Source organism: Aptenodytes patagonicus, chromosome 7 (genome assembly GCF_965638725.1).
Source record: "Aptenodytes patagonicus chromosome 7, bAptPat1.pri.cur, whole genome shotgun sequence".
Taxonomy (NCBI): domain Eukaryota; kingdom Metazoa; phylum Chordata; class Aves; order Sphenisciformes; family Spheniscidae; genus Aptenodytes; species Aptenodytes patagonicus.
In genome coordinates, this window is record NC_134955.1 from 66,406,094 (window position 1) to 66,686,349 (window position 280,256).

The window sequence follows — 280,256 nt, forward strand, 5'->3', positions numbered from 1 at the left end:
GAGTGGTCAGTAATTCCTTTGCTACTTTGGCTAATCAGTCTTTGGGCTCAAACCCCAGAGATTCAGTTTTTAATCCCTGTTTAAGCCCTTTTTGGACAGATTTCCCCCATCACTGACACCAACCAAAGACTAGGTTTTGGATCCCTTGTTCTCTACCTGTTTTCACATGCCTACGTCCACTGTCTGTGCGTGCTCCTGATGGCTACGTTCAGTTGCCAGCGTACCTCCTCTCCTGCTGTTTGACTGCCATGACCTAAACCCCCATGAGCTGTCTGCAGCTTTGTGTCACCCCCTTGACTAGCCCATGCTGGGGGAGAAGCTTGTATTGGGCACTTCTGAAATTCTGTTCTGGATTATTTTGTATGGTTAAAGGCTTTCTCTGCAGCCAGGATTTTTTTTCTTTAATTGCAAGATGGAAGACTGTAACAGAACTATTTTTCCTCCTTTTTATGCCAGTGCAATTTTTCTTGTTTTACAGAGATTGAACAACGTTTCAACTCACAAGCCACCAAGTACCCCCTCTCAGCAGCACTACATTCAGAATTCTCTACTTGCATATTCCTCTGTAAAGGCTGCTGCTGCTTCTAATGAATAGCTGCAAAGACCAAATCATGTTCTATAAATCATTTCCACAGCTACTTGGAGTGGCTTTTTTTCTTTTGCTGATACTGAATGTCAAAGCCCACTTGTGAATTTATGAACAGATCCCTTGCCAATTCATCCTGGAAGACCTCACTGTGCCAGGAACACACATTTCCTCTGCTTCTCTGCCCTCCCAAATAGGGCATCTCCCTTCCCTTCACTTCAAGTTTTTGACTCTTCCCAGGCCAGCTTAGGTTAGTGGCTGGTGCCAAACTGTATACCAAGGACTGGTACAAAGGCTAGATAATTTAGCTTTTTTTTTTTTTTTCCCAATCTGGCAGTAAGTCTTGCAGCAGCATCAAAGCTGGGCTACTCGGGTTCATGCTTACAGTAAACCCACCTGTGTTCATCCTTCCCAGTCAGCCTTTTAGACCATAATGTTGAGCTAAGCTGAAAAACCTTTGAGGAGTCTTCCCTTCCCAGTGCAATTTTGCATTATTTGAGAAAATAAAACCTCCCTTAATCGCACTTCTCAGAGTTACTGATGGGTACAGAAAAGTGCTACAAATGTCTTGTTTTAGCCAAATTCTTTAGCTGGCCCAGCTCCCACATCAAGAAGGCTGACTTTCACTGTTCTCTGGTGATCCTTCTGTCACCTTAGTCAGGCAATTTTTCAGCCTCCAAAAAGCAATTGCAGGATCAGGAATTAATTTGCTGCATCATCATCTTCTGCATCATCAAGCACTATATAACTGGAGGAATATAAGAAAATACATCGGTCCTTTTTTAGACTACATTTTTAGGCTTTTTCAGGTTACATCAATCTATTTTTAGACTAAATAACTAACCTCTTTACTCACCTTCTGCTGGTTAGTCCTGACAGCAGGAGGATTGTTGAAAGAGATGTATGTAGTCTATGTCGGGAAGTGAGCGTACAGGGCAGCCTCTCGTCCTCCGTTCCAGCTGCCAGTGTTCTTTGTGCCCAAGTTGTGCATGGGGAAAGGGCATAATGGAAAAAGCGTATCTGGCCGTAGCAAAGGGAGGAGAGGACCAGCAACCACCACATTTCCTTCCACGTAAAGTTAGTCAAAAATGTAGCACATGGGTGAGTTTAAATGTGTGCTGCCATTCACTTGTCAAGAAGGTCCACAGTTCTTCATAAGAAATGGTAGTTCCCATAATGCAGCATGATCTGAGATGAGATGATTGAGTTTTGGTTCAAAGTTTGGGTTTGGTTTTTGGAAAGATAAAAAAACACACCCACTCTAAAGAGATCAGCGATGCAGCTTTGTTATATGGTGTAAAATGTCCGAGCAGACGAAGTGATGGCATGTTAAATGGTAATTTAACATAGAAAAAGCCATAGTGAGAAGCAGGGACTAGACATGAAAGCCAGGCAAATCCACATGAGCAGCTCTGCACACATGTTTAAGTGGGGGCCCTTAATCATTGGAGCAATCCCCGGAGGGCAGAGGTGGATTGGTTTGTATCTTGTCATCTCTTCACATGAAGGGATGGAGCTTGGGGCGGGGGTAGGGGACAGTTATGCGTTAGGCAAACACAACATAAGCTTTAGTCAAATGTAAGCTATTTAACTCAGAAAGGAGGTAAAAGTGGATTAAATTTAATATCCAAGACATTAGAGCAGATGTTAAAGTCCCTCTGGGCTTCAGCCTCTCTGTTCATATATAGTCAAGGATTTTCTGGGTTAGAGCCAGTTTTTCCAGTGGAGCACCTTGCTTGAAAATCTTTTGGGTCTTTTACTCCTTTGGGACACAACCCAAACACTGCTTATCTGAACTTGTCCACTTTGCTCTTTTCTTTTTGGGAGCCTGGCAGGGAACATATGACCCTGTAAAAGCATTGCGGGGTGTTGGGGCTCTCCCCGTTCCTGTCACAGATAGCCTATTACATACCACCAAAAAAAAAAAAAATCAGTGCAAAGGGAGACGAGCACTTTATAATTAAGACCACTTAAATAGCTTTCCTGGCTCCATTTTACAAAATCTGAGTCACCCTGGCTCAAATTGGGAGGAATCAGTGTTCAAACCTGCAGAGATATTATCTGCTTTTGAAATACTTCGGAAAACTCTCAGCCTTATTTGGAAAAGTGAAATCTGCCGTGATAGCCAAGGCCTTGATTTACTGGGAGGAGAGAAGGGTCCTAAACACCTTTGCCCTCCAGATTAACTCCTGCTCTGTCTGTGTGGCACCCTGTGGGGCTGCTGGCACCTCAGACATCTCATACTTGTTTCCAGACTACCCCACGCGTCCCAGGCAACCTCCCCAAGGGCTAAAGCCCTCTTTCCCCTATTAATGCAAGACCATGTAACACATGGTCCTACATCAATGATATACACATGGAGGCACAGCCCTTCTCCCACGCCTCCCCTCCAGGACCAGGGCCACAGTGCTGGGTTCAGGCTGTGGGAGGGAGAGAGGGAACGCAGGTATTTCCCTTACCAGCCATCGAGCATCACTACCCTATAGCCAGCATGAGCTGCCAGCAGGATTATGGTGCTGGGTTCATGGGGCAGAATGGACCCCGTGGCACTGTGCTGTGACAGCAGGAAAGCCACCCTGGGCAGCCGGGGCTGGGAGCTGGCTGTGCTCACAAGAGACGGCGGGGTGTGTGTAATGGTTCTGCATCCAGAAGACCGGCAACATATCCCTTACATTTACATAGTCACCAGTAACACAAGACCTGGCAGCTCCTCAAAGACGAGCAGAGGTTTGGAAGTCAAAGATATTTTTCATTCCCGAGCATTTCCATCATACCCACTGGGTGCCTTTGATTGTATTCTGCAAGCAGAATAAGGCAACCAGAAGTGTGTAAAAATGGTGGAAAAAACCTACCCTCCTCAATTTGACACAAATTTTTTACCATTTGCTAGAGGATGGCTACACCCCCCCTCAAAATGTGAGTTTCCTTCATTACAGAAATACTTTATTTTTTTTTCCTTTAAAAGCCAATGGAATGTGGACATGAAAAATTTCACATTTAGAAGCCAACTTTTCATCAGGGTTTATCCTTTTGATTTGGAAACTGGCTCATTTAAGCTGGAAAATTCTGTGAAATGTTGCAATAAAAGAGGCTTTATTTTTGCATTAGCTAAAATATGCACACACAGAAACCCAAGTGATACAAAAGCAAAGAAGTGCCCAGCCCGTAAGCTCCAAGTTGCTTAAAATTCCTTGTTTCAAGTACAAATGCCACATAGACCCTTGCCATCTCTAATAATAATGCAAGCTGCCACCCAACAACAGCATAATATTTCCACTAGGCAGTATATTTTTCCCTGTGAAACACAACTTAGCGAATGTGGCTTCAGCTGCCTAAATGTCATCTCGGGCTGTTGCAATCTGCTGTAAACTTTCAAGATACTAGTCATATGTCATAGACTCACAACAGTTTCTGGATTTGCTTTAGGACTAAAATGTTCCTGGGCAAAAACAATTCACTAAGGAAGAAATCCTATCCTGTTTTTTTTTCCTGATTCCCTAGAAGTAGCTTCTCACTGATTTTTTCCCCCCTTTCTTGCCTACTTCTGTGCATGCCATTTTACTTTACAAATCAGATCCGTCCCAGTTCCAGCGATCAGAAATGGGAGTATCTTGCTTTTCTGTATTGCAAAGTAGTCAGTAATTGCACATACTGTTTGAGGAAAAAAAAGGAGAATCCAAATCCAGGATAGGCTTCTGGCCAAAGCAGCTCAGATTTTCCATCTCATCTGCAACTGAGACATGAAAAGTGCAGGTTAGGACCGGGCAGCAGCCTCCAACAGCAGAAGCCCTATTTCTGGCAATCTTCTCTCCGAAGTTTGTGCGTGTGACTCAAGTTACGGGCTTTTAGACCAAATACAGTAAAACTAGGTACGAGGAAGATACATTCAGACGCTGAATCAAAGTTTGAGGGAAGGGTAGGTTTTTTACGTTCATATGAAGCCCACATATACGTGCTGGCAGATATTTATAGAGCGTGACTGTATGAACTCTGATCTACAGTCAAGAAGTGGGATAAGTTACATGAATTCAGTGCTGGTAGTTTAACATAATTTCCTTTCAACACCATGACCAAATTGCCTTGATTTTCACACCTGTAAAATGGGGATAATACTTATCCCTTTTACAGGGGATAGCGTTATAAACATTAGTTAAATTATTTGGAGAAGCACTGACTTCATACTGTAAAATAACTTTATCTGTACTCGCTGGTATTACACAGGAGGAGCTGAAATCTAAACCAGGAAAGTGAGGGAGAAAGGAAGCATAATTTCCTGTCGGTATGATGTACTCTGCAAGTGCGACTAAGAATATAAAACCGAGGGACCTTGCAAGAAAAGTTTTTTTCAGCCTGCTTTCCCCCCTTTCACCAGGTTGTTCTCATGCAAAGCCACGGTCCTCAGTAAAGGCATTCCTCATTTACCCAGCGTGCGAGGAGAACCCAGTCCTTTCACCTAAAATCAATTTTCCTGAGGTTCCAGAGCAGCTGTGGTGCTATGTGCCAGCGACTCTCTCCTGTCTCGCATGCCTGTGCTGTGCGCAGTTGTCCCCTCTGGTTGCAGAATAAATTAGAGGAGCCACCACGGTACAGCTGAGAAAGCAATGGAAAATCCAGCCAGCCAGGAAGCTTTTTCTTCTCGATTTCTGTGAAGTTCTCCACGTTTGGCAAGCTTTGTAAACTCAGTAGTGGGAACTGAAAAGGAAAAACCATCACATACAATTTTTCTGTGGCTTGCAAAAGTAAAATAAATCAAGAGATAAAACAGCAAGGCATCTGTGATACAAGATTTGGTTCGTGAATGTTCAAAGCATTTAATCTCTGTCCCTCTAGCTTCCAATTCTGGTTGCTGGGACTTTATTATTTTACCTATTTTGTAAGGAATAATCATTTATATCTCAAGAATTTTCTGGCTGTGTTCCATATTCCCCTTTGCATGACTTGGATAAATCTCCATAACGCTGTCCATCTGTCCCTCTTTTCTGCCTTCTGATTTATCATCTGAAAATTTTCCACGTGATGCCAGTGAAGTCCCCGTTGTCACCAGTGGGGCCAGCCATGCCGCCTCCTTATTTCCACCCCTTTGCTGCCTCGTCAGAGCTAGGCCAGGTGTCTGTGTCTGAGCCACAGTCACTCTGCTCAGGCAGACGGGCACCCCCATATCCCCCCATCCAAGGGGCAGGCACGAGGTGAGCTTACTGTTGCCGCCACAGTCCTGTCCATCCATCCACTGTGCCATAGTACATCCCCTTTTCCATCTCTTCACCCGGAGCGATGACAAGCAGCGTAGCTTAGGTTAGCACGGGAGACCTGGGGAGCCACCACAACCCCAGCGTGAAGCTGAGACTTTACCAACAGCCCCTGGCCCTGGCAGTCTGCACGGAGGAGACAAGCAAAGGGTGAAAGAGAGGTCGGCAAACAGCCCAGTGTGTACCTGCAAATTGGTGGAAGACCTGAAAATAGACCCTGCTGCCTCGCTTTATTCAGTCCCACATGGACTCCGCTGTCTCCAAATTCCAGCTATCCCAGGGGTCGTGCAGGGACCCCTGCCCCCAGTAGGTCTCTGTCATGCCCGTTGGTAGATCTTAGCTACGGCTGCTTAATTCTCATTAAATAGACAAGGTTTTTTTAATCTTCTTCCGAAACAAGGAGCTTAAGCCTTACAACAACATCTCCTAGGAACTTTCAGCTCTCCTTTGGGGAGATATTTCTTTCTATTGAAGGGAAAATTTCCCAATAACTCTCTTCTGCTGCCAGGCACCGAGACCAGAGGCAGCACCGTGCCGCTCCCTCATCATTTCCTAAGGGACTCACACATCCCAGGCTGTGTCCTCTACCTTTAGTTTCCCGTTCTCATTCCAGCCTGTCTGCTTGAATTCATTCAGAGGTGTAAGAAAAAAAACCTCTTGGGACAGTCTGTCCCGTGCTGCACCCACCACCGTAAAACCTCGGCTGCCGTACTACTGGTTCTTATCAGCTATCACACCTTAAAGTATAGAAGGTGTGTCTAATATTAGCCAGGAAACGTCACGGTGAAGACCTGGACTTTTTCAGCTAATCAGTATTAATAACTTCCTATGTTTGAAGACAGCCCATAGGAAATGCAGCCTGACTCATCTACCCTGTAATTAGATGAACTCCTCGAAAAAGTGCAGGTGGCTGCACCACAAAGGCACATTAGCCAAGGTGCAGAATATGCTTCTGACCAAAGGGCAGATAATAGCAGCAATAATTTCCTTCCACTGATATAATATAAAAAAGCAGTATTTCTGACAGATTTGGCATCTGGCTGAGGCTGGAAACTCAAGCAGTCATTTTTTTTTCTCTCTCTTATCTCACTCAAGGGAAATCTGTAATATGCACAAAGCCTTGATTTATATTTTTTACACTCTCAAATATTACTGGAAAACAATTATGCAGTGAAATTTCATGAAAAACAGAAGATATTCAGGCCTATTTGCTATATAGGTTATACCTAGACTTTGATTCTTACCAAAGATATTTGTTTCCTGTGTTCTTTTTTCCTGCCAAGTTCAGCCATATATCACTTTTATGTATCTGAAGGCCACGGCGTAATGCAATATGAAGCTATGAATGGGATAAAGTTACATATTCGCCATCGATTTTCCATTGTATCCATTATCTTTAATGCTGGAATGCAAGTTAGTGCGAGGGCCGGAAGCCTCCGCACCTCCGCGCTGACTGCTGCCTTATGAAAGCCATCCCCCAGGGGCAGATAAAATCAGCTGCAAGTTGCAGAGAGGAGACAGGAGTCCCCCAAAGTGTCCGGCTTAATGGGGGAAGTGGGTGGCTTGCCGGCCTGTAGGAAAGAGAGAAGGAGAAGGTAGGCTCAGGGAGGGGGACATGAGGGGCTGGGAGGGAACCGGAGAAGGGCTGGAAGTGAAGGCAGGGGAAGGAGAAGAGAGAGGGCGAGGAAGGGGGCATGACAGATCTGCCTCAAGGCTTCTTAGCAGTGGAGAAATGCTTTCTGCATGCGTAACAAAGGACAAAAAGAAAGCGATTTGTGGTCCGTGATGCTGCTGTGATGCTGTTGTTCCCTGCTGCAAAGTCCCCCAGGCACCACCAGCATCGCTTCGCTGCCCAGGAGAGCAGCAGGGCGGCAGCTGAGGGTGCTCAAAAGCCATTGCTCCCCAATCCTGGGTGTTGTGGAAAGCAGGCTGAGGGCTCACTGCCGTTGCTGCTCAGCCCCGTGGGTCAGGATGAGCAGGGAGGGTGTTTTCAGGCAGCACCGGAGCTTGCCACCATGGCAGCTCAAGCCAAAGGCTGAGCATCGGCACCCAGGAGCGAGGGAGATGAGCAGGATGGGAGGATGCAGCTGCATGGAGAAAGCAGGACGCTCGGGAGGCTTGCCGCCCAGATGGGCCCAATTGCGCGGGGACTAGATGTTAACACTAGCTCTCTAACAAGCTTCTCAAATCGCATTTTTTAAGGCCGTGTGTTAACAGAAAACAACTGTTCAAATTTAGCAAGTTCCAGCACCACTTTCACCCTTGTTACGTCTGGGCTGCAGGAGTAAGAAACACCACTGCCACTTAATTTTTCGTTCCTCTCGCAAAGGGTTAGAGCGGTTAGTCATGCGAGTGGTCACCTTGGACGATCCCACGCAAGCAATCCCAGCAGGATTTCTCCATGTGTGACTAACTGCTCCTCCCGGGAGGCCGGAGCTTCCCACTGGGAAGGCCAAGGGCTCCCCATTTTAGCAGCAGAGTTGTCTGTCATCTTAACTCCGCAGTCACCGCTGCTGCCCCTGTAATGTATTTTTAAGTTCAAAATTCTTCTGCAGGACAAGTGACCTGTTTGTCTTCGTCTGGCCTTTACTGCTCTGGCTACTCTTGTTGACATCTGTGACTAATTCATGATCTATGAAACCGAGCTGTGACCAATACAAGAAATCTTTATTAAAACCCTGCCAGGTTGATCGGCAGGCATTTCTCGGGAAAGCTGCTCAAGAAGAGCCAGCTCTGAGTAACTCCACAGGACATTTCCGGAACGAACATCTCATCCCAGCTTACCTTGAAGCACATCAGCTCGCAGCCGTGGACACGCCACCTTGCTTCACCTATAACCCTGGGACAGAGCTTAGGGACCTTCATGCAAATTTTCCTTCAGTTATTTGTCCTGGTAGAGAAGAGGCTCAAGCCGACACAGAGCAAAACCTTTCCAGCTAGCGCAAGAAAAACCTGGTACCTTGTTTTGCTATTTTAGCAGGGGGAGTGCGTGAGCCAGGCTCCTTCCCGCCTGTCCCCCTCGCTATATGTGTGCACGTGCATGTGCTGCGCAGCAGGACCCCTTTTCTCATTTAAACAGCCAATTAAAGCCTACTTTGGCACTTAGCACATGACATCAACTTGCAGTACTTAAGCTGCCTAGCACAGTGTGAATTTAATTTGATAAAGGGGCAACTAATAAAGATCTTGGAAGGCTGGTTAAAGTTCATTAAGCCTTTCCTTTCAAGGTACACTTCCCTCCAGTGTGAAAGCTTGCGTCTTTTTTTTTTCTTTTTTTTTTTTTTTAAAGCTGTGTTATATCCTGCCACCAGAAAAAGGTGCCTGTGTCACATCCCGACAGGGTATATTTGAAGTCTCACTGTCAAAGTCATGTCAGGCCTTGGTTCTTTGCCCAGAAATGTGCAGAAAGAAAAATAAAAGCCCCTTTCCCTGAGTGCGGGGCGAGGAGTGCAGCGGGTTGGTGCAGGCAGGCTCCTGAGAGGGGAATTGGGCTTCTGTCACACTGAGCTGCATTCATCCTCCTTTTGAGCCATCCATAATTCCAGATGGCTTTCATAAACAGATGAGGAGGCTCCTCTGAGTTCACTGGTTTAATGAAGCCCGTATGGCTGACTCATGTAATAAGTATTTAATCATGCTGATGAAAATAATTTTACAAACTTCCACCACACACAGTGCTGTTCCCTGTGCAGCTGTGGAGCTGATAACACAACACCACAGCCAAGGAACCTCTGTTTTCCAGAGAGTCTCCAGGTGCCTGCCTTGACTTTCATCAAGGGGTTATAAACGTGCGCACGCATTTGTGCATTGCCACCCTCTAACAAGGACCCGTTCATCTTTGAAAATACTCATCAAATCACCTACGGAAGTGCCACAAAAGGAATATTTTTTTAAGCTCCACATTCCCCGTGCAGCTGTTTCAGAGGTCACTCAAGGGTTAACACTTCAGTGTTTACATCTTCTCATTAGTTTCTCTTTGTGCTCTCAAATGCCCATGCCTTAAAAATTTGCAGAGCTTAAGCGGTCTCCATTTGTAAACAGAGAAATGCCACAATACCTTGCAAATACTGAGTCATCTTAGGTGGAAATTGTTCCTCTTGTCAGCAGAAGTCATCGTCAATGCCATGAAGGACACGGGCCTTCATCGTTTCCAGAGCATGGACCTAAATGAACGCATGTAAGTCCATCACGTGGCAACCGGTAGTCCACACAATTTCAGCACATTTTAAGCTAGCTCCAAAAAGTCAGTCCTCCTCCTCTCCTCCAGAGAAAACCCAGAGTTGATGGTCCCTTCAGAGCAGGCTGCATGCAGAGGGTGGGGGTGACCTCCCTGGGGCAAGGCTGGGGGCCTTAGACCTGTTCTCGTGTGCTGTTGTCACCCAAATAGTCCCATGTGGGCTGGAAGACTCAATGTCAAGATTTGAACTCATTCCTTGGGGGACAAGGTCCATAAATCACCACCTTGGAAGGTCAGGAAGGGCTGGAAAAGTCAATGAGGTCTGAGAACGAGAGAGGCCATCTTGCATGGGCGGTCGCACTGAGAAAGTTCAAGGTGCTCTGCCAGGTACTGAGTTTGTTCCCGTGAAAGGCTGAAAGAAGAAACATTAACTCTAGGGCTGCATTCATGTTGTCACGTTTGTCCTTACCTTTACAACTGGCTCAGCACCGTTCAGCAGGTCCAGTCACTTCTTCTGAGAGCTCTGGGAAAAGGAAGACGATGAATCCCATACTGTTCTGCACAGGCTCCTGGCCACAGAGAGAGAGAGGTACCCCTGGTTTTATCTACATGGAATTTTGTGGATCAGTCCAAATTTTCACAGGCAGATATTTTTTATCATCAGTTGAATTAGATTTAATTTTAAGTGTTGGGGACAAGGCCACTTGAAGACCTTTGATTTGTAAGATTATTTTTTCCAAATTCTAGAAATGCTGAAAGCTGAAGGTGTGTTTGCAGTATGTTTTCAGTTACAAGATTGCTTACATCCTGATGGGGAAAAGGCTTATTTTCTGACATGAAACCAAAGAAAATCTCCACTTTGTGTCAGCTTCCTTTTGTAAGCAATTTATTGTTCAAATCACTGCAATGTAGCACGGTGTTCATGGCTTTAGAAACTGGGTTTATTTTAATTCCCCTCGCTTGATTTTACAATAGACATTTTTTCACTTCTAAACATGCACATATGTTGAAAAGGTACCAGTACAGGCTGAACAGAAAGATGACTGTGATCCTGTCTCATCCACTTATAAACAGTCTGCCCAGTACCCCATGCTTTCTGATTGACTGAGATGCCCTTTGTGCATACTAGGTGCTGCTATAAATAGTTGTTCCTTGGTGGTTAGTGTTTAAGTCTTCAAGATTGGGAAGTCTTCTGGTTAACTTTGAATCATATTGCTGTAGGACCTAGATATACGCAGCTCCAAATAACTGGAGCATTACGGTCTTTAGAGGCTTGATAACGAAATCCAGAGTTCACTTTATTCAAGTGCTTCATCCTCCCGTTCATGAGCTTATGAATTTTGGAGCTGCAGGATCAGACTCTGCAAGTGCAGGAATTCTGCACCCCTTCTTGTATCTCACTTCAGAGCACCTAATTAAGTTGTCATCATGACTGTTCAGAAGAGCACCTTAAATAGAAAAACACTGGAACACTGGAGAGGTCTCAATTTCCTTGGTTACGACTTCAAACTCCGGAGCTAAAGGACACCAAAAAGAGAGTTTAATGCTTATAAATCTTGCAGTGTGAACTGATTCATGACTCAAAGTGCCCAAGTCCCTAAGAGTCAGAAGAACAACCCTTTAAAACACAGTTCGCTACTATTGCTGGAAACCTTAGCCCACTGGCTTCACACTCAGAAGGTTTAAGCTGCAAATGGCAGGAGAGGATTTATGTGTTCCTCCGAACAAAATATGTCAGGGTAGGAAAACTTGACCCGACAGTTCTGAGACATGCCTGCCGTAAATAACCAATTGATTGGCTGACTCGCAAAGCCATTAGCAGGCGTGAGGTGCCTGCTGAGATTCAGGCACCGCATAAAATGCTGGAGGTGCCAGCAAAATGGACATGGCAATTGGCTATGCAGTCATCTTCCAGCAGACCGCTCAGGAGGGCTCGTGAAAAATGGAGAGGCTTTCATCTCGCTCGTTTGACACCGTAGCTCTGGAAGGGGACTGTGCGTGGGATCCAGTCTGTCGTGGGCAAAGGGGGAAGAAAAGAGAGATAAAATGACCACCTTGTGCTTGAGCAATAAATCATCTGGAGGGGTAAAAGTATTTCAAATTAAGTTGGAGATCCTGCCTTGACAGTTGCAGATGATGAGTCTTTTCTGCTGTAAATCACCACAGCTGCCAAGTGGCACTGGTAGGTCTGAGCTAATGGGGCTTTCCACCCCCTGAAAAGTGGCAGCAACAGTTATAGGAGAAGGGAATTTGATGACTCAGGTCGCAGGCTGTCAGGTGAGAGGACCAGAGGTTATGTTTTACTATCTGAGAATGGGTCATTTTTACCTTTTCCCTCCATCCTTTTCCTTCCCAAAGAATGCAGGTGATGCACCCATCTTCACTCTCACTGCTGCAGCCACACTTTCTGGACTTGGGTTGATGTTTTTGCACCATCCCACCCTGATGGCAAGGGGAAAGATAAGAGCAGTGGAAGTCCCCTGGAGCTCTGCCTACCAAGCCTTTCATTCTGGAGAAGAGCAGGCAGTAGGAAGCAGAGCAGACATGATGCTGGTCTACTCCAGACACTCATTTATACCAATCTGAGACATACACACCGTGCAATTGAGTAGGAATCTGGGTGTAAATGGCTACATAAACAGCAGTGTAATGATGAACCAGAGCCAGCTCCTCAGGGAGGCTGCAGCTTCGGGCATCAGCCTTGAACGAGCAAAGACGGGGCCTTGTTCCAGTATCAAACGTGAGATGAGAACTGATGGCTGGGAGATAAAAGGCAGGTAGGGAGCACGTGGGTATGTGAAATTACATTCAATCTGATCCTGCTCAGAGTCTCAAGTTCTTTCCAAGCTGTTCCAGCTCAAGGAGATAGTGGGCCGGCTCCCAAGGACCAGCTCCCCTGGTGGGTACCTCTTCCTGTGTTAGCCAGATTGCCTCTTGTACTGGCTTTTAGAGGAGTGAGAAAGTCTTCAGTCCTGGCGCTGCCACCACTCAAACCCATTGGCTCTTTCAGAACCAGATGATTCCTCCACTATGTAGGACTTGGTTCCCCCAGACAGTTTTTCATTTTATGGATTAGATTCAACAGCTTTTTCTTTTTTTTTTTCTTTTTCTCCAGGGAGCGAAGGCCCGCAAGGGAAGAATTGGTTCCAAATAACTGCATTTACACAGTATGCAAATATGCACTGGCCAAGTATTGACATGCTGCTGCCCAGGTGGTTTCCTGGTGGCTCCTAAAACATCAGAAATGGTGAGCACCAGCAGAGGATTCATCCGCTTACAGGAATCTGGCCCTATTCCTATGAACTACAAGACTGTACAAGCGTGACTGTGCCTAAAGTCTCACTAGCTAATCTCAGGTTTTATTATAGTACCCTGCTATCCCAGCAACGTCTTTCAAAGAGGCAAAAATATCTCAGTCTCCCCACCCAGCTCTAGTCCCCCCATTTTAATGCCACGAAGATACATACTTGCATGCAGTGCTGTCAGAAGAAGCATCTGCTTGAACAAAGCTTCCAGCAGAGCAATCTGCAGGACAACGAGCATCACTGGCGTGAAGACCTCATCCATGCTCAAAGCGCTGTCCCCAGAACTCGTGGCATTGCTTTAGTCAATGCATTCAAAACACTGAGGGTTGGCATTGCTGGAGAGTGGTATTCATGGCTCCTCTTCACACCGGTTTGGCCTGTGGCTCTAAAACTGGAAGCTGAAGTAACAGGCACAAGAAAAAAAGAAATCAGCTAAATATTTCCCATCTCTGGAATATGGAAAGATGAGGGGTTCCCAGATCGGATGGGGTGTCTCTGCTATCAGGAAGAAAAGGGAAAAGAAGGTCAAGGGAGAGGGACTTTGTGTCTGGAAAACACAGACGAAACTGCTGCCAAATACTTTGAATTTATTCTCCCTTTTTTTTGTTCTTTTTTTGAACTGAAATCAGCCTGAGGCAAGGGATTGGAGGCAAGAAGCTGTTGGGATCTTGCTTCTGTTTTGCAGGCAGTAGTTCCTTTGAATTGATGGGCTTTTCATATAAATTAGAGAGATAAGAATGATCATATTTAATAAGAACAGGAGCTCAGCATCTCATCTCTGACAGTAGTCAGTAATAAATGCTTTGGAAACAAGTATCAGAAAGGGAAGAGCAGTTGCCCCACACCCAGCCAGCTTCCAGCTCACAGTAGTTTAGGATCGTCTGAAGACAGATGTTGTATCCGTACGGCTTCTGCAGTGAACACGCACTGCTTGTGCTGTTTTCCATGAGTTTGTTTAATCCCATCCTTTGAAAGCTTTAGCCACCACAACCTCACTACCGAGGCGTTCTCAGTGCCATGAAGCCTGTTAGGAAAGTAGTTCCTTTTGCTTCCTTTAAACTTGCTGTTGGGCAATTTCTTTAGGCACCATCTAGTCCTGGTTTTATGGGATAAAGTGACTAACGGCTCCATGTTCACTTCGTAACTACCTAGGGCTCAATCCATGTCCCCTCCTTGCTAGCTTCTTTCCAAGAAGTGTCTTACTCTCTTTGCACTGCCCATTTTTTGGAAACCTAACACTACATTTTGTACGAATATTTCGCTACAGGAAAGAAAAGTACTTGATTTTGGAAGTGTCATTTTAATACACACAGCGCAGATGTTTATAAATACCTACCTGCACACAGACACGGTGCTTGTCAAAACACATTCAAAGGATACCTAGGTTCTTTCGTGTATTACATACTCGAAGTGAAAATAACCAGCTATATTTAACCCAGATCCAAGCCCAGACTAAATTATTTTAAAGGTCAATTAAAGAACAGAAAATCTCACTAGCTAAGAGATAAAAAGCTCCCATTCATCTGCAATTGCAAGAGCTTTAACAGAACTAAAGCACAGAATGAGAAACTGTAATTAAGTACAATTTCATATAAAAATCATTGACAACTCCAAGTTTCTATACCTGCCAAGACCTGAATTCCGATGACTGCATTTGGCCTACAGCAGTTGATGGAAACTCCATCACTCACCGCGCTGATGTAGTTGTTTGGAAACCAACGGCTCTTGGCAGAGAAAACACATTTCAGCTTCTGTTGAATGACTGCACATATGATGAGCAGAAGACGAGATAGACCAATAGCCAGTGCTCAAATTTGGATTATGTTTTGGCTGGTGCTTAAAGTTCAGGTCTGAGGCCAAGTGAAGGCTAGAATTTAGCCTGCAATGTAATCCTGAAATCACATGGACTCTTCTCCTCAGGTATTGGACTCAGCGGCAGAAACCTGGAGGTATTTTCTCCCTTGGGATTGCGAGTCTGTCAGTTTGTCAGGCGCCGCTGTGCTTGCTGCATTCCTGTTCTTTGGCCCTATGTGAGTCAGTTCTGGAAAACTCTTATTTGACCACAACTGGAAAAGAAAGAGAGAAAAAAACCCGAGCCAAAACCCACAGATCAAATGTGTAAGACGGGTTTGAACCACAAAGTCCAGTTTTCTACCCTGACAGCCTGCATGATCTCAGCTCAGAGGTCCCAGTGCCGACCCCGCAACAGCCACAAACAGCTAAAGGAAGCGCTCGCGGAGCTGAGACCCCGCTGCAGTCACCCAACCCGAGCCAGGCAGGCGATAGCAGTCCAACTGGGAGAGCAATGAACGCAGCGAGCCAAGTCCCTGAAGAAACACCAGGATTTGTTCTCCCTGGCTGCTTGGAAAAGCTATTTCCAGAACTTAACACCTTCCTTCAACCTCAGAACACCTCCTTGGGTAAACATAATTACCTTCCAGGTTTGGGCCTTACACAGAAAAAGATCAGTCCACATAGGAGTGATATTTAGCACAGGTCACAGTTTAAAATGCCATGAAAAATATCTGGAAGGGCGTTCATGTTTCAGCTTTGCCATCAGCCCTAAGGTGAGGACACCTCAGTGCGTCTGCTCAAGGCGTGGATTTGTGATGTGCACCAGAACATTCGTGCAGCAAGCAGAAATGGCCCAGCTCCGTTTCTTGTGCAGTCTGCAATTTTTTAACGTGTCCGACACACTGGGAACCCATTCGAAAAGCAGTGATGGAAAACTTGGAAAGCAAATGGAAGTGAAGAAAAGCCCTTGGTGTAATTTTACAGCGTGTGAAAGACTTAAAGCAAGAAACACAACCAGATGCCGCAAGTAAACTACTTTCAATTAGTTCTGCTTTGTGTTATACCTACTGATGAAAAATAAAAACAAATTCATTCTGTCAACAGCTCTATCTATAGCATAATCCTTAAATGAACTCATCCGTCAAACTGGTCTCCTCTGGCAAAACATGTTATAATCCCAGTTTCTCAGCTGTGTGAATCAATCATCTGTTTCCCAAACCCATTGGTCAACATCTTAGGAACCCAATATATTTTTATTGCGCTAAACAAGCCAGTTGCAGGGCACCAACTTCACCACACCACCTATGTACAAAGCGTTCATCTATTAGCAAACTCCGCGATTTCAGGGGAGCTATTCCCCCGTCAAGGTTACATGGTAAATGCACCTGACCCGAAATAAAAGCAAACCTCAGCCTTCTTGCCCCAGCGGCGTACGTGGGATGTGCTGCTGCTCACGGCTGGACAAAGCAAGAGCAACAAAGAACAAACCAGACTTTTTTCTAGGTGGGCAGTTCAGAACGCGGTGTTTGAACTAGAAGATATAGAGGGGTATATATGCATTTTTAAGACAAAGCTAATGGTTCACATTGAAGTTGCAGCAGCAGAACCCCACCAAACAGCACAGACATCACTGACGGTACTCAGTCACATTTGCGGTATTTCTCAGCGGGGGATGTTCCCCATCCACGATGCAGGAGGACCTCGAAGAGAGGGGCGGTCCCTTCCCAGGGCTCTGAAGGCTGCTGCAGCCCAAGAGCACAACCTCCTTCAAGCAAAGGAATCCCGTGAGAGGAAGACCTGCCCTCATTCCCATGTCATCAGTGGGAATATGCAGGTACAGCCATACTCCATCCTGGATGTACAAAGGGATGGAGGTGTGGGGATTTCCAAGGGTTTTGGTGCCTAACCTCCCACGCCGAGCTAAGAGGCAGAATTGGCCAGCCTGAGATGATACGTGCTGTGCTCTGCATGAACCACATCAGGACGGAATGGTCAGAGAACAACTTTACTCATAGTCACCGAGGGCTGAAACGTGCCCCAACGTCATCCATGAAAGCCTGTTTCCCACCAAGACTCACTCGTGCTGTGAGCAGACTAGTGCAGCCGGTGCTTCTGGCTTCACGATATTGGTTGATAGAAAACCTACTGAAAGCGTAACGCACACCTGGGTGTTTCTTGCAGGTGTATTACCTTAGCCAGGCAAACTACAGCAGTGGTTTTACCTGAGGCCACCTCATGAAAGCTTATTACTTAGCTGTATTTTAACTATTAAAATGACAACTTCTATGAAATTTACTGGGAATCCCTCAAAATAATTGATGATGCAGATACCAGCGCAGACATCTAAGGGATTTTGAGCAAAGCAGACATATCAAGGATACCCTGGTCTTACTGTCCCAGCAATGGTACCAGCTACTTTTGGCATTACAGGTGCAGCAATATCCGACCAATAGTGTACTCGTTCAAAATAAACTTCCATCATCTCCCATGGATTTCAGTTACCTGGGATATTTGGGAAATTTTGCTTCGGGGTTTGAAATTTTTTGATCTAAGTCTTTACAAAAAGCCAAACCTTTCAGAAAGATCTGGGTAACGTTTCGTTGAACCCTGGGGTGCAAGCAGAACGGCAGAGGACTCTCCCCACCAACAAGGAGATCTTACAGAGAGGTCTGTTATTGATCAGCTTGGATCAACGTGAAAAGTGCCCAGAGAAGTACCTCTGAATACACTGCAGGAAGCTGAGCAAATTATGAGGCTTAAAAAAAAACAGAACATGAACTTTTTAGCCACATTTTTAACAATATCAGGGTTTATTGAAAGGCTGGGCAGATTGGAGAAAAGCAAGATACACCCACAGTGTGGCAACCTACCTCTTCCAGGATGAAGACCAACCATGGCCAAACTCAAGGGAACTGTGTGCCCACTTCAGCAGGTACTAAGTCTCTGCTGCAGGAGAACGCTGAAGTGGCCCGTCGGTGCATATAGAGATCAATAAATTTCACTGCAGAAGGCAGCAAAGGCAACAGGATTCATGGTTTGGTGTGGATTTTGACAGCTCAGGCATGCTTTGCCCAGGGCTTCCAGACCCGGCCGGTCTCGGCGCTGGGCCTGGCAGCCTGAGGAGGAGGAAGGGAGGAATTCATCTGAGCTGAAACCAAAGTCAGACTTCCCCGAGGAACAAAGCCATGGCTCCTGGGCACACATATGCTGGGGGAATCTCGGGGCAGACAGGTGCCTGGCCCACGTCCGTGCGCGGGGACAGACCAGGAATTTTGTCAGTTAAATGTCTCCAGCACCAATACCCTTGGGAGGAATGAAAAGTTGCCAGCAGGGCTGGCCGAAAAACAAAGCAAACAAGGCATGTATCACTGGAGAGTCAAATAATCCCCGTGCGGTGAACGAAGTCAAGTTCGAGGAATGAAACCTCACTGCTCGCAGGCAGTGGCTGCCGAGGTCATGTGTGCTGTGGAACCAGCCTCTGCAAGGTCATCTGGTGTTCGCCTTCCCTAAACCTAAAAATAACCACCCCAAATCCCCTGGCATCTCCATGGAGAAGCAGCCTCAGTATCTTTCCTCTGTCAGAGGAGCCACACACGCAACACATCAGTGCAAGCAGCAGAAGGGATGCACTTAGCTCTGCCCAGGAGCTCGCTCCCTTCTTTACTGAAGGACCTGCTGTGATTCCCTGCCCTGTACCATGGGCTGAGGCCATCCGCCCCTCTTGCCCTCACTGGCTCACCGTTCAAAAGCCCATCTGTATATGAAGCTGAAAGACCCGCTAAGGGCATCGCCACATCCAAGTATTCAAGCCCCTGAGGCAGCCCCACACCCTCCTCATGAACTGGCGTTGAACACCATGAGGTTTTTGACAACGATGCATGGAGCGTACCTTCGCTGTGCTTTCTGTGTCCCAGATCTGCTCTACAGTCACAAGAAGTAAAAGGATTTTTCTTTTCAAAGATGAAATTCTGTCTACTGGCATGACCTCTGAGCCTAAAGCCTCTGTACGAGTATCAGGTATTGCTAATTCATACCGAAGCGGTGAAAACTGGCGACGTGGCACAGTTCTGCTGCTTACCCCGGGACTCCGGAGTCAGATTTTGGCACAGACATGGGATCACTTAAAAAAAATAAAATCCGCATCAGTGCCATTAATGAAGTATCAAGCAGCTACTTGAACTCTGATGGAAATAAACACAATCTGTTCAAGGAAAGGGGAAAAATACCCTCAATGTTCATAGCATTTTCAGAAAGCAAAAAATAATTATTTAGATGAGGCAGACACAAGAACTAACATCAAGTCCAGCCCCTGTTGGTCACTTCCCAAAATCTCCAGGGGAGACAGCGGGTGTCCGGGGGCAGACGTGGGCCTGGCTGTGGGGCTGGGGCTGCTTTGGGCTTTTTCCACCGTGAGGATGCTGGGGGCAAGGGCAACGTTTTCCTACCGCACAACCACCTTTGTTTTGCTGAGGTTTTTTGGCATAATCAAAGAAGCGCGATCCGAGGCAAACCATGCAATCCTCAAAAACAGGTTGGATAAACAAGAGGGCGGCTGCTCAGCATATGACTGTGCTCCCGGCCGGGAGCAGAGCTTCACGGGTGCCCAGGGCACGGCAAGCCCAGGCTGAGCCAGGGGATGGCTTCGGGGTGGGCTGGGGTCGCCCACCGGGGCTTCGCTGGGCATGAGCTCTCCCCCCAGCCCAGCCCCAAGTGTTTCCCCCTGCTCTGCTCAAAACACATCGATGGACGGGCTGGGGGCTCGCCCCGGCAAGATGCATGGGGACCGCACCGCAGACTCCTTGCCGTTACCGTCAGGGCATTTGTGTTCCCCGATGGGGAACTGCATCCCACTGTCCTCAGGGAGCTGCCCTGAACACTTGTGCCCTTCACATCCCCGGGATGGCGATCGCCCCCCAGGCCTGGCGCTGAGACAAGCTATAATTACTCTTCCCAACCTTCCCTCATCACTCAAGACCCTGGCACCCCGGCGGTGGCCGCAGCAGCCCATGGAGCAACCCACAGCCCCGGGCCGACGTGGGGGCACCACCTGCTTCCCCCTCCCAGCGGGATGCCCGCGGATGCTCAAAGCCCCGGGGGGGACGGGACATCCCGGCAGGCTCTCCCAGAGCCACCAGTAGATTAGCGGCTCTATTTTTCAAGCTGATCCTCTCCCACCCCCTCCAACTTTCATTCAACTTACAAGAATTTAAGACAACTTGGCAGGACAGGCAGGGTCTATATATAAACCCCGGTGGCCATTTCGTCAAACCAACCCCGATGAGCAAATGGCCTCTGTACCTGGAATGCGGGTTTATGCAAGTGACAGGTCAGCAAAGCAGCTGCCCTCTTTCCCCGCAGCACAATGGGGATAGCAGAGATGCCATCAGCACTATTTTTTTCCTACCCTGCTGTGCACTAAAAGATTTATTCTAGGAACATTATGGAGCAGGGGAGTAAAAATAGATATGCAGGTTCAGCAAATGGCTCTCTCCACTCCTTGTGTTTCAACCTATTTTTGCAGAGAATAGAAGCGAAAAGAGTTGCGCTACCCTATTAAACTCTGTGTTTGCTCAGCAGCTCCTGATAACGACACTCGCCGCTTTCTGGGCTCATTTTAAAAATGCTTCCAGCAACCTGGGCATTTCTGCGGTTCTGTTTAAACCAGAAAAGATGGGTCTTTAAAAAGATCAGCCTGGGTGGGACGTGTCAAAACATTTGCTGCAATGGCCCCACTTGAAGCGAATTTTTGCTGATCACTATTGGCAGCAGCTAACGTTAACCACATGGTAAAGAAAGTTAGAAATAAGGTCTAATTTGCTCCAAGACCTCTTGCCCGGGGCAGAGCAGCCTGCAGAGCCGTCCTGGGCACCGACCCCAGTCCTTCGTGCTCTCGCCACCCCAACCCTGAGCCCCGCACATGTCCCAAGGCCGAGGCCAGGCAGGAGGCAGCTCCCACAGCCGCTCGCTGAAGTTTGGGCTCAGTGAAGCTCGGCTGAGAACCAGCTGGAGCTGCTGGGACACAGCAACAAACCCTGTGGCTGCTGTGCCCGTGCAATGCGCCCGTCGCAGGGGGCTGTGATGGCCAACTTTGCCTGGTCCCCAAAGTGACAATGGTTAAATAATCCCGGCGTTAACACTGGTGGAGTCGTTCTGGTGAAGCAGCCTGGGAGGTGCCACACTGGCGCTGGGAGTGTCTCCTACCCACTGAGCCACCCCCTGTGCCTTTTTTAGACCCTCGGGGACAGGCGAGCGTCTTTATGGCCAGCTCAGAAGAGGCGGCGTGACAGGCTTTGCCCTCGGGCTCTCCTCTGGTTTCCTTGAAGGCAGAGGATGAGGCTACAGGATGGGTCACCACAATAGGACCATCGCGGGGGGCGAGGGCAGACCAGACAACCATGGCAGGGAGGCGCAGGCAGCTGAGGCATGGAGGGCGACAGAAGCAGCGGGGCTGATGTCCCCATCCCAGCCCCACAGACCCCCTGCACAGAGGGGCCGCTGCCACGTGCTTTTAATCACACACTCTGCTCTGGGTTGGCAAAACACCACAGTTGCAAGAGGCAGCCCAGCAAATCCTTCCTCCCCCCTTGCTCCCTCCTCCCCTCCACTCTCGGCCACCTTCCTCCTGCCCCGGAGACACGGCAGGGATGGGGAATCCCTTTGCCTTGGCGATCTTTAGCCTTGGCCTCTCTGCAGCTGGAGCAACCTCCAGCAGTCCTGCGGCCGCTCCAGGACCAGCCTGGTTGTGCCAGAGCCCAGCCTGGGCAAAGGGAACCCCTCTTTAGGGGCTGGATCCTGAAGATTCAGGCTTTGCTGAAAGCCTCCGTCATTTAGGCTCCTAAACACTTCCCCAGCAGCAGGATGACACCAGAAAAGGGGACTGACCTTTGGGCACCCATGTCACCTGCTCGTGCTCTTTATCCTCACGCGAAGCCCCTGGGCTGGCACGGGACAACAAAGAGCTTTTGTCCATCGGACTCTGCTTTTTAGATCTTCCCAGTCAAGCGCATTCCCTCTGCAGCGCAGAAAGGGACTTCAATCCCCAGCTTCCCAAGAGCTCATTTAACAGCAAGCTGTAGGGACTGGAGGGACGACAAGGAATTTTAATAGAAGGCAAATTAAGCACTTTATAACTCACTTCCAAATTGATTTATATGGGCAAGGCTGCTCCGCTACCCGTTCACAGAGGAAAGATCCCTAAAGCAAACACCTTCAAAGGACCGATCCAACTCTCCTTGAAGTCAGGAGAGGCAAACCCTGCCAGTCAAAGCTGGGGCTAAAAAGTGCACAAAAACCCCAAACCCCTCCAAATCTCCATGTGAGATCGCTTCAGCCATCCCCTGAATCCCAGAAGCTGGAGCCTAACGGATAACGCTGAGCTATCAAAACACTAATGTACGTGGAGTTTCTTTACGCCTAGTGAAACGCTGTGCTTAGCATTACATTTTAAAAAGACTCAATTTCTCGGCATTAAGGTTCATTTCCAAGCAAGGAATTTCACTCGGTCTCTCCCGGGACCCCTAAAGCCCTGGTGTTTGTATTCCACCCCCACAGAGGAAGCGAGGGGTGGCGGGGAAGTGCTCAAGCCAAATACCTCCCCCTTCGCAGCGCGCTGGAGAATGTGCGGTGACACCTCCGCTCAAAGGGAAAGGCCTTGTTTAGACAAGACGTGGCAAACACGAGGCCCCTGCCCTGGTGGAACAGCTTCAGTGGCTGGAAGAAGGTCGAATATCGACTTTCAGAACACTGAAATTTGGCAGGGGGTGGGGGGTGTGTGGTGGAATCTGTCCATGGTTTCCATGTATCTCCAGCCTGAGGCTTTGCATCCCCTGGGGAAACATCATTCCTTGGCTTCCGACCCACCAAATTGAACTGTCAGACTAAGGAATGGCAAGACAGACGTCTTCGACTCACATTTGGCAGCCAGGCCAAGATAATGTCTCTCCACCATCATTCGAGTAATCTCCCCTTGGAAAAGGACCAGACGAATGTTCCCGTTGCTCAGATGGTTCCAGAAGAAATGACTTGTAAACAGCAGCGGAAACCATGCCAGCAAATACCAAAAGGAAAACCATACCATTTCAACAACAATTTTGGAGCTGGCTCCAGCAGCGATGCTCTGGTAAGTATTAAAAATGACCATATCCGCGCAGCTCCCTGTCCCGCCGCGGCTGCCGGGGAGCATCACGGGCCTCGCAGGGCACACCTCGTTCTGCAATGCCGTCCCCCGAGACACGGACCCTTCTCCTTAATCCCATCTGGTGATCACGTTGTGCAAGAGGCCTGGTTGCCCTTGACGGTATCATCGCTTGCCTAACAGCCGAGGCTGTTCTTGCTCATCCCCACCTCGAACCCGTTCTGACCCGTGGGAAGGGATGTGCTGCAGTAACAGCCGGCAACCCCAAAGTGCCACGGGAATGACTCCGTTGGTCTCAGCACCCACCAAATCTGAAGCAGCCCGCTTTTATGCAGCAGAGTTTATGGATCAATATCCATTGATACAATAAAAGGGCTTTTAGCTCTTCACTCCGCCTTTCCTTACTACTAGTGCCTGGCAAGTCGCAGTCTGCAAGCAGGACCTCGCTGTGCTGCATCGCTCCCGAGAAGCGCACATGTCCAGGAGGAGTAAAAGGACCAACATCCTGAAGATGCAGCAATGTTTGGGGCATAAATTCCACATATCTTTGTTGAGAAAAATATGCACGGTGACCCTGTACTCAAAACATGTAGACAACATCAAAAGGGCAGTGAAGGCTACAACCCCCCTCTGGAGCCCAGGCAGAGGAATGGCCTATGGAAATACTGAGTCTCAGACACCTTCTAGTGACCTCAACTCTCCCCGTTTGAGCGAAGTCACCTCCAGACAGACCTTCCATCTGCATCCCTTACCTGCCACATGTGATTTCACCTATAGCTCTCCGCACCCCTGAACTCCAAGCCCCGAAGAACTTGGTCAGCACCCGGTCAGTGAGCAATAGCAGAAATTCCCCTGCACCCCTACCCAAATCTCAGGGGTGAGTGAGCCTCCAGACGGGCTCCTATGACCGCGCAATGACTGGCAATTAAAACGGAGCAAGAGGAGGAGAAGGTGGGTGCTATTTCAGAAGTTCGCCCCAATGCCATTCAGACACGGGTTAACAGGTACCCCCTCGGCACAGCTTCTGCCCAGACTGTCTCTGCGTCCGCATCTGGTACCCACCAACACGAAGCTGATTCTGTCTCACTGCTCAGGCTCTTCAAAGCTTAGGCCTGAAGGATCAAATATCGACTTGTATATTTGGAGAAACAGAAGTGAATCATAGACAATAAAAAGCATGAATTCAGCCATTTCTCCCTTTAACAGGGACGGAAGCTCTTCATCAAAATCCCGAAGCAAAAATCTAAACACGCATCCCACGAGCTATGCCCAGTGCCAGGCCTGTAAGAAGCTATAAAATACACAGGCTACTTAAACCCTTCCTACAGGAGATTCACAGCCACGAGCTGCACAAACCCAGCTGGGGAAACGCTAGGCTACAGCCCCGCTTCCCGACCAACGTACAAAATGAAACAGCAGAGCGTGACTGGAGGAGGCAAGACTAGGGCCTGAGATTTTCATGGCCCTCGACTCCAGCCCTACGGGTTCTGCGCCGTCGTAACCGCATCCCAAAATCTTTTCTCCATCCCTGCGTGTAATCCCATTATCAAGCAGAGCTACCTGGGAGGGTGGAGAGATCGGGCTCCTGGGAACACCGTCCCACTCCGGTCGATGAAGCGGTGAGACCGGGCTCCTGAAAGGCAGCAGCCTGTAACAACCACCCCAAGCTTCCAGGGCTCATTAACTCTCCTCTGGCCAGATCCGTGATTTGCTACATGATGCGTGGAGCAATAATTTCCACCTTCGGTCTTCAGAAAAGTAGTTCTGCAACCCGGGCTGATTAGCCACCGCACCAGCCTCCCCGTTCGTCATATAAATCTAGTGCCTTCGATTACATCATGCCAGAAAACTGAAATGTAAGTCAGATGGCGAAGGCATTAATGGCAGCACTGTAAAGGCTCAACAATGCAAACCTTCCCAAACTGAACTGTCTTGACCTTCGCCGGGCTGACAATAAAAGTGTGACATCATGTGCAAACGAGCTTTAAATTTAAACCAGGTGCAGAGAGCTGCCTGGCGTCGCGCGGCTGCCGTATAAACCACTAACATGCGAGCAGCGATGCTGGAGGCAAGAGAAACGCCAAGCACGGACAGGACCCGCTCGGCAACAAAAACAGGTACGAGCAGCTGGTGCAGCGCAAGACCAAATTCTGCACCACACTTGAAAAAGCCGGGGTTTGTGCTCTTTGGTACCAGCTCTAGTTGGGGCAAACGTTGTTAAGTAAACACAAATTTGCTGATATTCATTTCCACATGTGCGAGCATTCACACAGCTCTGGAATTGAGCCAGCAGCACAACGATGAGGTTGTTTTTCCATTTTTTGCTTCTATTGAGAACTCCCTTAGACCTTGCAAAGTGCTTGGAGCTGCGCTCGCAGGTTGTCAGCCACAGCTATTAGAGAGCACCGCGATTTACAACCAAAAAGCACGTCCCTGCTCCAGAGCCCTTCCAGGGCAGCCACCGTCCCTCTTGCTACCACCCCATAACAAAACGCTCTGCCTTCCCTGGCTGACCCTCACCTTGCTGCACAAGAAGGCCCTTCCCAAGGGGGTTTCCACGAGCAGTTTTTCACCCCGCTTTGCACTGCCAGGCCAGCCGGGCACCACTGCCTGCGGCCGGGAGGCCGTGCTGGCCTACAGGGCCAGCCTCCGGGATCTCTTCTGCTGCCTCTTGTTTTATAGAGAGGAGCAGAACAGCGCAGAAGAGGCAGGTTTGCTGTCGGTGAAACCAATACCTCTGCGGATGTCTAATGCAATTCTTGCTGGACAAGTTATTTTCTGCATCCTTTACATTTTTGAGAGCATAGTTCAAAGAGTAAAATCAAGCACTGAGAGTAGACAGGTCTGGGAGGAGCAATTAGTAGCAGCTTCCCAGACCGTGTCTCACATTCACTTCAAGCTGGGTGCTGCAAGACATCGCCTGCGGAACAGAGCGGGGATCACACACGACTACGCAGATGAAGGAGAACACAGGTAAGTGCACAAATGTGCTACCACCACCAAACCAGGAATGATTTTTTAAGAACGACGCCCTTCTCTGGCGAGAGTAATGCTACAGCCTGAGCGGGGGCTAGCAGCAACACCGCTGCACGTCAGGAACTAACTGCAGAGACGACAACGCTTGATTATTTCACTAAGCAGGCACGTTACGCACAAAGCAAAGATGCCAATCGCATGAGTTACGCAAGCACTGTTCTTTATTTTCTGGGTTTTTTGGAACACGCCCTGGCTGTTCCACAGGGAATCTGAGGGAGGGAGAACTCAAAATAGGCGATCTGTTGTACAACATACAGGTTTGACATGAGCCAGGCAGTTTTTACATACAGATAATTATTTTCTTTTAAGAATTCCAATTCCACATGAAGCGTGGTTGGATGATCACTACTGAAACGCAAATACCAAAAACACCACCCCAAACTGTAGAAATTAGGCAGCACTTTCGTAACACTGAAAATTCTCTCCCACCGGCAGTCATTAGGAAGTAGCGGTAAACGTGTCCAAAGGTTTTTCAGTATGCAGAGCAACTACAGCTAAGGCTTTCAACATGAAAGGCAACTGTAGAACAACAATTTCAGGCAAAGCGTTAAATTAAATCTAATCGGGAAAGGAGTTCTACAACAACCAATGTTACTTTAGCTCCTGGACTGATCTGAATTTCAATCTTTAATTAGAGAGCGCACTAGGATGCCCACTATAGAAATAAGAATATTAATTTTCATCTCCTTAAGTAGGGACATTTGGAAACAACTTGATTAATCTCCAAGTATCTGCAGTGATGCGTTGGTAAGTATGTCCATCTCCTTCTGTTTTTTATAGAACTATCAGCGTAAGCCACGCGAAGACCCCAGGCTGCTGAATTGGCAGGACTCCGAATCCCGAACCTCCCTTCGGCTCGGCAAGGGCTCAGGAGCTGGCCCGCAAGAGAGGCACGCCTGCGCAGTAAGGGGGACATCACTGGTATTTCTATCCAGAACAGACACACTTCTGTCCTCACGTATCACATGTAATGCTGAACGCGCATCAGCTGATGCTCGTGAAAGCGTTTCATATTCTTCACAAATAATCCTCAAAATTAAATTTTAGGAATTTATTTTAAACGAGACTGGCCATACGGGGTCAGGCAAAATGCCCCCACAGGTCCATAACCCTGCACTACTTCCGTCCAAAGGAGATGCCTACGGAGCCTCAAACAGCGTGGACTGACGGCTCCCCTGCATCCTCGCAGCCTCCATGGACTAAAGCTCTTGGAGCACTGACTTCCAGATCCATACCACAACGATACGTTGTGCAGCATGAGAAATACAATCATAAAGTACAAGCCCGTATTCTCTCTAATGCAGATGATCCGCTTAGGAGCTGCTCAAGAATTTAACATTTGCCCTAGCAGCTCAATCAGACAGATCCCATTGCACCATCGTGTTTTCATCCTCGTTAGGAGGATTGCTAGGGTAGGACGTATGGCACTTTGAGTATATTACACATGAAACAAATGATTTAAGAACTCCAAATCAGCACAGTCTTCCCATGTTGCAAAGTTAAGATGTCTCCGTATTTCAAAAAGACAAATTCTTACAAGAACAGACATGGTGGGCGCACCAAAAAGGTCTGCCTATGTGTAGCGTTGACCTTCAGTGATGAGCAGTGGTGGGCACTCAGTGAAAATCAAGCCTGCAGGGCATGGATAAAGCGGTGCTTTCCCCGATCCACACCTTTCACCCAGGCTGCACTCCCCCTAATGATCACTCAGACTGTTCAGCTCATTGAACGTGCCTCAGAGCACATTCTGCTCAGGGCCACGTAACCGGTATTAATGCAAAACTGAATTGAAGGGGAAGGTGAAAGGAGAGACAGAGAGAGAGGACAGGACAGTTTCAGTGTCTCAATTTTCACTATACAGGGACACAAGACAATTTTAAACAAACTTACTGCCGTGAAAATCAATATATTAATCAATATATAATTATATTATCAATATAATAATATATCAATATATTAAGATGCAAACTGCTTAGAAACATGGGAATAAAACACGAGCATTTGCCACAATACACAGGCAGGTTTGGAGCGCCTTTGTTTTGCAGCACTCCTTCCTGCAATGCTGTTTACAAGAGACACTCCACACCCAGCTTACCACAGTCCATCTGAAATTTGAGCAGCCTTCAAATGGACAAGGAACGGAAATAGGAGAATGAGAGAAAACAAATCAAAGGCTACCAATTAATTTTCACCTCTTACATTGTTCTTGTTCAGCTGGGGAAAGGCAACCCTTCCAAGTGAGTTCAGAAATGCTGCGGGCCCCTTCATCCATTCCTGTCAAATCCTCAGAAAAGAAGGTTGGAAAATGCTAACTACAGGTAATAAAGCAGAACCACTGGAAATTCAGGGGAAAAAAATATCTGTACACAAGAATGAAGAAAAAAATATATTTAGCAACATGTGAGTGAGCAGAGAGTTCCAGATCGGAGGCCTGTTTTGCTAGTGCACAATTGTAGTGAAATCTTTACACAGACACAACAAACAGAACAGTCGGTGGGAGATGCGAAGGATAAAACCAGCGTCCTTACTCGGCTTTTTCACTGTGGAAAACACTCATACTTTTTTCTAAATTTGGAAATAGAAGTTCTTTCTCTTTCTGCCCCTCTCCCTCTCTCCATATTTTAAGTTACATATCATAGAAACTTAAAAGTAGCAGTATTTCTAACTCTTTTTCAGATGAAAGATAACACACATTCTGTAAGGCCCTGTGCTGCTATCCCTTCTGCACCGCAGCCAAAATGCAGTAATAGATCTCCAGCAGAGGCGTGAATTGCCTCCATTCAGCCTCACCGAGTATGAACTTCATACACTGGTATTCATCATTCCAAAGTCTACCTATCAGGACAGTTAGTTAACAGCCAGGCTAGTTAGGATAATACTCGGGGATTAAAAACAATAATGTAATGGTTTCCGTAGCATTACAGGAATCAACTGTAAAATTAACACTGTATTTCAGGTATTCTCTCAGTCACATTTTTGAAGATGACGCACACCAACCCAACTGCCTGCGTACGAACAGACTATTACAGTGCATGGCAAGACGCAGCTTCTTCAGGGGGAGGAGGAAAGAGCAGAAGCTTAGCAAAACTTTGCCAACTTTCTGCACCTTCACAGACACTCGAAGTCTTCAGTGTTAAGTCCTGCTGGTTAGAGTTTAAAATAAAGTGACTGCAGTGATTACGAGTGTTACTCAATAGTATGCTACAAGAGCGTACGATAAATGAGGAACAATTTCCGTAACATTTCTAATAAATATTCCTCCTAAATTCTAGTGTCTGAAAAAACCCTACAGTTCATTCACATGAATGTAAGGGCTCCCGTTTTCCTAGAAAGTTGTGGTTCAGTCAGATAGGAAATCACTTCCTGATGTACAGCTGTCATTGCTTTCTCAAGGTACGCTTTTGTAAGGTAAGTATTTAGCTTTTTACACTACTGCCAGAGATACCCCAAGTGGCTGAATCCCTGGAGTATAACAAAGCCTGTGAAACACAGCTATTAGAGGGTAGCCACAGGCAGGAAGGCAGCTACATCTGGTTATCAAGAGTTTAACAAGCTGGGAGAACTGCAAGAATAAAGGCAAGATAGGGAGCCTCAACCATTAATACTCACACAACGCTGAGAAGGTCTGATTGATCCCTTGATCAAAGGAGGCCAGAGACCTCTCAAGTCAGAGGCATCCCCTACGTGCACACACACACTTTAACCTGCTGAAGCAAAACTGCTGGGCAAAGTGTGAGGTTTTATGAGAAAAATGTGCTATCTAATGGCTGCTGCTGCTCACCAAGGCGGTCCCACTCCTACCACCCCCCTCACTTTTCTCGTCCCCTAAGTGAGCTCACTCAGTTCATTTTTTTGGCAGGTAACGTGTCACACCTCGCAGTCATGTTGGTTTTCTGCTAGTTAAACACGCTGACCAGGAGCCGCTGCCAGTGCCACAGAAGTAGCTGTGAACTTCTGGCCAAGAGCGGACATGCTGTTTCTGGTACTGACAAACTATGAGATGGCTCACCTTGTGTTGCGAAACCTCTGCTAGAAACTTTATTATAAAAATAACTGCAGTCTTTTCCAGGGATCCTTTTCTTTGGGATCCTACCAAAACTTCTGAGTTAGTTCCCAGGCCTCACCACACATGTCTGTTTCTATATTAAACTCCTAAGTAGAATAATATTCCCCAGGCAAAAAGGATTCCTGAAGCAGTACCAGGCTGCACCACCTGGGTGCCTTCAGGCCATCTATCAAAAATGAAAAGTCTTAGGGATCCTTGAGAGAGCCGAGTGATCTGTTGGCATGAGAAATCCTAGTTTGTCAGTTCAGGAATAGAGAAGGTGATTCCAGCTCTGCTATTTGCTCTTCCTCCCTCTTAGACAGGTGAGGATAAAGCACATTCAATCAGGGTTATGTTAAAGTTGGCACATCAATTAGCGTTTTCCAACTCCAATGTGACATAATTAAAAAGATTAATAGCACAGACCCGCTGCTAAGAAGTTAGAAATGCCAGGCTCGGGCATCTCCCCTGTCTCAACCGATAAAACGTAATTCAACATATTAACGGAACTGTCTCAGCACGACTTTCTAGGAACAGTCAACTAATTTGCTAACTGTGCACCTTATGGACAGAAAAATTTCTCTAAATGTCACTTACCAGCTGCTTTCATATTACTTCGCTATGGTATTACTTCGCTATGATTCAGTTGTATCTTATTCCACTTCTCAGATGTAAAAGTGCTAAGCTAAATTAAAAGAAATATTGCATCTGGAAATAGTGAAGAACTTTCCCACTCTCTAAATATTGCCGTTTGAGGCTGAGGTCTAATTTCTTATCTTTACACAAGCCATTTCTGTGGAGGCTTAGCTTCCTTAGGGCATAAAGTCTCTGAAGAGATTAGGCTATTTTAAAGACAACAGATCCCATCTGATAGAAACAAATTTTAAAAACCTTACCATGGTATCAGCCACTGCTTTCATTCTACTAACATGAGGAACTTTTGTGGTGGGCACTCAATACCATATTTAACAGAGCCCAGTTGGTGTTGAAAATTGCATTCACATTCCATTCAGGCAAAAAAAAAAAAAGGAATTATAAAAGGGTACATGGAAGTTTATAGAGATCCCAGGTGAAATTAGGGCTCCATAAACGTAAAATTTCCTTTGTCTTCAACAGAGGCAGAATTTCACCTTTCAAGCCCAAACCTTCTCTGACACACAACAGTACATAAAATATAGAAACACTCTATTTCAAATATGAAACACTTGTAAAAATGGGAATAAGAGAGAAAAAGAAAAAAGTCTTTCACTGGGAGGAATACTGAGGTACATTGAATAATATTCAAAAGCAGATATTAATTGAAAAATGTCTATTATTAACTGCAAAATGGAAATACTTCCTAATGCCACTAAAAGCTATTATGCTAGATGGGCAAAGCCGCCTAATTTAAAAATTACTTCAGTATGATTCAAGTACACTGAGGTATAAAAACTGTATTTAAAAAAACAATTAACAAATATTATCATGATGTGCCCATTAAACTGGGCTAAGGCAGTTGGTTTCTGGATCCATGTTAGGATAAATTAGGGTAAACATTTGGAATCAGGAAGTTCTTAATATGAACCGGATGAAATTTTGGAAATTGTTCAAGCATTAGAAGTCTTTCACTGTTTAGAGTAATGTGTGCATTATCCTAAATGCACACATCATGATATGCACGTCATGACTGATGTATCTATCCATCTCATTGTCTTTAAAAGAGAAGTTATTTCAAGGTTCTGCTTTTGTTCACCATGTGCACTAAACCATTTTCGCACTGCAAAATTCTCAAGAGATCTTTTTACCTGTCATAATTACATCATTAAAAAGTAATATTTTAGAATGGCAAAGACTAATTGTCCAGTAACTGAAGAGAGTGACTCAAGATAAAAGAAGGAACATCGGTAACGCAGTGAAAAAGAGCACTATTTCTTCCATAGACAGCTTCGGTCAGTGTCTTCTTTAGGACGTCCAGCGTTCATTTCAGTAGTTTTGACACGTCTCTGGTTCTTGCTGTCCTTCTGAAGCTCAGTTCAGACAATAGGCTGTTATTGATCAATCCAATTCAAAATTATTAGAACTAAGCTGAGAAGGCCAACACAAATGCCAAAAATAACCAATGCACATGCCTGTGAAGAAAGAAAAGCAAAAATTAATGTTTTACTGAAGGAAGCATTTTACATTTCTAAGGCTTGTAACTAACGATGAAAAAACCTGTAAGAACAGGTTTAAATAGTGTCATTTAAAATAATCTTTAATGTTTCAAATTACTCAGCCTTCCAACACAAGGTATCTGCTTAGGGGGAAACTGAACTAAGCCTGCTCTGGGATAGTTTCACTGGGGACTCTCAGAGCAGTCTGGTTTCCTTGCTCACACTAGCCATCTGCCCCCCCCCCCCCCCCCCCCCCCCCCCAAAAAAATATCATTTGCCCTTTACAAGTCTGAACGAATTAAGAAACTGAATTTGTATTTTACTCAAAATATACTTCAAGTTACAATGGATTCTTTACCTTTTTGAAAAGCCAGATGATAATAAATCCACAGTCCAAGAGACAGTAGATTGCTGATTTATAACAAGGCCCCAAATCTGTTGGAACTAGTCAAGACTTTAAATGGTCAGACAGCACCATTATTAGATTTTCTTTCAGAGTCCCTATTTTGTCAATACAAGAGCAGCCCTATGAATCATAAGAATGGCAGAAGGACTATGTACAGTCTGTCAGCATTTTAGCCACTGTCATGAAGTTGATCTGCTGAGCAGTGGTTAAAACGAAGACAAACAGTTACAGCACAAAAAGCAGGCTGCTGCACAAATTCCAACTAGAACTTAACCTACTACACCAAAAGAGAAACCATAAGGAGGAGGAAAAAAAAAAAGGGAAAAAAAAAAAAAAAAGAAGGTTTTGAGAAGGCTTACATAGAAAACAAGCATAAACACTGTTTCACTTAAATGCAGTTTTGGCTTTGTCCCAGCTGCCCAGACAACATCAGAGTAATGCGTAAAAACTGAGGAGAAATTGGATTAAAAGTCAACATCTGAAAACTATAGGGAAAAGCATGTATTCAGATGAACGGTCTGGCATATGGACATACTGCTAGTCAAAAAGCTCTTGTGAAGAAGGGGTTTCAGAAAGACTAGCGCTATCATGAAGGCTAAAAGAAAATGCTCACCTATTTTGTGAACTGCAATGAAAACAAGAACTTTGCCCCTTGGATTACATGCTCTACAGTGTATTAAGATGCATCTAAAATGAGCCTGTTTAAATATAATTAGCACACATGAAAAAAAAGCATACCCCAAGTTTCTGTGGTGATAAAAAGTCCTCTCTGCTAAGTTTAAGATAAAAGAGTCCAGGATATACAAAAAGCAAACATGTTGATGTGGTTGAACCTTTAAAAAGCAGAAAGTAAGATTTTACTTAGAGCAAGATTGAAGTATATTAGCTTATCATAATACTGAATTTTTTGAAGTAAAGTTAAAAAACCGAAACAAAACAACGACGACAACAACTTACCAACTACTCCAAATACATTTTTAATGTCTGGCACGTACATTGCAAACAAAACAACAATTGTATTCAGTGTTAAAGTGACAAGGATATGGCAAATCCACGACACAGGAAGATGAGAGAAAAATACCATCAATACAGCTTTCCTCGCCTACATAATATGAAGAGAAACATTGCATGGGTAAATACATACATATACATATATTTCAATCTTATCTCAATTTCATAAACTTAAGAATTACATCATTCCAGATGTGAAAGAACATTTTAAAAATCAAAAGGCAAAAAATTTAGTAATAGTTGACTGTTTTGTCTTTCTGTAGCATAGTTTACTTTAGTATTAAAGCAGTATTTATCACGTGGCCGTTAGTCTTAAGGAAGTACTCCTTTTCTGCAGGGACAAAAGAAGGTCTGGGGGATAATGCTTTATCTCTTTGAGCATGCTTGGTAGCAACTGTCAGCATGTTGCCAACTGATATGTAATCTATACACTACTTCTATATACACAGTTTTGCATGCACAAATTTTTTTGGCCATAACAATGAATTTTCAGTTGTACCATGGTATTGATAAACTAAAGTACATTTTTTTTGTGAAATAGGTCAATATGTGTTTTTAATTTACAATTAAATTGAGTTTTCAAGTGTAAGTGTGTTTGTGTGCGGGTGCGTGCATGTAGAAAGGAAAAACCAAGTCAGCAAAACTCAATTTAAGAAGCGGGGGGGGGATCAAACTAAATAAACTTTAGAAGTTCTGAATTCTCTAAATTAAAAACAATGCTGTGGGCTAGTTTTAATCTGAAATCTGTCTCAAGAGCACAAATTAGCTTAGTGGTTAGTTGTTATTTTGGAGCTCTCATGGAACATATGCAAATATGTGGTCTTTGATCAATCACTTGACAAGTGAATAAGATACACAAGACTAGATGTGACTCAAGTATTGCAGTCTGCAAAGCATTAGCATTACCATTGCTTATGCCAGCTTCAAAACATTCAGGAATACTTACTGGGAAATGGATTAGAGGGACTGTCAAAAGCACAGCAAACAGTATGGCTACTTTAACAGTCATGATGACAATATCATGTGGCAGGTACCTGCTGTAACCCTGTAGCAATTCAGAGTCCACTTTGTCTGAAAACCAGAAAAATTAATTGTTTTGTTAATCATTTGAGAACTAAGATAGTCAGCAATGCATTTTAAGCTTACATTCAAATTGATCAATTTGCTTGTGACTAATGCGGAGTGGAGGGGGGTTGCAGATACGCATCACTTTGGCATTACTGATATACTAGCTCTAAGATACACAACCTCCCGAAAAACTGAAAAAAACCTTGAAGGGGCAAGCCCCTGTACAGCCTCTGCTGAAGCCAAAGCTACCTAAAGAGAAGATACAAATATGGAGGAGAAAGCATCAAAAAGAAAGATGACCTTACATGAAGCCAAGTATACGGTACTGTAAAACTTGTTCTCTGTGTCTGAAACAGTCAACACCAGATTCTTTCTTTGATTCAACTAGAAGCCAGAAACAAATTAATTTTGCTAAATTGACTGAATTGCATTTCCTTTTTTACCCCAGAAACATTAGGTGATATTTCATGATTTGAAAAAAAAGCTACAATTCTAATTTAAAGGAAGAAAGAAACGTTCAAAACTATGCTAGCGTATGTGCTTCTAGTGGCTGTGTTAGCAATGTATTGCTGCATGACATGGAGAAGGACAACTAGCATCAGTTATACTTCTAAAAGATATTTCTTATTAAAAAAAAAAACCAAACACCAACAAAAAAACCCCTACTGACAATTGACACTGATTCTTCCCTATGCCAAGTGACTAGACAAGTGCAACACAAGGACACCCAAAGGCTGTCCGTTTGGATTCTCATAGCACCCAGAGAACAATAGAGGACTGCACTGGCAACGCACCCAACCAGGCCAAACACTTTCAAATGACAGCTCTGTTTTCTTCAGCAGTAAGAATCTCATGTGCTATCCACCACATGCATGTTTAGCTTTGCAAAACCAACTCCATTGTGGCATTACTATAGTATCATATACCATGGATACACCACCATGAGCGTTACTTTTGTACTATTCAAGGCAGAAGTAGGGCAAAAAGTGATGAATCAGTGATGAATCCTTCACCTTTGACCTTTTAAGGTGAAAAGTTTCACTAAGTTAACAGCAAAAATCAGAGGCCTGAAACTGGTCTGCTACCCTGACTCTTTTTTTTCAGCATACCCTGATTCTATGCTTTTTTGGACTTCAGAATGGACCGAAATCTCCACCAAAGTCCAGTCACTGTATGAAGTTTCAAATTCACAGGAAACAGAACAAACCATCTGAACCACAGAAAGATGAAGCATGTCTCATTTCAAAGCGGGAACTCTTTCTTTGTTTTCAATTTAAAATAAAATGTTTTACATTTTCTTGGACTGGTGTTTTAGGAACAGGGAACAGATTCTCTTTATTTAAAGAAATAAGTTAATTAAACAAGACAACCAAAAAGTGAAAAAAGGAGAAGCAGCTTGCAAGGGGGGGGAGAAATCTCATACAGACATCCACTGTTGGTTTCAGTGTTTTAGGCTCTTGAGTCTAAGAGTTCCTAGAGGAAATCACGCTTTCAGTAAACCAGAAATGTTCCCAGTGAAACAGACTGAAAGACTACTGTCAAGACAGGGTCTCGTCCCAAAGAAGTCGTGACAGTGAAGGTAACAGGAACTGGGATGGTTTCTAGGGTTACTACCATTTTTCTCCCCCCCCCCCCTTTTTTTTTTTTTTTAACTTCTTGTTGAGATCTCCTCTGGAGACAGATGGTTATCCCGCACTGCCTGCTGAATCTCTCAGACTCTCAGAGTGACACTCAAAGCTATATTTTCCTATAAACCACATGGAGACAGTTAGGAAACAGTAATAGTGGCCTATATGCTATTAGGGGTTTCATGACTCCCCATATAATTTTTCAAAGGATTCTGAGTGTCAAGGGAACATTTTCAGACAGTTATGCTCATATGCCCTTATACTTGGGGAAAAAAGTGCAAAATTCCCTAGAAATTTGGAATTATTAGCTGCTGAAAGCCAACATTCTTGGTCCTTTGTCAGACACTATCTCAACCCCACGATCAAGAAATATAAAACACTCTGAAAGGAGAGGAAATCCTAATCAGAACGCTTTTGTCTTACTGCCTTACTGTCCCTTACAAGGATTTTTATTCATTCCAATCAACACAGGTCAGCATGTGGTCATCTCATAAAAAGGGTGACATGTTGTCACCTCATAAAGAGGGTGAGTTTTCAGAAGACATTAGAAGAGTCCCCATAGGTGACTGTGATGCATTTATGTGATGGCATTTGTACGATACTACTCCAGAAGACAGCTGGATCACCAAGTAGAGGTGATTCAATTTGACAATGCGTGCTACATGAACAAAACACACCATAACACCAATTTAAAGCAGGATACATGGAGCCAAATGACATTTCTTAGTAAGGCATCACACTGTGACGTTACATGACAGGATACTAAAATTGCCGTATGAAACAGACACTCACCTACACCTGCCAGGGTTATGACGGACCTTGGAAAAAAAGCCACTATGTAGGTAAGGGTTCTGAAATCTGAGTATTTGGGAAATGCAAGAATACCAAAGTCATCTATGTTTAAACTCAACTAAAAAACTGTACCCAAAAGTATTCAAGAGTCCAAACGCAGAGTTATTAAACTGAAGTACACTGCTATGTGAGCTCTACAGCAAACAAACTGAAAGATGTCTGTAGAATTTGGTAGGGCAAGTTTCATACCCTGCTTTTCTGTTTGCTAAATAAAAAGGTACGTTTACTTCATCAAGCACTATGTCAACATCTCCTCTAAGAAACATGCGTTTCTTGGTTCAGTTCATGTATCAAACAGGTATCACCTCTGGCTCTGGAACTGCCTGCAACACAAATTCTTGCAGACAGGAAGCATGTGCTAGGAAGCCTAACTCAAAGCTTATCCTTTTAAATTTTTTAAATGCTTCCCTAGTCTTTTGTCGTTGTCCTCCACTGAAGTCAAGACACAAAACTAGATGGGCGCTTTCTCTGATTCAGACCTTCAAATTTTCTTACGTCCCTTGTCAATTTTTTTTCCGGAGTCCTCTAGTTTGTATTTGCATTACATATAAACAAAGGTATCATGAAGAAGTCACTTTGTGCGATCCTTTAAAATAAAGCTTTCCTAAATTGGATGATTCATGGGAAATTTTTTTTCCACTTCCAGCAGATTTGTAGTGAAATAGCTAGCGTTGGTTCCAATTGATTTGTAAAAATCCAAAAACAAAACAAAGAAGCCGTACATGCTTTGTACCCAAGCTGTACCGGACAGAGAAAACGTGCTGCAAACCTTCATGCCTACCTAACATTAGGGCTAGCTTGCTGTGGGTCAAATTCCCCTCATAAAAGGCAACAGCCTCAGTGCTACTTAGAGACTACAAATGTGCTGGGCTATCACAGGGTTAATAAGCGATAAATGTTGCTAGAAGATACAGCCTTAGAACAGACCTTTCAAACTTGTTGGACAAGCAGACTGTTATCAGATCTCAAAGTTTCTCACAGACTATGATAAATCCATTCCCAGCTTTTAAGTGAAAATATTATACAGTCCAACATATAGTGGCAATCAGTAGTCTAATTACATAGCATTAGAGAGCATCAACAGACCATCAGCTACAGTTTAGGGACCAGTATCTTGCCTGTACAGCATTTTAGGGCATAAACCCCGGGAAGTTTAGCTACATTACACGTTGAGAAGTCAATGTAATACTGTGCAGTGATAGGCATATTCTTAAGTCTTCACAGGAACAAGATTTCTGAGGATTCAAGTGTATCAATGCACAAACAAGCCTGAAGTACTCCAGACAGAATGCATTTATCATTTATTATTAACCTTCATGCTAAAGAATACTTGAAGAATATACTTACCATAAAATGTCAGGTACCCAAACAGAGCAGACATAAAGTAAACTACGAAACTCAGACCAATTCCTGTCACAGTTACATTCCGCATTCTACTTTTGGATGGACTAAAACACAAAAAACCCAGAAAATTAGTGTTGCTTAATCTGTATTGTGGACTATTAAACACAATGGAATCTACATTAAAATAAAAAAAAAAATAGCAGCTTGCCTTTCATAAGAAAGCATCCTCTTAATTTATGGCCACAGAGTATTTGCTGCGGTCTGTGCTGTCAGTAACATTGAGGGTTTTTAAAAGTATTTTTAATCTGTTAATTAAAGGCACTTTTCATGCAGACAACTAACATTGTCCCCATCTTCTAGGTAATTTAGACATACCAGAGTATTTTTTACATCAAAATTTTGATTTATACAGGATGATATATATTCAGAACCAGGAACAGAATCTGGGTCAAAAAAACCACTGAATCAGATGTGGCCAAATGCAGATTCAGTTACAGCAATAAAAATTAACTAGTAAGTACCTTAGCAAATGACCTTTTTTCTCCAGATTGTTCAGGCCAGGACAATGTACTGACATTGATGATGGAACCATATTTGCTACTTTTCTCTCCTGTAAGAGAGGAAAAGCCAGTACAGACTAAAACTGTACATTTCCCAAAAACATGAAAGCTACTTAGTTTGCATTGTTTGATGGCACCGACTTGAAAATAAAAATTATTCAAGATTCATTTAGGGAAAATATTACAGAAATACTATCATTATATTTTAATATTGCATGTGTTTTCATACATTACCTTCGGAGCTCACAATAGATGGGTAAGACTGAGGTATGGCAGAGAAAAGAGAAGGCCATAGTTGGTATTGCATAAGCACTCTAAAATAGAAGAAAAACATCTTGTAGGTTGTTTGTTATTACAGATGGTTGGAAAAATATCAGGATGAATTCAGAATTCAGTTCAAGCGTTGGAAGTCAGTGGAAAGCTTTCCACATTAATGCTCCGAGATAAATCTCCACAACACAGAATGGTGTCTCTGCATCATTCCACAAAAAAATGGACCTTTCCAACTAGTATCTCTTCAAGTGGTGGTCATAGCTTACTCCTTCATGATCAGGAGAGGTCATGCTGTCTATAAGCCAACAACTGAAAGATTCTTTTGTAGCTATATTGAAGCCAAGTACTTACGTAAAAAGAGTAGGATTTGCCCCAGAGTCAGTGTATCATTCATGAAATTTTCTAAGAAGTTTTCTAAATTCTAATATCCATAGCTACCTGTCAAACTACTGATTCCTTCACCCTGACTTCACTATTTTCTTATTACTCCTTCAGAAAAATTTGGATACGGCATCCAGAAAATATAACATGCTTTGGCATCTAAAGTTTTAAGATAGTTATATAATTAAAGTTGCAACCACACAATTAGTGGTGTATTATTCCAAAATCTTGTAATAGAAGAGATGAATCATCTAGTATAGCTTACTTCAATTGCCAAGTGGAATAAGCTGCTGTGCTGACATAATCAGGCCCATACTGGTAAAAACATGCCACTTTCTATTGATAAAGTTAAAATTAAAAAAGAAGTAGAGATGAGTCCCAAGATTCTTCAAAGCACAGAAGGCCAGAATCTCACAGTAGATGTTTCTGGTCAAAGCAAAATTTCTTCTTTGATCTACAGATAACATTTGTCTCATGTTTGCATTGCCTGAGCTTTTTTTTTCCCCCTCTCTTTTTCTTGTGAGGGTGGGGGTGGATTTTGTTTTTTCAGACAAATGCAACCAACTGTGTCCTTCCTAAATTCCACTACGCTACAAGCCTATCCCAGATTTATTCTTCCCTTTTTCCCTTCCTCTTCACCCCACAAAGACTGGAATTCTACATGATACTTCCCCTCCTGCAAGCCTTGATGGGTGGTGACATGATTTAAATGCCGCATTAATTAACAAATACTAAAGCTGGCATCCAATGAAATGCACGAGATTGCATTAGGCCTGAAGAATTACCTTCAGGTAAGAAAAAACTAAGGTTAGGTCCAGGCAGTTTCAGGAAACCTGTTCTACCTCGCCAGGAACTAAAAGTGTGCAAAGCCCCAAGTAGCATTGACTTCTAGCTGAGGGCACAGTAAGTTGGCTTGATCCGACTGCATCATGAGGCTGACCACTGCTGCATCTGTTATACTTTATACTTTGGTCATATTTGCAAAATTCTTTCATAAATGCTAACTTGGACAGCCAGCCTTCATATAAAAAAGAAAGCGTGAGACTGGGTAACACTTGGCAGCAGGTATAGGAAATATTTCAGCAGCCTATAACTAGTTTTACAGAAGAATAGCTTACCCTGGATGGAGTTTAAACCCCAAAACCACCCCCCCCCCTTTAAGTTTGCATATTGTTAACAGAGATTACCTCTTTTGAAAGATGAAAGAGCTTTGCTTTACAATCCCCAGTAGAATTTGAAACCTGTAAGACATACATGCAAAAAAATGGCATAATGAAAGAATAAACCCAAACCACAAAAATGAAACTTTTTAGTTTCTGTGATGATTAAGAAAAGAAGGAATTTAAATTACAAGTAATTCTGAAAGCATTAATGTAAAGAAAGCATTGCCATTACTAATAAAATTAGAAGAACTTCAAAACAGCATGCACTTTACCTGTAAAGTCTCTATGGCACTACTTGGAGGTAGAGGACAAGGGATTGACCATTTTTTAATCATAATCTGCAAAGACAGCATATTTATCGTATGAATGATACCCTAATAATCAGTTTAAATTTAGATCTACGTAGCTAAAATATCAAACTGTTGGTATACAAAGCAAGGAGCTACACCCATCGCAAATTAACAGGCTTGAGTGGTAGATAATTAGGCCACAAGAAGGAAACTTGACAGAAACGCTTGTCAGTGCCATTCCATACAGCTGCTCTCTCTGCACAGCTGGCAGCCTTATGGCATGCCTATCTGGAGTGATGCACTGAAACGAGCTCTGACATTAACTGAAATACAACCAGCACTCTGCATTCACTCTCTCTGTGCTCCACACTAACTACCTCCCGTACAGAATAGCTCTGTTAGCTATCCCAGGGTCTTTCCTTAAGTAGACAAGCCCTTTACAGAGATAGAGCAGAGCCTAGGGCTAATCTTAAAAGGCAGAAACATATGGTTTGGACTAGAAAGCAAAGGAAAAACAATAAATGCAATTATTGTCCCAGAATGTCATTGGGGCTTTAGCTACACCCTGCTGGTTTAGGGACTGCCAAGTAACAGGGCTGAAAATCAAAGGGAAATTAAGATAAGAAATGTTACCTCCTTTTTCAGGAGCCTAGTTTAAAATGATAGTTGCATTGCTCTCTTCACCCTAATTAATTTCCTATTGTAGTTGCCTGGCTTCAGAGGTTATAATTCTTTTGAAGCCTAGAGCAAATAATTAAAAACTTAATTAAAGACTCAGATTCACGAGAAGAATAACATGGAAGAGAGTGCTTCTCCTGGCTCAGAGAACTACTTTTTGCTTGCGGCCAAGTGGTGTTTCCCAAGGGATAAGGATTAGATGCTCCCTCTTGTCACCAGTGCCAGGAGAAGCAAACAAATGCTACCTCCAGACAAAATGTGGGGAAAGGAAACTGCGGGTACGCAGCATGCTGAGTCCATTCTGGCAATAACATGTCTTAAACTGCATGACTAAGAACAACTCACAACAACTCAAGGTATGGAACTAGGTAGTAGCTTGCTCAACAGCAGTCTTGCAAACTTTGTGAAGATGGATTGTCAATGGAAATCCTCCAACCATGTTTCTGACACTAAACTGGTACTGCTTTATACCAGGAGATCTGTTCTTACCTACTTATTGATTGGCTAAACTGCCTCCTCTGTGCAACATGAACTGCAGCCTCATCTGAGGAAGGGCGTAAGGAGGGACAAGAACATGCTGGTAGTACATCAAGAAGTTCAACCAAGGGAGAAGGAGGAAAGGACCAAACACTAAAATATAACTTAGGCCTGTATCATACATATGCATGACTCTGTCACATGGGTCACCCCTGCTTCAGCTCTTTCTTGCGCACTAAGCGGTGAGAAGCTATGAGCTGAGACAGATGCAGACTGCTGCTGCAGTAGTACCACAACCGTGGATGCACGGCTGTGCCGTCTCCCCAGGAAGCCCAAGCTTGTTGGCTAGCTGAAGACATTTATGAGGCTGAGCAAGAAGGCAAAATATTTTTTCAAGGAGATCTCCGTATTTAAAGGCACCCAGATAGGGGAAACAAAGGAGACGCTTTGAAGGCTCCAAAGTAGGCGGCTTTGTGGGAACTCTGGCTAAGGCTGGAATAGGCTTCTTGAGCAATGAAAAGGGGCATGAAGCTAAAGGGCAAGCTTTGGGGAAAGTGAAGTGTGCCTGGCAGTGCTGGGGGCAGGGTTTCCTGCAAGCTAAAGAGCAAAGATACATATAAACATTGCAGAGGGAGGACAAGACAAGCCAAACATAAAAAGCTGAAGAACATTCTTCTAAAATGAAATTAATACAGATTAAGAACAGATTGAAATGGAAATAAAAGGAGACAAAATAAAATGCATTACATGATTTAAAATCTGTAATTATATTTGCCCACCTGCTTAATTATTCATATCTGTTGGGGTTTCCAATTGTAGTCTACTCTGTATTTCTAATGAGGTCCCCCGCCAACAGGAAGAGATTTTTAAGTTGGCAGTTAGCTGAGCAGTCATGCAGGCAGCACAGACAATCTTCCTCTGGAACTTTAAGCCTATTTCATATAAACCTTGTCTTTTGAGTATAACAAACATTTGGTTTTAAGTGAAAAAAACCCCCTAAAACCTAAAGAGAGATTCTAGTGGAAATAGGGTATTTAAAACTCACACCAAAAACATTGCTAAAAAATAAAGTTAGAGGCTCAAAATGTTCTAATATTCTCAGTGATGTTGCTTTTTCGTATCCTGCGGAGGGAAAACAGGAATCCCTTTATTCCAGCAGTACTGACAGCACTCGGCAAAGAGGGGCTTCTCTGTCCATAACATCATTCATTACATATGGCAGGTTCCAAATCTGCATCACATTTTGTTCTGGCAACATGAACAAGAGATTTAGAAAAATACCATCAGGAATCATTAACACCTTTGTTGAAGAAGCTACCAATAGAGCTGTCTCCACAAAAAAAAGAAAAATCTGTCTTTACTCTTCACCAATATTCAATATAGCAAGAGGGGAGGCAATAAAAAAGTTTAACGATCACATTTAATTTCTTTTCACTTAGGATTCAAGTCAGGAAAGTATTCAACAATCAGAAACAAAAGTGCGCAGGACCTCACAGAATCTGGCTTCGAATTAATCGTTACATATATTTGTTTTTCTCCCAGATCAGCTCATCTCAGTGTTTTCACTTTTTTCCAAGTGAGGGCTATAACCAGTGTATTAACTTCAAAGGAAGAGATACTGAAGCACAGAGAGGAGATACGTGACCTGCCAAAGCCCCACAGCAGAGCACAGAGAACAAACAATAGTCTCTAGACCTTTTGCTCAGTGCACTCACTAGACCATATTGACCAAGACATATGCTGTCTATTGTACCTATCTTTTCTGCAGGCTGTACTGAAACTGCGGCTTGCTGGCAAAAAGCTGAACAGATGGTATGCACTTGAAAATGCACAGAATTATTGTATATGCAAAATATAAATGTATTACTTCCATATGACTAACACAGTTTTCTTCTGGACCAAATTAAAATATATCTGCCATACAGAAATTAACATTGTGCAAACTAAAACACCATTTCAACAGCACATATCACCCACTTCAAAGCATTAGATACGAAAACTAAACTGCAGTTAATGCCTTTGAGTTTCAGTGCCTAAAGAAGTCAGAGAGAATATTCTGTGAAGAGTATTAGTTTTCTTTAAATATCCGTAACAGCTTTTAAAAATTTTGACCTCAGTTAGATTTACTGGGGCTGCTTCTTTGTCATTTAACAACGAAGAGTAAGCATACAAATTCAACCATTTTGTAAGAAATCCAGTAGTCTCTGTACTCCTTCATTAGTACTTTCTACCTACTTTTTTGATAAAGAATCGAAACTAAACCCTAGCTTAAATCATCCCAGCTTGATATGTCTGCACACAAGTCTTGCTTACACACTTGCCTTTTCTAAGCCCAGAATTGTTTTCAAACACATCCACCCATTACAACAGCTTTCTTCAGAGATGCATACACATTCCTACTGAAATCCAGGAGCTGAACTTGTTTTAAAACTCTTGCAAGTAGCTTCAGCCAAAGGCCTATTTCAGCCTTAGAGTTAGTGCTTTTTCTTTTTTTTTCTTTTAAGAGAAATTTTAGGAGAGAGGTCAAAAGTTAAGGTAATTTATAAATATTGCAAATTAATTTCCATTAGCTCTGGAGAGGCCGTAGCTGCTCCTCAATGCTCAGCTTAGGAAGAATACTTCCCAAGGTCCTACAAACACTGCAATTCTCCAGGGATACCCTAGGGAGATGTTTTGACAACTTTGAAGTTTGGTTTTATCACATGGTTTAGTTCCTAATGGATTGCCCTGGTCTCCTGGATGGCATGTTTGTTCAACTTGCCTTCAACTCTGTTTATCCCATTGTAAAACAGGTATTAAATGCAAGTCAATGCAAGCCAGAATGACAGGGGAGAGGGGGAAGGTTTTTCCAGGCTCCCAGATACGATTCTTGTTTCTAGACCTAGATGACAGAGTGCGAGTTGCTTGCTCGTACTACGTATTACACACGTGCATTAACATACTTTTTCCCTGTAAAAAGAAAAATAGTGCAACGTAGAGGCACATTTTCCCTCTTAGATCTGCCTAGCAGGTCTCACTTTTGATATTTGGAAACATGTACCTCACAGGGGCCTTGAGAGGGTGAACATCAGGGTCAAAAACCCCCATATGGCTCAGAGAAAAGAACTTTTCCTTTCAGCAGGAAAGAAGAATAAGGTCATTGACGTATTAATGAATCTTGTAAACTGCCTTAATGAAGTTCTAGTTTTCTTTGCCTTTTTTTGAACTCTGTCACTCCATTATACATGTAAATTTAATTTATTTGGAGTATATTAAATTTTCTTCTGCACTAGTTGCAGCAAGTAATAGTTAGAAGCTAAGAAAACAGAATTCCTTCCCACTACTAGTAGGGAAACAAAAGTGTATGTGCCAGCTCCCTTCACCGCACCATCAGCAAAATAAAAATATTGTTACATTTACCACTCCAAAATACAATTATTTTAAATCTTTTCACATGTTTGAAAGTTCATATACATTTCCATGCCTCAGCAAAACAAATGAAATCTGTCCAAGCAAGCACATACTGAACTTAAGGAAAACTCTAAATTTCACATAAAAAGTTAAGGGGGGAGGGGAAGACAATTCATTTCAAAACAGGCTTATGAAAACATTCAAACAATAAGAAAAAAAACAGATAAGCTGTGCACGGATTTTTAACTTACCACAAGAGCAAAGTACACCATAAAGAAAAATGATAAACTACTTGTGTAGCCAAGAAAGCCTGTAAAATAACAGTAAAAATAAAAGAGAATTTATAAGGAAAGTGATCCTAATGTACAGCTAAAGCTTTACATTTTAGGCATGTTTTCTATTACAGTGCTTGGTATCTGGGGCTTAGGACTCAGAATAACAACATTCCAACTGCCTGTCACAGATCATTTATGTAGTTTTGTAGGGCAGAATTAGAACTGGCTTACCACTAATGGCACGCTGTAAGTAAATGCAGCTCTTTAATGTTCTGCTGTAAAGATTTTATTTTAGTATTGCAGACAAAATACTACTGCAACCCAAGTAATAGGTTAACTAGGCAGGGCTGGAAGGCAGAACACACTACAACAACTTAAGTAATCCCCACCATCACCAGCCCCCTGCCAGTTAAAATAAATAAATAACCCATTAAGGTTTCAAAGTCTTCAGCTGTAATTGCTACTAAAGTAGAATAATATTTGCGTCTCTCCTTTAATTACTCACCAATTTTAGGAAGAAGCGCGAGAGGAAAAACAATGCAGACTGAAGTAATCAGTAGCAGCAGTCTCCCATCAAGGTACCAAGACCTGTTGGAATATCTATTTATGACTGATAGAAAGCTCGAGAGTCCTAAAATACATGTTCTACTTTAAAACCGTGATCTTAGACAAAATAACCACTAGGACAAGAAAAATAAATAATTTCCAGTCTCACCTGCTATTTACATCAATTTGTACTCCTAGTTTCTACATTGTGATATAAAATAGAGTTCCCAGAGAATGAGGAAGCAGAGCACCATCCCATAACGAACCAGCATTGCAGGCAAAGTTCCATAGGCAAGTGTCTGCATGGATCAGAGGTCTGATGTGTGTAAAGTTATTTCTCAGCAGCACAATATGCAAATCCCTGCCTTTATTCAAAGCAATGATCAGAGGGAAGGGTATTTCATACTCTACAGATTTCCAATAAAGTACTTATATAGTACGCTACATATCTCTTGAATTAGATTACACTGAGTTGCATATTTACATGAATAAACAGCAACCCACTTACTGCTGAACTTCCCTTCCAGTTTATTACTCCTACATGACCTTAGTTCCCCACCCTTTCCAAGAGGTGTGAAATAGAAAGCTAAGCTACCCAACCTATCTGTTTGGAAATTCAGTTATGTTTTCTAAACATACCAACTTTCTCTCCTGCCCAAGTTTCATTTCACCTATCATCACAGCGTTCAAACAACAGAAGAAAACAAGTAAATCAACTTCCAGTTAACTTGAAATGATGTTTGCTGTCTAGAAGTGATATAAGAAAGAACATCAATAAAGAGAACTTCCTTATCTTCAACTTTGCACAAAGTGATCACTCATTCTTTGCGTACATCCACACAAAAACTTAATGACAGAAGGCATGGAAATTATGCTAATGAAATCTGCTATAATGTTTATACATAAAACTATACACATAAAAAAAGCATTGTGGAGGCATATGAAGCGTTTAAAATCTATTCAAAGTATCAAAATCTCATCTCCAAACTGACGAAAGTACAGGCGTATAATTGTTAAGAAACAGAAACATCTTGAGGGTGGCTCCCCCTAAATTGGTAATAACCATATCCTGTACTGATAAACATCTTGCACATCAGCCTCCGACTTTACTACCTATAAACACCTTGGCCTTTGACCGTCCAGTTTATTTAGTCCAGGATATGGTTAGCACCTAATAAACAGGCAGCACCTCAAGTTATCATAAGGAAAGTAGCATAACACCTGTGTTAAAGAAAAATTACTGTATACATACATTAACTACTGTCATACATTGTGGACAACCACTTGTGTCACTCGTTTGAAAAAATATGTAATATAAATGAACAGAGAATGTCAAGGTTGAGGGCATCTTCGCCGTATCAAAAATCAAAGTAACCCTTAAGTAACAATGTCTATATTAAAAATTACTCAGAATACATCACTCTTCAAAAAAAGTATTACTAGCCAAGGTCTGCTACTGCTACAGTGAAAAAGCAACTTTGCCAAGATCAGCTCCCTGCTGTAGTATTCTTCACGTTGTTAACGTTTAGCATTCACATATTTTTAAACTTTTTCTTTCTTTCTAGTGTGGTGGATGTTCGGATCAGGAGGAACAGTATCATAGCAGTAGGCAAAAGTATAATGAATGTTGCACTATGTGGACGTGTGGGACCTCTGTTTTAAGTCTCCCGATTCTAAGCATGCAGCAAATCCACAGTTGCCATCGTAGCTCACAAGCTGAGCAGGCCAGAGAAAAAATTATGTAGGTTACTTTATGGTAAATGAAAAAACATTTGTCGGGGAGGGGGGACAAGAGAGCGGAAAACTGCAATGAGGTGATGGGAGGGAGAAAAAATAATTTTGTAAACTGCTTAATTTTGGAATACCAGTTCTTTTATTTAAAAAGATCTCAAAAAACTGAATAGTGGACCATTTACTGGTTATCAAAAATGTGTCAGTTTTTCGTCCCAAAATACTGTTGTAGAAATACACTTATTTTCCAAAGGCAGAATAAATGTTTTGATATTGCCTTTAAAATCAGTTTGATCTGCAAATTTAATCCTATATGATAAAAGCGTTCCAAGTATGAAATATGGAATATAAATCCTTGACTCTACTGAAAATGCTTTGGCATGCAGATGTTCCTCCTCCCTCCCCCATATTTTAACTAAAAGCAGACATTTATAAATCGCTTTAATTTCATTCCTGAATGCAATAGGACAAGAGATTCATATGTTCTAAATTAGGATCTTACTCTCAGTCCGTATCAATTATATAACACACAAGCAAGACAACTTAATTGCATCAATCATATCCTCCTGACAGGGTCATTAAATGTTAACAGAGGGCTCACAAATTACAACTTTTTAACACAATCCTCATTTGAAACTATGTTCATGCCATCAAAACTATGTGGAATTCTTGTTATGCAGACTGAAACAACTTGCAATTAGCAAGTGTTCATATTGTATGTTTTTGTTTTTTAATAAAGACATGAAGATGTATTACACACTGGCTCTGAGCCTTTCAAACACGTGCACACCTGCTAACCTTTATCTATAAAAATAATTCAATGCGCAAAACATTCTTTAAATGGCTTTCCCAAAAGTATGCTTTGGGATGGTATATGCATGTAAAACATTTTTCGCAGACAGTTTTAACTGACACTTTTGATACATTCTAACTAGAGTTAAAGATAAATTCTGCACCCAAATGAAAGCGTATCAGATGCTATAATGACTTAACAAAACAGAACAGCTGCGCAATCACATCTGGAAACAAGTGGTCCAGTTAAAGAAGTTTGATTAAACTAGTCAATGCATAAATAAGTTGCTACTCAGGCTTGATATTTCATTAGCTGTTTTTGTTGAACAATTTCCTACAATTTAAAAACTCTGTTATTAAGAAACTACTTTTAACATCTGTGAAGAAATACACAGAAGCAAAAGATTAGCATCTACCATGGCAATTAATATGGCAAAATATATGAAATATAGATGTGGGCATACAGAGAAGGTCAGCTGTGTGCATGCACCTGGAATACTGCTTGACCACTGCATTGGAAACATTTGCTTGGGCAAAGAACAGAGGAGTCAAACTGTGTCAAATAAACATTTATCAATGGAAGAACTCCCAAGAACAGAGGCAGAAACAGGACGAGGCCCGGGCTGACAATCAACTTCCCACTCGAGCCGTGGTTAGTATTCCTGTGGACAACTCCAGCCCTTTCTAAATGCAAAATTGAACTTCACTCCCATCTCAAGCTGTAATTCCAGCTAAGGAAGAAGTACGGGTGGTGGCAGTGCTGACAGCGCACTGAGAACTACCATGGCTCAGATGATTTGTAATAACCAGTTCAACCGCTGTAACCTGTCTGCGTGTTCACCAGTGTTCGCATCCTGAAGATCTGCACTAGGACCCTGAAAAACAGCTAAAGCTGGTGGGAGCGTTGTCAAAGTGTTATCTTTTTTAGACAGAACAATCCTTTGAGCAGTATGCATGCACGCGGGACCTCCAGATTCTACCTATTACGAGTTTTCATAAGCTGTTTGTTTAAAAGTGTATCTTTGTTGGGAAAAGTCACTTTGCATAAACAGAGCTGACATAAAATTAAAAACAGTAGTAAGTGATGTTATATGCTACGTTTGAGGACAGACAGACTGGAACACACATGCAGCAGATACAGTAGCAGGCTCAACGTCCCTGTGTATAAAGAGTGGAGTTAAAAGTATGATCTTGAAAGAGAAGGTGATAGCACCCAAATGAAAAGCTGATGACTGTCACAGCCGGAAAAGATACATTAGCAGACTAAAAGTGACATATACACATAAAAAATAATAGTAAAAAAAAAAAAATGCCCCTTACTAAAAACAGATCATTGCAAGGGCCAGGAGGGCAGAAAGACAGAAAGCAACATTACCACCACACTTCATTTCTCAAAATGTTCCTTACAAAATGGAAAAGTTAGAAATGACAAAATAGAAAATGAACTAAAGTACCTTTTAAAAAACTAATTCCAAACTTAAAATTCACCCACAACATTCAGGAATAATACAGGCATCACACAGCATTGAGACAATTTCACCACGTTTCAATCCAGAGAAAGTTTTGAGCTCAAAACATCTGAAAATAGCGGTTTGGATAAACAGCCGTAACACAATCTAAGATACACCGCTACAAATGACAGCAGCGCTGGAACAACTCAAACAAGGTATTTCAGTGCTGAAGCTGCAATGTTTGTCTTAGCACAGGCACAGATTTCTTGCGACAGTTCTGATAGAAATCTGAGGGACACACTCCTTACACACAGCTTTATAGCTCAATTGTGAAGAATAATTTCTCTACCGGGAGCCAAGCTAAGGAATTATAAACCAAGTCTGGAAACCTGGCATTTTTCCCAAGACAAGTCCAATTACTGCAGCAAGACAACAAAATATTTAAATTTAAATCTCTGCCGGTTTTTGTACTGTGGTTTTGAAATATGTGAAGTGATAACATGACAGCAGTTTAAATATTTCTCCTCCTCTCCCTCCTGTCTCCCCTTTTAAATTTTTACAGGAAGGCAGATTTCTGTAGATGGAGATTTGCCACTGACTTTAAGGTCGTCTGATGGGAAATTGCTATGAGGAAAGAATCACAGTCTCTGTGTGTGTGCTGCAGAAGGCTTGCACATGCCAAAGACATTTCATATTCCAATAACTCCTGTAAATAACTGATTTTTTTAGCATGTGAGATCAGAGGGAAGTGTCAATACCCATCTCTCTCAGCAGTCCTGAACCACTTTCTTCTTCAAGACAAATACAGTATGTTTGAAGCATTTTTCCTTACCCACTCTCGTCTCCACTTAAGAACCCCGCAACAGCACCAGGAAGTTCAGATTTAACAATTAAAAGATAAGATGACATAGCTGCAAACAGAAGCAGAACAGATTTAGTAGAGAATACCAATATCTCTGGTTGTAACAATTAGCATAGCTTAACCAGAGTGGTTACGGCTGGAACATCTCAGCTATGTATTAGACACCACGGCACCAGAATCAGAATTTATTTTCTCATATACTTCCTTTAAAAATAGCTGCAAATCCCTGAGTATTGTACTGATCTTAGCTAACGCCTCCAAAGAGACTGTTACGATGCGAGTCTTGAAACAAGGAAAACATAATACAAAGGACTAAAAGGCAAAACAATATAAAATATAGATCTGACCTTTTACCTGGGAATACGGACCTACAGGCTAGAGACAGACTACAAGGCTGCAGCACTTCTCCTTCCTCTTTACTCTTTATAAGACATTGTTAATGACAAGAGTAACTAATAAGATTTGTTTCTATTAATACAATAGTTGTTTTTCAAGACTCAGTTTTTATTGTTGTTCAATTGCTGATGTACTAAATAAATGTATGACAGAAATGTAAAGACAAGAACAGGACTTGAAAGGTTCTTTATATACTGCATGGTTTGGCCCTCGGAGGTAAGAGGATTATCAGTGACAGATCTTCGCTTCTCATGCTAAACCCACCACCACGAAGATCCCAACAACAACATGAAGTGCACAACTATACAGGAACTGCGAATCAGAAGAGAAACTGTTACTCTTATAGGAGTGTCAACTTGAAATTAAGCGTTTGTAATTCTATTCAGAAGAAAGCAATGATGCATACATAAATCCAAAAGCTACTTCACTGTACCACTTTTCTCCTTTACTATATAAAATGATGAAAGGCATAAATAAGAGGGGTTTTTAAAATTACAACTTATACTAACCCGATACCTTCATATATGGTTTGCGTCACTTTTTTCTTTTACATAAGCAGCAAGTATTTACATGAATCAAAAAACAGCAGAGAATTACTCAGAAAAATCAAGCTTTACAAACAGCTTCAAGACTATCAAAGCCTACATAAAGCTAATTTCCATCCTTCAGCAGCAAGTAATTTTAGTAATATGCCGACAAAAGTTTAGTTCATCTGTTGTATTCAAATGTTACTGTTCTGTATTTATCAATTCTTTAGAATTTTACCGTGGTGTATTTATTAATGTTTTAAAATTAAAACATAGAATTTTAAAAAAGTAAACCAGCAAACTTCCATAAGCTGATTTTTTAATCGGTTTGTCTGTCTTTTTTTAAAGGAATGTTTTGAACCTTAAAAAAAACATGTGGACTCAGACACTGCTGTACTACAGCAGTTAATGTTAAATTTTGAAGAAAGGGAATGTGGCCTCTATAAAGAAAGTGAATTCTATTAATACAAAGTGTCATCTACCTACCACAAGGTTAAATTAAAACCATTTGGTAGGTCACTAAATAAGGAAATACTCACTTCTTCATAATTAAAAGCTCTGGCTTTTCCAATATTCAAGTATATTTCCCTGTTGACATGTAGCCATTGATTGTGTCTGGGTAGGTATTTATCTGCTGTCCTGATTTTACTCTCCTATTTGCATACAACAGAATGTAGATTCAACCACAGAGATCCTCACAGCATGCATATTTCTAAATCACCAGAATTTGTAAGTACATTAACACAATTTCTCACGCTAGGCTACAGGCAGATGCATATTTCACCCTAAGCAAAGACAGTTTTGGGTTTTTTTTTTAAATTAAATGGGGAGGGGGGGGAATTCCTCTAAATTGTAATTCAACTTTATTTATCCATTAGTCTTCTTTCTTGTATTATACAATACTTTATAGACAAGCAAGTCAGAATTTTCATGTATTTACGTCCTTCAGAAAGATTTCAAAATTAGTTCTTTTGCAGCCTCAGCTGCAGAAAGCTTCAAATTAATTTCCAGATCAGATTTCCTCCTAATATGCAATCTGTCACTCTTCCCTTGCATTCCTATTAGCCTCTGGCTAATCATTTGATCACTTATCCTTTGTTGTGCGCTTACTCTTTGTTTTTAAAAGAGGAGTCTTATTTCATTGAATTCCACTCCTAAGTAGGGAACCAATCATGCACCAAGAAACTTGCACATGCTAAACATTTGTATGCATCTTTCTTCCTTTCTCTGGGCATATGGGAAACAATCTCAGAGAGTAGGATTTTTTTTTCCCCAATTTATATTCCCTTGTTTGTTCTAGAAGATGAAGAAAATAAATAATAAATGATTTTATTTATACCCTGATGCTTAGATAAGACATGATTCTCATACATAAACCTGAGCAGGACGCCCACGCTAAATAGAGTTTAAAAAGTCAAATCCTGCTTTTTCTTCACTTACAAACACAGTTGTAATTCTCCTCGTGAGCAACAGCTCCTTGTAGCTTTACTCAGCACAAAAGAAGTAAGAGACACTAACCGCTGTATAACTCTCTGAAACTCACTACAAAGCGAGCAAAGAACGTTGTTTGTTTGTTTTTTAAAGCTGAAACCAAAACAGCGAAGCATCTTGAAAAAGGGCGCAGCAACTTGAAAAAATTATCTCAAGTAGGAATAAAGTGCATGCGGTATGACAGACAAAAAGTCACGTATCCTTTGCTCCAAGTAAGAAATTTTACTTAACTTCCCTGACGCCCATCACAACCAAAGGCATGTCAAGTTATATTGTAAAAACTAAACGTCAGCTATCCTTGGCAGCCTTAATGTATAACGGAAGGAAGAGACTACACAGTCACAAGGCTAAACTGTGACACAAGTGAACACAACAAACAGCGTTACCTTGTGCTTTGATTTATTCCACTTTGAAATACTGACTTCCTCTGTCATTTTGAAAATAATTTTAATGTTTTAATGGCTAACTTTTAAGGCACTTTTTATCACATACAAAAATTACAAGAAACATACATTCATCCTTAGAAGTCAAGCGTTCAAAAAAAATCAGCAAATATCAGAAGCAACGCTCTCTTCAGAGGTCACCCCCCTTGTGTGCACATAGTATGAGAGAGCAGAACTCAACTGCTCTTGCAACGCAGCCTCATCCCCTAAATTAAAAAAGAATGTTATGTTTTCTTTGTGTCACCTTCTCTTTGCAACCTGAGACATCTATCTTTAGCACCAAATGAGGCAGGTTTCCTGCAGAACAAATGGTGTACAATGACACAGTCTGAGGCTTTAGCAATATGCGGATGCAGCAAGGGCTGAACTACAACTACGTAAGCAACCGTCATATAGTCGCTTCCTAATTTTTAGGTCATAAATTTGCATATATTATGTTATATTTAAATAATTTACCATATGCACCAAAAGGTACTTGATGGAAAACTAAGCAGGTTTGAACTTCTCAAGAGGCCTTGCCACAGAAATGCCATAAAACAGTATTCAGCAGAAATCAAAACTCTATTACTACTTCATTATTCAATAGGCTTACCTCTGTCTTAAAAGCAACAAGAAATTACATTCTTAAAATACACATCACTTTCTGAAAACTTGGTATTAGCTCTTTGACAGAAAAAAAGATGTTTGTTACAATGTAAAATAGGGTACTTGCTTTACACTTTCATTATTATAACCTGTAGTGCCACCATGAGATACGCCTCTCTATAAATACACATACCATGCATACATTATTCAGAACGCCCTCGTGCTACAATATTGTTTAACACTGAGCATATGTGCCCCTACCTGAAAAAAACATTAGTTGCTGGAGAAAAGGGAAGCCAAGGTTATGTTTTTTAAAATAGTCCCCAAAATATCTCTCCTGAGGTAGCCCAATCTTAAAATCAAATATGTGAGTGGCTTTTTGGTTACCAGAAAAGGAAGCGTAACTCTTCCTTATTTTCCTACCCAAAAAAGATCAATTGCTGAAGTCCACAGCAACGATGCAAGAGAATATGTACATTAAACTTATGTGTAAACATATAATTTATTCCTTCCTTAGAAAATGGCTGGTGATAAATCTCTTCAAATCACTTTGTTGAAGGGACTGAATCTAACTCTTCTGGTTAGTTTTTCCTAATCTACCACTGTAGCTGTTCGTATTAGAGTGCTATAAAGACGTCTTACATTATTAAGCACTGTGCAAAATGGAATCAAGCTGCCCTCCAAACTTCACGTAGGAGAAGATAGGGGGCTAGGGAAAAGCGGACTGTATCGATACAGCCACACTGGCTCTTCAGCTCCTACTTAAAAAAAGAGGGGTGCTGATCTGGGAGTCGGGACAAGCACACAGAGCAATCTTGATTCTCATCTGGGTGAATACCAGGTAGGACAGTTTCCTCACAAATGCCTATAGATAATTAAGATAAATGAAAATGCTTGTAACTCTCATCCTCTAAAGAGTTCAGTCAGTAAGATCCCTATTTTTCCCAAAATACCGCAAAGATTAGAGGCTGAAAGACAGAAATAGCAGAATAAACTCTACCGGTTGCTGCATACTCCAGCCCAACCAAGCTGGACCTTTCACAGCAACCGCACGTGACAAACCCCTTTGGGCTTGTGTCTCCCTTTGCTGGTATGGAGGTTGTTTAAAATTGAATCTGTCCTAATCCAAACAAAGTGACAAAGTTAAAAAGAAAAGCAGGGAAGGATTTCAAGAAAGAAAGTGAAACTAGAGAGGATTTTGGCCAAGCTCCCATTTTTCCTGTCAAAGAATTAGAATGGAATAGCAAGATAGAAAGTACTTCAGTATTGCATTGAGCTCCTCATAAGTAATTTGAATTGTGGAAACATCAGGAACGATGCATGGATGCCACTGAAAACCATCAACTATTTTAGCCCTCACATCATGGCCTTAAGAGCGTGCTCTTTTGTTTTCATTTTGCAATGAATCCCCCACATATTCCATTTTAAGAAGTCTCCCAATTACTTGATGTATTGTTTTTAATATTTCCTCTTAGTGGAAGCTTAAAAACCAAAAAAAAAAATTTCTTGGGATCATTTATTTGTTTTTAAATACCAATATAGAATGGAGCGTGTGAAAGATGTAATGCTTGTTCACATGGAGAAGTTCTGAGAACAGAAGGAGGTTGTCAACTTCTTTGCTAGTCTTCACGTTATGGGCACTCATCCTGATGAACTTCCACTCCCCTGCTTCCCTTTCCTTCTAACTTTAGCTTTTACCTGAATTACTCTGGAACTTACCCATGGCAAGCTTAAAAACAAAAAAACCAAACCAAAACAAAAAAGTCCTCCTTATTCCACAGGGAACACGTGGGCAGCAGATTTATTTTGGTAAAACTTCATTAATTTAATTGTATTTGTACAGTTATGCTAATAAAACTGAAATGTCTTCTACATAGCTCATCATTTATTCCATTCTGAAGTATAGTTGCAGGTTTGGATTTTTGTTGGGTTTTTTTATTTAAAGCAAGCTTAATATTCTCTACAGTACCAAACCTTCCAACAACCATTCAACTGCAATACAAAAACACAAGAGCATGGGTCATCAATTGTTAAATTAGTACAGGAGCTGACAAACCTGCTCTTAATTAAGGCAGCTCTGCACTGGAAATCCTCACTTTGAATCAGTAAGGATAATTAGGCTTTCAGGTCAAAAGCAAACCACACTGTGAAAACAAACATTCAAGTTTGTTTGAAAACAGAATTGGATTTCCCATACTTAAAGGAAGCTCAGTAATTTCTTAAGGTATTAACGATGCAGGTCTCAGCACGTAACAAGCTGGTTTTTATTCTTCCACGATTTGCACCATTCATTTATTTTCAAAGTTTGTAGAGTATTGTACTTTGATTACAAAAAGAAGGATATTCCCACCCCCACCCCCCCATTCCCAAAAAATATTTGCTCCATTTAAATTTGAAAAAAATTCTGTAAATACTTTTAAAACTAGATTTCAGAATGGATGAACTCGGGGGGGGGGAGGGAGAGAGAATTTGCAAAACAAAAATGCCCAATTAACTTGATAAGACAAGGGAGTTTTGTTTTCAGGTTTTTTTCATCCATGTGCAGCATTTATAAGTACGGACACACCAAGAGCACACATATGAATTTGCTTGGGGAGGGGGGGTATAAGTTAAATATCTCATTGTTTACCTCACACACACAAAAAAAAGGGGGGGGGGGGGATAAAGGAGAAGGCTGGAGGTTCCCGAGGCGCTCAGCTGCCCGGCAGCTCTCCCGGGAAGGCGGCCCAGGGCGTGCGAGGCCAGGCGAGGCCAGCAGATGGTGGTGCGAGAGCACTGCTGCGCCGCTCGCCTGCCGCCCGGCCGCCGCGGGCCTCCTCCACCTAGCCCCGGGGCCTCCTCCACCTAGCCCCGGGGCCTCCTCCACCTAGCCCCGGGGCCTCCTCCACCTAGCCCCGGGGCCTCCTCCACCTAGCCCCGGGGCCTCCTCCACCTAGCCCCGGGGCGCCGTGGGCCTCCAGGCCGGCCTCCTTGTCCGCGCACTCTCAGCGTTATTTATCAACGTGGTTTTTCCACTGGTCACGCCTCCCGATTTACTGCGGGAAGCTTGAAAAATACGAACTATCCAAATGTAAATACCTATTTAGCATGTATTACATTCATAGCAGGGTTTCTGTGTGTTGTCCGTCACGATGACTGTTATTAACAGGCCATAAAATCCAGCTAAAGAACTGAATCTCCCATCAGAACTAATCCTGTAACTTCCATTTACTGCCTATAGCATTAAGGCAGACCCGAGGATAAAACAGCGCTCCAGGGATACGGAACAATCTTTTTTCCTCATTACTTATTCTTACAAAGAAGAAAAACATGTACTTTTGAGGACATGTTAATTGCAGAATATTGAAACAAAATCCGCAAGCACCAGTTACAGAAATTACACTTAGTTAAACTGTATTTATACTAGAAAGCAAGTAATTCTTTGTAAAATTAAGATAGCTGTCCGGAAAGCTTAGTTCCAAAGAGCGACTGCAGTGATCATTTGGGTACAAGCCAAGACAGGCTAGTTGCTCGTACTGGTCCTCAGCACAAGAACTCCCCCATGTATCTCAGCCTGTCGAAAGGAACTGAAAAAATAAGGAAAGTCTGCTGCAAAAAGTCTTCATACAGACCACCTATGCTACATGGCTGTACTGCAGGTTCTACTGTTGCACTTAATCCCACTGCTAATAAATTTTAAATAATTAAACTCATGTTCTCAGCCGTTTCAATTTATCTTTCTGTATCACAGCTACCAGACCCTCTGGGACCGGTCGGATCTCCCTGCAGCGGTGACCTTCAGCTGATACCAGCCCGCAGCCCAGCGAAGTATGCTGTAAAACTCTCCGCATACTTCCTGCTAGACCTCAATGCTGAAGATTTGTTAGTGTTGGCAACAGACTGAGAGCTGCTCTTGTGCAATACTTCATTGTGTTTGTCTCCATTTTTCCACCAGCCTTGCTAAAATGATTCCTTCTCTAACTTCATTACATTTGCTTTAAGATTCCTACCGATTTCCTCTCAGACACACGGCTGTGGACTGTCCTCCTTTTCAGTCACATCCGCAGAGAGGACAATTCCAGGAGGAGAAATTCCTGTCTTCCTTCCCCCCCTTTCAGAAAGCATCTAGGAAGCTCGCAGAAGTTCCCTGGCAGGAGAGGGGGAAGGGCTGCATGACGCCGAGCCACGGCTTCGGCCCACCGTGCCTCATCCATCACTTCCTAGAAGCACAACGCTATTAAAACAATAGTGGGGACTCCGTCCAACTCCAGTCGCTCCTGGGAAGGATTACGTAAAGAGCCAGCAGAGCCATGCAGCTTAGTGTTTTCCATAGCAGCCTCCCTCGCTCCTTCTACACCTCCAGGCGTACAACTTCCCCAAGGGCCCTCTCTCATCTCACAGGGCACACGACAAGGTCCGAAATCCTTCCAGATCTTCTTCTGCATGGCAGGCGAGAAACGGACATTTGGAAGATCACTCCACTTAGAGACGTGGGGTGAAAGGAAAGGGTCGGGAGGAATGGATGAACAAAATAACAGCCTGGTAGCGTGGAATCTGATCATTTCCTTTCCAGTGTCCACTTTGCAAGCCCACAGACACACGAACTGGCTCTTTCAAGAGCAAGGCAGTTCCCATGCAACTAATCACTAGTTACGTAGATTAAAGGGCTGCTGGATTGGGCCAAAATACTGACAAATAGAACAGTATAAAAATGAGTAGCTCTGGCCATCCCATTCAACCTTTTGGTTTCACTTTATTAACAAATACCTACACTGCGAGAACAAGTACATATTGATATAAGGAAAGCTAAGCAAATATTCTCAAAGTTTAATCACTGTAAGCTAAGAATTTGTGTATGTTCTGTGAAGTCTTTAAGTCACTGTATTTAAGATGACCTTAATTTACATTTGGATATTGCAAAGTTAAGGCATTATCCTGATGCATCCTTAGGTAATCCTTGGTACTTAAATGGATTTTGGTATTTGGTTTGTGTTACTTGGATTAACGTAACATAAAGTGTTCCAAGAGACGATTAAAAATCTGCAGGAAAGTTGAGCACTCATGTTAGAGATACATGTTAAAATTCCAAGCCATGTACTTGAAATAAACTTTTTCTTTTTAACCTTTTAAATTCCAAATTTGACCAACCAGTGCTTTCCTGTAGCTGTACAAAAATCTTTTTTTTCTTTGCTAGTAGATCTCCCCTATCTACACAAATCCGTAAGTGTATCCAATTAGGATGTCAAATTCAAATTTGCACCTTAAGCTTTCTTTTTAAAAAAGTGAGATGACAAATTCGAAAGCATAACTATATAAAAATGCTTACTAAAAAGCTCTCTCCACCACAAATGAATGTAAATCACTTCCGCACTTAAATTATTTTTAGAAGTGATCAGACCGAACTTTAAAAAGTCCAGACTAGATGCTGATAGTGACAATAACTCTACTAAGGTTGCTTATTTTAATCACAAACCATCATTCATTATCTCATGCTCTCCAATCACTTCTGAAATAAGATACCATATGATGCAATGCACCCAGGTCTGATGATGGAGGAGAAAACAGAAAACAATTTTATTTTTAGCCTTACTCTGAAATTAAAGATGTTGACAGAGCCTGGGTGTCTGCCCAACGGGCACAGTGCTGCTGGTTCCTTCAAACGGACAAAAAAACAAAAAGAGGGGAACACCTACCGATGTGCACTAAGGGGAAAGGGTAAGTTTTACACTTCATTCCAGCACGGCTCCCATTCAGGACAAAACACACCACACAGTTTCACCACTCCCATTTAGAATCCGTAGACGGACCATGAAAGACAAGAAAATTTCCTTTCTTTCTATGCATTTCTTCAAGAGTCAAGGCTCAGTGAGAGGTGAAGAGAGCTCTTCATCCCTCCTATTTTTAAAAGCCTGTTAGCCTGCAGTACACTCATCTGCAAAGACGATTCCAGACACAGCGCTGCTCTGCTGAATTGGACTGCAGCATCGCAGGACTCTGCCAAAGGCAGTTGTTAAGGAGAGAAAGAACACAGCTGGGAGCTCTGCTCCCAAACAAAAATCTAGATACTAAACAGGAGCTTTGATAGCTCCTTGCAATGACAGCACAATACATCTTCTCTATGGGAGAAGGTGCCAAGGAGGCCCAACTTGCAACCCATGTTTCCACAGATCACCCTTCCTCACAGATTGGGGCATGCTTGGCCACTACTAACACTAACTGATTCAGAGAAGGAAAGTCAGCTTTCTCTTTTCAGTGCATTTGGAACTAAGTGGTCTTTGCAAACGAACATACCGGATGCAGGAACTACTACCATTCTCTTACATGAAAGATACTGCCCTTGGAACCAGAAGAACCAAAACAGAGTTTTGAAAGCTTTCATCAAAATGAGGTCGCTAAAAATATTTGAAAGAAGAGTGTCAACTTGCAAAAACCTACTTTTTAAACTAGTTAAACGGAAAACCACTGGTTGGCAAACCAGGCCCAACTTGTTGGCAGAGGCGGCCAACTGCAGAAGACAGAATTAGTAGTTTGATAATATCCAGCATGCAATAGTTTGGGGCTCTGGAGTTACTGAGATGAATTTTATTAAAAGTGACACAGAGAAGGTTATGAACTGCTATGAGGAAAAAATAAGAGTCATATTTCCTTTGACCACAGAGTCTTGTACACGATCCCATAGCCTCCAGAACCTGTACTGTGTATCCCTCCTTCTCTAGTACTGTTTTATTTAGAGGTCCACTCAAACGGAAAAGGAAATTCAAAAATGTGTTCATTGCTACAGAATATCCTCTAAAACCTGTGTGAATAAATAATCCTTAATCTTGGAATTACTATGTTCACCCCTGCCTGAAATTAACGCTTGGGTTTTTATAGTCATTTCAGTTACGCACTTTTTATTATTGGAGCTTTTAGTGTAAGAAAAGATCCCAATTTTATCATAAAAGCAGTTACTTGGTCTAGTTCTAGGTCTCTACATAGCGACAAAAACCAGCAACCACTGAATTGTCTGGACTCGACAGGTAATCCTAAAGGAAAGAACAGCGCTGGAATGCTGTTTCCTTCTGTCAACGTACGTGAACATGTGTATCTTCTTGGGGGTAGGGGACGGAAAGGAGGGAGCTTTCACATAATTCCCTCATCCCTCATCAAATTATCCAAAACATCTACAGCCAAAAAAATTTAAAATTGGTTGTCTACTTTCAGACAACTAATTTCTAAGGGCACTACTACTTAGTAACTGCCAAGTATGTGAACATACCTGAGTAAGAGTTTAAATGCTTAGGCGACTATTTTAATACAAAGACAGCTAGTGTTATTTTATCATGTCATGCACCAAGGAGGACAAAATAAGAATAATGTAACAGGACAGCCCAGCATACAACAACATAGATTATCGACCCACACAATGAAAGTCAGCAAACTAAACAACCCCCCAAAAAACTAAGGTACTGAACTAACAAAAAAAGCTACCATTAATAAAGAACATATGAAACTTCATGGCTAAGTAAACATTCCGTTGTTACACAAATCACTAAAATGCATAAGCAAGTGCCAAGAGCAAAAACCAAAACACATGATATGATAAAATGTAGCTACCAGATGCAAAGGTACGGAACAGCGGAGAGGAGATTATGCTTCCTCAGCCCCTTCCAATTAGCAGTGCCAGCTATAATGGATGTGCTCCACATCCTGTGATGCAGTATCAGGCATACAATCCAACCCCCGTAAGTCCCCCCCATCTACCCCATGACTACAGCACTTCCGCTTAGCATGATCATATAAAGAAAAGGCTTAAGTTTTCTGTCCTTTCAATCAGTCTCTTAAGAACAGTTTCATTTAATTATTGCCTTTGGTGTTTGTGGAGCTTTGTAGACCGTAGAGGTTATACTCCACTCGGTTAATACTGAGCATATGAAGTTTCTTACCTCCAATATTCTGGATAATTATTGTAGTTGCAACAAGGACCTATAAAAAAAAATTTATTTCTTTAGAAAGGGTAAGGATAACTAAAATCGTATGTCTATAGCAGTCATAAAACACATATGTATTATCTTAAACAGACCAGATGTTGAAGCGATAACTGGTACTGAAAGGAAGGGCATCTTCTACTGAAGAGTTTAACACATGGAAACCAACGCAATCTAAAATGAATATAAAAGCAAAAAATCTCCCTGAAAATACTGCATTTTCATTCTGAGATGACAAAAAAAGAGGAGTTATAGAGTGAAGCCTGTTCTGCAGAAGATGAGGTTTTTAAATCACTGAAAACATGTAAGTGCATTCTAATTGACATCAGGTGAGTACAAATGAAAACGATCATTCACCTCTGAAAAGAAAATCAGACAGCAGAGATTTGTACAAGCTACTTCCTCACTCCAAAAACCTGCATATTTTTAACTGTCATGAATGTCATTATTCTTTTAAAATTATAAGCTAGATAGACTTTTCTTTAGCATTTGTGGTTATTCATATTGGACTGACACGGAAATAGAAATGATCACAGGCTATTAAAATATTTGTCTGAATCCAAAGAATTAACTTCCAACTGAAAAAAAACCTAGAAGTGTCTAAAATTTCCCCAGTGTTTTCTTTTCAGTTCAGTTCTAAAACAGTATGATCATCTAGTACAGTTTTTCTTTTTACCCACCGCTCTTCTTGACGTAGCAGGACCTTCCTACATGAGTGCTACCATTAAGTCAACTTGGAAAAATTAAGCCACAGTTATGAGAAGAAAAACAAATTTGTATTTTTGAATAAAATCTGAAAGCAGAGTTGTCATTTTTTCAATTGAACAGCTAGAAAGATTTTAAACTAATTCAAAGTCAGTTCAAAAGTCACCAGGGGATGAAAGAAAAAAAAAAAAAAAAAAAAGTATGGTATCTTGGAATTTGCCATAGATGGAAACAAGTACTTCATGTCTTTGGAAAGGGAGAATCGGCAATCTTCCAATAGCAGAAAAATCTCCATCCTCACAAATCTCAGAAAAATATGTTTCACAGGAAATCGCCATAAGGTTGAATAACTGCTCTGCTTCAAGAGCAGTTAACCAGTAGTTTACTGTCAACCTAAGACGCCAGTTCAAGCAAGGTCCTACAGCAGTCGGTCTGTATCACTGGCAAATGACTCGGCTGAGGGAAGGGTAAGTGCTACTTTAAAGAAAAAAAAATAAAAAAAGCCACCTGTGCCTGACTGAAGTGAGGAGCATTCAGGGACAGAATTAGAATTCAGAACGGTTATAATAAACTAGAAAAGTCTAAAAATCAACAAGATCAGTTAAAAGCAATGCATTCAGGAAGTAGATCTCAAATATATGACTTTAAGAGTTATTAGACTGCAAATAGAGAAAATAGTCTGAGATAACACAAATCAGTAGCATGAAGCACCCACAGAAACGGCAAATCTTGTTTTGGGACGTAGTACCGGCCATGTTCTACCTAAAATATAGGTAATAATTACATTTCTTGTCACTGTCAAGGTCTCAGCCAGCTTAACTGTGTTCCATTTTGCAGGCAAGTTTTAAAAAAGGTGTACAAATATCAAAGGTACTTCAAGCGAGAAAGGTAAGTGTTCCAGAAAATGTCAGTTCATCGGGAAAGCTTGGTGAACTTTGGTTAATTATTTTATTAAAACAACATCTTCCCAACCTAGAAATGTTCCAGTGCTCTCCATGCACACTGAAAATAAAAAACCAGATGATTTTTAGCACAAATTATTTAAACTGAGAATTATGAAAAAGTGTATTAGGGAAAATAAAAAAAATTACTGATGTTGACTACATAGTGAAGCTGTGAAATCTCCTTCATTTAAGCTTTTAAATAACAGATTAGACAAACATCTGCCAAGAATGGTTTATGTATATTTAGCCCTGCTTCAGAGCAAAGGCAGACTAAGTCACATTTTAATATCTCCTTAAGCTCTACATTTCTGACTTCTGCATCTAATGGCTTGTGGTTAACGTGTACAGAACAGCTCCTGTAAAAAATAATTCTATTTCATACCTTGCTAATATCAAGGTTTATTATCTCTTGAGGTTGATCACATCTTAACTCTGATCGATAAATATTGATCCTCACAGACTACACTCATATCTGCTTATTAATGCTAACGGAAGTCTTACAAACACCTAATAGCTCAGATTTAATTCTCAGTTACATTAAAACAGAAGAAATTAGACTCTAGACTGTTAAGCAGAACTCATTTAAAAAAAAAAATTACATTGTTTCAGTAAACCATTAAAATCGCACTTCTGTGTGGTAAAATCTGCTTTCGGCATCGTGTAACTGAACCACAGAGCATAGAAGTCATAATATTAAATGTGCAGTATTCTCAAGTAGTATTTCCTGTGCACCCAGTATTACTGGGCAACATCGTCTATTAGGAAAAACAGATTCAGTACACACTACTAAAAAGGCACGCCTTACATGCTGATCACTCTTATACCAAAAATGGTTAGTTTGCTGGTGGTTTTGGTTTTTGTTTAATCATGAGATAAAACAAGTAAGAAACATTCATCTGAAGAGTTTATTAAACAGAAAAAAAAAATTAACATGCATTAAACGTACTCTTATTTGTTCCTATTGTGGAAACTACACAAAAGGCAAACAGTTATCTTAGATCTCTCTTAAATGCTAGAACACCAAGAGTAAATCACTTACATGTCTCTTAACAGTTTACAGCAGAGGTACGATAGGACTGTAACAAACCTGAAACGGATTGCTGAGCCAACTTGACAACAATGCCAGTGAGCAAATACTTGTACATACAACTAAAAAATGAACACACTGACAGGAAAGTAGCACAAAATCTTGCATTTAAGGACTGTCTATTTTACAGTTAGCTAAAGTTTTGGCTTCCACAGACCAGACACACTAACTGAAACATAGCAAAAAGCTTCAGGACGTAACGGATTTTTCAGTATACTAGGACGTCAGTAATTATAGTACTTATTTCATTTATCTCTCTTTACTATGCAAAGAACAGTTGTTCATTTATATCTCTTTACTATGCAAAAAACAGTCTCATGCATCAGAAGCATGAGACCAAGAAGAAAAATACACAGGTAAAAATAAATACTCACCTTTCCAGTTGATCCAAATGCAAACAGGCCAAGGTCTTCATAGGAAGTGACAGCTGTTAGTAAGGAAAAACAAAGCTAAAATATTTCTAACTTCAAAACACTTGAAAGCTCTAGCTTTGCCTTTTTTCCCTTTTTAAATGAACATAATCCAGGACAGAATTAAAAGAGTATTTTACAGTATTTTTTATTTACAAAATAGCTTTTATATACACCTGTACTCCTGCTACAAAATACAGCTCTCTGCTTGACCATTCAGAGACTCTCCAGAAACTCAATTTAATATTAAAAATAGTAATATTTTAAAAATAATAATAATAATAATAATAATACATTAATGGCAAATTGCCTTCTCCCAAAGATTTTTGCAAGTGATACTATAGATGAAGAATTCTGAAATTAGCCTCAACAATTAGATATAAGATATTCCCATATTTTATTTGTTCAAAGGGTACTTTTTTTTATTTTAAATGAAGACAACAACAGAGGCAACATTTTCATCTTTCTATGAATATAAACATCAATCACCATCTTGCCAGCTTTCAAAAACTCGGCACTCTTTATTTTCAAGAGAGCTGAAGGTAAACGCCTTCCTTGGTTGAAATCTATTATTAAAAAACAAATCAAAACACACCAAAGCAAAACCAAAAAACAAAACAAAAATCCTGCCCTTACCTGCACCTGACTTACATGATCACATTAAAATACCCTGTGGTTTGGTTTCCAGTACGCTTTGTTGAGTTTTAGCTGAAGCTCACTTCTAGTATTGCTGGTAACTCAAACCAATCCCTTCTCAGAAAGAAGGAAGTCATATTAAAGTCTTTCATTGTTGCTCCGTACTTTGTTATTAGAAACTCAAGCGATATCAAAAAGATGAAAGTTTTCTCAGAAATACCACTCACTTTCTCGGTATATAATAAAACGGTCCGCAGTTGTAAATGCCTCAAAGTGTAAAATTAATCTCAAAACCATGTAATTTTATTGTCACAACATTTCCTTTCTCTTCCTTGGTTCTCCTTGGTACATTACTGCTTCTACTCCTGTCACATCTTAATTTAGGGCCCAGCCCTGCAATTTGAGCTGCTGAGGGCAGACCTTCACACCTGAGTGAAGTCCCACTGAGGTAAATGAAACAAGACAGGGGAGACGCAGGCGGTTCAGAGAGATCAGATGACGGACTGGAGCCTCAGACTGCCAACTGCCCCAGCTGAGGCATTTTGATTTCACTGAAGATCTGCACACAATCAGATCAATGCTCCAGAGGAAAAAAAACAAGCCAAACAAACAAACAAAAAAAACCCCTTCATTAATTTTCTCATATGATTCTCTCAAGGGCGATGTTTCACATTCTGCTCTACCACTGACACCAATACGCTATGACAAAATAAATGAAATGACAAAATTAAATGAGCCAGAGTCAGCTCTCAGCATAAGCCTGGACTAATCTTACATCTGCCGTTACACTGATACAAGTTATATAAAGATATAATTAAACAAGTAGTATGTCTTACTAGATTTTACCCTGCATTTTTCTTAGGTTTCTATTTATAAAATTGTTGATGACAAGGGGAAAAAAAAAAAAAGCATTTTAGAAGGCCATCTCCAATGGCATTAAAAAAAAAAAAAATCAGTAAAATGTTAAACATATTTAGGAGACAGTTGTTTTTACCACATGGGAAAAAATACACAGCACACACATGAGGAGTTACCAACAAAGAGAACAAAATTTTCCACACAATTCCAAAACAGCAATACGAAACCTTAGAATATTTTCTATAGTAACTCTGTTTCTGTAATCAATTTAGCCCTGCGAACACTGGGAAGCCCTAATACTTAATCACATTACTTTTGTAATTTCAAGAATATATGGAACAAAACATTAAGCACAACTGACATAAAGATAAACAAGTTCTGCCTGATTGGCTTGATTTCTGTTATGTTATTAACACTAAATGGAAGTTATCCATTTAAATGCAAAGTGAAATTGGCAAGTACAGTATGAGCAATACTCATGACTAACTCATAAAATGAAAAGAAAAAAAAGCCATGAAACTTCCAAGTACATCCCACTTAAATTCCCAATTCCTCCGCTTTACAGAGTAAGCTTGGCGTTTGTCAGCCCAAACCCCAAAACAATGTAGGTTGTACTGAATTAACACCGGGAGAAAACATTGACTAAACTAATCCTAATCTAACACTTGACACTTAGCAATATTTTTTTGCTAAGCCTTTTGGTCTACACAAATCATTTGATTTTGTCAAAGTCTAGACCAATGTAATTTAAAAATCAAAGACACTTCTTTATTTTTAAAATACAACTAAAATGCCTGTGCTTAATAAATCCTGGTCTCTGTTGAAAATGGAATTAATATTAGAGCTTCCTTTTCAGAAGGTATTTTATAGGTCAGCTCTTTCCTAGGATTACTTTTATGATTTGAATACCTGAATGAATAGTTTACAAACGCTTTCAAAGGTTTTTCTTCTCCACCCTTTGAATTTTTCTAGCTCATTTTTTAATATAAAACTACTAAAATTTCTTTCCAATTCCTTCCCATGGATTAAGCTTAATACTATAACTTTATTCACAAATGCATGTAGGTTTTACAAAGACAAATGTTCAATTATCTACTTTGGAAGCAAACATGTACACAGCTTTTACTTTGTCAAGGCACAACGAGTCATATTTCTTACTTTTTAAAGACAATGTTCCAAGGAAAAACTTGGAATTATAACACGAAATTACTTCAAAAGTTTACAGGAATTATAGTAAATATAATCTATTAAAAAAAAAAATTAAAAAAAAATCAAAAAACAGAAGGCCATAAATCCAGCAAATTTATCTAGACATAGTTCTGGTGCTAGTATTACCTGTCAACATTATGTGATAACTAATCATTAACTGTAAAGTGCTGGTTTCAGACAAGAGAAATACTTCATCCTGTCATTTCAGTGGTATTCCTTGCTTTCAGTTGTGCGTATTTAAAAAAAGCTTTCTTGAGGTGGAACGTTGCCTTTGGACAACAACTGAGGAGTTAAACCATTCTTGTATATTAGGTCTCTAAGTTCATAACATGGAAACTTTTCTTACTTGAAAAAGCTTGAATCCTTAGTTTTCCCCTCTCCCTGGTAGTTTTTGCAAGGATCTCCGATTATTATTTTAGCAGACAACAACATAATACCACCTAGTGCCTATATAAAACAGAACTTTTGAGCCTCAAATAAGAGGTAAACAAAAATCATAAAAAAATTATCTCAAGTTTCCCCTTTTTTGCTTCTTATGTATCTTTCTAGCTACTTATTTCAGGTTCTAACTCCTTTCTAATAAGCAGAGCTCCAAGAGGAGAAAAAAATTACCAAAGACTTCGTCCCAAATCATCAAGCAGCCAACAATATCATCCATAAAAGTAACCCTACCTCTGAAAAGTATTTTTTAAGAATGCATGAAGAAGATCACTCAACAGGTGAAGACAGGAGCAGCAGATCTAAGAAGAATCAGGAAGCAATCATCTGAGAGACCAAAGCTAGCTGTAGACAACAGAGCCAATAAGGAAAGAAACGGAAGCTTTCTCCCACCACCTTTGAAAAGAGAGGAAAACAGATGAGAGGGAAACAGGTGACTGAAAGAGATGGAGAATTCCTGCTGTAACGCGATCTTTGGGTACGAGAACTCAAGGAACTAGTCGGTTGTTTCAGTAACAATTAAAAGCAGCAAGAATTAAAACATTAGCAGAATGGATTGCAGATATTAGAATCTACAGTTTGAACATTCTCAAAGCAGCGTAATTTCTAAGGACTGCAATGTGACTTCTCATTCAGTATCAAAGATACTGTAAATACCCGCATCTGTAAAGTGCCATGAGAATTATGATAATCCAATACGATTACAAAACCTGAAAGGTGTCCATTTCAAACCGTAAACAAAATATATATTACAAGTAGAAGAATGAAAGTCCACTGAAAGCAACAGTACACACTGAAGTAGAGCGGTCCAGCCAGCACCAAAATGATTTTGCTACAGAAACACAGGATCTATCTTTTTGGAAAGATGAGAGGCATTTTGAAAAACTTAAAACTGGAAATCTAGAAACCAGTCAGTTTGGCATTATACTTTTCATAAGCAGTTTCAAAATTGTATTTTTGAATGGCAAATAATAATCATTAAAAATGTTAAATATTTCAACATCACTGAATCAGACACAGCTATCTGTTAACATGCTGTTAATTATAATAATTATACTGGGTCATGTCTTTGCGATATAGGTGAGGAAGCATTTCAGAGATCAGTGTTAGATAAATCCTTTTCACTTACCAGTCTGAGTGCACATACTGAGCAGAAGAAATACCGAGTAAGAAGCAAGGGTGGCAACAATCAGCAACAAGATACTAAAAACCACAAAATATTTACGATTAAGGCACTTTTAGAGTACAATGCACTTTCTATCTTTAAGAATGCTACTTTTCCAAGAAGTAAGCTACCACAAGACAGGATTTCCTCATTTTATTGCTTATGTCTGCTGACTATGGTTCATATGGTCTCTGACTTTCCCAATACTTGCTAAGTTCTTCTGCTTCTTATATTGTCTACCGAAGCACATCACATACTATACAGGGTGAAGACCCAATATATCAATTACAAAGAGGACATAAACATCAGAGTGTCTGTACACAGACAAATATGTCTCTTCTAATGAAGTTAATCTAATGCTTAGAAAATGGTAAAAGCGACAATTCTGGTGACTTCGGCCCCGTTATCCATAGGTTAGTATGTACAACAAGCAGAAGTGCAAACAAAAGCACAGGCTGATTCCCATTTTTCAGATACGTAGCCATCCTACTCCAGAAGGTCCATTTCTGGAACTAAAGGAGACAGCAGCTTTAAAATGTAAATATCAATCTATTAGGAGTAATGGCCAAGAAATTGCCACCATGTGGCAATTTAATGCAATTTCTCAGCAGTACTTACCTTAGGCCAGATTTGAATGACTAAACCAAAGGAGGAAGATCTTATTCAACAATGCTGAAAAGCACCAGCTATTTATTTCTTCCTCAGTTTTTTGCACAGGAGTCTTAGTAATCAAGTTTTTGTTCCATTTAAAACTACAAGCTGACGTTAAAAGTAAGTGTACATAAAAACTGAGAACTTACCTAAACCCCATGATCCCTGTGTTGGCCATAGCATAGGATAAGCCAAGTATGCCACTTCCCATGATTGCATTCATTAAATTAAATACTGAGAAACCAAAGGAAGAGCCACGATTTGGAAGATTCTGTGAAAAGGGCAAAACAAAGTACAATTAGTGCGAGAGGTGTTTTGGTCTTTCATAAGAGGAAATTTAAGGGAGGGGAGAGCCAGTCAACTTTTCCTTCCCTAATGTAAATCAGAAAATCTCTTTTCTCATTCTAAGACCACGCAAACCCTCGTGCATATAAAATAACACGATGCTGTCCCATAAGGATCTCAAGACGACTACAGCCTTTGAGTACGGTGCTGCTAGAGCGCAAAAAGAGGGCAGCAAGATTTATGCTTAAAAGCAGGCTACCCCTGCGTGCTCGCAAGAGGAGCGCGGGGCAGAGCAAATGGCAGCACTTCCAAGAGCTGTGCAACCCAAGCATCAAACGGATCAGAAGAAGAGCCAGGACCAGACGTTCAGCTTCACGGGCCCGGTACTGCCCCGCGCTCCCGCGCCCCTGCCCGCCCCTTCCCGCTGCCCTCGCCAGGTGTCACCCCACGGGAGCCGCCCGCACAGCCCGGTCCCCCCCTCCGCCTCCCCCCTCCGCCCAGCTGCATCGATCCGCCTGAACTCTGAGCCCGAGGTCCCGCTCCCTCCCCCGGCCCGGGCCGCGCTCCCCGAACTTCTCCTCAAAACCAAGCGCGGCCGGGGACAGCCGCCCCCGCAGCCTCCCGGCCAAGCCGCGGGGAACGGGGACCGCCGTGACAGACCCGGCACCCGGGGAAAGCGAGTAAAGCCAAGCCGGCGCCCGGCGCCCCCCCGACGGAGCGGGCCCGGGCAGCCCCGCGGCCGCAGCCCCCTCACAGGGCGCTCCCCCCGCGCCCCTCAGAGCCGCCCCTCCCCGCCGCCGAGCCGCCCCCTCACACGCACGCTGCCCGACGGCGGCAGCGGCAGCAGCGGGGCGGACTCCCCGTCCCCGTCCTCGTCCGCCTCCTCCTCTTGCTGCTCGCGGGCGGACAGGTACCAGCCCCGCTCGGCAAGGAGCCGCCCGGCCCCCCGCGGCGGCGACGCCATACCGCCCCGCGCCCCGCCGCCTCGCCTCTGAGGGGAGGGCCGCCGGGGGGCGGGGCGGGGGGGCGGGGCCGCCGCTCCACCCCGCCCTCCCCCTCGGCGCGGCCACACGGAGCGGCGCGGCGGCGTGGCGTCACGGCGGCGGCGGCGACGTGCCAGGGCGCCGGCGCGCGCGGCGGGGCTCGGCATGAGGTGAGGGCGGGGCGGGGAGGGGAGGGGGGTGCTGGGGGAGCGGTAGCCGTGGCGACGGCGCGGCCCCGGCCCCGGCCCCGGCCCCGGCCCCGGCCCCGGCCCCGGCCCCGGCTCCGGCTCCGGCTGCGGCCTCGGCCCCGGCTGCGGCCTGCGGAGGGTCCCCACGGCGGCCCCGGCCCCGCAGCCCCCGGCCGGGCCTGCTCACCTCCGCCCCCCGGCCAGCGGCGGCCGGCCCAGGCCGCGGTGGGCCTGAGGCGGCGGCTGCCAGCGCGGCTCCCCTCGGGGAGTGGGCGGTGACCCTGGCGAGGGTCCCTTCCCCAGGTGAGGCCTGGCCGGCGCCTCTCCGACCCGCCCGGGGGTCTCTGTGCTTGGTGCCCGGTGTTGCTCGTGGAGCTGGGGCCGGGCGGAGCGGGTAGCGGCCCTCCAGCAGCACCCCCCCGCCCCCGATGTACCTCAGATTACTCCGAGGGAAGAATGGGGCAAACGGGGAAAGGCAGGTCATTCCGGAGACAGCCTCGGGAAGATGTTGGTCCTCTTGCGACAGGATGGCTGCCGTGACCTCCAACCAGACCCAGCGGGGGGGGGGCGTTTATCTGGCGGGCTGACCTAATACCGAGAAGCCCGTGCGAACCAGGCCAGCAGTTTCCAGCTAGGGAGAAGGGGAATGCCTAAGAAAAACACTGGGGTGCTCTGGCCTCTGGATGAAGTCTTCCTCCTCTGTAGCAGACGTGAAGAATGTGATGTTTATTCTTGACTCAACAGGGAAAAGGAGGTGTGCTTTGCCAAAAACTTGGCTTAGGGAAATGAGCTGGCTTGGGGATGTAGGGAGTCCCAGTGAGGAGCTGGGATTTGGGGTGGGGGAAGGATGGGAGCGGGGCCAGCTTTGCTAGGGCTTGGGCGCAGCTCCTTTTCTGAAGAAGAGACCGCATGGCTTGTTACCCTGAAGGAGGGCAACAGCCCTGTAGATGTCTGAGGCAGGCAAGAGAACCGGTTTCCTTTCAGAGCTAGTTTGCATCTCTCCTATCAACCCCCAATCTCAAAACTAACTTCCCAAGAAGGCAGGAGAAACGTCAGCCTCACACGCTACCTAAACCATTGGTTCCTGCCTAGGAGCAGCCGATGCAGAGTCAGGAAAGTTGGGCGCCTCTGGACTGTCTTTAGTGGAAGAAACCATTTATTTAGAGAAGCGTAAAGCTACTTTTCAAGTCCCCATCTTACGAATGAACTGTGGAGAGGGGTTCGGTCGCTTGAACAGACTTTACTAATGCTTCCCTGTACCTTTAAGGGAATTCTGCATTTAATTCATGGTCTTTCTGGCATGCAGCACGTGGAGCAAAGACACTACAGAGTGTGTAACCCCTTACCACTGGGGTACAGGAGGCAGAAATTGCTGAAGAGTGATTATGACCACAATTGCTAGTAACTGTGCTCTAGCAACCGCTGCTTGGTAATGACTTTTCTCAGAGGCAGAAGGGATCCAACAGTAGGATCGAGACGGTAGAAGTTTTTCCATTTGGCTCACCGGGATTAAGATCAAGTTTATTAGAACAAAGAGAGGTCATTGTATTTTGGCAGGGGGGGATTATCTCACTGCTTAAAGTTAGTTAATGCTTAAGTCTAAAAATACCATTTGCAAAAGGACAGAAATTTGTAGTATATAATTCATAATAAAGAGCTGTACTAAACTATTGTGGATTGTTGGGTACAGATGGAAATTCTAGTTTAAGAGAACAGCAAATCCATGTGATTTGCAGCCTTTTTAATGGAATGATTACATAATGTCTATAAAATGAATAATTTCTCTTCTAGGACTTTATGGAGATTTGGATACTCTGCCAGACTACTGAAAACTAATCATTTTAGGACAGCTGCATCAAATACATCATTTCCAGCAGTTTGGATGGTATTGGCGCAATATTCTGGCAGAATACCTGGGCTCTCTGTAGTAGTAAAAAAAATTAGTTTTTCTACAATGCCTGAAACTGTGGAGGATAAAGCTAATCTAGAACTGTATTCGCCGCATCCTGAAGTGCGTGGGATGACACTACTCAACAGAGAAGCTTTTAAAAGGACAGTTGTTGTTCCAGTTCTTAAAGTCAAGAAAGAAATTGTAAATCGTTTGCTGAAGTCCCTAAAACATATGGTACTACAGCGTCCTGGTCTAAAGCGAGTGGTTGAGGATCCCGAAGACGAGGACAGTAGACTTGTTATTTTGGATCCTCATAAAATACCAGAATTCTCATTGGGAGAATCGGAGCAAGAGGTATTAAAACAGCTTAATGTTTGTCCTGAGGTGTCCAAGTATAACTTAGAGCTGACTTATGAGAATTTCAAGTCAGAGGAGATCCTACGAGCAGTCCTTCCTGAAGGTCAAGAAGTCACCTCTGGATTTAGCCGTGTGGGTCACATAGCTCATTTGAATCTTAGAGATCATCAGCTACCGTACAGACATTTGATTGGTAGGTAAAACAACTCTTCTCCACAAAAGTATTTCGTATATTTTGTATGTTGTTAAAAAGGTATTTTAACAATTATTCTACCAATAAGTTATTCCTTGCACAAGGAAAACTTTTGAGCGCTTTTCCTTGCTTTGTATTTTGACTTTAAATAGCCTTGTGCCGATGCTGTAGCTGTGCACAGAAGGCACAGTTCTCCCCTCTTGCAGTAATTGTGGTCTCACTTCACTAAGCCTTGGGTCAGGGTAAAGTATGTGCCTTAGAAAGATGTTGTATCTGCAACCCTGAACCATCAGAGGAAGGTTGTTCTAGTACATGCTTACTTTTGTGAATTTAACTGTAAACAGCAGTGTTTGTATCTCTTGTAGAACACTAAGAGGTTGTAGTCCCTTAACCGGAATATCTTTTGTCCTCTCTTTCAGGCCAGGTTATAATTGACAAGAATCCGGGAGTCACCTGCGTAGTGAATAAAACCAATATTATTGACAGCACATACAGAAATTTTCAAATGGAGGTACTTGCTGGAGAGAGCAAACTAGTAACCAAGGTACGGGTGTTTTTCCCCTGTTATTTTAAACTTAATATGCTAAAACCCAAAGACATCTGCTGGAAGGATGTGATGAAGAGATGCTAGCAAGACCGTTCCTTTGCACAGTGCCCTTCCTGACACTTGTTTTAGAGTGTAAGAGTTGGCAGTTACTTCTATGTTCGTTTGTCCTGGTCTGCCAAGAGCAAACTCATAACCATAGGGATGATGAAGATATGTATTCTTTCAAGTTCACAGCCTAGATTTTAATGATATGTAAAAGCCGCTGAAGTAAAGGTTTCTTACAGAGATACTCATTACAAACTTGTAGCAACGGGTGTTTCTTACTCTAAAGCCAAAATATTTAGTGGATTTGATCTAAGAAAATGCTGTTTCTTAATTTCACCAAGCCTTGTACGGTGGCTGGTATAGAACATGAGACCGTGTTTTTAAATGTCACTGGCTTTGCAACGCAGGCAAGATTTTGCCTATGCCTCTTCCTTTTCTGTCAGCAGCAAGACAAACCTCATCATCTCCTCTGTTTTGACATTTTTCAGGTGTAAAGCACTATGTAACTGCCAAGCATTCTTTACGTAGGGTTTCTTGTCTGTAGCTGGAAACTTGGCCACTGGTTTGAGCAAAAAATACTTTTCCTAACTGTTAGCAGTTCTATACTTTTAGAAGAGAAAACATTAGATTACCAAATAAAAAAGTTTAATAGCTTGGTAGAACATCCTGTACATGCAGAGAGAAGGCATTTGAATCGTCAAGGGGGAAGTGACAATCAAATATGCCGATGGTACTAGCTCATTAAGCATACACGTAGCATGCCACTGAGCTGCACGCTGAGGAGCGCAGGTACACTTTGGTGTGTTACTTGCTGGCAACGCAAACGATGCAGTGATTTGGATCCAAAGTTCCTTTACTTCGGAGTCACACAATTTGAGCGTGGTGGTGCAAAGTGAGCGTTATCTTGCATCCCACTCTCATCTGAATAAATACCGTTTCTTTTTAGGTCTGTTCTTAAGATAGTGGTCATCCCAAAGTTTGGGTTTGGATCAGTTTCCAGACTGTCACCTTGAGAGATAAAATACAGTATTTTTTCAAACTGCAGAATTGGCTCCCAGTGGCTTTGAATTTGGCTGACTCTTGCCATTCTTGTGCTGTATCATTCTCAGACGCTTATTTACTATGTGGACTCCGCTAAGGAGGGCTTGAGGCATCTTCCCAAGGTCTGCTTTCAATAAAGGAATTGTCAGCCAGCCACAAAGCTCTTGAAAAGCCTCAGATGTTGGGTTTTTTTAATGGTCATTTTAAGTTGCTGCTTTATTTCCACCTGGTGATTGAGACATGCATAAGCCAGCCATCTGGATTGACAGTTGGAACATTCCTTATGGCTATTTCTGATGAGTAGATCTGTTTATACAAGATTCCTGTGTACTACTAATGGGACAAATGTCAATGTACACATTACCTTTTGATAAAGCACCTTGGTTTACAGCTGTCTCAATTACTGATAATGTTTAAACGTGTCTGGAGTTTGAACACAGAGGCTTAACCAAATGTTCTGGACTTTCAGGTCAAAGAAAATAATATTGCGTATGAATTGGACTTTTCTAAAGTCTACTGGAACCCACGTCTTTCCACAGAACACAGCCGTATCATTGAGCTTTTAAAGCCCGGTGATGTCCTTTTCGATGTCTTTGCTGGGATTGGACCTTTTGCTATTCCAGCAGCAAAAAAAAAGTGCCACGTATTTGCAAACGATCTCAATCCTGAATCCTACAACTGGCTCCTGCACAACTGCAGACTAAACAAAGTAGACAACAAAATAAAAGCGTTCAATATGGATGGCAGGGACTTCCTCCTGGGGCCAGTAAGGGAAGAACTAAGTAAAGAGCTCCCAATTCTGAAAGAAGAACAGAAAACCTCTTTTCATATAGTCATGAATTTGCCAGCTTTGGCTATTGAATTTCTAGGTGTTTTCAGGCATCTCTTGGTCGGGGAGCCATGCAGCACTGCTGGCCTTCCCACTGTGCACTGCTATGGTTTCTCCAAACATGAGAACCCCACCAAAGATATTCAAGAACGAGCTGAAGCTTCGCTGGGAACCTCCTTGGATGGACGCTGTTCTACTTACCTGGTTAGAAATGTTGCACCGAACAAGGAGATGCTGTGCATTAGTTTCCAGATTCCAGCGGACGTGCTGTACAAGAGGCCCTGCCCTGGTGAAGGTAAGGAACAAGCCTCCTACGTGGCACTTGGATTTCAGGCTACACCTTTTGCTGTCTCAGGCTGGTCCTGCCTTGTCAGCCCTGTGGGCCACTTCAGCTGTGTGACGGCGATGCTGTCCTCCGGTGTGAGCGCGGAGGTGGCCGGCAGGACTGAGCGCCTGCACGTGTGCAGCAGCTGCAGGGCTTCGTGCGCTCGCGGTAACAGCGGACCGCTCCTCTGATCCCAGCACGAGCCTCCACAGGAAAAATGGTGGACTGGATAGGATCATCCCGCAGGCCGTAAACCAGACCTTAACGCCTTAGATTGCGTACTGGGGGAGGATGGGGTATCTAACGCCAAGCACGCGTTTCTGTTAGCTGAACACTTAAGAACTGGAGCTTCATTTTCACCAGGGTGGAATGGCGTACTTCCAAGTGACTGGTCCCAGTTCTGACCTTCTCCCTTATGCTTGCACAGACTCAGTTTAGGTCTGGAGTCACCACATCAGCAGAATCCAGATCTGTACAATTTAATTGAGAAACAGGTATCTGCAGAGATCTTTAAAGTTGAATTTGATTTTTTTTTTTTTTTTTTTTTTGGTACAATTGGTCATTTGCTTCTTGAAGTACTTGTTAGACGCCAGTTGGTTTCAGTGATCTTGGGCTGTGCCCTACATGACAAGGGGGGAGGGAGGGGAGGCTTTCGGTCTGCAGTTACATGAACTGGAGGAAGGGAGTTTTGATAAAGCTTTAACACCATGAAACTTATTTTTATGCTGTTGTTGGGTAGCACCGACATACAGGTCAAAATGTAGCTCAATACACATTTTTTGAAAGTCCTTTTTGGCATTTAGTAAAGACCCCCCATTATTGCTGTAACAGTTTTCATTTGTGACTGTTAATCCCGATTTTAACTCTCGTCTCTTCCTGTTAAATCCCTTAAGCGTTAATGGCTTGTGGTTTAGTTCAGTCTGTTTACTGTACATTAAATAACTCACTTTTTCCAACCTTCTTCCAGCAAACCCAGCCTCTAAACGTCTGTGTACCAGCAAAGATTTTTCTGAAGAAAAGTTACTGAGTTGAAGACTGGAGATACGGTAACTACCTTAGCAGGTTGCCTAAGGCGCACTTAGGTTACCTCTGGTTTGCCCCTTGAATTATTTGGAGCGTACCTGTGTTACCCATCTCGGGTGCCGAGATGTGTAATGCATGTTGCAGCTTTCCTTTGTGAGCCTTGCCTCCTGCATTTACCTTTTCTTTTTAATTGTGGGATCAATAAGGAGATTGAAATTGTCGTTACTATAAAAAAAATAAAACTTTGCTTTTTTGTAATAAATGTGTTTTGGTAGTTTTCTGCTCTCGTTTCACGCCCCGTGATAGTTCAGTGACACAGACTGGGATGGTTTTCTGCTGTGTCATTTTGATAATGTGCGGTTTGTGGGGAAAACAGGTTTTTATATTTTGTCGGGTCTAGGAAGATGACTTGTATAAGCCTTGCATTGGATTCTCAATTGGATTGTCAAAACCATTGACAAATGGTTTTGGTGTTTAAGAATATTGGATTACTGTTAGCAGATGCACAAACAGCTCTTGTATAAGCAAGATAACCTTTCAAAAACTTAACCCAAGATACAAAAAGGCCCAAATAGCCATATATACTCGTTCCTAGGCTTTTGAGTACTAAATGCTTTTTAACACTGAGATTTAGTTAGGGATTAGCTGACTCCTAACTTAGTGTTTGCCCACCGTTAAAGCAGGAAGGACTCTAATGCCATTTGCACAGTTGCAGATTAAGTACACGCTTGCGTTAAAGCACAAGACTGAAAACCAGTACCTGGCTGACCAGTCCTCTCATCTTGAAACCGCGTCCTCCTGTGGCTTTTGCGCCTCCGCCGTCTCCCAGCTCTCCCCCTACCTCTCCGACTGCTCCCCTGCTGCAGTCCCTGGACGATCTCTCTGACTGGCTGCCCGTATTCTGCAGGGGTTTGAAAAGCCTCTGCCTTTTGATTTCCTCTTCTTACCCATCCGAACTATTGCTGGGCAACGTCAACCACAAATAGTTCCTTTGGACAGAGGAGCTCCAATTGTCCTCTTGGTTTCAGATATTTTCCTTCAGTCCAAGCTCAGCGCTCATGCCTAGCAACTCAGTTCCAGATGTCCGTCGGCCTCCCTGGCTCTGCTGCTGTGGCTCCATCACTGGGGCCTGTAACCTGATGTCTTGGTTCTCACCCAAACAACCGCTAAGGCCTAGAGATTTGTTTTGCTCAGTGGCTCTATGTTACAGCCTTTCCCTTGGCTACACAGCCGGTGCTTTTGAGCAAGCCTTCACAGCTTGGTTACCGCTAGATTGCATTTATCAAACCAGGGGAAAAAAAAAAATCATCATGACTCACTGGCGCTATCTTGAAAGCTGCTGTACAGATTACTTCCCTGGCCTGCCACTCCAGCCCGAGTATTCCTCCACTGGCCTTTGAAATGGTATCGCAACAGCTTTAACCTATTTGTCCTCGCTGTCAATGACAGGCACATCGCATCCTCTCCCTACCAGTCACTGCTCCTCTAAGAGCAAGCGCTGGACTCCCGCCTCCAGCCTGTGATGCTATCTCTGCTGTCTGTTAGTTTTCGAACGCCGCTGCATGCTTTCCTACCGCTGCCCCGTGGGTTTCCCATAAGCATTTGAAAGCTGCTCTTATTCTCCAGAGCCCTCCATAAACGCTGTAGCGATAAGGCCCTTGACCGTTCTGGAACGATGCAGTCACCCTATGATCTACGCTAACGCGCCTGTCTGTACTGCCGGAGACCGCCGGTCCCTTTGACTGTGTGCATTGCCTCACAGTCCAAATTTAAGGCTTCTCGGCACTACTGTGCTACCAGAAACCTGGCTTTGATCACCATTTGTGTGTTAAGCAAGTCAACTACGTAACTCTGATTTTCAGCATGTGACTAAAGTATCCCGGGGCAGGGAAGGATTTTAATTCTTAGAAGTTTTGGTCACTTAAGGACTAAATGCCATTGTTTTTTTAGCAGCATAACTTCAGTTTAGATGCAAGTCAATGGATTATATGTAGCTATACTCGTAACCAGGGTTCTTTCCATATTTCTGTGCAGTTGCCACTTGTGCGTATAACCCTTCCACAGGAAATAGCAAACGACAGCCAACGTACACACAAGTTGCGCGAGTGTGTTTAAATGATGCATATTAAAATGCATATGCAGTTCTGCATTCATTAGGGCAATGACCTGAGGCTTTACGAACGGAATATAAAGCAGATCATCAGTGAGGTATATCTTTACCAGTCCGGGTGAGCCCGGAATAGTACAGACTCCCCCTGGCTGCTGCTACTCCCTCCCAGGGTCCCCAGCTGAATCTCAGAAGGACTGCTGCTATCTTCTTTGTCCTGGAAATGGGAGACAGGCTGTCGGGCATCTCTGACAGAGGGAACAAACTCCCACAGCTTCTGGCTGCTAGGAAAACAATCGGCTAGGCCCAGCGGTGGTGGCAGCCATCTACCATGAGCGAGGGAATGGATAAATAAAGGGCACGTCAACTTTGAGGCCTTACAGCAGAGAGGAAAGGAGGAAGGGCCACAGGCAGAAAGCAGCACTCGTCTCGACTGCAACACAAGTGCAAGCGTACGAGTGGTCTCTTAACATGCGCCGCATGGCTGAGTCCTGCAACACCCAGCCACAGGCTTTCTGTCTAAGGCCAGGCCACCTGCCCCTGTGGCAGGGAGCAGTACGCCGCAGGCTACGACCTTTCCTACACCTCCGCCTCGTGTGCAACGTTACCTGTCGGCAACTATTCTGGATTTCAGAGAGAGGGCAATGGAAATTTTGGCGCCTCCCTTCACTTTCCTTAATAAAGGAAGCACCGAGTCTGAAATACAGCTTATTCTTCTCTTTATTACAACATCGAAAAAATACATTCGTTTAGTACATTCCTCAGAGCAGTATTCAGCAGCTATTAACAGATGACCCATGAAACATGGTCCAGGCTTTGCTCTGGAGGCGCTCGCTGTCCTGAGCAGTTTCCCATCCCCTGCAGTTCCCCATCCCCTGCAGTTCATACACACTCAGGGCAAAGACCAATCCCGCCACAGGAAGCCCCTCTCTGCTGCAGTTCATCTACGTTCCACTACAAGGAGAGGGGAAGGAATACGTAAAAGCAGCAGATCAAGTGGCAAGGGTCATCCCAAAAGCCAGACAAAGGGATGTTCCTGCCAAAAGAAGCTCCTGAACACGTGACAGAAAAGTTGCAAAACGGAGCTAAACAGGAAAAAAACAAAACCAATTGTGACTACTTTAATGACCTAGCCTTGTATCGAGGCTTCTTAGATTGTTTCTAGAGGAACTCAGTTGAAAGACTTTCAGCTAAAGATTTGTCTTCCAGACAAAGGTAAGAACCAAGTGAGATGAGGAAGGATCCTGCATAAAAGAGTCGTATCGGCATAGTTCCGGGCTTTCTCATCTCATCCAGCTGGCAGGAGGAAAAACCCACTTGTCTGAACTGGGGAAACTAGTTTTATGGGAAGAAAATGTAGGCTTGAATATTGACACTAAATGTTATAATCAAAATGGCATTTAAATGCTTGTGCAAATAAAACCCTGCAATAAGAGTAAAACCACAAACTTTAATAAAAAAGTCTGGCTTTATTTAAAAAAAATTTACAAGTGTATTTCTTTAAACCTCAAACATACACAGCTGAGTTATTCACATCTTCCATTAGATGTGGCTTATTGCTTCAGCCTCCCTCAGCAAAGTGCCACATGACTAATGAGTTTCCCCCTCCACAAAAATGTATCTACCATTTTACAAAGCTCTCGTGCAGATGGGGGTTTTTTTTTCCCCTTTAACACTTAAACACAGCTGGTTTGACACAGAAAAGTGACTGCAGCTTAGCCGTTGTGCAGATGGCAGCAATTTTACCCAACCTTTGCTGCCTTGATTTGCTTCTCGCTCCGTTCGGTGTCCCTTGATCACAGGCTGATGCACACTGGCTAACTGGGGTGCCAGAAAAGACCACTGAAAGCATCCTGTAAGGCTCGGTGACAAGCAAGAGAAGAAGTGTAGCCCCCAGCAAGATCCTGCGGAGAGGCGGCTCGTACGTGGTTGAGATACCTAAAACAAAGAGAAGCATTATTTTAGAGCAGAACATCAAACACCTGCGTAGTTCAGAGTACGGTGAGGTCGAAGCTACTTTTTGGGAGAAAGCAAGGAGATGGAGCTGCCTACTGCTAGCCACCTATGAACGTCTCGGTATAAAACCCCCGTTAGTAAAAACAATGACGACGCTGATGCACCTTCAGCCAAGCTGCCCAACCGGCGCACCGAAAAAACTTGGATCTTTGCAATAGGTTGCACAGGGTTAAGTACACTCACTGGTTTGTATTTTCCGTGCTCGCTCTGGGGGAAGGGTTGCATTTTCCCTCCTTTGATAGTTCCTTCTAAGACGATGACGACGACAACACAAGCTTTCCTGCACTCCCACAGGAGTCGAAGGGTTTCAGCTCTGTCCAGTTAATGCTGGGCGCTCCCAAGAGCCGACTGTGCTGGTTGCGCTGATGACAACAGGGCTGAATTTTCTGCTCTCGGGCCTATCTGTATCTGGAGTAAGTCCACTGACACCAGGGAATTAGATCTGCAGGAAGCTGTCATCAACATTTTGGCTAAAGAAGCCTCTAAACTTCACCGTTAATTAAGCATCATCACCCATTTGCAGAGCCACCTAATTTTACACCAAACCAGCCAGACTGATGAGTTGACATTGAAACGCACTTACCTACGCTGGCACTGCCGCAAGCTCTTGGCTCCCCTTAGCTCCTTCTGAGGGCTCCAACCCAGTCGTGCACGCCAAGAGCTCCCATTAAAGGTGTCTGCCCAGTGGGGCTTGAATGGTTTCATTCAATGCTGTAACCCTATAGTTCTTGCACCCCACATAAAACAGATACAAGACCGGATCCTCAGCTAGTTTTGCACCCAAACCCCACCAAATACAAAGACAGACACGGGCTGTAGCCTAGCACGATCAGCACAACAACCGTCTCAAATTCTGAACAGCAGATAAAATACCATAAATGAGAACTGCTTTGCACAGTTGCCCTGTAAGCCACTGAGCTTCAGCTAGCTGTTTTGATTCATCACTTGGTACATGTTGCTCCTGGGAAGGTTGAGTCATTCCACCTCTGGCTTGGCAATTCAAGCATAAACTTGCAAAACGCATACAGCCTTTTATAATGTTATCCCAAGAAACCTAAAACAGCTGCACTTTTGGCAGGAAAATACAGGACCACCAGTAAAATATCCAAAACAGTTGCATCTTTTAATTTATGACTGTACACTGTTTCCATAAAGAGTATATAAAACAGGTCAGATTTTATAGGTAAGACATAATAAACAGTCATACCCATTGATGCCATAAATGTGTAGAAAAAGAGGTTACTTAGAAATTAATTACAGTTTTAAAACTGTATTTCTTGCACCTTATAACCACAATGCACAGACATGAGCAACACTTCTGGGTGACTGCTGGTGAGATGCTAAAGTTAAGGGACTGAATTTGCCTCCTGTGGCCAAGTTGAGGTGAGCTCTGCCGCTTTGTTCAACTTGTGATGGAGTCTGGTCCTCGCTGCTGGACACGGGTTCTCATCAGCACGGGCACAGACAGCAGGGCACAAACCCTTTCAATAGCGTTTAGTCCAAAGGGAATCTACAAACACAGCAGCAAAGCTGGTCCCGTCTCTTAATTTGCAAGGGAAGACGGTCTGCAGAGCGCTCCTGTTTTGTGGGAGAATGCACTTAATAGGGGTTTTTTTTTTGTTTTTTTTGTTTTTTTTTTAACATTCTTGTTACTTGTCCCTTAATATTTTAGGAGGAAAATCTCATCCTTCCCAAAGGCCTTTTACAACTGCCGTGGGAGGCAGGAGCTCCTTCCCCCCGCCAGGAATGATGAAGGGATACTGACAACAACAAATAATTTCCTTCAAAACGCTGGTGTGAAACTACCTCCACCCTCCAAACCAGAGAGTCTTATCAAAATCAATTTCCCACCTCAGATTTTACTTCTATCATATTTATTTCATTGCACAAACTTCATTTGCCACTCATGCACGGAACAGTCTGGAGAAAATGGGATTATTTTACATTTCTATATTAACAAAGGTTGGTTGTGTGGTTTTCATTACTTATGTTTCGTTACTTTTCTTGTATCACTAAAGGAGAGAGGAGGAGTCTATTGTTTCCCTTTTTTTAGGTCATCTGAAATGGGGGCATCAGTTTCATAAGAAGGCCTGATTTACAGCCATTACAGCATTTATAGTTAATTGGTATGCGATCTCTGAAGCAGCACAAAATCATTGCCAAAAAGGCCCAGATCAACTTTTACTACGGCGACCTGCATTAGTTCTCCTTACTCCTGTGAAACAAGCACGACACGCTGCTGGCTGTCAAGTGAGGTCTTTATTTTCTTGTTAAGTATCTAAACTTACTGCTCTTGACCCATTTAATTACTGTGGTGCACCAGGCAATCACAAAGAATCTGCCACGCTGAAGCCACACAATGAGAAGCGAATGTTGCGCCGGCTTTTCCGCACCGATCCGCATCTTTGCTGCCTGAATCCAGCCGTGCCCTTCGCCGGAGTATCTCTCTGAACTGGATTCCTGGGGTTTCTGGCAGAGGTCAGCACATCTTTTCATGTACACCTTTACAACAGCAGCAGGAAGAAGTGCTTGCCAAGTCTTATTTCCAAAAAGTCAAGCTCCGTTAGGTCTTGGGACCTGGAGGTAATTGCTCTCACTAGTTAGCAAATTCCAGCACACTAGGTCTGTTTTTCATAGGTTTATTTTAAGTACCTGTAAATCTTATAAGCAGAAACCAGGAAAAAGAGGTTTGCTTTTTCTGGTGCACAGTTTTTTAATGTAACTTGTTTTTACTGAGAGCAGACTAAACTCTGAAGTTAAAAAAAGCCTGCACTATTATTTTTGAGCAGGGCTAAAGGGCTGTGTGTTCTCTGCCCCATGGTTTCACGCTTCCCGTTCACCGTAATGCCTACGCTCTGCTTCAGGCTCTGCCCAAACAAGCCCCCTTTCCTTCGTTGCAGCCATTGGATGTTGATCTTCCCCATTAACCTTTCACGTCAGTTAAAACACATCGTATTTTGTTCTTCATGAGCCTTAAGGGGACTCATTCCTGACCTTTAGTTTCTCATCACCATGTGAAGAAAAAAAAAAAAAGCCTCCTGTTTTCAAGGAAAGAGGTGTAATTCACACTTGGTGCAGAGGCTCAGAATCAAGCTGGTCATTCCTGGGGGTGGGTTTCCTTCGTGTTTTCTCTTTCCGAAGGCCATGTCACCATCACTTCATCAGGAACGACTGGGTCTGCTGGAGAACTACGCAGTGATGCTTAGCGTGGCAGCGGGTGCGATGCCCCGTGCCTTGCCACCCGCTGCCCAGGCAGCCTCAGCACCACTTGGCATTGCCGTTTCTGAGAGCCAGAGGACCCAACACCAGCTTGTCAGGCGGTAACACCCGAGACCACCGGCAAACGTCCCTTCACTGCTCGACAGGGTGGTCTCGTTTCAGAGAAATTCAGGAAAGACTTCAGAAACAATCAGAGAGGATGGAGAAACACCACAATCAAACAAGCAAACCAGGCTAAAAAAAAAAAAAACACACCTGAAAAAAACCCAAAAAACAAACAAACCAAAACACCAAAACATCCAACCAACAAGCCAAAAACACCCCACAGCACTTCCCTCCACCCACCCAACTGAAAGTATCAGTGCTTGGGATTATTTCACACAATATTCCCCCGTCTACCCAAGATAAATACACTCCCACTGGTGTTTCTGCAGACGCATCATTGGAGGTACATGTGGAATACTGTGTATTTGGCATACAGATTTTACTTTTTTTGATCTATTAGGTATTTTATGGGGGTGAAGAAAAGAAAAATCACTCACAAGTTGACCAAAAAAAAAATGATAATGTAGTTCTATTCCACAGAATAGATTTACTGCTCATGTGATTATCCGCAGTATCCAAGACAGAAAGTAATGGGGCAGACATTAGATCTGGGAAATTTTCCAGATTCATCATTTAAATAATAAATAGTGGCTGCATGAAAGCAAGCAAAATACTCTGGTTTGGAAAACTGTAAAGCATTAGTAATGCAGTAGCATACGCTGCATTCCTGAACCTTTCTGGAGACAATATTTTCATTAGATTTATCAAGTCTCTAAGATGAGCTATCGATGCCTTATTCAGAGTATCCTTGCAGAGACTGGGTCTTATCAGATGAGAGATGCACATAAGAAACCGGATTTTCTCTGGCCTGTTTTTCATTGAGGAATGCGTGGCCTGGGTTACTCTATAGCCCCTGAGCAGGTAAAAACCGAGCTCCTCCACTCAACTCTGGTTTTGTTTGAACCAGTTCTAGCACACAGTCAGTTCATGCAGCCAAAGCAGAATTTGTTTATAAAGTGAGCCAAGTTCATCGCTGTTCTTCATTAAATAGCCCTGGGAAATTCATTTGGGAACAGGCCTTCGCTAGGTGTTATTCAAATATGGTGTGGCTCTCCCTGTCTCGGAGACTGTAATGTCTATGGTAGGACAAAAACACAACATAAAGCTGATACTCAAAGAAGTCCAGAACAGCAATTGATCCTTCCACAGACTAGCTACAAGCCTGATCCCAGGTCCTCAAAAGTCAAAAAGCAGTCTTTCATCTATTTTAGCAGACGCTCTTTGGGCACTATCGTTGTATTTCGATCTTAACAAACCAACCAGCTATTACTGGTGTCAGAAATTCCTGCTGAACACCAGCCAGCACAGCCTGTTCCAACATTTAATGCAACTTCTACACAACCATGAACTCAGCAAGGGCTCCTCACGAGTCCAACTCAGTACCTCCTGCGAGCCTTGCACCACGCCCAAGGTCATGCTTCCAGCCCTGATGGCAGCGAGGCACCTACCATCAGCCGCTCTTCTCCTCCACCCTCCAGGACAAGGACTAAATGGGAAAAATCTATTTAATAGTTGAATGGGGAAAACTGTTCCCTGGAAAGGAACAGGTCCATGGCTGCCTCAAGGAACCAAGACATCATTTGGTTGATAAATACAGCGTAACAGTTTTAATTACTTTCATTTGGATGTGACCACAAAGTCAAAAAAAATGGACAACAAATGATTCGGTGTGGGGTTTGCTGCAAGCACCAGCAAACGGGCAGGCAGCTACCCACTGCGATAGCTGAGGGGGGTTTGTTACTTGGTTGGGTCTTTTTTAATGCCTCTGGATATCATGCCTCTGTGCATACAATTGCACCAATCAGTGTGAATATCAAAAAACTGCTAAGCATGATGAGGTCCAAATACGACAGATCCCAAGGCAGATAGAAAAAGAATGTATTTTTAACCAGATTATGTCACCCGTTAGTCTTGCAGCAGGACAAGACCAAATACAGCCCATAGTGCAGGGGTACAAGGAACCTCTAAATACCACAATACAGTTTTGGCTACCGAAAAATCCTGCTGAAGACAACAAGAGAGCCACCATAAACACTACCCTTGAAGCCCCAGCAATCCCCCGTGCAGATCCGCCAGTTCAGATTTAGCTTAGTAAGCCAGTCTGGTTTTTTATTATTAACAATACTGTTTCACTATGCTCATTTTCTGAGGGCTTAGTGAGCAGAAATTGCTCACCAAGGTGTCAGATGAGTGCCAGATCCTAGCCTTTTCCATGCCACCAAGTTGCTCAGCCCATTTCACGTACCCATGCCCCAAGAAACTGCTGCAGAACTGTCACTTACTCATCACGATTCGCAAAGCTGTGCCCGGAGTTCCTCTCATTCAAACCAGCACGTGATCAGGTGTAGAAGCTTACGGCGTGCTTGTAAAACCCCCACCTAAGCCTCCAACGCAGGACACACAGTAGTGATTCTCTTATTTAGGGGCTGAAGCTGCCAGAATTGACTGCTGAATGCACAATTGGTATTACGAGCAAACCCTCTGGTTCCAACTGACTTTACCGTTAATGACATTTTCAGGGGCTCGCTTGAATTGCTTGGAAATAAACGTATCGATACTTAGATGATGTTTGAGTATTTTTTCCCCCTTTTACTTCAGAGGGAAACTTAACCGACTTTCCAATAAGCTGAAGTCTTCATCTTGCAATGAATTCTTCAAAATCAGATGCCTACTGACTCTAAAGGGTCTCTATTTATCACAATGAAGATTTAAGAAAAATCTTCTTAATTGGGAGTTTGACTTCATGGCTCTTACACCTTTTATTTCTCGGTTTTAGGTCTTTTTAAGTGAAGAACTCTGTTCTATCAGAAATAACTTTTCCCAGTAGAAAAGCCAAGAAAACCCCAACCCACCAAATCAATAAACGAAATCCAAGACCTCTAGTGATTCTTTTCCGCCTCTTCCATCTGCTTTTTCTAAACAGCAATTTGTTTCAAACGCTGTCAGAGTTTGGAGTTTCTGGGCAGGAGTACATGTCAACTGCGTGTGGTGAAACAAAGTTCTTTAAAATTAAAGTAAAACAGGTCTGCCACAGCACGCCTCAGCTAAGATGGAACAGCACAGAGGTCTGCTACCGGACACTGAAGAAGGAAAAACAAAGCCTAGAAAAGTAGTATTAGCCATGAAACAGCTGTCTCTGATAAAGCCAGTTCTGACTCCAAAGGTAGAAATCAGTGATGAGTTATTCCTCCCTCTCTTCCCCCATTTCTCTTCTCCCTTATATCAAAGGGCAAACATTTCAGACCCTGGCAGCCCAAAGCCACACGTGCCCTTGCTGTGACGGCAACCCGGCAGCATCTCGGGGCTCAGTGCTCCCGCTCCGAAAGTGGCAGCTTCGCTCCTTGCCATTCAGCTACTGCAGTGACCAATAAAAGAATCTCCCGAGTGTTTAACATAAAAACTAAGGCACTTTTATTTGATGTTTCACATAAACTGTTTCCTCTTTCAATGGTGAAACACATACATAAACTGTAAGATATATCTAATTACCTATATCGGAGATTTTATTACAAATTACCTATGACATTGGTGAGTACAGTTGTGAACCTTGCAGTAGAAAAATCTTTAAATGCAAAAACACAAAGTCAAAGAAGCCATCCTTGGTGGGGGGAAGAGAAGAGAATCAAATTTTCCAATACTACTTTCCCTGAAAACTTCCTCTTTTTGTCATGAAATCCAGACTCCAGAGACCAAACATTTCCACTGAAAAGCTAGTACATTGGGGGATGGAATAGGGGGAAATTTTCTCATGACAGCTACCTCAAAATACATCTTCAGTGCTCCTAAAGGAATGCATCATAAAAAAACCCAACTCTTCTACTGGCAAAAAAAGTTTAAAGGAAGAAAGCACCTGGTTCTCCAGCGTTTTCCTAGCACTGCAATTCTACCGCTGCTCTAGTTTTTAAATAGACATGAGATCAGAATCAGGTACCCACGTTTATTTAACACATAGATAAACATTTGCCTTTGGAGTAAGTGAGAAGCCAATGCTGTTGCCTAAAGGTAAGATGAAAAAGCACGGAGAAATGAAGATCAAAGAACGAGGAGAAATGCCTTCTGCCCCACAGAAACTGTCTGATATAATTTTAGAAGAAGTGGATGTTTTAAAGTGTAAAGACAGGAAACTAATGATGAAAAAGGTTTTATAGAATAAAGGAAGCTTTGTATTACTCTGACCTAACATGCATTTTCTACATTTTCTACGCCGCAGGCTGAATGACAGTCCTGGGATACCACTTGCAGGCTGTGCATACAGGTTTCTGCAGGTACTGCCGTAACAGCAACTCCAGTCCCGCTGCAGGGTCCTACCCAAGAAGGCACCAGCCTTGATACAATTATTTCACGCGGAGAAAGACTATAGACTCAGAGTACTATGGACTATAGACTTAAAAGACCATCCACTTAAAGCACTGTAGACTATAGACGTAAAGACTACAGACTTAAAGCACTCTGAAATGGGACATAAACCCCTTAAATGGTGCAAGCTGACCTATACCCATCTTCGAAGGAACTGCAAATCCAATTACACCTGTAGACAGTATGTTAAAAATGTTAGCAAGTTAAATAAACCTCTTTTTTCACAGAGGAATTATGCAAACTAGGGATTTACATTCAACAAGAATTCAGGTGTGTAAATCCAGTGCATGCTTGATAAACGCATTTTGCACCTCATGTAAGCCCAGAAGTCACAATGGGTGTCTGCATATTTACTTTGATAATAATCAAATCCTACATTTAATCAGGTTCTCTTAACGTTTGACCAGGCGGCATCACTTCAGATGAGGTGTAACAGTTTGAACCTTAGAAAATGTAAATACCAGTGCAAGAGAGCAGCCATTCCTGTTTAGCAGTAGATTCAGTGATCTGAGCTAATGCAGAAAATCTTGAATGCACTTTCAAAAGTTAAAGCAATGGCAGAGGACATATTGTTTTGCTGGTTGTGTTGGGTTTTTTTAGTTTAAAAAAAAAAAAGAAAACCCTGAAGCTGCTAGAGTACACCATAATCCCCAACAGTCAAACTTCAGAGAAAGGAGGCATATTCTCAGCTGGTATAAGTCAACATGGTTTATAGATTTCTGTGCTGTTACAGGGCAGATTCAAGACAATGATTATCTGAAAGTTCTCCTCATTTTAGCAAGCGACTGCCTGTTTTAAAATGAAAATGGGAAATGGAAAGCAGAACCTGCAAACACATTAATCCTTTGCAAGCAAAGGAAAACTAAAGGCTACCCAATTTCTTTTCATTCACGTGTTTCAACACTATAAAGGATATTTTATACAAGTTTTATGCTGACTTTTCTTTCTTCAATTGTTGGGGGGCTTCCTCACGTCCCACTTTCCTCCCAGTAATATATTTAGTTGTTTTAATGGCTCCATACATGTCAGTCAAGAACCATCACTGATTATGCTGTGTAAACAGTTTGCTTCTTGTTGCTCACCGCACATCTCTGCACCACACATTCCTGCCGGCGTTCCAGATGCCGTCTCCAAAATATGCGCAACCGCTACCATTTGGATGATTTCCCCCACCCCCTCCTTCAAACTGAAAGAATTTCTGCTTAAACTCTTTCCCAAATAGCTGCTTGAATTCATTATCCCTGCGTACTTAGCTGGTAACAAAAGGTTAATGTTTATTTCTAGAAACCTTGCTCACAGGAAGCCTTCCTTCAGCGCAAGTGACTTCCGTAACTCGCGCCTCTGCGAGCGGAGGGGTCGGGAGCGCTCTTGGATGAGCGGGGGCACCTGGTCCCCCATTTGTCATCTTCCTGAGGTCACCTGCCAGCTGTCTGTCCTCTCAACACCCAGCCTCGCCACCACGGCAAAGGCATTCTCCCTCGCTCGGGTTTCCAAGTCTGAACTTCCAGATACAGTAAATCAATCAGCCGTCGCAGAAACTGCTCAAACAACTGCAAGTAAGCATTTTAGCACCCTTGAGCAGCCTCGCTGCGTAACAAGGACACTGCAGTCCTAGCTGGAATCCAGCAAAGCACTCGCTCTGCATGACTAGTATAGATTACACTTCAGAGGACTGCAGAACTGCAGCTACATTTAGTCTATGACTAAATCAGGCTCCACTTGTACTTGACCCTGAGAAGAATGTCATTGAACACAAGGGCCTTTTCTCAGCTATGATCTCGTATTTTTTTCTTTTCAATGGTCATTTCTGTAATTGCAAAGTAGCTCTCTTTTTAACATGTTGTGGAAATGTTTTGGCATGGCTTGATCTTCAAATTTTTCATCTTTCCCCCTGCCCTCCAACTCCACTCTTCCTCCCGCACGCTACATTTAGGACAAAGGTCACCAGAAGAACGTGGATATGTTTAAATAATTATTACTCTGAGGAAGTTAACCATTGTTTTGTAACTTACTACCTGAGTCAGGACTGTTTTCACAGGCTTATCTTTTTTTAAGGATAGGGCAAGTTCAGTCTTTAAGACATCACTGTGTCTTTCCCCATGGCTAGGGGAACGTTTCTCTGGGTTTGACTCCAGGAATACAGCACACGACTTTTATTCTGAAAGACAGTTCTTTTGGACACACAAATTCTTCTTTTACGATAAAAATTCCCTACAGTTCCTCACTCTCTGCCTTTTTCTCCAACTTCCGCACCCCCCACCGCGTACCATAAATTCCCCAGTGCACAGCAAGCAATCCATATTGATGAACTGGGGCTTTGAGCAAGCTACATGAAAGAGATTCCTCCTGGACCAGCTTCCATGTAAATTATGCAGCTGTGAAGCAAACAGAGCCCTTTCTGAACAGAGCGCTCAGTCAGGAACACCTACAGAAAGAGGATGGAGATGCACAGAGACTCTCCCCCCCCTTTTTCAGTACATTTTGCTTGACGGGCAGTCCTGTGGCAGCAGACCACAAGGATGGTCATGGCTGTACCACAACTGCAGAGCACAGGATAGCCTGCCACAAGCAGAGAGGAGATATTTTTGCCCCAGAAGCTCTGGTAAGGACCTCGACATTGGGCCCGAGGCTGGAAAATGGACTGGCCGGCACACTTTCAGAGGGTTTTTTTTTTCTGCATTGAAGGACTGTGTTTTAGTCCCAGCAGGGGAGGACAGAGCCCCTGGGTGACTCCGGTGTCAGGCATGGTCACAGCCAGGCTGCAGACTAATGGAGTGTCAACAGTCTCGCCCCTACGCCCTCCCCCAGTTTGCCTCCTCCATCTACCTGCCCTGTTGCGCAGCTCTGAAATGCCACTGCAGGGCACCGATCTCTGTAAGAATGATGAGGCTGGACCTAAGGGGAAACAAACATCACCTTCTCCCCCCTGCCAGCATAAAGGACTGAGAGCAGGAAAATAACACCCGAAATGCATTTACCACAGGCTTTGCCCCCAAATCACTTCTGATGGAAAAAACATCATCCGAACAAAGAAAAAGCAGTATATAACCTCAGCTTTGAAAATACTGTCTCCCCAGGTCAGCTGGTCTATTCTGTTTTCACTGTGATGCAGCATCCTCCGCTCTGACAAAGTAGCAATGAATTCATGTTGTATGGTAATTCCAGTTTAATATGACTCAGAAACAATATAGCACAAGATGCACAAGAATTTCTTGAGGGTTTTTAACCTCTGATACTGATCAGATAAGTAAGCCGCCAAACCTAATAATTATCTCAAATGAATAACTACGAGCACAGAGCAAGTTAAAAACTTTGAGATAATAAGAACCCAAAGTTATTTTCTTTAGGCAGTATTTGAAAAGCATAATTGTCGAAAGCAAAAAGATTGCAGTTTGAACGACACTATTTAAAGAAGATGAGACTGTTCAGGTCAAAACAAGGTGAAAAAAACAGCCCGCCTGGTATCGCAGCTGACTAATGCTCTAATGCATTAGACCCTCTGCTTTTTCAGGTTCTGGTTGCTGCTGATCAGGTCAGCATTTCAGTCTGATGTTGAGGATCAAGTTTACAGCTCTCAGCTATGCTGGCATTTGCTCCTCAGGAAGGCCTGGAAAAGGTGGGAGAGAGAAAAAGAGAGGAGGGCAGGAGCTAGGAGTGAGGGCTTCTCCTCAAAACCACGGCTGGGCTAAGAATTAGAAGCATCTGCCGAAGTCGTGCAGCCTTTTGGCTGAGCTCTCAAACACCAACCTGCAAAGGAACCGTTTAGCCCCACTTTGTATTACAGAGCAGTCAAAGACAGCTCACAGAGGTGGAGGGGAGAAGGGGAAAGAGTTGCCCTGTTCTCTTGAAAATATTTTTATAGGGAAATGAAGGAAAAAAACCCGCTCCTTCAATCCTAAGACATTTCCTCCTATCTGTCAACATATGGTAGGAGCTATTACAATTTGGCTTAAATATAAAGTATAATTTTAAGCCTATTTTTCTATTTTAACAGTTTGACATTTCTATTGTGAAATCTGGGTGTAATTCTCTGGATTTTATTGTCCTTCTCTATTGTGCCCTGGTGGAATTTCTAGAGGGGAAAAAGCAGTGATGATGGGAGATTTTCATTTTACTTTTCTAAAAAGACAATGAGTTAAGTGTCTAAATAGAATCAGTCTTTATTTTATATTTTTTATTCTCTGCTGCTTTCAGTCTAACAATTTCCTGAACCAGCAGGAGCACAGACATCAAAGCAGAAGTATGCTGAATTAGGCAGAATCCCTTAGTTTCACCTGGGGGAGAAAAGTGCTAACAGAGTCGTTACAGAGGAGTGACATTCACAATTACTGAAATTCTCCATGGATTATTTGTATAACAACTTGATTCACCTTGCAAACTGCATCGTCAATAAACGTATCCAAAGAAGTTGTGCCTCCTGATTGAATCGATTCTGAAACCCTCTGGTGCAGAAACTGCGTTTTTAAACATTCACAGAGAGTGCCTAGCAATTGGGGGGGGGGGGATTATCATTAATAAATAATGACATTTAATAAATTATCTGGTGATACCCTGCTGAGGAGAGAACTCACATTAACACTAGGTGGCAGAAGGCTCTGTCACATTGAAGACACCTGCAAACAGATACACTCATAAACCTAGACTTAAGCTTTGATAGCTGATTTTAGAAAAGCTAGAAGAAAAACAGTCAAAAGTAAATTAACTATAAAATACCATTTTCCATTCACTCTTCCAGTTCTAATTCTGGCTCTGACATCTTTAGCGCACACCGTTTCACTGCTTAAAAGATCACTGGCTATCCCTGAATCTGAATATACCTTCTAAACTTGAACCTTAAATCACCTCTTATTCAATTCAGGTGAAATTCTGTATGTGACAGGTGATTCTATTAAGCTTTTATTTAAGTTAAAGAGGAATTCACAGTTTAAAGAAATAAATGTCCATTAGGGCAAGTACACAATAAAAACATACAATAATTGAAAGATACTTGAAACCAAGCTTGGAGTGCCATAGCAAGCACACTTCTGCAGCTGCAGGAAAACCAACAACCTACAAGCAAAACTCATTCAAAACTCCTCAAGACTCACTGTGGAAAGGGGTCTCCTAAAAATGCAGCTGCTCCTTCATGGAAATGCATTTTCAGGAGATACTTTTGTAATTACATATAAAATTCCGTGGTGTCAACTCATTTCTTCTAGTTTTACATATTTAACCCTTTAAAAAGTGTTTATGCTTGATTTTCTTCTAGTCTGGCCACTCTGTTTTCAACTCTCTAAGTTTCTCTCTCACCTAGTCTACATCAAATTAAAATAAGGAAACAAAACGTTTAACTTCCAGTAAAAAAAAAAAGGTAAGTGAAGAAATATCAGCGATCACAACTCAAAGACAGCATACAAAGAAGAATGTGCTGCGTGGGCTCTAACAACCCGGATAGCAAAGAAAGCAAAGAGCAACGTCAGATGTAAGGAGGAAGCCATAAACAGAGAGGAAAAGTAGAAGACAAGCAATGTCTAGATGTTGAAAAACAAAAGGGGATGGAGGGATAACGACATGCTATTTCCTTAGGCAAATAAGTTAGAGTCGATGGCAAAGATTTCTTCTAGATCGCTGTGGCTCCACTGCTTTTACACTTGCCAACCAGTAATGTCGCAGATTTACAGCGCTTGAGGGTTGGGTTCTACAAGTGCAGCGGGTGCCAACGAAGAGCTCAGTAGCCTTGTGGTGGGTTATTTTGCACCTCTAGACACAGAGGCTCTTTGTGTTTAAATATAGTATATTTTATCATTCACAGTTGTCAGCAGTGGAAATTGTCACCTAAGCAGTAAAAGATGCTGTTGAAGAAACAGGAGGGATTGGTTAGAAAGTAAAAATTATTTTGGCCACGACAACTCATCTCGCTGCCCATTTTGAGGGTAAGGGATCAAGCCACCCATTGCAAATTGCTGCCCGAGAGTCAGAAAAATCAATAGTAGGTAGGAAAGCCTACTTGCCAAGGCTACAGCCACTGCCAGCAGATTATTAATGCATCTGTCTGCATTCTTTAATGTTTCCTAAGAAGCAACTATGTTAACTGAAAAGGTGCGATGTGTCACCAGGCCTTCTCTCCTCTCCTCTTCATTTTCTCTCTATATTAAAACCTTGGCTACCAAAGAAAACAATCATGTTTCACCTCATCTTTTCCCAGCTTTTCTGAAGTTCAGTTCCTGCTCTGTAGCAATATATACAGTCTAAGTACTATCCCTGACAAGCTGTTTGACAACCCTAAGTTGCACATCTATTTTACTCCCAGAGCTTTGGAGTTGGTAGGGCTTAGATGGGAAATGGAGGCCAATTAAAATAAACACAGACAATATCAATGAATTCTTCAGAAACACACAAGACAAGCAAAATGAAACACTACTGGCTTTTGCCCACAATTAGAATTCAGCCCATCTCGCAGGCTGAACGCTCTGGCTGAGGTCCAGAAAGACACTTAAGCACATGTCTTATTTTAAGCATGTGAGTAGTCTCATTGATTTTTCACTCATGCCAGTAAGAATATTCAATGCGCTTAAAGTTAAGCACATTGTTAAGTGGCTTCCTGGATCAAAGCCAGGCTATTTAGCCCTTGCAAGAGTTAGTCTACAGAATATTTACCGTTATTTTAACTTCTCGAGACTTTCTTTGAGATAAAGTTTTATGGGGTATGGAAATATTTCATTCATCGAGTATCATACGAGAAATGACTGGTTTACAGCAACCTTCAGCAAACAAGTATTCTTCCCCTTCCTGCATCTTCTAAAGCAGTAACTGGAAGGATTATCGAGACACATAAGCAAATACACCGCTAAAGAAAATTAGTTTTGAAAGGGCAGCCAGCAGTCTTACTGATCTGGAAAGCAAAACTAGCCCCACAGTGAAAAGCTGACAGACATATTAATTTTCAGTGAAAACTAATAAAGTCATTCGCCAATATCCCATTCCAATACCAAGTCCTGTACAGCAACTTTGAAAAACAAACTAATTGTTGACCGAAATGAATTATCACAATAAGCATATATTCAATTCTACTTTTCCTTCTTCCTTTTACAACGAGTTGAATACAAAATCCAGGGAAAGACCCGTTAGTGCTTCCTCAAGATGATCTCACTACATCAGAGCACTTTCTAGAGATCAAAGGCACAACACACACTATTGCTTTTTGCTACAAAGCAGCAAATGCCATTCGCTTTGCTACAGACAACTGGATTAATTATCTGGTTGGTATTATCCAAGTTCAGTATCGTACCCTGAAAAAGAACTGAAGAAAGGCGTTTAACATAAGGAAAGCTGTATCGGGTCAGACCAATGCTTCCTCCACCCCAGCAGTCCCTCCCCAGGAGCAGAAAAGGGAGCGCATGGGAGCCTGACCACGGCGGTGAGACCACCAGGACAATATGACAATTTGCTCCTATTTTACAAGCAGATGTAGCTTTTCATTTCAGTACTTCTTTCTTCCTGAAATGTTTAAACTCAGTAGTGAAAGTATGTAATTGACAGGGCAATATATGAACAGAAAGCCATTTTAAAACTAGATCATCTCTTTGAAACCTCAGGTTGACTCACAGCTGTATTATTCATCATGCCTTACACCAATGCAACTCCACTGATTTCATGTTAGCAAGCTCACACCTGACGGCGACTCAAGCCTCAGCATCTAAGACACCACTTTAGAAACTGGTAGACTACCCTCATGGACAACCTCCGAGACCTCTGCAAAAAGTAACTAAGATGATAAAGGTAGCCTGCTGACAAACAGACACTTTCTAGTGGATTCTGGTTTAGAAGTCCTCAATTTGAAAGAAATAATCTCTCTCTCTTTTATATATAGAGTTATTTTACATATCTTGATGCTGAGATTATTTGATGAAATTTTATCATCTTGTCATGCAGGGTCAGAGCAGACAGAAAGGCCATAAAGCAGAGAAGCGTTGAGGCTGGAAGGCACATCTGGAGACCATTCAGTCCAGCCCCCCTGCTCAAAGCAGGGTCAGCTCAAGCAGGTTGCTCAGGGCCGTGTCCATTCAAGTTTTGAGTATCTCCAACGAGGAAGACTTCACAAACTCTCTGGACAACCTGTTCCAGTGATTGACCTCCCTCACAGTAAACATGTTTTAATGGAATTCCCTGTATTTCAGTTTGTGCCCACTGCCTCTTGTCCTCTCACTGGGCACCTCTAAGAAGAGCCTGGCTCTGCCCCCTTTACTCCCTGCCCTCCATCAGGTATTTATACACATTGACAAGATCCTTCTGAGCCTTCCCTTCTCCAGATTAAACAGTTCCAGCTCCCTCAATCTCACCTCACACAACAGACACCCCAAGTCCTTACTCTCACTCCAGTGTGTTCATGCCTCTTGCACTGGGGAGCCCAGGACTGGACCCAGCACTCCAGATTTGTCTCACCAATGCTGAGCAGAGGGGCAGGATCACCTCCCTCGACCTGCTGGTAACGCTCTGCCTAATGCAGCCCAGGAGACTGTTGGCCTTCTTTCCCACAAGGACACATTGCTGGCTCATGGTAAACTAACTTGGTGTGCCCCAAGGCCTTCTGTGCAAAGCTGCTTTCCAGCCCATCGGTCCCCAGCCTGCACTGGTGCATGGGGTTATTCCTCCCCAGGTGCAGGACTTTGCATTTCTCTTTGTTGAACTTCACGAGATTGCTGTCAGACCATTTCTCCAGCCTGTCGAGGTCCCTTTGAAGGGCAGCACAACCATCTGGGTGCACGAGCTGCTCCGCTGAACTTTATATCGCCTGCAAACTTGCTGAGGGTGCACTCTTTCCCATCAGCCAGGCAGTAATGAAGAGACTAAGCAGTACTGGTCCGAATATTGACCCCTGGGGTATACCACTAGGTCCTGTTTTGCTTTAAAATCCACAACACAACAGGTACGTTAACATCACTAGATTGTATTGGTTTAACTAGTTCCCATTTTTAAATTAAGATGGTTAAATGAGAGCAATATTTTAATATATGCAAGAATCAAGTCTGTTTCTGAACAGTATCTGCTGGCTTAACTCATTCTTAAAAGTGAATTTCCTTTAAGAAAAGTTCAAAAATCGTTTATGACTTCAGAGGGAAAGACAGACTTTTCTTTTTGAACTGCTTTAATATGTAACTAGCCCAAATGATGGACTTTATTAAGAAATCATTTCTGTGGACAAAATTGCACCTTCACTTGAAGAGACAACAGCAACAAGAAAGCTGTATTCCAGAACTGGGATTATAGCCAGCTTATGATGGAAAAACATTGAATGCTTATGGCATAATTATAATATTACAGCATTTGCTGCCAGAATTACAAAAATTATTCTTAAAATTATGCCCTAAATAGAATGTTGTTTAGCTAAACTGAAAGCACATTCCAAGAAATGTGAAAAAACAAACTTACCATGACTCCAAATCTAAATTATGCATACTAAGGGCTTGTTTTAATAAAAGTACATTTAGTGGCTGAATAAAGTTTCTCAAAAAAATATTTTAAAGATAATGAATGCCTGATGTCCAAAAGAGTGTCACATGAAATTTCATCATTGGCTCATGTAAACTAACCTCAAATTTAACCAAGTGCAACTGTGATCAATATTGTGTCAATCTGAAAATATCTGGGGCTTAAGGCAACAAAACCAGATGCAAGGATGAGTACAAAGTTGGAATCCACAAACTGAATAGAGTTCTTTGCCACTGAAAGGTCTGGAACAGTTATACTGGCAGGGAGAAGCCAAAAAAATGAAAAGTTTTGATAGTATTGCCACATTTAGCAAGAAGAGAGTCAAGTGCAGGAGAAATAAAAGGGAGCTAGTTTGTTACTGTTGCATGTTATTTAATTTTTTTTCTTTTAAAGATGGCATCCTCCACTTTTAGGCAGTTTGGGGCATGGACTGTTCCTCCACACACCTCTAAATCACTGTACAGTGTCTAATACGATGGACTTCCATTATATGTTCCTAGGCACTTTTGTAAAGCAAACAGCAACAATAAGTAACAAAAACCCCAACCACATAAAATATAAACACTGTCAGATTTACTAACACACTCTTGAAAAAGCCCTAAGAGTTACCGAACAGTAAGACTCCAAAAGGCCGACTATATATATGGTAGAGTTGTGCCACAAAAGAAAAGGACGTTGGAAACAGATTCACTGTGACGAAAACCTGAAGACAGGGTTGAGATTTCTTTTGTTCTTTTTTCCCCCAAAAAAATGCTGATCACCTTGCAGCCTTAATTAACAGCAACCATCCTCATCCTTGATGACTTAAAGGGCTCATCCAGTGAGAAAGAAACCCATCCAGTGGACAGAAACCTAACATCTGCCAGCCAGGCAGGTCTTCCCAGCCTGTAAAAACTAACTCCTGGAACAGTTTTGTCTTTGTTCTGCTGCAACACGCGACCACCTGTAGTACCTACCGGAGAGGGGGAATGCAGTCTGGTTACCCAGTCTCACTACAGATGAACCTTAATGTATCATAGAGACATAGACTCTTTTAACTGTAGTACAGATACTCTGTTGGGCATACTAAGTGATTGTAGAAATGTGCGCATACACAAACATGGATGTGCATGTACTGCCCACCACTGTGCTTTGTCATGCATCCCAATCTCAGAAGCAGGTGATATGGAATAAAAAGTTGCCTACGACAATCCCTTTTTATTGTCTTTATCATTTCTTGGCAGTAATACTTAGCATGAGTTGCAGTGGAAAAACCCACAAACTAAAAACAAAAACTGAGCTGAGGGAGGAAAAGGTGTCAGAGTGGAGAAAATGGAGTTTTATTCCTCAAAACAATAACCCCTACCATGACAGCCTCACTGGCTCCTTCTCCACTGACAGGAAATTTCTGTAAAAGAATCATGTGGTGCTGGAACACAAAACTGCAGAGCTTCATACGTGAGACAGGCTACAGTCCTGACCAGGGATTAATGACCAAAATAAAAAGCCCAGTCCTCTCTCCTTTGCCTTCCAAATACTAAAAACTTAGAATGTGACAGAAACCTGTTGACTTTGACAGGGTTTAAGTTATACCAATATGAAGTCAAAGAAGCAGAACAGCTAAAACTGGCAGAAAAAATAAAAGTCTACGACTTCATTTCCTCACAGAGTCTCCTGCAAGTTTCTATCTTCACAAAAATCAGCAGAAAATCCTAGAGGACCACAGAAGGGCAATGGATTTATCAGGTCTGAGAATCCCAAAACAAAGATGCAATTGAGCTAGCTGAAAGCTTAGAAAAATTAAAAAAAGTAAAAATAAAAATAAAGCACAGAAAGCACCTACTAGAAAAGCACTGTCAGTATTGTCGTTTAGGCATGTTTCCCTCCCCACCTCTGAAAAGCTGTCTGGCATTTGGCATAATTGGGAGGAAGAATTTTCTCCCCTGGCGAAGTCAATTAACTTCACTGTATTTGTATCACCTGTCAGAGCTGAATCTGCTATCTTCTTCGTGTCTGACACAAGCTTCTACACCTACTTGACAGATCAAACGGGTTTTAAAGAAATTACTGTACTTTAAAGGGAAGTTCCATGGCTACATCAAGTCAAAAAGCTGCAAGACAAGAGGTGAGTGATCATTATATTAGTACATGATACACTCCCCTAGAATATTAAAACACAGTGTATCTTTGTACTGAAGTTTAACTTCTTTGATGCAATTTGCTATTTCATTATGAAACTCCTTTAGTCTTCAATCATCATAAACATCTGTAGAAAATTAAAGAAGGCAATTTTCCTGCTTTGTGCCCTTGAACTGCTTAATTTCTCATATTATTAAGATATAAAAAGTCCTTGCTGTAACAAGAAATGTAAGAAACGGTGTGGGCCACTGCTTTAACATGAACAGGTACATGCATGTTTGTGCACAAACATGCACTGAATGTTATAACCAAGCTTTTTTTCTTTTTAAAGAAAATACATAAAATATTACTGCTTTATGCAACACCATACAATGTGATGTCATTAGATTACAGGTCATGCCACTCTTTGGCATCATTAAACCAAGTGCCAGATCTCATCATGTTTTATGGTCACTATAACTCAAGTCCAAACTCATTTCCCATTAGCCCCAATTTAATGTTTGTGTTTGTTGTACAAGCAATGTACAACCAATGTAGAAGCCTCCTAATTAAAGGCAGCAGAGCAGAGAAAGATAACACATACAATGTGCTTAATGCCGTTCTTCAGTTAAAACGTAAATGAATATGTAGCAGCATGGTGGGTAATGCAGGTGCTGAAAAAGACTTCTCTATCGAAATGCATTTCCTCGTAATCGACCGTTAAAAGCAACTGGACCAGTACTCCAGCTCTCCCAGATGGCAGCCAGGAACTGGGAGCGCTCACTGGATGCATAATTGGGAAACAACGTCAGGGTCTCTGTGGACCTATACTTCCCAGTTTTTAAGTCCCTGAGCAGCACAGAAGAGCGTATCACAGAAGAAACACAGTCACTTTTATTTGGGCATGGATCTATTTTGAAGTTAAAAGCTATGTTCTACTCACCAAAGGTACTCTGATACTCTGGTGAGAAAGAGGGTTTGGTCAAATAAAATTTCTTTACTAATTAAAATAAAGCTAATGATTTCTAGTGAGTTGGTCAAGCACAGCGCATCACATCTGACAGGTTGCTGATGTGATTTAAGGGAAGAGCGCGAAGGACCATATTGATTTCTCCCATCAGTAGGACAAGCACTCTAATAAGTTGACTTTAAAGTAGCTACATAGAAGTATTGCATTATCTGCCACACAAGCGCTAAGGAGGTTTTCCAAGACTTAAATAATATTTTGGCACATAAATCTACTATGGGCTAATGAGATGCCCTTTGTGACTGGGAACTTCTTGTACTACAAAGGTTCTATCACCTGGAGCCACAGAAGAGCAAATACCACAGCAGAAGCAGAGCCAGCTCTTCCCAGACCACCTCTGTGCTATTCCAACACACTCAAGTCCAAGATGCCCTAGAAGCCATCTCAAACGTAGCCCACACACACACTTTACCACGAGTGCAGTTTTACACAATTTCCCTATAACTCTTTATAAGGGTTAAAGCTGTATCAATGCAAATTCCTCACTCTTTGTATAAAAAGTACATTCCATTTTTTCAAGGGAAAAAAGGTCTGGTAAGATTTCCACAGGAATGCTATGGGTCTTCTTCCCGAGTTAGTTATCTTTTTGCATCAGAGTTATTATCCTTTAATCCCACTAGAGTGCAAAAGCTCCCACTGTATGCTCGTCTATTTAATCCACTGCTGCTGAATGTATTCCACGCTGACCTATGGATTTGTTTAACCAACACTGGTCTCAAATTTCTTCACCCCAAGAACTAACACATCCCTCAGTGACTCACCTCAATGAAAAGGAAAGATCAAGCTCACCTTTAGGTTTATAACAAAAACAGACAGTAATTTTTTTTCTTAAAGTACCACATTCAAATCAGTTTCATAGGAGCTACACCAAAAAAGTATTTAAAGCACAATATACACTGATAGATCTCAAGAAATAAGTGTAAGTGGGGATTCATCATCTGATGAGGTATTTTCCCTGCAGGGATCTCATTTTATCCCAGGGATACTCAACAACTTTCATCTACGATTTAAAAGAAAATATAAAAGTCACTCCTTGTAAAATGCACAGCTGTCAAAAAATCTGAGGGGGCTGGGAAAATAGATGAATTATTCAGGCTAATCTGTAGTACTTACTCATACGGACTTCTTCCAACTAGAGACAGCTTAATAGCAAAGGTCATGCAGCTAGGAGCAAAGAACACAGGTCACACAAGACACAGCACTACATAAATTAATTAATACTGGAAACAACATAAAGATAATAGTGGCCAACCTACAAAACATGAGCTCTGGTTACTTCTGTAGCGAAGGAGGCGGATACATACACAAAGTAATATCAAGCAGGGGAATGGGGAGGGAAAAAAAAAGGATTTACATTTGGACTGAAGCCAAACTCCAAAGGTATTTTGGTGCTTAACTGCCTTTGAGGATTTTAGTCTACCTGATTTAACAAAGGCTATAGAGGAATCTGTGACAGGCTCAGATCTGATCCATCTCGCTGCATGGTCGGTCTCTTCCTCTGCGGCTCTGCAAGCACCTTTCCAAGCAGCACGCACTGCCCCATGCGCTGATACGTCCTTTTACACTAACGCCATGTTTCCAACACCTTTCCTTCTCTAGTCTAATTATCCTAAGCTAGTATGTGTTTTCAATCAATTCAGAGCCTAGAGCTCATTAAAACTAGCAAGGCAGTCTCTTCATTCAATTAGTTGCTCTAGAAAATGTTACCTTTGTCTATTCAGTATTCAACCTGGTTTTCTGCAGGAAGTTCTCTGAGCATTAGCTTCTCTCTTCTGGGGCAAAACACCTATCTTCAGCTGTAGTTGCTAAAACAATCAATGCATTGACATGCCTACAGAAACACCTAATAATACGAGAGCAGTAACAACAAGGAGTTATTACGCTGTAAATGTAAAATGATATATAATGATATATGCATATACACATATGCACACGCACATATATATCAATAAAATCATTCCAACAGAAATTACAGCTTTTCTGGGTGCACAGAGCATGCCCTCAAAGCAGTTATCCTTGATGCCTTAAGTCCTACCCTCTTCTTGGAAGAATTAATGGTACCAGTGCAGTTTCTTCACCACTTTGCAAGGAAGCAGAGAATTTTTGGCAGCTCTCATTCCCCCCTACATTTACCCCCACCATGTGGCAGCTATTCTTCTGGGAGCATCCAAACCTTTTACCAGAAGAAAACCAAAATTTTTGGAAACAGCTCATTAAGAGAAAATGTAATCAATGAGTTTATATGTGGGTTGGAGAAAAGGGGGGAGGAGAGAAGGTGAAGGGACTCAAGGAGCACACATGCTTATTTCGATGTCTTTTTCCTAGAAATTTTGCTAAATTTAGCATGTCTTCTGAATCTTTTTTGTTTTGATTTTTTTTTTTTTACATCAGAAGTATTTTAAAGCCTCTCCTTTTTTTGTATTTCTTGCTTTTCATATGTTTTTGCTTTCTTAAGGAAACTGGCAACTGAAATGCTGTTCTAAAAACAAATCACAAACATTTAGCAGTGTTGCCGTTTCAAACACCAGACTCAGCTGAAACTGCCGTGTGGCAAGACGATGCTGTTTCAGCTGTTGGAGCCCTCAGAAAGGGCAAAAAATGCTGAATAAAACCAAAATATAAGTCATGAGTCAACAAAAACTCTGGGATTTGTTGCAAATAACCATCCTTCAAAGCAGCCCAAAATAGAGGATGCCCTAGTCTTTGAAAACACCAGTAGCCTGTATTATCACCTCCTCCCAGCCATTCCAGCTTATGTGGTCCTCTCTACTCTAAGTACCAAGTACTTCCCAGTGCCTAAACATTTATATTTCAAAACAGATAATCCCATTTTGCAGGTAACGAACCAAAGCACCAATGGGAAAAAAAAAAAAAGAAGGAAGAAGAAAAAAAAAAATAATCAAAGGACAGGCCCATAAGGAGCTTAGATGCGTAACTACCGTATTTCAGAAATCTGACCTTACCAGCCTTCCCAAGGACAAGTAGTGGGGAAACCAGCTCCCTCTCTGGAGATCTAGACTAGAGCCCTGCTCTACTTACCTGTCATCCCTCAGCAGGGCTACTGGGAGGATGCTGACATTTACATTAAACTCCATTACTGCTCCACTACTCCCATGGAAACAAGACGTGTGCATGTGCATGAGGAGGGCATGAAATAGACCCATATGAGTACTGAAATATCGCGTATTTGCTATCCCCATTCACAAAGTATTTTTCTAAGAGGATAAAAATAGCATTAAAGGAAAAGACATTGATTTTCTTTTCTGATCTTAAATTCTCAGGGCAGACAGCCTGTAAAACCTGCTACCGTAGTACATATGGGCAGTTGATCTCAGCAGATAGCTCCACACAGTTTTTCAGCATTTCTGTTTTGAAATACAGGAAAGTCAATTAGCAGCCAGTAGCTCCCACTAAAGCCAAATACCTACTAACTTGGCCAAGCTATTACCACGACGAACAGCCTGCAGCAATAGCACACTGCTTCACTGCCGCGGCTCTCTGTCATACAGGTAGCTGCATTCCGTTGCTCCATTTGCAAACATCCCTGAGCCATGTCGGGCACACTCCTCAATTATATGAAAGTGCCTGTGAGCACACACAGTTCATCCACTGTGTTGCAAAAGAAAGTAGTATCCACACATACTGCCCAAGAGTAGGAACATTAAAGGCACTTCTGTAGGCCTAATTCTATTCCCACTGAAGCCACTACAGATCCCCCCTGCCAGGGCCGGGAGCAGAACTGGACCTATGTTGCACTTTTATTTATTTTTAAACTTGCTGCTCTCAGCACCCAAGCAAGTTCAGTGGGAATTTTTCAGAATAATGTTTTGACGCTAGAGCCAAAAACAAGTCAGGGAACATGTGAACTTCCTACAGCTCTTAGGAGAAGGCAGGGAAGGAGTCTGGCGGCGTTAGCTGCAAGACCTCACGGAAATGGTGAGGAGGGCGGTTGCACTGAATTATCACTGCTGTCATCTCCAGGGTCAGTACTGGCTGTTACAACACTATTGATTGCTCAGATGCTTGTAGAATTGGACACCAGTTTTATATGTTCTGCTGCTGGTCCATGCTTTTCCAAGCAGATTTAAGGGCTGGATAAATTGAATTAATTCAGTAGACCTAAGAAGTCTACAGATCACTTCTGGGTGAGCAAGAATGAGAAAGCAGTCTCACAAAAATAGTTACTTCAGTGACTGCTCTTAGACAAAAGCCAAAAGATCGAGAAGGAGGATCCTATGGCCTAGACTCCTTGATGCAGAGTACCGCTCATTCACAGCAGGCTCTTGAAAGCAAACTCCCCTATTGTACTCACACCTTCCCAACAATACTTCCTTCTCTTCTGGTGAGGAAAAAAAAAAAAAAGCAGGATGCACCTACATCATGGAATGAGGGGGGGGGGGGGGGGGGGAAAGATTTTCTTTCCATATCTCAGATTGTTTGCAGACTCTGTATCTGTGGGACTTTTCATTCCAAAATTAACTGTGTGCCAAAGAGAATCTGGAACAGCAGAGCCTTTATGCTTCCAAGTCTTGAGATGGCCTCAGAGTGCAGACCTCCTCTTGTCTCTCATTTCTGGAATACTTTTTGACAATTAACAGAATCAATGACCACAGTACAAGAAGTCTTCCCAATCCATCAGGGCCTAAATGTGAAAAGAGGAGGAGGAGAGAGGGAACCCTCTAACGACAGGAAGGGGAGAAGAGGTGTAGATTTTTTTTGGCTTTATTCATGAGCATTTCCTTGTGAATTCTGGAAGAGAGTCAGGAAATAAAGATAGCAGCCAGAACTGACCTTCTGCATCTTTTTAAGGGAGAACTAGACCAATGCAGCAGTAGCAAATAAAGGAAATACACAAGTAACTTTCTCCGTGCAAGGCAGATGCTACCCCAATACACAGAGTTGGCATAAAACCATGGTATAGAGGTTGTTTGGGAAATTCTTGATAAATATTAAAAACACGAGTATGCCGATATCTGCATTTTTTCCAAAGTTGATGTAAAAATTAAAGCATGGGTTGATGCTCCTGACAACAGAGGAGTCAGTAAGATTCCCAGGTTTAGGGGAAACAACAAAGAGGTAGAAAAACTACCTGTTATCTTGAATCTCTATTAATGTCAATAGACTCCAGAGAAGAGAGTACCTGTATTGGAGCCAGGATCACAGCACCTTTTCTATCCTTCCAGAAAGGCTCACCTGACTTTTTGTAATGACAGAGCAGAGGTGCCTGGACACATGCCTAGTGGACTAACGCCAGCAATAGCCGAGACATGGGACCTCCTCTTTCTACAGGGTTTGCCCTCTTCTCCTCTCTCCTCCTCACAGGTATATGCATTGCTACTATCCAGCCTACAAGGACAGAGGAGAAGGAAAGCAAGAGTCACTACTTTGTTTTCAACAGAAGGTAATCCTCGTGCTCTGCAGTTACACAGAGGAATAGCCGAGAGCAAGTGAGCAACCACCACCTGATATTAGTAGGGCATTAAGAGCATAGAGAATGTGCTCACCCCTTAAGCAGCATCTTAGAACAAACATCACCTCTCCATCGGGACAGCAGCTGACTGGATCCCTAAGCAAAAAACCTATCTCTGCAACAAATCTGGATTGATGGGTCATTAAAAAGAGTGACTAAAATAGACCTTTTTTTTTTTTTGGTAGAAATATTTAAAATATAGAAAAACACAACCACTTCCAGTACAAAAGTAACCAAGCATGTAGCAAGTGTATTACATCAACTTAAATAATAAATCTAACCTGCTAATATTTTCAACACCGTACTTTGTTCACACACACTTTCGAATTACTCTAACACTATTTTTAAACAAATCCTTTCACTGAAGAAAACATCAATATATCAAAACTATTTTTTAAACTAATGAGTTTCCTCTTTTGCAAAGCAATTATTTTAAGTACTAAAAAGGTTTCCATGGCACCCTCCACTTCCAAATGGCAAATATCGGCAATAGCTGGATTTAAAACAAACAAACTGAAAACCCCAAATCAGCAGCGTTTGACTCAAGGAATAACACTAAATATTTTCAAGCAGAAGAATTGAAAAAGTTATTCTTACTTAAAGAAAAAAGTATGTACGCACACCTGCTGTTCTATCAATCTAAGCAGGAAACCATTTCACTGCTGCATCATAAGTAGAAGAAAAGTGCTTATTAAAACATTAATCACAGTCCATTATATTCTGACTCCATGCCAGAAGTTCCCATTACATCACTGAGAATATCTATTAACCAAAACCTGATTCTGACAAGTTACAGAAGCGTAGTGTTTAGGATTTAGTAATGTAAAAGTCAGTTTTAGAAGAACAGTTACACAATTGATTTTGCAGTGGCAAGCAAGTATAATTAATTGTTTTTGTGACATTTATTACTGCAATGGGGTTGATTTAACTGGTGTTTCTACTGTAAAATTATTCAAAAATTATTTCAAACTTCATCTACTTTTATTAAACACATTTATTGTGAAGGTATTTAATACCCAGGGCTGGCTAAACAATTTTAAAATGTGCTGGATATACTAGTACATGTAAAACTGTGTTGTCTTGTGTAAATATGGGCCTTGTTTAGAACCACGTCTCACAGGAAATTATGCCAAATGAAAACCATCTCCCCTTCTCCTCTCCCACTGAAAAGGATTTATGTTTTTACATTTAATACCAGTTAGGTAAAGAAACAAAAATATGGTGGCGTTACCTTCAAGGCTGAGCAATAGCTCATCTGCGGAGTCTGAATATGTTCAAATGCCTTTTTTGTTATTAGAAATGTGGCCTAACTCAAACGCCCCAATTTGGAAGAGAGAAGTGAACAGCTCAATTCTTTCTGGAAGCCTGGCATTACACAGTTGTTTACCTAGAACAGTTTTCAACTAACTATTAGCAAGGCTTTAAAACCAAAGCCGTGAAAATCAGTTCCTAAATGTGTATATGTAATCTTCAGCCAACCAACTTAATTGCAGGTACTTTCCTCAACCCCCTGTAAGCAGCCCCACTCAAAAAAACAAACAAAAAAAAAAAAAAAGGCGGCCATAGAGCATGATACGAAACAGATATTACGTCCCTGACCCAAGGGAGAAAAAAGGGCATATTTTAAAAAAGGCTAAATTAATAATCGCCTCCGTGGCTGTACATTTAGTGCCACCAATCTTCACAAGACCACTGTCCGTTCAGGGGTCAGTCCTCCCTTTCTCAGCTCAAGCGGGTGCTGCCGCATGCTCTGCGTGTGTAAATGGACAGGTTTGCTGACCTTGCCATGGGGTGTTCTGGCTGAAGCAAAGCACTGCGCAGACGGCACCACAAGCCAGCTTCGGCATTGCCAGCGACATTATTGCGGGTGTCAAGCGATCAGGTAACATCTCACTCACTTGATACAGAGGCTGATGTGAAAGGAAAGCATTAGATGCTTATAAATTACTAGTATGTCGAGAACTCATTGATTATACCCCCTATCCTGGCATTTAAGAGACTGAATTAAAAGCACCTCATGTCGTTAGTGTTCATGATGAATAAAAGGTGTCTGGAACACACAAACTGAAGAACAGCTGTGCTTTTTGGGTTTTGTTTGTTTGTTTTTAAAAGGCTTGGATTCCTATTTTGCCCCCTTGACCCAACGTACACGAGTCTCGAAGTACAAAACACGCCTGAGCTAATAACCTTTTACCTGTCCTTGGACATCTTCCAATTTCCAACATCAAAAGAGCTTCAGTTTTCCTCTCCTTTCTTTTTAAGTAGTGCCATAAGCACCAGAACTATAATGCAGCCTGGCTTCCCACGGCTTGGTCTTGCGGGTGCTTGCAAGCTCCGACTGAAGCTTTTCTCAGGCAGTTAGGACGTGTATGAGGCGCCTCACTCCCATGCAGCTTCTCTGGTCGCTAATAAGTTATAAGCTTACCAGGCAGCCTTTTTTGTCCGTCAAGGTACTTTTAGGGTCCCACTCCATATCCAACCACTCTTCTTCATGCAGCAGCTAGGGTCGTAGTTACCCCTAAAATCCCTGCCACTCCACAAAGTGTGACTGCAATCAGTGAACAGATGCACAAACTGCTGGAATGGAAGGAGCTATAATCTCCGATTCTTGTGGGTGTGTAAGACTTGGATTATTATTTTTTTAAAAGGAAACTAGAAAAAATAAAGAAGTGAACACATGTGATCAGATACCATTAACTCTAAGGAAAATTCTCCAGTTCCACTTTTCCAAAAAGTTCCTTCAGTGTGATCTAATCTGGTGGACATCAGGGTCATTATCACCCTAAGAAAACAGAGACTACCAGCCCAACCCTCAAAAATCTCGCCATCCATCATATCAGGTGTGAGATCAGTTACATACATAGGATCAAATTTATGAATGGAATCAATGACTTTGCCAAATGGCATGCTCCTCCGGGAAGAGGACCCTCACTCTAACCACTTAGCACTCTTCAGAGAAGCTTTAAACATTGTTGACGCCTGATCACTGAGAGAAATACTACTCATCAAGAATAAAGCTGCAACAAAGCTATCTGAAGGGGGTTAAAGAATCACGAGCAACAGCTTGATAAGCTGCATAAAGCTTCAAGCGAGACTCCCCCATGCTTCCCTCTGCCATTTCAGGAAACTTGTAATTCACCTTTTCAGCTATTTGATACCTGAACAAACAATTTTCATTTGGAAGGCTGCTTTACAACTATGTTCGTCAGTGTCAGAGTCAAGAAGATGCATCATTTCTGGCTTTATTTCCTCTTTAGAGGTCCATTTTGCTGGCTGTCCCACTCAGTCTAAATGTTTTCATTATGCATAACTCCCCCTTCTTGAAACAATAGTGTTGAAGGGTCTAGGAAGCCACTCTCTCTTCCTCTTTTCAGACTGGCTTCTCGCATTTTTATTACCATGGATTTTTACAAACGCCTTAGAGGGCAAATTCAAAACAGGATGCTCCTCATCCTTCTATTTCAACTACATCTGAGACTAAATAAATAATTTAAAAGATTAGTCCATCCAAACAGACCCTTCAGAAAACCATGATAGTGTTTGCCTAGACTGCCCCAGAGCAAATCCTTGTCATGACATCTCACTGCCGTTCCTCACAGCCAGGTACAAAGCATGAGTGATGCTCAGATGCTGATCAAGAGGAGGAGCTCTTCCTCTCAGCAGTAGTCCTCAATGAGCTCCCATATTCTCCATGACCATCACCAGACAGACTTTGCTCCTCATCGCTAAGGTGCTCCTGCCTCTGTAGTCTAACACCGGGCTTAAAGAAGGCATTTTGGGGCTCTGTCCCGGGAAGAACTACAAAAGCCGAGGACACTGAGGCCCTTCTGTTGCTGAAGTGAGAGATAAGCAGGAAAGATCACTCCTGCACATGCAAAACATATCATTTTTCTTGTGGCAACTACACAATTCCCAATGCAATTATACATCTGGCTGAGGAGTCAGAGAAAGACTCAAAAAGGGCAATACAACGGAGTGCAGGAGAAGCAAGGAAGGGGGGAAAAAAAAAGTAAAGGAAAAGAAAACACTGAGCACAAAAACTACCGACCTCAAACTTACCACCTAATTTCAGAGAAGCAACAGAAGATCTAATACTTAACTTCTACAAAAATATATTTTCCTAAGCTGATGGAGGACAGCTAAGGAGTAAAGTCCGTGGACATATAAAGTCACAGGAGAACCATACATCAATAGTTATATCAATGCAGGGGATGAAGGGGAGGATGAAAGCTGAGAGACACTTTCAATAACGGGTAAGAACTATCACAGACGATCAGGTATTTTTAAGTGGCTGGTAGTAACAAGGCTTTGATTTGGTGAGACACAAAAAAGAGTGCAGAAAATAGGGCATTTGGCCCACACAATTGCTGGATGCCTCTTGCCACGTTATAATCCATCAGCAGACAGCTTTGCCTGTCACTGTTTCAGCTGCCTACTTAGCAGCGTTGCCTCTACACCTGCAAAGACAGTTCAGGGTTCGCCTCCTACCAATTTTCAATAATAAAGCCAATATTACCACCCTGATTTTTTGAAGACATTTTAAATATTTACTGGTTAATCCTGTAGTACAGTTTGCCAGACAATTCTCCATTCCTTATGTTAAGACTCCGATTTTTTTTTTCTTCATATTATATGTATTTTAATAAATGCATGATTTAGCATTCTGCAAGCCCACACTACAAAAAGACTATTCTGGAATAAATGGTATAATTACATTTCCTACAGCGACCTTGTAATCTCTCGAGTATTTATTCTAGACTAAACAGCCTTACTCAGCTGCCCTGTGTCTGACTGTCGATGAAAGAAGCTTGTTTGACAACTGCTTCGAGCAGAAACATATTTTTTCCATGATTGCATGAAAAAGTAAAAAAACATTACCAGACCAGTATTCTGAGTACAGAGACTCATGTTAGATCGATGAGTTAATTTTGAAGCCAAACGCCAACAAAAACAATTACTATGGACATTCTGCTGTCATGGCCAGCTTTTGAGGTTAATTTAGTGGTACATATACAACTACAGCCAACTTTACATATAAGAAACTACATGGTGTATGCAGGCTTCCTTCTTTGTTTCTTTATATATTTTCCATATTCTCTGCTTTTATAACCCTCCCGAGACCTTTTACAGTTACAGAACCCACACTATACCCACAGGTGGGCGGGCAGGAAGCAAAACTCTCCATTTCATAAGCAGTCCACTTTTAATATATTCAATTGCTAATGACCTTGACAGAAGAGCTCCATGCAAAACACCATATACCACAGGGTGTCATTTGAAATGTTCATAGACCTTTTTGCCAGAAAGCTGATTTCTTAAACAGTAAGATTTCAGACTTACTAAAGGCTGCACTCCTTTCCTCGATTTCCATTCAGCTGGAAAAATTGGTGCTAATCTACCTCATCTATAATAAATTTGCATCCTTCCAAAATCCTACGACGAAACCCGTAGGATTTCTGTAGTACACTAAAGCAATACAAGACAGTTTCTGCATCAAACTAAATTAAGATGGTTTACACACAGTTCTGTTTCCTCGTTCCACCCTCTCTTGAAAAAGACAGCACACTTGGCCATATTCACTATTCCAAAAAAGTGTACTCACCTAGTACTTCTGTTGTCATTCACAGGTTTTTATTCAATTATTCGTGATAAAATGAAGAAAAAATACTTCACTTTAAAAGGCTGTATGCAAATGTAGCTGTGTCTTTAAAGCAATAATCACTTCTTACCTGCCAATTCTCATTCATTAGGTGCCTGACTCAAAACGCATTGCAGCCAACGGAAATCTTTCTACTGAGGATCAGGCCCTGCAACAGGAGACACTGGGAAATTCAGACCATATGCCTTGGTAGCCAAGAGAATTCCTGCAAGAAGGAGTGCAGCCCTCTACATGATCTCCAAAGCAAGACAAGCTTTCCTTGCTCTTACTTAATCTTTTGACTCTGACTGCTGAGCTTATTGAGAAACTATATTCTATTCAAAGGAGCAGAATGAATTCAGTGTTCAAAATCAATGGGCCAAAGCAGATCAAATAAGCCCTTCATTTGCGGCTTTTCTCCTTTTCCAAGATTCAAGAAATATCTGCATACCCCAATGACAAAGAGAGCAGATGTGAAAAATCACCTGCTACAACTTTTAAAGCCCAGTGGTCCTGTCACCCGTTCAAAATCAATTCCCCGTTATTTCACTGTCTTGAACTCAACATATACACTGACAGGGTTTTAGCAAAAACTAATCTGGCCAAAGACCAGATCAACTATGGTTAAAGAATAGTTTGGAGAGCATCCTTACTATTGCCTCACTTTAAAAAAAAAAAAAAAAAATCACTATGACTGACAGCAAAGAAGTTACACGAGTCATTTCTAGATTAAGTGCCAGAACTCTACATGTGTTTCAAATTACACTACAACACTGTACAACAAAGAAATATGCAGAAATTTTCCACTTGAAATGAAGGTTAAAAATTAAATGCTAACAAAGCTCTAACAGATACGAAATCCAACCTCGTCACCTTAATTCGAAATTTAAAATGACTGAGCTGTCCTACACTAGGAAAAAAAGGAATTAATCAATCCAGTTGTTCGTTATGAAAAGCACAGTGGGTTAAAACACATTTGCTGTATGTACAGACTTCCACGGCACTGTGATTTTGCTTCAGTACTTACCCTCAACTCAAAATGACATTTTGCTTAGATTTAACTTTTAAATTATCAAAGTATATTACCTATCCTCATCAGATTAGTGTTCACCACGGAACTTTATTTTTGCATCATATTGAAACAGAACATTAATTAACTGGAGTGCTCCTAACAGCATAGTTATACATGAAAACAAGTTGATAGATCAAAGGGAAGTCACATTTTTCCCTAAAGAAAAGCGAAGATTTTTGGAGCAAACACTTTTTTTTTTTATATACACATATATATATTCAGGATGTATCTCTCCAGACAAAGTTAAGTAGGCAAACACAATTTTATTTTAAGCAGTCCAGGCTTGACTCGATTACAAGGTCTGCACAAATGTTCTCTGTTAAGGCAGAGAATTTTTAAGCGGAGTGCAAACAGAAATTTTTAATCTTACTTGTAAATTACCTCTATTTTGTGAGAATGGCAAGAATAGGACTGGCGCTGTGTTAAGAGTATGATCCACTCTGGATTACAAGAGACTGTTTCTAAACTTTGAGACATGAAGTTCACACATCTTTACCCTAAATGTTAGTCACATAAGCAGATTTTTGATTTATAGTCAGTTTTTAAGTAGCTTGTGTACAGCTCTTTCACAGCTGTAAATACTTGGTGTGAGAATGCTGTGTGGCCGCTCCTGCTAGCCACATACTTAAAATTAATGCCAAGAATGTCTTTACATTTTTCAAGACCTCAAACAAACATCATTTTGATCCTCAGGGTTTTGTTGGGTGTTTTTGTTTTTTGTTTTTAAATCAAAACTACATACAAACATATATTTTTAAAACAACAAACTAATTTCCATCCCCATCCTGTTTTGGTCTTTCACTACTTGGCATATCAGAGTTTGTTATATTTTTCATTTCTTTTGTTTTGCAGTAAGAAAAATCCAGACCTCCAACCACACAAATTCAGTGTGCTCAGCTAAAACATCAGAAGAAGGGGAAAAAAAAAAAAGACCAAAAAAAAAAAAAAGGAAGACAGGCCTTTTTTACCCCTCTAAGAAAACCTCCAAGTAAAGTAATGGCAGTGAGTGCCCAAGCATCCAGGCGCTCACGCTCGCTCTCTCAGCCACACACCTCCTCTCCCCGAAAGCCATGGTAGGTCACACAGCCTTGCAACGACTTTGGCAGTTCAACAGATTTGGACTGATTTGAACCAAAAGATGACACTCCCCACTTTACTCAAACTACACCAACCTAACCGTTTCTGGTGACCACAGAAGTGCTAGTAGGGCCTTTGATAAGACAGGGCTCTCCAAACGCGACTCCCATCAGCAGGCTGCCTGCAAGTCCACCCAGAAATCAACAATTTCCCAATGCACGTCATTGAACACTTCAGTAGGTTAGAGTAGTGACCAAGTCACACAGACCCAGGACTAATAGCCACCACGGAGGGACAGGCAGCTATAGAGCCTGCCTCCAGAACATGTACGTTACAGTGATCCAAGACCCCACTTTTCTCCAAGGACAGCACCACAGGTTTGGGAGACGCTCTGGTACATGTCTTCTCCCCTTCATCCTTCCAAGTCACATTTCCATTTGACAGCTGAGACAGACATGAGCTGGCCTCACAGGCTGAACACCCAAAGTGACCTTTGCCACCCAGATCAAACCATCACCAACCTGGCATGTTCAGGGTATATTCATGGGACTATCAGCCACTGAGACTTCCTTGCAGGAACCCCACAGACATGTAGTCAAGGGAACCTCTATCAAACGCTGGCTCTGCAAAAGCTTCACTCTCCCTGCCAGAAGGTTAAACACCGTCTACAAGTTAGTATAATACATATTGCTCCCAGAGAGCCATGTAATTCAGGATTATTGCCTAGATTTCATTACTTCCAGAAAAATTTCCTCCATTAAAAAAAATTGGGGGGGAGCCCTGAAGGACACAAACCCCTACACATTAGACCAATCATTTGTGTTGGGGGGGGGGGGGGGGGGGAATCTGTTTCTTCATTATTCTCAGACTTCCAACATAAGAGCAAAAAAATGCATCATAAAGATGTTAATGCTTTTCTGCAGTACACAGAAAAAAGAAAATTTACAGCCCCAAGAGAAACTGAAAACAAATTTCTAAAACCAGTTTGAACATAAATTTCCTTTTTTGCAAGACATGCAAAATCCATACAGAAGAGCAATGGGAGGATGCAGAATCAAGTTTAACGGACGGCACGCAAAGTTTTTGTAAAGCCTAATGAGCAAATAATACAAGTCATCTTAAAAAGAAATTTCTTTTAATTATAAAAGATCCCTAAGAAATGTTCTAAATGATTCCTTAAGAATTCACCCTTTTTCTTGCTCTTTGCTAAAAACCTTCTTGCCAGCTGTCTCCATTACAGCAGTTTACTAAGAAAGAAAAGCAACACTGATGCTGAAACCTAAAGTGAGTCTTGCAGAAGGTAAGAGGTTAAGATGTGAACATTCGAAAAGCCCATTCTACTGAGTGTTTTGAAGATGATAAACTGTATCTTTAAAAAAAAAAAAAGTCAATAAATTACGCTACCAGAAGTGAATTCAAAGTCTCCAGGTTGGCAGTGTCTTTGCAATAATTCTGGCTCCAGAAACTCAGATGATAACAGCCTGCACATTTGAGGGAACTACTTAGCAGCAATAAATAGCCAGACTGCAAAATTATTAACAAGAACATGAAAAGAGGGAGAAACAAAAAAAAAATTAAATAAATTTAGATTTAACCTGTTCTTATATGAGTCCAAGTGAAGAGGAAACTAAAAATCTTTAGCAGGAGTGGATAACATTGTGCCCAGCTCTTCTGCCTCACCCAGGCAGCTGTATACAGCTGCCTGAAAAAACCCAAAGCAGGGACGGAGGCACATTAGTTAAGCATTCATCATCAACAGGAAACGCGCATGAGTTCATATAAATGCAGAAACACAAATATATAAACGAATAGCCTTGCATGGTTGAAGGTATTTCAGACACCCCACGGAATAGGGTTAGAGCTGTACCGGCTGGGAACCCACAGCATCGATATATTTGTTTTGGAATTGCAAACAGCCTCAGGACTCAGAAGAACTTTTCTGGTGGGCACCACCGACCCACCCACCACCCACGCACCTCCCCTTGCTACCACAGCCACCCAGCACCCCTGCCGCTCTTAACTCTTTCATCACCTTCAGAGCCAAGCCGAACAAGTCTGGCTGTTCATGCTTGGAGGAGTAAAGTGACATGTGTGTCAAAGTGTCTCCAAGAAAAGACTGTGAGCATTGTTTGCAAACCCTGCTCCAAATACGCTCGCACACAGATGTTGCAACGCAACTACAATATTTAAAGGATTTTGTTTTGCAAGGTGTTGGGTTGCCGTCAAACCAGTGTCACAGGTGGTCAGCTGGGATGGGCACAGATAGCACAGGGTTCCTGCCGGATCTGGACACCAGCACTCACCTTATGGGGGCACATACGAAGGGACAGGGACTGGGAGTCCTCCCTACACAAGTCATCTTTCCCCCCCCCCCAAGCATTTTCATTTGTTATGAGATTTAGGGCTGAGAGGGCCTCAAAGCTCCCCTCGCATTGGAAGTCCCTCACAGCTGTGCTCCATCCAAACAGGTGGTGAAGGCTGAGTCTGGCTATGCCCAAGTTTAAACTGCTAATTAATATTTGGTCTCAGAAGCTTGATATCAGATAATAAAAGTTACAGGCATCAGGAGGACAGAGAAACAATAAAAATGGAGACAACCTCAATTCCAGACAGCCTTGAATTTTCTGAAGCACCATTAGGTTGCTTATTTATTTAAAAAAGTCTATCTACCTCTATCGTTTTCTGGATGAGATACAATTTCTCCTGTGCCAGTGAACTAGATGGGATTCCTGTTTGGATTTCAGTGGTCTCTGAAACTGCATACTAAAGTGTCTCAACTTTGTGGCTTCAGTTTTCCCATATTGCACAGTCAAACATAAACTGTTATTTTTTAAACTCTTTCTTGCCTTGCCAGTCTGCACATTCATTCTGCCACGTAGTTTTCCAGCCACGGTAAGTGCTGGTGACCCTGAAAGTTAGGCCATGATGGGCTGGATGACACTCAATATCCCAGTAGCTACACGTTTTCAGGTGGCGTTCCAGCTACGAACACGTCTCTAGAGAGCAGACACATCACTTTTGGACTTCCCAGCCTCCATTACCCGGGCACAGCAGGTTCCCAAACTCCCTTCCAAACATGGCTGCACACCATGATGCTGCCAAGCTGCTGGACCAGCCCTGTATTATATTTTTTGACAAACTTAAGCTCTGTGCTTCATTTCTCACAAACGCAGTTTGACTGTAGACAGCAGTCGACAAGTAAATCTACCCTTTTCCATGGCAAACAGCCCAACTTTAATATTTTTACTGGCTTACAGCTGGGTAAATTAAGCCCCAGATTTTTATTTATTTATTTTTTAATACCGTGCAACTGAAAATGAACAGCTACTTCACTACAACTGCCAAGGACAACCTTAAAAACACTAATGCAATCCAGTCCAGCTCTCAATAGATCTATAAAGGCTAGAGGACCAAAAATTTCAGCTTATCCACCCAAACAAAATGTTGGTTGGGCAGGAAGTCTAATATTTCGTTAAGATCCTTTAAAAAAAAAAAAAGAAAGAAAAAAAAACCCTTATGTGCTGGCAAACTGAAGATAGTAACAGTCCCAGCTATAATGCCATGAAATGGGAATTAAAACTTGCTGTGTTACTTACCCCAGCCTTCCCAGCATTTCAAGCTCTGGAACTTGTGGTCCATATGTCTCCACTTGCAGAGGCTGATACTCATACAAAGCTTCCTCTAGCTTTTGCATGGGAGCTAGTGAAATATGCTGACCCTGTTAAAAAAAAAAAAAAAGTAAAACATTTCTACATAGCAGGTCAAGGTTTTGTTTAGACCTTTTTTCAATGCAATGCAAGAACAAGCTTATACCATTAACCTGGTGCGGACAAAGACCATCCCATTAAGAACATACTATCTACTATATCACTCATTTCTTCACGATCTGAATTTTTTACTGGGAACTACAGTCTGGAAGTAATGTTCCATTAGCTCTAACTGTTTGGACAAGGTAGAAAGGAAAGAGGAAAGCTTTATTGAAGGCAGGCTTACCGTTAGAGAGTGCAGCTGCTTCCAGTGTCACTAGTAGAATTATTATTAGGTAAAAATTTCATTTATCAGAAGTAATATCAAACAAATGTGTCTAAGCAACCCTATTTGATTCTGTAATCAACGATTTCCTGAAAGCCCTAATTAGAAAGGGAAGCTGCTTTCATTTCTCTCTGCATGCTTTGTAAGCTCCCATATATAATGGCTCTCAAGACAGACTTTTACAGCGCAATACAATTAATTCATTCAGCAAATTCCCATTTGTTTCATAACTAAAAATACAGAAACACACAAACATAAAATTTTCATTCCAGATGGTACTTTTGCAAGCCCTTCAGACCACTGAGAAACAGCTAAACATTTCGCCCCCCCTCCAAGTCCCTATCACTCTGAGCTCTCACAAAACAGACTTGTGGCTGGAAAGGAGGGGTCAGGAGGATATGAGATAGAGCCAAAGTTAACAGATGTTGCTGCATGACATTCTACACTGATTTGTTGATCTTTCACACAGTTTCAATTTTCTACTGTATTCTATGGTGCTCACAAAAATTAGCAGCAGCAGCAGAAAGACAGAGAACTATGAGCTCCCCCAAAACAGCGTAGCTTCCCCTGTAGAAACTGAGCTTCACATCTGCAAAACGTAGGAATTCTGGAAAGTAGTAGTATTGTTTTTGTAGACATTTTGTCTGCAACAGGAGATCGGAAGCTTTCCACGGTGTAATGCCATGTATAACCCTGGCTCCCACTGGTGATCACTTACCAAGCTTCACTTCCCTGGGGCCATTGATGTAAGCATCTACTCCTCAAGTGGAAACTAAAGGCTCCTAATGTGGGACACTGGGTTAAAATTAACTAAAGAGACAAAAAAAAGTCAGTAGAGGGGAAAGCTGTTAATTAAATTTGTGGTTGAGGACAGTGACCTTTCTGAATTTGGAGCATGGATATTTTTGTTTAGAGAGCTGCAGAAAATAGCTAAGAAAATTGAAGACGCAAGTCCTTGAGAAGTACTACCATGGATCTAGGCTGATCTCTATGGAAATATCAGCAGCTCAAGTTTTCCATTGAAACGGCTCTGTGTGATGAGAACAGATAGTTCTAGTCTTTTTCTGCACTGCCTGGGCTGCTGCTAACACTGTTACGGTGACAGTATCCTGAAGGCAAAACGTGGTGAAGAAAGTTCTCAAGTCAGCCATGAGTCACTCCAACTTTCACAGTTAGCATACTCTTATTTCTGTGCCACAAACTATTGCTGCAACATTAAAACCAGGCAACCACACATTTTAAAAAAAAAAAAAAGTAGGAAAAGAAAGGTTAAAAATTCAGCTTTACTCCCACTCCATGATATTTTAAGATACAAACGCAGGGTCTTTTTAAGTTGCTAGAAGTTGTCAATTTACAATCTATTCAAGTTCATGAAAATATTACACTTTGTAACTACATTCATGTGGACATGTTACACCCATTGTAAGAGATTAATGTTTAAATAAGACTTTTAGATTTAAATTTTTAACAATATCTTTGTCTCTAACCAAACCGAAGGGAAAGACATGTCAACATTTTACATGTGTACACCCTCATCTGGTGAGTGAAAAGTCTCAGTCTTTCCAAATCCAGAGCAATTTTATTCCAGCCATAGAAAAGAAAATTCAGTTTCAGGCAAAGATCAAAACCATGATAAATATTTTGGGAAATCACTTGTGTGTGGAAAAAAGGAGCAGCTCAGATTGCAGGAGCCACATCTCTGGAGGGCATCACCAGAACAGCTGCTCGCTGTTAGTGGAGTTGCCACTGCTGGATTCCTAACACTTTTTTAACGAGAGTGACTTCTGCCGACCTTGGCCAAGAGACATGGGAAGGCTCCCAACAAATGGACAGGGGTCATCACAAGCCTCTTTCCCGACCACCATTTATGCTGCTACAGATGCCCATCTCTGTCTGGGGACTCCTGGGAGAACAGAATAAAAATGTTTCATTTGTCTTCCTCTCTTTGTGGGGTTCCCAAGGTGCCAGGGGTCAGAAGGGATCATGATGGTCATTTACTCTCAGATGGTCAACCGGTCACTGCCTATGAACAGTGGGGAGGCTGACTGGTCAGCACACCAGCTGTATGGTGGGCACTGGTGAATGCATCATGGGGAAGCCACCAAGCCATGCCAGGACATTTCTGTGAGGTGTGGTATTGCAAAAACAACGCACTGTGGTGGCCCAGAGAGCAGAAGTAGAACATCAGAAGAGGAGCAGCATATAGAAGCTGTCCATCCTTGAGCTGGTCTGACCTCATGTCCAGCACAGGCCAGGACATTGTGCTCCTGTAGGAAGCCCAAGGACTGGCAGTTTAGCCAAAGCACCTTCTTTTGAAAGTCATCCAACCTAGACTTAAAGATTTCAGATAACAAAGGTCCAGGCACATCCCCTAGGTAAGTTGTTCCAATAGTTAATTATCTTCACCATTAAATATTGGCAGCTCATTTCTGGTTCATCAAGATCAGTTTCAGAGCACCGGCTCTCTCCTATGTCTTTCTCACCTACATACTTGGTCAAGGCACAAGCATTAGGAACCAGTACGTACTTTTGCATGGCAAAACGACTGCATTGGTTTGTGTCCAGCCAGCAGATCTGCACCTCAAGGAGATTGTGCAGCTGTATGACACAGCTCATTTGTTTTCATTTCCCAAAATCACAACTTTAGCTGATGGGCTTTGGCAACATGGATTACATTCCACTTAGCAATGGGGGAAAAAAAAAAAAAAAACAACAAAAAAAAAACCAACCACGACCGGCTGTTGTTCCTGCCCTATAGCTGTCTGGCCTTTAGATAACGGCTTTTTCCTGTAAACTGGATTTTAGTCTGCCTTGATTTGGGAAGGGATTAGATGGAAGCATAAGAGTTACAACATATATTCCCACGTGAAAGGGGCTGAAGCCTGGTCAAGCCCTGCAGCCCCATCAGCTCTGTAGATGTTTTGGATATGAACAGGCTGTATCTGCACTGCCGACCCCTTGCAATGCAAGTACAGCGGCGTGGCCATGCAGGCTCCCAAGCTCACGGGCTTTCAACTTGTTTAGCCCTGTGCAGATTACAGCGTGGTCACAACGCTGGGTATGGCACAGATCGGTGCAAAAAGGTTGGGACAGAATCCTATGAAAACTTACCAGTGAAAAGTGTTGCCTTTCTTATTTCCACTGATGCTGGGATAAGGTGCATTTACAAAAAATCTTGTTGAAGTTAAAAGGCTCAATTTGACAAATACTATCTCAGTTAAAAGCCATTTGACCAGTAGTATCTCAGTCTTGTCTCTCTGCCCTGAGTGGTCCCTAGCCATTTCATGAAAGACTGGTATAAAAGGGAAGCTGTTGTGTAACTTCAGAGACATCACAAGAGACAGTAACTGTTACTTAGGACTTATGCAGCACTTTTACAGATCCAAAAACCATTTCATGGCTATGAGGTAAGATTTTTAAATTTCCTGTATTCCACCTAGACAGCCAGCCTTACCTCTTTGCAGCATTAGGAGGCATTTATCAGCATGCTAAAACCAAAATGAAAGCAGCAGGTCCAAGATCCTGCTTTTGCATTGCTTTCTCCTGACAAACCTAAGATCTGACGTTGTGGTCATGGGTAAGCATTTCTAATTCCCCTTGGATGCTGTAATGTTTGTGTAAAAGAAGCTGACAGTATCCAAATGGAGATAGAAAAGGCTTCCAAGCACACAGACAACAGATTTTCCTGCCTCCTCTCCCTCCCACCCCTATCTTCGTGGCATGAGAGTTTTTTCTCTGGGATTATTTTAGGCACCGTAGCTGTCTATTACATTTTGGAATGTATGGAGCCACAAAACACACTGCTAATTAGAAGGAAGGCATTTGCTTATCCTTATGACTTTGTTTATGTAAAAGACTGCACAGCAATGGATTTGTGAGCAACTGACTTTCCATTCATGTACTGTATGGTTTTAGATGAGAGAAATACAGGATTAAATTGGGAGGGGGGTTTAAATAATGTCTTTGCGTTACAAATAAAACTGACTGGCTGATTCACTTTTGACTATTCTAGATACACTGAGACACCTCTCAGTTTAAATAATAAGAAACAAAAGCAGTAGCCAATTTTTGTTTCAGACTGTGATACAACATGGCATTAAGGAAAAAAAAAAAGCCGTGGATTATATACAGGGAAGAGCTGCCCTTGCAGTGGCAAGGAGCTTATTTTAAACAAAAAACAATGTCCTTTTAGGAAAAGTCACAGCTATTAGAGCATCAAAATTATAGTTTATCAGTGCACCTTTCACACAGGGGTTTGGGGAGGGACTCTTGGCGAATGCCAAGTATATCAGTATTTGCCTGCTAGCAGAAAGAGGTTATTTTAGCACACAGAGTCCAGAAATATCAGTTCAAGGTGCAGCGTTTACACTTCTTCCTATCCTGTCGTCTCTCCCTTTCCCTGTCTCCAAAATGACATTGCCTTCCTTCACCTCCTTCCCTCGGCAGCAAAAAGAAATAACAACTGACAGTCTTCTCAGAAATCCCTCCAGTGCCAAGGAGGAGGAGAAAGGAGACTGACACCAAAAATGCACTAGCAGGGGAAAGAGGAGAAACAGCTATGCCGCGAAAACATCCCCAGGCAAGAGACAGAAGCCAGAGATTGGGGTCAGTAAAACTTGCCCAGACAAAGCATGTTTCTGTACTAGAAGTGGCTGGACTAGATGATGTAGCCAATCTTTTTGCTTTTTTAATTTCTCTCTGCTTAAGAACTTACTCAGGTCTGCTATCACCACACTACCAGAACACGGCACACGTCAGATAACACAAGTAGTAATATTTATGTGCTACATCTCATTAAGTCAGTTTGCAGCAATGTTATTTTTATTTAACTCATTTCACTGTCAGGTCGCCCTCCCCAGCCTGGCGTAAGGAGCGCACAGCTAGTCGAAAAGAAACCAAGCACTGTGGGATGCCAGGGCATGACAGTGCTAAAACACAACCCGAGTATCACTTCGATTGTATGCGGCACAACGGAAAGGTTAACAAAGACCCTTTTTGATACACCATCATCTGAGTGTGTAATTATCCAAATGCTTTGAAGTGAATGTTAAAACAAAACTATAAATTCCTTGAATTTTTCAGTATAAGCAGTCTTAGGAAACAATTTTACTGTTAAGCTCACAACAGAATTCAGGTTTTGGAAAGATTTCACACTAACAGAATTTCTCACAGAACAATATTAATGCAAATATCTTAGGCAATGTGGTCTGAGCCAAAAGCTGGGTTGGTTTGGGTTCCCCCCCCCCAGTTTCCACCCTCCCAATTCACTATTGACAAATCCATGTCAGCAATGCTAATATGTCTTTCTGATTCTGATTAACTACTTACTTTGACTACAGTAATACTCAGGAAAAGGAGAATGAAACTGATAGATTTGGAGGGCTCAGTTAATATTATTTTAACCTTCACCCTCCCTGTCTTCCACAGCTTTTTTTAAATAAACACGAAGAATGTCAAACTAAAAGGCATAATTCCATTCCTTAGCCCAAAATTCCTATGCCAGTGAGGCTTTTCCAAAGACTTAAATATCTGAAACCAACTGCTCTTTCTTCTGCTCTTGAAAACCAACAATAAATCTAATTTCTTTACTCAATTATGAAAAGTGCGATGGAGATATCCCAGTTGCGAAACAGAAAGAGAACAAATGATCTGACAGAAACCAACAAAATCAACGTAAGTTTTCCTGTTGATCTCAAAAACAGAATCTGACCACACGTGGAAGGACAAGAGATGTAAGATGGTCACCTCCCCCCTTCCCTCTGGGGTAGATGATTTCAGATGCCTAGTAATAACCTGACTAAATTCAGACTTTTTTTTTTTCCCCCTCCACAGTAACTTAATTTGATTTTTGAATGCCAAAACAGATTTAAAAGATGTGCTTTCTTTAGGAATTGCAGAAATAAAGCAAGAGATCAACAGCACTGAAGAAACTGTTAACAAGGACGGTCACATACATGTGATTTGTTACACACGAACAGGTACCTGGGAAATTAACCATGGACTGACATGGGCTAAATCACACCATCAGTTCTACTTGCCTCCAAAATTTTCCTTTACAACTTTCTGACATAAGTAATTACCTGACCAGACTTAACTTTAAGCTCCTGCCAAAAAGACCCATTAATCTCTCAGAAGAAAGCCTGTGTCCATCTAACGTGCCGAAATACAATTCTTCTGGGTCAGCGCCAGTACCAGGATTTAGTGACTACTCTCTTCACAGAAAACCCTGGTGCCTTTTCTTCACATCAATGGATCGCAGTGCCTGTTCGGTACTCTCCTCTCCAGCACTGGCTGCTGAAGCCCCGTTAGGATTCAGGGGATAGTCTGGATGTTTGCTGCAAAGAGTCACTCGCTCGTTTGCAACGGAGACTCCAGAGTTCTGGCAGGAGCTGCCAAGCTTTCCTCAAAATCTCCGCCACTGTTCAAAGGACAGCCCAGTACACAAGACAGCATTGTTTTTGGAAACAAAGAATTAAAACACAACAGCATTTTCATGTAACTAATAAGCCCACAGGTCACCCTATTGGTTTTCAACACTTGTTTCTCAGTCGTGCTCCCAACTCAATCTCAGCTCCTAAGCGCTTACTCGCTTTTGTGCAATCCACCATGCTGCATGGAGACGTTTAGCTGCTTCTGCACCTTTTGCTCTGCTTCCCAGGAGCTCCACCCTGCACACGCTATCTATTTGGCCACTTTCAGTTAGATTGAAGAGCCGTGCCATGAACTGGCTGCTGTGTGGTATTCAGACACCCTGGGAGTGCCAATTGCATTTGCAAACCTCACTATCAGCTCACATATTCTTTTTCCTACTGTGACTTACAGAGCTCAACATGGCCCTTCTCAGGGTACAACCGCAGGTTCTTCCCAATTTTCAGAGACAAACTTTCACTACACATGATTCAAAGTTGATGTTCTGTTCAGTTCGTTACGCCAGTTCCCAATGTGCTACATTAGTAATACAGCATTAAGCAGAATTAAGCAAACTTTTGTTGCATCTCTGTCATCAGACTTCTGGAGCCTTGATCACTTTGATTTGGCTATCAACAAAGCACAAGCTCTGCAGTAGCCAGTCTAATCACAGGATTAAACGCTTGAATATAGTATTGTTTTAAATACCCACATTAAGGGCCTAATTTTCAAAGGACACGAAGCAGAAATCAATTTGACAAATGCCGCTTTGTCTATCATGACACACAACATTAAGAGAGGGACAGACACACCAGTGGAGGTCAGAGCACAGCAACAGCTGAACATGAGCCAGCAGTGTGCCCAGGTGGCCAAGAAGGCAAATGGCATCCTGGCTTGCATCAGAACCAGTGTGGCCAGAAGGACGAGGGAAGTGATTGTCCCTTTGTACTTGGCCACACTTCAAATACTGTGTTCAGTTTTGGGCCCCTCACTACAAGAAGGACATTGAGGTGCTGGAGTGCGTCCAGAGAAGGGCAACAAAGCTGGTGAAGGGTCTGGAGAACAAGTCTTCTGAGGAACAGCTGAGGGAACTGGGGTTTTTAGTCTGGAGAACAGGAGGCTGAGGGGAGATCTCATCGCTCTCTACAGCTACCGGAAAGGAGGTTGTAGCGAGGTGGGGGTCGGTCTCTTCTCCCAAGTAACTAGTGATAGGATGAGAGGAAATGGCCTCAAGTTGTGCCAGGAGAAGTTTAGATTGGATATTAGGAAAAATTTCCTCACCACAAGGGTTGTCAAGCATTGGAACAGGCTGCCCAGGGAAGTGGTTGAGTCCCCATCCCTGGAGGTATTTAAAAGACATGTAGATGTGGTGCTTAAGGACATGGTTTAGTGGTGGAGTTGGCAGTTTTAGGTTAACGGTTGGACTGGATGATCTTAAAGGTCCTTTCCAACCTAAATGATTCTATGATTCTATTCCTCACCGACCAGCGGCAATTGTTTGAGTCTCGGTACAGTTGAATCTACCAGTGTTCCTCTTTTGTTGCAGTAAAGCCGAGTGTTACATTGATATGATCCCTCCATTACGCAAGAAAATTATTTAGGATTTCCTGGAGAACAGTGGAACCTGCAAAAATTAGCTGTTTTATTAGTAGAACAGAAGCTGATAAACAACCATACATCACTGTACTCCACTATCTGCTCTTTCCTGGGATCCTCTAAAGCAGATCCCCCCCCATCCAAACAGCCACAGCTATACAGTATTGTTTTTAAGGAATGTAGAGTCTGATGGATGATTTAAAAAGAAAGACTGCTTAAAATAACAAAACCAAGCAGAAAGCTGACCTCAGTCTGTAGAAGATGAGAAACTCCGTGTGTGTGTGTGTGTGAGAGAAAATCAGAGACATATTCCCTGTTTTACTGAGCATGCAGCCTAGACCCAGATAAATGTTGATAAAGATGCAGAACACCACATTCAGCATGGCTTATGGCTGCCTGATAAAGAGAAGAAATAAAGTGAGATTCCTTGAATAGCTAGATTTTAAGGAGGGACTGCTACAGGTTGATAACTGTCTGGCAAAAGAAAGCAGGGAAGTTTTTATAGCAACGGGGACAAAAAAAGGAATAAAATATGAAGAAAAGGACAATAAAGGCAGATGAAAGGAAGAGTATGTACAGAATAGGAAAAAAGAGGAAGAAAGAACATCAGAGTGAATTATTAGAAACAGGCAAAAAGATAAAAAGGAGGAATTTAGGAAAACTGAAGTTTAAAGTAGAAAAATGACGAAAGCGTCATCAGGCATTAGTGGTACATGATATGCCTTCACAATATTTGTGGACTACATTTACATTTGTGAACAAATTTTAAATGAAAACTGAAACCTGTTAGCAATATATTTAGAAATTACTGCTTTTAACATAAGGTGGAAAGTAGTTTATTTCTAGGCTATTTTCCTCATTTGCATGCAGCGCACGCAAGTAGACATTAGCCGATTATTCTGGGGACAGGAAGAGACACACTGCAAATGTAACACACAGTTCACGGCACTGCTTTGTAAATGCACATTAATTTTGTCAAACTAGACAAAAAACTCCCTGGGGCAGAAGCAACTGTATTTTTAATCTGCACAAAACATACTCTTTTGTCCTTCCAGAGAGGTTTAGTTTCTTTCTGTGCAAGCTTCCCTCTATGTTTTAAGTGGCTATATCAAGACGATGCTTAAATCTGAACCACAGACAGGACAGCTTTCAAAATAGCGTATACTTCCAATGGCACCTGAATTTTAGCAGCACTTTGGCAGGATTCACAGAACTTCGCAGGATCAGAAACACTATTTGTAAGCCCTTTCTGATCGCGAGAGCGTTGCAGAGAGAGTCCCTCCACGTACCCAAGAACTACCATGGCCTACTGCATTATTCCGGTTTCAGCGGCTACGGCTTTGTAGCTCCTTGAAGCACAACAACCAGAAACATCTATGGCATCCCTAGAACAAGGAAAAAGGAATGGTTCCTGCCATGAAAAATCTACAATCTCACTTGGAGAAATAGAAGCTGGCAGCAAAACAGCGATACAATCACATGGTAATTTCACTTAGTCCCAGAAAAATCCTATTTCTCATTTATAAAATAAAGAGATGCCTCATCTGTTTTATCTTGTTCACTGGCTCCTTTGTGAACCCTTTTGCTAAAACACTTGTATTCAAATAAAAAAGCAAGTGTCGACACAGATTCTGAAAGAGGAGACTGCTGTGAAAGCAACTGCAGCACAAACATCAGATTTCGAGCAAGTTAGAGAGGCTGCCTGAGTATTTCCTGCTCTAGGCTTATAACAAGACAGTTTTGCCTTAAAAACAACACTTCCATTGTAGAAAGGAAGATTACTATATGCTCTGACATAAGTAGTAGGTGAACCCACATCAGCAGAATGCCCTGAAATTCAATAATACACAACACAGGGAAAGAAATCCCTCAAATGTGGTGTGCTGAAGATCAGGGCTTATACTGACATCGCATGCCATAGCTAGTTACTGCTTCTTGGAAAACAACACAAACAAGCTGTAATCCAAGAAAAAGGAAGCCCCAAGAACAAGTATTAAGAACATTTGTTAATCAAAGGACAAAACATATAGCAAGGTTTTCATTCCTTCGACTTTCATATATTATTTCCATACAGTAAAATATGTACTAAGCTCTCCACAGATGATGCAAATGTCTTACCCTGGCCCAGGGCAGCTGCTGTTCTGAGAAACAAACCAAAATGAGCTGATCATTTGAATTCTCTTAAAACTCATAATATTGGGCCAAATAAAGCAAAGTAGAGCTTACTATACAGTTTAACAAGCCATGCCTAACATCTTTGTGCACTTAAAAACTATAATTAAATTAACTTTACCTGTAAGCTTGGGGGGAGCATGAGGGAGGAAAAGAAAAAAAAATTACAAAGTCATTTTCTCCTCAACTCTGAAAATAGTTCAGGGTCCAAATCCCTATACAAGAAGTAATATAAATAGTTTGGTTTCTGGTAGCAATAACAAAAACAAGGGCAAAATTAATTCTTGTACTTTTATGGCAAACAATCTAAAGCAGATGTTCGAGAATAAAAGCGAGATGTCAAAGTAGTTAACAAGAGCTTTTCAAAACCAAACACAACAGGGCAACTTACAGCTTTATGTGCTTATATAAAACTCTAAATCATCTCAGTCAGCTTCCACCCTTAGCCCTTCTCTATTCTGTGAAGCTTCACAATTACCAAAAATGTTATATTCAAGTCTAAACCACCACAGATTGGTGTCTTCTGAATTACGCACATGCAAATGAGCTTTGCTCATTAGAGATCAGCTGTTGAATCAGGGCCCTTGTAAACAGAAATACATTTCCATGGTTTGAATATCCAGAGTCTCTGGAATAAAGTCCCTGTCTTTAAGAGACAGAGCATATTTTAAAGATATTTTTAAAAAGTTCAGACTGTATTTACATTTCCACTAGAATACTGCAGTTTTGAGACAGAGATCAAACTTCACATTGTAAGGTCAAAACCAACATAAGCATTCCTCAGAATCAGACTTCAAATAGATATTTGAAGTTATCCACACTTTCTTGTTTGCGAGTTCGAAGAATTGCTGATCATAAAGCAAACTTGAGGATATTAAATCTTCTAAGTACAAATTTCACAAAAGACGATGTGTGCATGCAGGAGAATTGAGTCCTTCCATGTTTAATATGGCAAAAAGTTTGTATAAGGTAACCATGAGCATACCCTTTTCAAATGAAACTAGCTTTTACTGTGAACACGAAAGACACTGTGTTAACTTAAAACACCGTTCACTTAGATGTACTTTCCAAAAGGCCTTAAGCTGGATTATACTGATTTAAATAAAGTAAATTAGGCAAGTTTTTGCACTCAAGCTTCCCACACAAATAGGATTTGCCAAGCCTTTTGAGTCTAATCAGTGGTACAATCATACAGGTATACAAGAGACTAAGTACACACACACACACTTCTAGACTCACCAGCAAGAGCTGATTTTTGGCTGACCACAAAGAATTGCCTCCTAAGTCTGTCAGCCCAAGTCTCCATCTACCTGGAAGCCATCCATCCAGCAACACTGGGCTACTGTGCATCTGCATCGCCGTTCCACTTCATTACATGAAACACAAACCCGTCGCTACAGGCATTGGGGTAACTGATACCGTATCACTGAAGTCAATGGGAGCAAATCAGAAACTCTATCGAGTACATATGAATAATAATAGGTTTTTGTGTTTCCTTTCCCAAGTGCTGACAGTTTGGAGGGGTATTCCCCCCCTCTCACCCCAATTCCTGGACTATAATCACATTAATTTCATCGTGCCAAGGCAAGCTGTTCAAGAATCTTTCACAGCACATTTGGCTTAATAATCCACGGTGGGGTTTTGGGGTTTTGTTTTGAACTGTCCAGAAGTGAAGGTAAGATGTGTAACTCTCAGGAAAATTATATTTTCAGCAAAAGATGGCAAGGCCATATCTAAAAGCTTTAACAACCAACCAAACCCTTTAAATCACCAGCAGCCTAAATAACTTTGCCCTAGCTCTGGACAAAAACTTTTATCAGCTGGTAATATAATAAGAAAACCATGTTTTCTCCTTTGGTTTCACATTAATCTTGGGTCACAGTTAAAATGTGACACTGCATCAACTCTTCTCTCCCCTGTCTCCTTTTCACAGCCGTTGCTGTGTCGGCTGAAACATTCATTGCTAGGACTGAGCATTGACAGCCGGTGTGTCTAAGAGACCTACAAGGAAAAAAGCCTGCCAGAGCCTGAAAGCAGCTCACCTTATGAAATCACCTAACCCCCAGCCTCAGCTACCCCAGCAGCTACGCCGGTCAGCTCCGGGGCATTAGCAAAAGTAGGGAGTTGCAGTGACTGTTTGCTGCTATCAAGTCAAGGAAATTCAGACTTTGTTTAATCTTTCATATCTTAGATTTAGACCAATACTAAAAGGCAACACTCAAGTGCTACAAAGAGCGCTCTGTAATTCATACAAGTAGCTGAGTCACAGCAAACCAGCCACCCAGCCAAGATAATGCATCGCTGAATGTACCTACATTTGTTTCTGTCAAGGACTAGTTTGCTTTTCATTATTCATAATGCTTTGTAATGTACTTGGATGCATATATTGTACACACACAGACCAGATTTAGTTTTAAAAAAAATAACCAAGTCTCAGTAATTAGAGAGCTGATTGCTGTGCTCAAATACTGTGTTTTTAAATGAGATGCTCTTTGTGTGCATGGGTGTTTCTGTTATGTATGTATATACACAGATACACACAAATAATCAAAGGCATGAGTTAAATAATTTTGAACAAATACTATCATTGAACATTTTTCAAGACCCTCTAATACCCCAGTCCTGTGCAGATTTACACACAGGATTCATTTAAAGGCACATCAAGCTAACAAATATACTTGCTTTCAGGAAATTTTATCATACACTTACTTGGGGCTCAGACCCAGATTCAGCAACACTGATTCAGCTTAGAAAACTACAAATGATTCAGCTTTAAGCACACAAAGAGCCTCGCAAAGTCAAAGCGGCAGCCGCATACCGATTCCTTTATCTGGATTGTGGCCTACAAGTCCAGTCCAACAAAGCCAAGCAAGCCTAAACCTGATTGCGTAAATTGAGCCCATCCGCTTCCCTGCAATTACCTATGGCAATAAACACAACAGTCTAGGAAGCAGAGGCTTGCAGAAACAGGCCTCCAGAGAAACAACCAGCACCCTGACGACTCTGGTCTCCGCTCCTCGGCCTTCTGTAGACCATTCCAACAGCTCAGAAGTCGAGCAGCTCACAAACAGGTATTAGACACCAGCATCTGCTATTGCCTGGTCCACAGATCCGCCACGATACATCGATGGGCCCTAGGGACTGAAACGCAACGAGGACAAAGGAACAGAGCTGAGAGTTAAGCCAAGAGGTGTACATGCTTGCTTAATTTTAAAGCACACGCTTAAGAGTTTTCTGTGTCAAAGCCAGGATGATCCATACCTTATGACATCGAGCACCTCTGCCAGGTTTAGATCAAAAATTTTATATGACTATTTCAGTGATACCATTAACTAGTCCACAAGCGCAGACTTTTGCTCAATACTCGGGATGCGTATAGTAAGATGAGGCTAGTCAAGTTGCATGGTCCATTTTTGAAGCAAAGACCCACTGGTACTGGTGTGAGTTTTCTCACTGATTTAAATGGATGCTTGACCATGCCTCTCTGACTGGAGGTGGGCATCAAGAGACTAATACAATAATATTAAGAAAGATTTTAAGAAGTATATGGGGCTTCCAAGTAATCTCTCAAGAGTGGTTATTTATTACATAAATCGTCTTAATTTTATTATCTGGGCCCCAATCCCACGGCCTACACAAATTAGAAAATAGTTCCACTAGGGACTATGTGTAATGGGGTCCATTATTCATACCAAATAGATCAAGCATCCTTAGAAAGCTAATTTACAGAGAAAGTTTCCAAATTTCTCTAATCATGTATTTAAAACCTTAAAAGGAAGACAGTAAGCAATTGTAAATCATGCAAACACACATACTCAGTAATCCATATCATTTTAAAAAGTAGACTAGAATTCTAAGAAATGGCTTACTGCAATAGCCATTGAACTAATCGTATTTACTTCAGTGTCTTTTTCGAGTAATTCCTATCTCCGCATTCAACAGTACACTTGACATTTGTCTTCCTAGTTAAAAAAAAAATGGCAAAACGCACTGCAGACAAACCACAACCCTCTGTAAACTTATTTTCAGGGGCGTCACTGTTTATTGATGGGGTGCACCTAATCACATCAAAACCATAAAAGAAAACTTGCTTGCTTTCGAAATGCACATCAGATTTCTTTAATCTGTGCATTTACTAAACTGCATAAATAGAAAACTGGTGGTTTGATGCAATCAGCACAGTGCCATTTAAAGCATAGCACATCACAGCACTCTTAAGTCTTTTTGGAAATACCTCTGCTGCTCAGCAGCACTAGCTTTCCACCAGTTGCTGCTCCACATGCTATTGCCAATCAGCTGCATTTGCTGTAGCGCATTCCAAAGTTTACTAATTAATCTCTGCACTAAACCCCACCGATGGCCGGTTGCCATTTGAAATGATCATCATCTTTTATTTAAAGACATAGTGACCCTATGGTCAAACCCAGACCTTATTTGTAAAAAAAAAAAAAAAAAAAAAAAGTGTGACAAATTTCAGGTAATTAAATCCGCTTCAGTATCAATGAGGGGTTTTTTTTAAACTGGATAGAGAGGCAATTGTTAATGGTTTGAGAGTGTTTATATTAGACATACTAAGTTATTTCAATGTTAATTGTCAGGAACCGAGCAAACTCTCGCATTTTGACCGAGGAGCTACATTCAGCAGATAGTATAAGATGCAAGCTTCTGGAAAAGAGACCATTCATTTCTTGCAAAACAGCATACATGCTTTGAAGTCATGTGTTTTAACGATTCCAGCTTATTGCTACATTTCATATGAGGTTTTAAATACTGATTTCACCCAGTCCAACCTCTCACACCATTGTTGCAGGCTGCTCTCATTCAGCAGTGCATACTGGCTCCGTGACCTTCACAATGACCTCTACAAAAGCAGTTGTGCATTTTACTGTGGTGTAAATCCTCACAGACAAGTCGAACCTGTTCTTTTTGGCATCCAGCCCTTTAGATGAATACTCTGCGGAGATTTATTATGAAAGGGGAATGAAGGGGCATTATTGCACAACATTCATCCCTCACATACGGCTAAGTTCCATCTTTTACAACTCCTGAAGACTTTTAAATAAACAGATCTTCTTAATTACACAAATCACTCTTGTTTCTCACCAATTTTCTGTAATTAAAATTCACTGTTATTTACGAAAAGGTAGACATGCCCAGAAAAAAGCATGTGTGCTAAGGTGTTTTATGTTATTATTAATAAGTAATATTCATACTTCCTGTTACTATACACGAGGGATTAGTGTTTCCTTGCATGCCATTCACTTACAACACTGAAGTATTATTCCACATTGTAGCAACACACACTGCCCTAAAAGGGTCCATTAATTATTTTTGTAATGCCATGAAGTTGCTGCAGGATATTAGACTGTCTCCATAAGAAATACACTTCTATGGTAAAATGATGAATGACGAAGTCTGCAGGTTTTTAATTAGATTTCAGAACAGTAAGAAAGTATTTACAAAGTTATTTTCCGTGGCCTTAGCTTAATACTTCGTATGCCCTTATGCAAATAATTTTTTAAAAAAATCAAGATTAATTGAATCAAAAAAATATAAAAGCATAAAAGAACTGTGAACGGGGCAGATTTTATAAACTAAACGAATCTGCCAAAGTGGTCAGAGTAGTAACCCTATCATTCACATTATCCAAATTCCTTCGGGTTTTCTTCAGCAAAACGTGCCCTGCTAGGGAAGGTGGGGAAACCAAAACAAAAAACACTCAAAGTTGCATTTATACTCCAGTCCAAAAATCGTGTTCAAACTGGCTTTATCTGATAGTCGCTTGGTATTAACCGGAAATGAAGTACTGTGATTGAAGCAGATATTCCCTGATCTAAATCTCTGAATTCCCCTAAAAAGCTCCCTCCCCCCAATGTCAGCTGTCACGGATAATTGACAATGCACACACACATACCTCTGACTGCAAAAATAAAGAACTGCTGTGGGTGTCTCTCCCTGTCACCCACAGGCGATGTCAGGTATGGGTTCTCTCTCCCCTTCCTAAAACTCTCAGCTGGCCATTCCTTAGCTTTCCTGCTCCTCCTTTTCTGCCAGCAAAATCAAAGACAACAGAATGCACAACAGCAAAAATTTCGCCATACAAAAATATAAAGAAAATACACTCTCCTCCCACCTTTCCCAGGTCCATACTGCACTTTCACAGCTCCAGAGCTACAGACAGAGGTTTCCCCAAACAGAATATGCAGCAGTGGTTTTTACCATCTAAATTCACTTCCCACCTGTAGGTCCTCCTCTGCTACCTCCAGCACAGCCCGCTCCTTCATTTCTAAGCCTGATGCTACCAGTGAGATGGAGCAGAGATGGGCTGAAGATAACAGAAGGTAAACCAGCATGGTCATGTAGTGTTGTATTTAACAACAAAGATAAAGTATCCCGAGTTCTAAAGGGGGTTTCTTCCTACAGAAGAAATTTCACATTTTGAAAAGCTGCAGCTGCTGTGTACTTTGCCTCTTCATAAACTAAATAAAAATTAATTAATTAAAAGTGGAGCCATGTTTATACTTTGTTCTTCATGACAAACAAAATAACCCAGATACCACCACTATTTTATTCAGGGTCCTTTTTTTAGAAAAAATTCCAAAGGTTTTCAATTAGGAGATAAACAGACTTAATGCCAAAGTTATACCTGGCAGCTTAGCTACAGCTGAAGTTAGTCACACAGAGTTTAAAAACAGCCAACAGTTAAATGGGTACAGCACTCTTAAAGTAACAGAAATATTCTTGAAGAGTGACATATCTGTTTAATTTTGTATTTCAAATTCACTTAACTAACCAGACACAAAACAGGTTAAAAATTAGCATAAAGCAGACGCTGTACGCAACAGTATCAATGAAACTAAACTGATACAACATTAAGCTTTAGTATAAACTGCACCTTAAGGGGTTTGGGGTTTTTTTACCCCTTATTCCAAACAGGTTTTCGAATTGCCTCATTTAAGATAAATTCTTGGCCTAATCCTGTCTAGGCTTTAGATCCTACATAAATTAAAATGGGAGTTCAAGCTCAAGGCATCATCCCACAAAGAGGCAGATTAAGGTAAGTGAAAACTGAATGGGTGAAGACGAAGGAAGCATGAAGTTCCCATTGCAATCCCCTCTACATCCTCCCATCAGCTCTCAAGCCAAGCCCTCTTCCTCTCCCCCCACAACAAAAGAAAACCCTAATCATGTTTTACTGGTAACAACCAGAAAGGGGAATCCCTGGTGTGCAGGCATGGCCAAGATAGTGCCAACAGACCTTGAGCACCAGGATCTAGATGTCAAAGATCTATGCCAAGATCTCCTCTCTCAAGCAGACAACACTGAAGCCCTCCAACTCTATCCATATTAGAGTTTGTGTGTGGCTGGCAGAAAATCCAACAGTAAAACTCCACAGGTTATCCCTTTTCTGAACCTGTAGTCAGGATCTGGCTCAAATCCCACTCCAGATTGAAGTGGAGAAAAAATGCTGCCACTCCCAGTGTCGTTACCATCACGCTCTTACAGAAACTGCCACCTTTTTGGAAAGGCAGAAAATTCTTCAAATATTTACTAATCAATTATTCAAACTTTGCTTGTTTGAACTCAAAGGGCCTATCACAGGGAAGCATTACAAGCTGGACATCTTTATATACATTCTTGGATGTATGTGGCTTTTTTTTTTTATGCTAGCCATGTACACATGCCCACAGGTACACAGACACAGGCAGCCCTAAGCCCTGGTGCCAAAGACTGCCTAACGATGGCGAGGATCAGATGCCTACACCCATCCCTTTTAGATCTGTCAGCACGTCTGCACAGCACAGACCAGCAGCTCTTGTTTACTTGAGCACTGCCTCTGACAGTCTTGCAGAGGATCACATTTCTGTGATTCTCTTTCTATGCTTTGGAGAAGAAAGCAGTGCTGTATTTATTTACGCCTCTCTTTCAAGAGGTGAAACAGGAGAATGGACCTCAGACCTAAAAATATACGCTGCTTTCTTCCTGTGCACAGCCCTCAGTTTTAAATTGTTCCTCCCTCCAACCTACTTACCTTTCCACTGTCTTCCAATTCCACAGGCACCACCTTTAAACATACCGTCTGTCTCCTGCAGGATCTACCTCACCGTCCCAGAATAATGCAAGAATCGTTATTCTTACACAAACCCATCATTTAATTTTCTACTAATCATTGCAAATGTTGCAAGTTCCAGTTTCCTGGCCCCCATCCAGCTAATTTAGATAGATGGTTCCACATGTGCTCTCTGTCCCTCCATTTCCTGCCCATACCACTACACACATTTGTCTAAGTGAGTCAAAGCAGGTTTCTTTGTAGTCATACTATTCTGACGTATTTTGTATTTTTTTAAAATGAGCCTGCATAAAATACAACCTATTACCATGTTATTATCCGCTTTGCAAGAGGCAGAGGATTTTATTGTGCTGCCACACGTTCTGCTGAACTATAACACACATCACAAACTACATCCGAGCCCCGCATTTCCCCAAAATACAAATGTTACCTGTGTGGCAACTATGTTCAGGCAAAGCAGAACAATAAAATAGTCAATTCTCCACTTTGATATACTACATTATCCAGGTTTTTCTTCTTAAAAAAAAAAAACCACAACATTTAAGAGGAGTAAAGATAAGCCAAACTTTCAGAGACCAAGGCACTCTTCATGAGGATAATTTCTCTTTCATTAGTAGCCAACGTTGTCAATATTCCTTTCCAGCGACACCTTGACTGACACACTGAGTCCAGACTAGGTATATATGGGGAAATTCACCTTTTGATGTCCAACACCGATTGCCTAAAACAATGTTCCTTTCTCCCACTCTCTGCACCTGAACAAACATTCTTAAGGAAAATTACTTTTGAAGTCTCCTTGGTACAGAACATTGTCTCTTTGATCCAAAACATCTTTTGCTGCAAGTACCCTAGCACAATACAAGTGCATCTTGGATGAGTACTGACTACTGAAAACTAAGGCCTCCAACAGCTCCTTTGAAATACATCTTTATTTTTAAATGTATTTTTAATTTACAAATGTGCTCTTTTAAAGCTGAAAAGTCGACTCCTCTAAGACCCTGTAGCAAACACTCATTTATCTGCTGTGCTCACTTAGGCACGAGTTAAGGTGCGGAAAGGTGGTACGCACGCACACACACAGCATGGCCTCAATCAACATGCTGAAGATTTTTTTCCTTGTAGGAAATTCACATATTAGTAAGGCTGGTGTACCTTGTAACAGAGATTAACACAAAACAGAAGATGCTGTGGGAAACGCAAGTCCTGCATGTACACCCCTGCCTACAGCCAGAACCCTTGGTAACAAGCCGGGGGGTGGGTGGGGGGTGTTACGTTTGAAACCAGCCAAGTGTGCACACACCATCCCCTGCTGCCCTCGGAGACCAGACTTCTTACACAGGAACTGGTCCAGACAGATCAGTACCAGAACCCCCAATTCCCCAAATCCTTCTGTCCCAGAGCTCTCCTATAAGTCCCAATCTCATGCTGGAGCCTCTTAGCCCTTCTTCCTAAAAACTCCGCTATCCCACTTATTCCCACCTTTCTGCCAAACTCTGCCCCAAATTTCCCCCCTCAGAGCGATGGCCCCATGTTCCCCCATGTTCTCTCCAAAGCACTTCACATCCAAGTCCCAACCTCTTCCCCCACCCATCTCACCCACTGCCCTATGCTTCCCCATCCCTACAACCCCATGCTCCACCATGACACCACTACTGCTGCTGCCGGCACTTGATACCGACTTCCCTGCCACGCTTCTTCCAGCGATTACCTCCCACCATGGCCATCCCTCTCGTCCTCCTCTTGGCTCCCCTTGCATGACTTTTTAAGTCTGGCAAGAATTTCAAAAAAGCCAGATACAGGCTGTACTTACCCAAAATTTGTCTGAAGAAGGTCCCGAGAACAGGCAAGGAAGAAAATATAGGCATACAGGAGATCTTTTAACTGTGCTGCAAGGTGAATCTACTCCACATCATCAGCAAATATACTCTAGTTCATTGAGAAATGGAATAACCAGGAATAAAACTAGTCTTGAGATAAGTCTGCACACACGTGCCTAAAACCAAACAGACACAACCCAACTGACCGCTGACTCAGAGGAATCTGTGAAGCCATTAGCCCAGCTCTGCCATTCCGGGTCACCAGCCCTCCTCCAGGTAAACAACAGAGAAGATGAAGGAATGACACAAAGCTACTTTGATCAGGAGCAACAGAAGAAAGGATTAGAACAAAACACGTAGTGTTCTCACTAATGCAGACAAGTGCTAAGAAAAAGGGATCATGGCAGAAAGATCACACATCCTTCTATGCACATACACAAATTTACTACTTTAGCTTGCCTAAATGGCTTCAAATCCTTCATTGCTCTTACTACAATTCTTTAAAAGTTCTTACTGCTCTCCTTAAAAGAATTTTCCTCTCTAAAGAGTCCTCTTCTCTGCTGACGAATGTCATTTCACATCCAGTCTGTAGAGTGGAGACAGTCTATCAACCATTTGCAGAAGAAATCAATGCTTTTATTGTTAAGTAACAATTAAGGCATCTGAACTATTTTTTTAAGACCTAAATTCTAAAATATTTAGTTCTCTGAAGTCCTCTTTACATAGTCATCTTCAAGTGCATAAAAAGTTCCTACAACCAACCTGCTTTTGTCACCTACCTAGGCAGCAAATGAACTTGCATCAGGTCAAGGAAACGCACAGTTACAAAGTTTCCCCTAAAATGTAAAAGCAAGGGCAGCAAGTGCTACTAGAGGCTGCGCAGGAGACTGCAGAGCCTCCATCTCCGGAGGTCTTTAAGAACAGGTTAGACAGGTACCTGTCATGAAGTACCCCCGACTCTGCCTCACAGCGGGGGGAAGGACCCCATAACCTCTCGAGACTCCCACCCAGCACTACGATTATACAATTCCACAAATACCCACTGCAAATTTGGCACCAAAGCCTCTCATTTTATCCATTTTTCTTCCCCAACTTAAAATTCCACCCTTACAGAGGAACTTTGTCCGTTTTCATTTTTTTTATCATCTCTATCAAGACACATTCACTTGCTTATACTCACACTTCTAGACAAGCTATTTATTTCTGTTTCACCCTAGCACTACTTTCTGGTATGTTTACTTTTAAACAGTGCATCAAGCAGCACTATTTAACAACTTTTTGCATTAAAAATGTGGTTTAATAACTTTGCACTGCTCATTTAGCACAAACTCTAATATTTAACATTTATGATGTTTGCAACTCTTGGCCAAAGCATAGCATCAAAAGAGCATACATGCACTAAATTGTATCTTGTTAAGAAGAACAGCAGCACTGAAAAAAGTTATATTGGAACAATCTATAAATGTGTTTACATTATATGAATGATTTGCTGTTCCTTCACAAGGCATGTAGGAAGTCAGCACTTCTCAAATGTGTAAAGTATTTCCATGTGCTTAAAGCATGATCTTTCCAAAACAAACAATGATTGAGAAATTTTTTATTATTCTTTATTTCCCTGCCAGCTGTTTTTTTGGACTCTCCTCTCAGCCACCTTCTTTCTTTCAGTCAGATCTCTCCTTATTGCTCACAGTAACACCTACTCAAGCAATAGCATATTCAGAGCTATAAGACTCAGGAATAGGAAGATCTCTGGCTGACTTAGACAGCATTTTTCTTAAATCACTTTACAACGTGTCTTTGTGCTGTCGTAGCTAGTGGCAGGTCTGGCTGTTGCTTAGGGTGGAATTTGGGGATCCTATGTTAGGACCTAAAGCCCAGTTCCTGCTGCTCTGTCCCAGTGCCTCCTGCCATACGGGCAGGGGAGCAGAGAACAGCCCGGCTGAACCCTTCCGGCAGCCTTCTCCCGACGAGCCTTGTCCTGTGCAGCATCTTTTCATGGGACCAAAACAACATGCTGCAGGACACACAGATGTACTTCTGAAATTTGATGGTAAAGAGTCAGGCGAGCAAGCTCTTGGGAAACTCCATAAATCAAACAGGAGATTAAAAAACCCAACAAAAAAAAAAAAAACAAAAAAACCCCAAACCCTAAGAACAGTTACATTCCAAAAAGTGACAGCTAAAGGGTAGATCTGCTCCACTGCTGGCTACAGCCACTTTACTAACAAGTACCTTTGTCTTGCTGTTCACTCCTCTACAATTAACAGTGTTGGCACTATTTCATTTACTAAATTCTAGTCATTACAGCTGTGCAAACTTATGGGCCTAATTTGTATTTACACTAATGTGTCTATAAACATGCGCTGCTTTAGCCATGCCTTTAGCCTTAAAGCAAATGAACAAATATTTATTCTAAAAGAGCAGTATAAGAGAGCCCAACCATAAAAAAGAACCAGGTCAAGCAGTTCTGATTATGTCTGTCCACCAAACAGTTTAATTTCAACGATGGCATCTTTCCTAAGGCATTCCAAACAGAAATACTGCAAAGAGATACGGGGAGACGTAGAACTGCATTTTCAAAATCCAGTCTCCTTTCCCCAACGCCAGCATTGTGTAAATGAGGGGAGGAGAAATGACAAATACTGACATTTACTTTGGTTTTTTTTCCCAAAAACATTTCTTAGCTACACTGGGGAAAAAAATCATTAAGTCAACATAATGTGCTTAATGTTTATGCACTTTGATATAATAGCAATTACTTAGTAAGGCCAGAACCCAATTATATGTTCTGGACTTCAGTCTGTGGGCTGGAGTGTACAGGAAGCGTTCTGATGATAGATCACTTAAAGTTTATCTGGCATACACTTCAAAACCAGAGTTCAAAAACTTCAAGCACAGTTCTGCATGTATGTGCTTGACTCTTAACAAAACATCTCTATTTAAATAGAGGGCTAGAGATTTAGAACGACAAATATATTTACTACTGCTAATCATTCTCTATCATGCTACTCGGAAGTTGCAGGCATATTGTACATATAATCCTACGAGATTTAAGCGAGCAGTATGTGGATCACAGGACTCTACATCACTGTTAAAATCCAGCACGTTAGTCCTAAACTGAATTCTACCATTCAGCATTTTTAGTATCCCCTAGTTCATACATTTGAATTCCATACCCATGTATTGTCAGAGATGGTGGAGATCCAGCAGCCGCCATTTCTTTTCCTTTTTTGCTTTCCAGAAACAGGTATCCTTCTCAGCAGATCAATGCAATGCTCATTGTTAAAAACAGGATATCATTATCGATGACAAAAATTCAAAGCTAAAGCAACATGCAATATATATTCTTACTAGGAATCGTGACAAGGTGCTTAGGAACTGCAGAACCCCACTAGCAGAGTTGGTGTTACAGGGCTATGTGCACCTGCTCTCCAAACATGCACCCCCTGTGAATCTCCACTCCAGGGAAGCTGCTTGGCCAGCAGTGCTGGTTCTCTGAGCATCTTCATCCAGAGACCTGCTGGAAAGCGCTGCGACTCCCCTCTCACCGGCACATTTGGGCTTCCTCTGCCACGGGACTCTGCTTCATGGGACTGAGGCGCAGCCCAGCGTGTCCGAGCACTGAGCTGGGATACAGCCATCGTGCACGCAGACACCAAGGCTGCAAGGGCAATGCAGCAGCCTCATAGTATGGATTCAGCCAGACTCCTGCTGGAGGTCTAGATAATGCTCAGTGCCACTGAAAATTTTACCTTTACCTGCATGCTCTCTAAAACAAATACGTCTATTCCAAGAGGATCTTACGTCTAAACACACTACTTCCTCTTGAAAACACGTGTTGTGATTTTGTTGTGATTCTAAACTACAATGTGTTGTGAAAAGGGAGATACTCCACCCAGCTGCAAAAAAGAAATGTACGTAGTATGAGCCAAATGAAGATTAAAAACAAAACACCAATTAAACTTGACTGGCATACATCTCAAAGACATCAATTCCATCTGAAGTATTTCAGCCTGAAGATAGACCAGCTGAGCTAACAGTGAAGGAAGGAAATAGGCTTGATTTTTTTTATTTATTTTTTAACTTTAGGCAAATACTAAAAGCACTTAAAAAAAAAGCCAAAAAACCCACCAAACCACAAACAACACACACCACCCCAAAACCAACAACCAAACCAACCAAACCAGAGCAGTAAGAATTGGCAAAGCAAGGCTGGAAGGCTGAAATGGTTCCCGGTCACACAGATGAGGTGGCAAAGCACTCTCGGGAGCTGCAGAATAGTTGTAGTCTAAACCATAGTGCGACATGCACTTCACTTACCTCAGAGTACCTGGCATATGTCTAAGCAACTTCGAAGGAGCACAATTGATTAAAAAGGTATTTTGACAGACTTTTTTGTATTTGGAACAGGATTTTGGATAATTGCTTCACAAGCTATAAAAGAAACAGACTGAAAAACAGGAGCAGCCGCTGAGCAGTTGTTTGCACAGGAAGCAATATTGTAGGAAAAGGCAATAATGAAGAACAGTTAATTTGACCTGAGCTGATGAGGTCAATGTTTTATAAGAAATAGCTCCACATAACGTAAAATAAGAATGTTTTTTCCCCATTAGAATAATACTGCAAGTGTAACACTGCACAAAATCTATTCCCTAACACTTGTTATGCTCAGCTTAGTGGTAACGTGCATTCCTGAGGTGTCCTAGACATCCTGTGTCTGATACAGATCCATTCCTCTGAAATATTGATTCCACTGCTCCCTCTTGCAAGCTCCAGCTGCTTCAGACTGCTTCAGACTCCCCAGCATTCAGCTACTAATGGCCTGAAACTACAAGAACCGGAATAAAATCCTGGTAATATTCAGACACACAGAAAGTTAAATGTAACATTGCTGCTGTGATTTGGACAGGGAAGCAGAAGCAGATATTTCACTCTTAATTCGCTGCCATTCAGGGGTGCTGTTGACAGGAGATGGAGCCCGGCTCAGCAGAAGAGACACGAGGTTAGGAATTTAGTAGGGCTGGATCCTATTCCTCCTTCCACCACTGCTCTGCTGTCTAATCCTGGGTGAGTACATACCCTCGGGCATCTGGTTCCCCTCCCGCCCTGACACATCTATTTAAACTGCAAATTCAGAGGGGTAGTGACCATCTTGGTAACAACGAAGCATGTACAACACTCTGCACTAATATTTCTATTAGTAAATATTCCCACTGCTATTAAGTAATAAAACAAAAACCATGATAGAAATTGAACGGTCAGTGATGCATTTTGAGGTATTTGGGTATGAATTGTAAAAGGCAAACTCTCCCAAGTGGTAGCAGGCCAGAGGACACCTATGTTCTTTTCCTGCATATTTGGGCAATCCAATTAGAGGTAATTGAGTTTTTAACTACATGAAATTACTTCAAGAATACCATCACTAGCAGCTAAGTCTCCTGGGAGGCTGGGGGAAGGGAGCAAAGAAACATTATAAAACTGGAAGGAACAGAAAAGGGACACGGCATGCAGCCTGAAACACACTGAAGAGAGCACGCAGCTGAGACAGTCCAAGGCATTCATATTTTTTACAAACATGTAAATAGCTGGGCCGCAGACTCAAAGGTTTGCATGCTCCCAGTTCAATGAATTAAAGAGGAGTTAAATACATCTACGCTTCTGTGCGTTTTTAACCGCAATGGTAAAGCACAAATCCACAAGCACCAAAAGGCTCCTACAGTCCTGTAAACACCAGAGACATAAAAAGAAAACTAAATTACTGTAATGAAATTGATTCCTGCTGCATTTGCAAACTGCCATTCATGTGCAATGCATATGAGCACCTCTTTCACACATTAAAATTAGCTTCACATTAAAGCCACCTCCCAACCAGAAATGGTCACTATATTCACCAAGAAACAGAAGAACTGTTCTATTGCCAGACCTTAGATTTCTTTTGCACACCCTGATAAGCCCTAGAAATGCTAGAAACCTCATTCATTTCCGACAACCTTTGCTCTTTTTGACAGCTACTAAAATCTAAAGTACAAGCATTGACAGGAAATAGTATTTTAGCACTACTGCAACAATTAAGATTGCTACAGTTTCTTTTGTAGCTTTACACTGATTTCAGATTAGACTTAATAAAACTGTTTTAAATATTCAGATGTGCTGAAAGCCTCTTTCTTAATATGATGAACATAAGCAGAAAACCCTGAAGCACTTTCTTCCCCTGTTTAGAGGTAAATCAAACTGATTGATTAGGAAGGTATGCTTCATGCACAGAAGAAATAATTTACTGAAATAAAATTTAAAAATTAATGAGCAGACTGCAAAGAAAAAACAGCTTCCACTTGAAAGGAGAAAAAAAAAACCAATTTCACAAAAGGAAAAGTGAAGGAGACCCTATCCCCATGAGCTAATTGTCTGTCTTGTGCTATAGGGGATGCTCTTGCTTAGCTTACAAGTGAAAGACGCTCCCTCCCCCCCACAAGCATAGGAACTCCGCAGTACTAATATGACACCTTAAATGAGCCAACTTCCTTGAGCATTGCCCAGGAGACTAGAATGGGCATGCCTCTTACTTCAGAAACTGAGAAACGTGTCAAATTATCAGTCAGGCTGAAGAACATCTCTGACCAAGACCATCCCAGGAAAAACACTCATGTTCAAGCTGAAAAAAAACCACAGATTGCCCCAACTAGCATATTTTTATAGCCTTTGTGTAAACACAAACTCTGGATTAGCCAGCATCTCAGCTAGCTCTATCTGGATTCCCTTCTTTTGAAACAAAATTAAGGAAAACACCCACCAGAAAAGGTCAGTGGCCAAACTACTCGGAAAAAATAAAAGCACAGGGGAAGAACGTACACAGTGATTCATTAAATGTGTGCTGCCGAAACTCTTAACAGTGAGCAGAAAACAGACTTTTCACAGAAACTATACTTAATTCGCAGAACTGTTGAGCCAAACAGAGCATTAACTGGAACTGTATTTTTTAAGAAATTCTCAGTACTCCCCTAGAGCTGTCCCCACCCATATAAGTGGTGTGAACCCCATGGCTCAGAGAGGAACAAAGTTAAAGCAACTATAAAGAGTGCTGCCCTTCAAGGGCAGCACAACAAAAGCTCTGCCTATTTCAAGTGTACACCTATGCAAAACAAATGGACTGAGCATCTCAGGCTTTTAGAAAAACATTCAACCTGGAAAATAAGCATGTCATAAGGTGAGTACCCAGGTGGGAATTCACCTTATGCTGTCACTAGAATACACTGTCACAGATCACCAACCACACCAAATCACATACAATGAGCAGTATTGCTTTTCACAAAACTAACACCGTTCGGAGCCGAACAATATGCATTTGACTACAGTAACTTTCCAAGACGCATCCCAGTCCTAATCTGAAAACATCAAGAATTATTAGAGGTTTCATTGCATTCCAGAGTCAATTTTAACAGTGAGGCCAATTAACCAGTGGAACATTGTGAACTTTAGGTCTTATTTGTTCCTTCACTTCCTATTTAGATCCTATTTGTTTAACTAAGGTTACTGGTTCTTGCTACATTTACCGTTGCACTGTTCAGATTTGGCATGTTCTGCGTTAAGGAGGTACTTACTGTAAATTGAGTCACATCTTAACCTTCTCTCAAACTAGAGGCAGAACGCAGTACGAAGCATATCTTTCTGCCTTTGAATGGAGCTTTTTGGCTCCTCTTTACGTTCTTTCTGATTTTTGCATTCAAAATGCAGTTGGCAGAACTCTTCAGTCCATGAGTCTTCCTAATACTGCATTCAGAAGGAAAAGTCCTTTCCTATCTACTGCTGTACTATTCACATACCCAAGGCCCCCCCAACACACACATGCTGTGGCCAAGGGTCAAACTGGTTTACTTGCTTAGCTAAACTTCCAAATCCTCTTCACAGAGCCTGTTATTTACTCTTCTATTTATAATTTTGCATTTAGCCATGTTAAAACACATTTCATTCAAATGAGGCCAGTTTGTCAAAGCAGCCCTGTAAACTGCCAGCTTGCGTGTCATCCATAGAAATTCAACATCTGCTTCCAAACACTGAACTGTGTCCTAGCAGAACACCCACAGAAATATTCCCATGCTGTGGTAACCAACAACTACTTTCGTAGTTGTAATTTCGTAGAAATTACAAGTTAGCCAGTTAATTCATTTACTGTGCAGAATCTCAATATTGTTATTATTCTGTAATGTAATTTCTATATAATTCTAAAAATCAATGTCATGCAATAACTAAATCAAGCACCCTATAAAGAAAATATGGAAACATTCATCCTTCTCAACAAAACCTGTAATTTTATGGGTGTAAAATCTGTTTTGCTTGATGTAATCCATTTTCCATAAATAGTAGTCACCAACTTCAAATATTCCTATCCTTAACTTTATTGTTAACTGTACTTATTCCTAATTTTCTTTTTTAAGTTTGTTTTTTTTTTTTTTTTAATCTAGGACTAAGGTCAGTCAGGGTGAGGTTTTTTGTTTGTTTGTCTGGAACCTAACAAATTAAACTAGTCATCTACTCACACTGTCTGAACACCGATAAAGTAACAATTGGTTATCTGGAGTATGCCCTATTATTCCAAACGTTAAGCTTTAAATGTCATGATGATAGAAATCTCCTCATCCAAGTCTTTCACCATTCCTGGATGAAGTTTACTTAGGGCTGCAGATTTGAAATGTCCACTACCTCATACTGCATTTAACGTCCATTTACAAATGCATTAGAAAGTACTTCCATTGTCCTCATCATATAGCATAAGCTTATCTTCTTCCTTTTCCCAGAAGAAAGGCCAACAGCTTTAAGAAATTCTGATAATACATTTTAACAGCAATAAAAAGTACAGGTATTCAGTTAGAATATTTTTTAAACAACAAACATTTTCTGTCCACTAGCTTTTCTACACAAACAGAAAACATCTCACGAAGCATATCAATCTCTCCCAGACTCTTAGATTTTAAAAGAAAAAGGAAGAAGATACAATTTATACTACAGAAAAACAATCTGCACAACTTTGCAAAAGCTGACACTACTTTTGGAAAAATAAGCTGCAAGTGCTTCAACATTGTGAACTCTCTGGGGAATAATGAACATAGCACAGATATCCCTGACAAAATAAATTGATTAATTGATGAGAGACTAGTTTGATGCAAAGGTTTTGGCTTTGCTGACTTCTTGGTTTGTTGAGGAGGGTGAAGAGTGTGTTGGTTATTTTCAATACATCATTTACCATTGTCAATTCTAAAATACAAAGTCTAAAAAAAAGTGCAGAGATTTAAAACAAAACAAAACAGGAAACCAGTTAGGTGCAAAAAAGATCAGTAACTCATGCTCCCACCCCTAAAACCCTCCACAAAACTTTACGTTTCCACACACAGGCTGATGCATACTTGTACCATGTTGTGATAAAGAACAGGAATGCTGACAGATCTTTAGCTGTCACCGTAGCAGTAACACATTGGCAAAAATACTTGTTGCTTCCTAGAGTCCAATAACAATGAAAATAGCATCCTTAACCACTCATTACCATCTTCTAAATCGTCCGTCTCATACTCACGGATTATTCCGGTGATTAAAGTAAATCTGAAGAAAGTGCAGCCTATTCTTGAACTTCCAAAATTTCAACTTCCAGAATTGGTACGCAAATGAGACAAAAATAATTCAAAGTACACCACAACTTTTCAGGGAAAGAGGTATAACTTGTTTTTTTATAATTATGCAATGAAAATATTTCATATATTCCAACTAGCAGAATGATGAAACTCTTAGATTAATTCCTATTTAATTGGAAGACAACAGTCTATTTCACATAATACGCAACTCAGGTTTAAATAACCTCTAAATTTCATATGAGGAAATCCTTGGTCTTTTGAAAGGCATTAAAAAAAAGAAAAAAGCAAGTCTTACCATTTTGATGCCAGTGGAAAACGTGACTGGTTTAACAGGTTTGGGTTTTTCCAGTTGCATTTCTAGCTGAGTAGATCTGTCCTTATGCTGAGCTAAAAGCAGTGAAGCAGGAAGATTGGAGCTCTCCTATAAACATACAATGAACAAGTTTGAATGCTAAACCAAAACAAATATTAATTAACACTGCATATTCTTCAAAACTGCAAGCTGTGTCTGAAGGGCCATCACTAGCAGAGCAGCATAATGCTAACTATCCTCTCTATGAGAAACAGTTTACAGAAAACGATCATTTTCAGTAATAAGAAAAAGCTGCAGCAACCCCATAAATCAGAGTAACCTGCAAACAACCGTTTTTATAGAATCCACATTAAAGACAATATAACAGGCTCCTTATTCCAACTGGCCAATGCAACTATATTTATTAAAATAAAAAAAATATTAGAACTTAATCAGAGAAGGAATAATACCAAGTAGTATAACTTGGATCAGATGTTTATCTAAGACGCATTCTTTTACCAATGAATTCAGACCAGTTTGAAATTGTTTCCCATTAGATTTCACCTGAGGCCGTTTGGAAATGATCCTTGCTCTGCTTTGCACAATGGCACTATTGTAAGTGCAACCAACAGCATATTTATTTTCTCCTTCACCAACTTATTTTTAGGGAAGCCAGCCAATTTAAAAATATATATATATATATATATAAAAAGTAATAAAATGAATAGTTAAGCAAATGAACTATTTAAACTCTCAGAACAGAATGATTATTAACATACATATTTGTAACTGCATTCGTGAGAGAGTCAGAAAATTATTGGCCAAGTAATTTTCTAATAAACTAATGTGACTATCCACACACACACACCAAAATCCTTGAGACTTCCTAGCTAGAATGACTGTAAAGTTGAGAGCAGGGAAGAAGTTCAGATGGATTCTTCCCGGACTGCTCTAGCGCAGTATTTTATTCCTAAGGCCCTCAAACATCACATATGCTTCTGTTTCACAGAACCAAGAAAATACTGAACTATCAACCATATTTGTTATGGAAAAAAAACAAACAAACGTTAATAAATGAGACTGTGACTTTTTATTTACAACAGGTAAGAAGTTGGAAGTTTTTAATGCCGCGAGATGCCTTGCTGTTCATGGTATCCTAGAGAAATGTTCTGAAGTGATCATGAAGAACAGTCATGTTGTACACTGACTTTTCACATCACTCTCCAGTCCTCCTTCCTCTCTATTTTTTGTTACACTCTCTTTGTCTTATGACTAAATTGCAAGTGCTAAAAGCAGAAAAATCTCACATGACAAGATCTGGTCCAGGGTCACAAATACAACAACTAAGGCACAGGATCCTACTCACATTTCTGTGATTAACCGGGAGGAGGGGAGGGAAGAGGTTAAAAACCTAAATTGTAATAATGAGACGTCTAATTTCTGTACAACTGGGAGAAAATTTGGACCACGAACGCACTGGTTTACAGTCTGCATCTTCAACGCGTGGTACATGTCTGTAACCACCATGCAGCAGCACATGGTGCTAGCTGCCAGCAGAGTTTAAGGATGCTGGATTCTTTTAATCATCAGATTTAATATGCTGGGGAGAAGGGAAGAGTGTGAAGTGTTCTCTGGTTCGTTTTGCCCTCTCACATTCCTTAAACGTTCACTGCATTTCTAACACAATAACGAAGCCAATTTTTGTACCAACTTCTCAAGAGTTCTCACGATGACCGGTAACCAGATTACACAACTGTGGGAAACCCACACCGTGCCAGCAAGCCACCACATCCATGATTGTTTGTCCTTTCTAATACGCACATAGCCCTTCTGTTAACTATTAACACACATGAAAGGTCCAATCCTGTAAGCATTTACCCATACTAGCAATTTTCTGTATGGGAAAACAAACTGTCTAACAGTATGAACAAAGCTAGCTATATGCAAAAGTTTCTGAAAGGTTTGTCTCAAAACCCCTGAGGTTCTGGTAAAAGTGGGGACACTTGATGTCTTTAAGACACCTTGCCCTTTGCTTGACTCCAAGCTATGCCACAGCCCAGGGAAAACCTGCCTCTTTGCCATGTGCTGCAATGCCATTTTGCTCATGCCTGCAAGTATGGGCTCTTGAAGAGGAGAGCGCAAGTCCCATAGCACCAAAGACATCTAAGAGCAGATCTATAATTCTCTGTGCACAGGTGAGAGAGTTTATACAGTAAATAAAGGAAGCGCTTTAATATTTTACTCAGCCCCGATTATCCAAGTCTAGAGGGTTAAAAAAACCAAACCCAAAACAAAACGCACATACAACTCTTCCAATAATATGTAAGATGCATTTGAGACTACAAGTCTAAATTACAACAAGGTGTTGTGCTTTTAAAGTGAGAGGTTTTATTGTAAAAGAGGTCACTTATAATGAAGGTAATACAAAATCTGCCTAATTTAGTACTGGGAGGCAAAACAGGCAACAGGTAACAACCTAGGCAAAGCACCTGATTGCTCTTCCAGTAGCCCGCGACACCTTGCTCACCTTTCCAGCAAGTGATACTGGCCCTCCCCTCCCTGCTCCCAGCAAAGGACGGGTTCGTGGAGCCTTGGCCCCAAGTCCAGTCCTTTCTGCATGACCCACTGAGCTGACCAGGAACCAGAGCCTGCTGCACAACATTTTAAATAACAAACATTTCGGCGCCTTTTTCTCTACCTGGACTACCTAAACTATAAGCTCTTTGAAGACGGGACAGTATTCTTGTACCCTTTTGTAAACATCCGAGACCTTTACTCAATATGATAATACCATAAATAATACATGTAAGAAATTGTGAATCTCTCCTCAGCCATTAGGATTTAAGCACCAAAGGTAAAATTCTCTTCTTGGAAGAGGAAAGGCCCGACATCTCTACGTGCACCACGCAACAAATTCATCTTAAATTTTCTCTTGCTGCTCAGTATGGGGGTGGGGGGAAAAAAAAAATCTTGAAAAAAATGACCAAGACCCAGGTCAAGTGGGCTGTAGGTTCCCAGAGCCAGGTGATGCATCCAAAAGAGACGATTCAAAAGCGATAGGTGAAATGTCAGCTTCCCACCTTCCTCTACACTCACAATCCTGCCGAGTCAGTAGTTTTGCCACTAGTATCACTGTAGCCAGAACTTAATCCTTGTTGTTTTAGCGCAGTACCAGCAACCATAGATATAAGATTATTTTTTTAATGTAATTCTTTGCTACTGCTTATGCTTGCTTTTGCTGCATTTTTCAATTAAGTTTTACTTATGATCAGCTTCATTTTCAGATTTGCAGCACAGCATTAGAAGGATTTCAGAGACCATTGGAAATGTTTGTTTAACAACTGCTCGTTTTCCAGAGACTTTGTAAGTCATTGTACAAACACTTCAGTGCTGGTTTTATAAACCTTTAGTATTACAAAACAAGTTTTGGCTCAAATTTAAGTTGACAGCGCCCCTTCATAAACACAGACACAACTTAAAATTGCCCTGTTTCCTTCCTTGGCCTTTAAAAAAATCACCTTTCTGTTGTTTTTAGAATATTCAAGATATGTTTTAATAGCAATACATATGCAATCACAGTTAAAACTACCTATTTTGGTCATGTTTTAAGGATTATTTATAACCATTCTTTCCTCAAGCCACCTGGTGAAGTAGGCTTCCAGTAAAACCAACTGCTTTGTAAAAATGAAAAAAAAAAAAGGAAAAAAACCCCAACAAACCAAAAAACACACTGGTCTGTAGTAAATTAAGAGTGTGTTTTAGAACAGGATTGAAATAAGTCAGAAACCAGTTAAAAATCCCTATTCTGAGCCATTAACTCAAGTTCATAGTGGAGCTTTTATTAATCGATCCACTACTCAAACTATTCCTAATTGTGTGGATTGTAAGCACTTTTACCTTTAAAGTGAAAAGACTGCTGGATTCAAAGTTATAGTCTTGAGGGATTTTCAGAAAACCTTTCTGCTCATCTCTGCTTTTGTCTACAAAAAAATGAAACACCAGCTCCTTTCAGCAAAACCAATGACAGGTTGCCAGGACTCCTGGCTTAGGAAAAGGCAGCTCTTCAGGAGAGCGCCTGAAGCTTCTAAATCACACATTGATGCCCCCTCTTCACGTCAGTGCCTTCTGCACTGGTTCAAAGTGGAACTCTACTTTTCCAGGAATGGTAGAAAAGCATCTGTATCTTGAATAAGAACTGAGAATACGAAGCAGGAATTAATGCTATATTAATGTGAGATAAACTGAAATGAGAGAAATTCTGATTTAAATCTGCCAAGCAGCTTTAAACCACATTGACATAGCTGCACACGTGTGCATGCATACATACTTCTCCTTTTTCCTGATTTCCTTCAAGGTTACACACACACTGTTCTCACGGATGTTAGAGCATGTGAATGTGTGTGCATGCATGTCTGTACACACCCACATGTATTAAAAAAATGGAGATGTGAATCTTGTTTAAATAACACAGTTATTGAGCTTCTCTATGCCCACACATCATCATTGCATTTCAGATGCAGACTCAGTAGTAAATTCAGCCAAAGACAAGATTAACACAACTTCCAGAAGTAGCCCGAGTTTTTCTTCAGTTGTCTATACACCCCTCAAATGAATCCAAGCTTTATTCACTCCAAAAGGAACAACTCATACACAAAAAGTTTGCAGTAAGAGAACACGACACACTCAAGGCAAGAAATCTTTTTCTTTTAGTAGTTTTTGAATACAAAGGGACCACCTATCATTTAGGTGCTTTGACTCAAAAAGGGTTGACTAATGCTCAAATAACTCATGAGGTTACTGTCCCCTGTTATCTACCATCTCCCCATTGCAGAGGTGGCTGAGCTCATGAAGTAGCTCCTGATTACCACTTTGCTTCAACACACCAGATTATCAGCCACCATTCAGGACTGCTTAACAAGCCAGCAGTGGCAGGATTTCACATTACGGCTAAACCAACTTAGTAGCTCCTCTCTAGCCCCCTCACAAATTGCATGATCAGACATACACCAAAGCAGATGCAATTGTGATCAGCTGAAGACAATACAAGCAGGCAGTTATGTGGCCTCAGACATGACAGAACCTCACCTATCACACACCAGGTTCAACGTGGAGTAGTCACCATATCAGCTGTGCTAATGCAAGCCATCCCAGATCACAGTCAAAGCCTGTGGCTTTCATACTGTCAATGAATTAAGTAGAAATCTAGACTTTTATACTAGTTCTTCTTCAGATATGCAGTCAAATGTCAACTAATAAGTAAACTGGTAGAGTGGCTGGACTCACTAAAGCAATTTCTGAAATATACCCCCGCATGTCAATGCGCAACAAGAAAAGAGCTTTCAATGGAAGCTCACTAGGAAATGAAATGGGGGGGAAAAAAAAAAAAATCAAAACAGGTAGAACCAGGAAAATAGCCTTCTTCAAATACCCAAAAAGCCTTCTGCATTTTTCTTTGCTAGAATCTTATCCAGGATTAATTTTGTGTTGAAACAGCCAAGAATGCTTTCGTAGAATTAATTTCTAACCAGCACTGGACATTCTGGACAATGAGTCCAATTAAGTCTATGAATCCCAGAAGCACTCTTTCTCCAGTCCTTAGCTTATCAAAACCAGAATTGTTTGTAACACTGAAATGAAAGATAGGTGAGAGAACAGTAACACACGAAACATGCAAGACAGGGAAACAGAAAGGGGCAGATGTATTAACTCCACACAGTTAACCGTGGTAGAGATAAATGTCAGTGTACTTGCTGTTTGCTCTGAGCATTCTACTGAGCATTCAAAGCCACTGGTTTTGTTACTCACCAGATCATCCAAGAGTGCCTGCTTATTCTTCCTTTTTATCATCTGTTGTAGTTGTTCTTCTTTCTGTATGAGCAGTCGCCTTTGTTCATTTTCCTGTCGCTCTACCTCTAAAGCTTCCTCCAGCTCTTCCTGCTCCCGTGTCTGAAATGGAAATTAGAAATCAGCTCTGTCCTTGGGTGGACAGAACCTGCCCACAGCTCTACTGCCTACCAAAGGACCTACAACAGACCAAGCAATGGGAATGCAGCCAAATTCTACCTTTTAAGGTAGAATTTTAGGTAGAATTTTTAGGTGGTTATGATGATTCTACCTCCCCTTATTGTCCAGTGCAAAGTTAGATTTTTTCCTTGCTGCTTTTTGCAGTAGAAGTAACCATTTGGATCTTGGCTCTTTAAATGTTAGAGAAAGAGTAAAGGTGTAAGGAAGACCTATTGTCAAAAATGAAAGCACCCCTCTCTGCTCCCACATTTCCTACTTCTCAAGTGATGTAACTGGGTGACCAAAAATATAATCCCACAATACTGTTTCGGATCACCCCCTTGATCAGCGGCATCCTGTGTGCAAAGTACACTGTGTACTTCTTAACAGTGGTGTAGAAGAAAAATAAGAAATTACAAATCTGTGAATATTAATGGAGAAGCTTATAAGCTAAAACATATTTAAGCATGAACTGTAAAAAACATCACATTCCCAGAAAATGAGGAATTTTTCCTATAACTTGGATTGAAGTCATATGCCACAAGAGAAGAAAAAAAAGAAATAACTAGTATATAGCGACTAGTTTTTGTTTCAGGATTTACTTCTGTAGAAGTCTTTTTTAACCTGTAAACTATTAAGTCATCTGTTATTGAAAATCATAGTGGAAGAAAAAAGAGGAGGGCTCAAAGACAGGGGGGGAAGGATTACAGCTAAACAATTTTATACAGAAGAGGGAATCAAAAGAACGTTAGTTGGTGGTAAGAAGGTATAGGACAATAACATACAGAAAACATTTTCCAAATCTTCCCCACCAAAAATACTAAAGCAAAGGGAGATTCAGTAAAAACGCAGAGATAATTAAAATTTTATAAAACTTAAATGGATGATTAATCCATGGAAGCAGTTTCAGCAAAACACTGCAGCCAAGAGCTTAGTAAAATCTGTTCTTGTAACAAAAAGACCTAAAATTGTATCATAAAGCATAGCAATCTGATATATGCCAGAATATGCTGAAAAACATCCCTTTACCAGGCAGATGAAGCCACTGGGTCTCAGTGAGGCCCAGTTACTCCTGGATGCAAGAGCTGACAGATCTCATCACCTGCCACCAAGCCAACAGAAGCTGCTTTCATTTTGTAACCATCAGTGACACTGGCAAAGAGCTGGTCACCAACTAGTGACCACCTGAAACTGGATTCTCTTCGCATTCAATGAAAGGAAGGAAACAAACAAAAAAGTCCCCAAGTTGCTAATTGAGGTTATTTCTGAGAATTAAGGGATCTAGTTAGTTCAGTCAACAGAACTGAAGAGCTCAGGGTCTTTAAGACATTCCAAGCCTATTCCAAGTTTATGTGCAAAAACTGCCTGGAATTTGCACTGAAACAGAAGAAAAGTTGTAGGGAAGTGCTGACAGACCTAGCCTGAAGAACCAGCCCAGAAAAATTAGTCAGAAATAGGTAAACTGATATACAAACCTAAACCAGATCAGACTACAGGAAAAAGGAAGAATTATCACAAGTCAGATCAATTTTTTTCTGAAAGGAAGACCAAACAAAACAGTAAAACAGAAACGAGCTCAATAGGCAGTGAGGGTTGTGTCAAGCTTAAAGATGATCTAGACACAGTCCCAACATCTAAAGAAATAAAGATGATCACGGTGAAGCCTGGAGTAAACTCAAGATGACGCCCATCTACAAGAAGGGCCAGAAGGAGGATCCGGGGAACTACAAGCCTGTCAGCCTGACCTCGGTGCTGGGGAAGATTATGGAGCGGTTCATCTTGAGGGCGCTCACAAGGCATGAGCGGGACAACCAGGGGATCAGGCCCAGCCAGCACGGGTTCATGAGAGGCAGGTCCTGCTTGACCAACCTGATCTCCTTCTATGACCAGGTGACCCGCCTAGTGGATGAGGGAAAGGCTGTGGATGTGGTCTACCTGGACTTCAGTAAGGCCTTTGACACCGTCTCCCACAGCATTCTCCTAGAGAAGCTGGCGGCTCACGGCTTAGACAGGTGTACTCTGCGCTGGGTCAAAAACTGGCTGGACAGCCGGGCCCAGAGAGTTGTGGTGAATGGAGTCAAATCCAGTTGGCGGCCGGTCACGAGCGGTGTTCCCCAGGGCTCAGTACTGGGGCCGGTCTTGTTTAATATCTTTATAGATGATCTGGATGAGGGGATTGAGTGCACCCTCAGGAAGTTTGCAGATGACACCAAGTTGGGCGGGAGTGTTGATCTGCTCAAGGGTAGGAAGGCTCTGCAGAGGGACCTGGACAGGCTGGATCGATGGGCCCAGGCCAACTGTATGAGGTTCAACAAGGCCAAGTGCTGGGTCCTGCACTTCGGCCACAACAACCCCATGCAGCGCTACAGGGAAGAGGGGAAGAGTGGCTGGAAAGCTGCCTGTCGGAAAAGGACCTGGGGGTGTTGGTCGACAGCTGGCTGCATATGAGCCGGCAGTGTGCCCAGGCGGCCAAGAAGGCCAATGGCATCCTGGCCTGTATCAGAAACACTGTGACCAGCAGGACGAGGGAAGTGATTGTCCCCCTGTACTCAGCACTGGTGAGGCCGCACCTCGAACACTGTGTTCAGCTTTGGGCCCCTCACTACAGGAAAGACATGAAGGTGCTGGAGTGTGTCCAGAGAAGGGCAACGAGGCTGGTGAGGGGTCTGGAGAACAAGTCTTCTGAGGAGCAGCTGAGGGAACTGGGGTTGTTTAGCCTGGAGAAGAGGAGGCTGAGGGGAGACCTTATCGCTCTCTACAACTACCTGAAAGGAGGTTGTAGCGAGGTGGGGGTCGGTCTCTTCTCCCAAGGAACAAGCGATAGGACGAGAGGAAATGGCCTCAAGTTGTGCCAGGGGAGGTTTAGATTGGATATTAGGAAAAATTTCCTCACCACAAGGGTTGTCAAGCATTGAAACGGGCTGCCCAGGGATGTGGTTGAGTCACCAACCCTGGAAGTATTTAAAAGACATGTAGATGAGGCGCTTAGGGACATGGTTTAGTGGGCATGGTGGTGTTGGGTTGACGGTTGGACTCAATGATCTTAGAGGTCTTTTCCAACCTTAATGATTCTACGATTCTATGATTCTACTGATTCTGCACCTCCTGTATGACAGTGCTACAGGAGAAGAACCATCTTAGGATCACGCATCTCAATATATTTCCAGTAGAGATGGGAAAATAGTGTTCTTTTATAAGAGCTGTTAAGATCTCAGCTACAATACTGCATTCAACTCTGGTCCCTTCTGCCTGCCAAACACAAATTCAAACTGGAACAGGTGAAGGGTAACAAAAACACCAAGAGGGACAGAGAATATCTATATTCCTCAGAAGTAAACTATTACAATCGTCAGAAAAATTTATGTCAGTCCAAGAATGAAGGCACAATGACTGGCCATAAGAAGTTTAGGTGAGAAATTAGGACACCTTTTACCATTTAAGGAGTAAAGACATTCCAAAACCTGCCAAAAAGAGCTAGAGAGAGAAAGCACCCTTTCAGCTTTTGGGAGAGGGGTAAATTTATGGGCAAGATCATGCAGTTTTTGTAATAGCAACTGCATCAAGTCTATTATTATGTTTCAATTGTTGAAAAAGAAATAAAAAAGAAATGTCTCCAGATCTCCAGTAAGTCTGGATTCACACAGGCTTGTCCAGCTTCCACCAGACAGCCTCTAGCACAGCAAGACCATGCAGTACAGAAAACAGAAGGCCCAGGGGGCTTGGGTGGGTACAAAGTATTGTGCTGCTTGATATGATCACACAGCTAGTGCACAGGCTGTCTGCGAATCACGTACATGAACGGAAGGTGGGCTGCAGGCAAAGCACACTATTCTCATGGTGACCCTAGAGGTTGCACCTACATTGTAAAATAAGACATGTAGCCAAAGATTTGGCAGGTCTCTTCAAGCTCTGAAGCATAGGTTATTGCACAGTGTCAGAGACAGGATAACAGATCAGAGATGGACCCCTAGGGAAATTTCCTTGCCTTTAAAAGGAAGAGGTTCAAACAAACATTTTTCAGATTCCAATCTCCTCCTGTGAAATCCTAGAGCTAAAGAAATCACTGGGAGTTTTGCCACAGACTTCAGGGGAGTGAAGATTTCACCCCTACTGATTTGAAAGCAAGTCCTTAGTGCAACTGGAATACAAACATAAAACCTTGTTATGTCACACTCTGGGCAGACATTTTCCTTCAAGAACTGATAACAATGTGTATTTTTATACTGAAAAAATATTTAACAGATTAAACTTTTCTTACAGAAAGAAATGCTTGCAAGTTTATTTTTAAAGAACAAAATTATATCTGAGCCATATTTTAAACTAATAAATCTTCAAAGAACCACGTGTTTTGCATACAGATCTTGTATACAATACTCCTGATGTTATTATCAGCTCTTGAACAAAAAAGTTTTAATGTTTGTTTCAACATCTTTCATTTTAAATTTTGTATAAACCAGACCTGTGCTTTCCCTCAATTTTACAACCCTCTCCTGGGAGCTTCATAATGTCTGTGTCTGGATTCCTTTTTTCCTTCGGATGAGAAAGGAATGATTGTCCTGGTATAGGGCTGAACTTGGTCTCTCCTGGATATTGTCCAACGACGCTGCCAGCACACATGCGGTGGTGATGTATTAGATGCAGACTTTACTGCCTGTCCCTCTTTTTAAGCCCTTCCCAAAATAAAGCATAACTACATTTCAACTATCAATTTAATCTCTTTAAGCAGCACTAAATATCAGTATTGCAGAATATGAGCATATTATGGTTTTTGAATACAAAGTGAAATCTGCATAGTGCCTTCAGCTTTGACTTGTTTTATGATATTACAGAAAGTACTCCACTTCAAAAATCCTTTCATTCTTTAACTAATGAATAAAAATTGTAGGGGAGAGAAGTTAACTAACCAGTTTTATCTTATTTTTCTGAATTACTTCTTTGTTATCCTTCTGGTACAGTTCCATTTTCCTTTTGGTGTTCTCCAAATCCACATTGTTGGTCAAGTTAAATACTGCATAAATATTAGAAAGACAGAAAGTATTAGGTTGGCACACATGACTATGACAAAGAAATACTACTCTTATGTTCTCTCCCCCTTCTAGCACCAGATATAAACATTGCAGTAACAGAACTTATTTAAATATTCCCTGTAAAGCAAGACACAGTCTGCTAAATCACTGCGAACTTCAACAGAAGCCAGCAGAGTTCCTTTAGGTTCATACATATGTAGGAGATGAAAATTTGAGTTTTGCATCCTATTTTGTGATACTGATAATGATACACATGAATAATCATAATATTATTCGTAACACATTGACCTTTTCAAGTAGCAGTTACAGCTAAGAACACAGTGATTCCTATAAAATTAAATTAGACTAAACATATATATTAAGATAAGGTTAGAAATTAAGTCATTCCATTTCGTTAGAGTATCTAATGCACAAAGACTACAGAGCCTGTTCGAATTCTCAGGTACACAAAAAATTTTCAGATCATTTGATAACTTAAAAGGCACCAATGTACAATTACCTTTATTATAAGGAATCTGCAGATGCATCCAGATTAATAGGTTAAGCGACATTCTTTTGATGTCTCTCGATAGTGACAGACTATATCTCACGTAATTATGAGCAAGCAGGGTCAGCCAGCAAGCTCCATAGTTTAGCACAACATTCCCAATTATCTACACATGGCATAGAAGATACCTCAAGAAATTGAACAGTTTCTATAATCAACAGCTTGAAAGATGTAGATGGTTTGGATGATTAGTAATTTGATACAATGCCTGAGCCTTTCACCTCTAGGTCACTGGTTCAATTGTGGGTCAAGTGAATTCCAACTGAAAGCCATTATCACTGGGAAGTCGCTTGGTGATCACCATCCAGAGTGGATGCTGGGCTCATGCCCATGGCCTTAAAGCTATTGAAGACTGCCAACGTACAGCACTGAAAGCCTCAAAGAGCTTTGTCACATGGCTACAGTAAATTTACAAGAGCAGCACAGCAATTTGCACTGCCATTGATAAATCCTTCGCAAGAAAACAGCAGCACAGTGATTGCGCTAAGTCAAACCCCGAGGAAGGGAAGGAGGTTCTAGTGGAAATGCCAGCACAGGACTTGGAAGATTTTGGTTCAGTTCTCTCCTCCTAGGTTCTCAAGCGACTAGGGCCAAATGAACCCTGGGCACATGCACCACTGCCAAGTCATTTGTGTAAGTAAGGCTGCTAGAGAGAAACAGAAGGAAGAAGCATGAAGTCTGTTGTTACTCATCAGCATAGCACACATCTCAGTTTGGTAAAGATTATATCCCTTCTTTCATCCTCTCCACAGGTAACATGGCAGAAATGAGCTTTAGGAGGATTCTAGGTAAACCAAACCATGAATAGCCTAGACTGGCAAACCAGTTGAGAGCAAAGGAAACAGCAAGAAATCAAAGCAGGGAGCAAATGAGAAAAAGAAAGCAGGGAAGGCCCAAAATGCTAGAATTGTGGGATACAGCTCAGTCCTACAAAGCCAGCTGTATAGCAGCTCACTCCTGCCAAAAAGGGGCAGTCCTGCTCTTACGTCCCTCTTCCCAGGCACAGGACACCCTTTCCCCTGCTCTGACTCCACGACTCCCTGGATGCTTTGCAGTGTCAACAGAAACCCTCCAGTAACATGAACTGGCTCAACAAAGGGGCCGGACAAGTGCCAGACATGGCACAAGGGAAGTAATAAAAGTGTACAGATGGAAATAGGAATACTCTCTTTCCAGGAGTACTGAACCACCACATCATCTTACTCTTATCAAAAGTATTCAGTCCTTCCTTGAACTGCAACAAAAAGGGCTAGGGCAAGATACAGCTGAAGAAATTCCTACCCTTAAGCAAACAAACAAAATGCTTATTTATTCCACACACACCCCTTTTCCAAATAATGAGCAGTATCAAGAGGACTGACATTTTAATTCAGCCTGGCTCCTAAATCAGCTGAACTATTCCACCCCCACTTCAGAAGGAAGATCTGAGGTGGAGGCTGGTTTTGTGGTTTAAGCATTTGATTGGGAATCAACACCCGAGTTCAATTTCCAACTTTGCTACTGTTCCTGCTGGGCATTATACTGGAGGTCTCCCACCGGTAAGAACCGGGAGTAGGGGAATAAAGCTTCCTTTCTCCTATACATAGTCTGCTGTATCTCCGTACTACAGCTACATGCAGCACCTATCTCCATAGTCTTGATCTCATCTCAGGTGGAACTTCTGGGCACTGCTATAACCCAAACAAGCCATTCAAAGTTCAGCTCCTTGGTTTTTGGAAGCAAGTTACCCATTTTAAATGTATTTATTTTTTTCCCTCCAAAAGGCATAACAACATTTTCCAATTTCCTATTGTGACAAACATGCATCTTCTGGTTGTAGCAACGTTTCCTTAGTAGAACACATTATTTTAGTCTAAATTTTTCATATTTTAATGGAGATTTGACCTCCAAAATTCCAGCCTACAGTTCCCAGCTGACAAGCAGCTTAATATTTGAGTATTACAGCAGAGAAGAATTGTCATGTGAAAATGCTGGCATACAATCAGACCAGGGCTCTGCAATGACAGCAGCTGCATAGGAATGTCAGCACTTCCTACAACTTAAATCCACACACCAGCTCTCTAAACTCTTCAATGACGACATAAGAAAGAAATAGCATGAGACATGCTGTGCTAGCAGGATGCCCAGATGCCACCTTCAGGTGCAAGAGGAGGAGCAAGATGAGATGCCAAATGCCTTTAGGCTCCTGAACATCTTGGGTATTTCTCTAAAAATAATCCAGCAACAAGCTGATGATCTAGGTTTTGCAACTATTGCTGCTTGAAACGTTCAAGGTTTGGGGTTTTTTCCCCTCCTTTCTCGGTTATCTTTAATAGGTTCAACTAGTCACAACCCAGGTTTGTAAAACAAAAACCGTAAGATTTAAAACTCATACTGGGGCAAGTAGGCAAATTTTAGACATATGCAGATGCCTGCCTTTATTTAGAACTACTTAAAAAAGTGGGTTTATTTTGCTACTTGATATCAAGTAACATTTCCATGTAAGAGAGATGTTTCTGCATCAATGTTTAAGAAATCTTCAATATCCACCTGCATAGCCACCTTAAACGCCCACTGCTCTGCTCGCAGCAAGGTGAAAGATGGTTTATTTCCCCTTCTGTTTTCCTGCTGTGGCTGGAACCAAACCACAGGTAAAACCCTCTCAACGGTCAGATCTGCTCATACCATGCTGATTCTGCTCTGTCAGTCTTGCTCTTCTCTGTCACTTGAGGATATGGTAGGACACCAGCAATCAGAAAGATTCATACTTCCAGCACCCTCAAAGGCCAGAGCAGATTTCTCCCACTGAATACTGATTCATAGTCATTGAAGAGGAACATTATCTTGGTCCTAAGCATCTGTCCCTCAACAGTCAGTTGTCCACATTTCAAGACTTAAAATACTGAAGAGCTACATTTTGTTGCAAGTGTTAAGACCTGGATGTCTCTATATCAACATCAGTGTCAACAGTTGTCCTTTAATAAATGAAAAGAGTATCTTCCCTCCTGCAATAAACACCCTAGCAGCGAAACAAACGATGCTTTTTGACATTGCATGGTTATCAGTGGCCAACCAGCCAGCCAAAACATCTTCCAACATATTTTTCACGAGCTTCAAATGTCTTTTCATCAATATTGAGAGAATACAAATTCAGCTGACAAGTCCATTTCATAAGGGGCACTAGGCCACAAAAAAATAATTAAGAGATTATTTCTTTCTCTTCTCCCTTGTCCCCTCCACAAGTTACATGGCATTTAAAAACCAACACGTATCAAATCAAAGAACAGTCACTACTAATACTCAACATCCTACCTTTTACATAGCTAGGACTACGCAGTATTTTTTTTTTTATTTGGTCTGCTTTGAGTTTTGCCAGAAAATTATTTTAAATATAATTCTAGCAAATGTTCCCTTTTTAAAAAATACAACAAAACAAATTATAAAACTAGAAGAACCAGAAAGAGTTAAAAAAAAAAAAAATCTAAATCATATGCTACACCTACCCTGAAAAAAATATCGGTATAGATCTGAATATGACTGGCAAAGCAGATGGCTAGTTTGAAAAGGTTTCAAAGAGAAGCCAGACTTATTTTTGTCCATGTTGAAATATAGCATAAGCCGATATAAGAGGCCTAAAACCCTTCAGGGAAAAGAAACAGAAGCTGTTTTGTATGCAACAATTATTTATCTACTTATCCATCTCACATTGGTTGGTTTATAAAATGACTTGCCTTGAGACATCTGTTGAGGTATAACAGGAAGACTATTGTGTTTTTCTGAAACATTTCATTCTATTTAGGTAAAACTCCCTACTTCTGAAATTCAGACTTTACAGGGAGACTTTCGCTGCTTTTCAAAACAACAACATTCATTATGCAATTCTACAACAAATGGAAAAATATTTTCCTAGTTATAAAAGAAAAAAGAAAATGAGACAAAAATCTTAATTATATGGCACAATAACTTGTCCAGAGTCACAGTAGTATGAATGAATGTCACTCCACTGCAGGACTTCAAGTCCATCAAAATCTCCCTGGTTTAGTCCGAGATACTGCAAATTTTTTGAGACTTCTCCTCCTAGTTCCTTAAGAGACAATAATGTTACCACGTAAAAATATTTGCTATTCAACTATTAGGAACACTCCCTCTCTGTCTGGCAAGACAGGAGACGATTACTCTGATGACAGTGTTTGATCTGCATTGCTGATATAAGCCCGCTGAAAATTTTTAAATTAGTAAGTATTAGTTTGTTATAAACAATATTCCTCCTACCCTGCTACAAACAACTCCTTGATCATCATCTTCATAAATCACCAGCTAGAGACCAGGAATGGCAGAAGAGCAACTGCTTTGGGCAGAGTGCTATGAACGGAGACACAACCACATCCTCAGTCTGGCCGGGGAGTCCAAAGCTACTGCGGCACCTTCTGTTGGTGCTTTCGATGCCTGGGCCAATCTCTGCCCCTGTACTTTTAAGAGGGGTAGGAGTGGGGTGAGGGGGAGAAAAGATGAAACAGAACTTAACAGGTCCCTTCCAACCAACATTTCTGTGATTGTAACAAAATAATTATCAGGAACAAAAGAAAACCCACAGCTAAGCCAGAAAAATCTAGTTAGGTATTAATAATTATTTCTGTTTATCCTCAGTTGTCTTTTATTGGGACAATAATTTTCCAGAAAAATACCTTAGCATAGTAATAAATGATTGAAATCACTCAGCCCCATCGGTCTAAGAAAGATCATTTTGGCTGGAACAGTGTGGTACTGAAATCTTTGTTCAGATGAGATAACTGAAATGGATCTTTGATAAAGCAGCCCAGTTTCCAGTTGGGTTATTCCCATTGTCAGGACCAGCAATGCCATCCTCATGCACACACACAGAGGAAAAAAAACCACAAAATAATAAACAACAGAACCCACAAGTGATCATAGATACCAAAATCCTTTCTATCCAAAGATCACTTGTGAGATAAACATTCTGAGCAAGACAAGTCACTAGGCAGCTGGTATTGCATAAAGTCTTAGAGGAGTAACGAGATACAGGAATCCAAAGGGCACAAATACAGTAGTCTCCTTCCAAGTTGAATGTACTGAATGTTTTTTAAAAGCAATAATTACTATTAACAATTGTGTTGCGGTAATGCCTAGAGGCCTCAATTCAGGTATCAGGAGAATGGTGCCAGGCAGTGTGTATACACATGCTAGGAGGCGGGCCCTGCTCTGGAGAGCTTACACACCGGGTTTTTAAAAACTAGCTACGGAGATACTCTGGGGAAGAAGAAAATCTTGGGGGAAGAAGAAAACCTTGTAGAAAGAGCGAGCAACATTTGCACGGTGTCCAGAGATTGTAAACTTATAACAACATCCTAAGCTTTAACCTTGCCCCTCTCATCATACAGGCATCGACCTGACTTATTCCGATAGATGTTGTCCACACATTTCCCAAACGCAGGTTTTAACCCTTTCACTTCATTTTTCTTCCTAGTGTTAATGACAACAAACTGTGTTTACAATGTTCTCAAATTGTCCAACTGATTTTTCTTCTGGGGAAAACTTGCTTTAAAATGTGGTTTCTATTTAGAGCCTTGTATAACACATTTTAGCCCAAAGCATTATTTAGTGGCTACAATCTAAACCGCTTCAAAAATGTGTTTTTTATAAAAGGAATCTTAAAAGGTGACTACCCTAATGTTTGTTTGACCTTCCCCTCTCACACTTTTGCTGTGCCGCCCAACTCTTTTCTTTAAATAGAAAAAGTCTGTAGGTATAACAATCCTGATATGAAGGGGGAAAATGTGTTTCAAGTGGGGTCATATATCACACCAATGGAATAAGACAGTGCAATTGCTGCAAATGTTGGAGCTGACCTACCTGAAACATTTGGAAAAACTATCAGAATTGTGCCAGGGTCACATGAAGTATACTTATACAGGATGTTTACGTTTTGCCTCTGCCAAGCAACTACTTCATTTAATCCCTCCCAACAACTTAGAAAACTAAACTTACCAGCAAAAAGAAAACAGGGTAAAGCTGCACTGTGACCTTCCCGCAGAAAAACTGAAAATTTGGAGCAGTGGGAGAAAGGGGGAATCTAGCTCTCTGGCTCCCTAGCTTCCTAACCTGGCAGCTTGAACAACCACCACGAGCTACTGCCAGCCTGCTGTACATTGGCCCCACAAGGCAAAAAACTTTGCTCTGCATGACTACACCCTTTCTTTCCCTTCTTGCAGCCTAGTTTTTCCACATGCACAAGCGAACAGGGAATTCACATGCACACAAAAAAATGAAATAACTACTCTCAGCAGCAAAATGTGAAGTAACCAGAGTTGAAGACACCTTTAACACATTGTTCAGCCATGCTGCACACAACACGCACAGCAAAAACACTGGAAGAATTCACACTACCGCTACATACCAGACAACTGTCAGGTGGAGAACTCTGCCCAGGAGTGCTGGCAGGGAAGGGCTTGGGGAGACAGGAACAATCTACTAAGTTTGAAAGCAAGATATGTGCAAGGAGCTTTGTCACCAGGGAAAGGAGAACTGGGCTTGAATTCTTACCCAAGGTGTTGCTCTTGAATCTAACCAGCCCTCCAGCTTCTGGATCTGCCTAAAGTTAGAAGATCATAAATAACCCCTTCAATGGTGAAAATTAAGAGCCTTCTGACTGCACCCCTTCTTTCCTCTCCTCACCCTGGCTGCTACACGAAGAAATTAGGAGGTAGTCGTACTTTCTATTCCTTTTAGTATTTTAGGTGTCCCTTTTGGGCAAATAACTCCAATTCCTAACAACTTTATCTATTAGGCGTCTACGTTATACATTTGCAGGACCAGCACAATTACAGACAAATTCACTCTTCTTCACAAGGTTATGAAGACCAGCCATGAACTCTGTTGCTTCTAAACCAAGTTACCAGTGCAGGCTCTGGAACCATTTGAAATTTAACAACCTAATCCCAAGAGCTGGAGAATCATAACATTCTGCAGAAATTGATGAGATTCAGGCAACTTCAGGCAAAACTTCAACTCCCTTGTTGCAGATGCCGAAAACCCCTGTAACAGCAGTGTAGGAAACCTGTATTTAATGCTACATAAATAAAAAGCAAGTTTTCCTTTCCACAAGCACACAGATTCTTCCAGGATCCTCTGGCTAAGATGCAACCATTCTTTCTACTCATTCCCTCCTTCCCCCGCACCATTCAAAAAAATATACAAACAGAACTACACCCACATCGTCTCCTCCAAATATCTGGACCCGTATGAGTGTGCCTGGTGTTTCCCAGCCACGCGATTTAGCTCTCCAGCCTCAGCCTTCTAATGCCAACAAAAACACGATATATTACTCACAGCAGTAAGCGTACTGGATACATTTCTACAAAACACCACAGTGCAAAGAGGAGCAAGGGCTCCTTTGAGAAACTGAAGGGAAGTAGCATCTCCATGTTTTCCTTCAAATCGCATTCACTGCCCCTCCTGCATGTTCTAACCCATCTCTTCTTCCTCCAGGACAAAAAAAAGAAAAGCCTCAGAAGCTCATAAAACCCAAGAAACAAACCACTTAAGAGTCACTCCTTTGAACACATCCTTGTTTTTCTAAGCAAAATCCATCACTCCACCATAAATCACAAGTCACCCTAACTAAGAAGAAAATAAACTCTGTTGATAACATAGTCCCTTCCCAAAGGGCAAAGTTCTGCTTCAACTAATCCAAAGAGAAAGAAATCAATGTCTGTTCCTAAACCACCACCTTCTGCAAAGCAACATAAAATGCTACCACAGTGGTATGTAAGGTCATCAGCTTCAAAGCAGCTTCAACTACTGTACTTGCAGAAGCAAAAATGATGAAAGACACCATATGGCTTCTGTCATGGTAGATAAAGCTAATGGAGGCATATAATGAAAATTTCAATTTCTCCTCTCTTTGTTTAATCTTTCCCAGTGCAGCACCAACAGTCCCCTGCAAGCCTTTCTTTTCCAGCTATAAAGTACTACTTCCTCTTTGAATCATGTTTTTCCTCTGACAGACAAAATGTTTTACTTAACGATGTCCTACAGTTCAGCAAATATGATTAAAAACGTACAGAAAAAAAGTAATTAGATAAACATCTGATACTATGATAAATCCTATTACAGAAACTCAACTTAGACATTCTCGTAGGCAGCTGAGTCAGAAGATAAAAGCCTATGGGCTCATGAGCACAGCACATCAAAAAAGCAAGCATTAAGACTTACCAATTTCTTCTATTTCTTCCAGGAAATCATTATATTCACTTAGACTGGGAAAGTCATCCTCTCTTTTATTGTATCTTTGAGAGAAGAAAAACAAGTATTTATATAACACACAAAGATACAATTTCAATTCAACAAGGCTCTTGCTGCAAGCGTATTAAGTATTGACCTCGTTTTATCAACTATGTGCTTTGCAGCTCCCACAACTGACCCAACGTACAGAATCTTTAAAAGGAGACAGAAGTGCTTGTTCCAAAGGAAAGGAGCCAGCCTGGCATAAATCAGTGCTATCTTTGCCTACTGTTTGCCAATTCCTTTTCCAGGGTAACAGGTAAACAGCAGCAGCTAGCTAGGATATACTAATTCCAAGACAGCTCTTCAGCATGAGAAACCTGTTAACACAGGCAGAGACAACAGTAACACCCACAAGAAAAGTTTTTCTAGAAGTTACCAGAAAAGGGAGTTTGGCTTTGTGCCAACAACAGAAAGCATATGTCAGCAGCAAACTGAAAATGCCACACAATTATCTTATTTCATATCAATAGACCATTCCAGAACTCACTTATCCAACCCTTGATAGCTGGAAAAAGTAAAAAGATGAAGAGACAACTGGCTAGAACATGGACAGCCTCTGAAAGTCAAGACATGCAGGCTTTCTTCCCAAGAAAATACAAAGCTGAGATTCTGCCTGCTCTGTGGACCAAGATACATGACACCCAGGAGTATAAAAATCTAATCCCGAGAACTCAGGCCAAATTCCAATTTGGGGACATTTTTTCTGCCTACCAAAAACTAATCTGGCAAATCCAAGTGGGCCAAGCATTTTACAATGTTTTCTGTTCTAACTACACTTCATTCCGTGTTTAGTCAATTAAGTTGACTTCATTCTAGTTTGACTTTTGTTAACTTCCGTAGGCTTTATAATCAAACATCAAAATTATTACTACTTTCCACATCAGCACCTTGGTATTCAACGACGCAATTTCCCCACATCTCAGCAACATCATATGATTCATTTAGTATTGTACTAAGTCTTAGATAAAAGCTGCCAGGCTTACAATTTACCTGTACGTTCGTTTTTGCACACACAACTCTCTCCAGGTTTGTTACATTCCATCAGACCCTCTTCTACCAAAATATCAACTGGCTCGCTTATTTTCCTTATAAAATGTTGTTTCTTGGCCACAAGGAGTGAGATGCAATTTTAGACCTCATTCATCTCAATTCCAAGAGCTCTCAAATCTGCATGACAGACTAGTAACACAAGGCTTGTAAGGAAGCATTTTCACTAACAATTGCTGTGTGAAGTAGAAAACAATGTGAACATAGCTTCTCTTTTGTCCATTTTCATTTTGAAGGGATCTGGCCTTCAACTCTCAGAACTGGTCCCCAGGGAACAAAACAATCAAGGTCCTGTTTCTTGGCCCACTCCCATGTTCACACCCTCAAAGGGAAAGCAGCTGTCTCAATATCTAATCGTCTCCATTTAGGAGGCAAGTCTTTGCCAAAGGAGGACACATAGAAACACCCAACGTTTTCTAATGCTAAGCAAGAATCCCTCAAGGCTTAATTGAGAATTCAGCCCTCAGTTGTTGCATAAAATCAGATTCTCTGAAATCCCTCCACGTTAAACAGAGTCAAGTTTTATCAGTTGTCACTTTAAAAAAAAAAAAATTCTCTCCTCTGTACTACTGGAGGAGCAAGTCTTTTTTTTTTTTTTTTTTTTTTTTCAAATGGTGATCCATGAAATACATCCACCTTTTGTTATTTAACTGGTGACACTCACATTTTCAGCACTTTCTTCCGAATTTCCACTTCCTTGTCAACGGCAGGGTCCTCAAAGAGCTGTACCCTGAAGTTACTCTTCCGCAGAGGGGTATCACACTCCTGGCAATTCCCAGCCCCTCTCACAAACAGCAGTTCCACACAGCTCTCGCACCTGCGGGAGAAAGGAAGGGGTATAAAGGCAGATGCATGTTAAACAGTAATTGAGACACAGGACTGTCCCCCTTTTTTTGTTGTTTAAACACACACACTATAAGGACACAGTGCATCTCCCCTGGATTTCACTATTTCTTCAGCACCCAACAGTGGCAAGGAGGCAAGGGCTCTCCACCATGGCTGAAAGGAAACAATCTCAGCAGCACAAATGCATTTATTCTCCCTGCCCAAACAACTCGGCCTCTTTGCTGAGACTGAAAGTTAATCCAAACACAATGATGGGGTTTGTGTCAAGGGGAAGCTTGTTTATTGACACCATCAAACTCATTTCGTGTGGACCAGACTGCAATATCCTTATTTACTCTAAGCACTACCTTGCTGCACAAAAAGCCCCATTTATTTTCCTGATGCCATTCACAGTGCAAGGTATTATTCAGCACAAGCAGGGATACAAATCTTGCCCACAGCCTTCCAAGCATCTACCAGTACTACTATGGAGGAACTGCTATAATAAACCTGTGCTAAACTCCAGCCCAACACAGCTAAAAGAATCGAAATACCATTTTAACCAGCAACCAGCATTATGCAGCTCTCCTGTGCCTTCTGTTAATACTTTTAAAATTGCACACAAAATATACTTTACACAGAGGCTGCACAGAAATAAACCAAAAATACCTTTCTGGTTTTATTTCTTTTGTCTTAATGAGGATTTCAGATTTTAACAAGATGCTTGCTGACCAGTCAGTTGGCATTTAATGAAGCAAGAACACACAACAAGAAAGCCAATTTTAAAAAAAGTACTTGGGTACTAATAATGTGCAAATTTCTAGCAGAGGACACCACCTGCTGCAGTCATTTCCTACTGCTGGGGAGGCAAGGGGGTGTCTATTTATAGCTTTGCTATATTGAAGCCAAAACAGTTGTACATTAAGGGCTAAGCTGTATTGTACCTTCACAAACCCAGCACAAAAGCTAGACAAGTTAAGAGTAGCAATACTGACATGGTTGTGAAGGTTCTCAAACAAAGCTTGCACTCTGCTGACCCACCCCCAACTAAACTGGTTCCAGTACTTAGAGAGGCAGAGCTGGCTAGAGCCGACCAGTTTTACCCAGCTTCTGTTTTCAAGATTAGAAAGTGCAAAACAAATGCAATTGTATCTTACAATTAAAAAAAAAATAATAATCAGAGCAATTTTTTTGTTAACACAAGTAGAACTACAGTTTCAAAGTGCATCTTGCACAGCAGCTGCCAATGTTAAAGAGCAAACCTTGAATTTACTTGGACATTTTCATGCTCCAGAATTCCTTTAGTTAGAAAACCAAGCACATTTAAATACAATTTATCTGGGAAGGGAAAGATCAAACCTTTTAGCACACTAGGCCTGAAATTCAGAAGTTACTGGGACATCAACTCAAGAAGTATACTTCTTTATGAAAATAATTTAGCTCACCGCTATGAGAGAAGCAACACTAAATGCAAGAGAGAAGGCAAGGCAGGGAAAGGGTTCTCTCCTTCCTCCGCCAACCTGTCTGTGCATGCAACAGCCCCGTATATAAGGACAGTTTCACCGTCTCCTTCATTTTGGCAGCTCGTGCTGTTTATGTGTCTCTCTCAACACAGCAGCCAAAGTACAGCAAAAAAACCTGCCTCCTCTTTCCTATTCTTAAGTTATAGAAAAGGGAGTGTAAAGCTACAGAACTTGGCAGGTGGATCCAAGTGCAGGTGTTTGTATTGTGGTTTTTTTTTATCATGGTATTGCCTAAGGACCAACAGAACAGGGTCTTCATGTGCAAGATATCATGCACAGACAGTAGCACCCGAAACTACTTCACTTCCCCCCTCACCCACCCCCCTTCCCTAAATCAAAGACATTTCAAGTTTACACAGGACTTGACTATGGAAAAAATCCCTCCTTGGAAAAGCACTTTGTACAAGTGCTTCAATGCCTTCCCAAACTGGAACCAGTATTTCTAAGGCTGGAAAATAGCTTTCCATACAAAAAAAGATGAGTCAACACCTCACTGTGGGAATCCCACATCAGGTGATCACATTCTCACTCACTCATGCACATCCACCCTTATATTTATTCACAGATAATTCCTTCTGAATTCAAAAGGCGTTATACGGGACAAGTCAAGGGCAGACCTGGACTCTGTCCAAATCCTGCCTCCTCTCCATCTCCGGATAGATTTAATATACACAGTTAGATCCCAAGCTTACTTCCCACCAGGTCTGTCATTCTTGCCCCCACAAACTGCAACCGCTTTCCCAGCAATGGCAAACATGTTTGGTCACACGTTTCCATCTGATTCTTGAGGAAGGAATAAAGCCATCTCCTGAATCCCTCTCAAACGAGTTCCTTTTGGTTTCGCTGCAGATTGCTAAAGTCAGAGCATATGCAAACACCAGGAAGGCAGATTTCAATAAAGGTGGATTTAATAAATTATTTCATGTCTTGAAATAAAGATTTCAAAACATGACTTGGAAAAAAATTTATCTCACACTGTAAAATTTAAAAACACAACATGACTTTTTTTTTTTTTTTTTAAAAAAAGAGATGCAGCAATTTATGTGACTTCACCAAAGGTACCCAACCCATGGAACAGTCAGACATCCCAGGCAGCACAGCGAGACACCCCAACACCACAGCTGGCATTACAGAGCTCCCTCATGGCACATAGACCACATCAATTCAGGTGATCCTTCCATTTCTTTGCAAGTCCAACTCTTCTCCATTTGCCTTAGTGTAAGGACAGTCTGACTATGGAAGCAGGACATCATTCGGTGCATCTTTTACTGGCCAACACATCATACATGGCTTTCCCCAAATGAGCAAAGCACCAAAACACCTGCTTAACTCCCCTTCAAATCATGGCCAAACAGGTGGCCATGTGTTTTCTTAAATTATGAGCCTTAAATCAGAGATTTTTAATATGCATATATGTATGCATACTTGCTACGTATATAAACTAATGATGACAAATGTTCATGATTAAAAATCAGGTCTATACATTTTTTCAAAACTGAGTATGTCTGAAGACGACAGGTTCACATGAGGTCTAAACAAACACTCAGGGTGTGATATTGCCAGTTCTCCTCTTCACAGTGAGGTTGTATGGCCTCTGTGGTCTGTGTTCTATTTCACACATTCACTAAAATCTTTCATTACCTTTTGGATTTAAGTTTGTATCCTGAGAAAAGGTAATCTAGATGAAGATATCAATAGAAAATGCCCAGGGAGTTACACACGCGTGGACAACAGAGGAAGACTATTAGTGATTGCTTTTGTTGGTGACATTACAACACCTCCAGGAACAATAAAGTCTCCTGGTCTTCCACACCAGGATAACAAACATCAGTATGCTCATTTTCATTTCCATGGACACTGGTTTGATCTGTCTTGTTCTTCTCTTTCATCACCATGAAATATTAAACAAATGACTCAGTCTCTAAGCAGTCTAGAACGACGCCACATTTTTGAGGAAAGCAAGTAATAAAGCATCTAGATGGTTTGGCACCATCAATGCACAAATAGCAGTACATGCCCTCATGTCAGTGTTCAAGGACTTCAGGATCAGGATCGTACTAAAAATGCTTTTGGTACATTGCAGAAAACAAGCAGAGGTTCCTCTCCAGAAAATGTTAGATATTTATCAACTAAATTACACTTACTGGAACTGAGTGTTTGTTTTGGACAAAGTGTCTTCAAAGGGTACAAGATTTGTGCCCAATCCTGCATTCCCCACGCATGCACACATAACACTTCATGGAGGGATGATGGCAGATAAGGAATCAAGCCTCTTGGACACTGAACGGATGAAAATGGCTCACAACACTAGCATAGTTTGGTGGTACTACTTACTTTTCTAGCTTGACTGGCAAGAGAGCAGACAAACCAGAATAAAGGAAGAGCTATTTTCACAAGCAGGAGTACAAGATATTCTTTCCTTTAAAATTTTAGATTCTGCTGAGCATATCAAAAATTTGCAGGACTTCAGATACACAGCCATTAATCATTTCAGAAAAAAAAAATCTTTATGGCTTTTGCTGTTGACTAGGAATATTACAGAATTAGTTACTACGCTTCTTTACAAAGGCTATTTTTAGTAGATACACTTATTAAACAGTATCAAATATTTAGAATCTCTAAGCCCCTCTTCTTCAGCTTTTATAACCTATGTTTCTGTTATTTAAAGTAACATGCAAAACAAATGATCCTCTCTACTATGGAAAAAACAGTTTAGATTAAAAAATAATAACACAGCCTTCAACATATAGCCAAGACCTGAACCACAAACAAATGGAATGGAAAGAATCAGCAAAAAAGATGTGTTTTCACTTGTTCCTCAATTCTGATGTCAGAGGGAAATTTACTTACAGAAATGGAATGACTCTTGATTTATGGCGAGGGAACATTAAAAACCAACAGAAAACACACACACACACACACGAGAAAGCTTACAGAAAGACAGCTAGATTTTTAAATCAAAGATGCTTCTAGAAACATTCAGAGGCTTTTTGCTTAGCTTGGATTAGACAATTTTGTGTTCTTGTACAGAGATTCTTGAACTGAGACAAGAACTGCCCAATTTGGAGGAGCAGCTGTCAAACCTGTTTATTTCGCAACCTTCAGTACATTTAGTAAGTCCTCATAACCCACAGTGGTTTCTGCTACATAGCCAAGAGTTCATCTACTATTTGCAGTTGGCCATTGCAGGTTTATTTTCTAGGCTGATGGACTAATAGGCACAGCCTGGAAGGCAGGCTCTTCCTAGAGTCTGCAGCAATGATGATTTCTGTGATCCAAAAAGCTAAGGGAACTGAGCAAAAGCAATTTTTTTTCCCCCATGTTACAGGTTAGGGATAAAAAGCTGAGGAAAGAGAAAGAAGCGTGACTGCAATGACACCAAATGCTTCTGAGAGCCTCGGAATAAAGGAGCTTACGAGATCAGTAGCTCCCAGATGAGTAGGGAGTTGGGGACAAAAATAAGACTTTTCCTTTTCACACCTCAGCTTCAGGAATTCAGAAATCCTTATTCAAGTGCCTGCAGAAGCAGCTGCCTATGTGTTTTGGGCCACCTCTTCCCTGTCCGCCAAATACAAGAGGGAGTTGGGAGAAGAAAATACCAATTACTCTTTCCGTCTTCCTCTGTTCAGATTCTGTAAGTCCTACCAATGGGGATTTTGCTGTTGTCACCTTGTAAGGAGACAACTTCAGAATGTTCTCAAAACCTTATTTGGCCGAAAAACCCACAATGGGTCTGTCTTCAACTAGTAAATAAACAGGTCTCACAAGCAGCCCACACGCCATGTAGAGATTACAGCTCGTTATGGCAATTAAGACACGTCTCGGGTTTCAGGCAGAAATCACAACTCTATCAATCAACAGATGAGAATTTTTGTTTTTTAAACACTGTTGATAAGCTATCTTCAGTTGGCTGCAGCTCCCCTCTGTTCAGCCCACAGTAACATGCACTGCAAGACAAAATCTCAGACTACTTTGCTAACATTTAAGTTTTTTTCGAAAGTATTGAGACTCCGGAGAGCTGATCTTAACCCCTCCTTTAAACAAAGCAAAACCAAAAAAAGACTCTGGTACTCTGCCTATATCTGTATTATGTCAATTCTCAGCATCATCTGCCAAGCTGCTGAGCATACAATCCTTCTTTTAGACTATTTATATCTTTTGGGAAAAGGATGCACGCACACACTTTTGTTTCATTTTTGTTCTGTCAGATGAGTTCTGCTCCGTATTGCAGAAAGGAGGAGGTTAAATGAGCCCAGACATCTCAAAAATTTAGGAGACACTCAGCCACAGTTAACCCTATTTTCCAAACACCCATATACATACCCTGATATACAGACCAGTTCATCTCAACTGCACTCACCAGAAAGAAAGCAGACCAGGTAGTGGTTGAACTATAGCCTTGAATGACTGGCATTTTAAGCAAAAGACGACATACTGAGTCAATTAATAATAAATAGAAACATTTCTACCACCCATTGTGTTTCAACATCTCCATTACAAAACCATTTCAAGTGGCTTGGACCTGACAAGATAGTTTGCAGCAAGCTGAAATTTAACTCACATTTATCCAGTACAGATGAGCCTTTTCTTTTTTCCTAGGGGAAAGAAAAAAAATAGAGAACCTTTTGTGGTATTAACTCTGGATAGTATAGAGAAAATATTCCTATAGGTATTTAAATAAAAGTGGTTCTTCGTGAGATACTGCTGCCTAGTCAATTAAGCACACAATCATAAAAAACATGTCTTACAGCACAATTATGTCAATTTGGTCAAACAACAGGCCAATACTTGACAGGCCAATTCTTGACACTTCAAGAGCAGCTGTGTGGCATTGAGAAATAAGTGTTTTCACAATGACTAGGCATACCAAAAACCAACCGAGAATTTACCCAGTGTACCAGAACAACTACTTCAAATCCATTACAGTCTACTGGGCAAACACATGCACTAAAATAATAATTCAACCATGTCAATAACCCTTTTATTATGCTTTATTCTCTTTGTATAAGAGCCTTTGCAAGTTTTCAGGGTTCTCAAACAAACATCAAATTGGGTAGGTATCAGGATTAGCAGCTGCCCACAGCACACCTGAACTTAAGATACAATTACGAAATTTTCCTGCCTAAAATGCAGGAACTGCACTTTTTTAGATGTGACCTAGCTCAACATTGCCCATTGTCTCACAAGACGAACATACTTATAGTTAACAAGTTTAAGATCTCACACTGAACTCCATACAAGACACGTTGCTCCCTTCTTCCGTATCCATGTGTTACCTCGTGAGAAAGTCCCACGCCATGGTGTGGGTTGAATAGCCCCCAGAGCTGACAGGTCTTACTAACTCAAGTATTTTGAGCATTCACTCACTCAGTCTTACGAAACACCTGCATGTGGCAGAAATCACACTGGAAAAAAACCTAACACACAGACAACAGAAAATAAATGCTTTGGGGACCCAAAATAGTCACAACAAATCTTTTATTTGATCCGAAACAAGGCTTCTACCTTCTGTTCTGTACTTTCAACACATTTTACAGTGCAACAAGCAAGACAAGGAAATGCAGCTATAAGGTAAGAGGGAGAAAAAAAATTAAAAGGTATTTGTGGCATGATGGGATATCCTGAGCACATTACTGAGGGCTTGTCACAAGACACTCCCATATTTCCTGTCTAATCTCAGAAAGTAAGAAGATGAAGTCGATAAGACACACATCTGTAAGAGAACCAGGCATATGACCAACGTTTTCCATAAAAACAACAGTGGTTTGGTGTCTCAATGGGAAACATGCGAGTGGTTAAAACGCTCTCAAAAATCAAAACCTTTACCAATCTCTTGCAAACATACCTGTTGAATGATCTGTGTATGTTGGCTCATCTCTCCCAGCTTTTGGGAGGAACCAAGCCAAACTTCTGCCAAGAGCATAGGCTTGTATTTCACTCAAAGCATAAAAAGTACTCAGTCCAGTTTCCTTAAGCTATTCAAATAGAGAGAGACAGTGTGGGTGTATGTACACACACTTAAAAACAACAAAAAAAACCAGTCTGTTGGAGGAATAACTGCATTGTCCATGTTCTGGATAGTTCTGAAAACTCTGTCAGTGCTCAAAAAGCAACGTGTCATGAAGAACTGTCCCCTCTACCATTAAGCTTGCTTGGTTTGAAAAGTCTGAAAGAACAATCTGCCATGACAAAATGGTACGTGGGAGCTCCTGCATAAATCTTGTTCTATGATACAAGAAAATCAACTGTTTCCTTTTATGTAATTTGTCAGAAACGAGTGACCAAACTCAAAGGTTAGGACACCAACTCCCATTCTCATGAGTAGCAAAAGTCCTAACAACCTTGCATTTATATATGCAGCCTAGGAACACCAAAATTGTATTTCTACATGTTAATTCAGCACCAATGCCAAAGAAGCTGCTGTAATCTGCCCTCACACTGCCGTACACTGTCCTTCCCCTGCTGTCCTCTCCCACAGGCCAGAAACAAACATTTTGTGCAGCCACATGGTTCATTTGCTGGGTTATTTTTCAGCCAGATGAACTCTCCCATTTGGTTCACCACATAGTTCACAAGTGCTTGTACCAGCACATAGCAATGGGCAAAGTGAAGGTAGGAATGAGCAACCAGGGTGAGAAAGCTTAAGCGGGATGTTGCCAAATACAAAATCCCAGGCAAAGCAAGCATATCACACCACCATCGTGGAAGTCTTGAAAGCCAGACATGTTTAACACTCATTCATTAGGGAAGCTGAAGCATGACGAGAACAGGGACTGTGTTTAGTACCAGACAATGCAGTTAGGTGCCCAGCAGCACGGGCAGTCACTTTTCTAAACACCACCACATACCTACACAGCTTTGCAGATCTGCTCTCAAAGCAAAACTAGGAGAACCTTCAAGTGAACTCCAGGTCCCAAGAAGTTCAGCAGCCAAACTTCCTGCAGACTTCAGACAGGTTAGGGCATCCCACAAACAATGCTCCTATTCAGGCAGCTTCCACCCGTGTATTTGACACTGAAAGCGCTTTGGCAAAGGTAGATAGTTTTAACTGCAGACATGCCTGTGACATGAGCACCAGCACCAGTGCAGCTGGGCTGCAAAGCAAGGGAAGAGGATGGCACCACAGCAGGCAACCTCCAGACAGCTTAGGCTGATGTAGGATCACATCCTCAAAAACTCTGGCAATAAAAGACCCTCCCCAGCATTCAGCACACTCTTTACAAACTGCATAATAACATCTGAGGCAAGACGACTCAACTCTGGGAGAAATACTTCCCCGGGAAGAGGGCTCCTCAACAGTGTCGATGGAAGTAACCACAGTAAATCAAACCCTGTGGAGATGCCCAGCATGGCCAGGGACCGCCAGAAAGGTCCTTTCAGTCTGAACAAGACCCCAGAACTAAGTTACCGCGGATAGCCGCTGGGTGGGAGAGCATAAAAAGCTATTCCTCTCTTCCCAAGCTCTGAATTCAACAGCACCCAATGCTGTTTATTAAAATTTGTCCTCCCCTTCCCTCTTACACAGCTTTTATGGCATACCCAGCTATTTTAGCTTGATCCAAAAGTATAAGGAGAGAGAACACAACCCAAAAAGTATCCGTCATTATTTCAGAGTACTCTAAGCTGCTTGATCAACACAACTCTAGAAAGGTGAGTCGAAGCACAGTTACAACACAAACAGTACAAGAATGGGTGGGGTAGCTGATGGAGGATAAGAAGTATTTTTCAGAATTGCTAAAAATAAGAGGGCCAAAAAGCATGTCACATTATTTCAGAATATTTTAAACAAAGCATACAAGATTACTTTACAGGCAAGTCCTTCCACAATAGAAACAGAAGGCAACACAACGGAACAAAACAAATGCATGCATTTGAAACAAGTCACAAAGTCACTGGGAGCTCATCATTTAAAGACCACCAAGGAGAAGAGACACCCTTATATCAATTAAATAGTAGCTCATGGTCCCTCTGCAATGTGTTGCAGTCATGAAAAGGCACGTGCAACCCAAGGATGTATCAGAAGAGCTGCTGCTGTCAGAAAGACAGAATCACCAGCAGGAGGTGAGGAGACTTCACCTGAAATGACTTGTACGGTTCTGGTCACTCACACTCGGAACAGATGAGCTCACCATATAAATGCAGAAAAGGGCAACTAGGTTGATCACAAGACTGGGAAGATTGGCTTATCAGAGGAGAAACAGCAGGAAAAGCTACTTAAACTAAAACACCATACTGGTGTTTTAAAACATACTGGTCCAACCAGTAGAGTAAAAATTTATACTGGAAATTGTAGTTTTCACCAGCCACAATAGTGAGAATCTGGAACCACATCCAATAGAAGTAACAGGGAAAAAATTAGTTTCAAAAGAAGTTTTATAAGCTCACGAAGAGGATTTGATGACCTGATTGTCTTCAACAGGTAACTAGATTTGATAACCAAGAAAGTGCCTCCAGTCCTATCTATGGTCCTAGCTACATGCGCTAAATTCTGAAACCCCAAGACAACAACAACTCAGGAAGAAAAATAAAAAAGGGGAAAGAAAAGGTCATTTTGGTGAAGATACTGAAATATTACATGCATCTTTGAATACCGAAAATTTTTTTTTTTTACAGGATGACATGCATGGCACAGATGTTCTAGCATCTGCTCCTTCTGCTCATTAACAGAAATAACTCCTAACCATCAGTCTAAAGCAGTCTTTCATAAATAACACAGATTTGTATTATTTTATCAATAACCAATTATTTTATCACATCTGGCATAAATCATAATATGTACATGTCTCAGATCAAAACTTGATTCATTTGGATCAATTTTTTTCACCTTGTGGAAAAAGAGAGAAGGTAAGATTATACCATTCCACTTGTCTTTCTTTAATAGCTGATACAATAGCACAGAAGAAAACTAGAGCATGCATTCTCAGCTTGTCTTATTTCCCGATAGTACATGTGATTTAATATCTAATTTAATATGGATATATATTCTACTAGTATGTAAAAAATCTTCTGGTAGCAAGTACATATTAGCCGATGTGTCTTCTGTACACCTTGCACTACATCATGCCTTAGCTCACAAGTAAAACAAGTTTAGATGAACGACTTCTGTGCAGCAAAAGGTGGTGGCCATGACTCAACAAATCATCATTCCCACCTCTTCATCAGTCCGATACAGCCTTAGGGAACAAACTGCTTCCCAGGACTGCTGCCTTTTCAGTGAGACAGACCAAAAGCACCAGTAGCCTTTGAATACTAAGGACTCAGTAGTGTTTTTGTTGTTGAGAGCACTCCGGTTTCCAAGACTAGTGTAGGTAATTTTACATCATATCCCAATTCCCTACTGGATTTTCAATTGATTGGGGCATTCTTTATTTCCTGCCCTAAAGCACCATTTAGAACGACTTGCTAAATCTCTGTTGCCTTTACTATTACAATTTGAATAGCTGGATGTCAGAGAAGGAAGAATGATCTCTATGCAGTCCTTAAATACCTTACAGAGCAGAGTCTAAATTATTCTTAACACTAAGTTGTAGAAAATCTCATCAGAAGAAAGAAAAACAAATAAAAAACCCAACTCAATAACATTTTATTGCCATCTTTCATCCAAATACAGACTTAATCCTTAAAGAAATAAGCCTGGGCAAGTATCTTTAAAAAGAAAGACTGGCATTTTAAAAAAAGAAGAATTCACTTGCAAAGAGTGAAAGGTTTGTGTATTTCTATTTTTGAAAACCTAGGAAAAAAATTTAAAAAATATATATCTTTGATAGGCAAGATAGAAGTACATATAATAATAAAAAAAAAAATCTAACATGCCATTCAGGGCTTGCTGAACAAGTTCACTTCAATGTAATCACACACAGAAACAGGGGTGCAAGGGACCCCCGGGGTCATTCCCTGCATTTCTACAGAGCCATGCGTTAGACTGTCCAGAGAAATCTGCAGAACATTTGTCCCTGAACGTGCCATGGGCCACACAGAGCTCTGCAACCCAGCACAAATCTACCTGTTTTGTAACCTAAAAAAGTTAAAGGAGATGTAAAGAATGAACCCAAAACCAAGTAAGGCATCTCTTGTTGCAATGGATCGCTTATTTAAGACAGTCCGTGCTAACCTTGTGCCTAAAGCTCATTTGGGTCCTATCACTTCCCAGAGCCAGCACTTTTGATCCACTAATGATCTTTAGCATCACAAGCACCTTATCACGCTCTGTGGCTGCAGCTACTGAAACTGCAGCACTAATAAAGGCAAGTTACTAGTTTTAGTTTCTGTAACCCAACAGATTTTATTGCATTTTCTTTAAAATGCTTCTTTATCTCACCAGTCTTCACTTTCCCCTGTATAAGTGCAAAGGAGATATTAATTGTAAAATCCCAACAGTAGCAATTCAAACAGCTTTCCCACCTCCCTAGTCTCATTTGGGGATCTCCTACTTCCTACCAATTTTTAAGGGTCATTCCTCACTCCATTTTCACATAATCCCTAAACAACTATTATCACATCTTTTCTCAGCATGAGATAAAATATAGACTGTGCTTCATAAACAGTGGAGACCTTAAGATTACATTCTTGGTGGGACACAGCATCATAAATATTTCAGGGATGTCTTGAAATAGCCTACAATATACAACACATGGCCAGTGAAACAATCTCAAACACAAATATGTTTTGACTTATTAAAAAAATAAAGGAAAAAACACACCAAAACCTCCTCCCCCCATCTCACGCTGGCCATTGAGCAGTTCAGACTGCAATTTCCTTTTTGAGGGTGGCAGAGATCCTGACCTACTTAAAGCCTGGTAGGGAACTTTTTTTTGCATTGAAAATTTAATAATTCAAAAAAAATCCACTTTTTCCTTAAGTTTAAAAATAAACGGCAATTGCTATTTTACTACATTAAACCAGTTGGTGAACATAACGCAAACTTCTTGAAGTTAAATTGTAAGGTCACATTCAATGCAACTACTTTCAGAGGAAGGTATTAAACAAAAAGAAGGAGGACGTGTCAGACCTTCATTAGCTATGCTGGCATCTCAACCATTTTGTACAGATTGTAGGGAATAAAAACCCAGCCCTATTTCAGTGACATTGGAGGTAGCTGCACAGGTTATCAAAATAGGGCTCTAAGTAAGCAAATACATTACTCACCATACCAACCAAAAGAGATAACACAAACTGTTCTCTCAAAGTTGCAGCACACTTCAAACAATTTTATCATGATGAAAATTTGTGATGCGTATTCATTCTTTTTAATATATGTTAGTAGGAGAGACAATGAGGAGAATCAGTTGCACAATGTGGGAGCAAGAAGCAAGAGAACACGTATTAATGGAGGATCAAAAAGACAAAAGCAAAAAAATAATTATATTTTAGCAAAATACATTATATTCTTGTTTGTATTTATATCAGTACCCGTTATGTCACAAACCACACAAAACAGACCACCCCAGTGTAGTTACTCAGCAGTGGATGGAGACACCGGGACAAGAGACTGCAGAGGATACGGGGAGGACGACACACAGCTGTCTCCCCACATTGGTAAGCTGATCATGATCAAATTGTCATCAAACAATTTGAAGTCAGATGAATATCCACAAATCTGTTCTTCATTATGTGGAGTTCCTCCCATGCATAAACACCAAACTTGGAGCACAGATTTGTTGGGCATTTGTGTGTGGCTCGTTATTTGTGGGTGGAAATAGCTTGGAAGAACTATTTTTGGATGCCTGTTTTAGCATAAACCCCACCTGCCACCCTCTGTAGGTGGTAGGTCTAACTTACTTGTTTTGCAGAATATTTTTGTTCATTCCTATCTCTGCATAATGTTAACTGAAAAAAACCAAGTTCTCAAAATTTCCATTCGCTACTTCAGCTGTAAATATCATGCAGGCAACCAAAACCCACCATTATCCATGGCTACAGCCTTATGCTGCGTGGCACCATAGCCCACTAGTCCCACTGATTAAGAGCCACTGAAAACAAGTAAGGAAATGGAAATCTGGCCCAAGATTCAGATGATCAGTTCCAGACAATATTTGAGCTTATCTGTTTTACTCAAACATCAGCTGAGAAGCTTTCAACAATGCTGCAGGTTCTCTCAAACACCACACTGCTCCATAATTATATGGGATCTGTGCGCGTATTCAAAAGCAGCATTTATTTAGGCTCACAACAGCTGTATTAAAGCCATGTGTAAAGAATATTGTTCCTGGTCTGAGAAACAGTGAATAGCATTTTCCTTATCCATATAAATCACACACAATAAACGCTTGATATTATCTAGTGCCACTAAAGCAGTCAAATTAAAACAAATCAGGAGAGTAAACCCTTGAGTGCAGAACTCTAGGGATTGAAAGCCTTTGAACGCAGAATTTTATGCTTTTTGAATGAGGCTAGGAACATATAAGTAATAAGCTTATACACAACAATGAAAAAGATTTCTTCATCCACCACCACCCACTAAAAAAAAAAAAAACCCAAAACAAAACAAACCAAAAACAAACCAAACACACATCTATTTTACTCATGAATTTTTGATTCTGCAGACCCTCCAAGAAAGCAACAGCCACTAGCAAATTCCATGATGACCAACAGATTGGGGGACCCAGTAAAGAAACCCAAAAAAGCAAAGGATCATTTTTTCAGAAAGTAATGACCCCTCCAATTGCTGACATTTTGGAGGTGCCCACTTAACAGTGACCACCTTTAACCTTCTTGGCCAAAGCAAACTGCATATATGCAAAAGATAAAATTCTCTCTACTCAAAAATGAATCTCTCAGGAGATCCCAGACTGTGAATTATCTACTCTCACCATTTTATGGAATTATGTATTACTATGAATTATTGGGCTCAATCCTGCAAGCTTAATGCACAAACTGTCCTTGATGTCCAACAGGGATAACTTGGGCAAACAAGGCTCCTTCCACCAGGGCTTAGGGTCTAGGGTTCAGAAGAGTTTTGTGAAATCTGAATTTTTCACATTTGAAAGCACGAGCTCAGCGCTGTGGCACACATTTGGGTAGGTGGTTACTTGTGTGCTGAGGACCACAGCTGTGCTGCAACATGTTTACAGACAACTTTTTCCCATGTAAAGGTTCGCTCCCCCCTTCATAGATAAAACTAGCATCTAAAAAAAAAATGAAGGACCTTCTCTGATTTAACTGCTGTTACTCATGAGTGCAAGAAAGACCTTTTGCCACAGTCTGTCCTTGCAAGATAAAGTCCTTCAACTCATCACCAATACCTATGATTAGCAGTCTACTTTAAATCCACACTCCTGATATTTCTAATACAATTTCAGTAAGTTCTCTAAAGCTCTCAGATCCCCATGAACTTCAGCCACTTCCTTAACTTTGCAACTTTTATCTAAAGGGCAATCCAAGCTGCTTCCACTCCCTAAAACCACATGCAACATTTTGGATAGAGGTATAAGGTGTTCTACTGTTGACCAGCATTTTCTCCAAGAAATGTTACGATGCTACAGAAAAGTGATCATCTGACCTATTTCCACAAAGGACACAAGCCAAGTTTACTAGTCAAAAAAAAAAGGATCCAAAGATAAGGAAGAGATGGGTTGTTTGTAGATACGGAAGATTGCACCATGGCTATTGCAGCTATCATGCACTAAACAATTAAACCCTGAAAAGAATCCAGTTACAGGCACAGGCTGTGGTTCATGACTGATGGTGCCATTGCGCAACAGAAGTATTTGAAAAGCAACTACAGCCTTTTGCATTTACAGCCTATCAGCCTACCCAGGGCAGAAAACACCATACTGGGTGTTTTCCTTGGAAAACCCTGTAAAACAAGTTTGGTGACACCCACTGCAGCACGACCTCAATTGAATGTACAAAGTTAACCAGTCTAACAAAATTCCCCAGTAAAAAACATGCTACAGTTGGTCATGAAAATCACAAAGACCAGGCCACATTCCCAAGATGACTGAACCCAACACAGAAAGAAACACACCTCTGTCTGTACTGGTGAAGCAAAACCATTACCTGCTGCCCTACAATTACCGTCTTCCTAAACAGCGATCTAGTTAACTGGGGCAGCGGGGATGTCAGCCCCAAAACTGGAACCGTCACCCTACCCTATTTAGCTTGCCAACAGGGGTTGACAGGGTCATTAGAAACAAATAAATGTATAAATTAATTCAGTGATCCTAGGCATGTACATAAGATTCTCCGCTCTTTTCCCTCCTTTTAGGAGGCCTTTACATGTCACCTTATGCTTTGTGCTGTTATCACCACCACCACCACATGCTGAGTCTTTAAAACCATTTTGTATTAAAAAACAGAATACATGTCTCAGATGGCTTAAAGATGTATATGCTTACTCAAAAAAATACTCCACCCCAAAATATCACCTCTAATAGCAATTTATGTTATAGTTTCCAGAACTGCCAAGTACTTGGCTGCAAAACTTTCAAGTGATGGAACTGAGGCACCTGTGAAATACTGGGTTTTCTTTAAGAACTGCAGAAACCAGCATTATTAAACACCCCAAGGGAACTTCCTTGATGATAAGCCCTTATGTAAACTTAATGCAACTGAATACCAAGATGATCAATTTTCACCTTTTATCTGAAAGCGCTCCCATGGAAGAAAGACTCTCCCCCACAAAGGGGTATTTCCTGCTGGCCATTCCCTCTTATCTGGTTGCTGAAAACCTTGACAATACTGATTCACCCACTCTTACTTCTCAGGGCAGCTGCCCTCAACCACACAGATACAATCACACTCAACTGCTACCCAGACTGTATACGTGGAATTAAATCTCAGCCAAATTCTCATAGGCTTTAAATGATAAAGTGATAAAACTGTGGGAATGTGCACAGTAGAAGTAGCTTAAGTATAAAGTCGTTTAATTGCATGAAGATGTGAATGCACTAATAACATAATAGTATGTTTTGGTTCTGCTAGCGAGGCAGCAATTCCCACTCTGGGCACCAAGTCAAACAGCTCAAACTGTCACCAGCACCTGCACCGTACCCCCACCTACACAGCAAACAGTTGACAGTGAAAGACAAACCTATGTGATTTCTGCTCAGCAGCTTTTAGCAAAACCAGATTCAAGTGAAGCTAAATGGTCCATTAAATGGCCATGCCAACAGAAGTTTGGTTTTGACAATATACAATTAAGTCACTTTTTCCATCCCCAAGATACCCATTTAAGAAGCATGTTAAAACTCAATATTTCATCATAGGTAAGTTAAAAATGTGTGTATAAGCTGTAAACTGTTGCTTAGCCATTCTCAGATATAACGTGTCAAAATGTGAATATGTTCAGGTCTTTTTTACTCTGAAAAAAATCTGGCCTAATCCTTCAGGCAGCTACTTCTGGAGAGCTGAGCTGGCTTCACGGCCCTCTGGGAATAGAGGTCTCAAGGAAGGAGGGGAAACAAAACCTCAATATTTGGTGGGCTTCAAGGAGGTCTTGGATTCAGCCCCATATACTTATTTGAACAGTCCCACAGGTATCACCAGTAAACAAAAACACTGTTCATTACTGTTTGCAAGATCAGGCCCCTCAAGACAGTGGCCTATTGAAAGCAAACAAACAAAAAAACACTACACAGAAAGGAGAAAAGAAAATCAAAAGACAGATCCAGACACACGAGAAAATGCTTATTACATGCACTGGATAATTCCCATAACTGGAGTTTTTGCTTTCCCTAGCAACACAATGTGGATCTAGGACTGCCCAACATTCCCCTCTGCAAGCAGCCCTAGCAGCGAGGCCATACTTACACCAAATTTTTTGGACAACTCATCAGGAACTACTTTTCACTTGTTTTTTGCTACAGACAAATACTCTCGAGTCTTTGTTCAAAAACAAAGGCTATAAAAGAGTAACAGATTATTAAAGGGAAACTTAAACACTTGCAGAAAAGTGAGAGCCTAAACTTGACACAAAACTCAGCACAACAGACTACAACTCTGCTCTGTTCCACTTGGCAATACCAGCAAGGATCTTTCCACCACTAAAAAGAGTTATCTTTTTCCTGTTCTGCAGGAATGACTTGTCAACCATCAAATTCACATATAGCAGAAAAACGAGGACAAGAACTGCACTGCCCAAAGGACTGGTCCAAGACATGGAGCCTTTCATTCCCTGTTCTGGAGTCGCAAGTGTACATATTTATATTACTGGTACTTTACCCAAAGACTCTCACTCTTGGTTGTCCTTCCTGAAGATCACCCTGCTGTAAAGGTCACACAGCAGAAATGCTTCCTCTGTATTTCATAGGCTGCTGATGCCACCTGGGGAAAATGCGTCAAGCCAGTCACTCCCAGAGCATTAAGGACAACAGCTTACAAGACAAAAGCCTTCCTCAACTTTGAGGAGTGTTTACAAACACGATGAATGCCAGAGTGTGTCCTAGCATGCCAGCTTGAAAATAAGTCAAGCACCTGGCCTTCAGCACAAAAGGCTGACTCACCTGTACGGCATCTATTATCCTTTGAAAAGACCCCAAGTTTAGCACTCCAGGGACACAAAGTACTTTCAGGAGGCTAACGGGAGCACGACTTTTCCTCATCCTTCTCTCCACCTGCACACACTGCAGATCAAAGTTGTCGGATGGCTTCCCAAGCCAGGGGACAAAGATGACTTGCATACATGCAATCACTTTCCGATACTGCACAAACACCCCCTGACACCAGCCCACCTACTCTACTCCAAGGGCGGGGGGGGGTGGGGGGGGTGGGGGAAGAAACAGCATAGAGATTAAGAGCCACAAACACAATCCCCGATTGCTTAAACCTACACTCCACGAAGCTCTAACAGCAATGTTACTCCCCATCCCATCCTGCAGCTCCACCGAAAAATAATGCATAAAACTGAGCAAGCACTTTAGCACAAGACACTCTGTATCAACTAAGTCAGGAGGAAATCGTGCTTTTCTTGTTCCCGCTATATCCTCACTGCCCCTGCTCAAATTTGTTTGCTATTAGACTACAGCTAATTCAATGATTTTTTTTTTTGGGGGGGGGGGGGGGGAGAGAGAGAGAGAAGGGAAAAAGCAGCTTGGTGATGACAGTTGTGATGTGTTAAATATCAAACTTACTTTATTGTCATTCCCACTACCGTCCAAACAGATTTTGCTTTGTATTATCTTCACTTTCATTTATTTAGAGAAAAAAAATATGCAAAATGAAAACCGTCGCTCTTACAAAGTACCATATTGTGCAGTGATCATCCTCCTGAGCAATATATTGCACCAGCTTTTCATTCACGCTAGTGACAATGCTAGAAGGCCACTGTAAACCAAATCCCCCTGCCCAAGCTTTGAAAGGACTATCAAAAGATCTGAATGACGAGAGATCTGAAAACTCTCCCCACTTCAAGGAAAAAGTTATATCCTCCCCAGCATAGCCCTTTTCAAATTGCAACACTTCCAGTAATCCACAAGTGATCCTTTTATTCTCAGGAACATAAACTTTACATTAACATGAAGAGGCAGTTCCTTGCAATTTGTTTAAGCTAAATCCATATCCAAGCTATATGGTGTTCGAGCAAAAGAAAAACGGAGCCTCTGCATGCTCAGGCTGTCAACTAAAACATATTAACTCCCACAGTATGTATTAGGGAAATTGCATGGGATGATCCGAGATCAAAGGTTTTTTTCTGCATGGCTGCCACACACCTACATGGCCACTTTATGCTGTAGGAATGCTACCAAGACAGCTGCTCTCCTGGCACAGCACTGAAGCTATCAACAAAGAAGCATACAAGCACCTAAAACAGAGATTTATTGATTTATTTATTTATTTTTACTGGCATCACACATGGCTACTACGAGTGCAAGGTAGAGTCTAGTCCTGCAGTAGCTTACCCTACTTTTAAATCTGGGCTGCCACAGTTTCCCACCCCACATTTAAGTCCTGCTGCCTGTACAACAGCATGCGCGCCCGGGAACAGTACAAGGAGCTAGTTCAGCTGATAACTAGTCTAAAACCCTAAAATGGATCACCTCCCTGAACTCGTTCACCATCCAGTGCCAAAAAAAGGGTAGCAACACAAGGATGGGACAGGCGTGTGACACAGGGCACATCTGGACTTACTGGCTGGAGTGACCATGGAGACTCAAGTGGAAGTCAACACACGCATGTAGCCGGGTTTTTTTTTTGGTTGGTTGGTTGGGTTTTTTTAACCACACCACTGCTCATCTTTTCTTCCTGTCACCTTTATACATAAAAGGCACAACCAGTGATGTCTGATGCCTTTGTGTACAAAGCATAAACATATTTTACACCAACAAGGCCAGTCACAAAGCTCATACACACTAGAAGCAGAGTGCGGGAAGAGTCACCATGTTTTGAGCGCAAGCAATAACAATACCACTGAAAGCACACGATCACAGGTGCTTGGCAAAGTGCAACCCTTCTGTTCATGATTCAGCTTAAAAATGCAGAGATAAAACCTGCATGAAGGGGCATGGCTGCCAAAGTGTCTCAGAAAACACACAGAGGACCCACAGAAAAGACACACAGAGGGGGCAGTTACACAACAGGTTTTCCCTGGTGACAAAATAGGCCTTGCTGCTGTGTATCCCCATCTCCTCCCTGTACCTGCACTGGCATCGCAGCTTGCTGCCCCTCAGATGTGCCAATATAGCTGTGTGTGAGGCTGGGCAATAAAGCATAACAGAAAAATGAATCAAGTGGGGAAAAAAAACAAAGCAAAAAAACCCCATGCCCCTAATAACCCCACTCCTTTTGAAACTCTACTGTTTCTTTTTATACCCAGTTTCTTTTCCCCCAGGACCAAAACCAGTTTTAATCTTGCTCGGTAGCACTGACATGATCCAGTGGATCACCTGCCCAAAACACTAGGTTGCACAAACCACCAGTCATCCTAAGTGCTTAATGTTGTAACACAAAATAAAACCTCTAAAAAAACTCCAAAACTATATTGCAGAGCAAAGCTGAAATGTAATTACCTTAACTAACGCAAATACCCTTTTCTGGAATGCCCGACAGCTATTCATAGGATTGGCACAGTCTAAGTTTAACACTTTTCATTATGAGGCTCTCAAAAGGCCATTTTTGTTTGCTGTGGAAGCAGGTTGTGTGTTTGAAGATGAAGAGTAGATGGGAAAGAAGTTCTAACATTCCTCTTATAGCACACTTCAAAATTTAGAGATCCCTGTAAAAACATGATGATTTTTCTCATCAGTAAGATAGAGGTAGCAATGCTTTTATATCACAGGAGAAATACATAGGCATAAAAGGTTTTATTATCCAGAGACACTGAGCACTATAGAAAAGGAAGAAATCAATGATCCTCTTAGTCATTACATACGCTTGATAATGTCCAGAAAATAAACTGATGAAACTATTCTCCGAATATGGTACAAAACAGGTCCTGCAAGATGAAAAATAGCATTCTACGTCAATAATAGTACACTACCATATATACAGAGGAACCAAGCTAAGACTGAACAAGGAGTCCTTTTTTTTGGCATTTTCTAACTTTTGGGTGCTAAACTCCAAAAGCTTGTAACGTAGCTTTTACATGCAATTTACATGCACCTCAAAAGACTCCAAGTAAAAATACTCACATTATCTTTAAAGAATCTGCAGAAATTAGGAAAGGAAAATAAAGTTTTATTAAAGTAGTCCCTCCAAACTTGCTCAAAAAAACACCCTCTCATTATGCAATGAAGTTGGACTGGTGTATTTATTACAATCCCTAGTCGAAAGCTGACCTAGTCAAAAGACGTCAATGCTTAAGACTGGCAAGTAAAATATCTGATGTCACTCCAGAGAAGATGAGGGACAGCCATTTAAGACCTTTGAACTGGTAATATTTAAAGAAAAAGAAACCAAACAAAAAAACCCACACCTCTCCCTCATCTCAACCACCTTCAGCTTCTACTGTAAATAGTCCAAGCCAAATATGAAAAGTGACTGCATTAGGACAAACTCCAAATCTACTGCTATCAACTTATCTTAAATAAACTGTTTGTCTGTGTTAAGTAAACTATTTGACAGAAAAACGACTGTCAGAAAAAAACTGATGTACATTTTTTAGAAGTGAAAATAAATAGTATGGTTTTGATCCTAAAAATAACCATCATATGAGGAGTCTCACTGTTTCTATGGGCTACTTGCATGAGTGAGGCTACACTGGCATTCAAGCACCCGATGAACTGAGCTAGTCTTTTGAAACAACAGTCTTGTTAACACAGTTCTTTCATCGGTTCCGCTGTTGTACTGCTCTGCATCCGAAATGGCTAGGAAACAAGAATTTTAATTAGAAACTTGTATTTTTTAATTAGCCATCATAAATTCAGTAAATATAGAAGTCAGTACACAGTGGAAGTGTCTTATCACTGATACATATCTGACACTGCCCAGCATGAAATGCCTAAAACAGACTGGTACAGCAAATGAATTCCTTTCCTATTTCAGGAGATGTCAGATTTACTTGCCCACACCAGATCTTTCCTAGTAAGGAAAGAGTTTCTGAAAGCCTTAAAAATCAGGTAGGGAAGAATCGGAAGGTAAAAAGGCGGTATTCTTGGAGGGACGTGCGCTAGGAACTGGGGAACCATCAGGACCAGGGATTACAACCCAGTCTGCAGCGAGGACTGCATTTGCTACAGCTTCCCCTGGGCAAGGGCTCAAATCACAGCAGGACAGAGCTGACTGAGGAGACAAAAGGCAGATCACTCCTGCCCCATCCTAGCTGGCTGTGTACGACCGCTCTCACAGACTCCTCGCAAGCCTGTGCCGGTGGCACCCGGAAGGCTGCATGCTGGCAGCTCCGAGGACACCAGCTCCAGAGCTGCACCTCCCATGAGACGCCAGTCCGACAACTTCTCTTGGTCTGCTCTGAGAGGAAACCATGAAGGTCAAGTCTTAAGTCTTGCTAAAGATTGAATAAAATTCTGCGGCTGCTACACATTCCTGAAACAGTAAGAATATCCCTATAGTATGCTCAGCATAGTGTTCCATTTGTGAGGCTGCTAAAATGTGCATAAAAAGTTGGATTAAAAAAATATGTGGGAAAACATCCTGATTAGCCCTGCTAGTGTAATGCACCAAGTAAATTAATGCAAGAAAATAAGAACTGTCAAAAGCCATCAGGATACTAACATGTGCCATGCAAGTGTAGATTTCTCTTGGTACTATATTAAAATTTCTTTTTAAAAACTTCTTAATAGATTAACTAGAAAATTGCATACTGCCAAGAAAGGGGGTGGAGTGAATACCATTCTCTATATTGCCTTTTGTATTGTTACAAAGGCAATACTATGTGTAGTAGAGAATGTTTCTGGTTATTAAATTTTATGTTTCTATATTCAGTGGCATCACATTGTATATGGCCTTTTTCTGCAACTAACCTACAAAACACAAATTAAATATTAATGGAGAAATGTCAATTATGATTATGAGAAACAATAAAAGGACCATAAATTAAATAATGCAGATATAACAATAAAGTCTTTTCACATGATCAAAACAAATGTTTTAGTATTAATGTTTTCTTATTCTAATTGAAAATGTAATCATGTACTTATAGGTGGTGTTATTGCATAAAATTTGGTAAACAATACCATCTTTTAAGCATTACGACTCACTCCCAGTAAAAAGGAGCAAAACAAGCCTTGCTGCTTCTTCCAGCCAAGCCTAGCAATGCAACATTATTTGATGCTTCACAGAAATCTTGAGTTTGAGGCTGTCCAGAGTGCAGTAGGGTATTTTCACAGTTATTCCTAGACTATTTCCATCTTCTGTAATTAATTGTACACAATTCTATATTTTGTTCAGTATTACCAGCTCTTCCACACACCCAAAATATTTTCCCACTATTGTACTTTTTAAGTAAGGAACTAACCTTAGGCTTGCTAAGAATTAAAAAAAAAAAAAAACAAAAAAAACCCAAAAAAAACCCAAAAAAACACAAACCACGAAACAGAAATACTCAAATACGACACTTGGACAACAACCTCGTTGCTGTAAGGTCATTGCTTCTGTTTCCTGAGGCTGATTTTTATGAAAAAAATAAAGGTCTGAGACAAAACATTTTTAACAAACTACCAAATGCAGTCCAAAGCCAATTTCAATAGCAGCTGCTTGATGTTCAGACGTGCAACTCCTCCCATGCTTTACCACCCTGCTCATCAACGACTACTTTACAAATTGTAAATGACATGGGACACACTGTTCACAAACAAATCAGATTTATGGTTATATTCAGTTGTTCCTGTTACCTGAAATTAGAATTAGAAGCTCATTAAATATGAATACGTTTCAGAGAATGTAGAGGCACTACATTATATTGATGAAAGCTTCATTAAATTTTCAATGATATAGCTGCTTCTATATTTGTGAAGGAAAGACGCAAGGTAGAAATAAGTTGAGGCAATTAAGTAATTAAGTAATACAGCCTTATTTTTACTGCAGAGGCTGAAACCAAGAAAAAGACCTGGGACAGAAAAACTAGATACAAGCCCACTATTCAACTAGATTTTTACTATTGTTATTGGCAAGTCAGACAATTAAAACCTCCATATGTAAAACACCCATAACCAAGCTACATGAAAGAACGCAGAATCAAAAATGCAAAAGTGAAAATTCAAGCGGTCTGATCCCTCTTGTGGTCATGCACTACAGTATAAATTTACTGTATCATCACATTACCTTAGCCCGGTTTCATTTGGAAAAAAGGCTTACGCAGTCAGGCTCTTACTCAGCTCCTCCCCATCCACTCCCCTCGATATCCACTACCTTATGTCAACCAAGTCAGGCAGCAGGGTAGAGGTCTCAATGTCATGCTATGCCTCTAACAAGCCTGCACAATATATGACCCGGGCTTTACATGTTTTCCTTACAGTTAATGCGCGTGGCCTGCCAGGAACTGAGATGTAGGGTTGCTCTTTCCAACTTGTTAGGACTGCCACCTCTTTCAACCCTCTGGATAGGCAATGCCCAACTAACATGCATGCAGACAATGCCGGTTTATCCTCAGACCTTGTTTATTCTGCCTTGTTCAAATCCTGCTTTGACAAGTTTCCTTCCCCCCCCCCCCCCCTTCCAGTTTTCTTTGGCATGCATAGTCAGCATTAAATAACTGACCTTCTCAAAACCACCATGAGGTAGTATTATCCCCACATTACCAGATAAGGAAATTAAGCCACTATAATTAATGCCTGAAGCATGCCCAAATTTCACATTCCTGATTTGAGAGTGATTAGCATTAGCGCTATATAGGATTTCCTCTGCTCAAAACACAGCTCCTGGGGAGCATGGGAGCAGTTGCACACAGCCTGCACTCCTGCAGGGAAGTCTGATGGGCACAGCCAGGAGCCCCTGTGAAACGCTGGGCTCCAGGAACTTGGCCAACTCCACCCCAGGGCTCTGTAAAGTAACTCAAACACCCCAGGTGCTGCTCCAGCCCAATGAGGGAAGGCAAGATATGAGAATGCCAACCCCTTCTGCGTCCTTCCTTTTTCTCCCAACCAAGACCTTTTGATCCAGGCACAGACTCCTTGCTCAGCTAATTTCCATTCAGACATCTATACCCCTTCACCACACATGCGTGCACATACACAAACACAGGTGCTCACTATCCTCACCTCTGATCTTCCCATAGCCACCGGCTCCGCATGCATTCATCCCCCCAGAACCTCACATCTTTCTCTATGTCTCTTTAGCTCCAGTTTTTCCTCAGTCTTCCCAGACAGTCCTAAGTGCTCCTCTAGCCCAGTCACCACTCTTTCTCTCAAGTCCTCATGTAGTCATACCACTCTCCCCAAGCAAGTCCCCTTCATGACCTTTGCTGTTTCATTTACTGCCACACAGTAAGACTGGGAGTCCACCTCCCCTTTTGACTCCACGACAGCATTTCAGAGTTTCCCCAGAGCCACGAGATGTTTCCCAGTCACACGCTCCTTGCAAAACAGAAGGCTCCTTTCCAAAATGTCAGTTGGCAGCAAAGGTTCCCACATGAACCCCATGCAATCTGAGTTCCCTAACCTCATCGCAAGGAACAAATCTCCAAGGGGGGGGCTGTTCTGCTCATACAACGCTGAGATGCTGCCCACGTGGAGACAGCTAGCTCTGGCCACAACCACTGCTCCATCCTGTATTACCTTTCCCCAAAACCAAGCAGACTGGATAGAAATCAAGGATTTGTTTAGCAAGATTTTAGGCCAGGTTTTGCTGCAAGACTGGAAACAAAAAGGTTCAAACAAATACAGTAATTCTACGCTAAGCTCAACAGACAAGTATTTCTCCGGCTCCTGAATTCCTCCAACCCTGCCCAGCTGACAACATTCACAGCAACATCACATCATCCTGGCATTGCCCTCAGTCCTGTTAACCTCCCTCTCTCCCTTTACGGAATACAATCATATCCCAAAACTAAAGGTAACTTTTCATTTTTTTCCTGGAACAAGGCGATCTTGGGGATTTAAAGGCAGCCTCCCATCTCCAGTTCACAGCACATCAGTCACAGGCTTATCAGACTACACAACTGCCACCAACACTCCTTCCTGACGCCATCCTGGGTGTGGAAGGACTTTTTTTTGGTCTTTTTAAGCCTGCAGACAGCTACTCTCAGAAGAACCTGAACTTTTCTATTTACACAAGGCTATTCGTATACTCACACTAAAGATTATCTAGTCATTAGTTACACCTACAGATTGTTCAGCTCCTAATCCCCACACAGATATCAATTTTTTTTTTTTTTTTTTTTTTTTTTAACAGAAAACACAAGACACGTTGCAAGTAAGGATGACAAAGACGTTAAACATTTGTCTGCCTGTACTTGTCTGGGACCAGAGGTCTTCCTTCTTCACCCCGGCTCTGCCAGCAGCTCTTGCGATACATCTAACCCCAGTGTCAAACTTTCCTGCCCAATTAGACCTAACACTTCCCATTCTGGCTCAGCAGTCTGAAGGTGTCAACATTAGCCAAACCACTCCCTTGGCTTTTGCTGTCTAGGAACATCAGTCCTTCTTTGCCACGCTGGCAGAGAGACTGACAGCCTGGCTGCATTGCTTGGCATTAATAAAAACTGGGGAGCAGAACATTCTTAGGGCTGAGAACTTTTACCTCAACATTTCTTCTTAAAATAAAAATCTGTTCCTCACACTGCCCCATCCCACTGTTTCCTAACTCTCAGCAGAACCACTTATCTTCCTCTATAATGTTAAAGAAGTTGTCATGCTTACATGAGGATTTTGCAAATGCTTAGACATATATTTAACTTTAGTGCCAATCACTGAGGCAGTACTGTGGGAACAGCAAAAATCATTATCTACATGTTTCCCAATTCGGAGCCAAAATATTTATCAGACCAGATGACTTGCTCATCCTTCATTTGTGGCAAAGGCATCCTGTTCTCATGTCTCTGAACTTACCTGTATTCCACACGAAAAAACCTTCAAGAATTTCCTAATACATTCTCTCCCCCCATATGTGTTATACTCAAAGGAAGAACAACTTAGAATATCATTTTCAGAGCATCAAAAATGTTCTTAGCTACAACAATTAAGGTCTAATTTTGTCATATATAGCAGCGGTTCCTGCTACGTTCTTTTCTCAGATCTGGTCTTGTCAAATATAATTCTCGCAAAACATTTTTTAAAAAAGAAAAAACAAGTAGATGTCATTACAAAATTCAGTTCACTCTTGGAACTAATACTTACGACTTCTATTACAGCCAGAGTGGCCTTTCTGTGAAGAAACATCCACTGTTTCCTGCATATCATTAAACCAAAGAGGGAACCAGCAACATGAAACTTAAGTGTCCACAACACAAGCTCAGCACCCTGCCTGTCCCATATCCTGTTACTATCAAGGAAGATTTTTTTATTTCTCAATTTCCTAACCAGATCTGAACACCGGAGTACTCAATTCAATTTCCAAAATGCTGACCTAGCTTTTCTTCAATTTTCACCTTCAGTTGTCCGGGGGGGGACGGGGGGGAACGGGGGGGGGGGCGACAACAACCAAAGCCCCAAACAAAGAGCACACACACGAATGCAACTTCTGAGTACTCCAAGACGGCACTTTCAGATCTGCTCCACAGAGAATTTACAATTACCGAGATATGCTTTTTAAAATTACTCAGGAATATATTTGCTTAATTTCAGAAATATTAAACCTATGCATATCACTTATTAGCATTTGGGAGCTAATGCAACCACATAGAAGCAAGTCAAATGTCCTTCTTCCTCACAAACCCGCAGAATTATTAGCTTGAATTATAATGCAGTAGATGCAATTAAAAAAACCCCACGCCTACTATCAAGTTGTTTGAAAGGTTATTGTGTTTGCCTTCTTTTTGAGAAGCACTTATTTTAACCATATAGATTTACTACACCTGTGCTGGACCATTACCATACTGAACATTTACCATGTTCAACCCTACCATGGTAAGTGTTTACCCAACAAAAAGGGTCAAGCCTGTTTGAAGACTCCTCAAGCTGGACACCCAAACCCATTAGCCATTTTCAGGATCCCAGGCTGCAGATTCAGCCAGATAATTTTCAGAACCAAGGAAAAAGAATTTACTTTTCAATTGATTGGAGATCCAGGATATAAACAACAGCTTTCCTTTTGCCAAGGTTACATCTCAGAGCAGAACCACAACTTAAATTTCCAAAAAGTACTTACAAGGAACGAAGAGTAGAGCTCTGCAAGCTTTGCTAAGCAGACAAGAAGTATTTTCTCAACAGAGAAAAGAGAAGATTTTCTAAATATGTCAGTTTTAAAACAGAAGAATAATATAACTGAAGCATTAACACCACTGTATCAGAAGTATTAAGACCATGATTCAGAGCCAAATTTAAAAGGAAATATACATTGCCAAAACTGAATGACAGAAGGAAATAACCTCTTGGGTATTTCAACAATGATTTAATCACCTCCCATGACTAACTCAGAGAGACTTTGGAAGAGTAATGGGATGGAACAGAGTCCAGAGAGCATCTAATCACAATTAATAAAACCAGGAATAGAAGAAATTTTCTTTGACCAGAAAGACAAAGAAGAAAGATGACCTAGATTTTTATTCCGTAAGAAGTCAGGAAAAAGCTTGCTTTCTGAGGGAATACATTCCACTTAAAAAAAAAAAAAGAAGTAATTTTGCTTCTTCCTTTGAGGATGCAGACAGGCTATGATCGTGCAACTGTTTCAAACAAGCACCAGTTAACCTAACTTCCCATGGTACATCTGACAAACCTGAGTAAAAACCCCCCTGATGTGTCTCCCAACTCACCCAGTAAAAACTAAGAAAACTCTCTCAGAAATTCCCAAATTGTTGGGAATGAAATACATTAGGTAATGAAAACTAGGTAATGAAAACTAGGTAGTTTTCATTACTTATCTCCCCAAAGCAAAGCAGGCATTTTTAGGACCACACAAGAGTTCCTGTTCTGGTTGAGATTTTTAGCTATATGTAGTCTTAATCTGCTTTAGTCCACCAAGACTACGTATGCTTTTCATGCAAGTAAGGATCTACCACTCAGGAACCTAATTTGAGATGTGATACGGCAAGAGTAGCAAGAAAACAAGCCTAAGAGACAAAATAGAGCACTTGCTCTCCCAGATAAGCCAGCTTTTTAAGCATGCAGCTTCACAAAATGGCACAACGTGAATTAATGTGCCACAGAAATTCCTTCATCCATATTCCTACCTTACTTGTGGACACACATTCCTACAAATTGCCTTGCACCGCCTTTGACGCCTGTCTAACCGTTCACATGCCACATCAACTCACTAATCCGGTACAAATACCACTGCATTAACCTATCAAAAAAGCTTCTCATTTTCTGCCAGGTTAGCAAACTGGATCAACTCTGACAAGGGTCCAGGAAGTACCGGACCTGGTACACAAAAGAGTCTGGTGGCTCTTTTCCTTGTGCCTGCTGCCTATTCACGAGTCCTGCATCCATGGGCAGATTGCGACGGTTGCACTACTCATATCGTTTGCACTCATGAGCCTGCACCTCAGCTTCTGTACTAATAGAAATCTGGTGGACTGAAAGTCACATACATCACAGCCAACCTTTATGTTACAAATGACAGCCCTCAACACAGTATCACTGTCCTTTTATATCTTGCATTTAAGATGCTTTCTTTAGGAAAAAAGCTTGCTGAATAAAATTCAAATATGAATTTAAGCACCCAATTCCCACATGCTCAAGTTAGAAGTTACAAGTCTGACAGATCCTCACTGCCTACCTCTAGTTAGACTTCTTCACTCAAACTCACTTGGCTGAAATACAGTTTTGTGTTATTTTCCATAATCTCCAGGGCTTCCCCCCATCTTAGAAGAAAGGCATTTTCTTGAACCACACTGCAGAGAAGAATGCAGCAGGAAGCCAAGCGATCCTTTCACTTGGAAGGAGTTTAAACAAGAAGATTCCAAACTTTTTTCCAACGACTCCAGCCCCACGCGCTGGCATGAGACCCCACTCCCCCAAATTCACCAGGGATGTTCCTACTTCCAACTCCTAGGGAATTTGACAGCCGCAAAACTCCAAATGCTTCTAACATTAAAATAAATATGCAAATAATGAAACCTCTGTTTCTTCATTTTAGCAGCCGTTAGCATTGCAATTAGAGTTCTCAGAGGATGCACTTACCCCCTAATGAATCCCTGGAACAGCCATAACAGGGTGCAGGACAGATTACAGAATCCCCGCAACACAGCTCGGTGAATTGATGTCTCCCCTGAGCAACACAAAGCTGGGCCTAGAAATAGTAAGCGTTGTTATGCTATCTTCATTTTGAAGCCTTATTAACAAATTAAAATGAGAAATAAACACATCTCCCTCTGGGAAAAGGAGGAGAAAAAAAATTAAGTTTTAATAAGGAGCCTAGACACCTTTCCGTAAATCTCCTGTGGACAGGAAAAAGACACCAGAAAAGAGCAGGTCCATTAACTACCATCTAAAATTGCAGTAGTACATGAACAAACCCAAAAACACTACACTGGCAGCATCTGAAATCAAGCCTATCAGTTTTCTGTGGAGGCTGCTCTGGTACTCGTGCCCCTGTCTCCCAGAGATGTCAAGCATGGGAAAGACACTTTGCAGAAACAGCACAACAGCTGGCATGACACTGGGGAGGAAAGGGAGTTTCTTTGCTTTTGTTTGTCTGCAGACATCCTCTCTGTACAACTCAAGATGGGTCACAGGTAGCTGGAGCAGTAGGATTGACTCCTAAGAAAGGGCTTTACATACCAGTTTCCCTTCTCCTCCCTATAGCAGGCAGTGGGACAACACAGCTGAAGCAGCAGCCCCAATTAACTACCTTTTTCACCTAAGACTTTTGCATGTGATTGTTGGAGACCATATGGTCCAAGTTTACAGCCAACAGTAAATTTCTTTACCTAGTCCTGTTTGCAGTAACAACCTTAACATTCTTTTAATGCAGTTTTCAGTGGATGTGTTTCCCTTTCTCTTTATGTAAGTAAATCAGTGGGATACGCTTAACCTGCCTCCTAAAACTCAACACAGGCAATGAAATCCAAGCAGGCAGAGTAAAAGATAATTCATGGTCTCAAATGGAGCCAGGTGGATTACAACTCCATTGGCAAGCACGCACCCAGCATCTGTACACTCAGAAAAGACATTAGGAATCGTCTGAATAATCAAAAATTGTCATGCATGCACAAAGGCTTTTGAATAGAATTCTTTCTTGAGAGTGAACTTTTAAAAGAAGGCAAAGCCATCAGCGCACCTTAGAAACTAATGCATTGCAGAACTTTAATCAAGCACTGCTCCATAATTAGACACACTTTCCCCTGCACAAAAGCATCTTTAAAGCCAAGTATATGATGCCTTGAACCTCTGTTATACTTAAGAAAATAAACTTTAAAAGACATTCATTATTCTTGAACCAAGCATTTCCATACTAAGTCCCATCCTAGAATAACTTTTAACTGCTAATTTATCATCCTCCCTCCTGGTGACAGGGAAGATTTATAGTGGAAAAGGCTTATTTAACATTACTCTAATGCCAAAACCACATGGTATTACACTTTTGGCGATATTGGTCAAGAAGGAATAACCAAGGAAAACAAAATACTAAGAAATAACTCCCAAAAAAACCCATTCCCATAATTGCAAGGCTTGGCATGGTTCCCTTGGAATAAACTGCAATGGAAGCCCAACTTGAAGGATGTTTACAGCCAAGACTCAATGTCCAATTTCATCCTCTCGCACTCATCTGCCTATCCCTTATCTCCACCGCAGCACTGCTGTGCTTATCAGCACGCTGACCCCTGCTCTGCCACAAGCGGACATGAACACATTCCAGAGCCCCACTGACCACAGGGGAACTGAACACGGCAAACATGCAGTGTTCGGAGAAAGCCACTCTCAGTTGTTCTAACGCAGCGTCAAGCACACTGACACAGGATGATACCACAAAGGACAAGGGAGGAGAAATGCTATCTGCATATGCTGGTGCTAAGACCCAGAAGGTATTTGTAAATAGGTCACAGTAAAAGAGAGATGGGAGACCAACACAGGTACCCTAACACATAATATCTACCCCAGATGAGAGAGATTTAAATTAATGAAGTGAGGAAGAGGAGAAGAATGAACGGCCAAACCTCCAAAGCACAGGATTTCATACCAAGAGGAACCTTCACTGCAGGCATCTGTCAAAAAAGAAAGAACAAACAGGACACACATTGCCCAACAAGTTCTCAAATGCTTTGAGATTAACTTTGTTTATATAAGAGGTGAAAAGAAGGGGGGGGGGGAACCACGCACCCGATAAAAGGAACACTTTTCTAGTTTCAGTCTAACCAAAGGGCAGGAACTGGCTAAGAACGTGAAAGTGAAAACAACTCGGCTGACAGAAGGCACAAGAAGGCAACTCTCGCAATTCTTCAGAAGGGCAAAAGAGAGAGCCACAAAATAAAGAAAATGAATTAATGGTAAAACCACAAGCTATCTGAAACTGAGAAGAAAGATCTGAAGCTTACTGAGAAATCATCTCAGATAAGTATAGGCTCTTTAATGATTTGAAATTCAAGAGATTTTGCACAAGTGCAAACCAAATCACTGAAGGTCACTTAAAGTGAACAGCACCAACAGTTACAAAATAGGAAAGGTCAAAGCATTAGGAAAGAAACGACTGGGAGGCAACGCTGAAGGTAACATGAAAATATTCCTTCAGAACACCTGCAGTGAAAGAAAGAGCAGTTAAAGTGGGAGTGCGTTAACCCGCTATTCAATGGGAAGGAAAATATCTAACAGATGATGCCAAAGCACTTGGGGCATTTTCTGCATCAATCTTCATTCACTAAGACGGATTAACCGGCTAATGTAACTCATATCGCAGCAAAAGGAGCAAGAACACAAGCTAGAACCAGGAAACACGTCAGAGCAATTGCTCCTAACTTCCCAAGCCAACAAAGTCAAGACTCCGAACTTCCCATGCATATTTATCGGCAAACTTCAAACAGAAAGCATGATAAAGGCAATACGCTTCTGCAGACAACTTAATAAGCTTCCATAAACCTATGGGCTTGTAGTCCATAAACCTATGGACTATATTCAGGGGTTACGGCATTAAAAGAGAACTTCAAGGTTTTCAAATCTGGTAGACATAATATTTACCCTTTGAAAACTGACAAAGGCAGTTATCAAGGATCAACTCTGGTCTCTGCTGAGTTCCAGCAGCCTGAAGAAGGGCAAAAGCACCTGCCTCTAAAAGAGCAGGAAATCAAATACACAGGGAAACACGGACCAGTCAGGGTCACCATCAGTCCCTGAGAAGATGCTGAAATAAATAATCAGACAAACGACCTATCACCTGCATATTTCATTTAACGAAGCAGATAAGATCCAACACACAATTTGTTAAGAACAAATCACACCAAACGAATATAATTTCCTCCAGTGACACATAACAACATAGGTAGCAAAACAGCAACTAGAAGCAATACAGTTTTGGTTTAACTGGACTTTTGACACTCTTAAATTGACAGTCATATAATCTAGGCAAATAGGGTACATACTGAAGTACTGAGAAGAGATTAGAAACCCATACCCAGAGATAAGTTATCATTAGTTCAGTCAGAGAGAAAACAGGTAGCAAGCCCATTCACATGGCTGTAATCTTTTAGCATTCTCCACTGATACAAAAGGTAACTTGGAAGTGTAGGAAAGGCTATTTAGCAAGGAACTTACTGCAGGCAACTCCATATTTTGCTCTGCCTCACTTTGATTTCTTATGCTCACAAGCAACAACTTCGAAGGTGGCCTTCGAGACCATCTAAGGCACCTGAAGGTGCACAAGTCCATGCGACCCAATGAGATCCATCCACAGGTCCTGAAGGAACTGGCGGATGAAGTTGCTAAGCCACTATCCATCATATTTGAGAAGTCGTGGCAGTCCGGGGAAGTTCCCACTGGCTGGAAAAGGGGAAACATAACCCCCGTTTTTAAAAAGGGAAAAAAGGAAGACCCGGGGAACTACAGGCCAGTCAGTCTCAGCTCTGTGCCTGGCAAGATCATGGAACAGATCCTCCTGGAAGCTATGCCAAGGCACATGGAGGACAGGGAGGTGATTCAAGACAGCCAGCACAGCTTCACCAAGGGCAAGTCCTGCCTGACCAACCTAGTGGCCTTCTGTGATGGAGCGACTACATCAGTGGACACGGGAAGGGCTACAGATGCCGTCTGTCTGGACCTCTGTAAGGCCTTTGACACAGTCTCCCACAACATCCTTCTCTCTAAATTGGAGAGGTATGGATTTGATGGGTGGACTGTCCGGTGGGTGAGCAATTGGTTAGACGATCGCATCCAGAGGGTAGTGGTCAACAGCTCAATGTCCAGATGGAGATCAGTGACGAGTGGCGTCCCGCAGGGGTCCACATTGGGACCGGTACTGTTTAATATCTTCATCAATGACACAGACAGTGGGACCGAGTGCACCCTCAGCAAGTTTGCAGATGACACCAAGCTGAGTGGTGCGGTCGACACGCCAGAGGGACGGGATGCCATCCAGAGGGACCTGGACAAGCTCGAGAAGTGGGCCCGTGTGAACCTCATGAGGTTCAACAAGGCCAAGCACAAGGTCCTGCACCTGGGTCAGGGCAACCCCCAGTATCAATACAGGCTGGGGGATGAAGGGATTGAGAGCAGCCCTGCTGAGAAGGACTTGGGAGTACTGGTGGATGAAGAGCTGGACATGAGCTGACAATGTGCGCTCGCAGCCCAGAAGGCCAATCGTATCCTGGGCTGCATCAACAGAAGCGTGGCCAGCAGGTCGAGGGAGGTGATTCTGCCCCTCTACTCTGCTCTGGTGAGACCCCACCTGCAGTACTGCGTCCAGCTCTGGAGCCCTCAGCATAAGAAAGACACGGACCTGTTGGAGCGGGTCCAGAAGAGGGCCACAAAAATGATCAGGGGGATGGAACACCTCTCCTCTGAAGAAAGGCTGAGAGAGTTGGGGTTGTTCAGCCTGGAGAAGAGAAGGCTTCGGGGAGACCTTATTGCAGCCTATCAGTACTTAAAGGGGGCTTATAAGAAAGATGGGGACAGACTTTTTAGCAGGGCCTGTTGCGACAGGACAAGGGGGAATGGCTTTAAACTAAAGGGGGGTAGATTTAGACTAGATATAAGGAAGCAATTTTTTACGCTGAGGGTGGTGAAACACTGGCCCAGGTTGCCCAGAGAGGTGGTGGATGCCCCATCCCTGGAAACATTCCAGGTCAGGTTGGCCAGGGCTCTGAGCAACCTGATCTAGTTGAAGATGTCCCTGCCCACGGCAGAGGGGTTGGACTAGATGACCTTTAGAGGTCCCTTCCAACCAAAACTATTCTATGATTCTATGAAGATCTTCCAGACAACATCTTGTCCACAAATTACACATTGGAAAACATCAGGACAGAAAGGTCATTTTCTTCAGTTAACAGAGGATAATCTGGGACAGTTACAAGCACTTTGACGGAGAGACGCAGAATCCAAAGTCACTTGAAGCAAGTGCGAAAGTCATCCGAAATAATACAGTTTGACAGAGCAAATAGGTAAGAATAATCAGCAGCATAACACAACATGGAAGGCAAGGTTAAATACTGTTCTGCCCAGAGATATGTTGAGTGGTAAGGTGCTAAAGAATCTGGGGTTTATGCTGAACATAAATCACACATATCACCGCAAAAAATAAAAAATATGTAAAGACTCATCATTCTACTGAGATGTATGAAATGGAGGTATCATATGAAAAGCACATGAAAGAATTTTGACACTGCCTATTGCACTAAGGACTCAGATGGAGCACCGTGTCCAGTTCCAGTGTTCCAGAAAAATGCAAACCACGTGGAAAAAGCCTCAAGAAAAGCAGTGAGAATAGCCCACAGATATATATATAAAAAAAAAAAAATTAAAAAAACCACTGAAGAGAGGAGACTGAAGGAATGGGATTTCTTAAGTGTGGAAAACACTGAAAAGAAAGCCCCCAAAACATGTGACATGTTCCTGCAGAAGAGGTGTAATAAAGAGTTCACAAGGTGTATAAAATGCATGTTAGAATTCTTAAATGCTTAAATTATAGCAAATAAATTTAGATTAGAAATTAGGAGAAGTATTTTTAATGGTAAGAAGAGCAAACTATCGGAAAAGATTGCCTAAGAAGGGTAAATCTCCATCAGAAACTTATGTTAGCTCATTTGCTTTGAGAACTAGTTCGACATTCCTTCCTTGTGCCTGAAACATGGTGAATTTATGAAAGAACAAATGTCTATTACCTCCCCTTTTTCCCCTCACACTTCATTCACAGGTGCCTCATCTGAGCTTCCAGCTTCTACATCAGTTATTACGAGAATTTATTAACCATTACTAAGAAATTACTTCCAGCATGAAAGCTTTGTAACATCATATGGAAATAATAATAAAAACACAACCTTAAAGGGATTATTGGAAGGATATTACAGAGGAAGAGCGACCCACTTGAACCACATCAAGATGGAGAGTCCTTAATTACAACAAAAACAAAGAAATCCAGAGATCCTACGTACACAGTGGCTTCAACTTTACCCTCATACACATATGCTTTAAAGCAGTGGTGCCCAGCTGCAGAAACACCCTTTGTTGGGAAGGTAAAAGATGAACTAACAGACCTTGCTGGGTCCAAGTAAGGTCAGTCTGGGTGGCTCTGCATAGCCCTCTCCTGGCAAGCACCCTGCAGAGATACCCGGCTGGCTCAACCCAGGGCCACACAGATTCAGACTACCGATCTGGTCTCGGATAAAACACTTGCCAAATGCAGAAGTGCTAACAACAAGAGCTGGGGGAAGCAGAGGCAGTCCTTGTGCAGCTGGGAAGAAACAAGGAAAGCAAGACAGGGACATCAACCCCAAATAAGTTGTCAGCAGCTAGACCCAGTAAAGCACAAAACATGACTAATTTTCTCAAGCAAAGCTCAGCTACAAAAAAAATATCGAGAACCAAAGCAGGAGAACAAACTGAAACATGCTGTCCTCTGCTGGAAGTGGCTCTGGAGGAGCTTGAAAGCAGAAGATGATCAAGACCACTAGTCCTTTGATCTTCACTGGAACAGAAGATAGAAACGTCATTTTAAAGCTGCACAGCCTTGCCTAAATGTGGCTGTTACCTTTTGAACTCCAGCTAACACTGCACTTTTACATAGCCAGCATCACTGTCACCAAAGGGGCACTCCTGCTGCCTGTCTCTCCTACACCACCACTACCAGGAGATCATCTGCTGCTCTCCCACACGCCTTCCCGCGTGGCAACAGAAGTGCTTGCGTGGCCGTAGAGAACAGGATCATGGAACCAGATGAAAGCTAACACTTTTTTCTAAAACAAAAAAACATAAATCCTTTGTTGCAATCCAGTTCCTTCATCCTGTTCACTTACAACACTATATCAAGTTAAGTAAAGCTTTCTGGCTGCGTCTTTTGAATGTAATTCACGTGTAGTTTAAAAATATAAACAGCTCAATATACACATCACAAGAAAGATGAAAAGACATAAAAAACAAACAAACAAACAACCCAGAAAGGGCTGCTACTGCAGTATGAGGATTCTATCGTGTGTACCTAGAAAAAATTTACAGTAGAGCCTTTAAAACTTCCACACTAAGGAAGATCTCCAGATCTGAAAGCAAATGAGTTCAGACTATGTATGACTTAAATCAGCTAGAGCCAGCTGTGGGAATTATCTAAGTGTTCATCTTTGGGGAAAAAGAAAAAAACTCATGACTCTTGTTACAAAAAAATACCGAACGAGTAAACACCACCATCAGCACAGGTTCACAAGAGGATTTTCCAACATTTAAAACAGCATCAAACCTTCAGATAAAGCACTCCCCATTCAGGAGACTTAACAGGCCAAAACAATAAAACAAATGACTTCTTTTTTTTTCCTTAATTATCCAAGCACATCACTATATACAAGTGAGAAGTGTTTAAGCTGATGAGAAATGTCTTTTCCTCTACGTTCCCCGTTTCACACCCCGAAGCCTCACACCCCTTCGGGACAGGAGCCGGTACCGACTACCACACCGAACACGCCCAGCCCCGTGTGTTTCTCCCCCGAGCACTTCACTACAGGGAAGCAGCCGAAAGCAGCGCTGCGGACCCACACCGCGATCCAGCCCCCGGCCTGAAACGGAACCTCTGGCTGCAGCGCTGCCGCCGGGAGAGGCAAACGGGGGACCGGGGGGGCCCGGTGCCGCCGCGCAAACGCCCGCACGGGTCTGGCGGAGCCCCGCCGGGCCAGGCTGAGCGGCCGGGGCCGTCCCCGCCCCCGGACCGGCCGGGGGAGCGACCGTTCACCTCAGGCCCCGCCGCCCGGTCCCCCCGCAGAGGAGCAGCCCCGGGCCGGGGCGCCTCTCCCCTCATCGCGTCCGGCCCCCCTCAGGGCGGGGCGGCGGCCCCACTCACAGCGTGTGCCCGCAGACGTTGACCATCAGCTTCAAGGAGGGATTGCGGTACTTGGTGGTCTTGCACCGCGGGCAGCCCTGGTCATCCATGGCCGCCGCCGCCTCCCCCTCCCTTCCTCCCTCCTTCCCTCCCTTCTTCCGCGCATTCCGCCTTCCGCCGCGCGGTGCCGCCGCCAAAGGGGCCCGCCGGCGCCGCCCGCCGCCCCGCGCGTTCCGCCCGCCGCGGGGGCCCGGCCCGGCCTGGCCCGGCCCGGCCCGGCTCAGCTCGCTCCGCACCCCTGCCGGCCCCGACCACCACCGGGCAGAGCCAGACGGCGGCGGAGAGGGCCGGGGCGGCCGGGCCGAGCAGGTACGAGCCGCCCCGGGCAGCACCTGCCTGGCCTGGGGGCGGGGGGGGCCAGGCTGTGCCGGCCCGAGAGCTCCGGTTGTAACGGTGGGGAGGGGGGGGGGCACTCCCGCCTAATGAATAATCAACAGAAGGCCGCTGCGGGGCGGTAGCTCCCTCGCGGGGCTCCCCGCTCCCGGCCCGGGAGAGGTACCGTACCTCACCCCGGGTAACTACACACCCTTGAGAGTTTTAATTCTTCCCTCCCCGCCCGGGGAAAGGCGCTTCGCGGCGGCGCAGGTGAGGGGAGCCGCCGCCGCCCGCGGGGGCGTCCCTGCGGCGGGGCGCCGCGCTCCAGGTGGGGGGGGGGGGGGGGGGAAGAGGAGAGGAACGGGGCCGCTTGATTGACGGTTGCCCTGGAGACGCGGGAGCCCCCGCCCCCCCGGCGCGGCGCAGCCAATGGGCGGGCGCGGCCGGGCCAGCAGGCCGCGGTGCCATATAGTATTGCAGCGGGGCTGGGAGTCACGTTGGGGGGAGCCGCGGAGAGGAGCCCGTTTACACTACTTTGCTATAGCAGCTATCTTTAATGGTTATTGCGTGGCCGGGAGGAAACCTGATCGGCTAGAGCCGGCCGAGAGCAGGAGCAGGAGGAGGAGGAGTGGACTTTCCAGAGAGATAGGAAGGGGGGAGAGGAGGAGAAGGGGACGGGGGGAAGGGGGGGAAAAAAAAAAAAAAGAAAAAAAAAAAAGGAAAACAAACCGAAACATGTCTTCTGCCTCCCCCACGGACGAGATCACGAGCGCGGTGGAGATCAAGCAGGAAAATGTGATGGAAATCCTCTCTGAAGCCAGCAAGGTGCCCCCCGACGGGGCCGCGGCGGGAGCCCTCAACCCCGCGCCGCCGCCCCCTCCCGCCGCTGCCCCGTTCCCCATGGAGCACGCAGGCTCCGCCGCCGCGGAGGAGGGAGCCGCGGACCAGGTACTGCTCCACACGGAACTCCTGGCCAGGAATCACCACGCTGCCTCCTCTCCCTCCTCCTCCTCTTCTTCTTCTTCTTCTTCCTCCTCCTCCTCGCAGACCCCCCTGGCTTTCTCCCCGGACCACGTCGCCTGCGTCTGCGAGGCGCTGCAGCAAGGTGGGAACCTGGACCGCCTGGCCAGGTTCCTGTGGTCTTTGCCCCCGAGCGATCTGCTACGTGGCAACGAGAGCCTGATGAAAGCCCGGGCGCTGGTGGCTTTCCACCAGGGCATCTACGCCGAGCTCTACAGCATCCTGGAGAGCCACAACTTCGACTCCTCCAACCACCCGCTCCTGCAGGAGCTCTGGTACAAGGCTCGCTACACCGAGGCGGAGCGAGCCCGGGGCAGACCCCTGGGGGCGGTGGACAAGTACAGGCTGCGGAGGAAATACCCTCTGCCCAGGACGATCTGGGACGGCGAGGAGACGGTCTACTGCTTCAAAGAGAAGTCCCGCAACGCGCTGAAGGAGCTCTACAAGCAGAACCGGTACCCCTCGCCGGCCGAGAAGCGCAACCTGGCCAAGATCACCGGGCTGTCCCTCACCCAGGTCAGCAACTGGTTCAAGAACCGCAGGCAGCGGGACCGCAACCCTTCGGAGACCCAGTCCAAAAGGTGAGGGCAAACTTTCCTCCCCGCCCCCTCTCCCGCCTGCCTGCCTTCTCTCCCGGCTCTTTCTTCCCTTGCAAACATGGCGCTTACCTTCGGTGCGCCTCGTCCTTCCCTCCTTCCCCCTCCCCGCTCCCTCGCTCCCAACACACACCCACCCGGCCCGGGCACGCAGGCATGCGAGCCGCGGGGAGGCAGCGCGGGGAAACTTCCCGGCCCCCGCCGCCCCCTTCCACCTCCCCGCGCTCCCCTCTCCCGCCGCGCCCGGCCCGCGCCGCCACCCCTTCCCCCCGGGCCGGGGGAGCTGCCGGGCGCCCCGCGGACGCCGGCGGCGCGGCGGGCTGCGGGGAAGGGACTGAGGGGAGAAGGGGGGGGGGTTGTTCGTTTCCCTCCCCCACCTTGTTTTTATTTAATTGTCGCGCCTGACAGAGTTAATCATTGACGGCGGCCGGAGGACGCGCGGGGGTGTGGGGTCCCGCCGCTCGCTCTGTTTTGAAACCTGACTCGGGAGCGGGCCGGGCTCGGGTTTCAGCGGGGGAGCGGGGCCGGCCGCGCCGGGCCTCAGCGGCGGCACCGCCGGGCTCGGCCCGCCGCAGGCCTCCGCCTCCAGCCCCGCGGCCGTTTGCTCCCCGCGGGGCGAGAGAGCCTCCCCCGCCCGGCCCTGCTCCGCCCGCGCCCGGCTCGGGGCTCTGCCTCGCCGCCCCCCGCCGTGTCTCTCTCCCCGCGGGCGGAGGGGCCGCGGCGGGGGCTCGGCGCCGCGAGGCGGGCAGGTGGAGGTGACCTCCCCGCTGCCGCCCCCCTCCTTTCTCCCGGGGCAGGGACGGGAAGGGAGGGGAGAGGCGAGGGGGGGAGAAAGAGCGGGGAGAGGGGGAGGAAGGGAAAAGGGAGGAAAGGAGGGAAAAAAGCGGCGGCCGGCGGAGGGCCCCAAGGCATTTGTCAACCAAGGGCGCGATTGTGCCGCCGCGGCCCCCTCTCCGCGGGACACATCAAAGGGCGAGCGGCCGAGGGGGGAGGGAGGGAGGGAGCGACCGAAAAATGCAGTCGAGGGCGGACCAGTCAGCAAAAACACCCGGCGCAGCTCCCGGCGGAGGGGCTCGGCCGGCCCGGGGCGGCGGCGGCCCGGGGCGGCCCCGCAGGGTGCGGCACAAAGGCTGCCCCCCCCCCCGCCAGCCCCCAGCCGCCGGGCGCAGTCTGAGGTGCCTCCGCCGGCACCTGGGGGCAGCGCGGGCCCGGCCCCCGGCGGGGCCTCCCCCCTTCCCCCGGGCCGGGGGTGGCGGGGGGCCTGGGGCCGGCCTTCGCGGGGGCGGCAGGCAGAGGCCGGGAGGGTCGGGCGGCGCTTCCCGGCCTGCTCTCACCTCCCGCAGCTGCCGCCCAGCGATTTGCCAAATGGCTGCGGCCGGTCTCACACGTGTGGGCGCCCTGGGCCGGCGGAGGGGGGCCCCAGGCAGCCCCCTTCAGTCGCCCGGGTCGGATGGCCAGGGAGACGGGATTTATTTACACGTCCATAAGCCAGTCTGTAAAGTTTCTCCTCAGCGAGCGGCTGGTTTGATGTGTCCTTTTCTAGGAAGCCTCCCCCTTGACTTGAAATTCGTTTAAAGTGCCTTGTAAAGGCAAAACACAGAAAAAAATATTCGGGAAAACTCTCACAAACTGTATGAAAGCAAGGAGTCTCCCTTGGTGCAGAGCTCGCTGGCATGCCGTGGTAATGCAATGTCATCTCTCCGTCTTTTCCCATAGCGAGTCAGACGGCAACCCTAGCACAGAAGATGAATCCAGTAAGGGGCAGGAGGATTTATCTCCCCATCCACTCTCCAGCTCATCCGACGGCGTTACTAGCCTCAGCCTTCCCGGCCACATGGAGCCCGTCTACATGCAGCAGCTCGGAAACACTAAAATAGCCTTGAGCTCATCTGGTGTCTTGTTGAATGGAAACCTCGTGCCTGCCAGTACCTCTCCCGTCTTTCTCAATGGTAGCTCCTTTCTTCAGGGACCCAACGGTGTCATTCTGAATGGACTCAGTGTGGGGGCTTCGCAGACGGTTACCTTAAATTCGCCCAAAACCACGTCGAGCGTTGTGAGCAACGGGGTGTCCATTACTGACATACTGTCATCTTCGTCAGAAGATGTTAAGGACTTCAAACTCCTTCAGGCTTCGGTCCCCAATGCCGCGACGGCCACCTTCAGCCCCAGCAACATACCGGTCTCATTCCCAGGATTGATACCGAGCTCAGAGGTGAAAAGGGAAAGCGTACAAACTGCTGCTTCCCAAGATGGAGGCTCCGTAGTTACTTTTACTGCTCCTGTCCAAATAAACCAGTATGGCATTGTCCAGATCCCCAATTCAGGAACAAATGGCCAGCTGCTGAACGGAAGCATCGGTTTTTCTTCTCTGCAGCTGCCTCCCGTTTCTGTGGCAGCTTCACAAGGTAAAAGTTTTGTCTGTTACAGTGAGAGGTACAAGGAAAAGTTGGGATCGGGCACGCTTCGCATTTTAGAAGCCATGGTACTTTTCCTCCGAGGTACCAGCATTTTATCTCAGCCGCAGCCACACGCAGTATATCAAATAATACCTTTTGCCTTCCTTTATAATGGGTTGTGCTCGTGGGCAGACTGTTACATGAGGCTGAGCTCCTCTGCTAAGAGCAGAGAAGGAGGTCTGGTATTTTACACCCCTTTCATCTCATGCTGTTCTCAGAAGTCTGTGAGACTAGTCTTCACAAATATCTGTAAATTTTACACGTTTCGGTAATTCAAAATATTCCCCATTTGCCATTGAATTCTTTTAATGAGAAGGTTCATAAAAATGAAAATTGCAGCAGCTGGAAATTGTTACCGTTGTTGTTCTTGTGGTGGTTGTTTTGTTTTTTTGGTTTTTTAACCAAAGCATTTCATAAAAATAAATTTTAAAGGACTATAGACACAACAAGACCAAGCAGTTATGCTCGTACGTTTTCTGTCCTATAATAAAGAAAGATTAAACTGCAGGGAAACAATAGAAATATGCAATAGCTCGTAGATACAAAACGTGAGGGTATTTGGATAAACTGCCCTCAGTCCAAGGGAAATATGTCATCGCAGGTTCACGTGCCAAGTGTGCAGGCTCCTCCCCAAGTTTGCTTTAGAGTTTGTCTTAACATACCGTAGACTGAAACTGCGGCCGGCCAGGAAGAATGCCAGGGAGCGCAAGCCTAGTTCTGGATCCTTGTTTTGAAGCAGGTCAGTTATAAAGCACAACTGAACAGCATTGTTACTCATTAGCCACTGTATCTTTGGTTATGAAAATGATTAAACTTGAATGAATCTCTCTAGTTTCAGGAGCCGTGAGTACTATAATGAAAATCAAACTGTGCTCATGTTAGCTTATTTGAATTAAACGTGTACAGGGAGTGAATTATTCTTGCTGTTAAATAATGGGGAGGAACACTGAAGCCGTACAAACACATTCTAAATGGATGCAAAATTAGAAGATCCTGTAAGTTCTTCTCTGAACATTTTCCCCATTGTTAAAAATACCAATTTCCACTGAAGAGTGATCTACCATATGTCTATTCTGGTACAGAGAAAAGTCAAGATCCGTATTTGCTGCTTTGATTTCTTCTTGTTTTTCTTAACACAAGAAGGATGGATAGCTGGCTGCCTATTCCAAGTGAAGTGTGCTGCAGGCTATTTTAAGTGAGCTTCAGTAAATGATATCTTATTGCCAGGTAACTTCAAGTTGCCTCGCTTTATTCTTCTAGTCTACACATGAGTAACTTCTTCCAAAAAATAGTCATTTAATGGAAATGAATAGGGAGCTAAAATATTCCTCAGGTGAGAAATGCATCTTCAGTGCTGTTCTAAAAAAAATTGAGGTGTCTCCAACTCTTAAAATTATAACTAAGTTGCTTTCGAGAAAGAGAGGCGTTTGAAGTGGGACCCAGTCCTGCGAGTCAGTATATCTTATTTTGGGAATGATTGTAATGACAACTTACATGGCATGTCCAGTACAACCAACTTCAGGTCATCTCTCACCACCGCTTCTTGCTCTGGCTAGCTACAACATCACGCGAGCGGTGCCATGGCTTTCAGCGAGGGTAGGCAGTTGCTAGGTGACTTTACGCAGTGTGGTGGATGTGGTAGGGTTAGGCTTTTAGAAATATGTGATAAAGCGAGGTGAAAGGCAAGATGTATGAATGCTTGATGGACTACCTAGTTAACGTGGTAGAAGTTACTGGTTTTTGATGTTTTCCCTGCAGGTTGACTCTGGTAGGTTCTGCCCAGCTGTAGTGGATTTCATGTGACGTGTCTCGAGTTTCCCACACACAAGCCGTAGTCTGTCACTGAACTATCTTTAATAGCTTTTCATGCTTCTATTCTTAGATAGAAGTTGAGTGGTGGCAACTAGTGAAGGCCAAAGCACGTTCATTTGAATCACATGGCCAGGGACTGTTTGCCCCTTAATGAGAGTCTAAAAGAAACCTAATATACCAGAACCTTTTTTTTTTTCCCTTTCTAGAAGCAGTTTCTATTAATGGCTTTTGTTTCTTCATACCAAATTTTCTCTCACCTGTTACAAACAACGCTGTTCTGTGTTGCATGAAATACTAGCATATGTGTGTACTGCAAACATAAAAAAGACCAAAACGTCTTAACAAAATGCCTGCACAACTCTCTGCCAACTATAATCCGTGTTTTTCTTTCTTTTGCTTCCCTTTCTCTAGGTAATGTTTCAGTAAATCCAACCACATCTGATGGAGGAACTTTTACGACTGAGTCTTCAACAGTGCAGCAAGGAAAGGTTTTCTTCAGCCCCCTCGCTCCGAGTGCAGTCGTTTATACGGTTCCCAATTCAGGCCAGGCAGTAGGCTCTGTCAAGCAGGAAGGACTGGAAAGAAGCCTTGTGTTTTCTCAGTTGATGCCAGTCAGTCAGAACACGCAACTAAATGTAAACATGTCTTCTGAAAATATACCCAGCGGAGGACTCCAGTCCCTGGCCTCCTCGTTAGTGAATGTAACGCCCTCACATAATTTTTCCCTCACACCACCAACTCTTTTGAATGCTGCAGAACTGAACTCTGGTATCTCGGAGAGCCAGTCCATGTCATCGCCCGTGACCAGTACCTCTACCGTGATATCTATCAGCAACACTAACTATGCAACCCTTCAGAACTGTTCCCTCATTACCAGTCAAGATCTGTTGTCCATTTCTACAGCACAGCCCGCACTTGGAGAAATAGTTTCTACAGGCGGAGACCGTGTCAGCCACCCCTCTGCACAAGTACATCAAGATTTCGTCAGGGAGCACAGGTTAGTTCTGCAAGCCGTACCTGACGTCAAGGAGAATTTCTTACCTAATTCTGAGAGTAAGTCAACTGGCAATTTAATGATGCTGGATTCGAAATCCAAGTATGTTATGAGTAACATGGTTGACACGGTTTGTGAAGAACTGGAAACGGACAAAAAAGAACTTGCCAAACTGCAGACAGTTCAGATGGATGAAGATATGCAAGACTTGTAATGTTTTTTTTTTCTTGCTTTCTGTTTTAATAGATAAGTCTCCTGTTGAGGCCCTAACAAGCACCAAGTGGTCTTTTTTTTTGTTTGGTGTTTTTTTTTTTTCTTTTAAAGAAAATAGAAGAACATTTAAATGGTCCGAATCAATGTACAGAGGAATCTCCAGCAATGGAATTAGATTGCCACACTTGGTTTGCATGCAGTATTCTCTTTTAAGCAGATTAAAGGAGAAAGGAAATGCCAGGGCAAGTACCGAGCAAATGGGTACAGGTTTGGCTAAGAGATACTACCTTGATAATTTAACTAGACTCTCCATAGTGCAACATACTCTCAACAGTAAGTATACACTCCTAACTTTAGATAGAAAACAAAAATCTCGCTCCGAAAAGGTAGAAACAATGCAGTCATTTTTGCTGTTTACTTCTAGTCCATGGGCATTGAGAAATTTTTAAGGAACTCTAGACGATACCTCACCGGCTACTTTTATGTTGTTTGAGGTTAAGAAACGAAACAAAATCATAAATAATATTGTTACTGGTGTGTTTGCTTTTTTCCCAGCAGACTTGCGTTCAAACCAAAAATCTCACATCAAACATTTACAGGTTTCTAAATGCTACAACTAGCATTTTGTCAGTGCACCAGAAAAAGCATCATTCGAAACTCTGATTATGCAACTCAGAAGCTTTCTCTCCAGTATGAATGTAAATATTGTTTCAGTTCTTATAAAGGAGACTTTTTTTAAATTAGTACAATGGATTTTATTTATGGTTTATGTTCCCTTTCACTTTAGACACAATGCATTGAAAAGGAAAACGTTTTCTGGCTGTTTAATTTATTTTTATTGTTTGAGCAGGAAGTAAACGTAGTTATTTCTGACAAGGTTTTACTTTTTTGTAGTTTTTCAAGCAATAGACTGTAAAAGTAAAATGTTAATCACACTGAAACTAGAAAATGAACTCCCAGTCTCACAAACCCAGGAGGTCCCTGTCTTTACCCCCTCTGTCTTTGTGTTCAGGGGTTTTTTCTTTGTTTTGTTAGTAATTTGCGAATTAGTTGAACCTTTTTGTGTATTTTTTACAGAATTCCACGTGCCTTCTTCCTAGTGGCCTTATCTTTGTTACTAAAGCACATTGGCAGGAGGAATAAAAACACTGATTTGCAAATATCCGTCCTCAGGGCCAAATCCTGATGCCTTACTTCTGCAAGTAGACCCGCTGACTTCGGTGCCCCCTACTTGCACGAGTAAGAAGAGTTCTAAGTCTTTTGGTCATCGTGGGTGACATTTACTAGCAGTGCAGAGAGCCAAAGATAGGTCCTTCCGCACCCCGTCAGCAGGGCAGGAGGAGTCCAGAGAGGGACCATGGGCAGAGCTGTCATGCCGAGGGAAAGGTCTTGGCTCCAGCCTCGGGCAGATGAGCAGGAAAGGTTGGATGGGCAGGCCAGGGAAGGGAGCCCCATGTTTACACAGACCCATTGGCCAAATAGCCCGTGTGGGAGGGCTTCAGCTGCTGTTCAAGCAAGCAGGCCCCCATCCAGGAGTGCACTTAAACGTGTATTTATATTTCCTTCCAGAATAAGCAGCACGGGGGCTGATGGTGGGAACTGCAGCTGCCCGAAGGGCTCGTGGGAGCAGCCGTGGTCTCTGCCTGGCTGGGGATGGGTCTCCTCTCCCTTCGCCCCTTTGTGGTGCGTCGGGGACAGCAGAAGCAGGCAGGCTCTGGGCAGGTGGAACAGATCTTACCTTTCCTCCAGAGGAGTTTTTGTAGCATGGAAAAGCACATCCTTAAGCTTTAAAATAATAAGAAGAATGCAGATGTATAAGAATGACATGCTGTTAATCTTTGTGGTTTTGTTTTGTTATTTTTTTATTCTAATGTGAATATATACAGTAACTACAGCATGTATTCATCCTCATCAGGGGCCTGGTCTGAAGCCTTTGGAAGGCAATGGGAAGTGTTTTCATAAGCTTCTGTGGGCTCCGAATCAGGCTCAGGACAAAACAAGATCACTTGTAAAGGACAAAAAAATGGGAAGGAAAGAGAATAGAGGTAGCACATCCCAGTCTGTTTCTGTCTTGGTTGTTAACTGGTTCTGTGGAAAGCCTTTGAGGAATGAAGGTTTTTTTCTGTGCGCCGTGAGCATGGCATAGGCATCTTCGCTATTGTTTTGCACTATATTGAATACAGTGTGTTTTGCAAGGTATTCTGTGGAACCTCAAAGCTGAGCTCTGTCGGTAAGCACCGGAGTCCACGCTGCGAGCCAGAGTCTCGAGGGCTGCAGGGAAAAAGTGCAGGGAAAGGGAAGAGCAACTGTGCAAGGCGTGCACTTTGCAGCTGTACCGAGTCACTGATGCTCTGCAAACAGAAGCAGCCCATAAGCAGTTGGCTGTCCCCGTGTGCTACCAAGCAAAAAGGGTGTTTAAGGCAAGTGCTTTAAAGTGGAGATTATCACAAGCAAAGCATGGAGCTATATGTTCCCCAGCACAACTTCCCTTGACATTCAGGGGATCTCCGCCTGAGCAGGGAATCGGATAGTCCAGAGTTCTCCTCTCTGCTCTGCTTGTTTATCTGTTTGCTGGGCTCCAGCATGAGCAATCTGCTTCCCACCTCTTGTTCGCCCATAAAACCAAGACGATGATGACAATAACAGTAGCTGTATCTGCTTTGCATGAATTTGTTCAACCGTTTGGAAAATTAGGAGGACCCTGTATCATTGTCATGTTAATGGAGAATGTGTGCGTGGCTCTGAAGGAGTTGTTTGGGGCTTAACGTTTCATCTGTGAAGCTCAGACTATATTTGGAGGCAAGCTAGAGACTATTTCAGAGCACTCTCTCAGTTGTTGATGCGATCAGGTCTCATAACTGAAAAGACTGTGGTGTTACGCCAGTATCTGTTACTTTTTTTTTTAAATTTTTCCTCCTTTGCATTTGTTGTGTTACTGAGGCTCTGAATGCCATGGCTTTGCAGCACAGTTGACGTGAAAACTGTGTGTGCTGTTACAGTGGCGCGTATCTTGGAGTGTCTGGTACATCTAATAGGAAACTTCCCACTCTTCAGTGGGAGTGGAGGATGTACATAAAAGCAGTGGTTTGGGACAAAGTAAGATTAATCTATTCTAGTCTTCCAGATATCAAGTAACTTATTTTATTACTATGTTTTACTCTTTCTTTCTCCCATTGAAAATAAGTGTCATTCCCTCCAGATAACGTAGTTATAACCTCATGTTTTCTGCAGGTACATATGCACAATATAAAGACTCATTGCACGGTACAGTGTTTTTAAAATAGATATTTAAATAGTAGTTTTACTCCTACTGTAAAATAAGGGTCAGTTTTTATGATGTGGCCCTCAAGCAAGCAGGCTAACTGCTCTAAATAGACAGTACACAAAGCCCTGAAAAGTGTCTGGGGCCCGATCTTCAGCTGCTGTAAATAAGGCATTGCTCCACTGATTCCCAAACTGAGGATTTTACACGGTGTTTAGGGGATATGGATGCTCATGTCCCACGCGCGTGAATGCCAGTGAGTGTCCAAGCCCCACGGACAGTCCTTATTATCACGTTCTGTTGTTTAAATGGAAGGTATGTCTATCTGGCATACGTGTTCCTTCTCCTCCCTCCCTCTCTGTTACGGATGAGAATAAAGGATCATTTCAACTTCACATATGTTTGTAACTTGTAAGTCCACTGGAAATCTTACAGGAAACATTGCCAAATTCTACTACTTTTCTGGTCCCAGACTCAGCTTTGAAAAATACACTTAAAGTTTAAGCAAATTCCTACAAAGCATGGTGTTAAAAAACCCTTTGTTCTTACTACTTTTAATTAAAGCTGCCTCTGTTTTGCCCAGAGTCATGCAGAGAACCAGAAATACGTTAAATTGAATGCTCTGTCTGGACTATTTGCAGCTTTATTCCTGTGGTCTTACCTAAAAGAACATTTCAGCCACATAAATCACGGACATCTATCGGCCAGGTCCTCGGCTGGGCTGAACTAGCACAGTTCTATTGACTTTAATGTCCTTTCACACCAGCCGAGAATATGGTCCATTCATTTCACTGGAGTTGGGTCAGGGACGGACTTGGCCCGGTATACGGTGGCAGTATGAACCAGTGCACAAGGCTGACACTCAGACAGTTATAACCGAACGGTCACAGTCTACCGAAGCATATACCTCTTTCCATTTACTGCTTTACCCTGCCTGTGGATTCAGGAAGACGCGTTCAGAAAGCTACTTTTCCAGAAGTAAGGCTGGAACCATCCTTATTGTTACTACTATCAATCTGAGATTAATGACAATAATGGACAGATTCTGACTTCAAATCCTGCAAAATCACCTCAATAAATGTTGCAGTTAAATTAAGCAGGGCAGAATTTGGCCCTGTGTGCACAGGAGCTTTTCCCATATGTAGATTTCCAGTGCCTGCGCACTTTTCTTAGTAAGGGCAGATGAACAACCAAGAGAGTTGCATCCCTTCAGTTTCGTATGAAATACATGTGCGGGACTCCCGGGGGCATGAATTGCCTAGTGCTTGTGGTCGAGAACCATCTCAAATCATAAAAAGAATAGTAATTTTATAACTCTGGAAACAAAAGTAATGACATTTTACAAGCAACGAGACCTGAAGTCTTCCTGTATCTCCTAGCAGTTATTATCTTGAAGGATATTTTATACCTTACTTGTATGTTTCATATAATTTAAAACTAGCTTCTTACATTTCTGAACTCAAGGAGGGGGTGAATCTTCTGACTTTCAGGATTCACGTTCAGAGGATGTTTGTTCTTTTGCTGCATGTACTGTTTGTCCAGAACTAACCAGTTATTTCTGCGATATGGGTTTATTGTGCCTTACAACAAATATGAAACTTAAGCGGAATGTACGCATTACAGGAGGGAATAATCAGAAGTCTTTACTGCACTGTTAGATGATGCCGCCCCAGAGTGTATCATCAAACATATCTGTGCTTAATTACCCAACCAAAGAGATCTAAAGTATGTATGTTTGTTGTACTGTAATAGGGGTTTGTGCCTGGACAATTAAGTGTTTTATTTGTATTCTGAGATGATGTGAACTTATTTTTCTAAACACTATACTGAATAAACTTTATATTTATACACATCTTGTGTAAATATTTCTATTTGGATATAATGTGAAGGCTTTGAATTTTGTGTTAGAAAAGCAATCTGAAGTAGAAACTCATCTTTTAATGACTCATCGTGAAGGTGATGGCAACTGTGAATGCCTGTGCTCACCAGGGAGTTGATCTAAAGCCTACTTAAGCTAGCATGAGACTTTCTGTTGACTTGAGTGGGTTTTGTCAGACCCTAACTTTGCTTCTAAAATACTAAATTAAAAACCATAAATCTATTTTATATCGAACCTAGCTATTAAATCTGTGTCTCAAACCAAATTTATACCATAATTAGATAGATACTAATGAAATATATTTCCACCTACTAGTTAGGACTAGTCAGTATTTACTCGTGGCTCCCGTGTGTTGGGATGCCTTCTATGTCAGGGTGTCTTTTTGGGTAGGTAAATTCCTATTTGCTAAATTTGTGTTTGTTGAAATTTTTCTTTGAAATATTGCACTTGGTATCAGACCTGGTTTTGGCAGACTTTTGAGAACAGCCTGAAATTTATGTTCCCTTGATATTAAAGGATTTAAACACATTACCATATTACTTTAGATCTGTGTTCCAAGTACCAGGTTTGCCGTGTTGCGGTTTTGATGCCAAAATGAATGACAGTAAGTTCGAGCAGACTAACCTGTACAGGTGAAATAGTTTCCCTCACTGAAGCTATATATACATCGGAGATACTTAACAGCCTGCACATGCCAGCAGGAAAACATCCTTTCACCCCTTAAATTGTATTTAAGCCATAGGAAGCAGGATGAGGTCTGTGAGATTAATTTTTTTAAGTAGTCAGATCCAGTTGTATATACCTATTATATTTTTAATCACTAAGACATTAGCTTTCCTTACCGTTATTCACCATTCCTCCATCTTTCCCGTTTATCGCAGCCGTGTCCCGCTTGCTCCACGCAGTGCCGCTGACGGCAGTCCCGCTGGCAAAGCGTGGCGAGCCTTCTCCCAGCCCTGGGAGCATCTCTCCCCTCTCTGCCTGGGGGTGAGCCGCCTGGCACTCTGCAGCTGCCAAAGTAAATCCAGTTACTCGGGAGCAGCCCTAAGGTAGAGAGAGACAATTGCCTTGTTGCCCAACTCCTTTTCCTTCCCAGAAGCGGCACGCGTGACTCAGTCCTTCTCTTCGTAGCGCTTCCCTTTGCCATGGTTTGGTTTTGCCTGGGCAGTAGGACTGTGATAATGTTTTCCTGCCCTGCAGATACCAAATTTCTGATCGATCCCTGGACGGCAGGTCCTTCCCAGCTTTGCTTGGAGCAGGGGCTGAGAGGCTAAAGCCATCCTTCAACCTGGCTGCGAGCAGCTTCTCCTCTCATTTCTGCCTCATAACGCAGCCGGGGGGAGAACCGCCACTGCTGGGTTAGCACCAGCTGGGGGAGATCCCCTCCGGGAGGGGGTTTCTGGCTCCGCAGCCCCCGCGTGCTCGACCAAACAAAGTGCAGGGGTTCGAGGGCAACCGAGAAGTGGAAAGTATCAGCGTATGCAAATGTCAAAATTCTCCCTGAGCAGCCACCCATGCAGTATGCAGGATGAATCATGTCCTAACCGAGCGCATTCCTGCTACTTTGGAGGGCTTTGCAGATGTGTTCCAGGTCACCCTGGGTGAGAAAACCACACACAGCCACGGTTACTTCTTCCCTGGCAGCTTGTGTGCAGATGGAGAAAAGGGGGACAGCACCTTCAGAAGGGTGGGCAGCTGGCTCCCCGAGCCTCCGCCTTTCACACGGAGCCTGGAGATGCTGGAGGGAGAACCCGGGGCTGCCAAGGCAGTAGCTGGGATAAAGCTGATAGTAGGGAGGCTCGGTGAGACGGGCGGTTGCTCTTGATCTAGCAGGGAGACGAGCTGGGAAGGGAGGCAACGTTGGAAGACAGCGCTTTTTATTCTCTGTTTCTGGCTGGATTTTCCCCGGTGCCAGATCAGAAGGGAATTTTCCTGCCCCAAGAGGCAGAGTTTGGGTCAGTAAAACAAGATCTCAATATAAATGCTCACGGCTTGGAAAGTGGAGGTCTCCTTACAGGGCTGCATCACCCGTTGTGGTGACCTCTGGCTGCAGAAATCTTTGGGCTGGAGTGTTAGGACAGTATATCTCGGTTATGGATACAGATCACATTTTTAGTATAAAAATACATTTTAGAAGGAAAATGATTCCCAGAAATAGGCATTCATCTGCCAAACAATGTGCACATAACTGACTTTACACTTAGAGGTGCCAGAAAGTTCAGGAATGAGACCAATAATAAAAAAACAACACACGTGTGAAAAATCTACTACATTAAAGCCAGATTCATAAAAATAGCACCTAGTTTATATGCTGCAGAAGCTGGCACACGCCTGCAAAAGCCGAAGGAAAAAGATAAAATGTTCAGAAGTTGCACACAGTCCAGAGGAACTGAGCAGTGCTGGAGTAGAGCTGATGGTTACTCAATAACTCATGTACAATATTCTCTTGTGTAAGTACTTTAATTCTTCATCCTGCTACTTCTCGGGCAGAAAGACCCAGTTTGGAATACTTTGGGCTAATCAATAAGCTTTGTTGTTGCAGCCAAAGTGCTTTTCAATAGATCTTCTATTACCCAAAAGGACTGCAGAATGTTACACCGCACCGTTTTCTTTTCTACTCTGCAAACTGACAGCCAATTATTTCGGTGTTAGCGGTGTCCCTTATACCGCTTGCAGCTGTAAAACGCAGCCCCTCCCCTGAGGAGCTTACAGTATACGGAAATAAAAACAATCCGAGCTGGGAGGGGAGAGGGGCGCAGCGAGAAGAGGTGGTTTGCCCAGGGAGATCCTGGCAGTGGGTGGCAGAGGCAGTTTGCAAAGCCAGGTCTCTGACTCCCCCTGTTGCTTTGCCCACTGGCTCATGCCGCCTCCCCAGGAGCCCAATCCGGCTCTGATGCAATGCCCCCTGACAGCAGCAGGAGGGCTTGCTGCTTACACCAAAGCTGAGCTTGCTTCATTCATTTATTTACTATGTTTACAGCCACCCTTCTGATGCTGACCGATAGCAACATAAGCCTCCAGGAAAGCCCTGTCGATAAATAGACTGGCCCTGGACTGGGATCACTGAGCCTGTAAACACTCAGGCTCCAGAGAAACCGCTCCTGCCTGAATCACCCCATCAGAGTGATGCACGCGCGGGCCCTGAAGGACTCCAAAGCTACCCACTTCCAGATCAAGGCAATTTGAGAAAGGTTTGACTCATCTCCCACCAAGTCTGAGGAGCTGAGGGAGAGAGATGCTCACGGGAGGTGAGGATGGGTTAGTCCAGAGCCTGAGCTCTGCATCCTCTTGCATGTCCTAAGCCAGTGGTTTCTTAAAATAATAAATCAAGAACAAATGACAACTAAGAGCCTACCCATGTCCTAGGAAAATGCTGGGGATTTTGCTATTTACTGCTGCCTAAGCAAACAAGGGCAGGCAGGGGAATGAGAAGGTGGTTCTGGAAGGCAACACTTTCTATACCAACCCAAGCACATTTGCAAAGGACATACAAATATATAGGTTGTCTGTGTTAAAAAAACATTATCTGTTGTGTTGTGTGCATGCAGGTGGAAGTGAGCACTGACCAGATTAAGACTCTCAAAAAAAGAAAATTATTCTGAAGTTCACTATGAAGTTGCAGAAGAGGCAGCCTCTGCTCCCTATCGCAGGCGACATATAACAAAGCCCGGTCCCAAAACTCAACGAGTGAACCAGGCTGAGGCTTAAGGTCCCTAGGCGGGTGCAGATTCCTGGCCTGCTGCTAAACAGCGCAAGAGTGTGTCGTCCCCTTGCTCAGAGCTTGTGGCAGAACAGCAGCAGAGGCAGCAGGGGTTAACTGCGCTATTAGTGCCATGCTTGGAGGAGAAGCAGGCTTGAGCAATGTCAGTAAGAGAGCTGCAAACTCTAGGGGCGTGATATCATCTGCATGTGGAGGGATTTACGCACATAACAAAAACCCCTGTGTAGGGAATGACATTAGCTTCCTGAAGGCTACTATAGCCCTTCTCCTCCTCTTGCCTATCAATGTAATAATGTTCTTCCCAGAGCTTCAAAATTGATTGTTTGCGGCGTTTCTGCTTCTTATATCCCCCGCAGGGCTTGGTCACCCCCAGATTTGGCAAGAAGGCAGCCTACACCATGCCAGAGAAATAAGGCACACAAGGACGAGGGCTGGGTGAAGGACCACAGCAGGTCCAGCCTCCAGGTCAGTGAGCACTGAGGTGCTTCAGCTGAGCCCCCCACAGCATCTTCCCCACAGCTTCTTTTGCTTGGGACCCCTCAGGACCCCCCAGATAAATTCCAAGCGGGACGTTTAGGGGCTGCTCTCATTTGCCATCTTCCCCATAGTCCCTCAGCCCTGAAAACCTCTGCGATACGAGGGAGGTGGGACCCAAAACTCCCAAAAACAACGGTACCTGGAAGCAGGCTGCTGATAGCAGCCTATTTCCAGGTATCGCTTTATCAAGAAGAGCCCAGCCTGCCTGGAAGCACTCCCGGGAGCACAGGGCATGCTGCACATACCGGGCACGGTCACTTTGCACCGGCCGGCAGCGCTGCAGGATGCCTGGTCCCAGGACAGAGATGGGGCCGTGGCAGCCAGCCCTCCCCAGGCTCGGCCGGGGCAACGCCGACAATTTACTGGCCTGGTGGAGGGGTGCCAGGCAGACATTTGGCACCTCCTGCTATGCATGGCATTGGTGCTGGCAGTCTCAGTAAACCCCTCCCGGACTTAGCTTCTAGGAATAGCTTCTTATAGCTACCGGGGGTTTTTTTTGTGCAAATCAAAGGCAGGGCTAACCTGAGTATCAAGCCAGGAGAGCTTCATCCCGTTCCTTTGGAAATGTCAGTCCCAGCAAATGAAACTACTTGACCAGCTGCTCTTGGTTTATGTTTGTTACCCAGTAATGGTGGCAAGTATTGCTAACATATGCATGGCTCAGAAGTGCTCCTGTTCCTTCTAAATTCCCCCCCAAAGAACTGAATCTTTACAGGTTAGGTTAGAGAAGCAAGACTTGTTCAGGTGAACGATGTTCACACAAACAAGGAGTAGTCATTTGCCAATGGACCGAAGGATTAACCCCTCAGATTAAAGTACAGTTTAGAGCATATTTTCTTAACTATTCTCAGTTCTTAGGATCTTTTTACAAACCATAATAAATTAAATATCCGTGTGAAATAAGCATCTACTATTAACATAGACTTACAAGACTGGAAGGCAATAGGAGAGCCATACTAATACTCCTGCTTAGGTTTTACCAGAGCCAAGTCCAGTGGAAGAAGTGCCTCCTGCCTGGCAAGCTCTGCTTCTGTTACAGACACCACAGTCCGCGTTTCAGGACCCAGGTCTCCACCCTGTATAACTCGTACGGAATCACCAGCTTGTCTTCCGGTTTTTCTCACCTTGGTGTATTTTCTGTATTTAATAAGCACACATTCTTCCAATATCTAAGATGTTCCTGAAAATACTGTCTAGCACTGTGCTGAGTAGAAAGCCTTGCTCAAGAGAGAGTGGTATTTTGACCTGGAACCACAAGATAATCACTGTTTCAGAACAATTTCCCACCCATTCTACGTGGGCTTTGCCCAGATCGCGTTTCCTCAGTTCAAGAGGGCATGGAACAGCATCAAAAGGCTGACGGATGCCAAGTTGTGGCTCATCTAATGGCTCTTCCCTTTCCAAATGGCGTATCATGTCATCAAAGGCAACTAGGCTGGCATGACATAATTTGAGAATCCCACTTTATAGGTGGTAGAAACCGAATCCCAGCGAATCTGTCAGTACTGATATATTCCAGGTAATACAGGATTGAAATCTCCTGGCCCCAGGTCTCAGTCTAAAACTTAAGCAATGTTCTGATTTGCCAACTTTCACAATTTATGAGCTTCGCAATATTTAGTAGCTGGCGAGAGAAGGGAAGTAGGCAGGGGGGTTATGGCCACAGCTTCCTGCTCAACTTCACTCTTAAGTTCCTGGTTTTAAAAAAAATAAATAAATTCGGAGGTGCTGAAGGTCTCCAAACCAGAATACGTATAAATATGGGTATATCACATTTATCTATCTAACTGTATATAAGCATTTTATCTCAAAGCTGGTGTCATGATTTTAGGGCCAGCCTCATGCTTTCCAAACCTTTGGGTCTGGTAACACCTTGCGCAACAAGACACTTCAAGAGGATAAACCAGGGTATCAAAAAGGTACCATTTTAGCAATAAAATAAATAAATGGTCTACAAGTTCAGGAGAATGTTTGTTGAAGCTGTCTTTGGTTCCAAATTTCCATAAACTTAAAATTAGATTTCTGGGTAAATTTACTAGACTATTGCAGTCTAATCAGTAAAGGGAATAGCTGATTTTTGAAAAACCTCTGTATCAAGTTAAGGAAACATTTCACTGACCTAAAAACAAGCCCCCCCAAAATAGCATACAAATGCATTTCTTAAAATCAGCACTTGTGAGACCAGTTGTGTTTTCAAGGAATTCAAGCAAATTCTTTTTACATCCCTGTATAATTCAGGCAGGATTTCCAGAGCATCCCATGCCTGGCAGCTCCCACTGAGACTAGCAGCACAAGCAGTCCCATGCCAGGTTACTCGAGGCCCCAGTTCAACACCACACCTAAATACATGTCTGCATACAAACCTGCATGTCTATGTAGCCATAATTATCATAAGCAAATGGCTCCCAGTTGTAACAAATGGTTGTCAGCTGGGTTACCACCTTTAGCAAAGACAAGACAAACCTCAAGGGCTGTGGGAAAGAAGGCAGGCTAATAGGGAGAGAAACATTCATCATGTGTTTTGTATTAGCTACCACCTTCAACCCTGGTCCGGGAAAACTCTGAAGCGTTTGTTCTCCCAGACAAACCAAATCGACTGCGGGATTTTTATTTGCTGCAACATAACAAGATGCTGCAAGAAGAAAAATCACTGGGCTGCTCAGCTCACTCTGAGTTTTAAAGCTTTGGCCTAAAACAGTAATTTGAAAGGGTAATGATGTTTTTCCTCTGGTCCTGACTACAACGGGGGTTGAAATGTTCCAAATGCTTGTATTTTTGCAAAATATGAGGGAGCACAAAGAGAAAGATGGGTTATCCTTTATTTTTCAATCCTGACTCAGAGGCAACCTGAACTGTAACTATCCCCCAAGATTAGCTGATGTTAACCACTGGAGACCAAAACTCCAGTTCCTAAACATCTGGATTTCTATCTCCCCATCAGTACAACTGAAGTAACAGCACTTCCCTCCCTCGTGGGGAGAGGTACAGCCGGGCTGAGATTCACCCAGGTGGGATGGTACAGTCAAAATACTGAGGCTAGACCCTACTGATGGAACAGATAATATATCTATAATCTATGACCTATAACCTATAATATATAGTATATAATTTATAATACATATAATGTGTTGTTAGGATACTATTAAACTTACCCCTCATACAGATGAGTTCTCAGAATTGGCCTGGGTGCTCGGTCCCTCCATAAGCTGTGCTAATGCCGCCCACCTCCCTATTCCTGCCCACCTCCTGCATGCTGGCACCAGGAGGAGCGTGAGCAGGGCACAGAAACAGCACACCGTCCTTAGGCCTTCTCCTTCCCGTTTCAATAATGTTTGCCCAATTCTGCTCCTCTCCAGGCCACGTACAGAGAAGGGAAAGTTATTTATGAGCCCTTCTTCTTCACATCTCTCTTCCCCATTCATTTTAGCTGAGTCAGGAGGAGCGCTCTGCACCAGCGGTGATAGAGCCAAGCCTGGACACTACCTTGCCGCCTGGTAGTGTATTTTAAGAGCCATTGCTTGCACAGGCTGCAGTGCTGCTCCCTTCATTGTCTGCCTCACGAATCCGCCAGCACAGCTCTGCACCCTACAACATGCTCTCCCCTTCTGGGTTCCCAGTGGGTGTCACCGACCCACCCAATGGAGCTGCCACAACTTTTCCGAGCAGCCACTTCCACCATCCAATAGATCACACTCACAAATCACTGCCTGGAAAGTCTGCATTGTATGTGGCTTAATTTTCTTTTCCATAATATGAAATCCAATCTGAAATGCACAGATTAGTTTAGTAAACTGTGTAAATCCTATTAATAGCACTTACGCTGCTGCGCTCCCATCCACATTCTAACAAATCTGTTTAGACTGGGTTGGTTTTCCCTCATCTCCTGCAAGATCTTCACACCTGGTTGTGGTCACGTCTTCACAAAATAGCTGGCCAGGAATGGAAACTTGTGCTTTACAGTCATCTCCCATATTTTAATTCATGCCCCATAGTCCAACACGTTCTGGATCAAAGCATTAGTGCTGTAAATCACCATGGTGCCATCGAAGCTAAAGGGATTATACAATGGGTCACACAGCTTCAGTGAGGAAGGGCAGAGCCCATACCCCTCCTCTCCCCTGGCATCGCTGGCTTCTGTGCCTGCCCCCGCTGCAGCACGGCCCCCCACAGCTCCCATCCGCACCGCAGCAACTCCCTCCTGCCCTGGGCACCATACTCAAAACCGAGCCCAAACACAAGCAAAGGACCTGCATGTGGGAAGGAGGCAACGGACAGTCTCTGGAGCCACTGGACATGTTCACACCAGCCCCACACACAACCCCTGTCACCTGTGGGTTTAAGGTGGCACGCTTGGCACCAGAGCTTGCAGCTATCAGAAAGAGCAGCCTCGCTGGCAGCTGTGTGGTTACAGTCCCCCCCAAGCTCAGTGTGGCCTCTCAAAGAGAAGGCACCCTCTGTTCTGCTATAGAATAAGCCATTCTCTATTTGAAATGACAATATTTACTTTTCGTATAGTGGACTCCAGCGGCTTCCTACATCGCAGTCACGGTGAGAGGGGTCAGCACCAGGAATGGGAGAGGTGGAGAGTGAGGTTCGCATGCCTGGCTCCGACTTCCTAATCAAGCTGTGCATTAATTACCTAATCCCCCTCCAGGCTGCTGTCCCCCTGCGCTTCATTTCACCACTGCCCCAGAGTCCTTGTAACTGAGCACCTTTCAGCACGGCCGCAGCCTCAGCCCGTCCCGAGCCGTCTTCATGCAGCCAGGACCATGCTGTTCCCTTGGGGTGAGGAGTCCTCCGTGCCCTTGGGCCAGGCTGGCATTTGCCAAAACCAGCCCTTGGGAAGGGCTCTGTGCTGCGGTCACTCCCGACCTGCCCTTGCAGGCTTCCGGCACCTGCTAACGCATCCCACCCCGTGTGCCAGGCAGGAGAGGATGGATGCAGGAGGAAAAGACTCCCCGCCAGGCAAGCAGCTCCCCAGACTTACCAGCTGGAAAGCTTTAATGAGAATGGGAGAACATGGGAACTGTACCCCCCCTAAAAATCCTCTCAGGTGAGGGAGGGGAAAAAATCTACTCTAAATCACCAAAAGGAAAGGGTTTGAGTTAAAACTTCATTTACAAAAGTCCACAACAGGACAAGCCCACTCCCGATCTCCCTGCGAAGAGATCCCTGCTCCTTGCACGAGTCTGTTGGCTGCGCAATCCCAACCATCCGGCTCTCCCCTCGTCCCAGGGCCCAGCAAGGCTCCAAAGTGCTTTCACTAAGCTCAATAAAAAGGCTGGGCCTGTGGTGCCGAGCCAGGTCCAGCATAGCCCTGACTACATTTCCAATGTTTTTTCTACTAGAGGGTTAAGTGAATAACTTAAAGGATTTGGGGCTCCTCTCTTTCCTTCCCCATAGCTGAACTGCATCCACTCCCCATGCAAAAGCGTATGGATTTTCTCTCATCGCTCTAGAAACTTTTTGAGGTCAATACAGATTTACCCTCTCCTAGTTTCTCCTAAAATGGTTTTAAGTCTTTAATTACCTGGATAATTCCTGCTGGTTTGCATGAACGTTAGCTCAGGAATTGTTTGTAATTCCTCAGTGTTGTGGAAGAAATGTTTTAAAAGTGTTACCCGCACTGAAGAAATTCTCTCCAAATTCTCTTTTACAAGGGGTTCTTACTTGTTACCTGTGTTAAAGCTTGCCTGTGAAGCAGCTGTTTGGTTTTAGACCTTTAATCTCTCTACAGAGGTGCCTGTTGTGAGATATTAAAATGCCACAGAGAAAAAAAAAAGCCCCCCCAAAAAAGAGGAATTTTTAGAGAGAGCCAACCAGCCAAATACAGTATGTGGCCAGACAAAATCAGAAGCGCTGGCTGCAGTACAAACCCAAGAGGCATCAGACAAACCGCCCCAGCCACAACGGTAACGGTTCACCAGCAAAAGGAATGCAGAAAACAAAATGGGGGGAAGACCCCCCCCCTTCCTCCTCCACCTTCCCCCTGAAAGACTATTTGACATGGCTGATGCCTCCCGTGCATTCAGATGTGCCGCTCTGGAAGGGCAAATAAGGACTCACTGGCCAGGAAGTTCTGCCTTCAGTGTCGTGCCTGCCTGACCCCGTGCAGGCAGACCTCATGAAAAGTGATGCTTAAATACTAAGGGTTAGAGCAGGGGAGCACCCCACCTCAGCCCTTTCGTACATGCGCTGAGCTCCTTTGTAAAATCAGTGCGATTTCTATCACCCTTGCTGCAGAGCATCACGTACCGATCGCTGGAGACCTTGTTCCAACGTCCAGCTCGTGCGTGCTCACAGCCAGCCCGCGCTCGTCTGGCCTGCGCCCGTTTTGTCCTTCCCCTTAAATAGCTCTTTCCTCTCGGACGTGTTTATAGGGGACAGTCACGTTCCCCTCTCTCGCCTCTGCCTTTACTGGGCTGCCTAACCAAGCTCTGCCGGAGGTTGGCTTGCAAAGAGCTCCTTGTCCTGGCATCAAAACCTGTATGACATCCTGCCGTGAGCTGAGATATAGCGTACCCTGGAAAAGCCCCACTGGTTTCGTACAGCCTGCTACCCAAGGAGCTCATAAGCCACCTTCTTCTCCCTGTTGCTCGCAGTCCTTGAACGAACACGCAGGAGAGCTCAGCTCGCCGTCTGCCAGGAGGGTACGGCCGAAAGGTGAACTTATCTCACAGCTACTCTTCAAACCCTGCCCGAGGATGGACTCAGGAGCTCCAGCTGCTCGCGCTGGGGCAGTGTCGGGGCTTACTGCCTGCCCCCAGGCTGGAGGCTGCTGCCTTGCTGTGGTCTTAGCAGAAGTAGTGGTGTGTCCCCTCCACAGTCATCACAGAGTACATCTAGTGTACTAATATACTCTGCAGTAGCTGGTGATTTCAGCTAGTACCTCAGGTTACAAATGCAGTTGCTAGAGTTCATTCTCATGCCTTTGCTATGGGGGACAAAGATCTTTTGGAAGGATAAGATGGGCAGGCAAGAGAAGTCACCTCTCAAACCTCGTGAAGGCTAGTAGGGGGGCCTAAAAGCCTAGATCACAAAGGGTTTTGCAGCCTGGCTCATCCCAACATTTGGCTTCAGAAATTCAGGGTTCAATTTCTGCGACAAAGTTTGGTGTTGATTCCTGCAACTCACTGCAGCATCTTGGGCTTCCACCCAGCACTCGCCAGGGAGGTGCAGCGGTGCTTCACAGTCCAGGGGCACGGCTTCTGGGCGGTGGAGGTGTCGCAGGGAATATCAGCATCGCCTGGTGGAGGTGTGCTCTGGGGCTAGTGACAGAGGAAGTGCTACACAGTTTCCTCCACACCAACCCCGCAAAACCCTTTTTCACCCACCTGGAGTATAAGCTTTCTATCATGGAACAGCCTCTCCTCTATCTCCAATGCTGAGTTGCACAGGACCCCCTCTTTAGGGGACACAGTGATAAAACTCGCTTTCCAATGAATTTTAATAGAAGCGTTTAATATAGGCTCCTGTGTAAAGGATCGCAAGTCCTGGCCCTTGGTAACTCCCTGTCCTCCATGCACAAACACAAGTGAGCTGCCAACGCGCCCCTCAAACGCGGCCTGCAGCTCCAGCGGTCCTGCTGACGTTTGCATGCTTGGAAAGAAGTTATAGGGGTGCCAGCAGTGGCCGTGACCACGGTGTCTTTAAAGCACAGGGATGCTTTGAAAAGTGACCGTGTACAAAAATAATAGTAAAAACCCCCCAAATCTTTCATACCATCCTCTTGCTCAGTCAAACAGCTTCTCCAGGCACCCATCTATTGCATCTAGTAATAAAGGTAAGTTTCTACTATCATGACCTTACCTCAAGAAGTGTAACCCCAAGTGGGCTCACAGGTGCGCTTTGGGAGTAAGTGGAATTGCCGAAAAGCTCCCAGAATTGAAGGGACTTCACTTGGTATGAAAAGAGCTGAAGGGGAGGGGAGAAAAATACAGCTGGTAGATTAGACACTGTGATCTGATCCACTCGAGGCACAAAGGACATTAAATTAAACGGAACTGAAACTCAAAGTCAACGAAACCGAGAGAGAGCAAACCTATGTGTAATTAGCCTACAGGATTCACTGCCACAAAGTATCACAGAGGCCAAGAGCTGTTCACCACAAGTTTGGAAATGTATACGTATATACACACACACATAAATATCTACACCTACACACACAAGTACGTATATATGTATATACCTATGGTCTCTCAGGGCTGGAAAGGACCCGACAACACCGTTCAGTCTTTTCCCCAGCTCCAAGACAGGATCAAATACACATCGGTATTCTCTGACAGATGTTTGTCTAGACCTGTTTTTAACAGAGAATATCCCACCTCCCCAGGCAATTTATTCCAACGCTTCCTTTTCTTCTTCAGCTTTATACACACACGCACACGTATATTTATCTCAGAAGGTGAGCGGAGCGGTCTCTGATGACTTGCACATCAAAAGGCTTGTTAAGTCATTTCTCATGGCAAGATCTTTATTGCGAATGATGTGCGAGCCCGAAAGATCCCAACCTGACCTGAGATGACAGGCTGAGCTTGGGGGACCTGCAGATGGGGTAAGGGGAGCAAATGGGAAGGGCGGGGGAAATTCATTCCTTTCCTTATTAACCCATCAGATTTGGTCTGCTGATAAAAGAGAGACCAACTTTTGTATACTCCGTTTTTAGACTCAAACATGAAGTTCATTTACTGGTTTCAGTAAAATAAATACACTTTTGGCTTCCTCAGCAGCCACCTCGGAAGAGATGCTGTCCTGTCAAACTTAGGTAAGGCAAAGGAGGGGATGAAGAATGAGGCTGCGCAGCTGGAATATGCAAATGGCAGGATGGAGAGTAGCACTTTTCCAGCCCGCCCTGGATATCTATTACCTCCACTTTTGGACTGACAATGCACCAAATGTTTCATTGCCTGGGGCCTTACAAAGCCGACCAGCTTTTTTAGCTGAAAGCACTAATGTAGAAAGGCAATTGGGAATTAATTATTTAATGTGGCTCTCATTGGTAGAAAGCTTCTACCTCTCCCGCATCTCAGCTACCATTATACATATGTTGCTTTCTTCAGACTACAGTGAGTAGACAGCAGCGGAAAATTATGGCTAAATCCCATTCCCACTTGCAATGAACTCCATTTAAATCGACAGATTTGCACTCAGTAACTAAGAGCGCAGTTTAGCCCCGTGCTATGAAAACATCATTTGTGACAAAAACCGTAGACAGATCTCAGTATCTCCATTTCTGAAAATAAGCGATCTCGTACCTCCACTCCCAACCCCTCTCTTTGACAGGCAGCAGAAGACTATTCCTATTTAAAAATTAAAATCCACGCAAGTAGGCCTATTAGTAGGAAATCGGAACGAGCTCCCTTTAATGTGGCTGGCTGGCTGCCTCACTGGAGCAGGCAGAAAGGTGTATCCTGAATCCGCACCGCATGTTGGTTCAGCTCCAGCTTCTCAGGGATTCCCAAGATAAGCATCTATTTCATTTAGAGCCTTTTTAGTGATGACCTGCGTAGAAGCAAACTGTCCTTTTGAAGATCTCTCTGCAACAGCTGCATGCCAGAAACTCCTGTCCAAGTTACTTTAAGAGCTTAAGAATCAGGCCCCATGCATTTAAAAAACAAAGTTTGCAAAATAAGATTCTGCAGCGGGGTTGAGAAGGGGCATGAACTTACGCTGTCAGCCATCATATGTGTGAAAATGGTAACTTCTTCCCCGCAGTCACCACCTCTGGAATCGTTCCGGATGAAGCCCCAACAGGATCCTACCAAAATTCAACGTAGTGAATTACACCAGGAATTAATTTAACATAATGTGTCATGTATTTCCAAACACAAAATACATTGGGTTTGCTTTTTTTCGGCTCTTCAGATGAAAGAAATACGACTGTACAGATGTGCTTTTCTAAGATCCAGTGGCATGAAACCTGAAATACCCCAGCAAGATTCAGGAGCGAGAAGTTTTAATCACCATGGAAGCACGACACTTTTGAAGGTCTATGAAATTATATACTCGGGTCTGAGAAGGGTAAACTTATCCGTCTGGACAGATCTGCTGATAAACAGAGACAACTCATTTTCTCCTGGAAAGCTGCATGTATGTTGTTTGAAAAAATAATCAGTCGTTAGAGACAGGTTTATGCTGGGAAGAGAAAGGAGAAAAAAAAAAAACAGTGCTGGGAGAGACTTTCTGTAAGGGAAAAGGAAAGGCACCGTGAAAGTATTCCCTTCATTTAAGTGATTCTCCGCAAATTTGGGAGGTAGAAGAGAAGACGGGCTGAGCATCTCTCAGGGCCAGACAGAGCGAGGCTGGCGACGACGGAGGCATATGGAGACCCACCCAGGGCGCAGACAGAGCGGAGGACCCCCAGACCTCGGCTTACGTAAGGTGACCTTTCCCCTCTCTAAAATTTCAAAGCTGGCGTTGCCGGCGCTGAACAGACTGTGTGCCATATGTAACATGACCTCAGCTCCGCTCTGCCAAGCCACTGATGGCATCACTAATGAGAGGTGAAAGGTCCCTTTCTCGCAGCTCGCTCAGAAACCCACCGAGGCGGCGGGCGCGGGACGGGCCCCCCGACCCCCTTTATCCCCGCAGGCAGCCACCCGCTGCCCCGCCGCAGGGCCCGGCCGCCCTCCCGAAATCACACGCACCCCCACGTCCCTGGGGTTGGCGGTGCCTCATCCCTTGGCCCAAACCGCAACCGCGCAGGCCAACGGAGCCCTGCATGTAAACCCTGTCCCCGGCCCCCCTGCCGCCCTTCCAGGCCGGGGCAGAGCCGTCTTTTGAGAGGGGATTATGCCGTTTGCGTCGGCCAGGTGGGGGAGACGGATTTGGGCTTGAAGATGGCGCTGAGGGAGGGGGGACGAGACACACCGAAAAGGGCCGGGTTTGGGTTTGCCCCCACCCCATCACACCGCAGCCGCGGAGACGAGGTGGCCGGGCCTCGGCGGGGGCCCTGCGGAGGAGGGGCGGGGGGGGGTCGGCTGGGACCACCTCGGTGTCCCCCCCCTTCCCCGAGGCAGCGCCGTCCCCGGGCTGCCCGCCTCGGGCCGGGGAGGGCCCTTCCCGGGCCGGGCAGCGCCGGCAGGAGCGGCGGGGGGGGGGGGGGGGGGGAGCCTGGCAGCCCCCTCCCGAATCGGCTTTTTTGTTTCCGAAATTTTAATTTTTTTAAATTTTTTGGGGGCAGCGTTTTGCACGAAGACCGTTGCAATCAAAAATCAACCACCGCACTTCCCCCCCCCTTTCTTTTTTTTGCGAAAATAGGGGGGCTGGGGGGGGGTTCTTGCAGGTTGCCCGGCGTCCAGCGCCCCCCGGCCCCAGCCATCACCTAAGGAAGGGATGGGGAGGACCCGCTCGCACGCCGCTCCCGAGCACCCGGCTTCCCGGCCCGGACACGCGTGGGGGAGGCCCGTGTGCGCGCGGGTGGGTGCCACTGATGTGTGTGGGTGGTGCACGCGCGGGTGGGGTGCGGACACGTGGGGAGGTATGTGCGCACAGCGCTGTGGGAGTGTTCGCATGGCTCAGTGTGTGTGCGCACGGGTGTATGTCTACACGTGAGTGGGCGTGTGCAGGCAGACATTGTGTATGCATACGGAGGGGCCGTGCACACGAGTGTCTGTATGCACACGGGAGCGGGTGCGTACATTCGTGGGTGGCCGGGTGGGTGCACATGGGTGGGTGGTGGTGTGTCAGCAGGCGGGGGGGCACACAGGTGCGCGTGCACACGTCGGCGGTGGGTGCACACCCCAGTGTGTGCACACGGGTGGGTGTTGCAGCGTGTGCACGGCGTGCATGCAGGCGGGGGCTGCAGTGCCGCTGCCCCGAGGCCCCCGCCGCCTCCTCCCGCGCCGAAGGGCCCCGTCCTCCCCCGCGGCTCCCAGCTGCGAGCAGCGCGCAAGCTTCCGCGGGCGGCCTCTCCGCGCCTGCCCTTTGTCCCACGCGGGACCGCGCGGTGCCCCACGGCCGGCTCCCGCTGGGCAGGCAGCGACCCCCCACCCCCCACCCCCCCGCCGCGGGGCTCCCGGGGAGGCCCGGGCTCCGCCGGCCGGGCTGGAGCCGCCACCGCGGGCGCGGAGGGGGCGCGCACCGGCCCCTCCCGGGCGCAGCGCGGGGAGAGGGCGTCCTTGGTTTGTTTCGGTTTTGCGAACGACTCATGTATGGCACACGCGGCACTGCTGAGGTATAGCGGGGACACCCCCCCCCCCAGCACACGCAGTGCATTTATCCCACCCGCAGCCGTGCTCCTGCCTCCCCACGCGGGACCAAACCCCGCGGGAGAAGGGGCTGTCTTTAAGCCTCGCCGCTTTTCTGCTGGGGATTAATTTTTACATCGCATCCCGGCGCAGAGAAATTAAATTATTCGTTTAAAATACTTATTCCGCCCCCCCCCCCCCCCCCCCCCCCGGAACACCCTCATTTCATAGGAGCGCAGACAAAGCTGCCCACGCGTGTTGGGTTGCGCTGGGGCATATTGCGCTGCCGGCCGCAGAGTGGGGGCGGCCGGGGCGTGTTTTTCGCCCACGGAGGAGCCGCACCTCGGGGGAACCTCCCGCCGGTGCGGGGAAGCAGCGATCGATCCCGCGGCAGCCCAGCGCCCGATTTGGCCGCAGCCTCATTCGAGCTGCCTTATCTCATTTGAAAAAAAAAAAACACGAAAAGGGCCAGAAATTGCAATTATCATTGTCTCGGGTTACGGCAAATGCCATTATGCCGAGAAACGGGAAGGAAAACAACGCCGCGGAAATGCGGATCGCCTCGCTAATAACGCGCTGCTGCTGCGCGGTCCCTGCGCGCCCGCGGGGGGTTCCCACCCCCCGTCCCGGCGTGGGGGGAGCGGATCCTCCCCGCGGCGCTGCGGGGTTTGGGGAGGTGTGAGCGGCTGGGGATGGGGATGGGGGGTCCCCCTTTGCGGGGGGGGGACCGCAGCTGATGGGGGGAGCCGCAGGCTCCGGAGGCGTGTGGGTGCCCAGGGGTCGTGTCACGCACACGAACACGCGGGGGAGATGCAGCGTAGCCGGTGCCGGCTGGAAGGCAAGCCTGCAGGCTTCCGTGCAGAAAAGGAGTTAAACCCCGCCGTTGTCCTTTGATTTAGGAAACGGCTCATCCAATTCAGTTCCAGATTATTCAGGGGCAGACTGCCTCGCTCGCTCCCTCTCTCCCCACGCCAGCCCAAACATCTTGAAGTAATCAGCAGCTGAGAACGGAGACGTCCCCCTGGCATCTCAGGTTAAAGAAGGAGGTCCAGGAAAATGTGGTAGAGCCATTACAAGAAACCTGAGATGCATTCATCAGAGACTCCAATTGCCATCGCATTAGGATTGATTAGAGACCAGCAGTACCGTAATGACCCGGAAAGAGGGGCATACGGGGATTATTAATATCAGACTTCTTAAAAAAAAAAAAAAAAAAGGAGAAAAAGAAGGAAGGAGGAGGGAAAATTTAAAAAACAAAAGCGCATCGCGGGGCTGCTGCTCGTATGCACTTACCTGAGGAGCACAGGCACCGGCCAGCCGCACAGACGAGAATTTATCTAACTTCTGGGGAAGAAAAAGCAAACAAACATGGAAAAAACCCACCGCTGGACCCCCTGAAATCGCCGGCTCCCACGCACGGCTCGCACCGACACCCCCCCCCCCCCCCCAGCGCCGCGGCCCCGGGGCTGCGCAGGGGGCGGCTCGGGGGGGCCGGCCGGGGGCCCCGGTCCGCTGCCGGGCCGGGCCAGGGGAAGCTGGTCCCCGGGCCGGTGACAGCAAGGACAAGTTAAGGAGCCTCCAAAGAGGAGCAAGGAGACCTCCGTGGCTCGTCTCCTTCTCAGTTCCCTGCGCCAAAACAAATCAGCCCCTCCTGGTCTCGGTTTAAATGTAGCTCACTGGATAATTAACTCCATCTTTCCAGCCCTGCTTTAACTGTTTATTTAGTGTCACCCCGTATTACCATCACTAGCACTTTCCTCTGAACAGGAGGAGCTGGAGGGTTTCACCTCCCAAAAGGAAATTCTTCGTAGCTTAAAAGAATCAGCATCCAGGAGGTACATTAGCGAGCAGGAAAGGGGGGGGACGACACAGCGGGGGGGGGGGGGGGGGGAGAGTCCCACGGCAAAAGCAGGAGAAAATAAGGGTGTGGGGGGACAGAAAGACGTATCGGCCCTCGGAGAGGAAAAAGCCAACGCGTGATCACCTCTAATCCCTTGAAAAATGTCCCGGTAAGTGCGCGAAGAAAGAGCCCTTTGTGCCCTGGGGATCGCCCCCGCCACCTCGCCGGGGCCACGCCGGGAAGGCCTCATCCTGCCCCCCGCCCCGCCGTCCGTCCGTCCGTCCGTCCGTCCGTCCCGTCCCGTCCCTCCTCCGGCAGCCCCGGCCCGGCCTGACCCCGCTGGGTGCGGGGGGACCCCCGCCGCCGGGCACCCCCGGGGCGCGGGGGGGACGGGGGGGGGGGTCCCCGCCCCGCGGACACCGGCTTTGTTTTTACAGGTGTCTGGAGGGTGATTTACTAACAAGTAATTAAAGGCTGCACGGGTTTGCAGGCGCGTCGGGCCAAAGGCTCCCGCAAGAGAAGAGCGATGCGGATGGAGCGGGGCTCGTCCTTCCTCGTTAAAAAACAGAATAATGCAGGAAGGGGAAGAGAGGGAGAGAAAGAAAATACAAATCCTTTATTGTCTAGGAATAAGCCGGGGAAGCTGGCTGTCTCCCCTGCGCCTCGCATTCGGCAGGGAAGGCAGCGCGGATCCGGTATCACGTTGCAGATCCTCACTCGAGATAACGAAATGCGATCTATTTTTCAGAACAGCAAGTGGATGGGAAAGGAGCCCTCTACAACACAAACCTCATTGACTTAATGGGTCGGTTTTGGATTTCGCCTTCGAAAGGTTCGGAAAGCGGCAGCGTTGGGTTACTGCCCCGCCGGCTCCCAGCCTCCAGCCCCGGTTATCACCACGCCGAGACGGGGCTCCGAAAAAAATTGCCGCTGATTTCATTTTGTCGCCCTATTTGTTTTCCCCAGACCCTCACGCTTAAGGAAAAACAAACAAAAAAAAAATTAAATTGATTTTCGGTTGGGGAAGAGCTTCATTGCTAAGGTCGGGGGGGAGACGGGAGTCGCGTTCAGGTTATTTTTTCTGCTTTGTTTTGGTTTTCCGGCGAAATCGAGGAAAAACCCGCAGAGCGTTGCCCGGGAACCGTCTTCATCCCCGCTCTGCGCCCTATAACGCTGCATCGAATAAATAAGCGAACAAATGAATTTCCCGCACAGACGGAGCCGATCGGTGCCCGGGCAAACGGGGCGAGGCGCGGAGGCCCCCGCGGCCGCGCACCGGCCCCCTCGGCCGGCCGCCTCCCCTCCGCGGGCGCGGAGGTGCCAGGCCCCGGCGGCGGAGGAGACCCCGCGGCGGGGAGGGGGGGGGTGTCGAAGCCAAGCGATTTGCCGGGGCTGGAAGCGGGGTGAGCCCGCCGGGCTGCTCCTTTGCTGCCGAAAAATAAAAGACAAGAGAAGCGGCCGGCGGCGGCGCCGCGCCGTTGTGTTGTTATTTAGTTAGTTAGTTATTTGCATCCGCCTTGTTGGTTTTTTTTTCCTTGGAGCGGCTCGAAACTCATTTTTTTCTGGGTGATTTTCAAGGGCGAAATGGGATGGGGTGGTTTGGGAATTCATTTGCCTCTTTCCGTGGTTTAAAGTTAAAGGTTTCCGATTTTTAGGAAAACCAACCCCGGGCAATAATTAACGTTGGTGCTGGCCGGTTCTCGTCTGCAGCGTGTAACTCCCAGGTAGACCCCGGCGGGTCTGTCCCCTCCTCGTGTGGATTTTGGCGACACGGAAGAATAAAGTCCCGCTCGGAAATCGCGGGGAAGCCTCGGCTCAGCCCTCGCCCGTCCCTGTCAGCTCCGCCGCCGGCCACGCCGGGATAATTTGCTTATTCCCAGCCAGAGCGGTGTTTGTTTTGGTCGGCCTCTTAAAAGGGGGAAGAAGAAAAAAAAAAAAAACCAACAAAAAAACAACCAAGAGAAATGTGAGGGCAAAAGAAAACCGCTCTCGTTAAAATGGCAAGGAGCTTCCTCAGCCCCGCTCTGCATTTCTCTCCTCCACATACTGAAGGTATAAGCCCTCAGGTCCGTGATTTTCTCGAACTTGAGCCCCTTATCAGAAAGAAAAAAAATATGAAAAAATTAATAACGGTAAAAAGGAGGGGTGGGGGAGCCCATCTCCCAGGCTGGGCAGGGCACTGCTCCTCCAGGACGCGGCCGCGGGCGGCTGCGAGCCCAAGCGTTATAATTCTGCGCACTTGCTCCAGACTTTAGGGTATTAGTTGATTTTAGAGCCGGGTTTAAGGCTCCGTTCCGGTCCCCACACAGCTGCCTTGTCAATAAGGATCTGTTCCAAGCAGACATTCCTTCTGGGAGGACATTGCAGCTCTTTAAGACTTCATCTGCAACATCATAAGTACTAAAATAAAATGGCAAGGGAAAATTACCAGACACATGGTCATGGGATATAGAAGCGCCCTGACTCCAGCGTACATAGTAAAGTCACTGTACAGACTGGGTGGCAGGGGCTTATTTTAAACAGCCCCGAGACGCGAAGTACATGGGAAAAACAACAATCCGGATTTAGGGAAATATGGGGACCGGCCTTTCCCATACCGTGTGGCGGGCAGAGGCTGCGGGCGGGGGGCGGGCAGCGGGAGGGCTGCCGGCCCCGGCTCGGAGCCCTTCTCCGCCTCGGCCACAAACGCGCTGCTCTTAACTTTGAGCATTTAAAGTCGGATAAATCCGAATGCCTTTAGCGAAGACAAACAGGTTTTAAGGAGCCCCGCGACGGTTATTAGCACCCGCGGAGCGAACTCGTTCTTGAATCAAAAGCGTTCTGGAGTGTGCTTAAAATACTGGTTTCGACTTATCTAATCAAAGATAAATGCAGTCATAAAGACACCTCCTTCCCACCGCTCCCCTGCCCTTATCTCACCGCATTGTCCTCATCTCCCAGCCCGTCCTCGCTACTGACAATAGATTATCCTTGCTCGGGGAGCCTAATTGTTTTCTAATTTTTTAAATAATTGCTTTTGAGCGAGGTGTGCAAATGAGGATTAGGCTAATTAAAGCGCCGCCGGTCGGTGCGGTTTTGCTGCCCGCCGCCCGCGCGGCTTCCGCGGGGCTGCCCCGACCTGCCGCGCCGCCCCCGCCGGGGACCCCCCCGCGGCCGAGCGGAGGGGGGGCACGGGCCCCGCGTATTATTTAGCTGTTCACTGAAGCATTATTTATTCATCCCCAGCATTAAGGTAATTAAATACGGGCTGGCTTGGCAGGGGACGGCGAGCGAGCGGGTGGGGGGGGGGGGGGGGCGGGAGTTTTGGGGAAAAATAAGAAGAGTGGAAGAAAGAAAGACAAAGTCCGCCGGGAGCGGCTTCCCCAGAGATGCGCCCGGGGGGTGCGGGGCGGCGGGGCTCCCCCCGCAGCCGGGGCCGCACCCGCGCAGAGGCGGCGGCTGGAAGCGCAGCCGCGGCGGCCGGGGCCGGGGCCGGGGCCGGGTCCCCGCCGCCAGGCCCCGCCCGCCCGTGCCGAGGCTCTGCCCGCCGGGCCGGGCTGGGCCGGGCTGGGCTGGGCCGGGCTGGGCTGGGCTGGGCTGGGCCGGGCCGGGCCGGGCCCGCCGCGGCGGGGGCCGAGCCGCGGGCGCCCAATCAGCGCGGCGCGGGGGCTCGGGCGCTTTAAGCGCGGCGACGGCGGAGCGGGGACAAAGTCCCCCCGGCGCCGCGACGAGCATCCCCGCTCGCCCGCCCCCGGCTGCCGCCGCGCCTCCCCGCTCTGGGGCCGGGACCAGGACCGGGACCGGGCCCGGCGGGCGGCTCCCCGCCGCTCCTCCGCCGCCGCGCTCCCGCGGGGTGCCCGCCGCCGCCTCCTCCTCCTCCTGCCGCCGCCGCCGCCGCCGCCGCCGCGCCCGGCCATGTCGATGCTGCCGTCGTTTGGCTTCACGCAGGAGCAGGTCGCCTGCGTCTGCGAGGTGCTGCAGCAAGGGGGGAACCTGGAGAGGCTGGGCCGGTTCCTCTGGTCGCTGCCGGCCTGCGACCACCTGCACAAGAACGAGAGCGTCCTGAAGGCCAAGGCGGTGGTGGCCTTCCACCGCGGCAACTTCCGCGAGCTCTACAAGATCTTGGAGAGCCACCAGTTCTCCCCCCACAACCACCCCAAGCTGCAGCAGCTCTGGCTGAAGGCTCACTACGTGGAAGCCGAGAAACTGCGGGGCAGACCCTTGGGCGCCGTCGGCAAATACCGCGTCCGCCGAAAATTCCCCTTGCCCCGCACCATCTGGGACGGCGAGGAAACCAGTTACTGCTTCAAGGAGAAATCCCGGGGCGTGCTGCGGGAATGGTACGCCCACAACCCCTACCCGTCCCCCCGGGAGAAGCGGGAGTTGGCGGAAGCCACCGGTCTCACCACCACCCAGGTCAGCAACTGGTTCAAGAACCGGAGGCAGCGGGACCGAGCGGCGGAAGCGAAGGAAAGGTACTTGCTACCACCCCCCAACCCCCCCATCCTCCCCGTCTGCCCTTTTCTCCCCGCTCTTTCCCGGGAGCACGGCGAGCACCCGGCGGCGGATGGGATGGGAGCGGCGAAAATACCTCGCTCCCTCCAAATCCCTTTTTTTTGGTTTGGTTTTGTTTTGTCCCTAAACCGCGTTGTGTCCGCTCCCCCCCCTTCCCCCTCCCCTTCCCCCCCCGTGGAAGCCCAAGTGGGTTTTCCACCCGAGATCCACCGGACCTTGCTCCTCGCCTCCCGACCCCACCTGCCCGGGGGGAGCAGCGAGCCCCTCACCGGCCTCTCCAGGCCGCTCCGCCGCCTTTGTTTGCTGCCTGCCGCCCCGAGTAAACCGGGAGCGACGCGGTCCCGGAGCCTCCGGGGAAGCGGTCGGGATGCCGGGTCGGGTATTGCCGGGGATCGGGCAGGGTAGCTCCGAAGCCCGGAGGAGGAGGGAGATGGAGCCCCGGGATGGAGAGGGGAGGAACCGGAGGGAGACCGGGATGGGGACGCGCTGACCGGGCCGAGTCGCCGCCCCGCACCGAGGCCAGCCCGGGCGGCGCCGGCCGGGGTGGCCTCGGTGCGGGGCGGCGGCTCGGCCCGGCGAAGCAGAGAGCCACGGAGGGCATCGCCCCGCTTCTTGTCTCCACCGGCAACCTCCCCACCGAGCTTCCTAGAGAAAATCCCGCACCCTGCTCGTCCCCGGGCCGCGCTTTCATTTTTAATTGAAGAGAAAATCGGCCCCCCAAAATCCCCCCCCTCCTCCAACGTTTCCTCCTCGCCTAAATTACCGGCCTGTGCTGTGTACACCTATTTATAGGAGGGTAAAAAGAAATGGGGACGATCCGTTATGAAAATATTGGGCGCTTTTTTTTTTCCGGGGAGAGGCATCTGCTCCCACGATGAAATAAAACGCGAAGGGGCATTAGCACAGCGCCCATCCCCGGCGCCTCCCGCCCGCCGTAACATCCCCGTTGTGGGGTTTTTTTTGCCTTTCCGCAGGGAGAACACGGAAAACAACAACGCGGCCACCAACAAACCGAACCAACTCTCGCCTCTGGATGGGAGCAAACCCCTCATGTCCAGCTCCGAGGAAGAATTTTCTCCTCCCCAAAGCCCGGATCAGAACTCGGTCCTGCTCTTGCAGGGGAACCTCAGCCACGCCAGGAGCTCCGGCTACTCCCTGAGCGGCTTAGCCGCATCCCAGACCCCTCACAGCCTCCAAGGCCACCAGCTCCAGGACTCGCTGCTGGGACCCCTCACATCCAGCCTGGTGGATCTGGGATCCTAAAGGCCCGCGGCGGGCGGCCGGAGGATCGGGAGAGGAGGTTCTGCTCGGGGACAGAGGCTCTGGGTTGTACATAGAGGACAGCACCTGGTTTTACAGCTCACCCGCTGATTCTTGACGGGACTCTCGGCTCTTTCACACAACCCCACATCGGCTCCTGGTCCAGTTTCCCCCCAGCGTCTCCCACTATCACCATGATTTTTATTTTTATTATTTTTTTTTTTTCCACGTAGCCAAACGCAGAGAGCGGCAGAAACCCTCAGCCCTTCGAGTTCAAACGACCTGGTCCCAGCGGAAATTACAAAAAAAAAAAGAAAAAAAAAAAGAAAAAAAGAAAAAAAATGAAAAAAAAAAAACCCCAAACCCCCAAACCAAACCCAACCAACCCCAGCTGGATCCGATTCCACCCAAATAAATCCCAGCCCCGCAGGCACGGTGGGGCAGGGGTGGCCGGGCACATCCCTGCTGCTGCCCGGCCGGGTCCCCGTGGAGCCGGCAAGGAGCTGGGACGGAGGCAGAGGGAGCGAACCGCTGTACCGAGCCCTGTGTTGTAGAGGGAAGGGAAGTTACGTTTACATTTTTCATATTTAGCCTTACCTGAAAGATTTCGATGTAGTTTAAATTAAAAAAAAAAAAAACAAAACCAAAAGGAAAAAAAAAAAGGCAAAAGCTGCAGTATTAGAGTTTTAACAAGTGCCTATGTCTTATTGCGGCTGTGCGAGGTGGTTAGCGAGCGAGCTCTCGTGGGCCTGCGCCCCCCGGCTTCCTTCTCCTCCGGGGTGAAATGCATCGATGTGACTAAAAATTAGGATAATAAGGATAAAAGTCGACGGCCGTTTCCTCCTGAACGAGTATTTCTCAGGCTGCCCCGCCAGCTCCACGTTGCCTTCTCCCGTCTGTCCCCGCTCACCGCCTTCCTCCTTCAGCTTGCAGAGAGCCCGCGGACGACGCTGTCTGTCTCGAGTATTTGTTACCAAAAATCGCATGTGCTTTCAGGTTTATTTTCTATTGTACCTAAACAGTCTAAATTAAACAACGCTGATGGCAGAACACCCAGGCTGCGCTTTTCTTTGCAGGGGCGAGCCCGCGCCCCTCTGCCCGCCCTTACCCCCCACCCGACGGGCTGCATCGGAGGCGCTTCGGGGGGGGGCAGCCTGTGCCTTCGTAACCGAGGAAGGAAGGGGAGAGGGGACCCGCTGGAGCGGCTCGCGTGGGGTCGCCCCGTGGGAGCCGGGCGCCCGGCCGGGAGGGAGCGGCCTCGCCCGCGCCGTCGGGGCCTCGCTGCGGCCAGGCCGCTGGTGCCGGTCCCCCCTGTTAGCGTTTTGCATCATTAAGAGCGTGTTTGTTTAAGTCGCTGCCGTGTTTTTTCTCGGGGTCTTGGGCCATGGAGAAATGTCACCCTCTGCAGGAGGGTCTTGCCCGGCCGCAGCGCTCCGCGTCCCTCCCGTGCGCTCCCTCAAACGGGCCCGCCGCCCCCGGCGCCCGGACACGCTCCAGAGCCCCCCCGCGGACCCCCCCACCCCCGCCGGGACGGAGCGGCGGATCCGTCCCCCTCCTCGCCCTCCTCGGCTCCGGCTGCGGGGGAGCGGGGGGGCCGGTGCCCGGGATGCGGAGATAGTTTCCCTCCGCCCTCCGGCCTGGCACCGGCCGCCCCCTCGGGGCGCGCAGCCCAGATCCCGCCGGGCTTCCTGCGCCCACGATCCTTTGGGGGGGCATGGCCGGGGCACTGGGGGACCCCCTGCCCCCCGGGCAGGACCCGACGCGGCTACGTGGGAGCAGGGCAGAGGGCGCAAATCCCGCGCTCGGGCGCGCAAGCCGCGCGGGTGGGCGCGTTATCTGCGTGTCTGCGCGCATCCACGGCCCCGGGAGGAGCCGGGGCAAAATCCGACGTCGGGTGGGAGCACGGAGCCCCCCTCCGTGGGCAGCGACCCCGGCCCCGGCAGCCCGGCCCGGGAGGGGGCGTGGAGCCGGGCCCCGCTGCGCGCCCCGCGGGGACCTCGGGGGACGGGACGGGACGGGACGGTCCGTGCTCCCCCGTCCAGCCTCGCCCTCTGCCCCACCCGGGGACCCTCATCGCCCTTCCCGGGGGGACTCATCCAGCCCCGCCGTGATCCGCCACAAAGCAGCGCAGCCTTCCCCCCCCCTCCAGCCCCTCGGGCAGAAAGAGGGGGAACCCCCAGGGAAATAAGGGAGAATTTTAGGGTGAGCAGCCGCGGGCTCTGCGCCCCGAGGATGGATGAGCTCCAGCTCCGTTTTTTTTTCCAAGCCACGGGCTCGGTGAAGAGGAAGGATAAATATTGCCCGGGGCTCCAGCCCTGCGCGGCGGGAAAGCCAAGCAGGGACTCGCAAACCGGCGGTTATTTTCAAAGTAAACAGCGCTGAGGCGCTTCATGCGCGCAGGCAGCAGCAGGGCTGACTTTCGGGGGGGGGGGGGGGGAAGGGGGGAGCTGCCAGGGGGTGTCCCCGTCGCCCAAACCCCCCTCCCCAGCGCAGACTTGCGGGCCGGGGCTGCTGTCAGGCCCGACGGCTGCGTGAGCGTGACCGCGCAGCACCGCGCAGGGCCGCGCACGTTGCGCCCCCCCCCCGCCCCCGGCCGCAGAGCCCTGCCCACGCCCCGACCCTCCATTTCCCTAACAGGGAGAGGGACGAGGTTGCCAACAGGCGGATGGTGGCAGGGAGGGACGGAGGATGCTGAGGGACCCCCCCCCAGAAGTAACCCCCCGGCTGGGGAAGGGGCCGGCGGGCAGGTAGGAGCAGGGAGGCCCTGGAGCTGAGCCAGGCGCAGGTTGCTGAGCTCTCCTCGATTAGGCTTGACCTCGCAGCAAGCTTTTCACAGCAAAGTCAGCCTGGAGAGGCAGCCGGGGACTGTTTCTCACCTCGCTCTGCTTTGTATTGCTATCGGCAGGAAGGAGTTAATTCGCCCCCCCCCCCCCCCCCCGGGTCCCGCTCACCCCCCAGGACAGATTTCACACTGTGTCCAGGTCAGCCAAAAAAGGGGAGGAAATGGAGAACAGCGGAATGATTAATTCTACCTGCTTTTCCCATGAGTGATCACCTGCTTTCGGGGTCATGAATAGCAGGTAGCTCTCTCCGTCTCCAGCTCTGAGAGGCTCATTTGTTTGGTGACAGCTGAGTGACAAGACCTGAAATCCGAGCCCTCAACTTTGCCTGATGTGTGGATAAAACCCTGGATGTTCCCTCAAACATTTCAGGAAATGAAAGTTGTAACGCGATCCCTTGTGCGCCCACATCTCCCCCAGCAACACACAAAAGCTCAAAGGAACCTTCTCGGATTAAATTCAGCCTGGAGAGGATGGAAGGAAAATGGAGAGCAGGCTGAGAAAGCTGGAACTGCCAGGCTTTTCTTCAGCACTTATTGGAAATGTCTGTCCAAAGCAGGGATTTAGAAAGGTCACCTCTACCGTAAGCGCCTCTTCCTCCGGCGGAGTGAGACAGGCAGCCCGCTTCTCCCCAGCCTACCTCCATGTTGGGGGCAGCCCAGAGAGGGGGGTTATACACTTAGATTCCCCGAGCAGGAAATTCAGTGTATAAAAACAAACTCCCAAGGAAAAAAAGAGCCCCCCTCCTCTCTCCTCATTTCATTTCCCGGGTCATGCTGAGCCAGCGTTGTCCCGTGCACGAGCCGCACGCCTGCTCTGCCCCTGCCTCGCTGCCAGCCCCTGCCTGGCTCCCCTTCCCCGCTGCCCCCCAGCCCTGCAGAGGGGCAGGTATGACCCCGCTCTCGGCCCCCACAACCCTGGGCCACGTGCTGGCAAATCCTCCACAGAGGTCTGCGGTGAGGAGTGGATGCTCACTCAGCCGACGGATTTAAATGCAACGTTTCCAGGCCTGGCTCCCTAAAGCTTGTGCACCCCCAGCTGCAATGCCAGCAGCCCAGAGCCGCGATGTGGTTAGGAGACCTTTGTGCTCTGTGTCTTTGCAAACCAGGCCTGCTCAGTCAGATGTCGGAGCTTCGTTTTGAGCACACAGGTTTGGAAACGTCAGCAGCTGGAATGAGGCAGGGTGTGCGGTACCGGCAGCACCGGGCCAAGGCATCCGGACTGCCTCCCTCCCGGGTGGATGGTTTTATCGAGCTGCCTGTCACTAGGCAGCCAGCGGCTGCTCACGCTGTTACCCAGCCTGAAGATAAAGTACTATTTAACAATTGTTTAACTATTATTGAAGTGCTTCGGACTCTGCAGGCCTGTAAAGAAAACAGGACATGCCCCGAGATAACTCTTCACCTCTACGCTTCTCCCTTACTCCAGCTTTTCTCTGGAGAGCAGCTCACTGCTGCTTACCTGGTACGCTTCGCTGTCGGTAATTTTGCATGCGAAGGAGAGCTCACTTTGGGGTGACGCTGCTGGGGGCTGGGTCTCTGTATACGCTGCCTTCAGAGGCAGGTGCTTTAACCTGCCCGATGCACGTGGATGTCATTAACAGCAGCAGAAGCAGTAAAGGTACAGCCAACGCAGTGCTTGGCTGACCTGGCTGGCTGGAGCAATCCACCTTCAAGGGTGGATTTTGCTATTCCTGCTGGGGCCGAAACCATCAGATTTTTCTGAGGGTACCAGGTGCTGTGTGGGGAGAGCAGAGGTGGCAGAGGCCGGATCTACAGGAGCTTTGGTTCAGCTCAAGTGTACAAAGTAACCTGAGACGCCATCATCTTTCCCAACTGAACGTGGACACAATTTTAAATATGGAAACGGAGGAAAATTTGCTTTAATCTTCAGGCAGAGAGAGGAAATTACCAGGCCCCCCAGAGATTATCAGCACTCGCCCCAGCAGCAGCCTGGTGCTGCCTGGAAAGAGGACACCAGGCTGAACCCCCATCCCGTGCCACCCCATCTTTCCTTCCAGCTGGATTTGTCACCAAGCACAGGAACATTTCCTCTCTCCCCGTGGTTACTAGCATTTGCTCCCACCTCCCCAAATTTTAAACAGAGGCTGAACTTTCTCCAAAGCATATAATCCCAATTCTAATAATGAGGTTAAAGAGGCAGATCTAGTTCAGTTACGATTTCCTGTTTTCACTTGTCCAGTGCTTTTGGAAAATGCCTCCGCGGGCAGAGTAGCTCCTTCCCACTTCTGCCTTAGCTTCTCATCCACAGCCTAGTTCTGCAGGGACCAGGGTTGTTTCGGTAGGGTGCCGTACCTGCTCGGACTCTGACGGCTTTCAGCCATGATAGAAAAGGTATAGAAGATCCTCACACCTGCTTCTCAGGATGGAAGGAAGGGGAAAAACTCATCTTTTTCTGACTTAAGGATGGAAAAGCTTTTAAGCTAATAGCTGGAACGTCTATCAGCCCTGTTTTACAGGAGGGGAAACTGAGACCCAGGGAGATGACAGACCTGCTGAAGGTTAGAGCAAGGGCAGATGACAAAGCGGGGAGGGCGGCTGCCCCGCGCCGGCGGCTGGTGCTCCGCATGCCCATGCTGCCTCCTTTTATAGTCTCCATAATAAGTCATTGCGGCTTATCATTATGTAATATAATATTCCTAATAATATAAACCAAAACCAATTGACTAAAAAACAATGCCAAATGAGGCTTGTGGCTAACACTCCCTGAAGAAATTGTCTCATTTCTAGAACTGAAAAAAAAAACCCAAGCAAATTAGAAACAATTGAAAAATGAAATCACATCTGCAAACCATCAGGGTGCTTCTCCTGAGCCCCGAAGGATGCCTGTCCCCGCCGCCGCTCCCCCTGCCCGGTACGGGGCAGTGGGTGTCACGGGGACCCGCAGGACTGCTCGTGCAGGCATGGGAGGGATTTTGCAGCAGCGCCAGGGCTGCAGACGGGCATGGCCTCGGCGTGTGCTTCATTCAACAGAAAGGCCGTGTCACGCTAGAACAAATCAGAGATGTATTTCGGGAATTAAGATCTTTGTATGTGTAATCTCCCAGAGCCAGCGGGGAAGCAGAGAGAGAAAGGGTGCAAGAGGGAGGCAGCACCAGTTTAAAAACTGCTGTTCCCTTCCTGGGAGCCCTCCAGGGCTGGGCAGAGGCGCCAGCACAAAGACACCACAGAACTTGCCCAAGCGCTTGGCCACGGGCTGCTTGGTTCCCCATAGCCAGAGGCTGCCTTCTGCCCGCCTCAGCAGGGCTTCGCCTGTGTCACTCCTCTGCAGGAGCAGAACCGAAGTGAGCAGGAGCCGGGAATGATGTGCGGGCTCAGCAGCACTCAGCTGCAGGGGACACTTCTGTCCCCTGGCGTGGTGGCTTCCAACCCTGTCGGCACACAGGACCGTTGGTGGTTGGCACTACGTGCCCTTTTCAGCGGAGCTGAGGTGGGGATGCTCTGGCCTGCTCCATGCTCCCCTGGGTGTTCGGTGGCTGTTGGGTGCACGGCGGGGGAAAGCATGTGGTGGTTTTACACTACTGGGGCGGCTCAGGCAGGGACACGCATCCCTGCTGTCCCCGTGGGAGGGGGACATGCTGAGGCTTGAGCTGGGAGGAATGTCTGTGGGCAGAATTGCCCCTCAAGCCAACGTCCCCAAAGGCCCAGGAAGTGCTTGGCGGGGAGGTGGGATATTTCTTGGGGGGAAGAGCGCAGGCAAAGGACGCGGGGGCGCTGGAGCTGCGCTGTCCCAGGGAGACACAGTGCCTAATGAAGTGGACAGACATACTCAGTGCAACATGTTGGCCAAGAAGCTGATGCCACCCTAGGCTGTAGCAGCCTCATCTATTACCTTCATGTGCGGGATCTGCTTCTGAGGCCTCCAGGTCCGAAGGGTACCTGGGATGAAGTTCAAAGAGCCCCCAGGAGGGCAAAGGCAAAGCAGGGCATGGGGAGGGGGAGCTGCAGGCTGCTTGCTCAAAGACCCCCCACCTCTGCTCTGCTTCACCTATGGGCAGGGCCTGGGCTGGAGGAGACCTTCAGCAAAGAGGCTTTGGGGCTCTGCTGCTGGCCTGCTCAGCTGTCACCAGCCCATGGGAACTCGGTACCGTGGTGGTGGGGGACAGCGATGTGGCCAAAACCTGCGACAGCAGATGTGATGATCATGGTGAGGATGGTCAGCAGCAGGTCACCCACACTACCCCACTCTGGCCTTCACCCACTCAAGACCTAATTCAAGCCTAAAAAGGGAGATGTACGTTTTAGCAGGGAGGAGAATCAACCCTCCGCAAAGCCTGTTATGACTTTCTGGGAGATGTTTAGCAGGCTTGATCTGGGCCCATGGCACACCAGGTGTCCAACCTGCTCATCACAGTGGTCCCTTCTGGTTTATAGATGTGTCAAATTTGGTAATCTATCCTAGAGAAGGAATGTACGGATCTGAAGGCATCAGTACAAGGGAGATGTCTTAAAATTCTTTAAACCTGGAGGAAAAGAGACAAAAGGAGAGCTGGCACCTGAAAGCTGTGAACAGGACCGAGACATAAGGTTTTCCAGTAGCGAAGGTAATTCAACATTTGGGGAGATCAACGTGCACACGATGGCCCCTATGGCACTGCAGGGTTAACTTCAAACCTAAAACATTTTCCAAAAGACACACTCTGACTTGCATGGTAACTTTTTGTGCCAGGTCCCAGTGACACCCCAGAGACCCAGCATGGAGGTCGCATGGGTGCATTCAGTCCCTGCTGCCCCGTCCCCTTGGGTGGCATGTGAGGGGATTGCCCTGGAAGAGAAGCATCTTATGGTGTGGGATGGGACCCCCATGTCAGTGCCAGCTGCAGCACGTGCTGTCCTCGGATGCCTGAGTCTCTGAGTCTGCACCCCCCCAGTGCTCCACCGGGTGACGTTTTGGGGGCTTTGCTTTGCTCTGGATGCCTCTCTGTCCTCACCCCCCTCTTCTGCCAGGCTTACGTAGCCACAGCTATTTGCTGATGGCCTCCGCGGAAACCGTATATCCTGCCTTTGCAATCGGAGACAAGGTGCCCACGCAGTTGCCAGATTTGAAAGAGGAGCTGGCGGGAGGGGAAGAGCCAAAATGGGTGCACCGAGGGAGGGGGGAATCACATCGATCCCAAATTGGGGCCCATCCCATCCTCGCCCAGAGAAGAACTATAGCGGGATGGGGAAAAAAAGCCCTATTTGCAAGAAATCTCTCAAGGCAACGTGCAAGCGGCCAAGGGCTGAGGCCAGATTTAAATTGAACCTCCTGCCCAGTGATCCATGAGGAAGGCTCGGCTGCTCAAACAATGAGCGGGGAAAGAAAGCTGAAATGATGGTCACCAGGAGAACCTGAAACCCGTGGTGGGGAAAACAAATAAATACAGTGAGCGGAGCCTTCCCCATCCCAGCTGAGGCAATCTGTGCTTATGCAACCCTACCCGAAGGCTCTCTATCTCTGTGTACAATCTGGGCTGATAAGATTGTTCTCCGCTGAAAATCAAAACCACAGGGATTCCAGGCAGCTCAGCCGGAGTCAGATTGTCCACCTGAACACCGGGGCACTTTCATGTGGAAAAATAATCACACGGTTATTTTGCTGAAAAAAGGAGAGAGAGGGAAAGGTCCTTGGCTGGTTTGGAGGAGAGCGCTGCCCCAGTGCTGGGTGCGTGCGGTGTGGCAGGGATGCCAGCAAAGGACACCATCCAAGGGCAAGATGTCCCCATGGGGTCACGATTGCTGCCTGAAGTCCTGCCGTAGAAAAGCAATGGGCTCTTGCCCAAAGCTGAGTGTTTTTTAGTGAAAGCTCCTTCTTTTAGGGCCCAGGGACTTGCAATTGGCAGCTCTAGTGCAATAAGCCCGCAAACAAGAGTCCCACAAGTGATGGTGGAAGCAGTCATCGCCAGCGAGACATAGGCCACTTTTAACATTGTTTGGGTGGAACAGCACATGATTGATATCTACACTGAATGGGAGACAGAATACATAAACATATCATATACATATACATGTATATATAGAGATAAATGTACTTGATAGAGCCACTCTGTAAAACAACTCGCCTGATAAGCCATTCCCATGAGCAAGATGTGCAGGATTAGATCCGTGTTTGCAGTTATAAAGTAGACATTGTTTTTTTGTGTCTATTGTAGTTCAAAAAGCCGTGGTTTTGGGCATGTGCCTCAGCGCCTGGCTGATCAGATCTCTTCTGCTCTGAATGTCAGATCAGTCCTTCTCTCAAGACAAAACTTGTTATCAAATCCTGTCCAGAAAAAGTTGTCATTTGGGAAAAATAGCAGCAAGAGATTGCTTGGTAATGCTGGAGGTGGAATCTCCTTCCACTGAGAAAAGAATGGGATGGTCAGATCCTGCACCCTGCAGCAGAAGCATAAGCATAAATGCCCACCTGAAACAGCATTTGCATTTATTTTGTGCATTTAGCACCAAGTACCGACTGTTTGTGAGTTTTAATTGCTGCTGAGCAAATATGTATAGCAGAAATGTCCACTGGGGTATTGGATGAGGCAGGCTGGGAAGCTGGGGTCCCCACCCCCTACTGGGTCCCTAAACCAGGGACAAAGAGACACCCTAGTGAAAAGCAGTTTCGAGTGCTATGTCTACTCCTGTGGCTCTTGCTCAGTTGTTGCAGCTTCACAATTGGCATTTTCCTGGGGAATTTGTGGCTGGTTTTCTGTCTCTCTCTGCTGCAGGAAAAACCATGTGAGCGAGAAGGGGATTAGCTCAAGTGGGGTCCAACGGCCCGGGTGGGCTGGTCTGGACACGCGGCGTTGTCACCTCAACAGATCGGCTTGGTTAAAAATGAACAAGAGCCAGTGCTCCCCCTGCTCTAACATCCCTCCGCATCCCTCAGGTCCCTCCAGTTATAGCAATCCTGCTATAAAAAAGAAATCTGTGTAAAACTCTGCAGATGAAATATATCCCTTTAATTTTGCAGAGGTACCGTGTTCCCACAGCCACTGCCGGCCCATGGACGGCTGGGCAGGCAATGCTGTATTTGTGCGCACGCACACACACTCAGACACACACAGAGACACACACACACACACACACAGAGTTATTTGGGTGACTATGACGAGAAACAAAGTCCTTTAGTCCTGCCCATGGGCAACGCATCCTGCAGCGGCTGTCCTTCTCCAGGGCTTGGTGTTCCTGGCAAAGCTTATGTGAAACGAAAATGCCTATAATTTTCTAAAATTCCTTAATCCTGCTTATTTTCTCCCTTTCCCCGAGAGATCGGAAGCCGCAGTGGTCTCCTCGAGCCCACCCACTAATTACAAGACATGAGCTCAACGAACTGCTGGCCAGAAACAACATCACAGGACCAAACACCACTAACCAACACTGCTCATATTTTTGACTGAACGCTCACAGCAAATGGCTTGAAAGCAAGTCACAAAGAGCTTGGCAATAATACACCAGCCAAATCAAAGAAAGAAGGAAAAATATCCTTTTTTCCTTCCTCCTGCAGCAATCCCGACTTCCCCCGGGCCACCGACCATCTACTCAGATGTCTGAGTCCCGCTTGTCTGCCTCACCCCGGGATGCTCTTTTAGGTCTCTCTCTTGTCTATTTGGCTGCTGGTTTTTTCCAAATTTGACCCGATTATCTTTCAAATTTGCTTGAAAAGGTCAACCCCTTCAGCAGTGCTGGGGAGAATAGGAGTTTCTAGCAGGAGGGTGGCACTTAGCAGAAAAAATCTTCTCTCCGGAGAAATCAGATCAGACAGAGCCCCGAGGAAGCCGGGCTAAAAATAAAGCCTGAACTTGCAGAGCAGTTATAGGGTAGGAACAGAAGCTATGGTGCATCCCTGGTTATATTCTTAGCAGGCACAACTGGAGAGATTGGTATAAATTTACTGGCATAAATCAGTATAGTTCATGGAAGGATGTTGGCTTTTTTTTTTAAATTCTGTGTTCACATTCATAGTTTTGCAGCAACTCAGATTCCTTCCCTAAATCCCCCTGGTTTGCGGCAGCTGGTGGTTGTACTTTGTCTGGGCTACCTTGATTTCTTGCACTGCTTGCCTCCTCCTGCTTTCCCTGTTTGCAAGCAACAGGCATGTTCAGCCTCTTGCACCCCAAAAAGCGAGTGGCAAGTCCCATTGCCCCTGGAGCGAGGAGGGGGCTTCTCTGCTCCAGGTTTTATCCCTGTGCTCACCGAGCACACGATTTCCCCCGAAAGTCCTGCTCTGGCGTGGGTTAGGAATAATATCCCAAGTTATTCTGCTTAACCGTGCATGCAATCATGAGGGTTGGTGGGGTCCCCACGCGGGGGACGCGGCCCGGAGTGCAGGGGGGCTGCTCTGCCTGAGCCCTGATCTTGGGAGTGAGAGTGGGAGGGAGGGAGGGAGGGAGGGAGTGTGTCTGTGTGTGTCTGTGTGTCTGTGTGTCAGAGAGAGAGAGCGAGAGAGAGAGCGAGCGCGAGCAGGACAGCAGCTCCCGGGGCGGCTGCGGCGCGTTTCTGGGGCTGCAGTGCCACCTGCTGTCACCGCCGCCTTGTGCTGGGGGACCCCGCTGGCTCCTTGGGCACCGCAGCCTTGGGCACATGCCGGGGGACACGCCAGGGAGCCACCCGTGGCTCTGCCTCCCCCCGCCCCCCGCCCCGTCCTAAGGATCAGCGCGGAATTGCTTGGAAAAAAATCAAGATAAGCAAGAAAAAGCCAGCGGGAGAAAGGCAGCACTGGGGCAAAGGGATGGAGTGAGAAGCACCCGTGGGGCTGGGCTGGGTGCAGGGATGTCCCCACACCGTCAGAGCCCTCCAGGTGGACCCAAGCACCCTGCAGGCATGGTCCCTTATCTCCTTCTGGACAGTCGGATGTAGTCTCTTACTTCCTTCAGTGCTTAAGTGTGTCCTTTAGGAGCTTTAGCCAGTGTAACCCCAAATTATTGCTGCTCCTCGCTGGCTCTGTGAAAAAACCTGGATTTTCCCCCATGTCCATGTGCTGATGTGGCCCAGAGCAGGTCGCCCAGTCCCACCTCTCCGATTCAAGCTCTTCTCAGCCTAAAAAGTGAAGTGTCCCTTCCTGGGTCACCCATCATTATCATTAACCTCTCAGTGAGGAGGAGAGTTTGTGCCCTGCTGAAAAGCCCAAAGGAGATGCCATCGCCTCCATTTATGTTGAAAGAAGGATGGAAACCTAAAGACGAAGTAAAAAAAAAAAAAAAAAAGAGCAGGGAGATCTTAGCTGCTGAAAATTAAGCGTTAGGGGAAAAAAATGCTCGCGAAAGCCAGCTCCAGACCGGCCGGGCGGCTTTCAGAAACAACAACAAAAAGGTTTGGAGGAAACCAGATACTTGCCATGAAAATTTGCAATTCTTTGTTGAACAAATGTTTCCATGGAAAAGCTCTGTTTACCCGTCACTCGTCCTGTCGGCTTGCCTGGATGCTGTGCAGCTGCGCAGGCAATGCCCAGAGGAGAAGAGGGGAGCAGACGCAGCCCCAGCAAATCTGGACGCAGCCGGGAGGCCTTGGGAGAGAGCGGCGAGCCTGTGTTTGTCTTTTAATCTTCTACCCATGCGGGTTAGCGTATGAAATGCATTAATTTCTCACAGGCAACCCGCTTTTAGGGAGGAGGGCTGCAAAGGGCCTGATCCTGAGCAGGTTGCAGGGTGAAGGGTGCAGCTACAGCAGTGTATGACTGGGGGATCGGGGTGCACAGGGGCCGGTGGAGGAGCCTGCTGGGGTTTTTAGGAGAAACCTGTTGGAAAAGCTCAGCAGGACCAGCCTTGGTGTGGCCGCACGTCCAGAAGTGCGTGGACAGAAATGGGGGCCTTTTGGGAGGAAAAACCCACCATCTTTGAAAGCTCAGACTCGCACGTTGAATAACCCGATTTCCTTTTTCCCCAGTGGAGACGCGAAGTAGCATTTCCATCAGTCCTCCATGAGCCCATCCCAGGATCCGGCCGGGATCCTGCCAGGTGCAGCTTTCAAAGCCAGGGAGGTGCCGTCTGCCTCTGACTTAAGATTTTCTCACAGCGCCGCTGGGACCGGCGGGGGAGAGCCGCAAACGGGAACAGCTGGATTTGAAACCCACCACTTGGACCCAGACAAAATGAAATGGGGAAAGTAAAAACAAGGGGAAACTTGGCTGCAGCTGCTCCTTTCACAGGCTCCTTGCATTGGGTCATAAGAAACCAGCCCACGGAGAGGCGGGCATGTTACTGTCTGCTGTGCCATGTCCTGGGGAGCCGGGGAAAGGAGCCAAGGAGAGACCAGATCCTGGAAAGCAGCCCGTGCTGCCTGCCAGCGCGCGCTGCCAGAGGTGGGAAGCAGGGAAAGTCATGCACGGCCTCCCCACCTCCACCGGGGTGGCCTGGGAGGAGCCTGCGGGCTGCTGCCCTGCCGAGGTGCGGTGTGCACGGGGAGCACCTGGGCATCTGCCTGCCCTGCACCCCCATTTCAGCACCCAGTGCTGATTTGGGTGTTGTTCCCGCACAGGCCAAAGGGGTTTGGGGCCTTCACCATCCTTTGAACCTCTGGTGTTCAGGGTTGGTACATCATGTGCCACTCCTGGCTGCATCCCTTTCTTCCTTGCCGCATTGCCATGTGCTCTCCAGCTCACTGGGAGCCCTTTCCCGCTGCTCCACAGCCCAGCGCCCTCGATGCGCTTGGCAGGGACTGTCCCTTGCTCTGGGACAGCTCTGTATCTTCAGCTCTGGTTTTGGTGGGACCCTGTCTGCAGCAGCTGCAGTATTGTCATTTATGAGGCTGTGCTGACAAACACCAGCCAAGTCCCTGGCAGTGACGTGCCTTGGTCCTCCCCTGCCACTCATCTTCATGTTCTAGTGCGTGTTTGGGATTCGGCCGTCATTAAGGCCCCTGTCCTTGTCCCTGGCCCCTTCCCCACCTCTCCTTCCCCCCCAAAGATGGTAAGTGCCTCTTCAGCGCACCCTGCTCCAGCGTCTCCTCTCAACAGGCCAAGTATTCACTGCGTGCCAAACTGGCAGGCGGCTCACTTTCCTGGCACGTGGCCTCCTGGCTTCTCATCCAAGCTGATTTCTTTTATTTTTATTGTTTTATTTTTCCCCTTCTTTAAAATTCACCATTGGTTTTAATTAGGTGGCCATGGACTTGCAACCCTGGTGAGACTGGAGGGCTTCCAAGAGCAGGAAAGGGGAGGTCTGGTGTGGTGGGTCTGGTGGCAGCAGCACCGCAGCCGAGCTCAGGGTGACCCAGCTTGTCTTGTTTTCGAGAGAGGGGAACTGCTCTGAGACAAGGGTCAAGAGGTGGCCAAAGTGTTTTCTCTTATTCCAGCATGCTCCCAGACTCCCTGCAGCTCCTGGAGTCCCACCATGGAAATACCACCTTGAGGAGCCAGTGCCAGTGCCAGGGTGAGGGGAGTGCTGGTGGCAAAGAAAGGCAATGGGGGCAGGTTCCCAGCCCTGAGCAATGGGTAAAAAATGGGGGAATCCCCAAAGAAAAAGCAAATGTCTGAATGTCCCATGTACAGCCTCTGTCCTGGAGGGGTTTGGATCCTCCTTGGAGAGAAGATGCTCATGCAGAGGAGCCCCGTGGTCAGCTTGGAGAAAGTGGAAGCAGGTCCCAGCCCTGCTGCGGCTTCCTGCGGGGAGGTTTAAACCCATCTCCGAACAGGCCCATGCCCGTCTCCGAAATGGCCCCCCCACCCCCCCGAAGGTTTGTGCACCCCATGCTCCCTGCCCATACGGGCCAGCCAGGTGCAGAGTCCATCCTGTACAGCCTTCCTGTTGTGAGCGGAGTTATTTGAAGCACTGGTTAATTCCTTGGGGAAAAAAAGAAATTATTTCTTTTCTCCTATTGATTCCATATGATCTAGGCCTAAGGGGCTGAAGTGCTTCAGGGAATCTAGACCAACAAAGGGGTTTGATTTTCAATGGTTTCATCTCTGGATATAAATTTTGGAGCAAGTGAATGGCTCCGGATTGGCAGGATTTGCAGAGCCATCCCAGGACAGTTCCCAGGCTAACCAGGATTTGGCTCCAGCCAGGACATCATTGATTTGGGGTGTGCAGGAGACACGTCTTCTCCCCCCAGACCCGGGTTGAGCAGATGCGGTCCCCGCCTCGCTGAGACCCGTGGGCCAGCACGCAGGCGGGTCAGAGGGATGAGCAACCTCTGGCGGGAGCTGAGAAGGGGTTTGGATGGGGCATCTACTCCCGGGACAGTGTTTGCATCCTGCTCCTGGCAGCAAACACATTTGCCCCCAGGGGAGATGTGGCAGGGGTGGGCAGAAGGCTGCTGTCATTGCTGCCACGCAAACAGCTCCTGGGAGTCCCAGCCTACTCTCTCCATCCTCTCCAACATTTGGGGGAGAAGGCAGTGAGGGGAGAGGTCAGCTCTGCCCCAGGGCTGAGCCCCACAACTGCGAGACTCAGCCCTGAAAGCCCTACATGCTTTGCCAGTCCCCCAAAATATCACAGTCCCTCCACCCTGCTGTTGTTCTTTCATTTTATTTTTAGATCTGCTGCTCCCGTTAGCTCTTTTCTATTTGTTTTTCATTCTTATTATTCCTGGCTTCTCCCAGTGTTTTGGTTTCCCTCCTCAGACCTCATCCGGATGTTTATTCTCGCTGCTTGTTTTTATACTTTCCCAAGGTGCCTCCTGGTTGTAGCTGGACAGAGGTCTGTGTTTGGACTGGGCAGGCGCTCTCGCGTAGCTGGGCTGGGACCAGCTGCTGGACCATCACCGCAGAAACCGAGCTGGTCCAGGAGAGGAGAAGACCTGGGTGCTGTAGCCTGCTTTTCTGCCTGCTCTCTTTCTCACCTGGTCATCCTAGCTGCTTGCCAAGGATGAACAGAGTGCTCGCCCCATTTAGGAGCGCGGCTGGTATATGAATGTGGCAGCTCCTTTAATAGAAGAGCTAGCAGCAGGGTAAAGAGGGCGGGGGAAAAAGGAGTTAGCCCGTCTCTGAGGAACTCAAAGGGACAAACAATGATGTACCCACGGTCACGCGGAGGATCTCTAGCAGCCCTGGGAGCTGCTTTTCCCATGTCTCCATGTGACCTGGTTGCCAGCGTGGTTGTGCCTTGGGGTATCTTGAAAATCAGGCATGGCCATTCAGTGCCTCCACCTCCTAAAACTTAAAAAGTTTTCTTTTTGCCTCGTTTTAGGATAAATACACCCAAGTCTGGCTCTGTTCCTTCCATGCTCATCACTCTCCCACACTGGTGCCTGGATGTCTCTGTGCATCTTCTTCTCCCTGTTCATCCAGAAATGTTTCTCAAGCTATTTTGGGGCTCCAGCTAAGACACATCCCCGTGGAGCAGACAGAAAGAGCCATTACGTTGCTTCATGGACCTACAGGCTAAGAGCACATTCGGGACTGAGGTCTATCATTGTCCCCGGTTTTGGAGACAGGGACTGGAGAGTGCATTTGGGCAGAGTGGTGGGTGCTAACTGTGCACTCGCTTCTGGGAATGAGGCTTTGCTCTCGCTTACTGCCACCAGGGTTACAATAATTCCACCCGCCACCCCCTGCCCCCGGCTTTTGCTGCATTTTCTGTCTAATTGGGAGGAAAAATGAGGCAGCATGAAAAAGGCACTGCAGTATCTCACGTTAGAGAGCTGTGGTGGTGCCGGGTATTTTATTGTACCCATAAACATCTTGCGTCCCCCACCAGGGCTGCTGAATTTCAGATAAACACAAGCACATGCCTGCATTTGCTGCAAGAACTGTCCTGGCTTCCCTTGTTAAATTATTTATTCCAGTGCAAGGGCACAGATTTTTATTTATTTTATTTTTTTGGCCTTCATCCGTGTTCCTCTTCCCATCCTACAGCCTTTTTGCTGGCGAGGTGCCCAGAGCCACGTCACCATGGGCGTACTGTAGCCCTGTGGCTGCACTGGGGGCGAAGGAGCCCCCAGCAAGGAGATGCTCATACCCCGCGGATGGTTTGAGGCCATTGTCTGGTCCGTAAGTATTTATTTGAAGAACCACTCACTAGTGAGAGCGATGCAATAGTCTGGAGCGGCCTTCCACATTTTTGGTATGGTTACGGTGACATTTGCATTTGAGACTTTAAAGGGCCGGCAGGGAGCTCTGTGCCTGGATAGAGGGGCTTCTTATTGCTCGACGTCAAAGAAGTTCAATAATGGGAGCGAGTGTTCAGGTAGGGGAAGGCTCTTTCTTCTTTCCATGTGCAAAAGCGTGCCAGAAGACACAAAGGCATCCCCGCACACACAGAGTTACGGGGCTCTGGGGAGAGTTAAAACACAGCAGGCTGAGGATTTTGCATTAAAAATATTATTATTTTTGGACAGAAAAGTCAGCTGACACAACAGCCCAAGCTGTCAGGATCCTTTAGGTTTGGGGGGGATGGAATCAAAATGAAAAGTTTGCTGAAAGGAATCAAAACATAGCGATTTTTGATCAGTTTGAGGCCAAAGTCCAGCTGCCTGCAGGGCTTCACAAGAGCTGGGGTCCGGGTGCTGTGTCCAACTCCTTGCGTGAGTTGGACCCAACACCAGGTCACGTCTCTAGGCACACGGCAGCTGCTCTTGGACCATGCACAGGGATGGGGAGCCCCATCCAAGGGCTGACGAGGGCAGGGTGCTCCCCGGTGGGTCTGTTCCCAAGGGCTGGGGCTCCCGAGTGTCACGCTCCAGTCTGAATTTGATTCAGCAGAAGAAATTTCACTTCGCAGGCACCAAGTCACATCCCTCCTGCTTGAAAACTTGGCAATAAATCTGAGTTTTCTGCATGCATGTTTTTTCCGGATTTTTTTATTCCACAGGCAGGGCTGATACTTTGTAGCTTGCTCGCTGCTTGGGATGAAAGCAAGTGTTGGAAAGTCATGGGAAAAATGTTTTAATGTGGAGAAATTTGGGTCATTTGCATTCAGAAATAGAGCTCAGCCTCCTCCAGGAAACCACATACAGTGCAGGACATCTCCTGCAACGTGCTCACAAGCATCCTCCCCTGTCCTCCCTCACGGCAAAAAAGGCCCATTTGTCTGATTCCCCAGTTTCTCTGCCGTCCCTTTTGACTCCCTTGCATATGGGCACACATGCATATGCATCCATATGTACCAGGGGGATGACTTTACCCTTATCCCTGGGTAGGAAAGCATTGATTGCCATCGTTCGTAGCAGCTGAGGGCTGCAAATGTATGGCCATATGTGCACAGGGGCATGACTTAGACGTCATCTTATGTTTTTGGGCCTAACTTCTTCCTCCTCTGATTTCCAACCCATCACTGCGGGGTACAGCCCCCAAAAGGGCATCCCTGCCCACCAGCTCCACGGACACAGCTCATCACGCTCCAAATGGGAAGAACCTCTCCAAGGCTAAAACAGATTTGGCTTTTCTATTGAAAGCTGATGGTGTCCCGAGTGGTCCATGAAGCGACGTGCAAGCTGAGATGATCCATCCCCAGGTACCGCTATGCTCCTGGGGCCAATGCCTACCTGTGCCCTGGTGCCTCCATGCACCCACAGACCCAGCAGCATCTCTGCTCCCGGCCACAGCGAGGAGGCAGGGTCTCCTCTGGTGCCTTTTGCTGCTCACGTTAAATTATTTTAAAGAAAAATTTCCAGGAGAGGCTGGCACTGGCGGGGGAAGGCAGCAGCCTTCCCTCTCTCCACACCACTCCGTCCTCCACCGCAGCCCCCTCCGTAGCTGTTTCCCATCCATGAACGAGACCCACACGCGCCTGCAGATGCTTCGTGGCCGTTTCACGTCTGCCTGCTCCTTCCTGCACCAGGGAGAGTGAGCCAGGGCAGGGCTGAGGGCGAGATTTCCACTGCTCCGCAGAGCCAGCCGTTCTCCTCCCAAGCTGTTTCATTAAATGGAAATAAACCAAAGGCAGTGATTCCTGGAGCTCTGTGCCAGCTGTGTTTGTGGAGGCTGGGGAAGCGACGGGGCAGGGACTGTCTCTTCCCGCAGGCACAGCGGGGCTCTGCTCTGGCAGGGAGCATCGAGGCAACGCCAGCCTCCTCTGGAAAAAAGCAAATGAAGTCTCTAAGAGGAGTGTTAGTGCTGGAAGGGGGCCTGTAGCCCATCCCATTTGTGGTACCGGTGAGAGGGATGGTGTTACACCCAGGCTCGACTCCACACTTTCCTTTTGACCCTTCTTAATTGTAAAGAGAAAGTCGGAGGATTTATTACTCTTTATCGGCCACTTCCATATCATGGCTGACGCTTTCCCTGCGCTTTTCAACTTTCCCCCATTTCTTCTTCCATCAGTAGCTTTTTGCTGAGATCCCGGGATTGTTCACACCCCGTCGCCCCAGTTTTACCTGGATAACCCTCCCTGGAAAGCCGGGACTGGAACTCATTCCTGCCAATTTTCTGCAACTTCTCAGTAAATCGGGGCCAAACTGCTGGCTCAGGCTCTGGTCTGGGTCAAAATCAGTGTCAACCCCCCTGCCATCTTGCCTGAGCTCAGCACCAGCTCCAGCCCAGGGATGCAAAGCTGGATGACCCTTATCTTGGGAGCGCCCTTGCGGGGACGATACCAGCTTTCCCAGAAGGGGATGGAGGTTAGCCCTTCCCCAGCCGGCTGTTTTTGGAGGGGAAGCAGCTGCCAGCCAGCGTGGTCAATTCTGCGGGTGTCCGGGCTGTTTCACTGCCGCGTTTCGTAAGCAGCGCCCCTGCCCCGGGGGGCTCAGCCCAATGCACTCACCTACCCCTGAGTCAGCTCCCAGCCGCCAGCGCTGGGAACCGCAGCGTCCTTTGCTGACTACAGGGAAATGATTTTAATTACTGGGGTTTTTGGCAGGCCTGGGAGACAACAGTGGCCCTGCTGTGCTACCGCCGGGCTGGAGCGGATGCTTTGGGTATTTCCTTAGGCTGGGAGATGTCTGAAGGGTTTTCTGGGACCTGTTCCCAGCACGGGGCACGGGTACAAATGTGCAGGGCAGGACTGGCAGCTGGAAGCTGCCTGGGGTGGGCAATGCAGTCGGGCTGAGACATCCCATGACACAGCCTGAAACGCTCCCGCTGCAGCTTTCTGGGCAGGAGACCCCACGCCTGTGCCAAGGGCTGCGCCTCGGAGAGAGGGGGGCTCTGCTGACAGCACGAGGAAGGGCACGTGCTGGCGGGGCTGGATGTGGGCAAGCTGAGGTCGCAGTGCTGACCAGGTGCCAGGGACCACACTGATGAGCTGTGGAGGTTACACCCAGACCCGGGGGCTTTGCCCTCCAAAGCAGGCTGTCAGAGAGACTTTCCAGTAGATGTTGTTTTAAGAAACTGTTCTCTTGTCATTTTCTTTAGTTACAAACTTTTTTGGAAAGCCTTTTTTCCCAGGCTGGAATGATGCTCAGAGTTGGTCAATGCAGAGTTGGCCATGGTCATACCTGCTGGCACCTAAACCATGGGGCGACAGCTTTGCCCGCAGCGCATTTACAAACACCCAGCAGCAGCCACAGCACCGGCCGATATACAGACTTTCTCCCATGTTCTCTCCTTCCCGTTGGCCTGCCAAGGCTTAGGGCAGCAGGTCTGTGTGCTGGGTCGGACTGGTGTGGACTGGTGTGGCATCACAGACCAATCTGAGGAGCGTCATCTAAAAGGGATCTGTACAGGACACACTGGCAAGGGATTGGTCACACTTTAATTCCACTGCAGGGGAATATTTACACCCTCGGGGGACAGCCACCACCTACGGAGGGAACGCTGCTCTTATTTTGCCGCCGCACAAATGAGACAGGAGGGAGAAAATACAATTCCCCGTATCTCTGACAAGTCCTTCTTTGACAGATGAGCTCTGACCTACTTTGCAGTGGAGCCAGATGCTTAAATTTATGAATGCAGACGCGTTTCCGTCAGACCTGGGAAGGAACATTATATTACCGCCCATCTATGCGGTCTCTCGGGCAGAGGAGCTGGATTTCATGTGCAAATACCATTTGTGGTTCAATCCTAAAGGTTTTTAAAGGAAAGGAAAACATGAGAGCATGCCACGCCTTTTCAAATGCAATCCCAATGGTACAAAACAAGGGATGTTCAAATGGTAACATTTATACCAAGGTGCAGACTGACTGCTGCTAAAAAAGAAATCCTAGCCTGACTTTTCAGAGGGTCACATTTTCACGGCTCTTGGCTTGGCGTTGGTTATGTCTTCTTCTGTGGGATTTCACACTTGTTGGTATCCAACATGTTGCAGGTTCATGGTACAGGGCAGAATTTAGCAGGTATTTCCTCATTCTCTCAATAAATCCCTTTTTCAACCATGTAAATGGCAGAGCAGCATCCCTGGGAGTCCCCTCCCAAAGCAGCGATCGTGCTGCTGGATTTCCAGATCTGCATCTGGAAAACAAGTGCTATTTTGCTCCTGACCTCCTCTGTGGGTTGTACTCCTCCAAAGTACCCCAGGCAGTAACACGAGTTTGCAAGAGTACCTTGAAAGAGCTGATATCCTGAAATACAACTTGGATGTAAATCAGCCAGGTCCCACTGACTGTATTTGATGTGGGCACCTGATTTATGGTAATTTAGTTTGCAGCTTTTGCTGTTCTTGAAGTTACTGTGGTTTCTAAATAGTAAGCCAGACCATGTCAATGTAAGGGGAAGATGAAGTTAAATACAGGAAAACACACAAAAACACATGGTCTTCCTATTTATTTTCAGATTTTAAAGATACTTGTTCACTGCCCATACTTTCCAAATTAAAAATGACATAAAGATGCTTGTATTGGGTACCAGGAGATACTGATATGAGCTGAAATACTGAGCTGCATGTCATCCGGGTATATAGGCTTAAAGCAAGATATTCAGAAATATTTAAGGCACAGATTGTGCAAATTTTGTAATCAGGGGGATGTCTGATGCTGTGTGATGGCTGGGAAAAGCTCCACCTGCCTTTCAGAGTAGTGCCACTCAGGCACTAACTTATCTGGCAGGTTGGCCAAAATCTTTGTGTACTGCAGACAGTAAAATATGAGCCTGGTGAACCAACAGTAGAGGAAAATTCTTGACTTCGCTGTTGTCCAGGTTCAACAGGAGGGAAGATGTTCCCCTCCTATCCTCCAATAAATCCAGTATCCTCCAGCTTGTAGCCTGGTGGCAAGGATGCTTTCTTGGGAGGAAAGCATTTGAAGCTCTTAGGGCTGCAGTTGATGTGGGTACGTGCAGCTCCTCCTCCTTGGGCTGGCTTTTACAAAGAGAAAGCACCTGTGATTGCATTTAATGAGGACCTTGATCCTGTCCAAATGCCTGTGGACCGTCCTGTGCTCCCCTTGCATGGCTGCTCGGTTGGGATGATCCTTGTCCTTCCAGAGCAGCTTTTCTGTGCGTGGCTGAGCCTAAATGAGATCAGCTGCATCCCAAAATGTTACTCAGCATCAGCAGTCCAACCTGCTGCCCACAACCCTGTCCCCAAGGTGACACTGGCACTGGTGACGGCAGGGTAGCGAGGTTTCCACAAGGTGGCATCAAAAGACCTGGTCTTCCCCTCCCAGAGCTCAGACCCCACAGGATTTAGGGCTTTCCTGGGACGGTTTGGCATCAGCTGCAGCCAGACATCTCTGGGGAGAGGGAATAGTAGAGCCTGTGTGATGTGATTTTTGTCAGGGATTTGGCCTGGAGGGGTCAGCTTTCAACCCTGCCACCCACCACTGCTTTCCCAGGGACTACAGGGGTGTTTGACCACCAGACCTCATTGGGGAAGGGCAGCCACAGACAGCAAACACCTGCAGAGCTCACTAAGGAAATAAACGTACTCCCCTCCTTGCAAACAACTGCAGCAAGGGGATATGTGTGTGTGTGTGTGTGTGTGTGAGAGAGAGAGAGAGAGAGAGAGAGAGAGAGAGAGAATGGCAGCAGTTACCAAAAAAACTAGGAAGAAGTAACCCCATAGCTTGACCCAGGAGCTGGTCCCACCCCAGCAGAAGCAGTGGCCTCAAACGTTGCCCCGTCACAGCCGTAAGCGGGAGCGATACCCCGGCATCGCATGGGCACGGCTGCATGTGCTCCGGCAGGAGCGTTTGCCTGCCGACAGCAGCGTTCGCCTGAGCTCCTGCTAAGCTTTGTGGATGTGAAACCTGGTCCTACAGCGCTCTGAGGCTGCCCTGGGTGAGCACTGACCTGGCCACGCTTGGCACCGCGCTGAGAAGTCTATCAAAAGGATGGAATCGGACATCGAGTAAGCCTATTTGAGTGAGCACAAAATACAGCTTTGTGGTTTGTTGTGTTTGGACTGTTTTGGCAAGAGGCAAACTCCAGCGGGACTGCTGAATGATTGCAGCCCCTGGAGAAATTGCAAGTCAAACCAAAAAAATGACAAATCTGTGACCTTGCCCTTTTGGAAGAAGCAGAAAAGGGTAATCTGTGAGAGTCTGCGTCCCTCGGCAAGCGTTCAAACGTGGGGTAAAAGCAAATAACTGAGCCCACGCAGAATTACTGCAGGCTCTAACAAGATGCAATGCAGCAGGCTGTAATTCCGGCAATATTAAGCATTGGGTTGTCCGGTCCTGCAATAATGCATGTATCCTTCCTTGAGAATCGGATAAGAAGATGCCCTTTGAAACAGCGGGGTTTTCTTGTTTTGCTTTTTAATTTTTTTTTTTAAACTTAAAAAAAAAATAGTAAATAAAGGCATAAATGTGACTTACGGGAGCTGAAGCTGGCCGGCGTCCTCCGGCTCTCGCGGTCCGGAGGGCCGGTGCGCTCCCGTCTCCGCACACGGTGGAGCTGTTGCTCCGCGCCAGCGCCGGGGCCGGGGCCGCCGCGGGGGCTCCACCGGCACCACCGCCCGCTCCGCCCGGACCCCGACCCCGGCCCCGACCCCGACCCCGACCCCGGCCCCGACCCGGACCTGGACCGGACCCGGACAGACGGGAATTTACTTTTCTTTCAAAGTCTTGGATTTTGGCTGAGCGGCGGCTGGCGGGGTCCCGGCAGCTGTGTGCAGGGCACCGGCACAAAGCACGGGTGCCCCCAAACCCCCACCCAAATTTAAGCTTTTTTGCTCTTGAGCGGGGCCAGGAGTCAAGGGCTGAGTCAAGGGGAGCAGCTTTAATCAGGTAGAGGCAGGTTGAAGTGGGAACTGGAGCCCAGATCCTTACCCAGAACTTTGCTTCAGGTATACCTGTCTAGGAGAAAAAAAAATTTAAAAAGCCCTGACAGTTCCAGCTCCTCCTTCTGCCCTCGCCCTGGCCATGGGCTCCCCTGCAGAGATCCCTGCCTGAGCACAGGGACCCACTGCTACTGCTGCCTGTCCCTGCTGCCACCTCCGGGCCACCCTGGCCCAGCCCTGGTGCGGCTCAGGACCGGTAAGGAGGGTATTTGTGTGTCTGATCCATGCAGTCACCGCTGTGTCGTAAGAGGTGATGCTTGGTGCCAGCTAGGTGAGCCCTGCCTCGACATCAAGACCGTTCCGGAGCGTGACACTGCGCATGGGGACACAGACACGGCTCCACTCATCCGTGTCTCCTGCTTACGGCCAATGCCACCACGTACATCTTCAGTCCTCGCTCACACGTTCATGCTTTCCTGGAGTCGGGGTGGCCTGGACACCATTTCTCCCTGCCACACTCAGCAGTTTTCCTTTTCAGACGAGGAGACTCGTAGGTGCAAAGAGTAGGCTGGGGATCAAACGCACCTTTAAATAGCCTGACCCAAAGCCTCTCTAAGCAGCTGGCTTTGTCAAGCAGCTATAAAACTGCCTGGCTGTAAGCATTTATATCCAAACCTTTAACATTAGTGTTACCAGATAAGCTTTTCTCTTCCTTTCCCAGCAAAGGAGGAAGGCAATACCCATCCCGTGAGGAAGGCATCGCTGCCATCCACCTGCACGGCAGCTTTCATGCGAGAGGGTCGTTGCAGCCCTGGCACCACGGTTCCGGCTCCTGCGCACCCTGGGCTGGCTCTGAGCGTTGGTACACACTGAAGTTTCCTTGGCGTCAATGGAGAGGCTGCCCTGGGAAGCCAATGGGTCATAAGGTTGTGCTTAAGTGCTTTCCTGGCTTGGGGCTTGTAATTATTAATAATCGTAGCTAATCTCTGCCTCGTACAAGTCAGCCTGTACACCACATCTTGTTTAAGCCATTTAAGATACGCTTTTGTTTACTGCAACCACCTCTGGGCCATCATACTACCACAAATGGCCTATGAATTATCAGTTACATGTTTTTAATGTTGTATGGCAATGTTCAGTGACAAAGAAGCAACGGAAATCTAGGTCTTCAAAGGAAAACCTCAGATAACCCCATGCCAAATCCAAGTGTTTTCAGCCTGCTGCCCAGGCTATGAATATTGCAGATATTAAATGTTTAAGATCAGAGAAGAGATTTTGGCCTAAATGGCTGCTTCAAGTTGCAGCATTAGAGACTTGCAAAATTATTGCTGCAACTCACAGACAAACACAGGTTTGCTTTCGGATCCAGGTTCCTAATGTTTTGTATCAGGTTTCCCAAAGATCAAAGACAGGTTACAGCTCATCCTACCTGGAGCTGTAAAGAGACAGAGGAAGGAAGAGCTGGAATGGACAGCAAGGAGTCCTGTTGGGCCAACAAAACCTAAGGACTTCACCAGGTATTCTTAGGCATCATCTTAAATGAATTTTTATATTGAGCAGAAGGTGGTTATAGGCTGTTTTTTGAGATATCCTCAGAATTCCCTGAGTTGATACAGAGAAAACTTTATTTTCATTTGTCCCATGGACCAAACTCATTGCCCTCCTCTCCCATGCCTCTTGCTGTCTCTCTGGCCAGTGCGGTCCCTTGGTCTTTCCTGCGAAAGCCAGGCAGGAGCTGCCCAACTCCAGCAGCACCCTGGAGAAAAGCTGCAGGATGGTGCTAAGCCAAGACCAAGCCAATGTATAACAGGTTATCATAGAATCCTAGAATGGTTTGGGTTGGAAGGGACCTCTGAAGGTCATCTAGACCAACCCCCCTGCAATGAGCAGGGACATCTTCAACTAGATCAGGTTGCTCAGAGCCCCGTCCAACCTGACCTGGAATGTTTCCAGGGATGGGGCATCCACCACCTCTCGGGCAACCTGGGCCAGTGTTTCACCACCCTCAGTGTAAAAAATTTCTTCCTTATGTCTAGTCTGAATCTACCCCCCTTTAGTTTAACACCGTTACCCCTTGCCCTATCGCTACAGGCCCTGCTAAAAAGTCTGTCCCCATCAATATTCGATGTGTTATATTTGACAGCGGTTGAAGCCTCATCCTTTGATGAGTTATACAGAGAGATCTCGCCTGCAGGACCTGCCGAGGCTGTGGCTGGCTGGCGGGGCGCATTCGCAGCCTGGCGTTGGGGTTTCAGGTGCGAGGGCTTCTGCCAACACCCAGGGGATTTTCACACGTGCTCGGGAGCAGGCAGGAAAAATAAATCCTCTCTGGCAACTCCATATGGTTTTGTCTTTCCCATCAGCCGCCTCCCGGGGAATGGGCTCCGTCCTCCCGTACCTGCAGGCTGCTGGGAGGGCAAAGGTGACTTCGAGTCACCCCAAATCCTGGTGCAGGACCAAAACCCAGCTCAGACCAATCCCCGCTGGTGCTGTGGCCCCTCTGAGCAGCGGGGAAGGGGAGAAGCCCGCCGGGCACAGTGACACCCCCAGCCCGCCACGCTGCTGCCAGCCAGGCATGGGCTGTTTTCTTCCTGCAGTCACCTTTGGGCCCTGGCAGTAATCTCGAAGCATCTGTTCCAAATCATCCAGGATTACAGGAATTAAAAAAAAAACCAATTAGAGGCCCAGGGTCCTGCAAGCACAAATCCGTTTAACCCTAATCCAGGCTGCTGCCCCTTCCCAAAAGGCAAAGGGACAGTCCCCGCCGGCTGATTTTTGTGTGCTCCAGCACCACCTCCTCTTCTCAGCACGAATTTACCCATTTTTGCCCCAGAGGTAATGCCAGGGGACCCGCTCATGCTACTGGAGTAATGGCACGCTTGGCCTGGAGGTCTGAAATCAGCTGCACAGACGTGGGGGGCCAGTGCCAACCTCTCCCCTGCGCACACTCAGAGGGGCTTCCAGAGGACTATGGATGCAAAGAGGGGTGCAAATAAATCTGAGTGTGTTACAGTGCCCATCAGGGTCTGTACGCCAGGCACTGGCTCCTATACTTCTTGCTTACCATCATGTCTCGCCCTGTGTCCCACCAAGACCACCTTAAGGGCTTCAGTAGGCTCTGCACCCAACATGGACTGGGGCGTCTGCAGTCCCACGCTCACCTGCCACTTTGCTGGCAATTCAATGTGGAGATGCTCCTTTCAGAAACAGCACAGAAATCAGAGTATTTCTTTAGAGTGAGGGTAGAGGCTGAAAATCCATTAGGAGAATCCCTCCTTTCCTTTGCAATCACCCCTGTTTCTTTCGGTGCTATTAGGCTCTTCTCCAGGTAGCTAAATCTTTCACCTGCAGCCCTAAACCCCATAAAATTAAAATGCATTATCCACGGAGTGTGGCCAGTGTGAGTTACAAACTCTGTGGATAATGCATTTTAATGAACACTGGATCCCTCCCATGTGTGGTGGCCTTCGTATTTGCTGGTATACTCTGCATCAAGAAGACATCCATACTGAAAATAATCAGTGCTTTAATTGTTAATAATTGAGGAGGGAAAATCTTGAATTAACATTGAAGCATTCATGGGTTTATATGATTCTAAGAGATGGGTGATGGTTGCAGCAGGAGATAAAGAACGCTTTGTTTGTTTTTCTTCTTATGCGTGATGCAAAAAAAGGCAATCACGGCAGAGCTTCCAGACAGGTGATGCTGCAACAATTAACACATCTCGACCCGTTAGGATATAATCGTTTGTGCGACTGGAGTGTCTATGAGCTAGACAAGAACTCATTGTGCTGAACGTGATGAGCAGCATGTTTCAGGTATGCTGAGACACGAGATGCTGCGGTTGGTAAAAGTTTCCACCATTCAAAGGGAGGTTCGTGGGAGAGAAATCCTCTTCTGGCTCAGAAAGTCCCTAGCTGAGGGGGAGCCTCGAAGTATCGCAATGATTTTCCGCACTTTGTGGCATCTTCCTTTGCTGCTGTCAGGTCAGGCTGACCTCTGGGCTCGGTACGGTGAGGGCAGGCAGGGGGTGTGAAGAAGGTGTGTAGCATTAGCAGAGGGGTCTGTGTGGCAGCAGCATGTTGGCACCAGGTCTTTTTGCGAGCCTGGGGGGATTAGATAAGCTCCAGAGAGATATGGGGAGAGAGGCTCTCAGTGGGTGATGGGAGAGGGCTGGGGAAGAGGAAGAGTGGAAAGGAGGGGACCACAGGGGCTGAAGTGATGCTAAAACAAAGAGCACATGGACGAGGGAGGGTTTCTCATGAGCAAACAGGCAGTCACTGCAGGGCAGAGGATCCACCATGAAAACACCAAAGAACTTCCTTAAAGTGCCTCAGACTTACCCCAATTCCTGTTGGCTTTGGGGTCTGGCACCTCTAATGTCTCAGTGCCACAGGGATCCCAGTGCCCTGGGGTGAGTGGCAGAGGCCACTGGGATGCAGTTTGAGCTGGGGCCGAGGCAGGGACAAAGCCGTTCTGTGAGTGTGTGTAATGCTAGGTTGTCTGTGTGCTTCATTCTTGTTGGACATAAAAGCCACGTTTAACCCATCATGTCAATATAGCCCCCACTTTACAGACTTCTGCATTTCCTGACTTTTACTACAAGCTTTGTTAATCTGGTGTATCCCTGACTTAAAGGTCCATCAACTTCCTTGAAACCTGGAGGTTTCATCCTGGGGTATTAGGAGAGCCCAGCTGGATGTCATCAGTCCTGACTTGTGTGAACAGCACCTATTGAAGGACTCTTCTTGTGAACAAACATTTGCAGGATAAAAAAATTAGGTAGCTCGTTTTTCTAGGACCAGTTCCCAAAATTTCTCTGATGCAGAAACAAGAGACAGGAATATGACCACACAACACCCACAGGTGTGTACTTCTTCCGTCATTCAAGAAGATGTCTGATTATCAAAAGACTATCTGCTTGAGGGTAGGAAGGCCCTACAGAGGGATCTGGACAGGCTGGGTCAATGGACCGAGGCCAACTGTATGAGGTTCAACAGGGCCAAGTGCCGGGTCCTGCACTTGGGTCACAACAACCCCATGCAGCGCTACAGCCTTGGGGAAGAGTGCCTGGAAAGCTGCCCGGTGGAAAGGACCTGGGGGTGCTGGTCAACAGCCGGCTGAACATGAGCCGGCAGTGTGCCCAGGCGGCCAAGAAGGCCAACGGCATCCTGGCCTGTATCAGAAATAGCGTGGCCAGCAGGAGTAGGGAAGTGATTGTCCTTTTGTACTCAGCACTGGTGAGGCCGCACCTCGAACACTGTGTTCAGTGTTTTTGGGCCCCTCACTACAGGAAAGACACGGAGGTGCTGGAGCGTGTCCAGAGAAGGGCAACGAAGCTGGTGAAGGGTCTAGAGCACAAGTCTGATGAGGAGCGGCTGAGGGAGCTGGGGTTGTTTAGCCTGGAGAAGAGGAGGCTGAGGGGAGACCTCATCGCTCTCTACAGCTACCGGAAAGGAGGTTGTGGCGAGGTGGGTGCCGGACTCTTGTCCCAAGTAACAAGCGATAGGACGAGAGGAAATGGCCTCAAGTTGTGCCAGGGGAGGTTTAGATTGGACATGAGGAAAAATTTCTTCACCGCAAGGGTTGTCAAGCATTGAAACGGGCTTCCCAGGGAAGTGGTTGAGTCACTATCCCTGGAGGTCTTTAAAAGACGTGTAGATGTGGTGCTTAGGGACGTGGTTTCGTGGTGGAGTTTGCAGTGCTAGGTTAACGGTTGGACTTGATGATCTTAAAGGTCTTTCCAACCTAAATGATTCTATGAGTCTATGGTTCTATGTTGGCAGTTGAAAATATTCCCAAGCTTCTGCTTGACAGCTAACTTTCATTTGACTTATATGCCACTCAGACTGAGAAATCTGGGTCAACATCTTTTCTTTTTGACACAGCTGAAGACCTATCCATTTTGATACACATCATGAGACGGTTTTCTTCTACCTCTGGTAGGAAAGCTGTAGCCCATTTCACCAAGCTCCAAGGCAGTGAGGTACTCTCTGGATTTTCTCAATGCCTGGCAGCACAGCCTCTTCTGGAGTTACAGTGCAGGATTGCAAGGGCGGAAAGAGATTTCTCCTAGGCTCGTTATGCAGCTTGTTACAAAGTTTTTATGTTTTTAATTTCAGGGGTTAATTAGACCCCTGAAAATGGCAATTTCATGTTGTTGTAGCAGGACCTGATCCAATGGCCACTGAAGTCAACAGGAACCTTTCTGCTAATGGTAATAGTATGAATTGATAGCGAGATGCAACATAGAGCTCAGCAGCTAATGCTGAAGGAAAGAGCATTTATTTGTGCAACAAATAATTAATACCATTCTATTAAAGAAATGAATGAAGCATTTCATTAATTACGCCTACTTTGCAGTGTAACAAAGAAGTCAGTCTGTTCCATTGCTCTTTGTGTCTTCTGACGCTTTGCTGATGCTCCCAGGCATTTCATGTCTTTTCTGAGCCTTGCCCCCATTGCTTAAATTAATATATGCAATAGATGCAAACAGGATCAGCAACGCCGGTGTGAGCGCCTGGGCCAAGGCACTGGGGGCTCACTGTGCTCTCACGTGTGCATACGTGGAACGTGAGACTTAGAAACGTCATAATGGCTGAGTCAGTCTAGTAACACAAACAAACCTGAACAGCCAAAACGTATATCTACATCCATATGTATGTACAGTGACATACAGAGGTGACATGTGAACAGCAAGTTCTAATGCCTGGAAGGCCATGAGAGCCTCGGCAAGGTGACTTGTTCCTAACAAAGCATGGGAGATTGCTAAAAGTGATAAAGATAGCAAATGAAAATCATGCTGCAGCACTGTTAAGAACAGCCTTTCTCCTGTCACCCTGTCTCGCACAATGCAGACGTGACCCCGCAGCCCCTCGATGCTTCTTGGCACAAATAGCCCCATTGATTTCAGCGGGACCAGGAGGGAGGCTGAGGACTGCTACTCATGAAGGTAATGGTTGGCAGGATCAGGGTAGCACACGGTGACAGCTCAGTCCTGCTTCCGCAGTGCGGGAGAGCAGAAAAAAAAGGCATTTTTGATGAAATACTTGAAGCAGTGGGGATTTACTGAACCAGTGTTACTCTGTCCATGCAGCTTGCTCAGTTTGGTGTTGCTAGCAATTCAGATATTGTCCAAGCTGTCCTGCTCATCAGTGCATGAACTCTGAAAACACTTAGCCACTACCAGCTCTGTGCATTATTTCAGCTGGAAGAACCATGGTAGGTAAAGTAACGATGATGGATCTAAACGATAATAAAGTCTCCCTGTTGAAAATTTAAAGTGCTATACAACTATTTTTAGTGACCTCTCCAGCTGAGATAATGCAGAAAGCTAACTAGATGTGAACATCCATCTTAGGTGAATTGATTCTTACAGTTTGCAAACCAAGGTGAATTGTAGGAGGTTAATGTTCATGCTCCAATACAAGAGATATCAGCTATATAAAAAGATGTATACTGTACATGTAGAGAAATAACCTATTAAATGTCTAATGTGGATGCAACGTTTTTTTTTTCTTTGAGCACGTTTATTTCTGTAATGGACATTTAGTTTAGACAGAACACTAAGAGCTCCCTCCCTCATATCCTCCTCCCTCTCTTCCCTCCGTGTGTGTATATGTGTGTGATGTGTGGGCACGAGAGAGGGAGAGAAGACTTCTGTCTTTGATTCAGGAAAGCAAAGGTTTCCTGGCTGGGGTGTTTTGATACCACATTGAGACAAGGTATTTAAATTTGTTTTTCCAAAATCAAAGGCATTAAAAAATGTTTTAAAATGGACTTTTTCTCCCTTCAGGCATGCCCCAAACCTGAGTTCTTGGGTCAGCATTTTCAAATTCAGGACTTTAAAATGAAGCAACTATTTTTTGTGGCTTCCTAAATAAAAGAGCTGAGCACTGGCAGCTCTCTGCAAGGAGATGCAGAGCACTGTGTGCTTTTGCAAAATGTGGCACATATTCCAGGACCGCTGCAGCAAATTCTTTACTTCTCAGAGCTCATTTATCTCAGAAGAGCTCCACATCTAGCAATGCAACCTGCTCCCCCTCCCATCCAAACCCTCAGATGGCAATTAGCAACATTAATAAGTAATAGAACAAATACTTGTCTCAAAAAACAAGCCACAGACAGAGCAGCTCATTCACTTTACTCTGAGGCTGCATTACAAACTTTAATTTTTTATATTTCATCTGCTTAAAGCCCCAGCCCTACAAACACTTAGTTTTGAGATGACACACTTGAAAGTCAATGGGTGATGAAGGATGGGTGAAAGGCAAGACCTAACGCTGCGGGGGCCCAGGGTGAAGAACCATATCCATCAAGTCCCACGCACACCAAGGATGCCACCATACAGAAGATTTTTAGCTGAGTTCCTGCGGCTCAGCTCTTTAGTGAAGAGCTTTTGGAACAGAGAAATGAGTCTGTTGACCTCTCAGCTCCTGGAGACAGTGAGTTTCCAGCAGAAGCAAAGCCAAAAAAAAAAAAAAGGCAGAGACCAGCTAAAATACTGTAATAGGAATGTTTATTAGCATTGCATAGTAATAAAATGAAATATTACCAGGAAAAACAGCTTAAAAAAGTTGGAACCGGGTGAGCAGATCTGCCACAGAGCCATGAACTATGTGCTCGCAAGTACCAATGTGACTTTGGTATTGCTTGAAGAGCCATTCCCTGCCGGAGACATCCCACTGCTGAAGCCCCGAAGTACTTCTGACCCACGAGTAACCCACCAAACAAGTCTGCTGGGAAATACTCCAGCAGTTTAAGCTTAACAACCAAATTGGTTAGCATCACTCCTTCAGCGCTTGGGGATGTCAAGGGATAAAAAGGATCACAGACTGAGTGGGAACAATACTCACGAAACTCAGCTTTGGCCTCGGGAGTCTCATCTGCCTCTGTGGTCAATAGGCAGAGACAAGCTTTTGCAGACGGTGAACTTGATTAGAGAGCTGATCTTGGTTAAAACTGCCTAGATCTTCTTGCTGCTAAGGATGGAGGGGGAGAAGGGTGGGACCGTCTCTCCGGGCAACAGAGCCAGATTGACGGTTCTGGATTACTGCGCTAGCGTAACTAGAGTGGGATTAGGTGCTCTGAGTCACCTACGTGAGAACTTCTCTCTCCCACTGCCCGTGCTGGCAACCTGTGGAGATCAACCTCCTTTGTGTCAGCTTTGGGGACATCCATCCACACAGCGGCTCCAGGGA

General features: G+C 44.5%; 5 protein-coding genes and 1 long non-coding RNA gene across 10 annotated transcripts; 3 read left to right on the forward strand and 3 right to left on the reverse strand.

The window, feature by feature from the left end:
• Positions 1-26,417: 26,417 nt before the first annotated feature.
• Positions 26,418-72,373, reverse strand: SLC38A6 (solute carrier family 38 member 6). The gene is made up of 16 exons (XM_076345644.1): positions 72,224-72,373; positions 71,274-71,395; positions 70,438-70,511; positions 66,132-66,184; positions 62,980-63,019; positions 51,604-51,682; positions 46,757-46,839; positions 46,228-46,286; positions 41,414-41,479; positions 41,166-41,219; positions 39,559-39,638; positions 38,768-38,868; positions 34,819-34,943; positions 33,819-33,963; positions 33,600-33,694; positions 26,418-32,431 (listed from the first exon to the last, which is right to left on the reverse strand). The coding sequence occupies exons 1-16, from the start codon at positions 72,371-72,373 to the stop codon at positions 32,351-32,353; spliced, it is 1,407 nt and encodes a 468-aa protein (XP_076201759.1). The 3' UTR covers positions 26,418-32,350.
• Positions 72,374-72,521: 148 nt separating this feature from the next.
• TRMT5 (tRNA methyltransferase 5) lies at positions 72,522-79,093 on the forward strand. 3 transcript variants are annotated; one of them, XM_076345643.1, is made up of 6 exons: positions 73,226-73,304; positions 73,798-73,799; positions 74,372-75,021; positions 75,441-75,565; positions 77,124-77,778; positions 78,776-79,093. In XM_076345643.1, the coding sequence occupies exons 1-6, from the start codon at positions 73,227-73,229 to the stop codon at positions 78,838-78,840; spliced, it is 1,575 nt and encodes a 524-aa protein (XP_076201758.1). In that variant the 5' UTR covers position 73,226; the 3' UTR covers positions 78,841-79,093. The 3 variants fall into 3 exon arrangements, with proteins under 3 accessions (XP_076201757.1, XP_076201758.1, XP_076201756.1); XM_076345642.1 differs by lacking the exons at positions 73,226-73,304; positions 73,798-73,799 and adding an exon at positions 72,522-72,562; XM_076345641.1 differs by lacking the exon at positions 73,798-73,799 and having other exon boundaries at positions 73,226-73,334.
• A 2,547-nt stretch (positions 79,094-81,640) lies between these two features.
• MNAT1 (MNAT1 component of CDK activating kinase) lies at positions 81,641-210,744 on the reverse strand. Of its 2 annotated transcripts, XM_076345647.1 has the most exons (9): positions 210,638-210,691; positions 178,308-178,341; positions 172,063-172,215; positions 170,280-170,353; positions 161,399-161,502; positions 156,297-156,437; positions 150,495-150,620; positions 120,080-120,201; positions 81,641-82,876 (listed from the first exon to the last, which is right to left on the reverse strand). In XM_076345647.1, coding segments are annotated over exons 2-9 (843 nt in total). In that variant the 5' UTR covers positions 178,310-178,341; positions 210,638-210,691; the 3' UTR covers positions 81,641-82,755. The 2 variants fall into 2 exon arrangements, with proteins under 2 accessions (XP_076201762.1, XP_076201761.1); XM_076345646.1 differs by lacking the exon at positions 178,308-178,341 and having other exon boundaries at positions 210,638-210,744.
• Positions 210,745-211,724: 980 nt separating this feature from the next.
• Positions 211,725-223,196, forward strand: SIX4 (SIX homeobox 4). The gene is made up of 3 exons (XM_076345645.1): positions 211,725-212,592; positions 214,324-215,012; positions 217,287-223,196. Exons 1-3 carry the CDS (start codon positions 211,727-211,729, stop codon positions 218,081-218,083), a joined length of 2,352 nt encoding a protein of 783 aa, XP_076201760.1. The 5' UTR covers positions 211,725-211,726; the 3' UTR covers positions 218,084-223,196.
• Positions 223,197-236,823: 13,627 nt separating this feature from the next.
• Positions 236,824-241,719, reverse strand: LOC143162879 (uncharacterized). 2 transcript variants are annotated; one of them, XR_012995817.1, is made up of 4 exons: positions 241,654-241,719; positions 240,963-241,013; positions 237,150-237,238; positions 236,824-236,982 (listed from the first exon to the last, which is right to left on the reverse strand). It is a non-coding gene; the product is annotated as an uncharacterized LOC143162879 (long non-coding RNA). The 2 variants fall into 2 exon arrangements; XR_012995816.1 differs by lacking the exon at positions 241,654-241,719 and adding an exon at positions 241,268-241,307.
• Positions 241,720-245,376: 3,657 nt separating this feature from the next.
• SIX1 (SIX homeobox 1) lies at positions 245,377-248,313 on the forward strand. Its single transcript, XM_076345648.1, has 2 exons — positions 245,377-245,963; positions 246,978-248,313. Exons 1-2 carry the CDS (start codon positions 245,404-245,406, stop codon positions 247,264-247,266), a joined length of 849 nt encoding a protein of 282 aa, XP_076201763.1. The 5' UTR covers positions 245,377-245,403; the 3' UTR covers positions 247,267-248,313.
• The last annotated feature ends 31,943 nt before the right edge of the window (positions 248,314-280,256 follow it).

What these genes read in the sequence shown, in the direction of transcription:
- SIX4 (XM_076345645.1), top strand. Translation starts at nt 211,727, where the DNA reads ATGTCTTCTGCCTCCCCCACGGACGAGATCACGAGCGCGGTGGAGATC. An exon ending in TCGGAGACCCAGTCCAAAAG is followed by an intron (nt 212,593 to 214,323) that starts GTGAGGGCAAAC and finishes CTTTTCCCATAG; the next exon opens with CGAGTCAGACGGCAACCCTA. An exon ending in TTCTGTGGCAGCTTCACAAG is followed by an intron (nt 215,013 to 217,286) that starts GTAAAAGTTTTG and finishes CCCTTTCTCTAG; the next exon opens with GTAATGTTTCAGTAAATCCA.
- TRMT5 (XM_076345643.1), top strand. Translation starts at nt 73,227, where the DNA reads ATGCCTAAGAAAAACACTGGGGTGCTCTGGCCTCTGGATGAAGTCTTC. An exon ending in AGAGCAAACTAGTAACCAAG is followed by an intron (nt 75,566 to 77,123) that starts GTACGGGTGTTT and finishes CTGGACTTTCAG; the next exon opens with GTCAAAGAAAATAATATTGC. An exon ending in GAGGCCCTGCCCTGGTGAAG is followed by an intron (nt 77,779 to 78,775) that starts GTAAGGAACAAG and finishes ACCTTCTTCCAG; the next exon opens with CAAACCCAGCCTCTAAACGT.
- MNAT1 (XM_076345646.1), bottom strand. Translation starts at nt 210,726, where the DNA reads ATGGATGACCAGGGCTGCCCGCGGTGCAAGACCACCAAGTACCGCAAT. An exon ending in AGGCACTCTTGGATGATCTG is followed by an intron (nt 150,621 to 156,296) that starts GTGAGTAACAAA and finishes GTATGTTTATAG; the next exon opens with GAGAGCTCCAATCTTCCTGC. An exon ending in TTTCCACTGGCATCAAAATG is followed by an intron (nt 120,202 to 150,494) that starts GTAAGACTTGCT and finishes TTTTTTTAACAG; the next exon opens with GGTCAGCATATTTCACTAGC.
- SIX1 (XM_076345648.1), top strand. Translation starts at nt 245,404, where the DNA reads ATGTCGATGCTGCCGTCGTTTGGCTTCACGCAGGAGCAGGTCGCCTGC. An exon ending in GCGGCGGAAGCGAAGGAAAG is followed by an intron (nt 245,964 to 246,977) that starts GTACTTGCTACC and finishes GCCTTTCCGCAG; the next exon opens with GGAGAACACGGAAAACAACA.
- SLC38A6 (XM_076345644.1), bottom strand. Translation starts at nt 72,373, where the DNA reads ATGGCGTCGCCGCCGCGGGGGGCCGGGCGGCTCCTTGCCGAGCGGGGC. An exon ending in CATTTGGATCAACTGGAAAG is followed by an intron (nt 63,020 to 66,131) that starts GTGAGTATTTAT and finishes TTTTTTTTATAG; the next exon opens with GTCCTTGTTGCAACTACAAT. An exon ending in AATTATCCAGAATATTGGAG is followed by an intron (nt 51,683 to 62,979) that starts GTAAGAAACTTC and finishes TTCTGTTTGCAG; the next exon opens with CTATGTCATCTTATCTTTTA.